Source organism: Meriones unguiculatus, chromosome 1, assembly GCF_030254825.1.
Source record: "Meriones unguiculatus strain TT.TT164.6M chromosome 1, Bangor_MerUng_6.1, whole genome shotgun sequence".
NCBI lineage: Eukaryota > Metazoa > Chordata > Mammalia > Rodentia > Muridae > Meriones > Meriones unguiculatus.
In genome coordinates this window covers 187,463,098-187,751,455 of record NC_083349.1, presented here as the reverse complement: position 1 = coordinate 187,751,455, position 288,358 = coordinate 187,463,098, and the positions used below count along the sequence as shown (strand labels likewise).

Sequence of the window (288,358 nt, the reverse complement as noted above, 5' to 3'; positions counted from 1 at the left end):
AAACTCATTTGCTGGTGCCCTGGTGCCCACAGTTCTGTCTCAGGCAGCAAATCAGGTGCACAGGCAGGCAGAGCTCTGTGGTGCCGGAGCCTGGGTCCCCAGCTCTGGCTCCGGGCTGGCTCCTGGGGTGCCCGTGGAATCCGAGTCTTTTTCAGGGGATGTCTGGGTGACCTAAGGCCGGTCCCAATCGTTTCCTGTACCCTAGGGTTATCTCTCGACTGAAAATTCCAGTCTCTGATAGTGTGGTGCACACGGTTCAGTCTGGGACAGTGACCAGAGACACTGGCTTGTGGCTCTGGGCTGGGGCTGGGGCTGGCAGCCGGCAGCCTAGCGTCTGGCGGAACCGGGATCTCTTCCACGGTTTAGCCGGGTGAGTTAAAAGCTGATTGAATCCCCCACCGTGAGGTATCCTCTGACCTGGGAAACACAATGACTGTGTTCTATGGCCGCGAGTTCTGATTACTGGTCACTGTGCTGATCCTGCTGCTGCTGCTCAGAATGAGAGTCCTCCCGGCGCAGCCATCTTGCCCCTCCCGGCCCATTCTTCCTTTTTGAGTCCATCCCATAATGTTTTTCTCAGGCAGAAGCTGTAATTCTTTTATAACTTGATGGTACGATTTGCTGGCTTACGTTGCTCCTCCCGTTTGATTACTGGGGGAGTTCCTATTCATTATTTAAAGAGCAGCTCAAATGTCACCTCCTGTCTTCATCTGGCCCTGACCACACTCTCAAACAGAATTAATTTCTCTCATCTGTATTCCTGTAGCAGTGTCAGCACCTCTATTATAACACAAGACACACCATACTACCTTCGCCCCGTGTTTCTGTCTCCCTGGAGGAAGCTGTGGTGAGATCAGTATCCTCCTCGCCTCTGTATACCCAGTAATCAATATGTCTTATAGAATAAATAAGTGAGATGACTAATCAGTAATTATTTTATTATTTAAATAAAGCCAATGATTTATTGCTCCTGGAAGCAACCATTTCCCCCCATTCCATCTGTTTCTCTTTCCATCCCCTCAAGGCATTTGACAGTCTGTGATTTCTAGAATATTTTCCTTCCTCTTTCCGATTACATGTAGTCTCCTTGGTCTATAAAGCAAAGTATTTCAAACAAGAATTCACCTTATTTTAGATTAGAGGCTAAATTCCTCCTAACCTCCTCCATCTCCATCTTTGGTTTAGATACACTGATTGTGGTGGAATTATTTTTTTCTTAGTAGGAAAGTCATTTTCCATGCTGAACTAGATCTCCAAACCAACTAATTCATTACTACTTCGGAAGAAACAAAACAAAACACTTCTAAAGTATAAGCCAAGAGCCAAAGCCACAGGCAAATGTCACATTGCAGGCAGAATCTATTGCAACTGAATCTATTTCAGGTGGCTACAGTTGCTCTCATATACAAACAGGGAAACCTCAGCTTCAAAGCTGGGAAAACAGGGGGATTTCCTGGAGACAGTAGGTCAGGTCAGGAAAATACAGGCTAAAAGTATTCCAGGAAAAGTAAGTAGGCATTTCCTCTGCTGAAATTTCAATTTAAAAAAAAAAAAAATCATCATTTCTAAGCAGCCTGTTGCTCCTTCTAAAATCCATCCTTAACTATCCTCTTCCTTTATGTCTGTTCCCAGCCAGTCACCAAAGCCTGCTAAGTCTAACTCCTAAATACCTCTCAGATTCGACTATGGCTCCTGATGGCCATCACAGCCGCTTGAACCCACCTCCTGTGCCTGAAACATGGATGAGCACCTAGCCACACACAGCTTCTTGCTGACTCCAACCGCCTCCCTACCCTGTAACCACGACTACCCTTGTAACAATGTAACAATGGGTTGTTCTCTTTCTTCCTTATACACCTCTATGCTTTTATAGATAAATGAACACATTTTTTTTTAATCAAACAACCTCTTGGAGGCAGTGAGAAATAGTAAAAAGTTCTAAAGCTTTAAAGTAAAAACCCTAAGCCTATACCATCATTTTCTCATTGAAAATGTGTGTGTGAGCTGTGGGCAAGTTGCTTAGCCTTTCTGATCCTTTCTTTTTCATCAGTAAAACAGACTAATAGTAACATAGTGTGATGAAGAATTTTAGAGATAGTAGATTTAAAACATCTGTAAATTATAACGCGTTATGCAAATAACACCTAGTAAAATCTTCACCACCTCGTAAGAAATACCAACCACCTGACAAACATATACAATCTCACATAAGCATTGAGATTCAAGCATGAGATAATACTTGGAAAGAGCCCAAGTTTGACTATAGAAATAAATATATTCAGTATGTGGGAGATTAAGACAGCTCAAGACAATAGAAAAATGAAGCCCAACGGGGAAGATTACGGGGTTAACAACACAAAAGTGTGATAGTTTACTCCTAAAGAAACAGAAATGACACTATGCGTTCCCCTGTCAATGCTCTGTTTTCCGGCTTACTTGGAACAGAGTCCGATGCCACTGGTATTTTAGAATTACCTGTAAACATTTTATCCGCAAAGTCTGCATTTTTGGTTGTTGTCATTTTCTTTTTCATAGTCTTTTTTGAAAATATTTGCTACCTTCCTCAGGGTCTGCAATAATATCTAAGGCCAGGCTTTCATTTCTGAAGGACTAACCCCCATGTAATAAAGAAATTTAGTGAGGGGAGGAAAAACGAGTCTACTTAAAGGAAATTAATTTTATGGCTTATAAAGAAAATGTGAGTGATTTTACTTCCTCACACAAGCACACTCAGGAAACTCGCTCTGTGAGCATCGTGGATGCCGATCAAGCTGAACTGATGGAGCTGGGCTGCTGTCCTCTTCGCACCCTCCCTGCCTTTTTAATTCAGGTACCAGGGAAGCTGGAACTCAGCCATCTCCCAGCACGGGCCGGTGCGCTTTCCCCAAGGCACAAAGGAGAAGCTCTGCCGCCATCTAGTGCTGTGTTTATGCAATATTCAGCCAGATGAATGGCTTATGTTTAGCACACTGTGTGGGACAAGAGTGGCAGGGCGCTGGTTGTGGCAGAAAGTTAGAACTTTTAGAAATACTTTGGTAGGGTTTTGATTGGTTGGTGGGTTGGTGGGTTGGTGGGTTGGTGGGTTGATTGATTGGTTGGCTTTGGATTTTTTGGTTTTTGTTGTTTTTTGGTTTGGGGTTTTTTTTTCTAACACATTATTTGGTTAGATGTGCAGAGATATTATTATTAGATGTGCAGAGTCACAGTTCCTATAATATGGGCTCCTGAAGTAGATGTCATGAGATAGGTTGCAAGAAATTAGGTATCAGGGACCCCACCCTTTTCTTAAACTTTATGGAGGAAGTTTTCCTTTGCAGTTATGAAGAACCCAGCTGAGCACAGAGGGAGAAGGGTGTGAGTTCAGATACACATATGCCTTGCTAGAACATCAATTCTTGAAAGACTACCCAGCATCCTGTCTACGACCTTCATCAAAACCATATCCTTTATCAATAGGAAAGACCTGATACCGTCTTGCTGCTTTTTCTCTGCTCTTCATCGTCCTATATTACAGCTACACAAAGAACACTCCTCCAGATAGCGCAAGGCACTCTAGGCCTTGCCCTTGATGGTATCTAGTGTCCCAAGCCTCCCTTCTGAAAATGACTGGCAAACTTAGCTACACCAGGGGCTTTGAAGGCATGCTTGAATACTTTCTAAAGACTAGTGGAATATCAGGTTCAAAAGAAAGACTAGGAAAGCAAAGTTGGCAGCCATTCATTTCTGAAATCATTTCAGATATGCATTTATTCAGGGACTGATATACAGTACCCAACCTTAGTGTATCCCTTAACAATCTCCTAAGTCCATATACTTTCTCTATTACCGTTTACATCACATATCGTTTAACATATACAGGGTAATATGAGTCATCTAGGCATTGGGACAAAATTTTTAATTAATTTCATAATGTTGCAATCTTAATGTTCTTCAGTAATTTTTCTTGGTGTTTAAAATACATTGTGAACATTTAAACATAACCTAAAATGATCTGTGTGATCTGGCCATTCTCATATTCAGTGCTTCTTTATTGCTATGCTGGCCACAAATCATTTTTATAATTAGTTACACAATATTTGTCTCTCAGCTCAAATTTTAAGTGCTATAAAGTCAGATACCAAGCTATCTTATTTTACTTGAGCCAAAACAGGCAATCAACAAAAACTTGTATTTGTGTTGAATATTTATTAAACTCTAAAAGGCTTTTCTGACCAAGCTAGCTCCCAAATAATTGAGACAGAGACTCATTGATTTATTTAAACAAGGTTTAAGCACAATAACTGGGCAGGTACAATTTAAACTGATTTCCTAAGCTAGTCTGGCTACCTCCCAACCACATTCTCCAAGTTACTTGCCAATATTCATCCTGTCTGGGCTGGATCTGCTCCATCAGAATATATCCTCTCTCCATTTTTCTTCTTCCTTCTCTGCTCCTCCTGACCTAAGAGATCATGTTGGTCCCTACCTGAGCCCCTAAGCCTGGAAAGCAAAGCCCAGCCTACTTTTCTTCTGCCCAGTTACAGGCTGTCCAGCATTTTTTATTAACCAATTAGAGATAATTGGGGAGCAAAGTTTACACATCAAAGACCTGTATATGGTGTATGTGAGAATGCAAGCAGATCTTGGGTCCCAGAACTTAGCATGTAAATACATAGCATCAGACCAAACCCCAATGCATGTACTGAATGAATTAATGAAGTTAATATTCCAATAATTTTGGCTGTTAACATTCTCCTTGTTTAAATTTAAGCTTTTTTTTAAAACAAATGATTTGTTTATTTTATTCCATGTCTGTGTGTGTGTGTGTGTGTGTGCACGCATGTAGGAGCCTGTGGACACTGAATTCCTAAACTAGAGTTACAGATGGTTGGGAGCTACAGTGTGGGTGCTGGGAATTAAGCCCAGGTCTTCTGCAAGAGTAAGTGAGAGCTGAGCCATCTCTTCAGCCCAAGACACTAAACATCATAGAGGCAAAGAGTCCTCAATTGTTATGGACACCTAATGCTCAGAGGGAAACGATGACTCAGATATGACATTATACCTACAACACAGTGGCTTACAAAAAAATTAATACACTTGAAAATATCAGTCAAAATAGGGGCTTGCATACTGGGACTCATAGAGGAAAGGGGCCAATACAAGTTGAAGGGATCTGGGTAGACCAAGAAGATAAAATTCAAGTTGAAGGTTTGGAAGACAGCCAGATCACAGGCAACAAATGTGTGGACAAAATCAAGTGTGAGGTCAGATATAAGAAATATTGCAATGATTTTAATCCAGCCAAAAAGGTAAGTGAGCTATTTCTTCCGTAGAAAACTGCATCACAGTTAATTAAATGTGAAGAGTAGACACTTAGTGAACACTTGTGATTTGACCTTTGGAGAATGGTGAAAAATGTGTGTGATATCTTGCTAAAGCCAGAATAAGAGACTACACAGAGTTTTCTTCATCCGGCTTTGCTTTTCAACAGCATTGGGTTCCTTACACTTGATGCTATTTGTGTGCCGGGCCATCATTATAAGCATGACTGGATTAAAAATCACCTTGGAGATAAGGGGAAATCTCCCAGTATATCTCTTTGGCCATTTCAGAGAGGATTGACAGATGGACAAAGACCCACCTGAATGTGCGTGGCAGCATCCTATGTTCTTGGATTGAACAAAAGAGGGGAGGGGGAAGTGAGCTAAGAGCCAGTGTTCCTCAGTCTGTGCTTCTCAGCCTGGGGAGATGTGAGAAGCTATATGTGAGGCTGAATAGACCTGCCTGGGGAGTGGGAGAGGGGAGGGAACTCCAAGCCCTGCTGAGTATTTCTTCACAAAGTTGGATCTAGATTTCTTTTCAGTAAACACCCTTCTCTAGATATTTCGTCAGGTTGAGATTGCTTTTCTTCCTACTTTGCAGACCTCCTGGTCTGGTAGAAGTGATGGTGCATTCCCTGGACTATATGCAATGGTCAGTGACTCTCCTTTGAAGGTTTGCATGTGCCTTATCTAGAATCCACTCCTGGGTAGGCCATCACTCCTCAACAAGAAAAACACACAACAGATTTCTCTGTTGTTTGTGAGAAGGATTTTTCAGATTAGTGAAACACTTCACCCTTTAGGCGAGAATAAAAAGGAAATGAGTTTATTTAGTACACTTGGCAGAGAGCAGCAGGCCTAGCGATCACTGAAGACCCACCTCTGTGTGGTAATGGGCTGTGGAAATCTGCACTTTGAAGGGTTTCGCTGCTTGGTTAGAGCCAGCCACTTTATGGACAATTTTCCCTGGCATGGAATTCCTGCCATGTTAATGAGGCAGTCCTCGTCTGGCTGGTGAGGCAGTTAGCAGGAGCCACTGTGTGTGAGATTTCCTGTCATAAGATTCCCTCTGTGGTGTCAGGTTGGGGCTAGTTTGGATTGGCCTGTATTCTGCTCTCCCACTATTTAGGGATGCTTTCTGGATCAGGCTTACATGCGAGGACTGTTCCTTTCGGTCTTTCAGTCGTGGCCTTCCATTCATATACTGACCATTTTTGTTTTGTTTTCCCTCAATCGAAACATAAATATAAATGAAACCCAGCTGACGGCCACTTAAGAGGTCTTGCCTCATCCTAAATCTTTGGCTTAGAATTAGGTTCCAAGAAGCCAGTACCTCCTAACTTTTAGAGAATTGACACAAAGGTCACCTCGACACTCACAGCACACTCCCTTTCCACGGGAATTTCTTCCACAATACTGAATGGATATCACAGGATAACTTAAGGATGAAACCAGCCTCCCAGAGAGCAGGGGTCTCAGAGAGCAACTTAGCACAGGAGGAAGGATCAGACTGTCACAGGCTCAGCCTGTCACATCTGGCTGTGGGACTTTGGGCAAATCCCTTAAGAGATAGATGCTGAAACCTAGAAGAAGGGGGTGGCTCCAGTGCTTCTCCCAGCATCAAACTACCAGCTAGGAAATACTTACACGGTCAGGGCTGAGCCGCCAGCTGGAACCACCGGGTTGGGCAGAGAAACATTTTAATGATTTAAGCTGTTATTCACTTGTAATAAAAAAGTAATTTTGTTTCTTCCAAATCTCCTGATTATTATGGAGATTTTTCTGCTGAGTTTTATTCTTAAAAGGCATTACGGGCATGAAGACTGACATAGCCATAAGGAACTGTGGAAAGTTTAATATCTGTTGATGGGGATGAGAAACAAAATTTTCCATTTTTAAAATTGTCAGATATCCTTTAAATGGATAACGTTAAATTACTGTCAGAGATGTTCAATGTTTTCTCATCGGCATACAATTGTTTCCTGGTGGATGGGAGCTGCCATCTGTTTTGTTAACTGTCATGGCCATGTTTCCACTCTGTCCTCAGCTTGCGACCCAGCTTCTGCCGAGATTAAGGAGATGGGATTAAATGATGTCTGGGGAGGGGGTGCTCAAAAAGTAAAATAAGCCAGATCAGACAATATCTCTGAGTAAGATATTTTAAAAATAAGATTACTGGGTTGAGAAGTTGTTTCAATCAATAAAGTGCCTGTCAGGCCAGCAAAAGGACCTGAATTTAGATTTCCAGCACCCACATTAAAAGCCTGGCATGGTGGCTTTTTGCCTGGACCCACCCAAGCACTAGGAAGAGGAGGGGAGGGAGGCAGATCTCTGGAGCTCATTGGCCAGCACTGTCAGGAAGGGACACTATCAGAAAGTAAAGATGGAGACTAATGGAGGAAAGACATCACTCTGGTCTTCAAAGCCACACATATGCACACATACTCCCACATGCACTGGTACACACACCCACACTAACAAACACACTTAAACCACACATGCAGCACACCACACACACACACACACACACACAATTTTTTTTTAAAAAGTAAGAATAATTAGATAATAAAAACAAGGTTCTTTTTAAAGAGGTTTTATTTTTTTTCTCTAAGTGACTCATAAAAAGATGTTGGAAATGAGACATGCAAAACAGCCTTTTTCAGATGTAAGGGTTACGCTTGTGTGTACACACATTTTCTTTTTCATCCAAGGGCATGGGAAAAGTGAGAAACACATTATAATGTTATCTTAGCTCTCTTGGGGACAAATGCAATCTTAGTTCTCTGCATTCAAAAGAAAGAAGACAATTAAGCATGATGTAACCTAAGGAAAACTTTGTGATTTCTGTCGAGAATGCGATGTTCTCTGCTAAGCATGAAGAGCTTGGAAGGCCCTGTCACTTCCCAGCTGTGGTCACTAGTCCCATGGTTCCTGTGGCCATCCTCATCTCTAATATACCAAGTACCATTCCCAAAACAAGTAAGACTTAAATATTTCCGGATTGAGGGCTTGCTAAAAAAAATAATAAAACCTAGTTATAATTAAGGGGAGTTAATTTATCTGAGCAGGTAAGTTTTCATTTTTAATTATTCGAGCTGGTAGAATGGTACTGTTGTAGGCGACACAGAAAGGAGAGCTGGAGGGATGTAGGTGATGTCCATCTAATTAGAGGAAACAAATAAGGCAGCTTTTCTCTTCCTGGGTTCAGAAGAGAGAAGAGAAATGAAAGAAAAAAGCATGCATTGAGGGTTGACCATGTTCAATATACTTGTCAAATTGTTCAATATTTTTAGCTGACTTGGAGCTGTTCTTAACCTCTTCCTGGTGAAAGGATGCCTCAGAAGAAGGCTTAAAAGAAGAAACCAGGAGAAAATGACTCTTCAGCGCCATCCCAGGTAAAAGTCTTACTACCAGCTGAGCCACAGTCCTCAAAGTTTTCATAATGTTCTGAAGAGTTTGGCACCAACTTTGAACAAGAGGCAAATATTCTGGTCTCTGACAGCACCAGGCACACATGTGATACATATGTGTATGTTCAGGCAAACACTCAAACACATGAAGTAAATGTTATAGATGTTATTTAATAAGCCAATGTTGTAATATGGTTTTGAAGTTAAAAAAATATTAAGTACATGGTAGCATACACTTTTAATCTCAGTACTCGGGAGACAGAAGCAGGTGGATCTGTGAGTTCAAGGCTGGCCTGGTCTTCATAGGGAGCTCCAGGACAACCAGGGCTATGTAGAGAGACCCTGTCCCTAAAGACCAATATGCATGTTGGCCTAAATATTTAGATAAAATATGTAGACTATAGTATATATTACTGTACTAGATTAGAGTAATATTATATATATATATATATATACATTGATATATATATATATACATTGTGGTTTATATATTTTCTAAGACATGTAATTTTTTTAGCATATAATTCTTTAAAAGTCAATCTGTGCTGGTAATTTTAAAACCAAATTATTTTAGTAAAGTCTGAAACTATAAAAAGCGAGGAAGAGCTAACAGCCTCCTTAATCGATCCACCTATAGTTACTGTGCTCTCCCTTGCCTGGGGGCAAATCAGACAAGTTATGAGGGAAGAAAGAAGAAAGGAGAAGCGGTTGTGCAGAAGAGTTTGTGTACATTAACATGACGATAATGCTTATTTCTGCACAGTTGGCATTTAATGGTTTTTATTTCATTTGCCCGTATTCTACAATAGTTATATACTGCTTGGGTAAATGAGAAAGAAAAATATAAGGAATAACAGAGAGCTGATGTTGAGAGAAAAATGGTATCCAACCTTCTTCACCCATGGCCTAGTCTCAAACAAACAAACAAAAAAACCTGCAATGTTCTCCTAAGACAGAACACACACATATGAGCATGAATGCGCGCATACACACACACACACACACACACACACGCAAACACACCAATGCAGAACCCGAAAGAAGAAAACAGAAGGATATGTGCAAATGTTTACCCTGCCATTGCAGGAAATGGCACCAGGAGACACCCCATGCTCCGGTGTGGAGCTAACAGAGCCACGGCATCCCACAACCCACACTGCCTCGTAAATCCCCAGCCACAGTCCCAGCCACAAAGGCGCTGTGCTGTCTCTAAACTCTCTTCATGGTTCTCTCTTTCCCCACTTCAGCAGCCTGGTTGAGGGCGCCATGCCAGTCTCAGTTTGCACAAACATATCCTTTTCTCTTTGCCATGTGGTTTTCACATATGTGGTCCCGTGTGAGACTGTCTCGTCTCCAGCGGTTCTCAGTGTTTCCCCCAGTCAATCTCCAAGTCCCAATCATCATGCCGCCTCCTGAGTCCAGCTCATCAGCCCGCTCCTTGTGTAGGTAGAGTAGCAGCCGCCACGATCCTGAGCGCCCTTCTTGTCCTTTGCCTCATTTCCCTGACTCAGAGCCGGCATGGCTGCCTTCGCAGTCCCTAGTGCAATTGGTCACGGCTTTATTGCTTTTATTTATTTTTCTTCCTTTCTCATCAGAACGTGAGCTCTATGAAGGAGAGAACATATCAGTCCTCACAGTTGTGTCTCCAGAGTGGAGGGACATGGTAGAAGATTGAAGAGAGAAGGCCTGGCTGGAGGTTTTAGGTAACCAGGAGTATGTTCTCAAAGGGGACTGGGGCGGGCCGGTCTCCGCTGCTCTCAGTCATAACAGAAATGATCCGGGTTCACCAAAGAACTGCGCCCATGTGCTCTGCCCACCTCGCAGTGCGACAAGGTTCACCTTATCAGAGATGACCTCCTAGACTAACAGCCCAAATCAGCTTCTCTAAGCCAGCTGTCCGGCGTTTCTTACAACTGAGCAGCATCATCCTTCACAGCAAGGACCGTGCAGGTGAGGTCTGGCCAGCCCCATTGCACTCTGCACTTCAGCTGAAGGCCAGCTCTGTGACTGGGGTTTGGGTTGGTTTTTTGGTTTTGTCCTATTTTTTCTTATTTTTATTTTGGTTTTTTTAATATTATTTTATTTATTACAGTTTATTTACTTTGTATCCCAGCTGTAGCCTCACCCTTGTCCCCTCCCAATCCTGCCCTCTCTCCCTCCCTCATCTCCTCCCATGCCCCTTCCCCAGTCCACTGATAGGGGAGCACCTCCTTCCCTTTCCTCTGACCCTAGACTAACAGGTCTCATCAGGCCTGTCTTTCATAGTCTTCCTCTGTGGCCTGGTAAGGCTGCTTCCCCCTCAGGGGGAGGTGATCAAAGAGCCAGGCACTGAGTTCATGTCAGAGACAGCCCTTGCTCCCCTTACTAGGGAACCTGTTTGGAAACTGAGGTGCCATGGGCTACCTCTGTGCGGGGGTTCTAGGTTACCTCCATGAATGGTCCTTGGTTGGAGATCAGTCTCAGAAAAGACCCCTGTGCCCAGATTTTTTGGTTCTGTTGCTCTCCCTGTGGAGCTCCTGTCCCCTCCATGTCTTTCTATCTCCCCCTTCTTTCATAAGATTCCCTGCACTCTGCCCAAAGTCTGGCTCTGAGTCTCAGCATCTGCTTTAATACCCTACTGGGTAGAGTCTTTCAGAGGCCCTCTGGTTTGGTTTTGTATATAGGCTCCTTTTCAAAACCATAGGTGTCCCATACATCCTATATGGTATAGAATTCTAAAACATTTTGAAATAGACTGTTTTTTTTAAGTCACTTTAAAGCAATTTGAATTTTAAATTGTGGCTTATCTAACTATGACTAAGTCCCAACCTACAAGCAAGAGAAGCTCCACTTTCCCTGACCTTCTCCTCTTTACAGTCTCTACTACCTACTCAGGAACATCTTTACCTGACATAGAGAATTCCAGAAATTCAAAGCCATCATTCCCTGAAAAGCATGGCAATCTGCATATGTTTTCCAGCATAGGAGAAACAGAAAAAAAAAAAAAAGAAAAAGAAAAAAGAAAAAAAAATAACAAAAACAAGGTAAAGACAAGTACAAATGTTTGGGGTGAGGAAGCCATTGTGAAACGGGGCTCTGAGGGCTGGGGGACAGAAGTTACAGGCTCTTCCTTAACCACAGAACAACCCAGAAGTGAGTAGCCTGATTCCTCTGAGCCAACTTCCCTAAACAATTTTCACTTCTCCTCAAAGCTTGAAATGGTAACGTCTTCAATGCCACATTTGGAGCCCCGGGGATTAGAACACAATTCTAGTGGGCAATACCTCATTCCCCAGAAAAGATGTGAGTCTGCTAGTAGCTCACGCATTCTGGTGGAAGCTAGAGACTGTTCTTAATGAGAGTATGATGAGGCGAGCTCAGAAGAATCAGGAAGCTATATTGTAACAGGGGCTCAGGGGGTTCGGAAGGGGAGACGAACAACCAAAGTAAAGGGAAGGATGCTGTACCACGGTCCCTTCCGGGAGCCGTGGACGCTGACCTGCTCCTTCCGTTCTGAAAACTCCTTATGAACACTTGTGGATGTTGCTGCCAATTTCACAGCTGCTGCTGAGGAAAAAAAGGCTGTTTTAACTTTTCTTCGTTCGGCAAGGCAAGCGCTGACCACGAGAGGGCGCTGCTCCCTAGATTTGTGATGAAGCGGCTCCAGGCTTCCACCCTTGGTGTTTAGGACTGCAGAGTGTGGTTTTGCATTTAAATCGATCGCCAACCCGATAATCTCGCCTCCGCAGCCTTGCATGTGGCCTTGGAGCTGCGAGGTTGGAAACAGTTCTGTGCAATGAAATGGGCTCCCAGAGACCTGCTGGGAAACTCCTCACAGGCAGTTCCTTCAGCAAGCAGGTCAAAAATAGGATCACCTTCTTCCCTCTCAAGGCGGCGGGGTGGAGGGGTGTGTTTCCAAAAGTTTCACCGGGCGCTACTTTACAGAAAACTGGAGCCCGGTAACCTAAACTTTGTGCCAGCTAAGATTCAGATCTGTTACATGTCAAGATGGAAAAAGCGTGTCTCACTGGCACCCACAGTACTTAAGGAAGAGGAAAAAGATGAAGAAAATATTTTGAAAAAAAAAAAAGAGAGAGAGATATCCAGCTGCTTCTGCAAGCACTTGGTGTCTCAAGAAAGCGTGCTTTCCTCGGTCATTTTAAAGCGCCCTGAACAGACAAAAGCAAACCAGGGTTGGGGAGGGGCGGCTAAGCCTCTATAGGTCATGAGAGAGGAATACTCTTCTCCGCTGCAGGTTTTAGGATTTAAAAAAAAAAATCCTTAATAAATATCAAATAAATATTTCCATGTTTAGAATTCTTATTCACGTGGGAAAATTAAACGTTTTTCTGCCCACCAGAAACTGGTGTAGTACAATGTCAGGCTGCGCAGAGGACCACCGCTGCCTGTTAAAACTTCCTCTACTTGAGCTTTTTATTTGTGTTTGTCACGGATCCAAATCCAGATATAAGAAATGTCGCCGAGACCCCTGGCACCCTGCCTACACAGTCTCTGATATTCATGTCCTGTAAAGCCTGGGTACAACACCAGGGTATTGGAACAGCACAACTGTGCCATTACCAGGACCTCTCAGATCTGCTGTTGGACTTTGTCTCTCTTCTGAAAATGTCGCAAAACCGCACCTCGTTCCTGAAGCCTCAGAGTTGGTTTTCCCTTGCAGATGAGGGTGGTGTCTACCTTTCCCTCTTGTCAAGCATCTCTTTCCCTTTCTTTGGTTTTCAGCACCTCATTGTGGCATGTCTCCACACAGCTTTCTTTGCACTTCCCTGTTCAGGGTCTTCTAGGCTTCTCGAACCTGTGCTGTTATGTCTTTTGCCCAAATAAAGTTTCTGGCTCTTGTTTCTTCTGGTACTTTCCACTTGTGCCTATTATCTGTTCTTCCGTAATTTCAAATAATATAACATTTAATAATTTAATATCGCACAGCTCCCGGATGCTCTGTGTATATTTTTTTCATTCTGTATCCACATTATTATGTAATATGGGTAATTTTTATCTTCCAGGTCACTACTTCCTTTGCATGTATGGTTTGCACTTACGCTTATTTATTGAGGATTTTTGATGCCAGATACTACAGTTGTAGTTCCAAAATGTCTATTTTTGTTCTATTTTATAGTTTACACTTCCTCAGTATGTCTAGCTTTGTACCTTTGCTTCAAGCGTGTTTGTAATTACTCATCGAATCATTGATTTTAACAGGTTTTTAAATCCCTACGAGATAATAATTCCAACATCTCTGCCATCTTAGGGTTGATGCCTGTTGAGGGCTTTTCTTCCATTCATTTTGTTTTCTTGTCTGTACTTAAGATGAGCTATTTTCTACTTAAATCGTGGGACATACTGAGTCCTGTGTTGGGATTACAATTCTTGCTCAAACCTTCCGGTTGCCTCTGACACTTTTCTAGCTGAAGAAAGGTTAGTGCCAATTCGAGTCATGAGTTCCGGGTAGGAGTAGGCATCCCTTCCCACTTGGCCTTATTCTACCTTGGACGACAGTCAGCGCTGTTGGTTGTTGCTGAATGGGCATCAGAGCCTCACTAGGATCTACCGTGTGTGTCACTGTGTCTGTTACTGCCTCAGAGACTTCACATTACTGAGAAGCTAAAGCTAGGGCCCTGCTGCGGGCTCCAGAGACCACGTAAGGGATAAGAGCACATGCCAGTGACCAAGCCTTAGCTACCATAGATCTGACTCAGTTTTTGCTGCCACTGGGCACAGTAGGGGCGTTTTAAAGCGCCTGCCCCTACCTGCCACTTTGCTTAAAGACGCCATGCTTTGCTGCTGAGCTGTTTAATTTTACCTTCTTTCTCCTGTGCTGGCACAGCTTCTCTCCAGCTTCAAGCTGGGGACATAAAAAGCAAAAGGAAAATGTTAACACAAGGAAACTGCCAATTTTGTTGTGTTGTTTGGTTTTCTGGTAGCTGTTGTTTTAGTTCTTGAGACCCTTAGCTACTCTTCTTGCTCCTCGACACCAGTCAGCAGATTCTTCTGTCTGTTTCATATATATATCCATGGATTTTTAGTTGGCTTTAGTGGGAGAAATTTAAAAAAAAAAAAAATGTGTCTTTCCATCTTCCCAGAAGCAGAAACAAGTGAGTATTTTAAAATGTTTTGGCTCAGTAATCAAAGTTGGCTTTCTTCTTGCTAATTTTGTTTCCCGTTGTCCCTCCCTTCATGGAAGCCTGAAGTGTTCTGGCACAGCAGCAGGGAGGCCAGGTATTTTCTTTCTGATTTTCAGAAGCCATATTTGCTTTAAAGGCACAAAGCACTTTTACAGACTTTTACGGGTTTTAAATATGGAATGCTTACTGGAAGGCACAGGAAGATCACGTGATATGGTATGCTATGGATGGGTTTTCCCAACAAACAAAAGAAAGCATTCTTCCTAGACACCAGGCAGGCAGAAAGGAGGCATCCCACCGGCAGCAAATGAGTTCCCTGTGTACCCTGAGCTATCACAGACTACATCCACAGAGGTGGGAATGATGACGAAGGATGTCTAGCTGGCGCCTCCTCCGTACGGCTTAGTTATTCGGGCTCCTCCTCACGTCCTATCAGAGGCTCCACTTGCTGCTTAGGGAATGGAAGTCTGAGAAGGAGTAGAGGAAGAAAGAAACTGTCTGCAGAATACGTGAACCTAAGGGTCAGAGGGCGCGGTTACAGGTGGCAGCAGACACAGGGCAGAAAGGTGTGGCGAACAGGCAGGCAATTCAAGCAGAAGAGGAGCCGGGACCGTCATCACACTGGAGAGAGAGGTGAAGGCCTACCTAGGTCAAAACCAGCGTCACTGCTTCCATGCCATGCTGCCCCACGCTCTCAGAAGCCACTGTGAGGAGTAAATGATGGAATCCAGGAAAGTGACGGCAAAGAAGTGAGGTGGACTCCCCGGAGGAAAGGCGCTTGAATTTTTAAGCTGGCAAGTAGCTTGAATTTTTAATCAGCTAGACTGTCTTGTTAGATAATCACACCAGGGGACTAAATTCAGAACCAGAATAATGTGGGCAGCAAGAATAAAATTGTTTAGTTTGATTTGTGAGTGTTTATTATTATTAATTATTATTCTCCCTCACCTCTCTCTCTGCTGCCATTGAAATTTATAAAGGGCTTGTTTTTTAAAGTTGAAATTTGCTATAGAGCTAATAATGTTCCTTTAAAAAGAAATATTTTTAAAAGAAAATTATTCCACACCAACACATATGAGGCTTAGAGATTCAAAATCTGGGTCCTGTCCACTGAGAAGGGCATCTGATCCAACTCACAGTTTTTCTGAGAGAAAACAGACTGTAACAGAGGGAAATGATTTTCTCAGAATCACAGAGCCAGTTACTCACACAGTCAGGCCCAGGCACCCAGACAGTGAGCGTTCCAAACCAAGAGTGACTCTCATCCTGTAGCAGAGCCTTCCTCTGCCCTGAGCCTCCAGGAGAAGCAGGGAGGGCAGAAGCTCAGGAAGCTAACCACAGTCTCTGAGATCCGCATGGCTGGAGAGGATACAGTGCCTGGGGTGAGGAGAGCACCTCCGCAGAATAACTGCCCACAGGTTGCACCAGGACCCCAGGAGTGTGGGTTTGTGGAGGTTGCTAGCTACACCAGGTGGGGATTTCTGAGAGTGAAGCTCCCAGTCACTCGTGCTCCTGTAAGAAAGCTCTGTCACTGGGAAAGGATCTTCACCAACCCTATATCTGACAGAGGGCTGATATCCAGAATATATAAAGAACTAAAGAAGTTAAAGAGCAACAAATCAAGCAATCCAATTAAAGTATGGGGTACGGAGCTAAACAGATAATTCTCTGAAGAGGAATATTGTTAGCTATCAGGGAGATGCAAATCAAAACGACCCTGAGGTTTCACCTTACACCCATCAGAAAGACTAAGATAAAAAAAAACTCAAGTGACAACACATGCTAGAGAGGTTGTGGAGAAAGGGGAACCCTCCTCCATTGCTAGTGGGAATGTAAACTTGTACAACCACTTTGGATATCAATCTGGCACTTCCTCAGACAATTAGGAATAGTGCTTCCTCAAGATCCAGCTATACTACTCCTAGGCATATATCCAAAAGATGCTCAAGTACACAACAAGGACATTTGCTCAACCATGTTTGTAGCAGCTTTATTTGTAATAGCCAGAAGCTGGAAACAACCCAGATGCCCCTCAACTGAGGAATGGATACAGTAATTGTGGTACCTTTACACAATGGAATACTATTCAGCAATTAAAATCAAGGAAATCATGAAACTTGTAGGCAAATGGTGGGAACTAGAAAAGATCACACTGAGTGAGGTATCCCAGAAGCAGAAAAACACACATGGTACATACTCACTTATAAGTGGATATTAGACATATAATATAGAACAAACATACTAAAATCTGTACATCTAAAGAAGCTAAACAAAAAAGAGGACCTGGGGTAAGATGATCAATCCTCACTTAGAAAGACAAATGGGATGGACATTGGAAGTAGGTAAAAACAAGAAACAGGACAGGAACCTACCATAGCAGGCCTCTGAAAGACTCTACCCACCAGTGTACCAAAGCAGATGCTGAGACTCATAACCAAACCTTGGGCAGTGTGCAGGAAATCATATGAAAGAAGGGGGAGTTAGTAAGACCTGGAGAGGACAGGACCACCACAAGGACCAAATATATTTGGGCACAGTGGTCTTTTCTGAGATTGATGCTCCAACCAAGGACCATAAAACCTAGAACCCCTACACAGATGTAGCCCATGGCAGCTCATTGCCCAAGTGGGTTCCCTAGTAAGGGGAACAGGGACTGTCTTTGACATGATCTCAGTGGCTGGCTCTTTGACACCTCCCCCCGTCTCGAGGGAGGAGCAGCCTTGCCAGGACACAGAGGAGGATATTGTAGCCAGTCCTGATGAGACCTGATAAACTAGGTCAGATGGAAGGGGAGGTGGACCTCCTCTATCAGTGGACTTGGAGAGGGGTATGGGAGGGAATGAAGAAGGGAGGGTGGGGTTGGGAGGGAACGAGGGAGGGAGCTACAGCTGGGATGCAAAGCAAATAAAATATAATTAATGTAAAAAATAAAAATTTAATTAAAAAATAAAAAATACAAGCAAAGTCTAAAAGTCATACAAAAGAAAAAGAAGAAGAAGAAAGTCCAGTCAACTCAACTTGAATGGAGCTGTCTCTTCAGTCTGTCATCAGCCCACACACAGGGAGTAAATGCTGCCTCACACCCCCCAGAAAAAGAAACACAGCACACTCATCATAGTTGAGGGAGGAAATCACTGGGTTCGGTAGGTGTTCGGAGTTACACATACACACACACACACCACACACTCACATACACACACACTCCTTTTATGCCCTTGGGACCACCAACCAGCCATCAGTGACAGACAGTATAACCATTCCCTTAGTGCTTTCTCTCTCTCTCTCTCTTTCGCTGCGGTAATTCCCTTTGCTGTGACATTTAATTTCTGCAGTGCCAGCCAGTCGTGACTGGCTGCAGCATCTCTAACAAAACACACTTGGATCCTGTTGTAAAGTCTCAGGGATCCTAAGAAGAGAACTGCCTTGTATCAGCTGATACTCTCAGACGATTGGCGACACACTCCTGTCCTTTCTGGAAATAAAGCAGAGGTGGGTTTTAAAGCTGTTATCTCAGTGTCAAAGTCACTGGCTCACTTGTTTCCCAAGTACACTTGATCTCAACTGCGTGGACTCAACCCACTCATTGCCCACTCAACCCACTCCCAAAACGTCACCTTTTTACTTGCCGTAACAGTATTCTCTTGTTCTTGGTTCTACACCTACTTTTAAATATTATTCCATTTAATTATAAGTGTTCTTGTATGTACAGGTGCATCTGTGAGAATAGGTATGTGTGTTGAGTGTGTCGGCCTGGCTGGATTCTGGGAATAAACTCGTGCCCTCATGCTCACAAGACAAACGCTTTACTGTTGGAACTAACTCCCCAGCCCAATTGTGTGTTTCTATAAATCAGATTGACAAGAGGTATGGGACATGAATCCATTTCTTGTCTTCATTGGCATTTCATCCGCCTTACTCACAGTAACATGATATGTTCAAATTGTATGTGAGAAGCAAATGAAAATGGGTAAGGGGAGAGGAGCTTGGATTGAGGATTGAAGGTGCCTCTCAGATAACAGGTAACTGCCTGACTGTGAACATGCAACAGATGTGCAATGACACATTTTCTTATGCTGCTCACGCAGTCATGACTCCAGCATAACTGAAGGAAATCTTCGTACCTAACGGAAGCGTGTAAAATGAGAGTGAGATTCAGCCACAGTAAAGTCAAGGAGTACATTTTCTTTTGATCTTATTTCCATTCAAACCATATTCTTTACTCCACATTCAGTCTCTGTCTGTGTAGATCTCTGTTTTCCCTCTGTGCTTAGATAGGAGAACCCAGATAATAAGACATAAAATGCAAATTCTTTTTAAAAACTTACAGCAACTCTATAGAATATGGTTGCTTGCATGAGTCCATACCAGCGGAAATGTCAACACAGATGAAGGGAAGATTCACAAGGCCCCACCCCTAGCCGAAGAGCTATTGGCAGTCAATGGCTACTGAGAGAGTCATTTTCTTCAGGGACCAGCACCTTGATAGGATGCCCAAGTCTAAATGTTCAGCACTCACTCACACATACATAAACTATGACAGTGATTGGATTCAGTAGGTTCATGTATGTGAGTGTGAGTGTGCATGTGTGTGAGTGTGTATGTACATATGTGTGTGAGTGAGTGTGTGAGTGTAAGTATGCGTGATTTGTGTGTGTGTGTGTGTGTGTGTGTGTGTGTGTGTGTGTGTAATCATAGAAAAAGACAAAAGTTGAGAGGGGAAATATAGTGAGGGTAGGAGGAATTAAATGGAGAAGTGGGAATGAAAATACCATGAATGTATTATACTCATGTATGAAATTCTGAAACAAATGATTCGTGCTAAAATCATAATCACAATCTACTACCAACCTAAAACCAGATATGGGATCAAGCTGGGATAGCTGTTTGCCTCTGGCAGACTCTAGCATGAATAGATCTCTTCCACAATTTAGGAGCTTGCTTGGACAGTGTTTGTACAAGATAAATGGCATTCTCCAGAACGTAAGAGAAACTGACAGTTTCTCTTTTGTGACTCCTTCATGCTAACGTGACAAGCTCCGATGCGTTTTTAGGTTTTGACTGCTCTGTGCTCTGTTTATATCTTTCTAAAAAGTTCTTCTTTGGCTTTTTCTAAACAAGGAACTAAATTGATATTGTAGCCAGAGGGAGCCTGAGGAAGACTGCAAGCACGAGACAGTACTTTGTTGAGTGGGTTTAGAATAGTTTACAATCCATTATCATAAAGCAGATTGACATCAATGGCATAATCACTGCATGGATAATCTCAGAGCAAGTGAGACCTTCCAAGGCCTTTTCATTATAAACAGTCATCATGCCCCCACCACATAAAACAACTGCCCCCTGGGAATTAGAAAAAGAAAAGAAAGAACAAGGCTCAGCTTTCTGTGTTTATGTTTATCGGTATCATCATGAGGTAGCTAAGGGATGGGAGATGCTGGCTAGTCTACATGGAGGGGTGATACCAGACATAACCAGGAGCTGCTGATGCAATAAGCCTATGGGAAAAGTGCTGCGTGTACCAAAACATCGGGGACATGGCAAGTCCCCATTACCATCACAATATCTAGGACCCAGAATTTATTTCAGTTTTTTTTAACATTAATGTAAAAAAAGTATCTTAATACTATTTAAAATCCCATGATGGTACTAGATGAAAGGAATAATGCTAACTCACTTTTACATGAGAGGGAGAGAGTCAGAGAGAGTAAGAAAATGACCTAGACAGATTTAAAAAAAAAAAAAAAGTATTCATAAGCCACAATATGTCAATGGTAAAATGCAAAATAGGCCCAGGCTCCGGCTGCAGCTGTGCTTGGCGCCTCACGACGGAGCAGAAGCCTGGTAATTAGGGCTTCTGTTTTGTGCAGATGTTTTTCTTCACTCTTCTGCCATGAACTCCCTTCACGCTAATTAATTCAGTATTAATTTGCAATTAATGATTGAAAAAGAGAAAGCTTTTTTAACTCCTTTAAGCCAGAAACCAATTCTTCCTTTGTCTATTTCTCGACATTTTTCTTGGTCATCTCCATGTGATGTGCAGGGGAAGCACATGAGGGTCCCGGATTGGATGGTACGAGAGGCCATTTTTATTCCAGGAGCTCTGAGTGTTTGGTGTTTGGAGATTTACGCTGTAAAACTCTAAGAGAGAAGTAGGACTTTCAGATTTATGTGGCTACAAAGCAAAATCTCCGTTTCAAGAGTGTGGTGGACAGGGTACTGTCTGACCACTGCCATTTTATAGGGCGCTGGGAGTTTAAGGGAGCAGAAGAAATTAAAATTGCCCCGTGGTGATCCTGGATTATTTGGGTGAGCCCACTGTGACTGTGAAGGCGCTGGAAATTGGAATCAGAGGGAGGGAAATTTAGTCTTGTAATGACACAGGGAGATAAACTCTGGAACATCGCTGGCCTGGGAGAAGGCAAGAGGCAAAGGAGTGTGGGCAGCCCCAGGGCAGGGGAAGTGGAACAAATTCTTCCCGACAGCCCTCAGAAGGTGGGCCTCCCCACGGGGACAACGGTGCAGACCAGAGCTCCTGAGCAGGATGCTGAGACTGTGGCAATTTACTCCGGCAGCCACAGACACTAATACAGTGAGAAACCCCTTCAGACTCGATGAGCATCTCCCAGAGTTATTGCTCTTTTTAGGACCTTTTAAGGAAATTTCCTGTTCTACCTCGTTGAAGAGCTGACATTAGACGGCCACCCAGTACCCATGATGGACCAGATAATGCCTTCCATTATATGAAATCAGGGCATGTTAGCCAGCTACTCCACTTGCTTCTCAATTTCACTATCTACCCATCTTAGCACCTTTTGCACTAATAGTTTCTATCAGCCATTCTGAATCACAAAGAACCATGATTATTTATATTTATATGGTGGCATGGTAGGACTGGTGTGAAAATGAAAACTAAGTCTTCTTGTTTCGTTCTTTTTATTACATGTGTGTGTAAGTGCATACGTGTGTATATGTGTGTGTGTGTGTATGAGTATGTGCATCGGTGAGTGGGTGTGCATTCCCTGTGAAAACCTAAAAGGAGGTTTTTCGTGAGATGTCATGCCAGTGCATCTCTATGAGCTACACGATGGTGCTTCAATGCATGTGCACAATGTATAATAATTGAACTAAATGAAATCAGAGTAACGAGCATTTTCGTTTCTTCAAGCATCAATCATTTTACGGACTCAGAATTTTGTACTCTTGCTTTTTAGCCATTTTGAAATCTACTTTTTCAGCCAGTTATCACCCCACCATTCTAAGGAAAATCCACATGTAACCCCTCCTCTCTCAGTGGGTATTAAGGCTCCCTACTGAACTTTCTTCCAGCCGTCTTCCTCCCTGTTGTAAGAACCACAAGTCCATTCCATCTTCGAGAAGATGGGCTTATTAGTCACCATAAGTGAGAGTGGCTTTCTGCCTCCAGACCACTCTATTTAACATCATGACTTCCAGTTCCATCCACATTACTGTAAATGACAGGATCCCTTTCCATTAATGGCTGAAAATGGTTTAATTGTACACTTATAACATCTTTTCCCTATCCATTCACCTTCTAAAATGCATCTAAGGGCATTCCTTATTTTACCATTTGTGAAGGAACATCAAAGTGCAAATCTTTTATCAGCGTAAACACTTCCTGTGATTATACACTAGCATAATTACTTGATGATATGGTAGCTATATTAGTCACCTGAGAAATCTCCATATTGTTTTTTTTCTGGTGACTATAGTAACATGCAGCTTAACAAATGATCCGTAAGACTTCCCTTCTCTCTGCAACCTCACAGCACTCCTTGCTGCTGTTCCTCTTTTGGTGACACTCTGTCTAGTCTGAGGAAAACGGTAGCTCGAGGTTCGATTTCTGTTTCTCTGATGATTGGCAAGACTGGAGGTCTTTGTTGGCCATCATTCCTCATTCTTCTTTGAACAATGTCAGTTGGGATCCTTTGCCTGCTTTGTGGTTAGATTGTTTATTTCCTGCTGTTCATCCTTCTCTGCTTTCTTATACATTCTGGATACTGATGCTTTGCCAGATGCTTTGCCAGATGAATCATCTGAAAATACATTTCCCCACCATGTAGCTGACTTTTGATTATTCCCTTTACTGTGCAGAGAATTATTAATTTTCTAAATCCATTTATCTGCTTTTATTTTTGCTACCCGTGTTTTGAGGCTATTATCCTTAAAAACAAAACAGTAAGCCTGAGGATGAGACAGATCAGCCGGTAAATCATTTACTTTGCAGACCTAATGACCTGAGTCTGACCCCCAAACCCGTAAAAGATGCTGGATCAGTGGCATGCATCCGTAATCTCGGCATTCCTACTGAGAGACGCTTCTCCTGCAGGGAAACAGGGAGGGGCGGTGGAGGCATAGCATACAGAAGGCAGCAGCAACAATACAGGGAATCAAGGTGAGGGACCTGGAGGGAGTGGGAGATAGATATAACCAGCATACATGCTATACATATATGAAATGTTAAAAAAAAAATCTCCAAGTCCCACATTTCTCATTCTGTTTGGATAGCGAGAGGGGCTGCTCTATGCCACTTTGAGAAGTAGTCAAGAGAGGTTTTGCATCAAAAAGAAGTTCCCAATGAGTGGTGTCAACAGCCACAAGAATATGGGGTAAGATTTGGGGAGCTACACTTAGGAAACAGTAATGAAGTTAAATCCAAGTGCATTCCCTTACCCAAGGTTGGGGAATGTTTACCCCCAGGACTTTCCAGTTGTTCTAACCCACGATTGCTATAAGCATCTTCTCTTCCCTATTATGGTGAGGATGTGGGTATCTTGTTTCTGTTCCACTACTGTGTCTTAAAAGTGCATGTGTGGGGGGAAAACATATACCTTTTTAGTTAAATATTTCCAGACTGGCGAATCAATGACTGGCCCAACTTGAGACCTCATGAGAGCGAGCCAACTCCTGTCGCTACTCTCTGCTATGATTGCAGACAGGAGCCTAACAATACTGTCTTCTGCGAAGCATCATCCAGCAGTAGATGGAAACAGAGTAAGAGACCCACAGCCAAACAATAGGTCAAACTTGGGGAGTTCTGTGGAGGAGAGGGAGGAAGGAGTGAGGAGGCCAGAGGGGTCAAGGACACCACAAGACAACCTAAACAATCAACTACCCTGGGCCCACGGGGGCTCACAGAGACTGAATCACCAACCAAACAGCATGCATGGACTGGGCCTAACCCCCCCACACACACACATATGTAGCAGATATGCTGCATGGTCAGCATGTGGGTCCCCTAACAAAGACAGTAGGGGCGGTCTCTGACTCTGTTGCCTGCCACTGGGTCCCTTTCCCCTAGCTGGGCTGCCTAGTCCGGCCCCAGCGGGAGAGGATGCACTTATTCCTGTGTGACTTGAGGTGCCTGGGTGGGTTGGTACCCCGTGGGGACCTCCCCTTCTCTGAATAAAAGGAAAGGGAGGAATGCAGGATGAAAGTGTGAGGGTGCGACTGGGAGGAGAGGAGGAAGGAGCCTGAGATCAGACTAAAAAGAGATTAAATTAATAAATACATCAAAAAATAAAAATAAATAAATATTTCTAGGACCCAGAACAAGAGGAATTGCATCTGGAGTTGTCATAGATTCCAAGACCTTCTTGTCTCCTCGGAAACCATCAGGGAATCGGATGTTTGGGGTAGACGTGGGTGTGTGAGAGAGGGATTGATAGGGTGTGAAGGATGGAGACTATATTGGTACATTGGCTTGCTGGTTCTGGTTCTTTATTCCTTTGCATTAGAATTATAATTAACATGTTCTTGTCACTTTTCTCACAGCAACAAGAGGACACTTCACCACGCCCAAGCTTTAAGCCGGCCCATGTCACTGGCTTTAGCCAGTGTGAGGGTAGATCCTGACAGATGTTTACAATGTTTTGTGGAGTTACCCTTGCCCCAGGAGAGGATCTTTTCCACGGTGGCAAATGTCTTTTCAACTTAGGCTGCAAAGTGAATACAGCCCTCAACTGAAGGTGGTTCAAATTTAGAATGATTTTCACTGTGGATGGTGAGAAAGCAGTAAGCATTCTATAGAAACTGTACGTTGGATTTTGACCTTTTTCTGGGTTGGCCATGTGCAGTGAGGTACTTTCTCAAGTGGTTAGGTGGTAGCCACAAGCTGTAACCGGCTCCCAGTCGCTGAGCCATGATGGAGAACAGCACTACTACCCACTGTACTGTCAAGACGCTATCATGGTGGATATGTCAAGTTCATTTAAGCCTACAGCGGGTCTATTTGGGCATGACCCATTTTCAATGACGAAGCATCTATATGGTACAAAATGTCTCAGCCCAGACCTGCAGCCTACCTGAAGCTAAAAGCATAACCACACACACAGTAACTTGCAAGCATTTGTGTCAGAAGTAAACATGGCTTGCGCTTTAATATATGCTACCCTGATTTCATGGGTTTTTTTTATTCTGTGATATGTTCAGATCTCTCTCCTCCGCGTCTCTGCTCCACTGTATTCTCCAGGTTCTACATCCTCCTAATTCATTTCTACACTGAATCCTCCCATCTGACAACGCATGTAAAAATTATGGATTCCTGCATGCAACAGCAAATTTTAAAAGAATTTTAAACTCTGTGTATTTCTGAAAGATTGTACCTACTGTTATCTATATGTTCAAATTCTATTTATGTATTTATATATAACATATATTTATATTCTGTTTGTTCTATTTTTGTTATCCAAACATGGTATTTTGCAATACTTAGTTATTTTTATATTGTGCTATTGAAAAAACACAAACATACAAGCCTCATAAGCAATTTCATACTTTTCTAAATTCCCCTGCCTCTGCCCACATACCTTCTAATACAACCGTGAATCCTCTCACCCACGCCAGTAAAGACAAGCAAAGGTTATGCCTGTAGTCACTCATGTCTAAAAGTTCTCTCACTCCAGTTAACCAAAATGTCAAGATATTTACTCATAATTCCTGAGGTTTTTGTAGTCTAGACTGAGGGTGAGGTAGGTGTGGGTTAATTTAGCCTGTAAAGTACAATTTTAAATGACAGTGGTAAAAGCAAAACAATAAGGTTGATGATAATAACTTTTGTTCAAGAAAAATGCAGTTTGAGGATGCTGGGGTAGAGGTGCTAATGTGTTGAAGGGGCTTAACATGGGACTTAGAAATTTGGCCTCAGTACTTAGATTCATGCTGCTGCCCCGGTCTGAATTCATGATTATAGAACTCATTTTCCTTAGAGAACTGTACATGCCACTTCTCTCATGTCAAGCCAGGGCTCTGCTTCTCCTCGAGTACCTCCTGCTACTCCTGCCGTGCTTAGCGAATCTGAGACAACTTGAGGTGTGAGTGTGTAAAGTAAGGAGGACTAGAGCGCTCTTCAGGAAGCGCACCCTGCAGCTAGCATCCTGAGTGCCTTTGCAATGCACCACACTGCCTTCCAACCTAACCGTTCAGCCCTTCCCTGTCCACACTGATAAAGAGCTCATCGCCAAAGGAGGCGTAGAACACAGAAGAAGGAAGAATTCCCTTCCTTCTAACACTCGGTTAGACACATACTCAACAGCCAGATCGGACAGGCTTTGAATCACTGTGTTTTCAAACATTCGTTATTCTGACAACAGAGTTCCCTGAAACCAGCTTTTATTCATTGCATAAAAGTCAAGTAGAAATTTCCCAAAATACGTTCTGATACCACAGAGTAAATAACCACTGCCTTGTTTTATACCTATTAGAAATTTCTGTGAAGATGCCTAAATATTTTGATTAATTTGAAAGTAGATGAACTGATGTGTAGGTATTTACCATATCAAAGTGTTCTTCTGATTGAATCCATTTCAAAACTGCAACATAAAAGGCAGGATATTCATCTTAAGTTGCAATCTGGAAATGGTGCTTTAGTATTGGGAGGCTTTAAGGCTTAGATTTAAATAGCAGAGGGATCAGTGCCGTGGGTGTGAGGGAAGGGACTCACTCTGGATTTAATAGCCAAGCGTAAAAGCACTGGCTATAGCTGTTGGGTACACGGTTACAACAGATAAGGCCAGTGCATATCTGACTGGCAGCCCATGTTCTTTGGCTCATGCAATCTCATTTTATCTCCAAAGCGTATGTCTGGGAGAGAGATATCATTAGTGTTAATTACTGGTGTCGCCGAGGATGTGATTTCCTTTGCAGTTGCTTGTGAGGCTCTGAGAATAACTCATCCTTTTTGAACTCAGCCATGTTCTTTTGGGTCAGAATTTCTGCAAATTGAACTAGAGCTATTTTTATGTGTGGTTCCAAAAGCAGCTGTAATTCAAGTGCCACTGGGTATATCAGCTGACAGCTCGAGTTCATGCCCTCCATCTCCAGACTCCTAGAACAGTGGCACAGAGGAATTTGTGACATTGCTGTGTTTTGAATCTCAAGTGTGATCCAAAGATCCATGAAATAAAGGCCTGGTTCCAAGTAACGTGTGTTGAGAGACAGTACATCCTTTAAGAAATTGGACTTAGTCGGAAACCTGTAGGTCATTGTGCTCCTGAGCAGGGTGGTAGAACTCTAGTCCCTTCGCTTCTTTCTCTTCACTCTTCAGCCACGAGGTAAGCAATCTCACGATCCCAGTGGCATGCTGCTGCCATGATGTGATGCATCCTCCTGGGCTAAAAGAACAAAGGGGCCAACCGATCATGGACTGAAGGCTCTGAAACCATGAGCCAAAATAACCTCCTCTCTTTAAAAGTTGATTGTGTCTGGTGGGATTTGCTTACAGCGGAAAACTGACTACTATGGCCGTGCTATGCTGGGCGTTTGGCACATACTAGATCTTCCTAGTGTGATTGCACACCCCTTGAGTTTTATCATACTTGAAATCTTAGTGCATATCTCTGAACAACCACTATCAACAGAGGTTTGTTAAGAATGAGCTTCTGGGAAATTTCAGAGGCCTCTGTGGTAGCATTGTAATCCTGACCTAAAGGCAGGAGAGTGGATCTCTAAGGATGCATAGCCCTGCTGAGCCACTAGCAGAAAAGAAGCTAGAGATGAGGAACAGTTAGGCCTAGTCTGACAGAGGTGAAATTTCACCTTCAGGGGCTACAGATTTCAAGAGTGTGTCAGATAACAGTTTTCAGTTTGGGTCACTATTGTTTTCTTTTTAGACTCTCTCCAAATACCCTGAGAGCCAGAAGATCAGAGCCCTTCCCCTTGGAGTCTGACCAGTTACTACTATTTTCCTGGAAAGAGCCTGCCTGGTTTCTCTTGTCTTTGCAACACAAACCTGCTCTTGCCCAGCCATGACAGAACTGTAGAAACTTTAACTGAAGAGAAGCTTTAGGTACAGTTCCAAGTCCAAACCTAATTTTAAAATGTTGTTGCCCAGGAAGAAAGGACTTAATGAGTTGTAGTCAGGTGGTTATTTGGACACATTTTTCTCCCAGTCTTTCCCCATTACAAGTTGAATAATCAATCAGTCCTTAGCACATTGCCTCACCAAGGGAATACAGCTGGTCAGAAAGCAGAAATTGTCAGCAACCACTTTTTGTGTCTGTGTTTTAAAATGGGGAACTTAGAGCTGGGGAATGGCATAAAGACCAAATGTGTGGGAGGTGCATGGGTTAAAAAGTACTCACTTTTTATAATCCTTGCCTAGAATAGCATTCTTTAGGTCAGAGTTTGAAGAGGTGGCAAGAAGAAATTACACAGCCATGGGCCCAAGAAACCCAGTGTCCTTTATACTGGGAAGGTCCCTGAAGAAAAGATGGCTTCCTCATGAATCTAGGTACATGAGTCAATAACCTTCTAAAGATTACTATGTGGGAAGGAGCCAGATAACATGTTGAGCTTGCACTTATAAAGGACCCCAAAGTGTTTGGGGTATCTAAAACAGAAGGAATGCTCGATGACCAGAAGGTCCCCACTCCCCCTGCCTCACTGACAGACAGTGTAAGTCCTTCCAGGGCCTATGTCTGAACCCAAGGGGAGAAAGATCGAGAGGTGACCCGAGATTGTTAACCTTAGCCCACTAGCCCCAGTTAAATGTCCAGTTGAGTTAAAGCCTATTTCCTAGCTCAACATAGTCTATGGACTTGAGATTCACAGATCTACTATGTACATGAAGCTTCTATAACCAACTCATGAAAGGTACTCAAAACACTACCTTTATTATTGCTCTTGGTGATAATATTAGTGAATTTACAGTCAACTGAAACCCTGAAAGTTACTTTTTCACCATGTAAATGTCGATTCACTTGCATGCAGTCGTCTTATATCTAGATGAAAAATACTGTCAGTTAAGCTCTTTCTTCCTTAAAAATTTTATTAAGAATTCTCACTAAAATACCATGGTCAGTTAAGGGGAAAGAGAAAAGAAGCAATGAGGGATACCTAGCAGTCCATTTCACACGAATCAGCCATCCACAGCTTCATTTAGGCCTTGGACAATTGCTTGGCAAAGTAGATAACCCTAGTAAACTTTCCACCCGCTTTTACCATCTCTACTAGATTTTACCATCTCTACTAACTCTCCTATGTTGCTTCTGAGTCTCAGTGAATCTTTTCCTTGCACACCCAACATCATATGACCTTCAACTCACGAGATTACTTTCTTAACAACGCCTGTTGCTTAGACCTCCACCTTCCTTATTCTTCTATCTTCCCATCTCTGCAAACTTCTCATTTGGGGAGGTGGGAGTAGAGACAGAGTTTCTCTGTGTAGCCTTGGCTGGCCTGTACTCACTTTGTACAGAGGCTGACCTTGAACTCACAGAGATCGGCCTGCCTCTGCCTCTCCTCTCCGAGGGCTGGGATTACAGGTGTACAACACCACACCCAGCTGAAACTTCTTAGTTTTAGACCATTCTGTCTTCTCTCTGTCTGTTGTTCTTCCACATCCTGGTAGCGTAGGACTGCTGGAGAAAAGAAAAAAAAAATCATAATCATTCAACATACCCTTCCTATGAACTCTCAGTCACCGTGGAACTTTCACAGCCATTTAAGTTAATGATTGCTGGATCTAGAGCCTTCAGAGCTACATACATCTTCACCCACATCATTAACACGGTTGAGTCAGAGTCTTTAGATTTGAGTTCTTTTACTCCATCTAACAACTCTTGGGTTTTCAATTTTAGAGAAAAATATACTGGTTTTTGATTCTTGCTTATCCAGACCTCTGCTTCATTCTCTCTAAGATGTCTGCTTCTAGACTGTATTCAATAATGAGTGAGCACATTGCTGTATCTCTGACAAAGAAAAGAAGAAGAACACAAGTGATATGCTTTCACCTGATCTCTATTGAGCAAAACACTCATAGGCATATTTGCTGAATGACTGAGTCATTTCCATAACCTCTGAGCTTACTAAGGTTCTTCAGAAAGGAAAAAAAAAAAAAAAACATGCTAGAAAGGCCACATTTAATAACCAACAGCTACCTCTTACGTTCATTCTTTTCCCTTCTTCCTGCTATGAACAGCCTATTTAACAGTCCACCTGGGGTAAATATAAAATTCATGAAAATGGGTGGATTCTCTTCTCGTTGTTGGAAACCAGAACAAACATGAAGCTCTGTGTTGTTGGGTCACTCGTTCTCACTGTGTGATTCCTCCTAGATTCTTACTTGTGGCTGTGAAGCCACCTCTTCCTTCTTCCCAACTGCAGCCTTATACAAACATGGCTGGTAGGCACTCCTTAGATAACCCCTTCTTCTAATATGGGCACATTTGACTGGTTGGCTGGTTCTTAGATCCCTCTAGATTTGTTTCTTATTCTCTTGTAACTGAAAATTCTTCTCTTTGACCAAGAAATAAAACATTATACTGGCCCAACAATTTAGGGTTCTTATCTCTTGTCTTTTTCTTCATAATCGTTGATTTCCTTCAGCCCTCGATAGTCTTGATTTTCTTACTCTGACAATGACTTTGAGCATACATTTTTGTTGTTCTTTGTATTTTTTTGCAAGCCTCTGCTGAGTTTTGCCCTTTCTCACCCAGCTTTTCCAGGTCCCTGCCTCTGTCTCTCTTTAGAATTTGCTCCTTGTCCAACGAGTAATTGCTTAATTTTAAAATGTACCATAAAATGTCAGTGATCACACTGAGAGACAGCAGTGGCTGAGCCTTCGCTGGATGGTCTACACTCTTCATTTGTTGTTGCCATTTCACAGTAACCCACCAGAGCAGATAGCATTGACATCCCTCTGTTAGACTCACACACACACACTCACACACACACACACACACTCACACACACAAAATGAGACTTTCTTTCCCTCGGTCACAGAGCTACTAAACTCCAGATCAAGAGCTAAAAGCAAGCCTTGATGCCTTAAACCCAAAGTGCCAATGCCCAGATTTAATCTTCTTTCCTAAGGAAAGCACGGCTGGAATGAGTAACAGACTCCACTGACACGTAGGCATGCACTCTTTGCTTGCACAAGGATATAGGCATTTATCCTGTGCTTTTTGTTTGTCTTAATGTTTGCTTTCGGAGGAGACTTGTAGGGAAATATCTCTCTAAATAATGATAATGTGAACTTGGTAATGAGTAGCAGTGGTGCCTACAGTGGGCAATGGAGGAGAAGTGCCAACATGAAGTGGACACAGAAAGTCCAGTGAGAGCCTCGGTGGTCCTTGGGTGAAGATGCCTAAACGGCGGCAGCAGTGCTTGGGAGAATGTTGGAAGGTGAGCTGGGGGCCAACCACAGACCACGTGACTGGAATGAGGATGGGGCCCAGGGATCTGCAGCCTGATGCACCAAGCCTGCAGGTGTCCTGGTACATACTCAAGACTCGGACCGTCTTGCCCTCTCCTGGAGCTAGTTCCTGCCACTCAGCTCTGGCCGAGCATCACCGAGTGGAGCAATGGACCTCAGCTTGTCAGAGTCTCTCACGCTTGAAGGGGAGTGAAACTGTCAAATGCTTTCATTCTTCCAGTTTTTAAATACAACCTCAAATAATTTTTTTACTGCATGAGCAAAACAAAAACATGCACAGTCCAGTTCTTGGCTGCACAGTGCTTGTTAATGACCTCTTTGTAGAATCTAAATTATATTAGATGTTTTCATTATCTGAATATCAACTACTAATTGAAGTAGCAATTAGGAGAGAGTCTTTATCTCATTGTAGCCACTTGTTTGCCTGTATTATAACACTTAACATTATAACATAACATTTGATGGAGTTTAAAGGTTTTGATCAAATGGTTTTTTATGCTGTTAACAATTACCAAGGTATGATTCTTGTTTGTTCTGTAAATTGAACTACCCTTAAATAAAACATTGGTTTTATAGATGAAATAGCAGCCTGAAAACTAATATTCATCATTAAATATATTTTTGTTTCAGTAAGGTTGAGTGGTTGTGTCAATGATTTTCAAGACAAAGAAATCCAGTTCTGTGTTTGAATTAGCCTTTTAGAAGCCATTCTCTGTGTGGAATGATTCTGAGCTTTAATCACAGGCACACCAGCCCTGGAGTAGCTCAAGAGTTTAAGGAATAGTCAGAAAGGAGAGAAAAGGGGAGATTTAATGCATGGAGGCCTTAACACAGAATCAAGAATGGAAGTAACCCAGACCTGATGCTGCAGGTGAATAGCTTAACATTTGGAAAGCTGAAACAGAAGGATCACATACATCAGCCTGGAACATACAATTAGAGTCTGTCTTAAAATAAAACAAGAGAGAGGAGGAGAAAGAGAGAGAGACAGAGACAGAGAGAGGGAGAGAGAGAGAGGCAGAGACAAAGAGAGAGGGAGAGAGGGAGAGAGAGAGATGGTTGTCTAGACCTGTGTGATGGTTTGTGCTTTTGCTCATCTCCAAACTCATTTACTTTTTGTGGCATTGTCTGATAGGCAAGGCTCAGATGCATGTGGTAGATTGGGATGGAGGTGCCATGAAGACAGATTTCAAGTAAGCCAGTCCAATTTATACTTATAAGATGTGTCCTGGAGCCTCCTTTATTCCCCAAAGAACTGGGGCCATAAAAAAGAGGAAGGCCAGACACTAAGCAACACAGGCAAAGAGAATGGAAGTAGACCTGCCCTTTCAGGTTAGATGTTTCTTTAATGGTACTGCAGAAGTAGAAGGGATGGGCCCTTGCCCAAGGCATTCAGGATAATGGCTATGTAGTAAGAACAAATATTCAGGCAACAGAGAATGCCTTGTAATTTTCCCAAAAGACTTTATAGCCATGCCTATAATTCCAGAATTTGAAAGGCTGAGGCAGGAGGATGGTGAGTTCAGGGCCATCATTGGGATACATTCACATTTCAGACTATCTTTGGAGTTCATAATGATACTGTGTTTTGAAGAAAGGTGAAAACTCATCTCTTCTTTGCTTGCAGGGCATCATTCCCTATTAACCTAGGTGAAGCTACCATGTCAAAGCATGGAAATGAAGTGGAAGACAATGACAGTCTTCAAGCATTCTCAGGCCAAAACCAAGTGACCATGAGTTTTATTACTTCTGTGGTTTCTTACTTCTGTAGTTTCCTTACTTCTGTAGTTTAACACATGGAGTTAATATTGAAAATTAACATTAGGACAGAGGGTTTTGTTGTTGTTTTGTTTTGTTTTGATGATAGGCACAGGTGTTGTCACACAATACTTGAAAGACAACTTAAAGGAGAAAGGATTTAATTCGGCTCATATATAAAATTCAGTTCTATCATGGTGGGAAAGTTGTGTCAATAGGAGCATGAAGTAGAGGGTCTTTAAATCAAGGGTGATAAGACTTCAGGCCAGAACCAGGGCCTTGAAGATATAAACTTCAAATGTCTGTTGTCTAATGACCTTCCTCCTGTAGCTGTGGCTCTCCTACAAGAGCCACTGCAGTCTTCAAAAAGCATTACAATCTGGGACCAAGTGCTCAAACTCTGAGCTTATGCAGAACATTTCTGATTAAACCACAACATTCTTCCTTTGTATGCTAAAGGTTCATGGTCACTTCACATTGCAAAGATGCATTCTATCCAACTGGCAGAGTCCAAACAGTATTAACAATTTTCACATCACTTAAAAGATGAAATTCTTTTCAGTGTTTCTGAAATCCAAGGTTATCACTTTGCTGTGAGCCATTGTAAAATGAAAACTAAAATTACATGCTTCGAATACTCAATGGTACAGGGTAAATACTCCCATTCCAAAAGTGGAAGAATGAGAAGATATCGAAGAAATATTAAACCAAAATAAGACCAAAGCCCAGCAAGTCAAACACTAAATCCTGCAGCCCTGCGTTCAGCATCTGCAGTGTGTGGTGCTGTGATACAAGTTCAAATGGACTCAGTTACTCTCCACCACCACCACCACCCGCCACCACCCACCCCTGCTGCCACAGCCCACCTGGTTTTTCCCTTGGGCTTGCTCCATTCAGTACCTGCCACTTTCCCCTGAAGATACTTCTTATTCCTGGCATCTTCAATATCCTGGAGTCTCCACTGCAATTCGGTCCCCCAGAGCAAACCTCAAGGAATCATAATCTATTACACTTTGCCCAGCCTCACCGGCCTTTCTCTGAAACCTTAGTGCAAGCCCTATGACTCCACAACTGTTACATTTGGATATCCTTCGAAAAGCGGCACTTAGTGAGAACAAGCTGCCTTTAAGCTCCTAAAGTAGCTGGCTTCCCTCTCACACAGGCTGCAGCAGTCTCTGGTTGCCTGTGAGGCTGAACCCAGGAAACACTTCCTTTTGGTGGTTTTAGGGATGGGCTCTGGATGCCTTCTCTTTCCAGCGCTCTTCCCTGAGACTTTCTTCTTTCAAATGAATTTATGATTTGATACCCTGACACTTTCTGTGGGTGGTTCCCACGAAGTGCCTTTAATTCCAGATGTATATGTATATGTTTATGGTTTCTCTTTAATGGTATATGGTAATGTATATGGCTTCTCTTTAACGGTGTTAATCATTTTAACAATTCCAGCTATGTTGCCTATAACTTTTTACACTGAAGTCACCTTATTCTTAATTAACCCACAAATAAAAATCAAATGACTAGCTTAAGGAAGTCACATGTACATCTCACCAGTGTCTGTGCAATAAAGCAGCTGTTCTGAAGCAACGGAGCTTCACCTGGGGTCTTACATTTGCTCTGTCAATTATAGTTTTACTCATCTATCCACTGTGAAAATAGGAAAAATTAGGAGGTACTTGAAACTGGGGGAACGGAGGGTTATATCTTCTTTCTTGAGTCCATTCTCCTTTTGCCTAAATTCATCTTTCCACATCACCTACTTTTATCTTTGGTCTCCTTTCTAAAATGTATACTATATCTATACTTTACATATATTTACATATGTTTACATATATAATTATAGTCTAGAATTGGCCTATGAGAGAGAACATACAGGGTTTTGTTTGTTTTGTTTTTTTGTCCTCCTGAGTTTGGGTCATTTTACTTAATAAACTTTCCAAGTCTATCTATTTTTCTAAATTTTTCATGATTTCATTTTTTTCTTTACAGCTGAATAATATTCTATTTTTTATATGCATCATATTTTCATTGTCCATTCATCTGTTGACGGATACCTACTTGGCTATAATTTTAAATGCAGTCATGATCCCTTTGATGAACTGCATACATCTTTCTGCTCTGGGTTTCTTTCACTCTCACTATAAGGACAGCTAAAAGCAGTGAACAATAACCACATCAAGGCCTAAGTGTGATGCTGTCTTAAAATGTCATCTCCCAAATAAACTAATCTATTACCTCTGAATTCAGGCTCACTGAAATCTTTAGCACACAGGCAAAGTATAGCGGATCCCTCATCTAAATGTAATATGGAAGGCTGCTAGCCCAATTCCTGATGAAAGCCCTGTTCTCACAAGGTGGAACATGAGCATGGCCATCCCTGTTTGCCTCTCTGTCAACATTGCAGTCTTCCACAAGCTCAACTCATGTATTCTTTGGCTTCTCTACCCTGTATCTCCAAAGCGCTCTACACACCCCAACCAGTTCCAATAGTAAAGAAACACTTGGTCCAGCTTGTCACATCCTGGCAACAACCATACTGCTCTGTCTTCGACTTGAGGCAGGAAGAATCTACTCTGTCTTCCATTCTTGGAGGTTTCAGCCCGTCACAGCAGGGAGCATGGTGGTGAGATATCTCTGACTGTAGTGGTGGGGGGATAAGGTAGATGGCCCGGGTCATGTACAAGGCTAGGATGTAAGGGAAGCAACCCGGAACCAAAAGTGTGTGAAATCCTGATGTTCACTCCAAGCGACCTATTAATGCAAGCCAGGCACCTTCTAAGGACCCCACAACCTTGAAAAGGGTGTCACAAGCTGGTGACCAACCATTCCACACATGAGCGTGTGCTTGGGGTTTCAGAGTCAACATATGGTGATATAGGAATTACATAATAATGAAGTACAGGGGCAAAAATTATCACGTCTGTGTATACAATTCCTTAAATAAAGCAGCTTTGGTTAATACATTATAATCAGTAACCATAGCAGCATATAGACTTTAATATACATTGCTAACTTCCACGTACCTGTCAAAATGTGAAGTTGGATTAATGTTACATTGTGTTATTTCTTTCTCAGCAGGAGCAAGTCGGTATGAAGCTTGGGGACTCTCTAAAAGAGAACTGAAAATGTTTCTTTTACAAAAGTACATTTAAAAAAAAGAAACTAAACAAAGAAATTGAATTTTAGATGTGAAACAGTTGGATCTAACATGCAGCAAACACTTCAGACAATGATGTTTTTCCCTAGACTAAACTATGTCATTCTCCCCAAACATCAGAGTCATAGGTACTATTGCTGCTACTTTGTAAATAAATTAAGGATTAGAAGTTTAAACAAATAACCAAAAGTTCTCTTGCTGCTAGTGGGCGGCACATGCGGAACACAAGCATGGGTACCTATATTTGTGCAGATACTTTAGAACCCAAATTCTGATGCCTTCTTAGACTTATTAATTATCATCTGGGCTGTTTTCAAGGTAAGAGAATGAGTAACCAGTTTTCTCTTATCTTTTTACATTTGAGAAAATATCAGCTTGGAATAATGAAGTGTCATCCAAGTCACAGAATTATTTAATCACAGATCCCAAACCAAGAAATTCTAAATTATCCTTCAAAAGTCTTCCCACCTCTCATGTGCCTGTGATGTTCCATCAAAGCCTTTTGCCATTTTCTGTAATTCGTATCAAACTTGTGTTGGCTGCTTAATGCAGGTGACATCTGTAGCCATTCTACTTCTTAAAAACCTGGTTAAGACAAATTCTCATTTCCAACCCACCTGGTACTGAAATCCAGTTTCCTCTCCAAAATGTTTATGTGTTTCCCCAGGGCTTGTGCTCTCTTGATCTGTCTCCCTTCAGCTGATTTCTGATTCTCCACTTGACATCTTGCAATTATTTTATATTGCCAATATGATCTTAACTCACTCAGTTTTAAACACTACCCACAAAGTCATTCCCACAAAAATAGAGTTTACCAGTCTCTCACGTTGCTCGTACATACTTCCCCCTTTCTTCTTCCCAACAATCAACCTTGTTTTAAATGCAGTATCTCTACCCTCATTTGTTCTATCCTAAGAGTCCTAAATCCTCTAATGAATTTTTTTCATTCCTAAGTGCCTTTTTAAAATCTTTTTTGCTTCAAGACCATGAATTCCCAAAGTAAACTCTATCAAAAAGGAGACTCAGTTTTTATCAAACAACAGGTTGTCCACATGTTGTAAGGGCAATACTCATAGAATAATTAAACTAATAAGGAAATAAATATATATTACTCTAATTTCTCTTGAGCTGTCTAGCCGGTGGAATAATGAAACCACATGGAATTCACCAGTGCTGTCCTTCAACTCATCCCTCTACCTTGGGACCCTCAGGCTCATATCCTTATAGCTTTGAGGAAGACCAGCCTAACAGATATGTGACGAATACAATTGTGAAAATTACCTAATCTGCAGCTGTAGAGGCAAAACTTTCTACAGGCTGATGAAAGCAGAATTACCAGATAACCACAGGCCAAAAATGACCACAAGGTTTCAGTCAGCTATTTAGGTTTCTGAACTTGAGTCACCAACATTTAATGGGGTAACAGGTTGTAAGTGTATGATTATCTAGGGTTTTCTGGGGTTTCCATTTCTGAGCAAATGGAAAGTATTAGCATTCAGAAAGCAACTGGCAGTGGAAACCTGTTTGACTTCTTGCTGCTGTGTGACTGAAGCTTTCGTAAAGCCGCTATGCAGAACAAATTTTAAAGGCTATTGCTATCATGTCTGCCACCCTTTGTCCACAACCCAAAAAGCAATGGCCTTTAAGATTTCAGAATTCTTGATTCGTGCAGTTCCTAGGACCATCATTTGGTTTCAAAATCTGAACAAAATAGGCATGACCCTAACTGGAGGCCTTATTTACCTTGCTTCTAGCAGCAGTTTCCCATAGAAACACAAAAACAGTTGATTACAGAGCACTCTTCCAAATGCAGAAAGCTGATAAGATCAGGAATGCCAACTCTACCCTTCTAAAATATAAGGTGCCTTGAAGATGTGGAACACACATGGATCTCAGTGATTCAGAGGAAAGATTATAGTTCTGAAGCAGGATGGGCTGGCAGCAAAGTAAGGGAGCTAGAGGAAACATAAGTGGCTCTCAGGGTCCTATTTTCAGAAGCAAGAACTGGAACACGTGGTCGGTCAAAGAACAAAACACTAGACATATGTTGTAGACACATAAAGCCATGCAGAAACGACAGCAAGACAAAATACTGAGGAAACGGCCAAATCTTCCAACTGAAGAATATTTGCCTGTGAGAGAAGCCTGCCGCCCAACCACCCATCCATCAACCCTGAAAAGCAGAATAATGAGGCCAGAACAATAAGATCACAAACACTTCAGTGAAAAGTTTTATAACTTCCTTTTGTTTAAAGATTTAAAAAAAGAAAAGAAAAGAAATCTAATGATGTAAGGCCGAGGGATATAGCTCAGTCAGTAAAGTATATGCCTTGTGGTCACAGGCACCCAAGTGTGATACTCAGAACCTGCATTTTTAAAGAAGCCAGTTATCTACAACACTTTGTAGTCCTAATGCCAGACAGATCTCCCGGCCTTACTGGCTGGTCAGCCCAGTCTACTTGATGTGTTCCAATCCAGTGAGAGATTTTGACTCAGAAACCAAAGTGAATGGTGCCTAAGTGGATGGTGCCAAAAGTGTGTGGATGGGACACAATCTGAGGTTACCCTCTGGCCTCTACCTCACGTGCGCTCCCTGCTTACACAAACATGATTTGAGTTCTTTGATGCTTTCTCACTGTTTGCTTGATTTTCAGGGAAAGGGGGGTTGTTTTTAAAAGACAGAGTGTAAATATGGCTGTATAAAATGTTTCCCAGGGCCTCGAAGGGTGGCTCAATGTTAAGAGCACTGGCGGCTTTCCAGAGGATGCGGGTTTGATTCCCAGCACCCAGATGGTGGCACACAGCCACGTGACTCCAGTTCTAGGGAATACGATGCCAGCGCTGCACGCATAGGGTGCACTCAGGCAAAACACCAATACGCATACAAAAAAATAGAAATATTTAAAAATGTCCCCAATCTTGACTGCACAGTTAAATCACTCCAACCTCTGAGCCCACTTCACCTCACTGGATAAAGAGTTCCCGATTTTTTTGTCCACACTTATGGAGATTTTAAAAATACCCACGTAACACTGATATGTAGACAGCGTTCATAACTCAGGGATTTTGTTTTAAGAGATGGGAAGGAAAGACCTTTTCTTTGGTCTATATAAGGAGTGAAAGCTCCTATAAGCCGGAAAAGCCCAGACTGGGATGTCCTTGTTTAAATCATATGTGCTGGCCACACAAGTGAGGTGTCATCTCAGTTTCCCTTTTTGAAACTCCTGTTTTCAATCACAGATTTAAAAAATAATAATAAAAAGCATTTGGGGACAACAATGTCATCTCCATGCTTTATGCCAGGGATCATGGATTAAGGGACTGTCTATTCTGCATCAGGAGGAAAAGCAGCTTCCAGAACCTTCTTTGATGTGTTCAGAACCTGTGTCTTGAAAAGGAAGTCAACTTCTTTGTTCTTTCTTCTGTGAAGTTTTATGTAACACAGTTTGTGTTCCTTGTGAGTATGACTATGCAGTTTTGTTCTTGCTCCTTTATTCCAAGCCACTTCAATAGGAAGAAAAGCTGATAAATCAGTCTCTTATCTCTGAACTGTGGTGTCACAGCTGCTTTCCATTTGATGTTTAGTCATCATGTTTAATCACAGTCCCTGACTGACGGCTTGTTGGTAGCTGATGATTCCATGTCAGTACCTGCTACTAGAGTGAGACCATCTGCCAGGCAGCATGCACAGTCTTCACCTGTTGTCCAATCAAGCATTACTTCTAAGCTTCATTCTTTGTCTTTCTCCACTTGGACTCTTTTTAAATCTCCATTTCCCCTTACTCCAATCTCCTTTTTCGAAAGATTGCTTTGATCTTCAGTTTTAATTGTGTTCTCTGTAAGTTTCTTGGAACAATATGTGTTTCTTTTGCACACTCAGCAAATGTTATATTACCTCTGGGTTTATTCATTTTAATGTTTATTTTCCTAATAGATGGCATGGTATTTAAGGTCAGGATCCAAGAGTGGCTTCTGTTGTCATTTAGTGTGACTGAGTTTTCAGATTTAATTTTTTTTTTTTTGCTTATTTTGTTGTTTTTGTTTTGTTTTGTTTTTGTAGGTTATCTTTTTTTTGGTTGTTGGTGGTAATGTTATTTTTATGCACCCAGTCAACACCTCATGCTGACACATAGAGAATGATCAAGGAATGTTATTCCACTGCATTAAATATCCCCCAAACTCCACTATGCTGAAGCCAGGGGATTTTGAATTGGGTTGTTTGGAATCTTAAGAAAAGTGTCAGTGAAAGCAGAAATGCCTGTAAAGTAGGCGGCGTCAAGTGAAGGTTGGGGCTGAGAACAAGGAAGTCTAGTGCATACACCTTTCACAGTGGGATCTGGAATAATCGTGGTGAAAAGCAAATCGACCCAGAAGGCAAGGTGCTGCTCAGTGCCTCTGTCTGTCCAGAACCGTACTTCAGAATGAGCACCTTGACGGCACTGCGTTCACTGTGGCAAATCCTTAATTACAGCTTGTGAGATTTATTTAAAGGACCGTAAAACTCTCTCCCACTGACATTAAACTTTATAATTCATCATTTACAAAGCCTTCTTTAATCAGCTTTTCATAAGTACTTTATTCATTTCCTCTGCGATGGTCTGAGGATTGGTTTCAGGTGATGTATTGACTGTGTTCACCTGGAGCACATTCTTCTTAAGATCTTGCAAACATTTGTCTACGTTAATCTGAGTTATCACACAGTGAATACCAAGCCACAGTAAACACAAAATAATGAGTAGCATCTGTCACCCTTAATGGCAAAATATGTCAAGCATTCTCAAGCCCCTGTGCCTTTTTATGACAAGTAAAATAAACTGATCCACACAGTCAGTGAGTCGGTCAATCAACACTTGTGTGAGTGTCAACCATGAGTTACATCTGGCAATAAAATGACATATATCACACTATGTTCACTTTTGTAGAGTTTATAGACCAAGCAGAGGGACAAGCATGGAAGCAAATAGAAGCCATAAAGAGTTATGATGACTAAGACAGAAGAAGCACACATAATTGACGGAGGAGAACTTTGGGGTTTGGGAGGAAGGGAATCAGAATGGTTTCCTAACTGTGTTTAAAAATGAGCAAATAAGGGTGCTGGAGGTCGAAGGAATACCAGGGAGATAATATGAGTAATACAAGTGTGAGGGTAAAACTGATTGAATTTAACTCATTATTCAGATTTCCATTGCTGTAACAAAATACTTGCTATAATGAACTTATAAAGAGCAAAGGTTAATCTTGGCTCAAACCTTGGTTTTGGTTTACACTGTGGGGCCTACTGTGAAGCTCTATGTCATGGTGGCTAGCATACAGTAGAACAAAACCTAACCATGTGATCAGCATGCGAGAGAGGAGAGAGGAAGACACCAGGGCCCCACTGTCTCCTTTAAGGTCATGCCCATGATGACCTAAAGCATCCTGCTGAGCCACCTCTCTTAAAGTTTCTATCACTGCTTTGTAGCTCCAAGCTGGGTTTTTTTTTTAATTTTTTTTTACACTTTATTCACTTTGTATCCCCCCATAAGCCCCTCTCCCCTTCCCTCCCAATCCCACCCTCCCTTCTTTTTTTTTTTTTAAGCCTTTAACATGTGGGTCTTTGGGGAGTGTTTCTGATTCAGGACATGGGGAGATAGCTCAGTTGGTAAAGTGGTTGTCATCCAAATAACAGGACCTGCATTAGATGCCCAGAACCCACAATAAAAAACAAGCAAACATGGTGGTAGAGAGATTTGGAGGTAGGCAGATTCCTAGGCTGACTGGCTAGCCAGCCTAGGTACCTGGTGAGTTCCAGGCCAATCAAAACCATTGCACTGTCTCAGGGGCAGGAAACATCAGGTGCCTCAGACAGGTTGATCATTAGACACACGTGGGTCATTAGACTTATGAGGGAGAACCAGGAGATGAGGCCTGAGATACAAGCAAGGGTCAAACGGTGGAGGGCCGTGTACTGTGCTGAGCAGTTTTGGTTATAGTCTTTCTGTTTAGGCTCTAGGAGTCTTCTTAAGTGTAGAGTGACTTGAAAAGATATGTGTTTTAGAGAGTTCACTTCAGCTACTGAATGATAAACTTTGGGATTCCCAAGCTTATAAATTATAGCTTCCAATTTAGTGTTTTTATGGGGTTTGTGAGTGTGGGAACGGGTAGCTCTCTGATTCTTGTGCCTTCTCTCGCGCTCTTTTCCTTCTGTAGGTTTGTCTTGTACAACTTCGATATGACAGTTTTTTTTTTTACTTTATTATGTTTTATTTCATTATATTTTTCTTAAAAAATGAATGGATGGATGAATGAATGAATTAGTGAATGAATGAATGAATGAATGAATGAATGAAATCATAGCCACTAGGGTAAAGGTTAACCACTGAACTGTCACTTCTACCTGCTAGAGGGGTAAAGTCAGTTCCTCTCCAGTGGAGTAACACTGGGTATACCAACCCCACCAGGAAGGCCTCATGTTCAGTAGTTGACCAACGTAAAATGGACTGTGTTTTTTTCAATGTGCTCTTATTTGATTACAGTTTGGTGGGCTGCTTTTGGTTTGTTTGTTTGTTTTGTTTTCTATTTGGTTGTTGTTCTGTTGGTTTTGCTGTTGTATTCGGTTTTGGTTTTTTGGTTTTTGAGAAAGAACTTAAAGGGGATATGGAAGGACTTGGAGGAGGGGAAGAATATGATCAAAATGTATTTAAGTTTTAAGTTATTTTAAATAATAAGAAATATAATAATAATTTTTTTTTAAAACTCTTGGGACCTGGAAGCACGTTACACACCCATCACAGTATTCAACAGTTCCCTGTGAGCACTAAATACTCTTCTAAGCTCTGTCAACAAAGCAGTGCACTTGAGACAGCATTCTACTCTCAGGCCGCATTCTATCAGGACCAAGTGGACATTAGTCAGACAGGTGAGGGGATAAACAAGAAAGAAAATCAGATGCTAATAGCAAGTATCATGGAAACCGTCAGATGTGCTGATAGAAGCATGTGCCCAGTGGACCATAAGCTGCACGCTTAGGAAGATGTCTCTCCAGGATCTGAATGACATGAAAAAACCTAAGGATTGAAGGAAAAGAACGCAGGCCAAGAGCCATGGTAAAAAATCCCTGAGAGTAAACACTCATAATTGACATTCCAAGGAGTGCTCAGAGGTAGAGATAAAGATTTGGAAATCGCCACTATAAAATTCTAAAGTCCTGGGACCGGGTGAGGCATTAGGAAGAAGGTAAAACTGAGAAAGAGAAGGGTAACCAAGAACACATTTCTGCAGGATAAAAAAAGATGCAAATGCATTTTAAAAAAAGATAACATGGCACCATAAAATTCAAAAAAAGGATGAATGACTCCAGAATGTGGTTAAATTATTCATGAAGATATCAGTGGTGCCAGGAGCATGATTATAGGATAGCAGTGAATGCTTCAGAGAAGAAAAGAACTGGGTAGCAGATGATGGCACAGTAGCCAGAGGTAGACAGAAAAATTGGTTTTAGCACAAAGAGATAAGAAAGGAACACAACAAATGTAGCGTGTTCCTTCTGGGGAGGAGAGATATTGGGAAGGCTCAAGAGCATAGGAAAGGCATGTTTGTGTAAAGAGCCAGTGAAACAAAGAGATTTAAAAAAAAAAACCACATGACTTCTGGTAGGACTGTGAAATTGTAGTCACTGTGAGAAACAGCATGGTGGCACCCCAAAAATCAATCATCTAATGACTGAGTGTTCTCACAATCCCATCTCTGAAAACAGATTCAAAGGAACCAAAAGCAGTGTTTCGAGAAATATCTGTATGCCAATATTAACCATCTTATTCATAGTAGCCAATATGTAGACGTACCAGAAGTCCACCAACAGGCGGCTGGAGGAACAGCATGTGGATGCGTGCCACAGCACGGACATGCATGAAGATGCACCAAGTGTGAACAGGTGGTCCATAGAGGGCTAAACACTTGGATGAGTATGCCGCCCTGAGAGAGCAAGTCTAACTCATCCATACAGAATGGTGCAGGGCAGAGGGGAGAGAGAACAGCGAGCCATTGTTTAGTAGATGCAATGCTCCTACCTGCAGGAGCTCTGAGATCGGTTCTACAATCACGTGAATGGTTACCCTGAACATTTTTGTTATAAATGTGTTAGAAGAATTAATTTTTTTCTTCATGTAGACAGGAAGCTAACCAGTAAAAGAGGCATGTTCTGAGTCTGGCGGGAGGGTGGAGCTGATGCTGAAGAGGGAGAGTTTTCAGGTGTATGAGCAGACAACCGATAGCAACGTGTCTGCGAACCTATTAAGAATATGGGGGTGGGGGCAGGTGAGAACTGCTCCTCCCCACATTCTCAGCAGCCACCAGAGATCGTTTCCACAGTGTAAGCAAAGCTCATGTTTGCTTTCCCACTTCCTGCTGGCTGTTTCCCCTACAGGTCCCATGTATTATTATAGTCCATCAACATGAATAATGCAGCTCACTTCTCAAAGAAATACAGAATTTTATGTTTGAGAGCATACAGACATGAAATTCAGCATGCAAATCCCCCTGCGCATTCCGGTTTTACAGTATCTATAAAGTCATGGGCATCTGTCTTAAAAGCAGCTTAATGGTTGACAGCTCGCACTGTAATCTCGGGCTGGTTTTAAGAAGCGTGAAGGAAGAACAGTGCAAATGTATTTTGAATTTTAATCTCTATAGATGAGCATTATGATGGATTCATGCAATCCCAGTACTTAGAAGACTAGGGCAAGGAGGACACAAGCCTGAGGCGAAGTCAGCCGGGGAAACTTAGAACCCTTTCCTAAGAAAACTAAAAGGAAAAAAAAATGAATCACAATAATTAAGGGTGATCCTCCTGGTTCAAAAAGTGCACACAAGATAACCACAGTGTAATCGGAAAGCACAGTGGCACTCTCTCCGTGTGTCACTCACCTGATTCCTCACGTCACTGAGAACAGAAATGGCCTTGGGGGTGTTTGCTTTATCCCAGTGCATGTGGATGGCAAAGTTGCATTTGCTTGTGCAATCTAATGCACATCCAGACACTCAAAGTATTTGCTTCCATACGAGCAGTTTGGGGCAGTGGCACTCTAATAGGGGAAGTGCTATAAGTATATTTGTTCAGCTTAGAAATATTTCAACATATGAGTAAAATTTGTTTTGAGAATCTAACCAAGACCTTTCTAAGTAGGCTTGGCTGGCCTCGAACTTGTGAACAGCCTGCCTCTGTCTTCTGAGTACTAGGGTTATGGGTGTATGCCACATCTGGCCTCACATTTTAACATTTGAAAATGTCAATAATTCCATAATACCATCAAATGGCTCTTTAATGTTTGAACTTCTTCCATTTATTTATTTGTATGTTAGTGAAAATCCAAATAGCCTCCAATTTACAATTGATTCTTGTGTTCTATGGATGTCTTTTAGTCTGTAGGCTGGCACTCTGTCACTGTCTCTCTCTCTCTCTCTCTCTCTCTCTCTCTCTCTGTCTTCCCCCATCTTCTTTCCCCCTTTCCTCCCTCCCTTTCTCTCCCTATCTCATGCCCACCCCTACTCCCACCCTGCCCCTTTTTCTCTTCCATTGAAATTTAGTAGTGGGTCATGAACTGTGCTGAATCTTTGTATTCATTTGCTTAAACTCCCATTAAAAGTCAGGCATGAGGGAAAACACCTATTATCCTAACACCTCAAGTAAAGGATCAGGAGTTCAAGAACAATCTCAGCCACACAAAAAGTAGTGCCTTCCCTGGGCTACAGGAAAGCCTGACTCAAAAACAAAACAAAATCAGAAATAAAAAATAACAAAACTCCATAAGCTGAGTGGTTTAAACAAGTAATGTATTTATTTTCTGGGTTACCAATAGAATTTACTTATACTTATTAAAGACTACATATATAAACTTCCAATCTGGGAGCTACTGTAGGGTGGAAACTAATGGCCAGATATGCTTAGATAATGTGGTCACCAGGCAACAAATACACAGTTTTTAGGTGTTTGTGCACAGCCAACACTGTGTTGGGCGCCTGCCGCAGGGGAAAGGGAGCAGGGAGGGAGAACAAGTATGAAAGGACATTTGTTAGAGGCAGAAAACAATGCAAACTAAGTTAGAAATTAGATCCATGCAAAGAATAAATAATCAGAATTACAAGGCATAAGAGCCCTTGGAAACGGTTTTCAGTATTCAATATCCTTTCCCTCATTAGACCTCAGGTAATTGTACTGTGGGCCAATTATGCCAAATTTGGACATTTTGACTTATGTCAGCTGGGAAGCTGTCTTGGAGCGACATTACAGCCAATACTGCAATGTGTCTGTTTTTTAAAAGGTAGAAAATTATACCTTGTGGCGATTAGAATTTAAATAGTTCCCCCTTTCTAATCTCTTTAAATTAAAGACGGTGCGGCAAGGTTCTGATCCTAAGTGAAATAGCTAGAACATTGATCAATCATTGACAATATAATATTTAATGTACATTCATCAATAAGCTGAAAGTAAAAAAAAAAAAAAAACAAGAAAGAAAGTGAGTAAACATCACGAGCCTGAAGAAGTGAATGACTATTGAGAGGAACAGGCCTGAGCCTCCAAAGGCTGCTTAAGGTTTCTCAAATGAAATGTAGAAAATCTGGTCCCTCCTCATGCCCAGGGCTCATGGGACAAGACAAATGCATACAGACCTGTGCAAGGCTGCTACTGTCTGTATATAATGGAAGCAAATTATTCTGTAGGTCCTAAGATTTGGCAGTTTCCCTCTCCTGGCCTAACTGTTCCTGTGAGAGAACATTCTTGAGGGACTTTTTGTGGAGTCACAGCATGAAGTGGTTCTGTGTTGGTATGAATATGAGACTAAAATTGGAAGTTCCTCTTCATGATGGTTTCTAAGTATTCTTGGTAGGTTGTGTAGCTCGATTGTGTAAGCATGAGGAGCTGAGTTCAGAACTCCAGCACCCAGGTAAAAAGCCAGTCATGGTCACACCTGTATAGAGGCAGGATGATTTCTGGGGCTTGTTAAGCTCCAGGTTCAGGAAGAGGCTCTGTGTCAAGGAGGTAAGGTAGAGAGTGACAGAGGAGTAGACCCAACCACACACCCAGTGCACACACATACATACAACACACACAGTCCAATACATACAAACACAGATGCATACATGCACATATGCTCGCATGCATGCTCACACACAGAGACAGAAACAGACAGACACACACACACATGCACAAAGAGAAAGAGAGACAGAGAGGTGTGGTGATACCCAAGTTGACCACAAAAGCAGCAAGAAAAGCAAGCTGAAGAGTGGTGAATTAGTCCATCTCTGTGGCTTAGAACTAAAGGCTGGATTCATACTGGCAGCTATTAAACAGGCTAGAAATTACTCCAGGAATGTTCACTCCTTTGTCCCATTTTCTTGGCATCTATTGATGGGGTCTTTCTAGCAATACTTAATATGTCAATGTATGTGTCTTTAGCACAGAACCTCTTAAAAGATTCCACTATTCACTGTCTCCAATTTCCTGTTATGTTACCACAATCTAATAAGATTTTTACCACCACTCTAATAAGATTTTTGGTCACCACTGGTGACTATTTTTAAGTCCATCAATAATCTCCATAGGACAGAATCCCATGTCACTGCTTAGTTCTCATTTACCCAATCAATGCATTGGCAGCTTTTGACGTATTTGGTCATGTTCAGCTTTTTGCAAACATTCATTTCAGTTGGCATTTATGACAGCACACTGACTGCCCACTTGATTGCTAGGTTCTCTTTCTTCAAGGCCAGGGCTTTTCCCTTGAAACATCTCAGTTTCTATGCACTCTTTTGAGATCTGAATATTTTTACATACATTATAAAAGAGTGAGCCTGCCAGGTTTACACATCTGGAGACCTTGGCTTATGTTGCCATCCGCTCATCAGTCCTGGGAATATTGTCCAAAGGGTGTCTCAAAGTTAAGATGCCCCACAGTGACACCTCTGACCACCCTCATCTTCAGACCTTGCACACATCCGCCCTTCAGCTGGCACAAGTCAAAAATCTCAGGCAGAGTGTTTAATTCCCTTTAAGTTGGAGGGATTTTTTTCCTTTTCTCCAGTACAAAGGGATCCTAGCCAAATGTCATAGACCTGCCTGAAGAAGGACCTCATGCCATGAGTACCATGAATATTCTTCCTCCTACTTTTTCCTAAACAGAATGTAGCCACTGACCAGAGTGTCTGCTCTACAGGAATGGAAATCCCCAAAGTTTTCCGGGATTACTGAAGACTAGGTTTAAACAGACAATCACTCCTGGGAACCTAAAATGTCACTGTGGCCTAAGAGGCCAAACGGGGATTTATGGAAGTCATGGGATAATGGAAGTTTTGCCTAAATCTCATTGTGGGTTCATAAACCAACCATGTGATGTACTTTCATATGGCTTTTAGACTTCTGTGGAATCTGCACTCTTAACAACTAACAAGAAAGTCAGCATAACAAAACAACGGTAGGATCATAAAGTCATAGAACAAACTTACCTATTACTCAATGTAACATCACTTGTTTGAAGACAATCTGCCTTTTCTGAGCTTTCTTCTAACCTGTACGACGAGATAATAACCTCTTTATGGGCGGTACAAGGCTTAAAGGTGTTTGTCAACTGCAAATAATAGCAGCCGTTCTTGTTAAATGCTACATGAATGTTCAAGTGCTTAAAGCTTTGCCTTATCTTTAAGTATCTCTCACTAAATTAGGAAGCCCCTTTTGGAAGGCTCTGCCTTCTAAACACCTTACTTTCCACCACTGTCTCTGCTGTCACCGTAGAGCAGCCAGCGTTACATCTTGTCTGGTTACTACAGCAATCCCTTAGCTGGGCAGGTCTTCAGGTCTTCTGACATGATCTTGGAATACTCTCTCCTACACTCACTCACTCCCAGCTGTAACGGTTTGAATGAGAAATGTCCCCCATAGTCTCAGGCAATTGAACGCCTGGTCGCCAGTTGGTAGAGCCATCTTGGTGGTCTTGCTGGAGGAAGTGTGCCTGGAAGTAAGCTTTCAGAGTTTAGAAACGCATGCCTTTCCTGTTGGTTCTGTTTTGTACTTAGAGTAAAACATATGAGCTCTCAGCATCTTGCTCCAGCTCCCAGGACTACTGGCCACCATGCCTCCCTGCCATGATGGTGGTGGCTCTTACCCATCTGGAACTGTAAGTTCAAATGAGCCCTTTCTTTGGTAAGGCTTCTTAGTCATGTTGTTCTATCACAGCAATAGAAAATTAATAAACTAGCCCCGCTGTTTAAGCCTCCTGCTTAGACACTCTAGGCCTCCCTTTACGAGAGAGTCTTCTCCTAGAGTTCTCCTGCCTTTGATATCTCCATCGTTCAAACCCCACTCAATGTTTTTTTTTTTTTTTTCATGAATATCTTCTTTTTAATGAAAATATTCTGGCCAACTCTATTTAAACCTCACCTGTGACCTCAAAAGTCACCCCAGTACCTCTCAGCCTTGTGCCATTTTAATAATACTATTCATCTTCAAAAATGTTTAATCTATCCCATTTACTAGATCCAACAGAGGATCATAAAAATATTCCAGTGAATTATTGATCCACCTGATGAAATCCACTTGGATACATGGAGCAGAGGTATTCCAGAGGAGCCCTTGGATTAGCAACTTGGGCAGTGTCTTTCCCAGGGGCAAGGACTGATCCCCGGACAGAGCTGAAAATGCAGACTTGCTTCTGCCTGGCTTTGTGGTCATTCGTGTGCATCCTCTTCTACTTGGCTTGTATCTCAAAGGCTGAAAACAGACAGGTCCCTGAATAGGGAGAAGAAAATAACAGCAGCACCCATGGACTGGCAACCAGGTAAAAGGAAGATTGTTAAACAGAATACCAACCCAGAAAGGCAGCTGTCCCGAACTGAGGCTGCCGCCAATAACGGCAGGCTCTGGGTTTCAAAAAGGCTTGGGGTTTTTTGTTTGTATGATTTTTTTTTAACTTCACAGATTCCAAAGATAAATCAAAGGGTCTTTCAGTGCCTGTTCGGTACTTGAAGGACCAGGTCAAAGACACCTACCACAGAAAGAAAAACATGAAGGGATGGAAATGATGAAGGAATGTTTCTCAGATGAAGGGACCAAGATTGTAAAGATGGAACTTCCCAGAAGGAAAGGAGAAGATACAGAGATGCATTAATCAGGGAAATATCAAAGAAATTTTCCCTGGCTTCAAGAAAGACCCACTTCTGCAACTTTAAAGTACTCATTTACTTTCAGGTAGTGTTTACAAAGGTGGGGAATTGATTTTTCTTTTAATGAACTTATTGCTTGGTCATACTCTGGCAGAGTTCCTAAATTCAAATATTTTCATATTTCAAATATTTTCATATTTCAAATATTTTCATATTCAAATGTTTTCAAGCTGTCCACCACAAAAAAAATTTGCTATATACAAAGAAAGAACCATCACAAATTAGACTGATACACAAGCCAGAAAAAGAAAACTCTTCCAAACTTTGAGGAGCCCAACCACAAACCTCCTACAAATAAAACCACAGAACACTTGTTGGCAAGAAAGACAGGTGAAATCCCAGCATGGAAGGAGTGAAGAATGACATCAGCTATGCATTTCATCCAAGAACATACTCCAGGAAGTGATCTGCCACAAGACATTAGTCAAAAGAAGCCTCAAAGGGCACAAGGTAGTGAGAAAACAACCATGAAGGGAGACTGTGCTTATATACTTATATTTATGTATAAATTTTCACTTAGACAATTAAATGTATGTGGATCTAGGCATATACACAAATTTAAATCTAAATGTGAAATAACAGTGGGGTTAGAAACTTATAAGTACTAACTAATTTTTCTACAAACAGGAGACTCTTTTACCAAGAAATTCTAAAAAATATCTAGAAATATTATTTCGTAATGCTTTAGGGAGATGGGAATAAATAGAGGCAGGGAGTAAAAGTTTCCTTAAGGTTTAAATAGGAAATGAACATGCTGTTGATGTGGAAGGAGCCAGTGAGGACATGACCCTGATAGAGGGATGGAGTTAGTATCTTGTTTTGATAGTAAACAGAAGGAACAGAAATAAGTGGTCTTATAGGAAGGAACAGGATGGGGAGCATTTAGAAGAACGGGGAAAGAGGTCCATTTACTAAAGGATACACAGATAATACTACCCCCATGAGTATAAAATAAATGAGGTAAGGTAAAAGAGTAAGAATCAAAGTCAGATGCTCAAATACAAAAGAGTTGTTGGATTCATCTTTCAAAAACAAAGATTTATTTTCTTCTATTAAAAGTTTTTGTTTTAGTTGGAAATGATCATACGTAAGTAATGTATTTTGATCAAATCCACCCTTTCCTCCCCTACAATTCCTTCTTATCCCCCACCACCACTTTTCCCTTCCAACTTCATGAGATCTTTTTCTTAAATCCACCTAGTCCTCTTAGAGCTGCCGGTGTGTACATGGATTTAGGATCAGGTACTGAAGCATGGACAGTCTCTCAGGGGCCACATCCCTAAAGAAGAACTGACAATCTGCCCTGCAGCAACCATCACTTGCCAATTGCTCCCCCTCCTCAGTCCCCTTCCTGAGCTCCCATCCTTGCTGGGATTTCAGCTGTTTTGATCCTCTGGAGTCACAGCCTCTGTAAGTTTATGCGTGCAACAGGCCTGGCACATCTCACAAATATCATTTTCCTGCAGATAATCACTTCATTGATCATTTCCACCATGATTCTGAGCCTTGGGTAGAGGGCTGTGATACAGACATCCCATTTTGAGTAGAGCACACCACAGTCTCTCATTCTCTGCTTGTTGATGTATTCTCTGAACATTGACAAATTGCGAGTCTCTGCATTTACCACCATTCACTGCAAAAAGAAGCTTCTCTGAGAGAAACTAAGAGCTGGTCTAATCTGAAGATATAGAGACAAGAACCTATAAAAGAGTAGTTTATTGCTATGTCCCTTTGCAGACTGATAGCATTAGGTTCTGCCTTAGGGCCTATGACTTAGCCAGACACTAGTTTTTAGCCCAGTTTACAATACCAAGCATGTTTCTCATCTTGTAGAGTGGGCTTTAAAGCTAAGAGAATGTGGTTTGTTACTCTGATAATGTTTATGCCACTATTGCGGCAGTGGGCATACCTTGCCAGGCCACTCACTGTTGAGGTCCCTGAGGGTCACAGCTGGGGAATACGGTTGAGCACTTTTATCCTTTTTTTGTTTGGTTTGTTTGGTTTGGTTTGGTTTTTGTTTTTTTGAGACAAGGTTTCTCTGTGTAAGAGATTACTTTTATTCCTGTCACATGGTAGCATGCATAGAACCTTCAAGCCCTATGAATGTTAGCCAATAGGAATGAAGTTCCAGTTCTTTACCGTCTCAATTTTTCCATGTTCTATGATTCAAATATGTGACATTCTCAGCAGAAGGGTCCTATTACATTCCTATATATAATGACGCTTCTACAGTAGCAGTTTTCATGAGCCATTTTCAAAGTCTTTAGTGTTAATTTTTTTCTTATACTCTCACTTTTAGCCTTCCTTTCCCTACCACCCCATTGATTTTCAAATTAGACTTCAAAATCAGATACATCTTGTTTTCAAAGCACCATTTAAAGTACTTCTCTCAATGTTGAAAAAAACGAAAAAGGCAAATAGGTAGCAGGAAAACACATTTTTAGAAAAGAAGAAAGGAGCCAGGGTGTTGTGGCGGCGCACACTTGTAAAATCCCAGCACTTGGGAGGGAGAGGCAGGTGGATCTCTGTGAGTTTGAGGCCAGCCTGGTCTACAATGAGAGTCCAGAACAGCCAAGGCTACGCAGAGAAACCTTGTCTTGACAAAACAAACAAACAACAACAAAAAAAGCAAAAACACAAAACAAAACAAAAAAAAAGAAGAAGAAAAACAAAGAAACAGTAAAGAAGGGTTATTACTTTCATGCCGACAAAGCACTGAAGACTGGGTCCATTAAGGAAGACAAACAGAAGGGCGGTAAAACATAAAAACATGGCCACAAAAGCAATGTAACAGTCATGAATTTGCAGCACCAAATGCTTAAAAGCTAAAGACAAAGCAAAACCCATCAGAAACCTTTTCAGAAGTTAACATAAAAGCTTTGGTTGTGTATTGAGTTATTTCAATAATCACTTCCATAGTACTATTTTATGGTTTGAATTTACGCCTGAATTCAGTATAGTTGGTCAGGTTTATATCGAGATGTAGACCCTCAGGTACATCTGTTCCCAGGAGAAGGATACCTTGAGACATTGAGTCTAGTTATACAGATTCCAAGCGGTTGTGTTTGTCTTCAGATATGGACATCTTACCTCACCATGCTTCTTCCATGAGCCAAGTAAACCCGGTAAGGCAGGGAGGACACAAAGAAGGCCTGGAACCTCTGTGAGGTGATGTTCAGCCACTGTAGACAGGATGTAACCTGAGCTGATCCTTCCCACCAGACCACCAGGGACAACATTTGACTCCTGAGAAGAGGGCTTTCAGACTCTCAGAAGGGAAGCCCCTTTGTCTAAAGTTATCCAGCAAGAAGGTAAAGAGGTTCGGGTTCCTGAAGGGAGACCTAGACAAACTCTATGTCCTCCTTGGGCACCCCTAGATTTAGTGAGGGAATCTGGAAATACTCATCTCAACAACAGATTTTGAGAAATATCTACGTACTCTGCTTTGGATGACTACTTTCTTAGAGCCCAGTTTCCCTAGATTTCCCTCAGGTCAGAGAGTAAATGGAGGTACTAGGTTGGCCTCCAGGGTGCCACACATCCAGACATTGTCCTGAGAGAAAAGCTAGAGAGTGGTACACACAGTAGAGTGAGTTTTTAATGTTCTTTCCAGTCCATCTTAACAGTTATTTTTATGTTGGTATAATCCCCTTCCACTCGTCAGCTTTAAAATGATAAATATTTCAGTGATAAGGGTAGATGAAATAAATTTTTATTTTTTCAATATTTATTATTGTCATTATTTATTGTTATTATTATATCTATATTTGTTTGTGTGGGTGTGTGAATGTGAACGCTGATGCCTGTGAAAGCCAGAAGATCCCCTAGAACTAGAGTTACAGGCATTTGTGAGCCAGCAGGTGTTAGGAACTAAACTCTGGTTTTTGTTAAGGGTAGTGTGCCCTATTAGCTACTGTGTCATCCCTCTGGCCCCCATTTTTTAAATAATCTTGCTGAAAAAATTAAACCCTGATAACCCTATGTCTCCCAAATAAGTCAACAAATACAAAAATATGTTGTATAATCCCTCTGTGAACGCCAACAGGTTTTTTTTTTTTCTCAAGTTCTAAAGTCTACCAAAATTAAAAGAATGGACTCTGGCCAGCAATACCAGTGGTCAAGTCCTCTAAGGGGAGGAAGGGTCACAGGCTTCACTGTGCATCCCACTGTGGGAGGCTAGACAGACACCATCTGGCCAAGTATCGCTAAATCTGATGCATCCTAACTCTCTTATCATACTGGTGAATTCTACCCCAGTGTGGCCAACTGTTAGCATAAGCCTCAGTTCTTGGCCCCCCATTTATTATAGTGAGAAACCTCATTTTAATCCAGTGTCATTTCAAAGGAAGGATTGTCAGATATACGGTTAACAGTTATCACAAATGCAACAGATTTGACTGGGATCTGTCTGCAAAATTAAAATTAAAAGCAGAAGACGAAAGAAAGAAAATTGGAGGTTATAATTTTATCAGTATCAGCTCATAGGAAGACAAGGGTGAATCTTCATCTACATCATGCTTTGAGCCTCCAAAATTTTTAAATAATTTCCAATGTTATCTTTATCTTTTGCCACTTAGAATGTGAGTGGATCTGTTGTAAACCAAAGTTGAGCTTGGACATTTAGTTATTTTAAACTATAATCTATTGCTTTCCACTTGGACATGGGATAGAAAGCCTGAGTCTGTCTGACAGGGATTATCTGAACAAATTGTTTCCAGCTGTGTTCTTCTCAGCAGCCTTTTCACATCTCTAAGCCTCAGATTCACCTCTTGAAAAATAGGCTTTGTCAGTCCTGAGGAGACTTGATAAGCTAGGGTCAGATGGAGGGGGAGGAGGTCCTCCCCTGTTAGTGGACTTGGAAAGGGGCAGGGAGAAGATGAGCGAGGGAGGTGGAATTAGGAGGGAATGAGGGAGGGGGCTAAGGCTGGGATACAAAGTAAATAACCTGTGATTAATATAAAAAATAAAAAAATTAAAAGAAAAATAGGCTTTGTAAGACCAAGATCTGGTAGTTAAACTGTGTCAGGTATGAAGTTCTAAAAAGTGCTAATCTTGTTTTTGTTTTTTTAAAAAAAAATCTAAGCTGAGGATGTAGCTCAGCAAAGTGTCTGTCTAGCATGCTATGCTGCATTGCGGCTCTTAGTCACTCAAGAGTAAACGAAGGAGACTCGGGAGTCCAAGGTCATCCTCAGCTACTTAATGAGCTGAAGCCAGGCAGGACTACGTGAGACCTTGACTCAAGACAAAAAAAAAAAAAAAAAAAGTCCCAAGGAGACACCAAATTTTAATTTTAAATGAACTTATTGTTGATGTCTTTTCTGCTTTTAATGCTGAGAAAAACAACTGGAGCAAGTCGGGGGGGGGGGGGCGGTGGGTCGCACACAGTCTGCTCCTCAGACTTTTGAAGAGGCTGCAGATGTCAAACAAGAACCCCAGGTGGTCTTGGCTTCAGTTCCACACTATTGTTGCTTTTGCCCTGCGGTTCCCTGAGCCTGTGCTTGAGAGCTGATTCACTGCTGACTCAGGTTTATAAATACCACTTCTTGAATCACTTGGAGTTTTCTTTAGTGGTTCCCTATCTCCATCTCAGCCTTTCAATTAAGCCTGACCCCGCAAAGGAACTGATATCCTATCCGACAAGTTCACTTCCCACATTAGTGACACTCTATGACGTGCACAATGCGCTTATAAGAAAGAACATTCTAAAAATAGGTTTAATGTATTCTCATTCTACTCACTAAATAACTGATGCAAAAGGCAGCAGGCTACACGCATCAGTTTTCTCGGATGGCTTACTAAATGTCAGAAAGAAACGGAAATATTCCATATAAAGATAGCAGCCTAAGGTAAATTGAAATGCTTATTTTTATTGTCGAGGTGGGGGAGGGGGCTGCTTTCTGGGGCTGGGGAGATGGCTCAGCAGTTAAGAGTGCTGACTATTGTTGCAGAGTGTCTGGATCCAGTTCCCACTTGGCAAACCTCACAACCATCTATTATAACTCCAGTTCCCAGGCTATCAGATGCCCTCTTCTGGCCTCCACAGGCACTTCATGTACATGGTACATACAAACTCACACAAGCACATACACATACATTTAAAAAACAAAACAGAACAGAACAACAACAACAAAAAAAAAACCTGATTTCGAAAGATGACATAAGTAGATTATGTTCAAAATCTGAACCTCACTTGGTGATTTAGAGCCAATACTCAGAAAGGCAGGTAAGGCATCATGCTAAAAGCAACTGAAATGCAACCCCGCATGTTCATGAGGTCATTTCAGAGCCCTACAGAGTAGTGCTTAAGGAACTGCAGATGTAGAGTATCAGTAGTCAGCAGTGTCGGGGCCATCAGCCAAACTAACAATGACAGCAGCAAGGGTCATCCAAAAGACCTTTGCCTTCGTTTCTACAGTGGATTTCACTTTCCAGTTATATTTGACATCTATTTGCTTCTAGTGGCTATTTATTACAAGATAGATGGAGAAAAATACCAAATAGTACCTTCAAGGACACAGAAAAGCCAGGAAGATGAAATTTTTCTAACATAATCTACAAAAGAAAGTGAGTCTCAGTAAGAGGCAAAGAAGCACGGCCTGAACCCCATGGTCAAGGACAGGGCACAGTCACATACTCTTCTCATGGCAGCAGCTCTCCTTTCCTTCTTAAGGTTCACCACCCCCCACCATAGTTAGGAGGACTTACGAAAGGAACACTTTTATCATGGGAGGAGGAGCCAAAAGAGGTCTGTACAAATCAGTGGGAAGCTGAACAAGCTGAAGGAAACTGGCAAAGAAAGCTTTCCAAGGGGCCACTGTGTTTCTGATTCTTAGGATGGAACTGGAATGCAAAACTTATAATTTATACCAAATTCTCTATAATTTTTTAAAATCTAAAGAAGTGATGAGTCTGTTTCAAATTCTTTCTCAGGTAGACAAAATCAAAAAAGTAAAATACTGTAACAAATTCTCAATACTGAATATAGGCCACTTTCAACACCCTACCTACTGGGAAGAGGATCTGACCCAGGAAGTAAAGGGGGTGCAAGTTCAAAGTATCTCACAGAGAGATGCCCCAGTTTTATTATCCCAAAAAATGGTGCAGTGCTACCAAACAATAGGCAGGTCTGGACAAAGTTCATCAGCCATTTGTTGCGGGTTTTTCCTCCTGGTCCCAAGTTCCTGGAATAGTGACTTATGAGACTCAAAATATATATTTACAAATACCTAGACTCTTCTCTGACTAGTTCATAACTTTAAAATAACCTATTTATTCTAATCTACATTCAGTCAAGTGGCTAGTTACCTCTGCTCAGGTACCATGTTACTGTCCTCCTCACACCTTGCTGGCATACTCTGTCATGTCTGGCTTTCAGAATTCTTTCTGTCTACCGGATGTCCCATTTTCTATTTCCTGCCTCAGCTATAGGCCATAAGCTCTTTGATTGACAGGCAATGCATCCATACAGACACAAGAGATTCTCTCAACAGCCATCCCTGTAATGAGGACTGAAGATAAAGTATGAAGATGTGCCCCAGGCAGGTCAGTAGATCCAGAGGCTTTGGTACAAGACAAGACAAGCAGTTCTCTAGTCTATCAGAAAATTTGTAGGAGTTAATCTGACTGTGTGCCCATGTTGGCTATAGCAGGATAGAGTCATGGGTGAGGGCTGAGGGGTGGAGGATGATAGTGGTGGTTAGTTTCCTATAATGGAAGAGGGAAGATGTTCATCCTCTTTTGAAAGGGAGGACCATGAGCAAGAAGGAGGCCATCCTTCACAGAAACACTTTGCTATTGAAAGTAATGGTGGTATACTATGGAAATGAGTCACTGTAAAACTCTGGACTCCTAGAGTTTCCTCTAAGTAGACAGTGACCTGATTATTACATTACAATAAACTCCCAGACCAGATGGATTACCTGAGACAATGGCAAGATACTTCTGTTTGAACAAGTAAAAGTCATAGGGAAGATTACAGAGAAGGCTGTATTTATCCTGTACCCTTAGAGTAGATGCTGGGCCTCTGCTACAATCATTTTAGCAAAACACAGTTTCTGTGACACATTTTTCAGGTTCCTCACTCTTTCTTCACAACTTCCTTGTATGTAACCCTAGCTCCCACCTACCTATTCAGACTACTGAATGGTCAAATTGCTGTTATCCAACAGCATCCAGACTAAGGTTTACACACACACACACACACACACACACACACACACACATACACACCACAGAGCTGGGCTGTATATCTTCTCTGTAGCATTAAATGTTAAAAGATAATAAGTCTCTTCACATTTAAGGGGAAAGTGCTATGTTTCTAGAGCTCTGTCATTCAGCAAAGGGTCCTTTTCATTAACACTAGAAAGGACTCAGCTTTGAAACCTCACTTCCCTCAGGGAATTATTTAGTCCAGCAAGGCCATGCCTCCTAGACCTCCCCAAACAGCACCACTACCTGGGAATCAACTGTTCAAGTGCATGAGCCTAGGAGGGACATTTACATTCAAATCACCACAGTTATGAAAAGAACTATAAAGGGAATAATCTCATCCCTTTAAAGAAAAAGAGTCTAAAAGACTCACTGCCTCTGAAACAAAGTCCAGCTATATTTTGTTAATAAGAGATATATTTTCAAAGTCAAATGACTGTGGATAGCTAGGTAGTAAAGCAAAAGTATGATTGGCCAGTATTCATTTCATAAAAAGAAAGAGAAATAAACTCATAGGCTACAATGCAAACAACAAAGTACAAATCAGGAGGGAAGCATTATGCGTGAAGGAAATGTACTGCTACTTTTGTTTTAAAAATATAATCTGCAGTAAACATTTTCTATTATACCATATAATGTACCAAATAATAACAAAAGTATATCTTAAATTCTATAAATGAATTACTATAGATATGAAAATATTAATATCATAATCTCATCTCTAGATAATGAAATACAAAAATAAAAAATAAAATCATCTTAATCAAAGCAAAATTTACATAAAGTACCATAAATTCAGTCTACTGCTCCATGCTATGTTTATGAAAACTACTTAAATATTAGGCAACAATATAAATCTCAATGATTTCAAAAGTTTAAAATGTTACAGATCATTTCTAACCACAACATAAGAAAAACTAGAAAATAAATCATAAGGAATAAATAAAACTACAAAGAACTTCTCCAATTTTATACTTGTAAATGAAAAGAAAGAAGGGAAGGAGAGACAGAAGGATGAAGAGAAGAGAATGTAGAGGAGAGAAGGAAGGGATGAGGGCGGGAATGGAAGCCAAGCTTAAGTCAAGGAGGAAACAAAGATGTGATTGGCCAGCAGCTGTAGTAGAACTTACACAAACATGAAGTATGCAATTCTTATTCTGCAGAGAGGGTCATCACTGCCTCTCTGCAGATGGCTTTCCTTCATCTACTGGTCATGAATGTCTTATCTCTATTCTGTTTTGAATATGGCAAGGAGAGAAAAACGCAGGGAAACTGTAGCCAAAGTAAGGCTCCAATTCCAGGACGGATACATGCAGAGGAAAAACCAGATCAGGTTAAGCAATTCAAAAGGATTCTTCATGAGCATGCAGGCTGCTGGGGAGATGAGAGGAAGACATGCAATTCAGACACCAAAACACTTTCTGTCTCTCTGTCTGTCTCTCTCTGTGTATGAGCGTGTGTGTGTGTGTGTGTGTGTGTGTGTATGTGTGTGTGTGTGTGTGTGAACTCTCCACTTCCTCACAAATGACTGTCTTCAACAGGTTGGAAAAACATGCTAACTCTTAGGGTACACTCCCTTCCTAAGCACTTTCAAGGATTAATTTCCTTGAACCTCACAACACATGAGAGAGCACTCCCAGCAGCTGTTTACATTTTTTTTCAAGTGTTGAATTAATTTACCGCCTCAAGTTTTTATCCTCTGCCTCTTACAATTTGGAGAAGCAAGTGGCTCTTTTCTGTTTTGGTTGTTTTATTTGTAACAATCTCGCTTACACCTTTCTTTTTCTTTTTTCCATTAGATTTGCTCTTTGACAACTTCACACATAAATACATTCTGATTACTCTCACTCCCCACTCTTTCTTATCTCCCTCCCACTCCTGTCATTTTCTGGACGGATAACCAAATAGTCACTCAGAGAAGCATACCAGGGAATCTAAAGGCCCCTTGTCCTTCCCTCTTTACAGCCTCTGCTTTTCCAGCACCTCACCGTGTGTCCTGGAGAGGCCCATCCCCACATTACTCTGAGCTCCTGCCATCTGACATAATTAGGAAGGCAGAACTTGTTGAAAATATCTCCTTTGGACTTGGTAAAAGCCAGCATCTCCTTTCCCGGCGATGACATTTTTCCTGACTGTGATGACAGAGAATGAACTATCATGCTGAACATATGTCCAAATATTAGTATGTCTTCTTTTAACTCTACATTTTCAGAAGCAAGCCAAACAGAGCCAATAAATGTGGAAAGCATCATCTGGCTTTCACACAAGGTCGCAGCTAGCCAAGGGGCAGCTGCAGTGATGTTCTGAAATGAATCATGTCTTAATATTCTGCAGGCAATTATTTAAATTAAAAAATAGATGAGTATAGCTGAGCAATCAAGAATCTTCCCATGAAGCTACTACAGATTCAGCCTGAGAGGTCACTGAAAAAAATCTCCCAGCTCTCCAAAGATAATTAGTTTCTTTGAATAATGCTTAAAGGAAAACAGTCTCATGGCTTTATGAGTCAGTTCATCTTCCGAGACCTTTTTTCTTCAAGCAGGAAATTTCTCTGGAACAAGGTACTACAGACCTACAAAGGGCATGGAGGAAGGAGGCAGAAGCAAATGAACAAATAAGGACTCGAGATTGATTGGTTCATTGAAATTCATTATCCTTTATGCCTAAAAGGGACTATCATGCTTGGACTTAGCAGGCAGGGGTTGGGGGTTGGGAGGATGTGTGTGCAGGTGCTAGCAAGCCTGACACACTTGGGGAGTCAGAAGGTGACTTCAGCTGTCAGTGCTCAGGTAACCTTTCATCTTTTCTTGGAGTTGGAGCCTCTTGCTGACCTGGAGCATCCCCAAGTAGGCAAAGCTAGAGGGCTGGCAAGCTTTCTGAGCTTGACCTGCCTCGGCCTCCCGTCTCACCAATGCTGGGATCATAGGCACACACTGCTGGCATTTCATGTAAGTCTGAAGGCTCCAAACGTGTGTCTTCATGCTCACAAGGCAAGTACTTTACAGACACAAACATCTCCCAAGCCTTGTTGTTTTAATTTCTTTTTTTTTTTAACCATCTAGAAATGGGGAAGTCTCCTAATAAAATTTGTAAATGTTCCATAAGCTTCTTATCAGAAATTGAAGTGGGTTAAATAAGAGGCACTGCCCTAAAGTAGCAAAGGGACACTCAGAGACAGAAAAGAAGCATGCCCACAGAAAAGAGTTTCATCATTCTTCGTACCCATGGTTTATTGGATTTGGGTAAAGCTTTGTTTTACATCCTCCTGGAACACTCCTTTTATTATTATTTCTATTCACTGTGCCTCATACTAATAAAGCATATGTTTTGTTTTATCTCTGGATGTTATGTGTTAAGACTCATATGAGGGAGTGAGGAATTTTCACCTTTCTCGGAAGGATCAGCAAAACTAGAAACTATCTCTGGAGCTTGCTGCCAAGATTGTCTTTTTCCTATACTAAGAAGCATGGGGACACGCTGCACTGTGCCAATGCTGGTGACAAGAACAAATAAACAGGGTCCAGTGCTGCTAAACTAAAAGCCGCAAGATCTTTGCCTTCAGAAGAGATAGTACAGATTCTACAGGCCATGAATGCACGCCCCTGAGACCTAAAGGCATTGCATTCACTTGAGAGTCTGCTTCACTTGGTCGCTGAACCCTGTGTGAGAAACAGAGCTGAGAGCACAGGTATGTAAGCTGACCACACGCTGATAGCTGTCATCAATTAGTTATATCTGCTTGGTCTTTTACATTAAAAACTGTTCCGTCTTCAGCAGGGTTTCTATTGCTGTGAGGAGACACGGTGACCATGGAAACTCTTACAAAGAAAAACATTTCATTGGGACTGGCTTACAGTTCAGAGGTTTAGTCCATTATCATCTTGGCGGAAACTATGGCGGCATGCAGACAGACATGGTGCTGAAGAAGGAAGCTGAGAATTCTACATCAGATTGGTAGGAACCAGGAAGAGATAAACACATTGAGCTTGCCTTATGCCCTTGACACCTCAAAGCCCACCCCCAGTGACAAATTTCCTCCAACAAGCCCACACCTCCCCCAACAAGGACATACTTGCTAATAGTGTGACTCGCTGATGGCTCAAATATATGAGCCTATGGGGCCATTCTTATTCAAACCACAACAATAGCTCCTATGGATGGGAGAAGATCAATTGCAGGAAAGACATTCATACGAGACAGAGATGGCTGATTATGGCACTACACTCCTGTCATCCTTGAGTCAACCAACCAAGTCAGGAAGATATTGAGTTTGAGTCTAATGTGGGCTACATAGCCAGATTCTGTCTCAAAACAAAACAAAACAAAAACCCAAAAACAAAACAAACAAAAAACCTAGAAAAGATTAAAAGAGGTAGGGGAGGGGAGAGAAGGAGTAGAAGAAAAGAAAAAAGGAGTTAGAAGACTATTATAGGTATTTTAACATGTAATATGTTTAGGGATCTAACGAACAATGGAGACATAAAAGGAGGTACATGGAATATAGTAAAAAGAACCCAGTGGAAGGGTTAAAAATATGAATGCCTAAAATGAACTTTCTAGATCAAATTAATATCAAATTAAACATTCAGAAGGAAATATTAGTGAGCTTGACTGCACAATAGAAATGTATCTAAAGTGAAACAAAGAAAAACAAAAGCTGAGAAAAAAACAGAAAACAAACAAACAAAACATATCAAGCAACCTATCATGTATATTTGAAGAGAAAGACAGAACTAGATTTCTTGAAAACCAAAAGTCTATGAATTTTATTTCCATATTTTAAATATGGAAAAGATAAATAATCTTTTAAACAAAAATAATGTTTGGGTTTATAATATACTTAGATATCAAATATAGAAAACTTAAAACATAAACAATAAAAATAAAAAATAGAAATACATTATCGCCCGGTTAAAAAGATGCTTGAGAATTTTGCACATGCATGTAGTGTGCATCGATGCAAAGGCTTGTCCACAATGCTCATAGTGATTTTACACATGTGATGGTTAACCTTGATGGTCAACTTGAGTGTGTCTGTGGCATTTCCAAGAGCAGTTAGATCTAATTAGAGCTGATCAGTGTCTGAATACCAAGCTGGGTTCATATCGTGATGGCATTATGGGGAAGTGATGAAAGACAGGAAGTCGGGGAGTAGCTGGAGGAAACAGGTCTCTGGAGCTTTGTCAGTGATGGCCCCTTATTGCCATGGCCTCTTCCTGTACTGCCTATTCCTGTTGCCTGCTGCTATGCTGCGCAAACACTTACTACCCAGGCATACCAACTGACACCTGGAAGATGGCGCCTGTGTTGCAGTGTGTCTGCTAAGCAGGCCCAGGCAAGTACCCATTCTTATGACTGGGTCTACTTTTATTCATGATATGTGCTAGTTTACATTTCTGTGTGACATATATTCTTATTATAGGAGTGCCTGTGTTAGTTACTCTTCCTATTATTGTGAAACACTATCCTGGCTCAGACAACGTAAGGAAGGAAGGCTTTATTTTGGCTCACAGCGCAAGGGCATACAGTCCATCATGGGGAGGCATGGAAGCAGGAACTTGAGGCATGTGGTCATGTTTGGGTTCACAGTCAGGAAACAGAAAGTAACAAGCCTATGAAATGCTAGCACCTGTACAAAGGTGGGTCTTCTTAGACTGAATTAATCTAATCTGGATAATCTCTCAGAGGTAAACCCATACAATTGTCTCCTCAGTAATTCTCAATTGCTGTCAAGTTAACACTATTAACTGTCACAGTCCCCAGTCTACTCAAAACGCCTTTTTCTTGCCGCAGAATAGTCCCAACCCTGGGTATACTGCCGGGTCACATAGAAGGTAGCCAAGAATATTGATTGACTAAAGAATTAATTAATAAAATGTTATTGTAGCACTAGCATACTGTCTCATTTGACATGTGCTAAACCTGGGAAGCTTAAATTTGAGAACAGCATTCTTTTCCTTTTCATAATTGTTTTATTTCTAAAATAAGAAAGAGCAATGTTAGCTTATGAATAGATCCATTTTACTGGTGACAGTGATAGAGAAGACACAGCAAAGTAGATAGCTTGTGAATAATGACACCATTTTCACTGCTAGAGTACAAAAGATGACCAGGTGAATCCAGTTAGATCAATATAATACTCAGCTGGCATCACCTGAGTATATGCTCTCCAAAACTGAAATGAGTATGACATTGGTAGTGACATGATTATAATCACTGGATTCATAAAATCCCTTCAGTAATTTTCCATCTACTTTATTTCTTGTTGTAAACTTTAGGGAAGTCTGTCTTGCATTGATTAGTCTGGAGAACACAAATGGCTTAATAATGAGAAGAGGGAAAAGGGAATAAATAAAATAAATATTGCTTTAGCCCACCCCCTCTGGGATGTCTGCTATTACTCTCTCTCAGCACTGGTGTTGGAATGATCATTGAGGAAAAATAACATCAACAACCACAAATGAAGGCCCAGGCAAATCAAATGTTGTCCTGTCCAATGCCACATAACACATTTATAGAAGAGCTTGGGTTAGAATCCCTGTGTTCAACTACCCGCTCAGGGCTATTAAATAAAGCAAAACTGATTTCAAATATTTCCTCCTCTCTTTGTAGGCTCTCTCTCTCTCTCTCTCTCTCTCTCTCTCTCTCTCTCTCTCTTCTTGTTGTGTGTTTGTTCAGATGTTTGGTGGCACATCAGCTTTACACACCCCAAGCACCTGATCTACCACAGCTCTGTTCCCTGACCCGTGTTCCTTTTAAAACATAAACATTCTCGAGACTTTGCTCTAAGTCAGGAGAGCCTGATATGAAAATCAGATGCTTGATTCTGCAGTTTGAAATTTGCCATGTATTCTACCCAGATATCAAAGACCAAACACAGAAACACAAATGTCTAAATGCACTTGACAAAAAAAAGAGAGAGAGAGAGAGAGAATTATAGCCAGGAAACTGAGAAATAATAAACTTGAGACAAGCTAGACGTGATCAGGTATATGGGAAGCTGATACAGGATGATCGGGAGTTTAAAGCCAGGCCAACTGCATACCAAGTTTGAGGCTAGCCTGGGCTCTATAAATTGATAAAATAGTAAATGTAATAAAATAATAAAAGTGGTATTTCTAAATATAAATCTTATATCATCTAGAGACTCACCAGCTTGCTAGCTAGAGGTTATTCCTGTTGCCTTCAGAGGTAGTTTGGAAACTTGTCGTAGGGGTTTTAGGAAGCAAGTGGCAAACTGGGTCCAAGGAAGCCCTAACAGTTCAGAGGACTCAAGCACAACTGAAAAGCCAGAGTAGGAGCTGGCAAGGTGGCTCTATGTGGAAACCAGTTTGAGGAAACCAGTTTGTGCCCCAGGCCTGGTAACCTGAGCTTGATTTCCAGAACTCAGAGAAGGGTGGAAGGAGAGAGATTGCTCTACAAAGTTTTTCTCAGACCTCCACAAACACACCATGAAATTCAGGGGGAGGAATCCAAAGCAAGAAACTCTGAACCACAGTTAAGGGCTCCCCTCCACGGCACATGAGAAGAATCTCCAGCTCCAGAACGATTCGAACCTACTTCTCCGACACTGATACGCCAAGAGGCCTTCACGGTAGGGTGGTGGGAAGGAAGGGATGCAATGAAAGAGGAGCGTTAACCCAGGAGACAGGGTGTGTGCTGAAGATCACAAACCCTGGAGATACGTCATCAGGTGCAGCTCTCCTTCTTATATTTATGGTTGTGAGCCTAGCCTTCAACGGCTGAGCCATCTCTCCAGCCCTCCAGCTCTGCTTCTTACCAACCTCTGACCTTGGCCAAGTTATCAGCTTCACGTTACCTCAGTCTCCATGGCTGTGAAATGAAGGTGTTCTTGGAAGACAGAGGTAAAAGATCACAAAGTCAGGGTCAGTCTAAACCACATAGAGATCTTGCTCTCCCTAATGACTGGTATTGATACAATCTACACTCAGCCCTTAAAAAATAGAGGGTTAAATTAACAGGTACTCATAAAGCATTTAGAATAAATGCTGGGACCCTATGTATCTGGTAAATAAATAACACAGTTTTTCTGGAGACCTTTGGAGGACTCTGCACGGTGCCTCAAAATGCTACGTGTGGGCCTGGCTGCTCACATGTGTGAAGTGACACGTGTTCCTTGTTCCAACTTGACACGTCATGTTGGCAAATGGAAGGCTGACATTTGGAACTGAGAGGCTCCACTTTGCAGCAGTCTCGGGAGCCCGTGCTGAGTTCACAAGGAACCGTAAAACACAGAAACAGCAAAGTTTTCCCAGAATGCAAACTCCATGCAGTAGCTCCAAGCACTGGCCCTGGGCTGGTGATTAGGGAATTGATTGGGGTCTCCAGTCTCTCAGATATGCCTTCCATAAAGGGCAAGTTGTAATTGCTTGACAGATACTCTAACAAAGGGGACTGGCGCAGAACTGACACTGGGTAGATCAATAATAACGCTGAATACATTTACAGCATGCTTACCCTGTGCAGAGCATTCTCCTGCCTGAAGTGCTCTGATTCCAAAAGGATGTGCCTGATTTTATCTCCAATTTATGAGGCGTTTGAGGCACAGCAAGGTTTAGGATGTTGCCCAAGGTCATCCGCTGAGCAAGTACCGGAACTAGGGTTCCTATACTGGCATGGTGATCCATACTGTTATCCCAGCACGGGGAAGCTGAGGCAGGTGCATTGGTAAGAAGTTAAAGCCAGCCTGGCTATAAAGTAAGATTCTGTATTTTTTAAAAAAAAGATCACCTGGACCATTTGGCGCCAGGTTGTGTACATTGAAGGCTCATGTCATTGAAGGAGTTTAGAACACAGTTTAAGACAAAACGGAAGCCATGGCTGCACGGAAGCCCCTCAGACAGGCCGATAACTAAAGCCTCCACTCTTCGTGCTGTAAGCCCACAGATTTGGGGCTGAGACTAACACTTTGCTGGCAGTCTCTCTCCAGTGGCTATATGCTGTGGGTGCTGCAGTCTGGCCACCTCTGTGCAGAGCTTCCTGTTGCAGAGAAGCTTTGCTCTGGAGCTCCTTGTTGGCTTGGCAGAGACCAGCAGACTGGTCCTGCTTCCTCTCTCTCTTTTTCTATTTACAGTTTTTAGCCTCCGTCAATAACTATTCCCAGACCCACTTCTCATGTGAGGCATCTCACAGTCCCAGCTATCTGGACAACATCTTTCCAGTAAGAAAAGCGTGTGAAGCTTTAATGACAAAACTCTTAACTGCCAGAAAGGAGACCAGACTCAACACATCAGAGAAAAGGTCTGTGTCACGGACAAGCAGGATACCAATGCCGTTAAAGCACCTGCTCCACCAAGTAGTTAACAAAGCATTCATCTTTACCCAGGCGCTCACTTCAGTCTTGCACTTAGGCACCTGCTTTCCATTTGTCATTTTCCAACACTGGTGAGAAGACAAAAATCTAACTTCATTGTGAAAGACTGACATTTTGGCATATGCAAATGCTTCTTCCTCCCCCAGTTTTGCCTGGAAGAGAACATGAAGCCTGGAGCAATTTTGCAGCTGAGCTGACTTCTTCGAATTTAAAATGTAGACATGGAGAAGATGGTAGGGCAGAAAAGGTCATATAAAAACATACTATTCTATAAGCTTGATATATATGAGGAGAGAGAGTGAGAGAGGAGAGAGAGAGAGAGAGAGAGAGAGAGAGAGAGGACATGGAGTTTCCAATGGGCAAGTATTATTCTGTCTAGAAGCTTTAGTTTTTCAGACAAAAAACCTAATGCAGGTGTAGGATACCTCCATTTAACCTTTCAAGTGGCTGGTCAGGGGTGTACCAGAGACCACCAAAACTATGTAGGCTATTGTCATTGTTCTGTTTTTGTCCAGTAGAACGTGTTGGTAAAACCCTATTGTTGATGTCACCATCTATTTCGGTCATAGAACATGAGAAAAACAAGCTGAATCAACCTGGATATTTACTCCTGGCTAACTAGCTTTCATAGAGACATACTCAGGCTTCTGGGAAAGAGCAAGTCATAAACATTCTTACCCACATGTGAACCTTTGATCAAAAATAATGATCAGCCTGACAGGGCATGCCCATAGGAGCAATCAGGGTATAACAGTTTTGGGAATAACCAGTTGCTCTATGATTGGGTTGAAGTCCCACTGCACAGGAGGAAACTCATTCCTGGTACTATAAAATCTGGCCAAAACACCATGGCTAGTGAACTCATAGGCTCGAGGGGAGACCCTGTTATTATTATGTTGATAAATTGGCATAATATAAAACTGCCTTCTAAACAGCTATCTCTATAACCATAAATTCGACCAGCTTTGGTCTCTGTTAGAGAAGCTTCTTTTTGCAGTAGATGCTGGTTAATAGGGAGACTCACAATTTGTCAAAGTGCAGAGAACAAATGTCTGTGGAGTACTCAACCTAAAAATCTACCAAACCTATATCATACCTCTTGCCCCCAAGACTCAGAGAACCTTGGGGAAGAGGGAAAGTAAGATCCTAAGAGCCAGAGATCAGGGAGGACTGGGGCAAGATGGTGTCATCTTGGCACAACAAAGGCTGTTTCACTCATGAACTCACAGCAGCTGTGATCACCTGGACAAGACTTGCAAAAGATTAAGCCAATCAACATTCAGAATGGATGTTGATGGGCTCACAAGGACCTCCTGACCCATCTAGGGAGCTATTGGCAGTTGATGGCTCCTGAGGAAGGAGAGCAAATTTCTTCAGGGTTGTGGCCTTAGGTAGACTGATCATGTTCAAATAGACAGCTTGACACCCATGCACATTTGACAGTGCTAAGTTTACACTAAGCAAATAATTTTTTAAAGAAATATGGGGTTACATGGCAAGGGATCCAGGGGGAGTAGAGGGGATCTGGGAGTACATGTGATTAAAATCATTGTGTACATATATATAAATTCTCAAATAATAAATAAGGTCACTCATTTGATGTTCAGTCAAAAATAATTCACTTTATTAAGCATTTCCATGAAGATCATACAACTGAGTTATGAGAAGATTGGTCCACATTTTTCATCCATGGAATAAACATTCTGGAATAAAGACACATCATGGGCAGATTAATTGCAACTTCTAAATCTTCATGAGCATTATAGAAACCAGTTCGGAAAGTTACTGTGAGAGTCAACACAGTACATGGCACAACAGTGTGGCTACTTTTTGTATGTGTTAGGATTACATAGTAAAGGTACTATATGCCAGCACCCACTAATGCAACCAAAAGGAATGCATTAGAAGAAAAGGAAAGAATATAGTAGAAGGGATGAATTTCTTATGAGCACTGGAGATAGGAAGCAGGACTATAGCACTGAATTATAACCAGATGGTCTGCTAAAGGAGCCTTGCTAGAAGGAAACCCAATTATCCACAACATCATTGCTGCAGGAATGAAACATCAGGTTTAGCATGCATGTGCACCATTATCAGCCCTGGGAGCAGCTAATAGCACTCCGATCATAATCCCAGCAGTGAGAAGAAGATAATTCCTAAAAAGGAATGGAAGGGGAGGGGAGGAGAGGGGAAGGGAGGAAAGGGAAAGGGAGGGAAGGGAAGGGACAAGTAAAGAGGGAAAGATAATAGAACTTTAGCTGTTTAATAGGTTGGGTTTGGTTGCCCTGTTTATACTAACACACAAGTTCAGGAAGCTAGAGATGACTTAATTTGCCTTTCTCTCTTTTGCCTCTCAAGCTAATCAGCTTTCAATGGGAGGTATGTAGGAATCCATAACAATTAGCTAAGAAACTTGTATACACAGTGACTACCTGGCTGCAATGGGTGAGTTCAAAACCAGCACATTGATAAGGGAGGAAACCTATTAATCAATTCTTTCAACATCTCAATCCCTAGCCCTCAGAATCATCCCAATGCTTATAACAAACATAAGTGACCAGACTAGAGCAAAAGGTCAAGTCAGGCAGACGCTTTAAAAAGTTACTGAAGAATAGAACTCAACAGATGGAGAGAACAAACTACTTCTAACCAATTTGCCACTGCATTAAATCTGCTCTGGATCTCACTTTTCCTATTTTAAGTAGAATAATATGCTCACTGTATTTTTATCAATGGGCTAAAAAAAATGTTACATATACTAATTCTAAGAATTTCAAACCATAACTAATATTAAAATTCATCTAGTCCACTCTCCTTCATTTTACAGCTAAAATAAGAGAAATAAGTAAGTTCCAATGACAGAAAATGACTTGCCCGGGTAACACAGCTTTAGGGCAGGGCTCAGTCCTTTTGTCCCAGTTGAATACTCCTTTTACTATGACAAGGTTGAGCTCTAATGGAAAGAGAAGGCCACAGCTGGCACACTCCAGTGTAAGCGTTCCCCGGCTCTGTGACCTCGGGAAGTTGCTCGTCTTTGCTGAGCATCAGCATTCTCATCTTATTATTAGCAATGATGATACACACCACCGTGGATTCCTCCTGGGAGTTAGAGAGGAAATGTTTGCACAGAGTTTGGACAATGCTTTGTATCTGCAGGCTTGGTGTGAAATGCATTCACTCTCAAGTTTGTAGCACTTTTTGTTGGGTTTTTTTTTTTCCCAAATTCTCCCCCGGATGCAGCAGTGACAGTCTTAGGATCTAGAAGAGACTTTGTGCTCTGTTCTTCAGTGGAGGGGAGGGGATACAGTGAAACACGTGGTTGAAGAAAATTGGCGAGGAGGACCTGAAAGTTATATTGTGCTTAATTCACGTGTTTTGTGTTTATTCATGAAACTACCTCAAATCATTTTTTATTTTTTTCATGGAAAGCCACCATTACTTGCGTAGCAACCTGATTGAGGTCTCTAAGTCACACGCATCATAAGCTGAGTATTAGTAAATGTCCCTTGCCTCCTGCTGGACTAGGGAAGTTAAGTTAGTGATTCCTCTTTCATCTGCTATGTGCATCACACAAAGAGGAACTAAACCCAGGCTCGGGTCACCTGCTGGAACTGAAGCCTGAGTGACAACCGTACAGTCCCTGCGTGTTCAACTGCTGACTGAGAGAGGGTCACATGATGAGTGAGGAAACACGCAGGGAAAGTAACTGAGAGGATTCTTATTGTTAGATGCTCCCCTCCTCTCACTCTCTCTTCCTCTCTCACTCTCATGTTCTCACTCTCACAGAAGGTCTTATTATGTATCCCAAATTAGCCTTGCAATAACTCTTGCCTCAGCTTCCCAAGTATTGCTATACAGCAGCCCATCCAGCTTATTTTAATTTTTTTACTTGTAATCATTTTCTTAACTCTGAAACCCAAACGGACCTGGAAAACAACGTGAAACGCAAGGAACCGCGGTGTGAGCACAGGATCACAGGGCCCTTACGCAGGTGGGTGCAGGGATGACTTGGAGCCACAGAGGGCATCATCTGAGAGCACCCCATCTGCATCATAACACAGTGGAGGGATTGATGGCTGTAAAGGACGTGTGTGCAAGTAAGGAAGCAAAAGGACAGGAAGAATCAAGCTTTGTGTAACAAAAAGTACTCTCTCGGGAACTAACCTGATCCTGTGAGAACTACACAGTGTGCTCATCCCCTAAAGACCCCACCACTAGATACCATCATACAGGCAATTAAGTTTCTAGTACATAAACCTCAGGGGTACGAATAAACAACATCCAGTCTAGAAAAACCACTGCACATCATTACCTTTAACTAAAGGAAAGTCATCCCTGTTAGAAACAGTAAATGGTATGGGGTTCGTTTCTATAACAAGTAGAGTGACAATAATGATATCGTGCTAAGGGATCTCTTCTGATCAGTATGGACATCAGAGCATCACTTTCTTTTTTAACCCTTAGCAGACAACTTGTTTATTCACTAACACTTAAAATAAATGTATATGGAGTCCCTTATGTCGATTATCATGGTGGGCACTGAAGATACTACAGTTAATAAGCTAGATGGGGTCCTGGCTTCATTACACATACAGCTTCATAGAGAAGGCAAGCATGAACAGTTAGCGTAAGTATGAAGAGTCTTCTGGCAGCTATGTGAATGTGCTCAGGAGAAACAGGAGTACATTCTAGCTAGAGGCAGAGAGTGACTTCCCAGAAGACACTCATGCATAATCTGATATCTGGAATTTGGGTGAATTAACCAGCTAAAAATATTTCTCAGGCAGAAGTAACAAAATGTATAATTATCTGGAGATTAGAAATTCTGAATAGCTGAGATACAGAGTACTGGGAGGCTGGGATGAGGAGGGAAAAGGGCTTGGAGGCGAGCTGAAAATGTGAGTTCCTTAGGAACATAAAGAGCACACACTCAGTGCCATAGAGATACAGCATGGGGAGAAGGCCTGCACAGCACAGTTCACAGAGCTGTCCTCTTGGATCCTGTCTGAGACCCATTCTTTCATGAAGCCTGGCTAAAATTGACTTTGTACTAATACGGTTCATAGGCTTAAATAATATTTATGGAGGACCGCCTCACTCAGACCTTGCTCTCAGGTACCTTCCACAAATATTTAGCTAGTTCTCAAAACAGCCCTATAGATTATCACTGTCTTTATCACGAGGAAGTTCAGGATGCTATTAGAAGCTGGTCTGAGATGAGTTCATAATTCACCCTTCTAATGATCATATGTCTGTCATCTAAGTGTCCATTCTGTATCACATGCCCTGCAAAGTACCTCAAAGAACTAGCTGTGAGGCAGGAATGAGGACATTATGGGCTAAACACAGAGAGATAATAAAAATGTTAGTGGTTTAATAAAGCATTAATTGTTAAGAGTTAGATACATTGAGTATCAAGCTTCAATAGAGGCCTCTTTAAAATAAAAAATACTTTTAGGTTCCAGAGCTATGAAAATATCCATACAGAATGGTGGCTGTCCTTGATCTAATGAGTGGTAACCATGGTATCCTTTTAAGTGATACCATGGCAACACTGCTTCCTTCCTGTTTGTTGCCTCTTTTTAGGTGACACTTCTAAGGTCTTAGCAATAACACACTCCAACACTACATTTTCCCTATCTGTCTCACGAGCCAGAGTGTCAAAATTGCACCCTTTCCTCGACCTTACCTAAAATAAATAGTGAGGGAATTAGGAAATCACGGCATTAGTCTAAAGGGAATTTACAGGACTCTTATTCCACAATTGTTTCCCCCTGTCTTTTAATCTATTGAGCATCTCTTGTGTTTGTGGTTTTAAGACAACCTGACTAGCAATGTGATCTTCGGGGGAAAAAAACAAACTAACAAACAGACAGATAGACAAACGCTTCTCACTTTGAGGCCTAAGTTTCTTCTGTTTAAAAGGGGATTAACAAAAAATGATCTCTAGAAAGCACTGTCCTGGATGAGCCCCTGTGCTAGATAGTCTTTGGTCAACCTGACACAATGTACAGTTACCTGAGAAGCAAGAACTTTCATTGAGAACATGTCTCCATAAGACAGGAGTGTAGGCAAGCCTGTAAGGTGTTTTCTTAGTGGCTGATGTGAGAGGGCTGCTGGTCCTGAGTTCTATAAGAAAGCAGGCTGAGCAAGCCATGGGGAGCAAACCAGTAAGAAGCATCCTTCCGTGGCCTCTGCATCAGCTCCTGCCTCCAGGCCCCTGCCCTGCTTGAGTTCCTGTCCTGACTTCCTCCAGTGATGGACTGTAATATGGAAGTGTGAGCAAAATCACCCTATCCTCCCCAAGTTGCTCCTGCTATTGTGTTTCATTACAGCAATAAAAACCCTAAGACAGTCACCAACTCTAAGAAACAAACTGTATCTATGACTTTCCTTGGTTTGTGTCTCAGTATATCCAGTTACAATGCCTAGTTGACAGCTTTGCTTTCCTTAGCTTTCTGTGTTTCCTACCTAGAAAATACTCAAACATTTGCCATCCTTGAGAGCTCTGCTAATCTCTGACACACATTTGCTTTCTTCTGACTGCTCATTACCCACCTCAAAGCTTAGGAGGCTCATCACTTTTAGAGACAATCTACTCACTTTGAATGATTGTTGTCTTATCTGTTGTCTTACCTTTATACTGAGAAAAAACACTCACTGTTTATAACTGTACTCAACAGAGACAACACTTCAGGTCATATAAGAAGTGGGTAGGGGAAAGACACCCTATGACAGCCAAGCTGTAGAGTGTCAGGGGCCCTTAAAGATCATGGGTGAGCTTCCTTTTTTAATGACACATATAAAGAGTAATCTATGTGAAAACAGAAGAGGAAAAATACTGACCTTGTGAACAAGAAGGGATGGCTGAAAGTGAGAGCCAGGCCTTCCTATGAACAGGCAGTGTTCATGCTTTTTGTAACAAAAGATGAGAGGTGACAAGGTCTAACCTAGAAACAAGCCAAGAACCCTCTTAATAATGAAAGAGAGAATGTGAACAACTCAAATGAATCAGTGTCTTGATTTTGGCTGCCGAGCAGACATGACAGTGAGAAATGTGTCCCAGGAGTAAGGGTCACGCTATTAAGACAAGCATGGCGTCCCTGTCCTCTGATGAAAAGCCTTGTGGGCTGTCTACTCTCTTCAGGGTCTGCCCCATTCACTGCCACATGCCCTGCGAGAAGGAGATGAGGTCGTTTCTGAAAAGACACGTTGTCAGGAAAGTGCACTATAGAGTGACCACCTGCCAAGGGTCAGGAGTTGGGGCTAGGGGCATTCTTTTATCGGCTCCTTTTTGTCTTATGGGGGCACAGAATAGTTTGAGTAGTGTAAAAGGGAAGATCAGAATGTTTCATCTCTGATTGGCTGTAACCTTAAGTGGGTCCCTTAACCTCTCTGTCTTTTTTTCTAGTCCCCAACCAAAGGGATACAACACAGCCCCACTATTGGGGGAGGGGTGTCACACTTACACACATTATTTCTTCTGTCACAGGCACCCTGCTCTTCAAATTCTGGAGCACGCTATGTAAGCTCCTTACCCAAATTATTTCTCTTGACAAATGGCCATAGTGGTGAGCTGTACAGTTAAGGAATGCCTAGGACCCTCAAACATGTAGAGGTCCCCTCTGGGGTCTTTCACAGATCTAGCCCAGAGCTACTAAGGGAATAAAATTATTCTAGAGACTAAGATTCATTTGATTGACCCATTACCAAGTATTCCCTTCCTGGAGACAAACAAGGCTTCCTTAGCAACTTTAAAGCTATGGGATTTTTTTTTTCTTATTTTCAGGATGATCTTGTCTACAGTACACATTGGATCTCACATGAAGACCTGAAAAGCATTTCCAACAGCCTTAAAGGTAGAGACTACATAATTGCATCATGCTGTCTAGAAGTGGCCATTAAATAATCCCCTTAGTTTTCCAGGTAGACAAACCATTTGCAGACAACCATCCAAAATCTCAAATGTGACTTAGAGCTTTCTTCATGCCGGTTCCAGCAAAACCCTGAAGCAACATGTGGATAAAACAAAACAATCTAATTAGTTTGCTGTAGAGGACTCTGTCTTCTTGCTCTTCTTTGTGTGGTGAACCAGAAAACAGTAAAAGGGGTGGCCATTCCCAGCAGCCCAGATGGCCCCAGCACAGCCCACAGCTCTCTGTATTGTTAACCTGAGGCAAACTAGATATTCAGGTGCTTGTCTGTCACCAGATGAGCAGGACTTTTAGAAACAGGAACAAGACATTTGACTTCTGTAGACTTACACTGACCATGGTCTAACCATTCCAGTTAGATCGGGCCTTAGGATTTGTACATGAAGTAAAAGGGGATTGATAAGCTATGCTCTTGGGACACCCCCCAAGTCCACGTGCTACAAGGTTGTGAGTGTGACTATGATGAAACATTGAAAATAAAAGGTCTCCTTGCTATGGAAAAAGCCTCAAACCAAAACATTCTTTTCCCTTCTGCACTTTGGCACTCACTTTAGTTTGAGTAAACCACACAGTCCAGAGGACTGTTTTCATTAACAACAGAATAACCAGTGAGATTTCACTGTTTTCCCTGAGGACAGCCCTGTAAGAACATTACCTTCAGTAAATTAAAACAAGCCCTTCCTTTGGAATTATGAATTATTCTCAGTACTGTGTATGCTGTACTTCATGAATTACAACTATATACTGTTTGCTGTACCTTTTTCTAGTTTTCCACGTATGTTCAGCCACTAAGATTAAAAACAGCAATGTATTAAATCTAATTTTATTAAAGATTTTATTATTTCTCATTCCTGGCCAAATACTTCCAAAGAGCTTCTGTATTCCAAAGAAAACCCTAACAGAGCTATTTTTCCAGCTTACTGTACACTTTTCCTGTGAGCCCACACTTCACCTATTATTTCTGCATTTCCATTAACTCCCTCTGCTCTGATTTGCACAGCATGTTGTGCCTTTGTGTTTCCCTTCGCGATATTCCCATCTTCTCTTTGTTTCTGATAGTCCTGGCTCCTTTCCACTCATCAGCATTCTTACATTCTCCCCAGCTAACACCTGCTGCTGTGAGTTTCTCTTTTTGTTCCCTGGATTCAATGCACAGCTCTCCTCCATCTTTCTCCACCTCTTGTGCTCTGTGCCCGTGGGTGGGTCCTCTTTGTCTTTCTGCCCTGCTGATCAGAGGCTACACAGGCTTTGAGAGGACCACCAGGAGCTGGCATTTGGGCCACAGCTATCCGTGATCTAACTGCTCTTTAAGCGGCAGGAGACTTACAGTATTCTAGACGAAAGGAGAAACACAAAGAGCACCCTCTGCTGCACCCTTTGTCAGTGTTCTAGAGACAGGGCTACCTCTAGCGTGTTCAGACCAGCTTGCCTTTTGATCAGCAAACAGGGCTTGTTACCAGTTGGGCTCCTGGAGTGGTTGATAAAGGCCCTTTCCTTTTAAAATTATCTTTGTTTCTGTCCCATTGCTGTTGCTGCTACTGCTGTTGCTGTTGCTTGTTGTCATTTGTGAGTGTCTGGCTATGTAGCCCAAACAGGCACAGATTGACAATCTTGCTCTATTCTCCAGATTATGGGATTATAGGAGTGTAACACCACACTTGGCAACCCTTTGTCTTTCTACTGTTTTGTGTATGTGTCTGTGTGTGTGTGTGTGTGTATATGTGTGCTGAGAAGAAGGAATCCCGATTGACGTATTGCCCAGATCACATTGGCCTATAGGGTCATGGCTGTGAGAGACTGTCTTGACTGATGAATGATGTAGGAAAACCCAGCCTACTACATCCTGGCTGTATAAGCAGCTAGCCTAGCCAGTAAATGGCATTCCTCCATAGTGTCTGCTTTAGTTCCTGCATGAGTTTCTGCCCTGACTTCCCCCAGTGAAGAACTGTTACCTGGAATAAATCCTCTCCTCCAAATTGTTTTTGTTTGGTCACTGCAACAGAAAATAAGCTAGAGCAGCCTGTGTGTACATATGTGTGGAAGGAGAGTTCAACCTTGGGTATTTTTTCCTCAGATTCTCAGCTTGTTTTTTGAGGCCCAGACTGCTGAGTAGTCTAAGATGGCTAGACAGAAAGCTCCTAGGGTCAGCTGGTCCCTGACTTCCCAGAGCTGGGATTACAAGCAGACACCACCACACCCAGATTTCCATACAGAATCTGAGGGTGTAACTCAGAACCTCATGAAGAACACTCTCCAGAACACAAGCTGCCTTACTCCTCTCATTGCCATCCTGATCTTCTATCGCGGTGTTTTGCTTTTCTTTGTCTGTTTGTGTTTATCTTGTAACCAAAGTCCTCTCACTTCTTTGCTCTTTGCCTTGCCAAGCTGCCTAGTGGGTAGATTTTTTTTTCTGGTGCTTATTTAATCTTCCAAGTGGAGACAATAGTTGCTCCCTATCTGCGTAGCACCTTGTGAAAGAAAATGCACTAGGCCCGTGGATCACAGGCACCTGCCAGCATGGCCAGATAGGGACATTTACAGGCAGTTTACCTGTCAATCAGCATGCATCATGAGCACATAATAATTGCCTATTGAATTTTTGAAGGATATACGAGATGTGTTCTCTGTCCTGGAGGAAGCAAGCTGGCTAAGGAGTCAAGACTACTGCGCACAGAAGAGATAAATGACCAAGCTTGCATAATGGCTCAGAGAGAGGTCCCTGCTGGAAGAGAGTTGGGCTAAAGACAAGGCCAAGTCAGAGCCTGGGGAAAGCCAAAACCTGGAGCACTCCAGCTTTGAACTGAGCTGAGAAAGTGAGTATTGTTAAGTAAGATGCCCAGGGATGAGGACAACCCAAGGCTGTGGTTGTGGCGTCTATCTCTCCACATACTAGAATGCTTCAGATGTCTGTCCTTGGGGTCTTTGCTTTTCTGTCTGCATTCTTTCCTGTGGCTTTAACACTAACTAATCTGGCAGGTTAATGATTCTATGGCTCTATGGCTTTAGTCCATGCTCAAGCCAGGCTTTCCCAGAGTTCCAGGCCTCAACCCCTATTGCTCTTTCCAATTCATTGATTAATAAACATTTCCAACATAATAATCAAAGCAGAATTATTTTTTTCCTTTATAAAATACCAGATTCCAAAGTATTTCTATTTCTCCTCTGAGTAAATGGCATTACTAGTCAGTGAATTTAGTATGAAAGTCATTCTTCATTTCTTCCTTTGTATCCAGCTCAGTTAAAAAGTTCTGTTGCTCAGCTCTGCAGTGGGGAATGGTATTTTTTCCTCCTAGCCCCAGGCTCCTGGAATAATGACTCATGAAACTCAAAATGTTATTTACAAATACCTAGGCTATACAGCTAGGCTCTTCTCTGACAGGCTCTTAACTTAAAATAATCCATTTCACTAATCTACATTTTGCCATGTTGCTGCTTACCTATGCTCAGGTACTATGGTTCTGTCCTCCTCACATCTTGCTGGTTGACCCCCCCACACACACACACACATACACATACCTCCCTGTACTTAGCACTCTCCCAGAATTCTTCTTGCCTTTGGATGCCCCACTTCCTATTTCCTACCTAAGCTATAGGCCACCAGGTATTTTATTGATAGGTGTTGCATCCATACAATATATAAGATATTCTCTCAACAAGCTCCAAAGCATTTCACACCCCTTGCTAAAACCTTCTACATCTCCTGCTGTTGTCTCCAATCACTTTCCATTTAAACAGAATAAAATGCAATTACTTGGCCTGGTGCTGCATGATCTAACACACACACACACACACACACACACACACACACACACACACACAGAGAGAGAGAGAGAGAGAGAGAGAGAGAGAGAGAGATTGCTTCTTTTTGTGACCTCATCTCTCAGTGCTCTGCCTCAGTCATGTTTCAACCCTTCAGACATCTCAAGTTCAATCAAACCCTCGTCCTTACACTGGTTGTTGCTTCCTTTTATAAAAATTCTCCTGTAACCTTTGTGTGACTCCCATCTCCTTATTTTCTTTGGGAGAAAAATCTCTTGTACAAAAGCAATGATAATAGAAGGTAAAATAAAATCTCTGATCATCTAGCTAAAGAAAACACATTATCTGCCTTTCCTCTCTTTATTTTATTCATGGTACTTATCTGGGATTATATATTTATTTGCTTTTAGGTTTATGATCTGTTGTTCCACCTGTTATAAGTGTTATGAAAACAAATTCTATTCCCACTGACGCTTCTTCAGAGCTAGAATAATGTTTACAAGTGTGTAGTGAGTGACTGTTCAGTGACACATGTTGATGGAAAATGAGGACAGAGATTCGGTGTAAATGGCAACTCACAAACAGGGACAGAATTCAGGGATGAAGTGGACTTTTCAGAACATAGCAAATACATGGATGTTGACATTATCTTCCTGTCCAGGCAATTCGGATTTTGTAATTTGGAGAAGCCCTCCTGAAAGAAGTGATTGACCACAAATGCACATGCCAGCATCCCTACACTGTCACCTTGTCATCTCTAATTATTCTTGGGGGATTTGGTCCAGGACCCCTAAAAATACTAAAATACATGAACACTAAAGTACCCGGTATAAAACAACATAGTATTTACAAATATGTCCCTCTGTTTACTTAAGTCATCTCTAGATTACTTACAGTGTAACAAATTACTTACAATACAAAATAAAATGTGTAAATAGTTACAGAGTATTTTTGGTGGGTGCTAACAGAGAAAAGTGTGGAGATGTTCAGTAGAGATCTAAGTTGCTTTTTAACTTGAAACTACAGATGCAGAACCCTCCCATATGCAGGCCTGACTCTGCATGATGGGGGTACAGACACATTACAGTACAGGCAGGAGAAAGCCGTTCTTTTCACCGATTTGATCGAACTACAGTTAGAACTTGAAGCATAAGAGCAACCCTATTCACTGAGCACATCCTTAGCACCACGACTTTCCCCTAAGCATGTTAAACTTACATTACTTTATCCTCCTTCCATCGCTGAGAAAAACTGAGGCCCAGCAAGGCCATAAGGTACCTACGGTGACAGAGCTGCTAAGCAGCACAGACAAAACTCAAAAAAGGGACATCTTTAAGCCAAACCCAGTGCTCCTCCAGCCTGCTGCATGTCCACGGAAGAGGCAGTAATGTTGGCTCAGCGGCTGGTCCAGGAGCTCAGAAGTGCTGTCCAGGGAGGGTGCTCCTCAGCAGGAGCACGGTCTCTCCTTCAAGTCTATGTTCCCACGACAGTGGTAGGGAAGGGAAAGCAAGCCAAGGAACTGCGTGAACTTTCTCATCAAGTCACCCATAATGCAGCATGGGGCAGCTCTTCGCCTTCAATGTGGCCCCACTAGAGCCTGCTCTGGAGCCACGTGTCTTTCCTTCAGTATGCTTGCCTCTGTTTTTTTTACATAGGATTCTGTAGCATTACGGACAGTATCTGTCTTTATTCCTGTTGCTCTTACCTTGATATCGGGTCAAAGGGAACACGTTGTCTGGTCACTCTGAGCTTAAGGATGCTGAAGTTGATTCCTGGAAGTGGCAGGAAGTAGCCCTCTTCGTTGTAAAGCACACATCTCCCTTTGTGATTATCCAAATAAAAACTAAAGAGAGAACAATGTGGAGTGCCATTTTGGCTGCATATGACTACCTGAGGAGAATATGTGATCATTTATAAAGCCTGGCAGTTTATGGGAAATCACGTCTCGATGCCTCCAGATCAATTCAGTCTGAATCTGTAGTACTAGTCAGGTGTCAAGAGCTTCCTAAGCCCTTTAAAGATACCAGTGACCAGCCAACCTCAGGAACTATAGCTCTGTCTGCCCTACAGTATTAGCAACCACTGATGAACGGGCCTCAATTTACTTATTGAGTTAAAAATGAGTGATTTTCTAACTCTGTAGCTCCTTCTTCCTGCACTAAAGAAAATCTTCTCTTGCTGGTTTCTGTGGTTACTCCAGGTTACATACTCACCCTGGAAATTTTGCAGCAAGAAACCCCAGACGGAGGAGAACATGAGACAGTCAATTCAATCATTTTCTAACTAAAAACATATTTTAAAAAAAGCAAAAAGAAGAATCTACTTTGTCAATGAAACTGTTTGGCTATTGCAAAATACAATTGAACCAAAAGGCAAAATAAATTTTTAATTCTTTCTTACATATCTTGTTACTTTGAAGAAAATCATATATCATATGCCTTAGGTGTCAGAGGCTGGCTAATGTAAGGAGAGCCAACAAGATTCTGAAGTTCTTAAAACTTTCATTCAGATGAGGTATATGTATGTTTTCAGAAACATGTACACGTATATGCACAGATAGATAGATAGATAGACAGATGAGTAAATAGTCTCAGGTGTAAACAATGCATTTGTATCCTGTTATGATCTGCCCTGTTTAACCATTAATCACCTACTAGAATAATGCTGGAAATGTCCATCTCACTGTAGGTCCTCAGACATTTTTCTTCTATTTCCCAGTCACTTTGTTTTTCTGTGTATTTCAAAGGGCTTTTTTTTATAAAAAAAATTGTGTTCTCTCTTATTTTTCTACTTCCAGGCTTCTTTCTCTCTTTTAATTTATGTGTGTTGTCTTCTATTTCTTAGTTCCCTGGGAGTTAAAGTTTTTCCACCATGCCTGTGAAATATTTGCACAGAGGTAATCTTAGAACATGTCTTCATATCTTCCATCTTCATATCTTGATGAAGATAGAGAACTGTGGACTTCAGTCCAGGCAGCAATGCGGTTCTCGGACATGACCCAGCTCATCACACAGCTGTCAGGAGTTATTGCCAGACTGACGTTCCCTTCCTGTACCATGGCTGGGCCCACTGGTTCCACACGCATTTCCCCTCCGTGGTTCTCAGATGCCATTTTTAACATCAGTGTTTCCCTCTGTGTTCCTGGCAGCAAATGATTCGCTTGTAAACGTTCATTTGGCTTTGAACTATGAAAGAAACAGAAAGCACAATGCAGAGGCAGCCAGTATGCCAAGAGCCTGTTACACACTTATGCTGCTGTCTTTTCCCAAGATACTTCATGTGGGTTTAAAAAAAAAAAAAAAAAAAAAAAAAAGCGGCTTTGTTTTCCAATTACGCAAACAGGCAGGTACCTGTCTTCATAGTTTACAAGAAATGGGACTTCATTGCAATAACGTCTCTTGTTTATACTAACAGGTCTAACCCTTTGTTTCAGTTCAAATTATATTTGGAGGCTAGGGTGTGGGCATGCTCTTTAATCACAGCACTCAGGAGACAGAGGCAGGCAGAGCTCTGTGAGTGTGAAGCCAGCCTGGTCTACAAATTAGGCTCCAGGCCAGCAAAGCCTACATAGTGATGCTTTTTGGGTGGATGACACCTAAATGAACATCTGTACAAAGTCCCAATTTATTTCTAATATCAGAGATCAAACCTCTACTCTTGCCTGATGCGTCTAAAACAAAAAGGGGGAACTGTAGAGAGCTGCGGAATGCTATGCCTTAAAGATGGAGCTGGTTTCCGCCTTCCACCTTCCCGATGGTGAGTGCTCTCTGTCACGAACAACTCCACATTTGGCTAAGGCCAACGATCTGGCTTGCTTCCATGTATGTGGACCTATCTGCATTGCCCCCGTGGCACGCCTGGGTTGGCTACCCAGAGGCTATTTAAGCTGTGGGCTGGCTTTCCCCGGGGTCCAAGGATTGTTCAATGTTCCTGAATAAACTGCATTGAAAAAAAAAAAAAAAAAAAAAAAAAAAACAGAACTATTTTAGGTAGACCTGGTGGGGCAGGCCTGAAATCCCGAGAGGCTAAGGCATTTCTCTCACCGCTGCCCATGCTCTCTCTCTCTCTCTCTCTCTCTCTCTCTCTCTCTCTCTCTCTCTCTCCCTCTCTCTCTCTCCCTCTCTCTCTCTCTCTCTCCCTCTCCCTCTCCCTCTCCCTCTCCCTCTCTCTCTCTCACACACACACACACACACTCACACTCATACTCACACTTACACACTTAAAAGCCTATTTTTGGCTTTTGGGTTTTTTTGTTGTTGTTGTTGTTTTGGTTTTTTGTTTGTTTGTTTGTTTGTTTGTTTTTTCTGAGAGAGGGTTTCTCTGTGTAGCTCTGGCTGTCCTGGAGCTCACTCTGTAGACCAGGATGGCCTTTAACTCAGAAAGCTCCTCCTTCTGCCTCCCAAGTGCTGGGACTAGAAGTGTACCCAGTGACTCATGTTTTCTTTATAGGTCTACCAGCCTTCCTAACAAGCCAGAATCCATCTCCTGTGATTCTCTGCTGCTAGACTTGAATTATTTGAAAACCTTGAGAAGTGAGGTGAAGAACTTCATCTTCTGGATACTCACATGGCTTTTCTAAAATGCTGCTAAGATATAGCAGCCATGTTTTCTACCTAGCACCCTGTCTCCCCTTACCAGTGGTACCAGCTGGCTATAGGGCACCTCATGTATTTACTAACCCTTAACCTCTGAACTGGGAGAACTGTTTCAAGGAAACAAGCCAGGCCAATCAGAGTCCTCACCAGGAATATGAGTTATATGGAATTTAATACAATAAGCCATTTGGCAATAAAGCAAAAAATGAAAATAAAGGTCCCTTAGAAGATAGGAAAATATGAGCTAAACGAAGGTTAAAATCAGTTACTCTTGTAGACTATTTCATAGCATCTGTTTCATCACATGCTATTTAGATGCATAGTTTTGAGCATGTGTGTTTCATGGTCTCTGAAGGAATTTGTGTTGTTCTGTGCCCAGGCTAGCACACTACATTATTCCTCTAGCTTCAGAAAGAAGTTCCATCTCAATCCAGGATGTCCTTTTGCTCAGAACATACCTAAAATTTTCAGATGGAATTCTCTGATTGGTGAACACATTCACTGAGTGTGTAATAAATGTTATTTGGGTAACACTAAGTAAAGGGACTTCAGAACTATCTCACCTCTATCTAGAAGGTCTAGGGCCTCTAGGCTTTCAGGATTATCCTTCTCTATAAAAACATGGACAGTAGCTTAGTCTTCCTTCCCAAAAGTGGTTTATTTATTCTCATTAGTACCTTTCACCTTTTCCACTAGATTCTCAATCTGAGAGTCAAGCTCTGTGTGCATACAACCGTGGCACACAGCACTGTACAGCTAACAATGTACTCATGAGTGGGACACCATTGTTCCTAACTGTTCCTGGATGTTTATCCTTGGATCTTGTCTGTATATTAATCTCAACATTCCCAATTACTTCCAAAGTCTTCACCTCCTCCCTCAGCAGCTCCCTCCTCCTTCCTCCCTAAGAAAAGAGCAGGCTTTCTGTTTTGTTGAACAGAGGTGCTCAGGTGTCCTTCGGTTCCACATCCTCCAAGGTCCAACGTCCTGTGAGTATCCGTAGGCGTCCATCTTAGACCAACCCATTTGTGCATTTTGCTGAAGAAACATCAGTTGCAGCAAGGGGGAGTTTGAATTATTAATTTGGGGTTGAGTAGGAGCCACTGAAAAGGTGAGGTTTCAGCAAGGATGTGAGGGAACATGAGTAGCTAGGTTGTTGACTTTCACATTGTGTTGTTGTCACACAGATAGCGAGCGCTGTTTGGGTAGGAAACGTACACTGAAGTGTTTGAGTGGAGGAAGGTGAGAGAGAAGAGAGCAGCAAGTTATGGTCAACTTGTTCAGAAAAGTAAATTCTCTGTACCGAGGGTGCAGCTCTGCTGTAACTTTGCGGTTGCTTCTAAGGAAAGCAAGATAAATGAAAGCTCACAGCTATCGTGTTGATACTAATGGTAGGGACAGAGGTGCTGTTAAAGAGGCTGTTTGGCCTCCTAAAATGAAGAATGGTCGTGGCTTAAAAGCCATGTTAGCTCTGCTGAGTGATCAGATAAGGAATTGACATATTTGGTGAGAGTCTTTTGACTTACTGTCAAGTCATATGAGGAGTGTCAGAGAAAGAAAAGCACTCAAGGATTCCAGGGTTTGGGTTCCAAGCTACTAGGAAGATTGGAGAAATGCAAATGCACAGAAAGGGTTGCATATATGGCAAACTGAAGTCCCCCAAGGGAGAAGAATAGGGGTTCAGTTTGAATATGCTGAGCTTAGTATTGTACATGCAACTGGGCTTTGGCATGTGAGTCTGGCATTCTGAGAAGAGGAGTTTAAAGTAATTTATACATTGAAAGAAGCCAACATATAAGTGTACGTAAGCAGTGGTACCACATGAGTTCAACATGGAGATGTTTACAGAGAGAAGAGAGAAGAAGACTACATCCAGGAATCAAAGCCTATTATAAAATCCACAGGTATCCATTACCTTAAAAATATTGCACCTTAAAAGAAACACTTTTAGTGATAAAAGGCAGAGCTTAAAAACAACCAAACTGTTCTTTGATAGACGAGTGGATAAATGAGTTTTATACACAGACAGTGGCTTACTTAACACTATAAAGAAATAAGCTCTTGTTCCATAACAAAAAAAAATAGTGGTTCTAGCTTTATAGTCAAGGATACAAGAAAGCTGTGAGGCCAGGCATGTGGCAGGGGTGTTCCTGCATAGAAGCCTAGAGAGGCCATGTGTGAAACTGTGAAGCTGAAGCCTGGATTGCCTTGGAAAGCCCAAAATATTGGAGATGCCAGAGCCATCGATACCAGCTGAGGAGAGCTGCTAACAAGGATTGGAACCAGCCCAAGAGAAAGAAGTGTGTTGCAGTCAACAAAGCTGAGAGAAGTTGGAGATCTGAAGAGCATTTGGACATCAGACATGGAGATACAGAGTTTAAAGTTTGTCCTGCTGGTTTTTGGTCTTGATTTGGTTTAGTATTTCCTCAGTATTCTCTCTTTCCCCCCTTTTGGAAAAAAAGAAAAAAGTCTCAAGTCATTTGTTCAAGTAGAGACTGGGTGATAGGAAGTAGAGTGCTGGCAAAGAAATTTTGATAATTCTTCCTGGCTTCAACCCACCTCAGCCAGCCTCAGTTCCTTACTTTCTTAGGACCTTTACTTCATTAATGGCTGTCTACCATCTGCCTGTCTTCTATTCCTTCTAGCAGGCATAGTTTGGGAACTATACATTCGTTTTCCATTCCACTTTTCTATACTAGTGAGAAAGCAAATGCAGCTGATACTGAGGCAAAATTGCTGGTTGGAAAGAAGGCGCCATACTTTTAATAGGCTAGTCTAAGCTATAAAAGTCTTAGAATCGAACACAGAGGAAAGGCTTCACGAAACAAGAGTTGGCAGTGATTCTTGGATCAGACGCCAAAAATACAAGCAATAAAAGTAAAATGCATTAAACTGGACTTTATCAACACCGAATACCTTTGTGCATTGAAGTATACATCATCAGCAGAGAACACAGCCCACCAAAAGGAAGAAAATGATTAGTGATTAACATATTAAATATATAAAATTCTACAGTGTAACAAAAATATACAACCTGATTAAAAATGAACAAAAGGTTTGAAGAGACGTCTTTTGAAAGATGAACAAATAATCATTACGCTCATGAAAAGATGTGTGACATCTCTACTGGTTGGGGACGTGCAGATCAAACCACAATATGATTTCACTCCATGCCTACTAGGGTGATTGATACTAAAAGCAAAACCAAACAAACCACACCAGGAAGCAGCAAGAAACCGGATATATGACATTGCTGGAAAAGGTGTAAGATGATCCAGCTACTGTTTAATATAGTACTGCAGATCCTCAAGAAATTAAATACGACCAGCCATTCTGCCTGCATATACCGCTAAAATAATTGAGAGCAAGAACTGGATACGTGCTCACCAGTTGTCATGGCAGCGTTATTCACAGTCACTGAATGTGGAAGCAGCTCCAGTGTCCATCCATAACTTAGGAAGTGTAATTAAACACAGTATGTGCATTTGGTGGAATATTATTCAGCCTCAAGTAGAATGAAACCTGAACCTCGAGGCTCTCATGTCTAAGTGAAATAGCCACTCACAGAAAAACTAATATTGTATGATTTCTCTTACCTAAAGAACCTGGAGTCTTCAACTCATAGAGACACAAAGTAGAATGGTGGGTCCCCTGGGCTGGGTTGGTGTAGCATGAGTTCTTGTTTGATGGGTACAAAAACATAATGAAATCTATACACCTAAAAAAGATAAACAAGAACTGGGGCTGGAGAGATGGCTCAGTGGTTAAGAGCACTGTCTGCTCTTCCAAAGGTCATGAGTTCAATTCCCAGCAACCACATGGTGGCTCACAACCATCTATAATGTGAACTGATTCCCTCTTCTGGCAGGTGTAAATGCAGATAGAACACTCATATACATAAAATAAATAAATCTTAAAAAAAAAAAGACAATCAATCCTCACTTAGAAAGACAAATGGGAGGTACATTGGATGTAGGAGAAAACAAGTAACAGGACAGGAGCCTACCGCAGAGGGCCTCTGAAAGACTCTACCTAGCAGTGTATCAAAGCAGATACTAAGACTCATAACCAAATCTTTGACAGAGTGCAGAGAAACATATGAAAGAAGGGGGAGTTTGTATGATGTGGAAAAGATAGGAGCTCCACAAGGACCAAATATATCTGGGCACAGGGGTCTTTTCTGAGACTGACACTCCACCAAGGACCATCTATGGATATAACCTAGAACCTCTGCTTGGATGTAGCCCGTGGTAGCTCAGTAACCAATTGGTTTCCCATAGTAAGGGGAACAGAGACTATTTCTGACAGGAACTCAATGGCAGGCTCTTTGACCTCCCCACCCCCCAAGGGAGGAGCAGTCCTGCTAGGCCACAGAGGAGGACTTTGCAGCCAGTCCTGATGATACCTGATAAAACAGATGAAAGGGGAGGAGTTCCTCAGCAATCAGTGGACTTGGAAAGGGGCAGGGAGGAGATGAGGGAGGAAGGGAGAGTTTGGGAGGGAATGAGGGAGCAGGATACAGCTGGGATACAGAGTTAATAAAATGTAATTAATAATAAATAAATAAGAAAAATTTGAAAGACAGATGATGATAATCATTTCACAGCAATATGAGTGTATTCATGCCATAAAACTCTACACTTAAAATGGTTTAAATGGACACATCTATGCTCTACACATATGCCATATTAAAGAGCTGCCATCTAACTTGACACAAAGCAAAACACCAGTTGTGGGTTTGTTTTTTATTAGTTTCATAGTCTAAATTAAAATGTGCAAAACCAAAGTACTAAGAATATAATAAAGGAAAGGCTTAGCCGCTCTGTGAAGTGAGGAAAAATTAGACAAGAAGCAGAAGTGTTGGAGAGAAAAAGTGAAACATTATTTATACAAGGCATGATTATGAATACAGAGACCTCTAATGAATCTACAGAAAAGAAAAAAGATAGAATAGGTAAAATTAGAACTATTAGAACATATGAAAAGTCTGATTGTCCTATCTCCACCAGCAAATGGTTAGAACTAAAACTTCTAAAAAAAGTGTTAAAATTATATTAAAAAAACAAATTGCTAAAATTATACTTGATAAAAATACACAAGATTCTAACTAAACCGTAAGCTATTAAAAGAAATTAATGAGAAGCCAAGTAAAAGTCGTGGACAAGTATTTGCAGGCTCGTTATTATAAAGATACCCACTATTTTAGATTGATTTGTGGATTCAGTACAGTCTATCTTGGTGGAAGTGACCAGATGATTTTAAAGCGCAAGAGAACTAAAAACAATGCTGAAACTTGACTCCTTGCTTTAAAGGTTTATTATAAAGCTCATTACTATAAAGCTGCTGTCCCTGGCCCCTGAGATTACAATTGGCAGATCCTGAGACTGGGGTTGGGGCAGGAGAGGAAGTAAAGCAGGAAGAGCTGGGGGATGGAGACCTCCGGTGCCGGGGAGAAACAGACTTCTCAGGGAACAGCTTCAGTGAGACATTTCATTCAAGGCTATTTAAACCTTTGGGGAATGAGCAGGGCCTATCAGAGTGCCTCCTCTGCACAAGGAGGAATTCTAGGTGCTTCTGGGCTCTACTTTATAAGGGGAAAGAAAGTTTAACCTGGCTGCCAGGCTATGTGACCTCCTAGGGGAGGGGACAGGTACACAGGGCCATGCAGGGAGGAAGCAGTCCTACTCCTGCTGATTTCAGGATGGGATTTCGGGGGTTTGGACATGTCTTGACCCCAGGCTCGCTCTGGACCAGTTTACCTGGGTCCCACCATCCCCTGGCCCCACATAAAGCGATATTAACTGAGACAGTTTGGAGAAGGCATAAGGACAAACAAGTCGATGGAGGAGAATGAAACAGTTCAGTGATTACTCGCTACATAGGTACTCAGATCATTTTCAACCAAGGCACTGAGTCAGTTCAATGGCTCACAAAAGACTTTTAAATAAATGTCTCGGCAACACTAGCATGTTTATGGGGGAAATGAATCCTTTTCCTATTTCCTCCGTATTCAAGTACTTTGACATAGACTGTAAACCTAACCATAAAAGCCAGAACTATGCATTTTCTAAATGAAAACACAGGAAAATATGTTTGCGACTTGGGGTCATGCAAGATTATGTAAGCATTAATAAAGTACTAAAAAAATTAGATTTCATCAAAATAAAGTTTCTAAACTTCAAAAGACATTAATGTTATATTTCTACATTAGAAAAAAATCAACATTTATAAAAGACTTAGAGACAAAAGCAGGGTAAGTGATCCCTAGAATCTGTCTAAAGCAGTATGGCCCTTGCCTGCAATCAAGAAAAAAAATTACCGTAATTTTCCATCAAGTAAATAAGAACAGAACACATTTATAATACATAATTCCATGAACAACACACAAAAGCAGGCACTGTGAGATCTCAGCTGGAAGAATCTTGGGGAAGGAAGTTTGCATTATTCAATAGTATTTTAACTATGTCTATGGCCCAGCTCTTCAGTTTCTTAGAAACTTTTATAGTTTGTCTGTGCACAAATATCTGTTACTGGGCTCTTAGTTTTGAGTAAAGCACATAAAATATGGGAATAAACATTTTGACATGGGAATTGTAAATAAGCAGCTTCATAAGCCATGAAGCAGTTAAATGGAGCTATATAACTATTACAAGGAGTGAGACCAGACCTTAGCGAGATACATACAAAGTTCCTCATCTACACACAATAGTTGTAAAACAATGCACACAGAATGACCCTACCTGTGCATTAGTAGTATATACATGTATACATGTGTCTTAGGTATAGGTGGTTATCACTACATAAACACTTAGAAGACTAGGATACACTTCAAAAATTCAACAATGGTTACTTCCAGGAATAGAAAGGAATGCAACTGAGTAGAAAATCAACCTTAATATTTTGCTAGAAGTGTGTTCTATCATTTCAATCTCTCATCGGGAGGTACCTCTTTCATCAAACTGGACGATGTGGCAGTTTGATGAAAGAGGTACTTATTCAACATTTTGAGCCACACGCAAATATGGCAATTTCCTAAGACGGATTTCAACAGGGTACTTTTGTGTACTGCTGCTCACACTTAAATAAATGATAACGGAAAGAGAAGACGCACATAGAATATGTGCACAGTCTTCAGATGAAGTTAAATGAGCAGCGTTAGGTGGGGTTTGAAGGAATTATACCAGGCTGTGCAAAGAGCAGACATCTAGTCATTTCGCATCTGTAATTGCTGCATATCCATTCAGCTCTCCTCTTTACGTGAGCATCACGATGTCTTCAGTCTTAGCGAAACAAAGCTTCTCACCTCCTCCTTGGCTCTGGAGCCCTGGCTATTGAATGTGACATGTGATGGGGTCCTGGAACTCTGTGCTTCTCTCTGAATATTTCTACATGCTAGAAATAAAATTCCACAATTTTGAAGGCACACTGAGAAACGTAATGGTACAGTTCTGTGCTCCCATTAGTAATTTTCTATAATCCTGATTTCTGGCACATATTACTGTAAAAAATAATGACCCAGGCGTTTTTTCCCCCATTACTGAAAGCCCCATTAGCAGTTTTATTTCAATAGAGAAAGCTTTTTTCCTGTAAGCATTACAAACTGTTTGAAATCAATCTACTTTTTTTCCGTAATTGGATATACAGCTGTTAAAAGTTTCAATTGGGTTTTTTGAAGTCATGCTTTTAAATCATCTTTGCATTGATTTAATAAGAATATGTAATCTTAGTGAAAGGTTTTAAAATTTTCTTCCAGTCTAAGACAACATTTTGCTTTTTAATCACCAAAGCAAAGCTTAACAAAGCCTGTAAGTTGGCTAGTCACATTCAGTTGATATTACTTTCCCGATTTTAATATTACTACTGTGGGTTTATAAGAGCCTGTTCTTGTTTGTTAGAGAATGTACACTGAGCCAGGTGTGGTGGCACATACCTGTAACCTCAGCGCTCAGGGAAGCAGAGGCAAGTGGGATCTCTGTGAACTAGAGGCCAGCCTGCTCTACAAAGTCAGTCCAGGACACCTAAGGCTACACAGAGAAACCCTGTCTCAAAAACAAACAAACAGAAAAGAAATAAATACCGAAGCATTATGTGTAAATTATCATTATATTGTGACTTTCAACATATTAGGATAAAGTAACTATAAATGAATCATAAAGCAAACACAGTGATGTCAATAACAACAGTAAATGTGGAGAGAAGGTAAACAGAAATGTGTACATTATTTTTGTAACTTCTCAGCCTCCCCAACACTTTCATTTTGACCTTTCTTCTTTGGGAGAACCAAATCCAAGGCCTTGTGCATGATGGGTGTCTTAGGATTTCTGTTGCTGTGTCAAGATACCATGACCACAGAAATTCTTATAACCAAAAGCATTTCACTGGGGCTGGCTCACAGTTCTGAGGTTTAGTCCATTATCATCATGGCGGGAAGTGTGGCAGCACACAGGTAGGCATGGTGCTGGAGAAGATGCTGAGAATTCTACATCCTGATCTGCAGGCAGCAGGCAGAGAGCAATACTGGACCTGGTTTGAACATTTGAAACCTCGAAGCCCACCTTCCATAGCATGCTTTCTTCAGTGTCACACCTACTCCTAATAATGCTGTCCCTGTGGGCCCATGGGGCCATTTTTATCCAAGCCACCACACTGGACAAGTGCTCCACCACTGTGCTATACTCACAACACTCTTGCAATTTAAGGTATTAAATTATTTTAGAATAAAATATTTTTTCCAAAAGTTATTAGTCAGTACATTGAACTGTCCCTGTGTGCCTCTCCATATAGCAGCTGGCCTTCTCAAAAAACATGGCTAACTCCATAAAGCCATACTGTTTCCCTGTGCTACTGAGCATGTTGGAGTCTCAGCCTGGGTCATGGCTTGAGGGGACAGTCTAAGCTTTCTTCCATCTCTTCAAGCCCTCTTCTTCCATTCTCTTTGCAATAGCCTTCTTTCCCTCAGTACATTCATTTCTTCTTTAGTCATGCTGTAATCATTCCTTTTGTCTTACAATTATTCCAAATATCTCCCATTCAACTGACTCTCCTCAGCTTGTATATGTGATAAACTTAGACCCATCCTCTTCCCAGAGCCCTCTTTTAGTTCTTTATTGCCTTCTTGACTTCACACTGTGGTTTTTAAGATGAGCCTGACTTAGCAACCTTTCTTCTCTCATGCCTCAGAAAAGAGATGCTATAATGGTATCAGGCTATATGACTGATTTAAGAAAACAATAAAAAAAATGGTGTTTAGTTTTATCTAGGTTTTCAATGAGCAGAGCTAAAAATTGAAGACAATGATGGGGCTGATGGAACAAAACAGACTTTCTCCCTTGCCTGTAAAAACACACAGGGAATAATCTTTCAGGCTTTTGAGCAGATGAGACATTAGCAACAAAGGATAAGGAATCAAAATGTCTCCCTGATGAATTCAAGATATAATCCTTAGGTTGATAAAGGTAAATCACACACCCCCCCCATCTCAGGAAGACATAAAACACGGGATGATCTGGTTCTGCTGGCAGCATTGTACTCAAATACTGTGTTACATCATGTAGAATGTCCAGGAAAACCCCAATGTCAAATTGAAGGAAGCCCCTCTACTTGCCACCTCTCTCCAGGGAGGGGTAAAATTAGTTTCTGTACCATTTCCTGAGGTCAAGTCTCCATTCCCTTCATCTGGACAGTCAGTATTCACTTACAGTCACACGAACTGAGGTGACGTTCAGCGCTGTGCATGGAAGGATCAATGAATGAACTCTAGCTTGAGTGTCCAGCACACTGATGAATGTCTATGACTATTGCTTGAATGGATAAGTAAACTTGTCACACAGTAGGATCCAGGGAAGAAGTATTGATCCTGTAGTTGTATTCCTATGCTTTCCCAGCTCCCTACCCAACTTGCAGTCTCCTCTCTCCATAGGCTAATGCATCCTTTAAAGACAGTTGAGGGCTCAGCTGAGACTGAAGATCAGAAATCAATCTAGGATTAATTCAGAGTCAAATGCAAGTAAAAGTCAAATAACTTGGATAGCCAAGCCAGATATGTTTGGGAGTCAGTGACTGCCTCAATGAACTGTATTTTTGGCTTCTAACTTAGTTCATTTATTAACTAAAATAGTTATTGAAGATTTATTATGAGACAGCATTGTTGACACTGGAGTTAGAGCCATGAGCAAGCTAACACGTTCTCTGTACTTAAGCTCATGTGTTCAGGTAGCAGGTATTAATTGAAAGACCATTATGTTATCAGACTCTTGACTGAGAACACTTTCCTCCATGACGTTAGTATTCTAATGGAGGGAAAATGGAAACAGGAAGTGTTGTGGTGTGTTGGCAGGTGAGAAATCTTGGAGGAGATGGGTGGGAGAGGACAAAGGCAAACAAAGCAGGCAGGAGGTGTGGATGGGGGTATAATTTTAAGCACCACTGTCAAGGTACAAATCATAGAAAACTTTGCTTGGTAGCAGAGTCCTGTAGGAGGTAAAGGAGCAGGAAAGAACATAGACAGATGGCAGCAAATGGAAAGGCCATGAGGTAGGAACAGCTTTGGCAGTGGGGTGGTTGGTAGCTAAATTGTCCTCACTGACTCTTGTGTTTGAACACTTTGTGTCTAACAGGTGGCACTGTTTTAGGCAGGTTCTAGCTGGCAGATGTAGGCCACTCTGAGAAGACCCTAACTCTGGATCCCGTTTCTCCACAGACTCAGACTGTGTCACTCAATGATCATGTTTTCTCCAGCAGTGATAGGATGTACCCTGCCCCCGGAATGTGAATGTAAATAAACCTCAGGCATCACAGTAATAAAAAAAAAAAACAATATATCATGCTTAATAACTAGGAAGTAAGCAAAGAAAGGAGACATAAGGAGAGGAAGAAACACATTGGAACACAACCAATATAAAAACTTTGCCTTGGACTATCAAAAGATTATAATAGAGATTTAAAAAAAAAAAACCCTCTAACAGAGCAAGGCATGCTTCTGAGTGAGAAGATACAGAAAGACAGAGGCAGTGCAGGAGCTTTGGAGTTGGTAACAGTACAAAGATACCAATAAAAAAATACAATACAAAACGCCTCTGCTGATTGAGGTATTGAAACAGAGGCTGAGACCCATGGCCAAATTTTTACCAGTGTTCAAGGAATCTTATGAAGGAAGTGAGATTTAGAAACTCCTGGAGTAGGAGCTGGACGATGGCTCAGAGGTTAAGAGCACTGTCTGCTCTTCCAGAGATCATGAGTTCAATTCCCAGCAACCACATGGTGGCTCATAGCCAAATGGCATCTGGTGCGCAGGTGTACATGCAGACAACATTGTATACATAATAAATAAATAAATATTAAAAAAAGAAAAACATGGAGTAGACAGGAGCTCCAAAAGGAGACCAACAGAGCCCCCAAAAATGAGCCCTAGGGGCCAGGAAGAGACTGATACCCCAACCAAGGACAATGCATAAAAAGGACCTAAAACCCCAGCTCAGATGTAGCCCATAGGCTCAGTCTCCAAGTGGGGTCCCTAGTAAGGGGAGCAGGAGCTTTCTCTGACATGAACCCAGTGGCAGGCTCTCTGATCACCTCCCCCTGGGGGATGCAGCCTTGCCAGGCCACACAGGAAGACAATGCAGCCAGTCCTGATGAGACCTGATAGGCTAGGGTCAAATAGAAGGGGAGGGGAACCTCCCCTATCAGTGGACTGGGGGAGGGGCATAGGAGGAAAAAAGGGAGGGAGGATGGGATTGGAAGGAGACAAGGGAGGGGGCCACAGCTGGAATACAAATTGAATAAATTATAATAAATGATAATAATAATAATAATAATAATAAAAATTCCAGTGGGGGCTTTTCCTCTACCTGCAGATGGCCATGCTCTCCCGGAAAGGAGAATTTGACTTTTGCATTATTAGAAATACATTCCTGTATAGACATGGTTCTCATACCCAACTGAGAGCTAGGCACACAGAGAACTCATATCAGTACTCTTGGGGATAGACCTTACAAACACAGCAGAGAGAGGTAGTCTCAGGACTTTGGAATTTGTCTTTTACATCTGCCTTAAAATTTCACTGGAGTAGGAAGCAAGATCATCAACCAGAGTAAAGATGGATTGGGAAGTGTAGGAAAGAAATTCACCCTCCCTGAAATAGGATGCCTCTTCAAATAATACCATAAAAAAACTCCTAAATTGAAATCTTGGGGATAGACCCAGTTTTAGAAAGAAAGAAAGAGAGAGAGAGAGGAAGGAAGGAAGGAAGGAAGGAAGGAAGGAAGGAAGGAAGGAAGGAAGGAAGGAAGGAAGGAAGGAAGGAAGGAAGGAAAGAAGGAAAGACCAGAAAACATTTTTCACACACAGCATATGCGAAGCCACCTGAATACCACAACATGTACAAACGAAATGACGTGGTTTTGGCAGGTGTCCATGACAAAAACTGCAAGTTGGTTCTCTGAGTGCTGTTGAGAGCTGACTCAGGCAGCTCTCTCCCTCAGTTCCTGGAAGTCATTTAAATTTAGGTCGCTGCATTAGGAGTAAAATGCCGTAGCGTAGAGCGTGTCCAGGACGATACGTGTCAACCATCTGAGGCCCTGATGCAGGCATGTGCCTCCCGCTGCCCACTGAATTCTAGTCCCCTCCTTCCTTCTAACTGCTCCCTGCGCTGGGACTTTGGGACCCTCAAGACTTTCCCAGCCTTCTCTCCTCTGGGAATAGCTCAGCCTACAGTTCCCACAACAGGAAAGCACGCTTAGGATGTCCTTGCTTTCCTGACTAGATTTCATCACCCTTTCAAGGGAACGCCATGGTGCGGTGTATAAACAACTAAGGCGAGCAAAAACCCCCCAAAGACATCACTGTGTTGAGTATTTTAAACTGAAATGCTCTGGAAGATTAAATGCAGTCTGCTGGCAGACCCGTTTGCTGCCCAACATTTAACAGTCTTGCCTGGCACTTTATAACTGCTCTTCGTTTGCCAGGCTGTACTGTACGCCACCAATGTCAGGAGTGGGTAAGGCGTGACTGTCCCACTCATGGAGTCTGCTAACCAAACAAGGTGTGTGGGGAAGCAGCCTGCCAGGTGCGGAGAGGCCACTGCCCTCTTGCGTGGCCCTCTTAGCATTTACCTGGGCCTCACCTTGGAAGCCACAGACAGTTGTCCCTTCCTGAAGAATTGGATTTTTTTTTTACGTGACCTCAATTTTCAACTTCTCCTTCTGACCCATTTTTTTTAATTTATTGAGATGATAAATTATTTCATGACATTATTTTAGCATGTCATTAATAATGTATATCTTAAATATCTTCTTGTATCTAATTTGTCTCAATATAATTTAGCCTATTTTCTCCTTACTTACTAATTCAATTTTACATTTTGATCATATTAAAAGACCTATAGTGTAAGTTTCTAGACTTAGGTATTTTATTACTTCCTGTAACAGACATTTATTTCTATTTAACATTTTTTAAAATTTTCTTTAGCTAGTGGTAGTAAGTTTCTACCTTTACGCTGGCAACTACTTACTTTTAAAACTCACTCTGTAGCCCAGGTTAGCCTCTAATTCATGTTAATTCTCTTTCCACAGGCACCTGTGGAAGTGCTGGATTACAGGTGTGTGCCACCAGGACCAACTTTCATACAGTTTTAACAGACAGTCTCTAACTTTCTCTAGCTCCCAAATTCTCAGCTAAAAGCATTGACCAAGGCGCTAGCAAATTGGCTCTGAATTTAGGGAATTTGCTGCTGTTGCCCTAGACCTTGGTTTAATCCCCAGCCCCTCCATGATAGCTCACAATTATCACCTATAACCACAGTTCCAAGAGGATGGTGTCTTCCAGAGCCTACTCAGGTACCAGGACACACATGCAATACACAGCACACACAATGCACATACATCTACGCAGGCAAGCATTCATACACACTAAAGTAAATGAACTTTTAAAAAATTAATTCAAAAACCCTTTAACCCAGAAAGTTCCAAAGCCACGGCTCTTTCATTGAACAATGACTTACCATGCTTCCAAGGGTGGGTAAACACAACTGCCCCACTCCCCAGAGCCTGCACAATCAAGGAAGCCAATCTGGAACAGCGGCTACAATCGTGTTTGCTTCTTCTGCTGTGATCCACCGTGTTCTTCTGCTGAAGTTTCTATAATCTGGAGTTCATGGTCCCTCTGTATAAAGCCAATGTGTGGGAGACCTGCCTGGGAGGATCTCTGTGGGAGGGAGGTTTCTTTCACACTGTCCCCAAGTATATTTCAGCAAAGGGATGTCTGAGACATTGCAGTAATTTTCACAAAAAGGAGCCACATTGAAGGTGAAACATACACCCTGACATGCAAACATTCTCCACTTATTTGTAACTAATGTGATTGATTTATTCTTCAAATTTGGCATAAAAGTTCCATTCTTGAGTGGTCTTCCACCTCCTTCACTTTGAATTAATGTTCAAAGAGAAATGAGCTCTGACAAGAATCATCCTTCATAAGGATGGAGGTAGAAAGACAAATGACAGGGAGGGGACAACTGAATACATAGAGAGATGAGAGATTAACAGATGGTAGGTAGGTAGGTAGGTAGGTAGGTAGGTAGGTAGGTAGGTAAGTAGATATATAAAAAGACAAGAAGATAGGCAGACAATAATAAACTTGTAATCATTCCAATAACCAGGGATTTTCCCTAGAATATTTGCAATCAGACAACATCTTAAAAACACATTACCTTTAGGTGTGCTTCAAGATGTTATTCTGCTTACAAACCAAATTTACAATGGCCTCATCACCAATCATTGAAACCTATTAAATTTTCTTAGAGACAAATATGAACAAGAAAGGTTCTCCTGTCTAGTTTAAAACCTTGTTAAATGGACTGCCACTCAACTCCCAACATCACGATATAACAACTTGTTTGTGTATACATGACTCTACTCTTTAATGAGATGAACATGATAAGCTTTGTGCTTATTCTCCTACTATGATGCATGCTGGTTGTTCAGGTGTCTTATCTCTACTAACTGTGATATGCATCTTTGAAAATTACAATGTCAAAATGAGCAGTAGTCTTGCCAAAGCATTTCCTCCAACAGGTTGGGCCAACGGGATCATTTCCATTTGGCATGGCTGCTTCTCTACAGAAAGCTGTTTGAACCTAAATGAAAAATCTCAGATCTATTTGGTAAATTTCAACAAACATAGCTGAGTAGAAGACTCTGAAATGAGTCTGGTATAAATTTATTTCTATATAAATTTATTTCTTTCATAATTTTAGTAGTTATCACTTTCTTATTATTATTCTTGAAATGAAGATATTAAATCACTTTGAAAATGACCATTTTGATTTTTCTGTAATGTGAAAAATCATTTCCAGATGAGTAGAAAATGGAAGATATGAAATATAACATTAAAACTAATGAAAATATATGGATACATACAGCTCAAAGAAAAGCAAGCAGAAATGGTCCATAACCATGTAAATGTTTAAATTCACTCAGAGTTGGATAAATGTAAGGTAAGAACAGTCAGAAGGTGCATGCTCTACGTGTAAACTGAAAAGTCTAAAAAGATTATGACACTTAGATTTGGGGACAGATAAATTATTGAAATATATGGAAGGTAAAATTGAGATGTTTTAGCTTTTATGGGTACACAAACTCATGCATTTATGCACCCATCAATGGCTCATCTCCCTTCCAGGAACCAACCTAATGGGGAAAAGTGCCAAGACTTCAGGACACATGTAAGATCCAAGAACAGAAAACAAAATAATGGGGGAGATGGCTGAGAACAACATGGTGGTCCATCCACAGGATTCCAGAAAGACATTAGGAAAGAGTGGTGGAAGACGCCTTACAAGAGCCCCATGAGCTAGCTTCTTCAGAGGGCAGGACAATGGCAGAGAAAAGGTATTTGAATACATTTGTTTGCCTGAGAAAATACAGCCATGACCTGGCAGCCAGCCTCCCTGGCACTTGTAAATAAAAAGCTTGGCATACCGTCCTCCTGAATATTACCAGAAGGCAGAACTCTGAATCCTGAAGTAACCTGGGTAGCAACACCTGGCCTGCAGACAAGTCTGCACCTTCCATGTCGCCTCTAATGTGCTTCTGCACAGAGATCCTGGTGGTATGAGCTCTCAGTATCCAATGCGAGGTAAAGTGCTACCGGTCAGTCAGTCAAGGGTGTGGGGAATAACCACAGCATCTATTCCAGTTTTCTAAGGAACTATTTCTTTAATCTTGGCACGATGAATAGGCAGATAAAATTGATAGTCAGGAAGACAGACAGATGATAGATAGATGGATAGGTAGGTAGATAGATGGATGGATGGATGGATGGATGGATGGATGGATGGATGGATAGGCAGGCAGGCAGATAGATAGATAGATAGATAGATAGATAGATAGATAGATAGATAGATAGACAGATAGACAGACAGATGCTGTATAAATAGGCCTACAGACAGTTGTGTAAATATGGCTTCAAACATGTAAAATGTCTTAACATGGCTTATCTGAGATGGTCTACTTCATAAATGGAGATAGAAGACACCCATGACAAAAACAAGATATATAATATCCTAGTCATATGAAATATACATATAAATTAATGTATAAGTTTAGTTAACATGTAATATATTTTACTTATGCTTTTAATAATATATTTGAAAAAATGATTAGCAAAATTTACTAATGTCTATTTCAATGGAATCTTAGGCAAACTACACATTCTCTTTTTTTCTTTATGTTGATTGAATTAGTTATGATAACAATGCTCTGCTACTTTTTTATGTCATTACTTACTGTTATTTATATTAATAAGTATATTCATGTGTATTGGGAAATGGATTCTATATCCTAAAATTTATATTTTATTGAATTCATATCGTTATATGACAAGTCTATTTAATAGTGAAAAGGTATGAAAAAAATAAATTAAATAAGACAATGAATGATATAAAGGGGAAAAGTCCTGTCTCTTCATAACCTTAACATTAGTGGTTCCCGGATACCTCAAACCCACGTAAAGCACAGTTGCATGTGTTTGTACTCTAAGCATTCCTAATGGTAAGGTGGACGCCGAGACAGGTGAATCACCACAAGCTCACAGTGCTGGTAGTCTCATATAAGCAGCAGTGAAGAGAGTCTGTCTCAAACAAGGCTGGGACAAATAAGATCTTCTATGCCACATAGTCCCACCATGATATTCTGTGCAGCCACAGACCCAAAGCCTTGGAACCAACCAACAATGGACTGAAGTGCCGGAAACCACATAACAAAATAATCCTTTCCTCCATTTAAGCTCATGATTTCAGACAATTAGTCATGGTAACAGAAAGCTGACAAATACACAAAGATAAAGGCAAACACAGCAGTGTGCTAAGCTGATCTGAAGACACTGGGCCAGCCCCCCAGTTATTCACCCAAGTCCTCCTTCCCATAAAGTATAAAACAAGCAAACAACTAAGCACAGTTTCTCTGGCTCCTTTTTTACAGTTTTTATTTTTAATTTGTATTGGAATGACCTCTACCCCACTAGTATTTCAGTGCCACACATGAAAACATTTTTTAAAGGCTTGTTGTTTTATTTTAATGACTGATTCATGTGAGGCCACAGCCAAGCCACTATTACAGACACAAGGGAAGTTTTATTTCTTGGTCTCTTCCTCTTTGGGCAGTCTTGATGATCTCTTCCTTCTTGGCCTGGAGGTGCTCCTTCTGGCGCTTCATGCTTCATTGGTCTTAGATCTGCGAGCCTCATTCCAGTCAGCCAGGAGCTTCTCGCAGGCCTTGTCCTGCCTTCGACTTGTGAATGGGCTCCATGAGAATCTGCTTGTTTCTGAATACATTCCCTTTGACCTTCAGGTACAGACTGTGATGCATATGGGAGTCAATCTTCTTAGATTCACGGTGTCTCCTGAGGAGCTGGCGCAGGGTCCTCATTCTTCATCCAGGTCATCTTCTTGGGTATCTGAGCAATGGCCATACCCTTCTGCTCACCTATGCCCATATGCCTGCCCTTTTGTTGAGCCGAGGTGTTTTTCTAACATCGAGCCCAGGAATGGACCATCACAGGCTTCCAGATGATCAGCCCATCATCTTTGATTAGCTTCCTGATTTGCTGACGGGAGTTGACATCAGCGATTTCGTTGGTCTCATTGGGGTCCAACCAGACCTTCTTTTTGCCACAGAGGAAGACACTAGAGGCAGCCCTCTTCTGTAGCCTGAGCACACTCATGGCTGCAGACGCAGCGATGAACAGCACATGAGAACATTTAGTCACATTCAGACAACTGTGTGGCCACTGAGAAGTTCTTATACCCGGATTTGAGTAGCAAGCACAGGGAGGACAGAAGAGCACCTCTATGACAACCAGGTTTATCTCTCAATGCCCTGCCATTGCCCTTCCCCTCTTGAGGCAGGAAGTGGCTCTAAGCTAAGCGGCGTGAGCTCAATATAGGCTCTGCATATTACGTTCACACGAAGCCAGCATCAGAGTGAGCGCTTCCCGGAGAAATTCAGCGCTCACCTACATATGTTCTAGACCCACTTATTTCCAGCTCACGCATTCATAATTTAAAATTACTCCAGGCAATCTGGAGGATGTCCCTTAACATAGACAGTAGGAGTGAGCATCCCCCCCAAAGAATATTAATATAGTTGTTACGAATAAGGAAAAGGAGTCCATAAACAATTTGTTCTCGCGCCTACTGCCAGAAAGTCTCCGTATTAACATGCAAAAGCTAAAAGCATTGTCTCTGTCGTTCCTCTAAATTAAACTGCAAAGTTTAGCATAGAATACTGCTGTGCACATTAATTTGATTTGTTTTCTGGTGGCACATTGTTCTATTAATTTATCCTGGAAAATAGCCCAGGCAAGCAACTAAAAGATCAAAGATTCATCTTTCCTCCCATCGGTTCTGCTATCACCTTGATCAGACAGCTGCACCTGTGTGTTAAGACGTCTAGCGTGTACTTTTCCCATTGTAGCTACTTCCAATAAAGGCATTATACCCACCTAAATTTATGGAATCACATGGGTATACAACAGAAACATACAGAGGTGTGTTGCAAGTGCGGGCTTCCCTTCCCAGAGCTGGCTCTGGCCACCTCCCGTCTTCATGCTTTCCAAGCTGTCACTCTGCCCTCATCTCTTCAGTCTTTTATTTTGAGCATTGCCTTTAAACTGTCTATCTTGCCACCCCACATCTCTCCTGGCTGTCCTCCTCTCTTCTCTCTTCATGAGAACAGTCATTAGCCTAAGGGTACTTCTACTCTCCCCCCAGACAGACTCCTGGCACCTAATGACCTGCCTAGGGAGCTTAGCAACTTCCAGCCACATGTATTTCCAATCTATCCTCTAAGATGAAGCATAAGATAGTTTATTCACTTTGTATTCTAGCTGTAGCCCCTTCCCATCCCCTCCCCATCCATCCTCCCTTCCTCTTCTTCTCTTATGTCCCTCCCCCAGTCTAATGATAGGTGAAGTCCTCCTCCCCTTCCATCTGACCCTAGTCTATCAGGTCTCATCAGGACTGGCTTCTTTGTCTTCCTCTGTGGACTGGTAAGGCTGCTCCCCACTCAGGTGGAGGTGATCAAGGAGCCAGACCATGAGTTTATGTCAGAGACTGTCCTTGTTCCTATTATTGGGGAACCCTCTTGGACACTGAGCTGCCATGGGCTACTTCTGTGCACGGGTTGCAAATTATCTCCATGCATGGTCCTTGTTTGGAGTATCAGTCTCAGAAAAGACCCCTGGGTCCAGATTTTTTGGTTCTGTTGATCTCTTTGTGGAGCCTCTGTTCCCTCCAGGCCTTTCTATCTCCCCCTTCTTTCCTAAGATTCCCTTCATTCTGCCCAAAGTTTGGCATCAGCATATGTTTTCATACCATGCTGGGTAGAGTCTTTCAGAGGCCCTGTGTGATAGGCTCCTGTCCTGTTCCCTGTTTTCTCCCTCCTCTGATGTCCCTCTCATTTGCCTTTCTGAATGAAGATTGGGCATCTTACCTAGGGTCCTCCTTCTTGATTAGCTTCCTTAGGTATACGGATTTTAGTATGTTTATCCTATATTATATGTCTAATATCCACTTATGAGTATATATGTGTGTCTTTCTGCTTCTGGGATACCTCACTCAGGAGGATCTTTTCCATTGGCACAGGAGACAACTTCCTGAGCAGAACACCAACAGCACAGGCTCTAAGAGCAACAATCAATAAATGGACCTCATGAAACTGAAAAACTTCTGAAGGCAGAAGACACTGTCATCAGAACAAAATGACAGTCTACAGATTGGGAAAGAATCTTCACCAACCCTATATCTGACAGAAAGCTAATATCCAGAATATATAAAGAACTTAAGAATTTAAACAGCAACAAATCAAGTAACCCAATTAAAAAATGAGGTACAGAGCTAAACAGAGAATTCTCAATAGAGGGACATAGAATGGCAAAGAAACACTTTAAAAAATGCTCAGTGTCCTTAGTCATCAGGGAGTTGCAAATCAAGATCCTGAAATTTCACCTTATACTCACCCATCAGAATAGCTAAGATCAAAAACTCAAGTGACAATACATGCTGGAGAGGATGTGGAGAAAGAGGAACCCTACTCCATTGCTGGTGGGAATGTAAACTTGTACAACCACTTTGGAAATCAGTCTCTGTAATTTCAATAAAACAACCAGCTAATGCTGAGCAATGGAGAGAATAGGGTGGGAGATCCTGATCCAGAGGGGAAGAGAAAGAAGCGGGAGGTGTGGGAGAGGAGAGATCGGCAGGAGAGGACTTGGGACCACGAGGAGAGATGAACTGGATCTAAGATATGACTAAAAGCAAGTATGATGTGGGAAATCTGAATGGGATGAAACTACGAGTTTGGAGGTTTAGGATGGAGTAACTATTGCTCCTACTCTCTGTGTGGTGATTGGGTATACAGTTGGTTTAGGAATAACCACTGTTTAAGTAAAACAATATTAAATATCAATAAACAACAACAGGAGAGGTCATGGAACCTTTAAGATATGTAGGTTTTCTAGAGGAAGTATGTCACTAGAGGTGGCCTTTGAATGTTATTAGCCCCACCCCCTTTCTGCTTGTACTCTGCATCCTGTTCATGGTTGAGATGTAACCAGCCAGCCTCAAGCTCCAGCTGCCTGCTGTCATGCCATCCCCCATGGCTATGGGCTCTAACCTCATGAACCTCAAGCATAAGTAAGCCCTTTCTCCCTTAAATTGGCTCTGATCAGAGTGCCTTTTCACAGCAACAGGAAATAACTAGCACAGACATGTAGATAAGTGATGCCGTGTGGGAAGTGATGTTGGTCAGTAGGCAGGATGTCAGCCAGGAAGAGAGGATGCCAGAAAGAGTCATAGAATTATATAGTAAGTGTTTATAACTGGTGTTCTTTCTGTTTTCTGTCATAAGAAGTTATAATTTTTTTGGGTGACACTCATAAAATCTGTTTACGACTTAACAAATACAGAAGCTGTTTGACGGTTCCATTGAGTTTTTTTAATTCTAATGACTTTCACAGAGGAGAAAACAGGTTCCTGGCACCATGCTTCAAATCCCTTAGATGTTATGCTTTCAACAATCCAATACATTTCCATGAACAGAAAGAAACAGTCATCCAAGAGTGAACTGAGAGTTCTAGTATATTAATAATACAATGACAGTCTGACCTCTGCTATTTTTATTTTCAAGGCATACATCGATCAAGCAGCCACAAAGACCACTGGCTCATCAGACCCTGGACAGAGAAGGCCACCTCAGCATTATCTGCCTCCTGCCAAGAGCCTTTTGCTGAGAGAGGGATTACTTACAAAGTATCCCTTCAGGTCTGTAAACCCTCTGTTCTAGATACTGTGTTATATAGCCTTGAGTCAAGTCAAATTGTCCAGTGAACAGTTTCTCAGCAAAACCTGCAAGAAACAGTCATGAGAAGTTTGCTATTTGATTTCCTATGTTGGAATACAAATACAGTTGGAGTCATTAAAGACTATGCTTTATATGATGGTTCATGCATGGGATTTCTGTTTTATTTCTAAAAATGAAAACAGGACTAAGAAAGTTTGGGGTACTCTAAAAGAAATTGTGTGTATTCTTTCCCTTCTAATCAGGTCAAACAAAATTGCATGCCAGAAGCCTGTGGACCTGTCTGTGCTCACTCCTGCTCACAGCGCCATGTCTGGCTGTTACCAGTTAAAATGTCCACTCTAGACCTTTCTTGCTTCTCCTGATTTTATAAGCCAACTGTCTTCAGTCCTTCTTAGATTTTTCCTCTAATTTTGTTAAGCTTGAGTCTTCCTGGTGGTTAAATTCTCTTTTATTCATTTATCAATTATTAAAATGTCCTGGGAGCCCTCTGTTTGCCAGGAATAAGAATCTGCATGAGTCCATGCTTTTGTTACTATAATGAAATACCTGAGGTAGGACAACTTCACAAAGAAAAGAGGCTTGCATTTCTGGAGATTCAAGGCAAGGCACTACCATTCACCAGTGCTGGAGAAGACCTCACAGCAGACGGTGTCACAATAGCGGCAACATGCAGGGGGAAGATCAGTTCTGGAAACTGGAAGTGTGAGTCGGGAGGAGGTCCTGCAAGTTCTTCGGAAGACATGGTCTTAGTTAACTCAAAAGTCCCTGACTACGTGCCATGTCTTAAAGGTTACACCTCCCAGTATCCCCTCATTTAGAGACAGGCTCCCAATATATAAACCTTTGAGGGACAAAAAGCATGCAACTGTAGCGTTGTCTAAGCTAGGAGTCAACTCATGCCTGGCTAGCTTAGGCTCTTGTGCAAATGCAGAATTTCTATCTCAAAATTTCTGAGTGATTCTCTGCCTGTCAAGCCCCAGAACTGAGTCATCCAGGACATCCTGTAAATGTTGCCACAGACACCCAGCAGGCACATGAACAGCAAGTAAAGAAAATTCTCCCTCTCACTTGCAACCCTTTGCAAAGGGACAAAGTCTTTCAGAAACTATAGAATGTTGAAGACATTCTAATTCCCATGATGCAATCATTGTCTTTTCACCCTCTCTGTTTCTTTCTTTAATGGCTACCAGACTCCCTCAGCTCCCTACCACGTGATATTTCTGAATCCCTCATGACTCTGCCAACACTGTTCTCTCTTACACTTCTTTGGCCAACTTTTCAATCTGACAGTCCCCCACTTGTCACCAAAATCACGGTTGAATTCCTCTACTTCCCTGACACCCATGGTCTCTGCTCCCAAAGAATCCCTCCCTCTTGTCTACCGGGTACTATAGTGCAGCAGTCCCTAGCTTTGTTTTGTTTGCTTGTTTGTTTTTGAATGCAATTTAACCTTAGTTTATCACTTGACTCTACCAACTTAGTCACTGTATGATATACAACACTTTCTTTAAATTTTCAGGGCCTCAGTTTCCTAATATGAAAAGAGGGTAGTAATAGTATGTATCTTACTGTACTGCTAGAATTAAATGACATAAAGAATGCCCCACTCTTTCTAACACCTAAGTGCTTTTTATCAGTTATCATGTGAACTTTGGTTATGGTTGTTTATCCAGGTTCCCTCTTTCCATTAGACTGGCTTCTTCTTGGGAACTGGAACCATACCATAATGCCCAGCACCTAGTAAACACAAGTACATGCATTTCAAGTTAAACCCCATAATAAAATTCAGAGTGAAAGGCTTAACTGCTATACTGCACACAAGGAATTGCTGACTACAACTCATGTGCACAACTGGAGACCATCCTCTTTTTGCAATGCTTTCTTTACCATGTCCCGTTCCTTGTGGCTTACCATCAGTCACTGATTATCCATCAGTTGCCTGCTATGCGCCAAGAAATGTGCTATGCAGTAGAGATACCAACATAAGCGTTGAAGAGGGATAAGAAAACAGTTATTTGGGCTAGTCCAGTTTAATGATGTAAATGGGTCATGATGAGACAGTATACAAAATACCATGGAAAAATTTAGGAGACAACTATTTTACATTTTGACATCGAGGAATGAAAAATGTCTACCTCGAACTAGAACCACATGGTTCGGAGATACACTCTCTGTCTACTGTGCTAATAACAGACCAATCATCTGCCCAGCAACCTCTGCCCGGAGGAATCCTTCCCTTACCAAAAGAAAGACATCAGGGTATTTTGGAAAGGACAGCTGCAGGACTTAGGCAAGCCCAGTTTCCTTGCAGCACCATTTCCTGAAGTATATTCATTTCTTAAAGCTGATAAAGCTAAATATAAATATGTTTTTTAAAGCCATGGGTTGCCTGTGTGTCTTAGTTGGGGCTTCTGTTGCTTTGACAAAACACCATCCCCATGCTCCCCATGGCTTGCTCAGCCTGTGTTCTTATAGAACCCAGGGCCACTAGCCCAGGGATAGAGCCACCCACAATGGGCTGGGCCTTCCCTCCCTGATCACTACTCGAGAAAATGCCTCAAAGCTGAATCTCATGGAGGTATTTTCTCAACTGAGGCTGCTTCCTCTCTGGTGACTCTAGCTTATGTCAGGTTGACACACAAAAACCAGCCAGTACAACTGACCCTTGTCGACTTGACACACAAACACACTGCTACTAAGCCACAACCCTTCCTTTCCTAGTCATCCCCAAGATCTCACATTAAAAAAGAAACATAAATAACCTTGAAAGCCCCACAGCCTTTACAAATTCAATCACATTAAAGTTTTAGTTCCTTTAAAATAGCTAATTTCTTTTAAAATTCAAAGTCAATTGTGGGTTCCAGTAAAATAAAAAAATAAATCAAATACTTTCTTACTTCAAGAGGGAAAAATCAGGGTCCAGGCACAATCAAATCACAGCGAAACCAAAGTCCAGCTGCCCAATATCCGGGCTCCACTCACAATTTTCTAGGCTCCTCCGAAGGACTCGGTCACTTCTCCAGCTCTGCCCTCTCCAGCACACACAGCTCATCTTCCACAATCCGGCCGCCTCCGCTCTACCGCTAACGCCATGGTACTGTGATGCTGTCCTGGGTGGTCATCCCATGGTACTGACATCCCCTCAACTGCTGGCGTCTCTTGCTGCAACTGGACTGCCCTTTCACCCATAGCTTCTCATAGGCTCCCTTCATGGTGCCAAGTCTCAGTTTCTCTGCAGACCCCTTCAGTCTGCTCCTGAGGCTGCGCCTTCGCCAGTGGCCTCGCCTGGTCTTTCACAGTGCCAAACCTCAGCTGCTCTCCATGACTCTTTCATGCCTTTAATACCAGTACCACCTGGATAACTCTTACACATTACCAAGTCTGGCTGCCAGCACGAGGCACAACCGTAGCTGCCTTTGTACTCTCAGCAAACACTTCACTTCCCAGAAGATTTCAGTGATGCTGATCTCCTCTTAATCACCATGAATTTCTCAGCTCCAGCTGACCAGCATCAATTATCCCAGTAATGTAAAGGTTTCACTTTAGTAGTTCTGTCTCTTGTTAATCACAGCTGATTCTTCAGCCCCAGCTAACTGGAACCACAGCATTTTAAATCAAAATAGCAAATGGCTCTAGTAGTCTTTAAACTTCCCTCTGAAACATCACAAGCCAGGGCTCCATCTTCTGCACTGCTCTCAACATTCTCATCTTCCAAGCTGCTAAAGAACATGCCACTGAGCTCTTAACACTCAATGGCTTTTCCATTCCTACCTTCCAAATATCTTCCACAATCCTCCCCAATACATGGTTAGGTCTGTCACAGCAATACCCCACTATGCTGGTACCAACTTGTCTTAGAGTTTTCATTGCTGTGACAAAACACCATGATTAAAAGGCAAATTGGGAAGGAAAGGGTTTATTTGGCTCACACTTCTGCGTCACAGTCCATCATTGAAGGAAGTCAGGACAGGAACTACAACAGGGCAGGGTCCTGGAGGCAGAAGCTGATGCAGAGGCTGTGGAGGACTGCTGAGTATGGGCTGGCTCCACGTGGCTGCTCAGCCTGCTTTCTTACAGAACCCAGGACCAACAGCCCAGGGATGGCACCACCCACAATGGGCTGGGCCCTCCCCCGTTGATCACTAATTGAGAAAAATGCCCTACAGCTGGATCTCATGGAGGTCTTTCCTCAACGCAGGCTCCCTCCTCTCTGCTGGCTCTAGCTTGTGTCAAGTTGACACAAAATCAGCTAGCACAATGGAGCATACTAACTATACTAACTAGAGCCTTTTTGGCCTCTTAGAATTCACTGCAATAAATCTTCCTCGTTCATGTAACAATACATCTAGTTGGAGGATTCAGGTTGTCTCTAAACACTTATTAAGTTGTGCACCCATAAATGATGATAGGAGGAGGAGGATGGCAATGATCTGAAAAGCCTCAGTTCCCACTCTCGTAGCCTTTACATACAAAGCATTTTTAGCCTCCCCACTCTCTCACGAGTAAAACATTTGTTGAACAGATAGTGAAGCAATTATTACTAGCTCAAAGGTTAGCAAACATTCAAGATTTAAATCTTTTATTTCTTTTCTCCACTATTGCACTTGGGGAAGTTACTTATTTAGTAAGGTAATTTGGGGGTGGTATAGTATTAATATACTGAAAAGTGCAACCGTCAATAGAACTTCCCATCAGTTTTCAGCAGCTTCTGGCTGCTATACTTCGAGTCACTCCAATCTTGGCCTTCCAAGGAGTATGCCAGAGGTTCCTCATTTCATCTCAGCCCTGTACTCTTGAATTGATACTTTTCCTCTCTGTGTGAAATGTAATGCTTCGTCCCTCCTGTCACCTGAATCGTATGATTCCAAATGTTAAATGTGGCTTTGCTGGCAAAGTTTAATAGCACTGGATGCTGACAGAATCGGTTCTGGACTCTGACTCCACCACTATTGAGCTGTGTGATCCTCAGCAAGTTCCTCGACATCTTGGGAGCTTGTTTCCTGGTTGTGGTAGAATTGCTGTAAAGATTTCGTGTTGAGGCAGGAATGCTTGCCTAGCACGTGGGAAGCCCTGGTTCCATCACCAGCATCTCACACGCTGGGTCTCCCCACACACCTGTAATTTCAGCATTGGGAGGTAGAAGCAGGAGTATAATAAACTGAAGATCATTTTTAGCTGTATAGTGAGTTCAAGGCCAGCCTGGGCTCCACAAGAACCTGTCTCATAAAACTAAAACTGAAAAAGACTGCACAATATAATATTTATTAAAAGCTTTCTTTGCTTTAATAACTAAGCATTGTTCCAAGTGTCTCAGAGGGGATATAGGGATAAATATCCCAGCACTGGGTTATAGGGAATACTAACATGCCTCACTTCTATCCACCAGTCACAAAGATAAAGGCCTTTTTTCTTTCCAAGCCCAGCCATGAGGTATTACCAGCACTGGGCTCCAGCCTTCAAAGGCCTCTGAGCATACCATTAACAAGCCCCACGTGACCGGTTCCCTGAAGCAGACAGCCGGCTGCTCTCTGCACAGGCTGTGAGTGTGTCTCTGCGGCTGCGTCCAGCAGAGCCGGTGGCTGACATGAAGGACACGGCTGAGATGAAGGACACAGAGCACAGTGTACCTTTCCAGCTTCCAAATGAATGAAAAGAGCACCCCGAAAGTGAGCCTTGCCACAGCCTCTGGCTGGAAAACAGTGATGACTCACAGGAAGGACAAAGACTGAGTAAGCACCAGTGAAAGGCCATCGGTCTTCCCATCACCATCATGGGAAATATGCTCATCTCCGAATGGAAACAAGTTGAAATATATGGATTTTTAAAAGTCCCCAGGCTTTTGAGGAAAGTCTAATTCTCATCAGATTTCCTAACATAAATTAGTCATAGTAGGGGCTGGAAGAGAATGCAGAGATGCCACAGAGATATTAGAAATTTTTGCACGTGGCATATTCTGCATCACAGCCAGCATTGCAGATCAACTGTAAGATGCATTTCATGTGAGTTTTACCAATAGCAAAAAACAAAATTGAAGCTTCTTCACTGCATATATATTTGTCAGAGCTCTAAACAGAAACCTAAAGTGAAAATTTAAAGTGAGGGAAAATCTTTAATGCTCCATTCCTTCCTTGTTTATTATTATTATTATTACTCATTACTCTGGGCTATCTGATGTTGGTGTGCCTTAAGTATGAAAGAGACCTACTGCCTTTGCTTCAAGTCTACTTATTTCTGTATACCTTTGTTATTTTATATTAATGAGTATATATTTGTGTAACAAAGTGACGCCTTGATTTTTTTTTTAAGAGTATGTGTTTATGTGTGTGTAGAGTGTGTATATGAACATAGAGGCCAAGTTTCCTGGGTGATCAACTCTTATAAGACTGCGACAGGATAGGAAGACTGGGTGAAATAAGAAGGCATGGGGAACAGAATGAAGCCACCCACCCTTGGAATTTGCACTACATTTCTCATTAGCTGACAATCAAGAACCCAATACCATTGGCAGAAAGCAGACAGAAAGCCACTCTGAATGCTGGCTACAGAAAACACTGCCTGTTTTTTCCTGAGACATTGTCAAAGAAAGTGGTAAACAGCAAGTGACTGATCTTGCTTAAGCAAAGCGAATCAGAACCTTTGAGTTTAATAGTATCAGCAATCCCCTGACCCTACATTTGAACAACATATCTCATAAGCCACTGACAATTTTATTTACAAAAGGAAATTCTTTGAGATACAACAAACACGTAAACTACCTCCTATTGCTTTACTTAACCTTGAACTTTATTTACTTGACCTTTGAACTTTACTTCGTTTTTAAACTTTGTTTACTCTTTAAACCTGGTTGTAAACCATCCTTCAGCTACAGTAGCTTCCAAAGTGACAGAACTGCAGATACCACTGCTGTTGAGATGCTTTATATATGTCTCTCTCAATGCCCACACTAAAATGCCCATCATCTCTCTCTTATCACTACCTTACTAAAGCCAACCTTTCTTCAGGCTGAGGTACTCTTCTGGTGTTAGTGGAGATCCAAGGGGTGAGGGTAGAGCTTCCACTGAAAGAGCTACAACCAGCAGCGTGGAGTTCTTAAGAACTTCCTAGAAGAATTGAGAGCTGAAAACAAACAGCTTAGGAGTTGTTTGCCAAAATATCTCGTATTTATGTACCAGAATTAAAGGATTCTTACAAACTGTGAGTATGCGTGTGTGTGTGTGTGTGTTTACTATTTTTATGGCCTCTAACCCTATATGGGAAGGGAAGCATCCTGAGGCAGGGACCTCCTGGTACTATAGAAACTGGCCATGCTAGTATTAATCACTCAGCTCTTACAGCAAAGGTTTTGGAATGTGGCTACACTCCACTGTCTGGGCGCTCACACCATAGGTTTTGAGGAAGACTCTAATGATACACAAAGAAAGGGAATAACATCCTCCAGCTGTGGCAGCTTCAGGTTGGGAGTGAGACCAGCTTTACTCTCTATACATGTCAGCAGATGATTGTGTTTGCCTGGGATCTTTGCGTTTCCAGGTGTTGGACATGGTGGATGGCTCCATGGTCTCTAGGCCTGACTCTCTAGCACTTCTAGTGATTATAAAATATAACAAATATTATTTCACTAATTGTATGAGAGTAAAATCCCGACTTGCCTAAAAATGTATTGACTACATTACTGTGTTGTGGCTTAAGAAATAAAGTGCTTTCCCCTTGCTTCAGCTTGGGCATTCTCACAATGAACCCTACTGCATACTTTCAAGGGGACATGAGACAAACATGGGCACTTAGCTGTGCTCTCTTACCCAGCCCCTGTCTTCACTCTGTCCTGTGGCTTCTAGCCTGCTCATTTTCCACACTTACTGGCCAGTTCAGAAAGTCCAGTATGCATAGTAACATCTCATCCACTGAGAACTTCTGATGTTCTAGGCTGACCATCTCATTCCATTGGATGTGTCCTTACTTTATTCACATTTTCCTACCTTCTTGTCCAGGCTCCTTACCATAATGTTCTATTTATTTAAAAAGGAGGCTTGACAAATACTCTGTGCTTGAGATTTGCAGAGGAGAAAAGTTAAATGTTACTGCATTCAAGAGGAGTATGTGAAGTGATCGATGGTTTCGTAACTCAAAGTATTGAGATACATGCCACACACACACACACACACACACACACACACACACACATAAATATATGCTATTTGTTAGTCATATTTTTGTGGTGCTGAAGATCAAATCCAAGGCCTGAGTCTTATGCTATGCCACTGAATTTCTGCCCTCATCATTACTTTCTCTGAGACAGGGTATCACCATGTAATGTGGGCTAGTCTGAGAATTATCTAGCCCAAGTTCTCTTTGAACTCATGATTCTCCTGTCTTTGCTTCCATAATTAATTTTTTCTTAAAAGAAGAGCCTTACCTAGCACACTCCATTTCATCCTACTTCTTTGGAGATAAAACCAGACAATGAACTGCACACATTTTATCAGAAAGTGGAGCAGTGCGGTGTCTTCCTTCTGCAGTTGATGCGTGTTCTGTGTCATGGGCTGGAAGGAATTTTCTTTTCTTTGTACTTCTGAAAGAAGACAAAAATCTTTGGTGAGAATAATATCAGTATCCTGTTCCCTGAGAGTACTGTCCTTTTATGCAGCATCTTAAAAAAGCTTCAGCAATTAATTTAAATAACTTAATCACAACTGTCTCACCCAACTAAACAAGGAAGTGTATTTTCAACCCACATGAACTGGGGTAAATGTAGTCAGCCACAAAACCTTACCCCCGTGGAATTATGAACACGCCAACTTAGCAGAGAAAAGTCATGCATGAGTGACATTCACTAGCTTGCTCAAGGATGCAGCTTATCACAAGTGAAACTAGATTGTTCAGACTCAAAGCTAGCCTCCAGCCTTCAGACCTTCTGTTTTTCCTCAGGTAACGGTATCTCTTAGCTATAATGTTAACTGCCATGTTTTCACCACAGAGCCTAGAGCCACCAGTGAGGGTTTGGATGAAGGAGACAGACTGCAGTGCATGATCCCCAGCTCAGCAGTATTCTGTGTTCAGGATGAAATGGTGACACCTCTATCATTCCCAGTGACTGAACAGGAGCTGGCAATGACAGGAAAGCCAGTCAGCAGCCTGACACAAATAGTTTTGACTCGACAGAGGTGATTTTTGTAAACCGGATTCTAGTTCAGTCTTGTTCTTTCTAACAAGAGCTGCCAGCTGACTCAGCCTTTCTGTACCTAACAGCTATATGCACCATTTTGATTACTGATTGGTGAGAATGACCTTGTTCAACTTTTTTGTCTTTCACTACTCTGTGTAAACATGTCCTAACAGGAAAAAAAAATTACAGGTTTGGGAGTTCTTCATCTACTTACCATCTGACAGCTACTTTTCTTCTAGAAACATTTGTTCCTTGGACTCCACTGCCTCAGTGCAATCTTGCTCCTCTTTCTTCTTTCTGTGTTTTCCTTAATCTAGATGCTAAAGGGCACTCTGGGTATTTTACATGAATTACCTTAAGGCACACAGAAAATTCAAAAAATAAACACTGTTTGTATGCCCAGGTGACTGAGGAAGCATGTGAGACACAGGGGCAAGGCAAGGGCTTTCATCAAGATGATGGCAGATGAGAAGAGGCCATATGTTACAATTTGAAATGTCTCCCCCAAGTTTGTGCATTGGAGGCTCCATCCCCAATCCAGCAATGTTCTTAGGTGGGCATTTAGTGTGTGATTGGATCACGAGGCCTCTGATTTTATCAATGCCAGTATTCTATTAGTGGATTCTTTAATATATTATTGGGAAGTAGTGTCTATTTTAGCAGATGGGCATTACTTTGAGGAAGTTAGTCATTTGGGGAATACCCTTGAAGGGTACCTGAGAACTCCGGCCTCTTTCTTGTCTTTGGCCTTACCTCCTGGCTGTTGTGAATTGAACATTTTTGCTCTGTCACATGGTCCCTGTATTGTTTTCTGCTTTGTCTAAAAGCAGAGGAACCAGCCAGCCATAGACTGAAACTATGAAGCCAAGGAAATCTTTCTTATAAGAATCTTGGGTATTTTGCCACAGCAACAGAAAGCTGTATTATAGAGATAACTTATAGGCTGAAACAATAATCAAGCAAGTTGCCTGTATAATGTGATGAATTGCACTGTCATTGCTGAGTTTACTGCTCATCTCCAGTCGAACATTCCAGATGCTCCTCAAGGTTTAAAACTGAACTTAGCACTTTTTCCAAAATGCCTGCTCTTCCTCTTGTTTTTGGTTGTTGTTGTTGTTGTTGTTTTTTAAGGATGTCACTGTCACTATTATTCAATGTCTGGGACTTAAGAGCCTTTTGAGAAACACAACAATAGTTGAGACTCTCCCAAGTATTCAATTTGCTCTCTAACTTATTCATTTACTAAATTTTTCATGCTCTCTTTTAACCATAGACCACTCAGTGACCAAGATTGTCTGTCATCAACTCTAACATTTATTATTTTTCCAAAAGTCAAGACACACCTAGCAGCACGCCTGTGAGTCATGGTGGTTACGAACACGGGTTTAAGTCCTAGCTTTGTTGTGTGATGTGGGTGAACACATTCAACTTTTCTGTGGTTTAATTATCACATGAGACTCTCAGAGCTTGGAAGAAGGACATCAAACACAGATAGATGAGTTTAACAAGGACAGAATGTAATGTTGACATAAATCTTTCCTCACAAAGTTATTAGGAGAAGGGTATTATAAACAAAGAGATCAGCCAGTCTATATAAACAAGGGTTCAAAACTTTCAATAACGCCAGAACAGTTTTAACAAGAACATAAAAGGCATGCAAGCTAAAATGTCTGCAAAGGCCAGACAGGTCAGATAAAAAAGGGAGGCGGGGCCAAGATAAGAGAAGGGGAAAGATATGAAATCCAAGGCAAACAGGAGAGAGCATGCCCCACTTAAAGCAGCCAGCCAGTGCTTGCACCAAAAGCACAGACCACGCCCCTCCACTGACCACTGACTGTACACTGACTGTACAGGGCTCTTTTCTGTGATCTCTCTCTCTTTCTAGCCGAGTTCCTTACCATAATACACTCCTTACAAAAGATCCTTAACAAGTCTACAGTCTCTGGAGTTTCTTTCACTTGCCCATTGCTTTACCTCAGTGCGCTTTGTGTGGCTAGATCTGTAACAAGTGTAGCTCAAGGAGGATTTGGAAGTGATCTCTCACAGCCAGCCAAAAAGCCAGCCGCCAAACCGGAGAGGACTCTGCTTTGTTCCTTCAGCATACTAGCTGTTTCATGGAATTCCTTTTTCTCATTTGCTTATTTGTGCATTCCATGTGTTTGTTTAGCAGCTGTGAACCTGAGTTGGATCCCAGAACACATGTAAACACGCTGAGAGCGGGGTGCGGGCTTGGAATTCTATTGCTGGGCAAGTTGAGGCAGCAGGTTCTGTGGGGCTTGTTAGATAGCCAGCCTGGCCTAATCAATGAATTCTATATTTTCCTTTGGCATGTATGTAGGTATACTAGCAGAAGAATGCAAGCGCACATTTGCGCACACACATATGGTAGTAGTTTACAAAATATTTCTTTAGAGGAGTAGACAGTAGATGAAAAATACAAAGAGTCTAACCTAGAGAAGTAAAGTAGGCGCTCATAAAAAAGATACATCACAGAAGCCAGATGACAGTTCACACACATAAAAAAGATACATCACAGCTGAAGACTTGATCAACAGCCCGCTTCTTGCTGGGGAGGGGGGAAGGGGGAGCAGCAGCTGACACCTGGCTAGCCCAAGGTTTATCTCATTCCTCTGCCCAACTCTTAAGGCTTGTCTCGTTGCTTTGCCTCATTCTTATGCCCATGCTGAAGAACAAGCCTGCAGACTTATATCTGTCTGGGTTTCCTGTGATGTGTCCTAATCACAACATCATGGCTGTTTTCTCTCTAACGTACCCAGATAAGCTTTCCTTCATTTTCATCTACAGATAAGCAAACTTACTTTCATATACAGCACTTGATTTCCTATAAAATAATTTTGTCTTTATCAATACAGAATTTACCACTTTTATATTCTGATCTTCCTATTCCAGACCTCTCGAAACATAGGCATCTCATGACCTTTCATATTGTGCTAAGAGGACTGAAAGTGACTTGAATGTATATACAGGGAGGAGATGTGTAACGTTCTAAATAGGGCGCTATAGGAGATGTCGTCTCTAATCAGGTGATATTTGAACAGAAACCGAAGGAATATTAGAGAGAAAATTTTGCAAACACTTGAGAAGTGGGGTTCCAGAGAGAAAACTAGCAGGAATGTGGAGGCAGCATGACTGGGAGAGAACGAGCAAAGAGTGATGGGAAATGCATTGTCAGAACAGACGGAAGCCACATCGTTCCACTTAGAAAGTCTCAAGGTGGCCTCAGGAGGTCGAGGTGTATGTAAACAGTGCTTGGCACAGAGTGGGTGAACCACAGGTGTTTATTGACTAAATGAATCCCCAGTGTCTGCAGACTGTTTTGGAAACTGAATTCTGAGGACCCCAGATAACTGAATGAGACCCTGTTTCTGGCAACTTTGTCACTTGATTTCATAATCAAGTGTGTCCTCTAGGTTTGTTATTCAGTTGTGTCTCAGATTTCAAAGCCATAGTTTAGGGTACCGAGTGTTTGTTTGTTTGTTTGTTTGTTTAATTTCTGATTCTGAGCCTAGTAATGCAACTCAAGACTGGTTTGCTTGAAGTAAAGAAGACAGTGAAATAAATGTGAGAATGAAAGTGTGGTAAGGAGTGATTGATTGGTTATCTGAGCCATGAGATTAGACATGATTTGTGTTTCTGAAACAGTATGACTTTAAAACTCTCTGCAAGGAGCATGTACCCATCACAATTTAAGTAACACCAGAATGATTAATGTCCCCAAATTTTAAAGCAAGTAAGAGCCTCCCCTGCTTTTACTCCAGTTCCACACAGCTAAGCTATCTGTACCAGTCCTTTTTTTTTTTTTCTAAACACAAAGAATCAACCACTGAGAAAACAGAAGTGACTGGAAAGACCTTCTCCCAAGTGTGTGTACCACTGAAGCATGTTTTAGGGAAACACACCACTTCAGCAGCTCACTGCCTTCTCACTATCTTCGCCAAAGCTTGTGAGTGTTTAAATCTGTAAATTGTAGCTGTGCAGACTGGAATCAATGGTTCCTGAATCCTTTATCAAGAAAGTATACATTGCCTAAGGCAAATAATGCACTCCTGGTGGGAGGGGGGTGCCGAGATTTTTGTAGGGAAAGGGAGATGGCTCAGCAGGTAAAATGTTCACCACCAAGCATGAGGTCCTGAGCCTGGAGCCCCATCACCCACCTCCTGAGCTGGGCACAGCAGCACATTTAATGCCAGCTCTGAGAAGGAAGGCAGAAGAGCATCCCCAAAAGAGAAGGGAGCAATCTAATCTTGACTTCTAGGCTCCACATACATGCGTACATCAACACACACAGGAACACATACAAGCCGTAACATAAGCATGTTGTAAGGATAATCCAGGAGACCTAGCCTTTCTTTGCAAAACTTGAGCGTCCTGTGTATAATACACAAAAGCTAGAGGAAGTTGCGTAATGCCTGAAGAGCTGGAGAAACATTTCAGGAGGCCGCCAATATTGGTTCAGATAAGGAGACCAGTGATGAATGAACCCAGAGACGCAGAAGTAGCTTAATGTCCCTTTAACTCTGAGTGCTCACTGGTTACAGAAGAGAAAGGGCAGAATAAAAAAAAAAAAAAAAAAAAAAAAAAAAAAAAAAAAAAAAAAAAAAAAAAAAAAAGGTCTTCTGGAATTACCTGCACCCGATTCCTGACCTCTGATTGACAAAAACCATTAAATCCCCAAGATGCCTCCAACATGTTTATCCCTTTGTCACGCTTTCATCACTTCCAGCCTAGGGCGGTGGCACTTGCTTACTAGACACATAAAGATATGATTAGCATCTCCTGCCTGGAGACACTGCCTCACTGAGTAGCCGGACTGGCCTTCAACCCTCCATCCTGCTGTCTCGGTTTCCACAGTGCTGGGATTACAGACCTAGATCACCATACCTGGCTTCTAGACACTCTTTTTCCCCGGTAGCTCTTGGAGTTTCAGTGTTCAGACAGAATTAACTGACTGTGTAAAATTTCCACTGGCTTCTACTCAAAGGTTGGAAGTGGGTGCTCAGAGCTGTCGAGATTGATTGTTTCCGCCGTAACTGTCTGACATTAGCCCCCGAGCTTACTCATCTTCCCACTCCCCTAGACTCTGAAGCCAGTCTAGCTCCTAAGTCAGGGTAACTAGACCCACCCCCACTTCTGAAGAAGTCTCTGGTCCCACAGTGACTCAGCAGCAAGTATGCTCTGCCGATAATCCTGGACTTCCTGTCATTGCAAGACTGACTTCTCATTTCTCGCTGCATACTTTGTTGCTTGTTCATAAGACAGTTTCATTGCTTTATTTGCTGGCTGGTTGGTGTCCTTTTCATTTTCTTTCTCTCTTCCTCCTCCTCCCTTTCTTTCTTCTTCATGCCCATACTGCCCTTGATACCTTAGTCATTAACTCCTCCCCTCCTTGTGTATTTTTCTGATTTCCCATTCCTTTTGAGATTAAAATTTTTACCTTGGCCACTCTTTCAAAGGCTACAACCCTGAGTCCTAGTTCCTATGGGCATGCCTGCACTGCCTTCTAACCCAGCAAATAGAAATAAATAGCCACAGATTGGAATATCTAGAGCCAACCTAGTTGTCACATCCCTGCTATGATGATAGAATTGAAGAGCTTTTAAAGAGCAAGACAGAGAGAGGCTCTTCCTCTGTGGGACTTCTACTATGATGCAAAAAGACAACAGAATAAGCAAATAGAATTCTAGGTGATGAAAACTCACACAGTCAGTCTGCCTCTATACCTATATCTGACTTGCTCTGGCTTATGTATAAGCACTTCCTTCCAGCCTCTGGCTATGAGGGCATCCCCCAAATGCTTCCCTTATTTAAAGTAGTTCCTTTAAAATAATCCTCATGGAGTCTAAGGTTAGAGTTTTAACAACTAAGTTGTAAGCACAGTGACTAATCCCATTGATTCTATCTGGGAATCCTTAAGCAATCATGGGCTCTCCCCTTCCACATGATCATGGAAATCTTTCCCTTGACTGGGAAGCCCCAGACTACGCACGTGCAACTCACAGGGCTCCCTTCACTTCCTCTTCCTTGTCCCTGAGAATAGTTTCTTTCTTTTTTATTAATGTATACTAATTGTACCAAATGAGGGGTTAGCTCATGGTATATTCATGCAGGCATATAGTATGCTTTGATCTTACTAATTTCTTCTCTTGTTAACCCCTTGCTGTTCCCATGAGTCCTTTTCTTCTCCTCAAATAGTTCCCCTTCTTGAATCTCTCTCTTCTTCTGTCTCTTTTGTATACTCTCTCTCACTCTCTCTCTCTCAAACTTGTTTAAGCATATGATAGAAATAATAATATTTGTCTCTCTAAGTCTGGCTTGTTTTGTTTAGCATAATGATCTCGTCCCATTCATGTTCTCATGAAGAACATGATTTTGTTCTTCACCGTGGGTGAATAATACTACTTTGTGTATACACCATACTTTTTTATTCATTTCATCTGTTGATTGGAACCTAGGCTAAATCTATATCTAGGCTACTGTGTGTGATGTTGCAGGTATATCGGTATTTCTATAATGTGCTGCTTCCATTCCTTTGGGTGGCGAAATAGCTTTGTCATCTAGTAGTTCTGATTTCAGTTCTTGAGGTATCTTCATGCTGATTTCCATAGTGGCTGCTCTAATTTGCATTCCCCCAAATATGTGTAAAGTTGGAATTATTTCTGTTACTTTAAAAGCACCTATTTATGGAATTCAAAAGAAATGTATCAAAAGAAGATTCATTATCAATAGAAATTGCCTTTTAAACAGTGTTTTCCAATGGTGAATTCATACGTACAATTTAAAATTCAAAAACTGTGAATACAACAAAATCTCCCTTCTTCCCTTTCCTTTCAGTTATTTAGTCCTTCTGCCCATAGATAACCAGTGTCTCTAGTTGGTTGTGTGTTCATCAGAGATGTCATATGCTTATGTAATCATGGATGTTCCTTTACATAAAAGCTAAGCACTCTCTACCTTCCCCTTTCAGTAAACAACATATCTGGAAGTTCATTCCATAGACATAAAGCAACTCTTTAACAGCTGCATATCAAGCCAATGAATAGGAAGAGTATGTTAATTTAAAGTCTCCCATTAATGTGCATTTAAGCTGACTCTGTTTTTGTTTTTGTTTGTTTGTTTTGTTTTTTATCTTTGGAAATAATGCTAGTAAATGATCTTTCAATATGACTGTGACTGTCACCTGTTATCAGCTAGCTAATTTTGCATATTTACAATTCTAAGCACTGGTTTCCTTTTCAGACAGCAGATGGTTGCAGGGGTGAGGAAGACATTTTAGTTCAGTTTAAATCCCATCTTGAAAGAAAACCTCTAAAACTTCTGGGCAGTGTGAACTGCAGCAATATTGCAATCGTAATTCTCCTTGAGGTAGCAGTGCTACTTCCATGGTTATCAGATCCCTTGGGTTTGCCAAACATGGTAAAAATGATGCTGCCATTCTAGGCTCAGGGAGAAAACCAACACATGGCTATGATACTGGCATACAGAAACCTTTGCTTCTGTGGCTCTCTGGTGGCTTTCCCTGACAGCCTCCTTCAAATGCTGGAGGAAATACTCACCCAGCTGCTATGGAATCTGTGGTTACCCATCAGAAAAATAGAAGCCCTGGGATTGGTCAGCAGCACATCTCATGTCTTCCAGCTTCCTTCCCTAAGAATGCAGCATTAATAAGCCACTGTAGCCGCCCCCGAGACTCACGGGGCAAGAGTGTAGCCTTGTGTTCTCACACAGGGCATGTGCTTAGTAAATAGTTTGTGTGGAGCAATGATGGTGACTGAAGCTAGGTTTCATTTCTAGGTTGTTGGATTACAGAACTTTCTAAAAGATATAGAAGCTGTGAATGAAGCCCTTCAGCTAGAAGAAAGCATTGTTGACTGTAGAGCTGAAGATAAAGGAACTGCTGATGTCGGTTCAGCTAAGGTAAGAATTTTGGCAGAAATAGCGGAGGCATGAGGCAAGAGACTCCAGAGTAGAAGGGAATTCTTGCAACCCCATCCTAGCTACAGGTCCACAAATAACCCATAAGAAAACTCCCAAGGACACGACTAGGAAACCTTTGGGTGTAAGTAGAAGTATTTGTGAGGGGCATATGACAGTTTTGAACCTAAAACTGTGTGAAGCCTTTGGAGCTCTTAAGTAAGGTGTGGGGGGGAGTGGAAATTCCTGAGGAAGGCAAGCCACATCAGGGTGGGCTTGTACTGTCTGTGATTCAAGCACAGGTGTGCAAGAGTCTGCCTGAGAGCATATTTTAGGAAGGAGTGCTGTGCTCACATCGTCCTCCCTTACTTGTTCTAGTGAGGTTGTTCCAAGATCTTGTCACGGTACAGAGGTGACCACTTGGGTTCTGTAACTATGTTCAATTCCAAGTTACAATTCAAGGTCCAGACTTGAGTTTATAACTAAAATGCAGATTTGTTTCCAAGAACTGATAGTAGCAAGGTGCTCCACTTTCCGGTTCCCAGTGAATGTTACTATGGGACAAGCAGGATTTGATCCACAATCTCACCAAAATTACAAGTGGGTTCAAATTAAACATTGTTTCCTTTCAGCATTGGCACTTCCCCCGAACCTGTGAAAAATCTCCTGTTTATTTCTCTTTCTTTACAAGGAAGACTAGCTTGGGGTAAAGGAGAGGATGTAAATAGGATTGCAGGAAGCCCATTTAACTCAGAGCCATAGAAACATTTCATTTTTTATTATAAATTTTCTTTCAACACTGCTCTACAAGAATGAACAGCCATACCTGATTACTTTGTAATGGAGACCATGTTAAATTTTCATCTTTTTCCTCTCATTGGCATACAACCCCCCTACTAAACTATCTCCCATCTTTAGATAACACTATGACATTCCTATATGCAGAACCCAGTTTTATCTCAAATTTCCACGTAAAATAGAATGACTCAGGATTTTAGAAGTAGTTCCTTTCCTCCTACATTTTGCTTTTACTTCAGGTTTCACATTACACTCACTTGACTGCTCACTCCCCTTTCTCAACTCCCTGCCTCCAGTGAGTGTATGTCTAGATACCCATGAGGCCTCTATGTTTTAAGTCACATTTAATAAGTCTCCTCCTTTCCTCTGCCACCTTGCTGCTTATTAGTTCATGTTAGTTCTACCATGTGAACCTCAAAATTTGCTCCCCATTTCCTTCCAACCATCCAATCAATAGAATAGCCTTTTCTTCATAAATAAGACATTTTCTAGAGGATCTTCTGAAATCTGTCACAGATTCTCCACTGGTTGTGGGTACATGGAACCAAATATCTATCTTTATCTCTCTCCTTTTCTCTTCCATCCCTTCTTCCTCCCTCTTTCTGTTTTCAGAACTCTCTATGATTCTGTCCTTCTTTTCCTCTCTAGCCTTTTCTTTGAATCTCTGTTCCCCAGATCCTCCCCCAACTTGCTGCTCATTAATTCAGTCCTTGAATAAGCTCTTGGATATCTCCATACTCATCAGGATACTATTCACCCATCACAACCCGCCTCAGATTTCCCTCTTCAAAGCTCGGGATTATCTTTGGGTGTTCTTATCTCCTCAGCTAAATAACAATGTGATTAACAGAAGTTATTGCATCTTATTCATATAACAGCCTTAATTCTAGGGTCAAACTACCTGAACTGTAGTCCTTGCCCTCTTGGTTATTTACTAACCCTAAGCCTGACTGTAATCCTAGTTTTGTTTTCTTCTTCTCATCTGCCAAAAAGCAGTTTATGTCAGGGAGTCCTCTATACGGGTTTTGTGGGCACATGCAAGAAAGCACATGCAAAGATTGGTATTCAGAATTTTGTAATCACCCAGGAAACACCAGCTTTAACAACTAATATTCACCTTATCTCCGAAGTACTTAGCAGAGGGCTCTGATCTTCAGATATGTTCAGTCGGTGTTCACTGGAACTTGGCTGAGTCAGTTGTAGGGCACAGGGCAAGAAGAAGGTTGTGTGGGCAGTGTGAATGGGAAACTTCTTGGCATCACTAAAGCTATGCCATAGGGGCCATGACTTACTGTGTCTGCCAGCCAAATTCTTTCTAAGTCTCTGCCATCCTCTTAGTCCTGCTCCAGAGATTCCTGTGGGTTTGGCCGAGTGTAGAGTTTACGAGGGCTGCTTTCCCAGAGTATTCTAACTTTACTGCCAAAAAAAAACCCTGACCTGCTGCAGAGAGCAGATTGCTAGTCTTCCTGGGGTCTCCAACGTGATACTAAAACTGTGGTGCACAGTCGCCAACCTCCCGCCTGCAATTTTATTGAACAGGCCCCACGACTGGTCTGCCGAAGTTGGAGAATGGGCTGATAACCTGCTCTCTTCCCTCAGGCTGAGACTGTCCAGGGCTTCGTGTGAACGGTGCTTTAAACTAGGACCTCCTCAATACTAGAAGTGCAGCCGATCCAATGATGGTAGCTATGCTCCTCAACTGAGCCACAGAGGCAGAGTTCATTTTTGTAAAAGAAAGGAAACACTAAACTATAAAGTTTGAGCTTCAATAAACATTGGGAATGCTAGAACATTAAGTAGCCAGAGATTCAGGCCTAAATGATCTATGTCCTATTGAAAAACAATTCAGAAAGGCGAAAAAACAATTCATATAAAGGTGAACCATGTAACCAAAAGCGTCGTAGGCTAGTCCTAGGACAAACGCATGCTTCGTATGTAGCAGATTCAAGTTGTATAGAATTTTAGAGCTTAGATTATCTGACGATAAGCTCAATCATGCTACTTAGCTCACCTGGCCGTGGTGGCAATTTCATGAGCTAAGTAAACTACTGATGATGGCACATGGTCCATTAGTGTCTTTCCCTCCCGTTCCAGAACTAGGCGCAGCCTTCAAGGGCGAGAAGTGAGTCTCTGACAACATTTCCATAATCAGGTAAGATGGTGGGAGCATCTAGGTGGTTGACCTAGATTGCACTAGGTGTTGTTCAGTTCTCTGAAACAGGAATGCTCGGCGCCCAGGGATGTTCACACGTGTCCGTCTCGGTGCTCAGGGCTGCCCTCTCCCAGCCTAAAACGATCTGCATTCACCTTGGGTTTAACTTCAATTCCGACGAGATTGCCATTTCCAGCAAAGCCGGTTTCCTAGCAGAAGGAAGCCCTTCCCAAATAGGTGAAACCCCTACAGCTTCATTTGTTTAAATTCCCTTAGTGGTCTTTATTACACAGGGTGTGGTGTTTTGTTTGCACCCCCGCCCCCCATTTCAGGGCATTAATAATAAGTCAACAAGCGAGTAACACGTCCTGAGCGTCCTGAGAAAGCAAAGCGTCGTTTTCACCGACCGCCCAGGGCATGCATGATTTGGGCTAGTGCGGGGTGGAGACGACGTGGCCAGCACGGGAGGCGCCGTCGGGGGCAAAGCTGGGGACCTGAGTCGGGGGCTGGGGGATCAGGGATCCCAAGGATGGGCGCGGAGGGGACTGCGCAGGAGGGGAGGAGGCTCGGGCTCCCGCAGCTCCCCTCACCCCTCTCCACGCCTCCCGGGTTTTCCCCCCTGGCTTAGGGTTTCCTGTTTCAGTTCTCGGCGTTCTCCAGCAGCAGGTGCTGGTTTGCCAAGCTCGGCTCCAGCGGCGGCGAAGGAAGCCAAGAGAGCGGAGGGGAGGAACGCGGCACGCGGCGGCGGCTGCAGCGGCTCGGGCAGGCGGGCGAGCGAGCGAGCGAGGAGCGCGGCGGCGAGCGGCCGAGCCCCCGGGGCGCCTGAGAGCCGCGGCCCTGGCGTGCAGTCCGCCGGGCGGCCGGGCGGGCGGGCGGCATGGGGGAGCGTCGCGCTCGGCCCGAGCCCTAGCGGCGGCCGCGGCGGCCCGGCGCTGAGGCGAGAGGCGGCCGCCCGGAGGAGGGGACCCGGGGCCGGCCCGGCCGCCAGAGCATGCCGTGATGGCTGCGGAGAAGACACTGCAGGTGGGTGGCGCGGCGGCGGCAGGGCCGGGGCGGCCGGCCGCGCTCGCCTTCCCCGCGGCGTGCTCCGGGCGAGGGCGCGGGGAGGCCCGCCGGGCCGGGAGGCCGCGCCCGAGCGCCGGGCGCCGAGCTCAGGACCCGCCCCGGAGCAGGCAACTGCAGGCCCAGGCGGCTCCGACCCCCCGAGGTCGAGTGGCCCCGGCGCCCGCCTCCCGGGAACGCCGAGCGGGAACGCCGAGCGCATCCTGCCCGCGGGCGGCGCCGGCCCCCGCCCCGCGGGGAACTCGGCGCGGGGAGGCCGGGCCCGGCGGCCTAGAACGCCCGTCCAGTAGCTCCCGCCCGCCCGAGGGCCGGGGCCGGCGAACATGGAGGCGGGCCCGGGCGCCGCCGAGGGAAACGGACCCACGGCTGTGATCCTGCCGCCCGGACCCGCTCGCGCCCGTGGGGTGAGGCGTCGCCCGGCATCTCCGTCCTGCCCCCGCCATTCGCCCTCCTCAGCCATCCTTCCACCGGTCCTCGGGCGGTCCTGGGAAACCTTTCCTTCGCCCTGGGTCCCCTTCCGCAGCCTCCTGCCCAAAGCCCGCGCCCATTTCAGCCGGGTGGTTCTTATTCCTTTTTGTTTTTTGTCTTTTCGTTTGATTGTTTGTTTGTTTTTCTTTAAAAAAAATAACAACTCCCTGCGACAAGGTGTTACTTAACTTGGAGACATGAATCCCGCTTTTCTTCCCTAAACTGTTTTATCTTTTATTGTCCCTTAAAGTCCTTACAGACAGCGGTTGCTTCCAAGCACTGATTACTCTAACTGGGTTTCCTGCTGCTTTGGGTATCCGTTAACACTGGGGGTTTGTGTTCTCGGTTTTGTGATAAAGAGATGAAGCCGTAATCCACATTGAGGGAAAGTTCTCCTATTGGTTGCCGGACTGACTTGGAGTATCTCCAGCTCCATCAGGCGCTTATTGATTCAGATTTTTTTTTTTTTTAAACCGCCTTAGAATAGATGAGGAGATAATTGGGCCTAAGCGTTATATATTTAGAAATCTGAGAAAGTTGTGCAGTTCTTCACTCATTTCCGTATTGAGATTTTCATCTTTACTTCCATTAAGAGCAGAAAACAGGAGGCAGACCTCAAACACGTTTTTGTGTTTTGTTTGTTTGTTTGTTTTCTGGTTTTTGTTTTGTTTTGGGTTTTTTTTTTTTTTTTGGACTTTACAAGATCCATTAAAAAAGACCACAGCTAGAAGCAGTGAGACACACACCTGGGATCCCAGCACTCAACTGAAGGATCCTAAGTTTGAGGCTAGCCGAGGCTGCCGAGGGTATGACTTAAGGTTATTTAGGCTCTTACATGTATAATTAATTAATTCTGCTTACAGTTTTTTCCCTTTTTATTTATTTTTTCGGTTTTTCTGTGTAATCCCCTGGCTACCCTGGACTCTCTTTGTAGACCAGGCAGGCCTCACAGAGACCCACCTGCCTCTGCCTCCCAGGCACTTACTGGCGTAAAGGCATGCTCCATCATGCCCGGCTGCTTACAGTTTCTTACTTTTGGTATTCTCTGATTTCTGAGAAGATTGGTCCAAGCCCCAGATCAGGTGTCCTTCGTACATTCCTTTCTGTTCTTGCAGTTCAGCATTGCAAATATCTACTTGAAGGCACCATAACAACACCAAAATGATCTGTTTTGTTGAAGCTGAATTCATGATTTAAAATATTTGCATTTTTTTTTAAGAATTGCTTTTACTTTTTAAAGTAAGTTACAGCTCTTCTAGTATCTGACCATTAAGTAAACTTGCCTTTAATCCCAGCATTTGGGAGGTAGAAGCAGGCAGATCTCCAAGTTCTAGGTCAGCCTGACCTACAATAGCAAGTTCTAAGCTAGCCAGGGCTATAAGTATGTATCTTTGTTTCCAAACAAGCAACAACACAAACATTATAAAGAACATAAATGAGCATTTTCTTTTTTTGTCCTTGATACTTGGGCTTGAATTCCTGACCTTCTGCATGCTAGCTTTTCTAGCACTGATTTGTATCCTATAACCCAAGCTGGATGACACAAAGAGATCAGTGGGTTTTTTTCTATTTAATAATGAAAGTCTAATGGAACTATTTTGCTGTGGTGGAAAATAGAAACCTGGAATGCTCATGTGCTGAGGGGAGCTTTTATTAGTCACTTCCTTCTGCTATTTTTTTAAAAAAATGATCACAATAAAAATATCTTGTTTTATATTTTGGGCTTCTCTGGAGATGTTTTAATGGGTTACAAGTGCAGAACTGGACCTCGAGTGGTTAATAGAAAATGTAATTTTGTATTTTTTCTAGTCCAAAATTGAATTATCTTGTTGTTCTAGCAGGGTTCCATGGTTCTTGCATTTAACTACTGTATATCTGAAAGTGTTACTGTCAGTATCCACTTGGTGATTTGCTTTTTATCTAAGCTTAGCAGAGTTCTTTCATTTGGATTTGAAGTTTCAAAGAAACAAGATGTTGAATTATTGAATTGAATTATTTAAAAATATTTTTAAATGTTAGACTATAAAATTATACACTGATCTGCCAGTTATTGCTCATATGAAGTCGGTATATACTTCTGTTTTATTGTCAAGTAGTTATTTAGGTGTAGAGTAAGGGTCCTAACCTCTGGAGGACTTCTTAATAACAGGACATAAGGCTCAATTGAAATCCTTACGTACTGTGAGTGAAGAAGTGAAAAAAAAAGTCACATTCTGTGTGGGGCTTCAAGGTTTACGTAGATCAAGTAGACTGAGTGAGAGTCAAGTCCTGGAGCTCTGGAGGGAGCAGAGTGAGTTGGCCGGTGTCTAGGGCAGTCGCACGGTGGCGGTAGACTACCAGTCTAGTGTAGTCTCGGGGTATTGTTTGTATGAGGAAGAAAAACAGTACATGAGTGAGAATCGGACTTTTATTGAAGGAAGATTCCAGGGTTAGCCTTCAACCGTTGAGAGCCTGGAGTGTGACCTTCAGTGTAGCAAATACTCCAAAGAAGGTCACGCTTTTTAAGTCCTAATAAGCCCCATAGGCACGCAACATTCCTTCCCAGTTGACAGTGATAGGATGAGGGTTCCACATTTAGCCATGCTCCATCCCTGTTGTGGCAGTGCTGAAGTCGCTGTAACTTTATCTTAGATCTGCCAATGTGAAGGCAGAACAGTACGACAGCACCATCCTCCTTGGAGTTTGTTTTTAAGAAGGAGGATGCTTTCTCATATACCTGGAGTTATATTGTTTAAAGAGTTGAGTCCCTCCTTCTGGTTCCTATAACAGTGTGCATCAAGGATTCACTTGTGGTATTAACAATATTTCAGATAGTTTCTTTCTAATAATGTTTTATGGAATCATCCTCCTGCTTTCAGACATTTGTGTTTCCTAATATCAATATAATAATGTTTTTATTGACTCTCTAAGTAAAAACTTGTTTCGTGTTTGTAGTTTAAGGATGTATTTCTAAGCCCGGTACTGTAGCACACACCCGTAATCCCAGCACTCAGGGAGGCAGAGGCAGGCGGATCTTTGAGTTCAAGCCCTGCCTGGTCTACAAAGCGAGTACAGGACAGCCAAGGCTACAGAGAGAAACCCTGTCTTGAAAAACAAAACAGAATAAAATGTATTTCTAAACAAAGTGATGGAAAAGAGAATTTTTTTTTTACCCTAAGTTGTATTGATATGTAAACCTATTAGCAAAGAGTAAGAAGGCTGATTTCATCATACTTTAGTTAAAGATTAACTTTAGAAGTCTTTGACAGTTGGCCTAGTGAGATGGCTCAGCTGGTAGAGCCTGATGGCCTGCCAACAAGGTGGAAGGAGAGAACCAGCTCTCCCAGGTTGTTCTAACTTCCCATGAGAACTGTGGTCTGCTCAGGTAAAGTGATAACTAGAGGTTCTAGGGATTTGGGTCCAGATGACAGAGATTTACTCTTAAGTAGCTCTGCAGAGTGCTGTTTGAGTTAGGTGTGGGAAGTCTGAGTTGATGGTGTTGACTCACATCAGTGACGTCTTCTCTGTCAGCAGCTCCTCCTAGTGATGCTGTCACTCACTTTCTCTAGTTTGCAGGTGATATCAGCTCTGCATTGTGAAACTGAATGATAGCAAGTTAACCTTGTACCTAAAAGGTCAGTGACCAAGGGCCTGGTGCTAACCACGTGACTCAGGATGGCTAAGGATGGAGCCCAACACAACACTGGAGAGCTGCTTCAAACATGAGGGGTTTTGTTTGTGTAATTTGGATTGTTTTTGGTAATTCTACTGTGTAGTTTTCAAGTGCTGCAAATAATGTTGTGTGTCAGTGTGTCAGGAGGCTGGGCACACCTGGTAGAGAGTGCTTAGAGCAGAGAGGCTGAAAAATGAAGGTTTGTATTGTATGGAGCCACAGAAGAGGCCTCTCACATCAGCTGGCCCTCACCCCAAGAGTCCTAGTTTTATTTCTGTTCCTACCCATCAGACACTATCTACTTTGAAGCCTGGCTTTTACTGGTCCAAAATGATGAAGTAAGGGCTAGTTCGTGTGCAAAGGGGCCTGGTGTTCTTAATCAAGAACCTACAGAGTGGAGGGAGAAAGCCAGCTCTTACAGGTTGTCCTCTGACCTCCCAAGTATTTAATGGCATAGGCACAGGCATGGCACATACATGCGCGCACACACTAAATAAACGTAATAAAATTTTTAAATGAATGAAAAATGCTAGGCACAAGGCGTTAAATTAGTAAGAAAAACATTTAACGGTATCATTGGTTTGATTGGATAGGAGGTTTTATTTAACTTTTTACTTAATCCCTGGCTTTTAGTTGTATTGAGAGTAACTAAAGTTGCCAGATGTAAAAGTTCTGTAAAATCAAGCTTTTACTGTTACAAACTTGTAAGCTTATATTTTTAGGTTTTTCAAAAGCCCTTTAAGTCTATTATTTTATGTCTGTTAGGATGATGCTAAAATTAGTTTTTATTCTTAGTCATCTGTACTCATTTCCTATTCAAAATTATGTGGGCTTAATTTTATCCCATTCTGTAATTTGGTCTGTTTCAGATCTTGGCTTTTACTTCATAATTTATTTTCATTGTCTCATACACTTACATTGAATGGTTTGTTCATATAATTGAATCCATCTCATTATAACTGACCCTCTTTAACTATTTGTGTCATTTTCTTTGGCCGGACTGAGTTGATCTTAGGTATGTGTTACTTTCTGGTATTTCAGTTATAATTTTTAAGATGTCTAGTACAGATATAAAAACCTGGAAATGTACAGTGCATGGTCTATTTAGATGAAATACATTATTCCTGTTTCTGGTAAGACAAAACAAATGCCTGAATAGCACGAAAGTCATGAGTGAAAAGTTAGTTAGCAATGCCACACACAGGGAAGATTGTCTCAAATAAAGAGGGATGTTTTCTGAATGCCATTTCAATACTTTTTACTACTTATCTTTTAAAATTAAATTTGCAGTTTAATATTTTGGCATTTTTTTACATTTATAAAACAGAAAAGGGATAAAATCATCTATAATTTTTACCTAAAAATAACGTAAAATGTTAGTTTTGTTTTCATTTTAAAATTCTTTTAATCATTTTAAGTACACCCTTTAAAAATGTATAAGCATTATGGTTTTGTTTCCTGCTCTTCATAAAAATTTTCCCATGTCATTAAATGTTCCTTTAAGAGATTTTTTTTTCTGCCTAGATGCCATTGAACATATTCAAACATTGCAATTTGATTTTTAAAAGAGACTCAAATACAATTAGAAATGAAAAAGAAACATTACAACTGATATCACAAAAAGAGAGAAAGAGAGAGAGAGAGAGAGAGAGAGATTACTGTGGCCTATTATGAAAAACTGTATGTGACCAACAGGAAAGCCAAAGAAATAGATACATTTCTGGACACATAGATTTTGACCAGGTTTTTTTTTTTTTTTTTTTTTTTTTTTTTTTTTCCCTAATAACACTTGAGATACAAATGTCTGTCTGTAGAGATTTGTGCCCAAAGTGTGTTACTTATGAATTTTTTATCTTTGTTATTTTTTAATCATGTGTGTTTATGTGAGTGTTTCCTCACAAGTGTACAGGTGTCTTCAGAGAGCAGAAGAAAATGTCAAATGCCTTCAAGTTAGCTTGAAGTTAGCTTGGGTGAGTCACCTCAAGTGAGTGCTGGAAACTGAACTCAAATCTAACTGCTGAGGCCTCTCTCCAGCCCGTATTAAACCCCTTTCCTGACATGTGGTCACCGAGCTGACCTGTGGAGAGGTTACACTAGTTAGTATTCCTATTAGCAGCATGCAAATGCCCGTTTCTGTATACACATCATTGTGTGAGCACACGGTCTTGTTGATTTGCTGGACACGAGTGGACACAGCACTAAGAAGCTTATGTTATAGTCCAGGAGACCAAATCTGAGCTCGTGCTGAGCTGCTGCATGCAATGCATGGGATTTGGGACAGTTTCTTTTTCATTTTTCTACATCTCAGTTTTCTTGCCTGTAAAACAGTGATAGTAACACCTGTCATCATGGTATGGTCATGATTGTTGGAAAGGACTGATGATATACACTGAGTCACTGAAGTTCTTTGATATTATGAATACCTTCTCATTATACATAATATGGTAATGTGAGCATTTCATAATTTAAAATCAGAAATGCTCCAAATTGCAGTGCTTTTGAGTGTTAACATGTTGACCCAAGTAAAAAAAAAAAAAATGCATGCTATGAAAATGTGCTTGATGAATCACTTGATGAAGTGATTGGAATGTAATATAAGTGACTGTATGTACAACATGTAATAGCCTCTTACTCAACTTATTACATTTGTTATCCCTTTAGAAGAAAATACTCAGGTTCCTTACAGACACACTCATTTACTAAATCATTGCTTCCCCCATAGCCTTAGCCTTTGTTTACCAAACCCAATGGGTTAAACGACTCCCAACAATGAGAAGTGGGGTTAGCAGACTCTAACCTTACACTCTTTAATAAACACCCTTTAATAGTGTACATAATGGGTTCAAATGTCTTCCTCAAGAGACTGAGATAAGCTAGTTCTGTTCACGCACACACACACACACACACACAGGGAGACAGAGAACTCAAAAGAGTTTTAGCAGCTGTGTTCACCTGTCCTGTCACTTAGCATATCGCTTTCTCATGACAGGCATGCAGATAAGCGAATGGATCGGATACCAGCTTAAACTCCTACTTTCTTTGCATTGCTCATTGCGGCCCATGTCATCTTCTCACTTTCCATCAAAGTAGCACTCATACAGACTCGCAATAAAGTTCAGTTAAACAGCTACCGTGTATAATATATATGTTCTGAATTTCAACTAAATGACTATCAATAAAACAAACTATTTAGTCATTGATTTCTTACAAATCAAAATGATTCCTTAGGGATGTTTTTAAATGCGTGATTTTATCCAATAGCAATCTCTCGGGAATTATAACTTAACTGTTTCAACAGTAAGTTGGTAGACCCCTGAAGAATGGAAGCTAACTGAAAAGTGTGTCAAGTAGCAGTGTATTCCTTTAGGCAACTTGTGGGCTTAGAAATGACAGGGCTCACGAGATTATACTGCAGGAAAGATGGCGGCTCTTAGTCTGTCTACAGCCATGTATTTTAAAGAAAAATCTCAATATCTCCCATCTGTATCGTTAATCAGAAACAAGTGGTGGTGTGTAAAAGGAAACACCAGTTTCCATTCAGGCACTTGTTTTATTGTCTTATAGTTGTAATTTTATTCCTTCTCTCTGCCAGTCTCCCCGTCTCTGACAGGATCTCACTATGGGCTTTGGCTGGCCTGGAATTTGCTATGTAGACCTGACTGGCCACAAGCTCACAGAGATCCACCTGCCTCCTTAATGCTGGGATTAAAGGAATATTTATTACCTCCCTTATTCCTGCCCACCAGTAAATCAATATATTTCTTCTAAATCACTGGTTGCCAACAATTTTTATACTTTCTTTTCACCAGTTACTAACACTTTCTAATCTCACCAGCTGAAGTCTTTTCTGGCAATGTAATCTTGGTTTTTCTTACAATACAATACTCTGTATCTTTGGCTTTCCTTAACTAAATGTTATATCTTTACCCTTGAGAGACATCATTCTGGATTATTTTTGCTTTATAAGTTCATGTAAAATGATATCTCAAAGGACTATAGTAGGGTATTTGAGCTCTGAGACATTTGATTTTGAGGTTCTGTAAACATGGTAAGAACAGCTAGTAAGGTGCAACAATAGGCTTTTTCTGAATTATTTTTTCTGTATTAATAAGGAAAAAACTTTAGAATTATATCTATGTGACTATAAGTAAATAGTGTATGCTGTTTAGTTTGGTGACTGGGACCCAATGAGATCTTTGCCTCCATGATATTTTTTCTTCTATATTAATAGAGAGAAGCTTTACAATTTTTTCTTTTACTGAGAATATAAAATAGATACTATAAACCAAACTTTCTACTTTTTGTAATTTAGTTTCACTTACAACCGTTTTAAAGGAAATGCTTCTGCCTTTCTTGTGTGGCAGGTACTGTTACAAGTTACTGTATGTATTAATTCCACTGTCCTTGTAACAACTGTGTTCTAGAAACCATGCTGAAGGACTGAGAGAGGATAAGTAACTTCTCTAGGTACTGGGTTAGTTTGAGGCAAAGTATGATATGATACTGTTTCTTACATCTATAAATTGTAAATTTATAATTTCTTCTCACCTTGCTCATCCTTGTCTCATTAGATTCCATCCTGCAGTTAACCATATCCTAAAGTTACAGTAAATATTCGGCGACAAAACCTGTGAATCATCTCTAGAAATACAGGCACCTAAATAGGAGCAAGTGGTTCCATCCACTTTTATGCCATTGGCCACTGAGAGATACTGTTGAATGAAATAACTGCATCTCTTTGAAGTCTGCAAACACTGGGGCCTGTGTGTAGCAAATGGATAAATTGTAGAATCGCAAGTCCTGCCCTCATGTTTATATATTAGGTAACCTAGTAACATTCATAATAGCTAAGAACATACAGGACCATTCTTGGTGCAGAGGTAGGAGCTCACTATGTAGTCTAGGGTACTGAAACTCATGACACTCTTACCTCTGCCTCTAGTATGTGATCTGCTTAATAGATCATTTTAATGTAATCAACATTCCTGGTTTTCTCTTAAACCTTTGGTAAAGGATAGAGAATATATTCCTGTATCTGATTTTTGCAACGCTGTGCCTAGTATGGTGCACGTATGATAGGAAAATATAATGTTGACTGGTTATTATGCATATAACACTATTCTGAGAGTTTGATCATTAATTTTCAGAATAACCATATTATATGCCTTTATTTTCCATAACTGGGGATACCCAGGCATGGAGAGACTAATTTGCCCAAGACCTTAGGTAGGATCAGTACATAAGTAGATAGAAAAACACACACATGTTCTCTCTGAGTGAATCATTAGTAAAGATAATCTTCCACCAAATGTGTGCCTATTCATGATCATATTTTCATATCATATATAGCATTAAAAAAAACCAGTCATTTCTCTTACAGTACATGAGGGTTAGCACACACTCATGAATGTGCACACGGTCTCATGGGTGTGCACACACACATTTTTCTTTAATGTTGCAGTATGACTAATTAAAAGTTACAGTGCAGATATAAAAGTTGGTTGGGAAGAGGCATTCTGATTCTTTTACGTTGTCACATGTATCTGGAACAGCCAAGAGACTGGGGAGATACTAAAGGCCAACAAGTGTTTTCTAAGACATCAACAACATCTAATTAGAAAACATAGGGAAAGAAATACTCCCTTATACCTCAGGATTAACAACAGTAAACCAAAGAGCAAGTTATTTTAAGACAAGTTTCTTGAGAAATACTTGGCTCTGTAAAGGACTCTCGGAAGGAGAAAGCAAGAGCGAAGCCAGTGTCTTCTGGACACTGCACAGCACCACAGCAGTCAGTGTCTCAGCAGGGCTCCTCACAGAGGGCCGATGTGGGACCCCAGGCGAACCCTGTACAGCATCTGGCCGAAAACAGCCAGCACGTGTCTGGAAGCATGCGTAAGCCCATGGCCAGGCGATGAGTGTGGAAACTAGGGAAAGCAGACCAGCAAAGAATTTGTGCTTAGAGTGCACCCAGCCCATTATAACCCACAGTTGTTCATTTATGATCCAGGTCAGAAATGGAGAAAGGTCAGTGGAACATGGAGTAAAGAAGTAAGCCCAAGTTATAAGATAACATATGGAGTTGGCCTATTCCCCCTCCATCAAAATCCTCCAATAGTTTCCTATCTCAGCAAAAAGGCCAAATTCTTTCTTTGACCTACAACCTGGGGACCCAGGGCCTCTATGAGTATGTTAAAATGTGGACTTCCTAAATCAGGATCCTTGTTTGTTTCAAATGCAGTGTTAAGTCTTGAGAAGCTCTGCCCTTTAACACTATGGTTTCTCTAGCCATAGTTCAGTTCCTTGTCGCCTCCCCTGCCCACCCTTTCGTACACACTCTGTTGTAAGAGAAGAGGATACACTTTGATGCTGCAGCACCCTAGTGCAAGACACCTAGGCATATTCAGTTTAGAGTAAAGCTGGTATTAAAAATTACAGGGCTAAAGGAATTTTTAAGAAGGAGAGAAATTACAGTGCCATCTTGTGATTCATTGTCACTTTGTCATATAAAGTTCCCACAGACAATTAGAGAATGCTGAACCATTTTCTCCCACATTTTCTTCCATTGTCTGTGGAAGACATTTTCTAAGACCCTGGTGGATTTTAGATTGTACGAGTGCTATAAACAGACATCAATAGATCTATAAGATTGATCTAATGATGGGACCTCCTTTAATTGTGATATAGTTATGATTGTTCTTTGTAGCCTATTTATTCATCTTTGTAGCCTACTTATTTCACCAAGCAGTTTTAATTAGTTTGCCAAGTGGGATTAATTAACACAAAAGAGTAACAGACATTCATGTAGCTTAGGAAGCTGGGCTTTGCCTTTACAAGACCTCCTTCTAGACTCACCAATCAGGTAAGATGCACTGCAGGAAAAAAACAGAAGCAGCATTGTTACCCCATTGGAGGCTGCATAACTGTATCCAGAGGAGTATGCAGGACTGGGAGTCGTGGGTTCCTTGAGTGTTAGCAGCTCCAGAAACTCTACTTTTTATTGTTAATTTTTATATTAATTACAGTTTATTAATTTTGTATCCCAGCTGTAGCCCCTTTCTCATCTCCTCCCAATCCCACCCTCCCTCCCTCATCTCCTCCCAATCCCACCCTCCCTCCCTCATCTCCTCCCATGCCCCTCTCCAAGTCCATTGATAGGGAAGGTCCTCCTCCTCTTCCATCTGACCCTAGCCTATCAGGTTTCATCAGGACTTGCTGCATTGTCCTCCTCAGTGGCCTAGAAATGCTGTTCTCCCCTCAGGGGACAGTGATCAAAAAGCCAGCCACTGAGTTCATGTCAGAGAAAGTCCCTGTTCCCATTACTAGAGAACCCACTTGGATTCTGAGCTGCCATGGGCTACATCTGTGCAGGGGTTCTAGGTTATCTCCATGCATGGTCCTTGTTGGAGTATCAATCTCAGAAAAGACCCCTGTGCCCAGATTTTTTGGTTCTGTCGCTCTCCTTGTGTAGCTCCTGTCCCCTCCATGTCTTACTATTTCCCTCTTTTTTCATATGATTCCCTGCACTCTGCCCAAAGTTTGGCTGTGAGTCTCAGCATGCAGAAACTCTACTTTGACATACTCACTCTGTCACATAGAAACAAACTCTTAACAGGGTAGCACTTTTGTATTCATATTAGCAAGGACCTTTTTTTTGTATGATTGCTTTTTTACTGAGGGATCTTTAGGTGTAAGCACACTGCTGCATGCTAAATCATTTGTACAAAGGAGTTAACTGAAGAGAAAGTAATTCTGCTCTCAAGAAGCTTATCTGGTTCATAACTAAGTACAGCATAGACTCTTCATGTTATAGACCTTCAGAGGAGTTGTGGATCCGTAAACATTAGTCTAAGACTTATGGAAAAGTGAGCCTTGGAGTTAACTTAGAATGACAGATGTGATCAGGATAAGTAAAGAGAACATTTTAGGCAGATCTTTTAACATCTTTACCTTTGTTTTTGCTGTCTCTTTCCTATTAGTGAAACAAGAAATAAGATTATAGGGCCAGAGGAAGCCCAAGTCATAGACAGTCTTGAAAACAAAGACAATTAGCAGCTTGTGAATTGAAGCTGTTTATCTGTTTAGCTTGAAAATAGTGTCATTGGAAATGACTTTGTCAGGAAGACACCTAGGGGTAACTAAGGAGATAAGAGATAAGTCTTCTAAGCCTGAGAGGAGGGTATGCTTTGCCTGCCTGTCTGGAGGATATTCATGTCCTGAGGAGGACAAAGTTGAGAAGAGAAAAATAACCAGGATTTGATTAACTAGAACTTAAATGAATGGAGCAGCTGAGAAATGAACAGAGAAGAAAGTGTCTAGAAAGCACTCTTAACGCACTGATGCGGCCTTTAATGGGGAGAGAGCCCCAGCACAGCTTAGATGGGAAAGCACTCTTTTCCCAGGCTGGGCTTTCGTTGCACGTGTATTTTTGTTTTACAAATACAAAAATTAACTGCGGTGTGGGTCATCATTTTGATTTAATGTTATTGTTAACACCTCATCAGATAACTCTCAGCCCACTCCATATAGTTCTGAGGGAACTGCCAGGCACAGCCCCACATACTTTTGGCCATACTAATTGGCTGAAAGGATGAGCACATGACCCCACGCTGCACTTGTAAGACTGTCTCAGGAATTTGAATAGCCAGCTCAGAATCATCAGATGAAAGCATTCTAGAAACCTGACAAGTCAAACACTTTGAGTTCTCTCCTTGTCTTTGGCCTTTCAAAAGGTTTAGATGTTAAGTTCTTTCTTTGAGCTTTGTCTTAGTCAGGGTTACTATCAGTGTGATGAAACAGTGTGACCAAAGCAACTTGGGGAGGAAAGAGTTTGGTTTATATAACTCAAACCACAGTTCATTGAAGGAAGTTAAGGTAGGAACTCAAACCAGGCAGGAACCTGGAAGTGGGATTTGAATCTGCACTGTGTTCCAGGGGACCTGTTTCCATACTGTTCACTTAATTTGCTGTGTGAGATGGGGTACTTGTAGGTAAACTGGCCTCCAGTTTGGGAGTCTCTGACTCGTACCTCCTGAGTGCTGGGACTGTGGGCCAGGGCCACTACATCTGACCTCTTAGTATATTACTGGCCAGCCAATATGAATATTTTTAGATTATGAGCTTTGTTTAATGCAAAATCATTTCTATTTGATGATTTACCTTAATGGAACGTTCTGATCACAGTTGATGTTAAATACAAAGATATATTTTATTATATTCTTGGATGGATTATATTCAGGGCCAGATCCAAACATAAACTAGTCTTGAAGTTTCATGGTATGCCTTTTCTTCTGACTTTTACTGGGCAAAAGAACTTAGGAGAATGTAAATTTCTACAGAACATTTTATAATCAGCATATAAAAAGTAATATTTATCAGATCTTGACACAGTTGATCTGGTAACTTTCTTTTAACTGATACTATATAGTAATTTGTATTTAGTTCATATAGTCAGTATTCTCAGTGTCATGGTTCAGGGTTTCAAATAACACTCAGAAAAATAGCTTTCTGTATAGAAGATCTCATTCCTAAAACTGAGATGTGACTGTTAGTACCTATTCCATGGTAGTACAGCATTATTATGTTAATTTTTGGCTGGAGTTCATTTATTTAAACCCTGAGAAATAACAAATTTTGGCTAAAACCTTTTCTCGTAACCTTTAGAGTCACAATTGGGTAATTTTGATATAATAATCTTCCACGATACTGCTTTGTAGGGGTCAAGAGTGCTCATGTACTAAAGAGAAAGGTTAAGGGAATTTGAGTCACCTCTGGCCAAGAGACTTGCTTCCAAACACAACGTCAAAGCACATTTGTTTCACTCTCCTGCCTCAGAACATGTGCAAAGCCTGATTTTCAAATGTTAGATCCACCGTTTGCGTTGACAAATGATAGGGATACAAAAGTTATGCTGGCTCCTTTTCCTTTGGTCATTCTGTTGTTTCTGTTATATAACATACTCAGTCATTTCTTGGAATTAACCAGACAGGTACCGTTGTATTTGTCCTGCAGTGGGAAGTGGGCGAGGCAGGCCTATGTGACTAAAAATGCCTGACTGGGCCCTTTTCACCTACTGATGTTTTAATGTGCTTAACATTATCCAGTACTAGCAACCGAGGGTCTAAATATCACAGCAGGATCTGATTAGCTTTTTCAGATCACTGTCTTTATTTGCTGGTTTGCAAAAAAGCTTAATCCAGTGCTGTAGATCAGGCTTCCTGCTGTGCTGTGGGGTAGTTTTCCTTCTTTGTGATTCCTCCTCCTCTAACATTAAAGCTTTAAAGTGGTAACTATGGTAGCAAGTGATCAGAAAAGGAGAAGACAAGGGGAAAGTGACTGTCCATTCATACTAGGTAGTTTCCTTTTACAAACAAAAGAAAATGGCCATAATATAAATACTTACTTACTGTTCTCACTATGTCTTCTAGTCAGTGCTTTCTTTGCTACCTGGGTTTTTGGTTGTAGCTGTAATTACTTTGCATGGATTTATGCTGTGTTCATCATTTTTATCTGATCGGAAGCCTTACTGCCTTCAGAGTGATACCATTTTCACCTTTTAAAAGAGCTCTGGAAATGGAAGGAAGCAAAGATAAATTCTAATTTTTCTCATTTCTGTGATACACATATACTCACTCCAAAGTGAGGCTTTGCATTCTATGTATTTTACATAGTAATTTGCAATAACCTTTGATGATAGAGACATTTTATCTTGATTTTCAGTGGGCTAATGAAATCAGACTAGAGGCTTAACTGCTTCTGCTATATTACTACAGTGCTTGGCAGAAAAATAATAGCTCTCACTTCAGAAATTAATAGGACATCCAGAATCTAGCAGTTGTGTTTTGTTCAGAAATATTGTCACTGACTTAGTAGGTAAAGGAGTTTGCCAAGCTTGACAGCCTGAGTTTGATTGCTGGGACCCATAGCAGAAGGAGAGAGCCAACTCGAGAACATTATCCTCTGACCTTCACACTAGCTCTTTCTCCCTCTCCCTCCCTCCCTCTTCCTCCTCTCCTCTCCCCTCTCTCTATCTGTCTGTCTCTCTCTGTGTGTCTCTGTCTCTCTCTCATACATACATACATACATACATACATACAAACACACATACACACATACACACATACAAAACTTCAGGAAAAGATTAAGTTCTGTTGAGGGAAAAATCCATAGACATGATGACCTACACTATCATGCTATTTCTTTTTCTTCTGGAAACAAATTTCAGGTGTTTAGTGAGCATGGTGAATGTTTTTCATGACATAGCTGAAAATATTAAGTGTATGAAATAGATTTTTCATTTTGTAAATAGAGAAAAATCTGATTTGTGTTTAAGTGAATGTGAAAAGGACAAGGGCAGAAGTCCCAAACCATAACTTCCTTTTCCTCAGTTCTCACAAATGGTCCTGCTGTGAATTACTGCTATTTATAGCAGCTCTTTATCTGAAAAGAGAAGCTGACTTACATTGTTTGGGATACTTTAGTTTTGTATCTTTTGAGTCTGATATCATTATTTTTTTAAAGTCTGCATAAATTAGTCGTTCTTGGCCTATCTGGAATTTTATTTGCACTGCAATGAAGATAGAGTGTATGTGACTTGCGTGTGTGCATGCACATGTGTGCAGCACATACCCGTGTGTGTGCTGCTTCTGTAGTACACAAATGGTGGTCTACACCACATAAGCTTGTAGAGCAGCCTCAGTAAGGTAATACAGTGTTTTATGGCGTTAACGTTTGGATGAAATATTTTATAATCCTAGCTCACTCAAGATACAGCTGATGCAGCACTTAGAAGCAAATAGTCCATAGGATTAGAAACACTGTCATGTGGAACATAGAAGTAAACCCAGGGTACTTATTTACTCTACTTTCAATGTCCTTCAAAATTATCCAGGATTTCTTTTTAGTACTAACATATTTGAGTATTACAACTTTCAAATTTTAAGAAATACATTTTTAGCAAGTGTTATGAAAGGGTTTTACTTAAGATATATGGCTAACCAGTATCTTTAATAAGAAAGTTTTACATCACTATTTGACATAGCTCAGCTGGTCTGATCTAGTGATTTTAGGTTGAAGTTAGTTTTCTTTCAATATATACTGTATGTTACATTTTCACAAGCATAGACTTAATTTATATTTTATTATACTACATTTCTAGAGAATTTACTTTTAAAAAGTAATTCTGTTTGTAAACTCATAAGTTTTATTATCTTGTAACACATTAACAAATATTTTTTCTTGTTGTTATTGTTTTGTTTTGAAGACAGGGTTTCTCTATATAGCCCTGGCTGTTCTGGAACTCACCCAGTAGACCAGGCTGGCCTTAAACTCAGAGATTCACCTGCCTCTGCCTCCCTGAGTGCTGGGATTAAAGGTGAGCACCACCACTACCCACCTAACAAATATTTTAAAGATTCTTCACTATAGCCAGAGAAACAGATTAACTCTAACCTTCTGCCTCATTTCACCAGTAACTCATTTAGTAAAGGAGATTGATGCAATAGTTAATTGCTACTTTGACACACCTCATTTTCTTTCTCTCAAAGAAAAACGAAACACTAATAGACGAGTATATAGCCTCAACTTTTTTGGAAACATGCAACTTTTACTACTTTGAAACATAATTGGTTTCTTTGTTTCCACGCATTAAAAACAAGGAGGAAAGGCTGAAGCCTGCCCACGCCAGGTGTTTCTTGTTGGCAGCCTGTTCCCTAATGACTGCGTTCATAGAGCAGCTGCCTTACTGGTCAGCTTTCTAAGGCCTATTGTTGCTGCACACCCCTCGTTTAACACACATGCTGCCCGGAGCAGACCCAGAATGACATCAACTTGCTTATCTCAGAAACCTACGAACCTGACGCAGGGGGCTGAGGTTGTCTTGCATCTGCCTGACTAACTAATTGTGAGCTTTCTGGCCTGTGATTGGCTGTTGTTCCAGTCGGTAATAGGTTAAGCAAAGACATTGCCATTCCATCTGTTCAACCACTCATTGTTCTTCTTGCCTGCCTGGAAGTCTGCAGCTAAAATTGTGTTGTTACTGCTGAAGCTGCCACAGAAACCAATGTCTTTGTATTTTCCTGCTAACGTAAGTATCTGTGCTACTTAGTGCTTTTGGAAGTTGAACTGTTCTGTAAGGCTATATAATTTCAGCTTTGAAGAATGGGAAAAACCACACGGAAAGAAAAATGTTAGTGCCAGTATACTAAGAGAACCTGCTTCTTTCTGTGAGAATATATCTGTGCATCAGAGTTTTATGTTTCTATGTTTGGGTATTTTATAATTACTTGTAGCTTAGTGAATGCTTGTAAGCCATGGGCATTCCTCACAATCATTTGGAGCTTAAGACAGTTATTAAAAAGTTCTAATATGATGCTAAACAACAAATTTAGATTTTATCTTGTCAAATGCTTATGTTTCTGAAGACATCACTGCCATATCTAGTTCCTGTGAAATGATGGTCAGATTCAGTAGATTTTTCTATGATGTGAAGAGTCTAGTCTGCAGAGATGGATTGATACTGATAGATGTTTCCAACAGCTGGTTTTAAAGATGATGATTAAGCATTCAGTTGCCTTGTCAACGATTTCAGTATTCATGTAGAATTGATTTCCTCTCCCCTTCTTTTCCCCTTGCGTTATTTTCAGATATTAGGTTGAAGATGCCATTTCAGTTACTTTCAAGAGTTCTGTAATGGGGAAGTGAGAAGTAGACAAAGACTTTCATCTGTCAGTTGGGAGGGAAAGAAAGAACATAAAGGGTTAAAGAGAGGTTTTCATTTCTACCACATACCCTATTGTGTGAACATATGCATAAGTCTATTGAAAGTTTGCAGAAGACAGGCAGGCCACCAGTTGCTGGTCTCCTGCAGTTCCAGTGGACATCTGTTGCCCCGGAACATTAACCAATCTGTTCAAAGGGACATCCCTCCTTTGTTAGCCAGAGGGGTGCAGACAACAGTGCTTGCTCAAATACAATGGCAATTAAATACGCAAAGACCATAGCAGTAGGTATTTATTACATATTCATTATTTTATTTTCATTGTTCTCATAGTAGAACCATTTGGCTAGCAACCAGAACCTACTTTCATGGCATTGTAACTTTACAAACAAATAATTTGATGTAACAAGTTTATGGTGTAATATTATGCGTTTTAGAATGCTAAAAATAAGCTTTACCTGGTTCGAGGAGAGTTGCTATTCAAGTTGTCTATTGAGAACTTTCAAAAAAATCTTTTCACTAAATAGAGAAATTCCAATATATGCAGTAATTTTCAGGTCAGTACCCTACATGTCCTAAGCCTGTGTTTAGCTACTACAGAGTTATTTTTTGATAATTGAATGAATAAGTTACTCTTAATTATCATCTATAAAATTAGCATAATTCCATCTTTTTCAACAAATACTATTATTTAATTTTTAGATAGTCTTTGTCAAGAAAAAGAGTGAGATTCTGATATACTATCTAGAGGTAATCTATGGGTTTTTAAAACTGGAGATGTCTTTCTGATTATTCTGTTTTTGCCCAGTACCTTTTGTGTGCAAGAATATCGTGTGTTTACCATAGACTTGTGCAGTGTACAAGCCATCGTGTAAACGACTTTGTGACACAAACTTTGCAGTTTCTTCTCAGAGTTTTCCAGTGACTCTGGGAGTACAAGCTGGTCTACTTTGTATATGATGCTTTGATTCTGCTTTTGCATGAAGGGAGGAAAAGTACCCTACCAGTTGATATTTATTTGAGTTCTATGAGTACTTACATAAGCTTGGGTTTCACTGAAAATGCAAAACTTAAAAAGCCTATACCATTCATGGTTTAGAAACTGAGCAAAAGAGATTGTTGCATTGCATATAAGTAACACATTCTGTGAAGTCTTTTTCTTTTGAAAACTTAGTAGTCATTGTTAAAATGCTAAACAGATGTAAACAGCATGGTGCTCTTGATTCTGCAAAGCTTTGTATGTAACTCCTTGTAAGCTTTGTCTTTTCTGATGCTACTGTTTGTATCTCCTTTTAAATCTTTAGGCTAACATTTAAATTTTTACTGAATAACTTTAGGATAGTGTCAGATTCAGGATTGTTTTTAAATGCCATATTAAGTCATGGCAGCTTTTTACCAGCTTGGACTTGATGAGAAACATTCTACAGATTGAAGTTTTAAAATCCAAATCTTTACCATCTCAGTCAATACAAATCAAGTGACTTTAAATGTTAGTTTAAAATCTAGACAATGCTTGCACTTGTTGTTAACATTGAAAAACATTATTGGATATTATTGAAAAATATTGTAAAGTATTATTTAAATATTATATACAAATGACATGATTGCTTCAAGTTGAAAGTATTAGTGTTTGCTAATTACATTACTATAAAGAACTATTAAGTGGTTTAATATTATAAAAACAACAAAACATCCATTTTGCCCCATTTTTTCATTATAGCCATGTGGTAAAGTACATAGAAAACCAAATTTGTTAACATTGAAAAACATTATTGGATATTATTGAAAAATATTGTAAAGTATTATTTAAATATTATATACAAATGACATGATTGCTTCAAGTTGAAAGTATTAGTGTTTGCTAATTACATTACTATAAAGAACTATTAAGTGGTTTAATATTATAAAAACAACAAAACATCCATTTTGCCCCATTTTTTCATTATAGCCATGTGGTAAAGTACATAGAAAACCAAATTTGGGTACTACCACTGGTACTTTTCAAATACTAGACTGAAGGAGAAATAGAAGGATTGATTGAAATTCAGTTTTAGAGTGATCAGACTTCTTGTTTCAACACTTTAAAGTATCTGTGTTTTTCACTTTGAAAAGTGAAAATTAACAAAATCTACATATCCTGCAATCAGAAATTTTCATTCTAATAGTTTTTTCTGTAGGTATTCATCATGTCTGATACAGCTCAAAAATATAAAACTGCTCAATATTAAAATAATATTCTGTAGTTCAACTCAGCAATTTGGTCAGCAAGTCATTATTGTGAATTATCTCACAATAGCACTAATGCAAAACCCAAACTTTTCAGGGGAGATCAAAAATATTTCCCATTAAATGCACTTCCTGCAGTCAGAACAGATTGTGGGGTTTACAGAACAATGATGTCGGAGCTTCCAGATTGGTTTGGCAGCTGCATTGTTCTCTGAGGGTAAACCAGACGCACTTAAGTCCCAGTCTCTTTTATGGGCTTTTGTTCATACCAAATTATTCTTTCACTGTGCTAGCATTCATGATGGCATGTTAAAGGAGTGCAGCTTAGCAACCATCTTCTGGTTGCCAGGCAGCCCAGCTTCCAATAGATTTTTCTTGTTTAAGATACTTTTGGTGGGAGCTCTACTAAGGCCACTGTGTAGATTTTTTTTAACTGTATCCCATTATTAGGATGCTGTTGTGATTTGTTACTTGCATTATGATGTTAGTACATTACTGTAGTTAATAAATCACAGGGTGTACAGATTTACTTTCAAAGTCCCTTAATTCTAAGTAATTGGGCCGTGCATATCCATATTAATAGAAGAAGTTGAAATGGACACAGCTTCATAATGAAGCAGATGCTCTTTATCAGTGGGGTATCCAGGAGCTAGGAAACTCGGTGTTTCTTTAGTGAGTGCTGTATTAGTAGAACAGTGGTATTCAAGTCACTCTCAGAGAACAAACCCTGAAGAAACTCCTATAGAGATGGGTAGAACTTCAACCCCAAGAAAATGTTGAAATTTTGTATTTTTAAAGATTGCATGTTGTATTTATCATTGTTAATAAAATTCATTATACTGTAGAAGTATTTGATTCTGTAGTGGGTTTATTGGGTAAACCTGCAAATTTCTCAGAAAATCAGAATTTCCTTTTAATATTTATATAATAGCTTTCTTCTGATATATATTGTTGAAGAGCTTCAGTTTAAAAAAGACTATTTTTCCAATTTTCTTTATTAGATATTTAAATAGGTGTTCTCTGACAGCTTTAGGGTTAGCTCTCCCTGACTTGCTGATTAATGGTAGAACACCAGAATTATTGCCATAGTCAATAAACGTCTGCTGTTGGTTTAGTCCTCACCATGAAGTAGAAAGAGAAAGTAAGCAGACTTCTCTTAGCTATCCCTAGGAGAGAAATCAATTTCCCTAGGTCTTCAGGAAAAATAGTTTAACTACAAAAGACATTTTAAACAGCAAAAATATTCCTGCAGGGAAAATGAAGAAAAGATGAGTTTTTAATAAAATGCAGGTATGTTGTTAATCTGAGATCAGACAACATCAGGCATGTTCAGGGTGGTATGGCAATAGACATTGAATAGCCTCATGCAATATAAAAATTCTATCATAAAAACCAAGAAACTGATACAACAATGTACCTGTTTGCCTCTGATTGTATGTAAAATATTTAATTTAGCTGCTCTTGATAAATATATATAAGCAAAACCTTTTTTCTTTAATGAAATGGACTACAGTGTCTGCCGCTTAAAGTATTACAATATTTAAAAGTATGTTTTGTTACAATGTTCAGTATTTACAAAGTTATAATTATTAATGAAAAATTCTATTTCTCTCAAGATAGAAGGTGATCAGCTTTTTTTCCTCTTGAGACAGGGTGGACTGGAACTCACTGTGTAGCCCAAGCTAGTCTCAAACACACCACCTTCATGTCCTAGTGTCCTCGTTGCCTACAGCTTGGCAAACAGCAAACAGCATGGTTGGGCAAAGGACGGAATTAGCTTTGTCATTAATCAATTTCTTATTGACCGTTTTAGAATATGTACCCCTTCATTTCAATATCTAAATTAACTTATTTTTTGAGATTTTTACGTATGAGTACTGTATTTCTGTCATTTCTTCTCTTCTCCTCCTCCTCCGTCCAACTCTTTGTGTCCTTCTCCGTTTCAAATTCATGAACTCTTATTATTTGTTGCACATCTACACAGACACAGAAAGAGAGAGAAAGAGAACAAACCTTTGTAAAAACCCAAGTTTGATTTTGTGTTTACTTTGTTGCCTTGGAGAGATTCATGTGAAGGAGTCTTGGCAAGTTTGCTATGAATGAGGAGAGGCTGCAGACAAAATACAAAGTAGGCATTCAGTGGTTTGGCAGTTCTGACATGTTCACTAAGGTAAGATTCAAACAGTAAATATGATATGTTAAATATTTAACATTTTTTTTCTAGGAATACGGGGTGCTTTGCATTCAAGAATACAGAAAAAGCAGCAAAGTGGAGTCAAGTGCACGGAATAGCTTCATGGGCTTGAAGGACCACCTGGAGCATGACCTTGGCCACCTATACATGGAGGGCTCTGACCTACAGATAAGTGCAGCTGTGCCTTGGCCTATGGGAGAGAAACCAACAATGGCTGCAGTCAGTGTGGGGAAGGAAGCGAAAGAGGTGTCTGAAGAGAACGTGAGCTCTGGTGACTCGGAAGAAAGCACAAATTCTGAGCATGAGTCAGAACAACTGTGTCGCCTCTCAGTAGAGCCGTGCGTATTCCCCAAGACCCACAGGCAGCTATGTCGGTCTCCCTGCTTAGACCCTCACCCACTCAAACACAGTGACATTTTGCAAGACTTTAAACCAGAAGAGTCCCAGACTACATCCAAGGAAGTAAAGAAACCTCCTGATGTGGTTCGAGAATACCAAACAAAGCTGGAGTTTGCCCTTAAGTTAGGTTATTCTGAAGAACAAGTCCAGCTTGTGCTAAACAAACTTGGTACTGATGCTTTAATCAATGATATATTGGGAGAACTTGTCAAACTTGGAAATAAAAGTGAGGCTGATCAAACAGTTAGTACTGTTAGCAGTGTAATGCGGGAAACATCATCCCTGGAAACTCAGAGGTCTGAGTCTCCAATGCAAGAGATTGTAACAGATGATGGTGAAAATCTGAGACCAGTAGTGATTGATGGCAGCAATGTGGCAATGAGGTAAGTTTTTTTTTTTAATCTTTATTGAAAATATTGCTAAATCTTTAAAAATTATATCTAGTTTTATGGCTGTTTTTCTATTCGTAATGATTAAAATTAATATTACTAAACATTTCAACATTAGCTTTTAGAAAACATTTGTTTTCTATCCTTGAATAGACAGTTTTTTCATATCTGTCTCGTTTTTTAAATTCCTCTGACTAAATCATAATGGCTTATGTATGTTATAATCCTTGTGATCATGAGTTTTAAAAGAACTCAGGTGTGATAGCATCCATCAATTCTGGAATCTTAACCAAATAGTCTATTTTTATGTGAAAATAACTTAGGAAAACCCAATTCTCCTAGAAGATAGAAGTCATTTATTGGTTTTGAGAACAAATCACAGGCATGCTTTTCAGCTCTGTGCTCTACTCAAGGGCTGTTATCCAAGCATAATACTTTAGGGTCTGAGGAAAAGAGAGTGAAATAACCCCCCTCTGTGTGTGTGTGTGTGTGTGTGTCTGTATGTGTAGCCTGGGCTGTCCTTGACTTGCTTTGTAGACCGGTCTGGCCTCAAATTCACAGTGACCCGCCTCTGCCTCTGCCTCCCGAGTGCTGGGATCACTGTCGTGCACCACTGCGCCCTGCTTGGGAATGAAAGCTTTGTATTCAAGTGAATTTGATGCCCCGGAGTTGAAAGTTCATCCGAATTCAGTCACTCAAGTTAACTGCCCACAGTGTTCAGTATTTGTGAGGATAAAAAGACATAAGATCTTCAAGAGCTTAAAGCATCATCTGTTGTGTACCAAAAGGATTTCTTGAAGATGCTTAGCCAAGAACAATTGTTGAAAATGTTTATTTTCTAGCAGTGTTTTCAGTGGCATTACAATGCAAACTACATGTTATTTTACCTGTCTTAGTATTTACACTAACATGCAAAACAACATTCCCACCTATAATTAGTTTTTTAAAGTTACTAAGACATTTCTTATTATTCTTGTGATAATGAGCTTTTCAAATGTGACACAGTGCATCTCAATTTGGAATTGCTGTATGTAAGTGCGTAGTAGCGCATGTGGTCATTGACTACCGTAGTTGGTGGTAATTTTAGGATGTCACAGATCCATAGCCAACTGAAGTTCAAGGCATAGCTTAGACATTCATTTATAAGAACTTTATTTAACAATGATCTATATTGAAATCTTTGAAAAAAAAAAAAACAAAACAACCTATTTTCCTTAGACCACATAATGTATGAAGAGGACCAGCTTGTACCCTTCTGGTTAGCCCTTCCAGATAGAGGGATCTTTTTTCATTTATCAGCAAATTGAACTTACAGGATCTAAAGTGCTTACAGTGGCTAAACATTATTCAAAACCAACTATGTCAGTGTGTTCACCCTTCATTGGATGGTAGAAGAGGAAATGTGGCAAAGGTTCTAGCCCTCTCTTACAAGGCTTAAACAGGGTTGAGAATGTAGTTCAGTGGGAGTCTACTTGCCAAGGATGTGTAATTCCATGAGTTAATCCCCAGCACTGCAACAAGGCCTTAAATGCTTTGCAATGCAAAGATAATTAAAGGGTTTTAAATAGAATATTTTACACCATCTTGTCAGTGATGTGTAGCAAGTAGGAGATCATTTTAATGCAAAACAACATATGCTAGTGGGTGAAGAGAACCTTGACAAGTACCATAGAGGTGTGAAGCAGCATGGGACTTTGAGAAGTCTTTCAGTAAGAACCCCTCTGCTGTTTAATCTTTTCCAAATTTGATTGCAGAATGATAGTTTTTCTTATAATAACCCACAAGTACTAAATTATTACCATGGTGATAATATATAGTTCCAAAACCTATGAAATTGCCCTGAAGAAAGTAGTAAGGACAATTGTAGATCCTTAGGGAAACACCTGTTGTCATAGCTATATTGCTAGAATTACCAGGGTTCTTTAAAAATGTGTTTTCTAGTATTCGCCACATAAAGAGCCTGATGGCCAGTCAAGTGAAGGAAAAGCCCAATACCCTATAATTATTGTCACCATTATTTTGCTGGATAGTCACTGTTGAGAATCATCATTAAAAGTATTGATATCTAGAGATCATTGTAAAGAAGGAAGAGGTAACCCAGGGCTGGTAGTGTAAAAGATGCTAGTGTTAGAAATAAATGATCATAGTGCTGGAGAAACGAGACCAAAAAAAGTCACCAAACAAAAAGAAGAGGAAGGCTTTCAGAGAAGAGTATCTGTCCTTTGTAGTGCTTTAAAAAAAAAAAAAAAGAGTCACAGGACATTACAGCCAGGAAATTGTCTTCAAGAATGCCATACATATTGACACCAGAAGCCCAACTGCCAAACGTTAAGAGGTTGATCTGGACTATTATGCTAGAACACTGGTGCACAACCTGTGGGTTGCAACCCCGTCAGGATTCAAATGACCTTTTCACAGTGGTCACATAGCAGAAATTTACTGTACTATTTATAACAGTAGTAAAATTATAGTTATGAAGTAATAATGAAATAATGTTATGGCTGGGGTCGCCACAGCATAAGGAGCTGTATTAAAGGGCCGCAGCACTGGGAAGGTTGAGAACCGCTGCACTAGAAGGTTGACAGGAAAGGAAAGGAAAGGAAAGGAAAGGAAAGGAAAGGAAAGGAAAGGAAAGGAAAGGAAAGGAAAGGAAAGGAAAGGAAAGGAAAGGAAAGGAAAGGAAAGGAAAGGAAAGGAAAGGAAAGGAAAGGAAAGGAAAGGAAAGGAAAGGAAAGGAAAGGAAAGGAGGAAAAAGTTGGGGAAAGATTTTGTTGAATTTTAACCTGACATGGTGAGCATTACCTGTAGAAAAGCTTTAATGCAAGACACATGGCATAATCAAAACATTTCAAACAATTGTTTTTATATAATTATTCTCACAAACCTCTGCCTCCACCTTGCTATAAAAATGGGGTCATGCAGATCCATGTCTTCTCTTCATCACATATTTTAATCTGACATCTAACCTGAAGTGCTTCAGGCATTTCAGGAGAGAACAAGTTGATGGGAAAATTTTATTGTAGCAATATTATTCTGTCAGTCACAATAAAACATTTCACCATATATGTCTATAATTTTGAAAGTGCCAGGACTCATGAAAATTTATAGGAAACTTACACATTCTGCCATTTATAAAATCTACCCATAGTTTCAAAATCATTTATAAATACGTATTTACTTTAGGTCCAGAATTTTTCTGGAACAAGAATATGGAAAGATTGCCTCCATTTTTATGCTGTACATCATACTTTCACTTTTAAAACTATTTATCTACTCAAGCTAAGCTTAGCAAACCTATTTTGTAGCTAATATATTTGCACATGTAATAGATCATATGTGATAAGCAAATAGGGAACTAGTTTAGAATAAAATCTTATTTTGTTATCTTTCTTATCTCAACAGATACTATAAATAAGAAAACATTTCATTCTCAGTTAAATGCTAACCACAGACTTGCTATACAGCCAATTTATATGCAAATTTAAAGGAGAAGAGCAATACCATTTTCATTAAAAATACAAAATGGCCTGAGGACTGAACACAGCACCCTAATGCGTGCTAGGCAAACCACCACTCAGCTCCGCCAGCTTCCCCGTTAGCTTCTACAGGACTTAATTCTCTATGTAACACTCTTCTTATGTTTCCCAAGTGCTCAAAGTCTTCAGGTTCTGTTTTCAGATTCTTGAAGGGGGACTTCTTCTTTTGCAAGACTGTTTATTAGCATAATTGTTACCAACACTTAGTCTGTAATAGTCAGTAAATTACCTTAAAGAAATGATCTCGTAATCAAGAATATAGTGACATAGAAAATAAAAATTGGGCTTGGGGTTGTAGCTCAATGGTAGAGTACTTGACTCCTATGGATGAGTCCCAAAGTTCAGTTTGAGAGAGAGACTTAAATTTAGTTATTATCCCAGTTTTATTTATTTTTATTCATGAACTATTTTTTGAGAATTTTGTATTTAAGTACACTACATTTACATAATTTTCTCCCTTCCAACTTCTCTAATTTTCCCCAGTCACTTCACCCCAAATTCATATTCTCTTATTCTATAATTATTGTTTTATATATACTTACATGTATATACAAAAATGCATGTACAAGCTTTGAGTCTAAATGTTGCCACCCTATGTACATGGGTTTAGGAATGACCATTTAGGTAACCTGTCAGGGAGCTTATTCCTAAAGAAAACTGTTTGTTCTTCCCTCAGAAGCCATTGACGGCCAGTAGCTCTTCTAGGGCAGTGGCCTGGTGAACCTTTTCCCATCTGTGTTGACATGCCATCTGGTGTGGTCTTGTGCAGGTCATAACCATAGTAACTTAATAGTCCATTTGTTCTCATGAGCTATGAATGATAGACTTTAATAATTGTATTGATTTTGATCACCATGCCATCAATGACAGTTCCCACAGTGTCATAAGGAGTCCCAAAATTGTTGACTTTTTCTGTTGTTTTCAGGAGCATGCTTCCTCTTTGAGCTTACTAATAGTTTCTTTTGGTGGTAACGGAAGTTGCTGCTATTGTTGTTTTTAATATGCTACAATGAGAGGAATGAAATAGTCTATTGAATATAGTTTGCCAGAATATGACAGATGAGTATTCAACTTACTATACCACAATTTGTGACAGCACTTCACTACCAACCAGGTACAGGATTTTTAAGGACTTCGTATGCAAAACTAGAAAAGGGTGAACCGTTTTTAGAGAAATCCTTCAACTTTCCTGTAAAGTGATAGAAACCAAAGTAGTGTTTGCTTTTGAGTATAGAACAGAATAGAATTTGTGTTCAGTGAAGCTACTCTTAGAAGGTCTGATTAATGGCTGTAGCTAATATCAGTTATTTTTAAAAATCAGTAAGTTATTTCATTTATTATTCACTCAGCAAATGGACCTCTTTCCTTAATAGCAATATTTCATAGTCATAAAGTTTATACTCCATTTAAAGACATGAAATCAAAATATAACTTTTACCATAAGTGCTAGAATTCTTGTTATGATTCCTGTTTCTTCAAAATTTGTGATTCCATTAAATTTAAGATAGCTCAGCAGTGGATTATAAAATTAGTTCTCTCCATATATACCCATTAGTTTGAAGTAATGTGTTTCCATAAAAAAAAAAATCCAATATTTAAACTCTTTTCAGGTTTAGATGACATGTCATATTGTTAAGAAGTAGAAACTTGTGAGATGTTAGGAATAAGAGAAAGCTGCTGTTAGAACCCCTGACTACCAAAACATGTTTGTATTTCTTTAGTAGACTTGTGTAGCCTCATCGTGTGACAATCAAATAACTAAATCTCTACATTCTACGTAAGCTTCTTCCAGATACTTTTTCTCTTCTTTTTTTGGGAGGGGGTGGTTTTTTGAGACAGGGTTTCTCTGTGTAGCCTTGGCTGTCTTGGGCTCACTTTGTAGACCAGGCTGACCTTGAACTCACAGAGATCTGCCTGCCCCTGCCTTCCCAAGTGCTGGGATTACAGGCATGTGCCACTGCAACCAGCCAAATTTTATATAAAATAGGAATTACAAATAAGAAAAAGCCAAGAGCCTTGTCACTACTGCTACAAAACACTATAGCATATTATTTTCCTGTTTTGTACTGGAAAGAAAGCTTGCTTCCATGTATGTGGACCTATCTGCATTGCCCACGTGGCATGCTGGGGTTGGCTCCCCAGAGGCTATTTAAGCTGTGGGCTGGCTTTCCCCAGGGTCAGATGATTGTTCAAGGTTCCTGAATAAACTGCATTGAAAAAAAAATATGATAAAATGCACTCTATGAGACTCTCAAATAATAAAATATATTTAAACAAACAAACAAACAAAAAAGCCAGGATGCCTGTCCAAGCTGTTGAGCCCCACCCCATCACTGCAAGTCTGTCTTGGTCCGTGAACTCAGGTTTCTGGGTTGATAGTATATGACTGATAGTATATGTTTATGCCAAGCATCAGAATCAATATTTTGTTGGCTAATCCTTCCACACAAACTTCTTTCGGCCAATAGGATCTGTCTTGTATCACCTCTGTGACTGCCGAAGGACCACTAGATGACGTTACCCAGGGAAGGGTGGTGTGCTAGATCTGCCTTTGAGAAAGAGGATTCTAGAGAGACATTGTAGAGAATGTATTTGAGAACTAAGGCTGGAGATAAAGTATGGACAGAACTGTGGACAACTGGAGGGGAAGAGGCACTGATAATATCAATATTTTATATGCCTGTGAAATGGCACAAAACAGAAAAATAATCTACCTATTTGCTTAGCAGTTTATATTCTACTTCCCCCAAAGACCCTTGTTGGAAAGCAACTGCTATTAGTACAAAAGTCGCCTGTAGATAAGTACTCCAGGTGAATCGTCATATTAGTTTTCCTAAAGTCGGAACAGAATTCAGGGACAGATTCTTAGTATGAACACAGAACAATGGTATACAGAAATCATGATGACTCCCTTTATATGAAAAGTCATCCAAGCCACGCGCTCATAAAATATGTGCAGGGCTTAGCAGTTTGTGCGCTCAGGATTGAAGCTTCTGGGCCTCTATTATTATTATTATTTTACATTAGTTTATTTACTTTACATCCTGAGGGTACCCCCTTCCTCTCCTCCTTCTAGTATCCCCCACTTCCCCTCCTTCCCTGTTCCTCCCTCCTTTTCCCCCTAGAATAAGAAGCTCCCTTTCCCCATATCCCCCATATTAACCTTCCCCAGCACATCTGGTCATAATCAAGACTATATCTTCATCCCCTGAGGCCAGGCAAGGCAGCCCTTCCAGGGGGCCGTGATCCAAAAGCAGGCAATAGAGTCCATGTTAGAAACAGCACCCCCTCCACTCGCCAGGCACCCCACATAAAGACCAAGCTGCCCATTGACTGCATGTGTGCAGGGATGGGTCATTTTTTTTTTTAATACAAAATTTCTCATGTGTATAATCTGCTCTACAACAGCACACAAACTTGAGAACTCTTAAATTTTAGTAGTGAACACCATCTTGCCCAACCTAAATTTTACCCTCAGTGATTACTTTTCTTTCCTGTTGCCTGTTTACTATTTAAGTATTGCTCTGTCTTACAGTTATTAAAATCATGATGCTTTGATTAGATTGTAGGAGAAACTATAACTGGCTAGAATTCATTCAGATACCTTTTGGCTCCTTCAACAAAACTTTATCAAAATCACGTGTGGTGGGCCTTCCTGATGCACTATAGGAGCACTAGCAGCTTGTGGCTGTTGAACTCAAAATATGTCTAGTTGGAATTGAGGATCCAGAGTGTGAAACACATACAGATTTTCAAAGTTCATTATAAATAATAATGATTTATATTGATTACATGTTGATATTATATGTTAACTGAAATGCATAATAAAATATATTTCAAGTGATTTTACATGTTGTAATACAGTAATGCTAGGTTGCTTAAAATTACATATGTGATTCTCATATTTCTGTTGAACAGGCTTTCAGTAAAATGCTTGTAAGTCCAGCTTAATACATGAGTTCAAGGGCAGCATAATTTCTCTCAGGTATACCCTGGTAATGCTTGCAAATTAGTTGACAGTGGCCATTTCCCTTTCTACTTTTATAAATCGTGGAAAGAAGCTGCAGTGGTATGTATTTTTGTTGTTTAACTGTAGCAGCGTAGAGATTGTGATAAGAGATGAAGCCTAATTGCGCCCTACAGTACCTCTGTCCCTTTCAAGTGCATAATTGTACTTGCCATTGCTGTCACGCCTTATGAGGCAGTGGCGTGACCTCTCCTACTGCCTTAGGTGTGTTTATTTAAAGCATAACCTAAAGCATGGCAGATTAGTAACAGTTAATCACGGATCTTCACTTAACTAGCGTTACTGCCAAAACATGTTTAGAGTACATATTTTCTACTTTTCCTATTTCACGTGTTTATTTTTCCTTAGCAGTATGTTAAGTATCTTTGCCTTCTGAAGACCCCTGACCCACTCAGATCTAGATTAGTGTGAGGTGCTTCCATGTTAGTCTCACCTCAGATCATGGACCTTGTAAGATAAAGAACATCTTCCTCTTCTACTTCCCACCTCTCAGCACTACTTTACTTGCTGTATTCATGGACAATTTTGTTTAAATATTTTTATTTTCAGTGATCTTTCAAACTTTTCTTTTCGCTGAAAGCAGTACAGTCTTGCAAAACTTGCTTGGAAGCAAAATGGAATTCTGTTTGACTTGGGGCATGTATGTGAGGCTTTGTTGCCCACTACAAAAATGTCTTTTTTCCTCTCCCCAAAAGAGCTGCTGTGCCCTACTGTGGAGTTTCTGTCTGGAGCACAGTGTGTGAACATTGATTAGAGTGACCTGTAACAGCATGGGTGCATGGTCCTGCTGTGATGGTTAGTGGTGTATGGTCCTGCTGTGATGGTTAGTGGTGTATGGTCCTGGTGTAGTGGTTAGTGGTGCATGGTCCTGGTGTAGTGGTTAGTGGTGTATCTGCTGTGATGGTTAGTGGTGCATGGTCCTGGTGTGATGGTTAGTGGTGTATGGTCCTGCTGTGATGGTTAGTGGTGTATGGTCCTGCTGTGATGGTTAGTGGTGCATGGTCCTGCTGTGATGGTTAGTGGTGTGTGGTCCTGGTGTAGTGGTTAGTGGTGTATCTGCTGTGATGGTTAGTGGTGTATGGTCCTGGTGTGATGGTTAGTGGTGTATGGTCCTGGTGTGATGGTTAGTGGTGTATGGTCCTGGTGTGATGGTTAGTGGTGCATGGTCCTGGTGTGATGGTTAGTGGTGCATGGTCCTGGTGTGATGGTTAGTGGTGCATGGTCCTGGTGTGATGGTTAGTGGTGTATGGTCCTGGTGTGATGGTTAGTGGTGCATGGTCCTGCTGTGATGGTTAGTGGTGCATGGTCCTGCTGTGATGGTTAGTGGTGCATGGTCCTGCTGTGATGGTTAGTGGTGCATGGTCCTGGTGTAGTGGTTAGTGGTGCACGGTCCTGGTGTAGTGGTTAGTGGTGTATCTGCTGTGATGGTTAGTGGTGCATGGTCCTGGTGTGATGGTTAGTGGTGTATGGTCCTGGTGTGATGGTTAGTGGTGCATGGTCCTGGTGTAGTGGTTAGTGGTGCATGGTCCTGGTGTAGTGGTTAGTGGTGTATCTGCTGTGATGGTTAGTGGTGCATGGTCCTGGTGTGATGGTTAGTGGTGTATGGTCCTGGTGTGATGGTTAGTGGTGCATGGTCCTGGTGTAGTGGTTAGTGGTGCATGGTCCTGGTGTGATGGTTAGTGGTGTATCTGCTGTGATGGTTAGTGGTGCATGGTCCTGCTGTGATGGTTAGTGGTGCATGGTCCTGCTGTGATGGTTAGTGGTGCATGGTCCTGCTGTGATGGTTAGTGGTGTATGGTCCTGGTGTAGTGGTTAGTGGTGCATGGTCCTGGTGTGATGGTTAGTGGTGTATGGTCCTATTGTGATGGTTAGTGGTGTATCTGCTGTGATGGTTAGTGGTGCATGGTCCTGCTGTGATGGTTAGTAGAGCATGGTCCTGGTGTAGTGGTTAGTGGTGTATCTGCTGTGATGGTTAGTGGTGTATGGTCCTGGTGTAGTGGTTAGTGGTGCATGGTCCTGCTGTGATGGTTAGTGGTAGCAGCCCAAAAACCGGCCTGAACTTCACAGTGATTGGCTGTTGTTCGGAAAGAGACCAGAGCCAGTAAAGTCGAGTAGCTGTAAGAGGGGTAGCAGAGCAGCTTGGCTGGGTGAGAAAGCACCTGCTTATGCCCCGAAGTCAGGCTGTCCACACCAGGAGGCCAATTGTAGGTTCTCAAGGCAGTGTCAAATTTAACTGGACTACAAAACAGAAACTAAAATGTTCTTGAACTCTGTGTTGAAGGTGCAGTAAATCCTACTACCTAAGATACAATATACATGAAATGCATTCTCTTCAAAATTATTAAACGTTGAAAGATGCCTCAATGAAGGTTTTTAAGACAATTTTAGGTTGCTTTAAAATTAAAATCTATTTTTATGTGTGTAAGATGCTTCATATATAAGCTCTAAAACTGAAGAAAAAATAAATTCAAATATTTGGAAAACACCTAGGCTTTATATAATTTAGCGTTCATTGAATATTTAATATTATATTGCTATTCTGTGAAGTCTTAATTCTTTGTAACATAGCTCTAAAACATGAAAAACTGTAGCACTAGAGATTTGGACATGCTTCTCAGGCATTAAAAAGTACTTTTCCTCTTTTCTGTCTTTCATCCTAGACACTTTCCTGATTAACTCTGCTATGTAGTTGTCATGATAGGTAGTTGATATGAAGATCCATTAAGTCTGAGGCATAGTATATATTCATACTTAATCTTCCCCAGGGAAAGTGTCATATAAAGGCACATTTTAGAATATAGTAAATGTATAGATCAAATTTTTTACTTAAGTAAAAGAAATAGAGGATTATAGAAAAGCAATTGTTTTCTTTTTTGAGCCTCTAATTACCTTGATCCTTTTTCATTTCTTTTGAAAATTAGAACTGTTTACTAATGTCCTCAAATATCTAAGAATCATTTATACTGTATGGTGAAATTGAAGACATTAAAGTTTTGTTTTTTGTTGTCACTTTAAGCAAGTGTCTTTTCTAATCATGAGGACTCAGGACTCATGAGCACTGAGAGAATTAGTGTGTGTTAAGGCCGTCTGTTTGCTGAACACTCAGACAAGCTTCTCATGTACATTACTTTTTTATTCTCACAATCAGGTAATGTTTTAAATATGGGAAATTGAAGTTCTGAATAAAATTTTGCCCAAGATCATACAGAAAAGTAGTTTAAAAATAGACATGTTTAATTCCAGAGACTGTTGTTATTTTCACTGTATTAGCTTACTCTTGAAAATCCATCCCCTATTTCAAATATTAAAACATGCCATTCTGGGTACAGGTTTTTTTAATGAGGCTATAGATATTATGCAAGTGATTTTTAAGAATAGTTTTCCTTTGATCATCTAGCTAGTGTATTTATGCGATAAATATAATTATATTTTATATAATTTATATAATAAAAAGGTACGTATCATTGGAAAGTGACACTTGGTTCTTTCCTGTCTATACTGCCATATAAATCATTAAGAAGCAGCAATCTCTTTAGTAGATGATTTTATCCTATTTTAGGTTCTTCTTCATTACTGCTTGTGTCTCCCACTGGAAGATAAGAATTTTGATTCTAAAATAAGCTTTTTTCCCCTTGGACTAGCCTAGTTAATGTTATGACTAAAGATAATATAATATAATACAATATAGGAAATTGCATTTACTAGATAAGGCAGATAGTGTTTGGTCCATCATCTCCCTTTTCTAAATTACACAAATTCTAATTAAATAAGTGGTTCCCTGAATCTTCTTGTATATTTTGAAAAATTACTTTTATAATCTGCTAATCCTCATAAGTAGTTTAATGGCATAATAAGCAAGTATACCTTAATTCTCCAATGGTAATTATATAAAATATTGTAAATAACCTATTTTGACTTCTCATGAAACTGCCTCCATATTGAGGACAGAAAAATAAAATTTGTATGTTTTTCAGATATACTGCAGTAGCAAATGTGAACAAATTACAGATAATCCTTTTACATCTATGAGAAAAAGTGATCTTGCAGAGTAATTAAAAAGCAGTGAAAGTCTTACAAAGAATACATTTATTAGTCAAGATAATTTGTATCCTTCGTGTCTCCTGCTGATTTTCAATTTACTAGGCCTAGGGAGTTGCATATGTCTGAAACTGATTTGGTGGCCCTGGTAAAAGTAATAAGACTCAAATTAAGCAACCCAGCAGTCCGTGATCCCTGTCATAGCTTCATTTGCAAATTAATTTCACCTTTCTTTCTTGCACAAGGTCTATAGTAGGTTCTAGTATATTTGATTAATTTCACCTTTCTTTCCCGCACAAGGTCTATAGTAGATTCTCGTTTATTTGCTTAGGAAGTCTCATTGACCCTAGTAAATGAGTGGTTCACTTCCCATGTGATAGTGTTTCTGCCATTAATGTAGGAAGCCTTGGTCCTATGTTGGTCCCAGTTGATCTCATGGCATGGAAGGCTGTCAGTGAAATGAACACATGCTCAGTGGCTCAGTGGCTTGTCTCCCAGAAGCTTCAGAATGCTTGATACAACAGCTCTATTTCCCACAGGATAGTGGTCTTGAGAGACAAGAGAGAAGCATGAGGAGTTCTCCAGGATTTAGTTACTCAGGGACCTTAGAGGAAAGAACAGACAGAAGGTTGTCAGGAGAAAGTGGGCTGGAGGGGTGGCTCCAAGGTTAAGAGCACTGGTGGCCCTTTGAGAGGTCCTGAGCTTAATTCCCAGCAACCACATAGTGGCTCACAACCATCTATCGTGAGATCTGGTGCTCTCTCTGGTGCGCAGGCACACATGCAGACAGCACACTGTATATATAACAAATAAATAAATATGAAAGAGAGGGAGAAGGTGACTAGTTGTTTTTCTTATTGCAGAAATCACCTTCAGTATTCATGAGAAAGACAGGGAAAGATGAAGGCAAAATGCACAAGCAAGCATGTGGTGGTTTCCTTTCCAACCTTAAGGGTCCACCATTATACCTATTTTGTTGCTCTGCTCACTTGCCAGTTGCTTTCTGCCTACTTCCTAGGGTATGCGTCATCGGAAGGCAGGCAAGCTTTAGGGTTGAGCTGCGCCCTGTCCTCAGTCTCTCTCAGCATCCCTTTTATCAGTGCGCTGGCTTCTTGACATCTTGGTCTATTGACCTTTTATTAAAAGTCTGTTACTCGACAGTGACCCAAGAAAACAGTTTGTTCCCTGATTGTGACTGTGTATCGCTGTGTGTTTCTTCGGGGTGCTGAGGATCAAACTAGGTCTTCATAGATGCTAGGCAAGTATTCTATCAACTGAGATGCAGCTGTTTCCTCAGCATCCCCCATGCAGACTTTCAACTGACCAGGCCTGGTTGCAATTTAGGTTCCTTTGCCTTCTTTATCTCTCTTCATCTTTTCCCTCTCCTCTTGTACTCTTGTTTGAATTTCCAGTAACATAGTTGCCTGAAAGTAGAAAAAAGTAAGAATCTATTTCAGTCTGCTCCTAAGCCCATCCTCATTAGTAGGACAGTGTTCCCCCAGAACCCCTGATAGAGCTCAGTGAGAGACTGAGTAGCATTGCTGCAGCCTTTCCCGGATCATCTCCTCATTCAGCAGGGTCTCGTGGGCTTCTGCCAGCACAGGGGTGGCCAGACCTGTTTGGGGGAAAGAGCTTCCTGTGACTGTGGCACAGCTTTATGAAGAGGGCTTTTCTTTTCCTCTGCCCTTCCTGACGCTCCGTCAGGCGAAGTCACTGCAGGCAGCATCTTCATGCACAGGCCTTATAAGCTGAAAATGTGCCACAAAGCACCTTAGTAATTTCTTACAAGTTTTTTCAGAGCACTGGAAACTAACTTTCAAGATGCATAGTGTCAACTGAGAAGTAAGGCCTGTGAGCTCTTAACGTTACTGGTGTTTCTGAAAGTCCTGGATCATTATAAATGTACTTGAGAGCCTGACATGATAGCATGCCTTTAATCCCAGCATTCAGGAGGCAAAAGCAGGCTGATCTCTGTTGTTTCGAGGCCAGCCTGGTCTACATAGTGAGTTCCAGGACAGCCAGGGCTACATAATAGACTCTTTCTCAAAAAGAAAAAAGACAAGTGAGTCATCAGAGCTCCAGGCTGGTACTCTTGTTCTGACTTCTTCTGAGTCCTCCTTTCAGGTTACCAGGGAAACCACATGCCAACTGGAACAGACTCTGATCCACAGTGTCAAACAGTCCTTCCTCTTCATTGCTGCTCTCCTAGCTGTGTTTCCAGTGTTCAGTTTAGGGAAGTTTGAGAAAATGAATCCATATTAGAATCGTCTATGGTTACAGATCTCCCCCTTTTGAAGGGCTCATTATCCACACACCCTGTAGCCAATGCAACTGTGAATCCATCCACCCTGCATTTCTAAGTCCCCTAATGAGGGGAACAAAGACAGCAGGGGAGAGAATCAAGAGAACCAACAGCAGAGAAGGCCAGGAACTTGAGTGTCCTCCCTGCTCTCTTCACTCCGTCTCTGTGGCTGTCTAGTTCATCCTTTTTATGCTCTGAGAAATACAATAATTTTCAGAGTTACAAATAATTATTTTTTATTTTGAATGGAGTTTATCTAAGAATCTCTGTAAATACATTCATTTGTTTACTTCAGATGAGTTCTAACCACTCCATAGTAGGATTCTCTTAAGTCTACAACTCCAAACACAACAGAATAAAATGCGCCTCTATTTATAAGAATGAGACCTGAGCTTCACATACCAATCATCAACAAGTGATGAGTCCAGTAGAACCTTCACGCTCTTACCCATTCTGCTCCACAGAAAGTCAGTATCTGCAGTGGGGATTTGGAATTTTCCCTGGAAATCCAATCCCACTAAACCAAAAGAGTTGGGGGAAGGGTACTCTTAGTAACTAGTCATACCCTTACTTAACCCAAGATGACTATTCATCTTCCAAAATATTTACCTAATAAAAGGTTTTCATAAAAGATCTCAACTGTGCTTATTACTGAGATATTGAAATAACAATAAATCGATATCTAAAGGAATATATTAAGTTATAAATTCAGAATTAGCTTTTTTAATTGAGTGGGAAGTCATTCTGAATGCATAATGGAGTTCATAAGTGCTGACAGAGCTATAGTATTTTTTGTTGTTGTTCTTTGTATGTAGAATTAGAAATGTAGTGCCTTTTTAGTAGTCAACAGTTGGTTTGTATCTGTGGCTATCGTAAACTTTTAGATCGTGATTTTTGTAATGTTTTGGCAGAATTACTCTATTTAGTTCTCCATCAGCAACCACTCAGCTGTTCTTTGATCTATTACCTGTGAGTTGTCATATCTTGCTACATGTCTCAGTGAAGAGACACTTAGTTTAGTCTCCCCACACTCACTGTCTTGAGTTCTATCTGCAATTTGGAGCCACCTTGTGGCTTTCTGCTCAGACTCTTGCGTTACTGAGACTTAGATGGAGACTTCTTTCTAAGGTCATTTTTGTGGACTTCTTAGGAACCATTCATTTTTAATACTGTATTTTTCTTAATGCTTTGACAATTTTCTACAGTATATTTTTGCAACATCTAGTGCTGCTGCAGGGATGGATTTTACCAGGGACCACAAGAGAATGAAAAGACAAACATAGGAAAGCTAGACTCAGGTGGACTGAGCTCTCTGATAGAGAAACCATATTACCGAGAAGCTCAGCATGTTTGTTATGGACTTGAGCAGAGAGGCAGGGTTATTGCCTGTAGCTGAATAAGGAGGTGGGTTTATTGCATACAGATAAAGAAGAAGGCAGGATTTATGATATACAGTTAGATCAAGAAGACGGGGTTCGCTAACCTCAGTAGTAGCATTTTTGTAGCGGAGCAGTCTTCAGGCTGTGAATATCTGGCAAGGGAGTTATTGTACATTTTCTGCATAGACTATCAATATCAACACCCAGATACACCACCACCACCACCACCACCATCACCACCGTCACCACCACAAGGAAGGCTTCCCCATTTCTGTGGGTCTGAGGCTGTGGCACCCTTCACATGCTGTGCCCATGTCCGCATCTCACATGCACTCGGAATTTCATTCACCCAGGGCTTCCTTCATTCCCTACATATCTTTAATACACTTACCCCCCCCCCAGCCCTGTCCCAGGCCCACCACGGTCTGTTTACCCCCGTCCTTGTCCTCTTTTTTTTTTTTTAATAACCCACTAAGTCCACTTTGTGCTTCTCATATTCTCATGAGTGGAACCATCCACTGGGCCACCAAGGGCCACACCCTTAAAGAAAACTGACTCTTCCTCCCCACAAGAAGCCATCAGCTATCAGTAGCTGCTCAGGGGGTGGGAACTCATGATCCCCTTCCTCCTCCTTGCTGGGATGTTGACTGGCTTGCTCTTGTGCAGACAACACACAGCTGCTGTGAGTCCACGAGTCCTACCATGTTCAGAAGACACTGTTCTGTTCTGGTCTTCCCTAACCTAGCTATCTCAGTCTTTTCTCTCCACTTGTACAATAGTCTCTAATTCTTAGGATGTAGGGAGGTAGAGGTGTCCTATTTGTATCTCAGCACTCCACTGACAACATTCATTTTTTGACCTGATGAAATGGAAGTTGGATCAGGAAAATCTTGGACACTCAGGGACTTAACCTGCATAACCCCACTTGCCTTTTCATCTGTACATCTCCTTGCAAAGGTAGGAAGGTTAGCTTTTATCTACTTGATGTATAAGACTGGTCAGAGGATAGAGGCCAATGGCAAACCACATGAAATTCAGCTTTAGGTTACTGTAGGGCTTTAGTGTACCTGGATGTAGAATTACTACGTTTTAAAGACAGTACGCCTTCAACTTTATAATATTGCCAAATTGTTCTCCCAAATAGTCACATCAATTTACACCCCCACCTGTAATGTATGAGTTCCTATTTTCACACATTCTTGGCAACATCTGGTGTTTGCAGATTTTATTTTTATCCATCTGATGGGTGTGAAGCGATGTCTCATTTTGGCTTTAATTTGCATTTTTACTATTGAGCATTTTGTGTTTATTGGTCATTTGGGTTTCCTCTTCTGTAAAGTGACTATTCCATGTAGCTCCTGGGTATTCTTGAAAAGATATTCTCCTGTTTAATCTGTGTAGGACTGTATGTGTCCACTAGATAAGCATTCAAATGATTGTTCCTTTCTTTTGTGTCAAGTGTCAATTAGTATGAGTTTGGATTTGCTCATTTCTTCTAGTAATCCTGTGTTCTTCTCCTTTACTAATCCAGAGATAGAATCCAGAATTACTGTAGTTATCTATGTATGTTCTACTTTGTAATAGCTTTTTAACTTTCTAATACTTTTTTTTTTGCCTACAGTACATTTTCTCCTAAAATTAATAGAGTGATGACAGTTTTCTTTGGTTTATAGTATGTCCAGTAGGAGTTAAGGATATATTCAAGTGCAAATAGCAGAAAACTTCACTGTATTTGTTTAAGCAAGTGGAGAATTATTTTTTTCTCTGAGAAGAAGATTAAGCAGGGGTGTGGGTCCACTGCTCAGAAATGCAGACTCTGTAACTGTCTGCCGGTCCTGTGGCCAGCCTTCATCCTCCTGCCTGTTTTCTCTCTAAGATGTTTCTGCATGGGGAGCAGAGGATGATGAGACAGATAGCCTTGATTGGCTCAAGTGTGTTTGTGGGCTACAATTTCCTCTTCTGGCACCACTAGAGCTTGTGTCTGTAATCTATGACTGTAAATAATCTGTTGTTTGTATGCATTTTATGAGATATTTTATTGATAATCTTACTTTCTATAGGGAGTGTGAAAATTATTCTTGCCAAATGAAGCACAAGGAAGAAAAAGCGTATGCAGATCTGTCTTGAGAGCTTGTTCGAAGCAATTTCATTGTTAAATCTCAGTTTGCTAAATAATACAGTTTTCTAGTAAAGCATAATACAAATAGATCTCAAACCATTAAATCAAAGTAACAATGTACTTAAGGTTTAGAAAGTAGAGTGTATTTAGGAATACTAGCTCTCTATATATAGTCTCTCCAGAGAGATAAGATTTTTCTAGGGTTTTTTTATTTTTTGTTTTTTGTTTGTTTTTTTTTTTTTCAAAAGAATGATGAAATTTCAGTCAGTATTTTCAGTGAAACCTAACATCACATTGTATCTTTTGTTGTTGTTGTATTAGAGGCTGTCAGGCAGCCCATCTTACTTAGGAAAGCTCATCTTACTACCTTACTTCATCCTCTGAACAGTTCATTATATCTGATTTCACCTGTAGCCTTGTCCTGGACCGTTAACATAGGCCATGGACCATAAGCAGTCTACATTTGCACTTCAGCATAGCCTTCAACATCTTCAAAGCAAGTAGATTTTATTTCTATTTTTATCCTAAATTAATTTCCATATGTTAGAAAGTTCTGGTGCTTCCAACTAGGACAATATATTAGCATGCCTAATATCTGATCCATGTTGAAAGTTAGGAAAACATTTTCCTATTTTATTATGCTTTCCTTTGTTCCAAGAAAAAAAAATCCATGAGAAATGATGCCTAGAATGTTCATACTGGAAAAGAAGGCAACAGAGTGCATCCAAAGCAGGAAACTTTTTTCTTAAACATTAGAATGTGTCATGTTTAACTACTAGGACAATGGGTATAAAAGCAGAGCTGGTGCCAGGTAAATGCTAGCAGTGGCCATGCTGACACTGCTAGTCCAGTTTGAATGCCCTGTAGTCATCATTAATCTTGTCCAACACAATGCTGTGGAGCAGAATTCAGGATAAGATTTAAAGTGTGTGTGTGTGTGTGTGTGTGTGTGTGTGTGTGTGTGTGAATGTTTTTCCTTTTCAGTAAGCATGTGATACTGCTTTATGCCCCTCACCTAATAAGCTTTGTGCGTGACTTAGCCTTTAGATAAGATATATAGTTAAAATTCCTTGAAAAGAGAAATATTTTAGAAAATGAATGTTTTCCACTGGTTTTTACTTATTTGTGTGTGTGTATATGTGTGTGTTGTGTGTATCTATGTGTCTGCTTAAATGAATGTCTATGTGTGAGATTTCTCTATTTTTTATTGACATTCTTCCTGTTGAACACTTTCTATTTACCCTATCATGAACAACAAAAAAGTCGGATCTTTTTGATTAGTTAACCTTTATAGCTTAACATTTAAAAACTCACCTTTTTTTCTGGCTATAATATTTCAGTTTTCTCTTTTTTTTAACAGATTTGTTTTTAACCAATTGAAGTAAAGTGCTTTAATTTTTCTCAGTGGTGTAGCTTTACATTAAACTTCAAGTTTCTTACTATTAATATAATTATTTGAATGTTTATGTTTATAAACTTGAATTTAGGTTTTGTTGTGGTTTAAGTATTCTAAAATAATTTTTCAGCCATGGAAACAAAGAAGTATTCTCCTGCCGAGGAATAAAATTGGCAGTGGATTGGTTTTTGGAAAGAGGCCACAAAGACATTACAGTTTTTGTTCCTGCTTGGAGAAAAGAGCAATCCCGACCTGATGCCCTTATCACAGGTAAGCTGCTCACATGTGGCTGTTTGTGCCATGAGGTACCCACATAGGTGCCTGGCATGCTGGGAACTCTTGATCTGTGTCTATTTACTCAATCTATGTAATTGCCTTGTCTTGAGTGAAACATTTTTTTTAATTTGCCAGATGGAAAATGATCTAATTAAATATTAACTGAATACTGTATGTATTAGTTCCTTTTCTGTTGCTGTGGTAAAACATGATGATGGAGTGATTGCAGAAGGACCAGCAGAGAGCTTATATCTCAAAGCAGAAGCAGAATGGAAAAAGCACCATGGGATTGGCTAGAGTCTTTTGAAACCCCAAAGCCCAGTGACACACTTCCTCCAGCAAAGCCACACCTCCTAATCCTTCCCACACGGTTTGATGAACTGGGGAAAGTAATCCAAACATATGAGCTTATGGGACCATTCTCATTTAAACCACCAAAGCTATATAAGTTTGATATTTTTTTTATTATGTGGAAACTTTTATTTGACATCAAATTTTATATTTTATTTGAGACATCCTTAGTAGATCTGTTCTAGCTTTGACGTTTGCACTGTAGTATTTGGAAAAACACACTGAATCTCTTCAGAAACCACTTCTGTCATATCTCTGTGAAATGAGCCTAGGCGGCTGTCAGGTTCTAATGACTGCAGGACATAAAAGGTTTGTTAATACCCTGAAAGATGTGAATCAGCCAAAAAGGAAGAAATTACCAGCTTCCACTAAAGTATTTATTTTTCTCATTATTTTGTCATTTTTAAATGAATGAGTTTGGGACAAACATGTCCTCTTTAACTATTAATTGTTATTGAATATTTGATTCAATTATAGTGACTCAAAGGCAGCATCCAACCCTCCCCCTCCCTTCAGTATCACCAGAACTGTGAGGGATCTATGTAAGCGGAACTACAGAACTTTTCAGAGAAGGAAAGAGGTGTGGAAGGAGTGAAATCGACAGACAGACGTGCAAATTATGTTTCCAATAAGAAAAAGTTTTTTTTCCTCTAATATCATTTAGGCATTGTTAAAATAGGATAAGGTGAGTAGGCAAGTATTGGTAGAGGCTAAAGCTATGATCTCTGTCAGGGGACAGATGGCTATCTGTGGTATCTATTGGCATACCAAAATTATATGCTGGCCTCCAGGTTCACTCAGTAGCTGTGGCTCTTTTCAGTTCTTCTCGCCCGGCCCCCTACCCTAAACTTCTCCAGCTCATGGGCTTCCCTTTGCCCAGCTTCTCGTTCTTAGATAGCCATAGGCTTTCCACTATGAGTTCTTTTGGTCCCATCTCTTTGCCTCTCTCTTTGCTCTCTTTGTTTTATCCTCCTCTCTCATCCTCCCTGCGCCCCAACGTGGCCATGTTTGACCTACTATGCTCCCTGCTTTGGACTCTTCCAGATGCCTCTTGCTGTACTGCTCCCCATATCTACAATAAAAACTTTCCCCTCAACCATATGTTGGAGCAGTCATGTCTTTATAGAGGTCCCAAGTAGCTTTGTGAAGAATATCTGTGTGATCCAGCACAAAGAACCAAAATGTTGAAATAACTCTAGAAAAGAAAAAGAAAAAGAAAACCAAACAAAAAACACTTGCTTAGAATCTTACTTTATGCCCTGTAACAATAATTTTTACATAGTCGAAGAATTAGTTGTCAAAATCAAACCATCAAAGGTTATAGTCTTTGAGTTGGAGGGAGGGAACAGACTTTCTAAATTTAGAAATTTTAGAAGTGATGTGAAGGAAAAAATGATGTAATTAAAGCAAAATTTCAGTTTCAACCTTTTGATAGGCTTTCTTAAAACTATGTACCCATTGATTACATTCATGCCCTTAACATAAAAAATTCACACAAATGACAAACACAAAGCTAATATATAAAGTGGTTGGACCAGACTCATGAGTAGTTAGAAACATGCAGATGGAAACAGCTACTATTTTTTATCCTTTGAATTTACATTAAAAGCGAACAGTATTCAGGGCTCTGAGGAAGCTACTCTCACATTAAGGAGGCATATCAAACCTAAAACCAACCTCATATGCATTGTTCTTAGACTGTTAATACAGTAGTTCCTGCTCCATTCAAAGTTTCCAAAGCTTCAGTCAGCCGAGGTTGACTGTGATGCGAAATTATTAAATGGAAGCTATACATTTAAAATTGCACAGTGTTTGAATCATGTGGTGAAATGCTATGTTGTCTTACTCTCTTCCGGCAAGTAAAGGAATCTTCCCTTTGCCCCGCATCTCTTAACCTGTCGGTGCTACTCCCTGTCACCAACCATTCGTGGTGCCATCTTGAATAGATTGTCTATTGCAGTTCTTATGCATAAGTAACTCTTTATTTAATAATAGCCTACAGCTGAAGCTTTATACTAGCAGTTTGGATGTCACGAAAGCAAAGCTGGAAAGTAGACCCTTTAAGTAAAAAGGTAGAACTTCTCAAGTTTATAAAGAAGGAAATGTATGTGCTGAGGTCGCTAGGCCATGTAGTACAGGAAGATATTTGGAGAAAGGTCATGTTCAACAACATTTTTGCCATCTTTGACAGTATATTGTTATAGTATATTTTTGTGCTGCCTTTTTTTATGTTGGCTTGTTACCAGCTGGCATTATTTGGGAAGAGGAAACATCAATTAAGAAAATACCTCAACATAGACTCATCAGCAAGCCTGAAGAGTACTTTCTTGATTGGTTGGTGTGGAAGGGCCTGGCTCAATGCCATACGAACCCTGGGATGGTGGTCAGGGTGCTGTAAGCAAGCATGCTGAGCAAGCCGTGAGGAACAGGGAGCAAACCAGTAAGCAACATTCCTCCAGGACTTCCTATTGAGAGACTGTCAGCTCTAACAGGAAGAAATCCCTTTCTGCCCAAGTTGCTTTTATTCATGGTGTTCATCACCGGTAGAAAACCTAGGACATATTTTATTATAAATTAATTTTGCTGTGCCTAATTTACAAATTGGGTTTTATCAAGGATACGTATGTAAAGGAAAATAAATATAAATGATTCTGTACTGTCTCTGTTTTCCCTTATAAGTGAGGGGTGGGGTATCTTGGAGTCATTCCCAGTAAGTAAGGGGGAGGAATTATGCTGTTAGATTTTCAAGTTCCCATTAAGGAATGAATCCCAAGAAAATAAGCAGGCGTATAGGTGAAGGTCTAGAACCAAAAATGCAACATAGTATTATTTTTACTAGAAAAAAAAGAAAAAACCAATTGTATTCTCACTAGAAGGATAATTCAATAAATTATAACATTCCCCAATGATACAGTATTTAAGCAGAATTGTGAATGTGATTTTGAGTGTCTGTGTGTAAGTGTTCTCACCTATGCCTACATCTCCAGTGGCTAGATATCAACTGTTGGTGTCCTCCTCTGTTGTTTTCTGCCTGTAGTTTTGTCTAGAAGCTCGGCTGGCTGAGCAGTGAGCTGCTGGGTTCTGTCTGTTTCCCCAGCACTGGGGTTATAGATACATTTCACCGTGCCCAACCCTTATTCGGTTTCCAGGGTTCTGAACTGCTGGGGATTTGAACTCACGTTTTTGTGTTTGTGCACCAAGCACTTTACCCACTTGACCATCTTCCCAGCCCATAGGCAGATTTTTTTTTAGAAAATAAAGTATTATATAGAACTCATGATTTTTATTGTATATGTACATGTGGAGTTGTGTGTGTGTGTGTGTGTGTGTGTGTGTATACACAAACAGAAAAATTTACATAAAATGATTTAGAGGAAATACACCAAAATGTTAAATAACCTCTAAGTTGTGTTTTTATGGGATGTTCATTTCTTGCTATTTCTTTATACTTTTACTTTCCTAATTTCTTTCATAAGGACTTAGAAAAATAGTAGGTAGGGTATGATAATTAAAATGAAAAGGCAACAACTGGGCATGGGGACACATCTGCAGTCCCAGAATTTGGGGGCTGAGACAAGATGTCATGTTAGCAAGACCCTGTCTGGAAAATAGGGGAAAAGGAAAGCGATGCTGCATTGTGCAGATGTGATCTTTGTACTTTCCGAGGAAAGAAAATTATGAGATCAAGAAGGGAAATAAATACACACCAGCCAGGAAATGGCTGTGTCCAGGTGAGAAGGCCCTTGAATGACATCAGGATACAGCTTACTTTGTAAATTGCTGGAATGATAGTCAGGCTTTCATAGGTTTCTTTCCAAAGTAATAAGCCCCCAACCACAGAATCCCTGGTGAATAGAGTAGTTCACTATTCTTTCACTAGATGTAAATGAATAAATCAATTTTCAGTCATGGGTTCAGACTTTTGCTAATCTAATAGTCATTTAACAAGTATTTAATATGCACTGGCTGTAGTAACTTACGAGCTATATACTAAACCCGTATTTTTTTTAAGCTGGAATTATCTATTGTCTATGTGTCATTCCAAAAAATGTTTTGTTTAGTTTTCCAACCACACAAGCTGTTTCACGAACGCAAATTAAACAGTGATGGTGACTGTTAGGCTGCTTGTATTTACTCTGCTGGTTTCTTCAGTGAGGCACACTACACATCAGTTAACATTTCTCCAGTAATAAAGGGCCGTGAGTTACTCGGTAGCATGATACAGGGAATAAACTGGAAACATCAGCATATGCATCATTTAGCATTTCCTTTATTCACCCATTCCACAGACATTCATTGAGTGTCTATTATATACTGTGTTTCATGGGCTGGTGCTAATGGATGCAGACATGATCATGGAACAGAGGACTGTGCTGCCCTCCAGATGTTGTTCAAGATAACATGTAGAGTAATTATAACATATTGGGTTCTATTATTGAACCCAATAATATTAGGTTTTGTAATAATAATATAACCCAATTATATTAGGGTTTGTATTGGTTTTCTGTGTGTTTTAAAGAGATCAGCAATTACATATGATGACATACATTCAAGTTAGTTAAAGAGCACAGTCCCTGGAGAGGGTGGGGCTTCCAGCACTTCCCCACATGTAGACCCCTCACAACCTGCCCACTGTACCTCAGAAACAGACGGGACAGTGAGACAGTGATTTCCCCATGTGGACAGTAGCACAACTTGAGTTTTATGCATGAATTCCTATGATACCCACATTCTTTCCACTAGTCCATTCCTAACTCTAGCAGCCACTGAACCGATCACAAATCCCACAAGGTAATAGGTAGTAATTATCTGTTGAAGAAGCGGGTATTATTATTATTATTATTATCATCATCATCATCATCATCATTATTAACCGACGCTTGTTACCACACTTCAGAGGGCAGGATGCAGAATGTGTGACTGTATCAGCACTTCTGACCTGCTGTCTTCATTCTTGGGAACCTGTGCTTTGAGAAAGCTCAAATTCTTCTGCTGTCCACATGGGGGAATCACAGTCTCACTGTACCTCTTTGTTGTTTCTAAGATGAAGTGAGCAGGTAGTGAGGCATAAATGAGTTACTCAGAGTTTCCCCTGTTACTGCAATTTCAGAGTCTCTCCCCGTCACATCTTCTATTTAGAGAAAAAGAAAAAAAAAAACAAAAACCCTACAGCACACACCCACAGATGAGAAGAAAGTGCCTGCTGCTCAAAACTGGACCAGGGAACAGCTTAGTGTGTGTGTCGTCACACTGGTGCTTGTGGCTTTAGCACTAAAGGCTTTAAGACTGAAATTTCTAAAAGTATTGCTGAGAGTGACAGATTATGCTACATCTGTCAACTGTGACTCATAGTGTCTACATTCTAGTTCCTATTAAAAACTCTCCCCAGGACGCAGGGGAGATGGCTCAGTGCTTACGAGCACTTATTCTTGCAAAGAATTTGGGTTTGATTCCCAACGCACCCAGACGGTGATCACAACCGTCTCTTGACTATAGTTCCATGGGATCTAGCAACCTCTTGTGACCCGTGTGGGCACCAGACACATGTGGTGCACAGACCTCCATCAAGCAGAACACTCGTGTAATAAAATAAATATTTTTAATAAAAGAAACCTCATCATATGAAAGTCATCATGTATTTCATTATGTATTTACTCCTGAAAATTCACCCTGTTCTTATTGCAGATCAGGAAATTTTACGGAAACTAGAAAAGGAAAAAATCCTGGTATTCACACCATCTCGGCGCGTCCAGGGCAGGCGAGTAGTGTGCTATGACGACAGGTTCATTGTGAAGCTGGCTTTTGAGTCTGATGGTATAATTGTATCCAATGATAACTACAGAGATTTGGCAAATGAAAAACCGGAATGGAAGAAGTTCATAGATGAACGCTTATTGATGTATTCCTTTGTCAATGACAAGTAAGTAAGACAGCCCTTCCTCGCAGCTGCAGTAATATCCCTCCCTTTTTGCCACTGACCAGACCTGGTCAACACGGTTTTCTTTTGACCACCACTTCCCCATTAATCCTGTTGTACAATGTAGCAAAAGTTAGCAAAAACTTCAAAACTACATTTGCACTCTCAGCCTTACATTATTTCTTAGGATATAATAATGAGGAAAAAGAAAAACCAAATAAACTAACTTCTGTATTTAGAATTACAAGAATTACAAGGCGACTAAGCATACAGTAGAAAAATCCATCACGTTGCAATGCGTAACTGCTGCAGTGTAGCTCAGCTGTTCATTTGTAGGAAGATTCCTGAGAAATGTGGGAAGTGGCCGTTGGCTCACACCTGTGAAGTGGTCTCAGCCCTGTACAGCTGACATAAGGAATCACGAGTTCAAGGCCACCCGGACTACATAGTGAGACTGGGAGAAGGAAAGAGAAGGAGGGAGTAAACATGGAAAATATTTTTATTTAGCAACACTGGGGATGAAGCCTATGGTCTTACTCAGGCTCTACCACTGACCTGTATCCCTAACATGTAGGTTTTTGGGTTTTTTGTTTTGTATTTTTTTTTCTTTTCACTGAATTTTGCTTTTGTCATAATAATACAATAACAAAAACATAATAATATTTGTTAAGTTTTTTAAGACATTTTGATTGTTCCTCTTTGAATTTTTATATTGCTCACATTCTTATTACAGATAAACACTGTGCTTATTTCAAGTTAGAACAAATATTAGGATTTATTTCTGTACATGATATAAATTTTTCTTTCCACCATTTGATAGTCAATCCAATGATAAGCTTATGTCCTTAGATTTAGTTTCTTCTTTTTGTAGTAGATCAAAGCCAAGACCTCACCTATGCATGCTAGGTGAGCATACTGCCACATTGAGTTATAGAATCAACAGTTTGGCTTCTTAGTCTTTTTGAGACAGAGTCTCAACTCATTTATGCTGGCCTTGAACTCATTTTGTAGCCTACGAAGGCTGGCCTTGAAGTCCTCTCACCTCCTCCCTTCTGCCAAGTCTCAAAGGCCCGTCCTCCTCCCTGAGCCTCGGGCGTCTGAGATGGTGGACGTGCTTTGCCCTCTTGACTCATCTTTTCCTCTCAGCTAAGAAGCCACTCAACAATGGGGAGAAAACAGACTTCAGAGTCGTGTATAATTGAGTCTTGACCTTGTCATCGGATGTTAGACACAAAGGGACTTAAGTTCTCTGAGCCTAAATGAGGATTATTTCTTGATCCCTAAACTGGAGCTTGTGCTTGGAGATGCAGCGGTGTATGAGGTGCATCTAACACTAGTCTCGGTCTCAGTCTCACTGCCGTCCCTCTCCTCCTCTCCCTTCTCAACTGTTCCACCTCATTCCCCTGGACTGCACTCCCTTGCAAAACTAGTGTTGATGGAGCTCTCCTAAAATGCCCTGGTAATTATTATTCAGATCCTTACAAGCATCCCAAGACTGAGGAAAAAAAAATGTGTTAGAACATGCTGTCTCAAAGCTTATTTACATTAAAACAGATACAAGTTAAGGTGAAAGCTAGGCTTTACAGGAGACCGTGGATTAAAATTTTTGTTCTTTTAATCTTAGAAATGTTAGTCAAGGCACTTGGATTAAAATTTCAAAAGAAAATAGAGTGAATGACTATTTCTGTCTTTAGGGTTTATTGACCTTCTTTCTGTGTGTCTTGTCTTTTGTTATCTCTGTGACAGGTTCATGCCCCCTGATGACCCTCTGGGCAGACATGGCCCAAGTCTGGATAACTTTCTGAGGAAGAAACCCATTGTCCCTGAGCACAAAAAGCAACCTTGTCCATATGGTAACTGTCCTTATGAATATTTAACAGGTGCCTTTAGAGCACAATATATGGTTAAACTTTGGCTAATATAAATAAACATTGAAAATCTCATGTGGTATACTATGTACTTCTTTTGATTGTGATTAAATTTAAAGAAGTATGGTAGCCTTAAGAAATTGTTTTTACCTACTTGGATTCAATATAGGAACTTCTCTGAGTGAAAATAGCGTTAATTCTCTTTGAAGTTAGTTTTTATGGGAATGAAAATTAGGAATTCTTCTATCTAGGTACGAATCAGATAAGCATAGTTTTATGGTGTTGCAGCAGTCCAGTCGCTCTTCATGGGAGAATTTCCCACCCAGTTGTAAAGACCTTGAAGAGAAGAGGCAGATATGATCTGAGGTATCAACTAAGCCTCCTCAGTGCCCTTCATAGTAAGCAAGAAGACTGAAGAGAGTGAGGACAGACTAAGACATAGCCCAGCTCCCATTTCTGCCTTTGTTACACCAGTTGAGATAGGCGTGCCTCGCTGACTGTGCAGGATCTCATGGTGTGCTCCTTTGCCTAACTGACTTTATCTTCATAGGAAAGAAGTGTACCTACGGACATAAGTGCAAATATTACCACCCAGAAAGGGGCAGCCAGCCTCAGCGCTCAGTGGCTGATGAACTTCGTGCCATGTCTAGAAACACAGCAGCCAAAACTACAAATGAAGGAGGACTGGTGAAAAGCAACAGTGTCCCTTGTAGCACCAAGGCTGATAGCACTTCGGACGTTAAACGAGGTGCTCCAAAGAGGCAGTCAGACCCAAGCATAAGGACTCATGCCTACCAAGACATAGAGGAAAAGCTTCCCACCAAAAACAAATTGGAAACCAGGTCTGTACCTTCCTTAGTTAGTATCCCGGCCACTCCTACTGCAAAACCCCAAAGCACTCCATCTTTAAGCAATGGCCTTCCATCTGGAGTTCATTTCCCACCTCAGGATCAAAGACCACAGGGACAGTACCCTCCAGTGATGATGGCAACCAAAAATCATGGAACGCCAATGCCTTATGAACAGTATCCAAAATGTGAGTCCCCTGTTGACGTTGGGTATTACTCCATGTTGAATGCATATTCAAATCTGAGTATCTCAGGCCCCCGAAGTCCTGAAAGGCGTTTCTCCTTAGACACTGATTACAGAGTCAGTTCTGTAGCTTCAGACTGCAGCAGTGAAGGGAGCATGAGCTGTGGGAGCAGCGACTCCTACGTGGGGTACAGTGACCGGTCCTATGTCAGCTCTCCTGACCCGCAGCTGGAAGAGAATCTCAAGTGTCAACACATGCACCCGCACAGCCGCCTTAATTCCCAGCCCTTCCTGCACAATTTACACGAGCCCCTAAGCAGAGTTCAGAGCTACAGTCACGAAGAACCAAAGTACCATCACAAGCGCCCTCTTCCACACTTGGCTGTGCATCTGCAGCACCCCGCGGTGGGTGCCCGGTCCAGCTGTCCTGGCAACTACCCCTCGCCACCAAGTTCAGCACACTGTAAGGCGCCACACCTAGGAAGGGCCTTAGTGGCCACGAGAATAGACAGCATTTCTGATTCTCGGCTCTATGATAGCTCTCCTTCAAGACAAAGAAAGCCTTACTCTCGCCAGGAAGGCCTAGGAAGCTGGGATAGGCCAAGCTACGGGATGGATACATATGGCTATCGGCAGACTTACTCCTTACCCGATAACTCCACACCCCCGTGCTATGAGTCGATCACCTTCCAGAGCCTGCCTGAGCAGCAGGAGCCCACCTGGCGAATCCCGTACTGTGCAGTGCCACAAGATCCTCCAAGGTACCAGGACAACCGAGAAAAGATTTATATCAATCTGTGCAACATCTTCCCCCCTGACCTGGTGAGGCTCGTCATGAAAAGGAATCCTCACATGACAGACGCCCAGCAGCTCGCAGCAGCCATCTTAGTGGAGAAGTCACAGCTGGGCTATTGAAAAGATGATGCATCTTTGTGGTGTTGAGTAGTTTTTTTGTTCAGCTCAGATGCTGAGGGAGGTTTGCTACAATAGCACATGTGATCTCCTTCTCAGCGGGGAGGTTATATAGTATCCATTTATGTGAAATACTGTATCATGGAATCTGTATGGAACCCCACTTGGTGGACGTATCACGGGATTGCTTTACATTCAAACTTTTTTTTTTTTTTAACATTTCCCTTTTAAAGCTATATACTTGGCTGGAGATTTCTCCAGTTTGATTTAATAGATGTATCTGTGATCTTTGATATTCCTCTTTGGTGCATCAGGGGTTTATATGCAGCACTTTTTATCCTTGTTTCTTGTCTTATTAACTTGGTGTTTGTCTGTCAACTGCAAGCAATTGCAGTACCTTCAGAATGTGGAGGTACTGGACTAAACCTAGCAAACTATTTCCTCAAGCCAAGCTTAACTAGAATCCTTTACAGCTTTTTAAGTTATTTTTATTTGGGGAAAGTGGGCTTCTTTGTGCTATAATCATTATTTATAGAAACAAAGATATACTACAGCACTGACTTTATATTTTAAACAAAAAGTAAGTTAACAGTTACATTAAATTGGGTATTAGTATATATTAGAATGATTTCCAGTGTGGCACTTTTGATTATTTTATTTTTGTTTGAATATTTCCTGTTAAGAAAATTAGTTATTTTAAATGGTCAGTTTAAAAGAAAGCAGATACAATCAATGGAAAAAAAAATGTTTCCATTTTCTTTTTTATGAATAAGGCAAAAGCCGTAACTATTACAAGTTAAAGCTTTGTTTCCCAGCTAAAATGTGCTTTTTGACAGTAGAAATGGGATTGAAGTCCTAGATTTCCATTAACATGTATTTTTAACGTCTGTCTTTTTGTGGGAGGCACAATACTGGATGAATAACCCTTTCACAGTACTTGCCTATTTTTAATGAATCTAGGTATTCTCAGTGCAACTTTTATATTTAACCCACTCTAGCTCCCTGCTGTGTATTGAGGCTGGCCTGAGGTGGTCTCATGTGCTGAGGGTATGCAACATTTATTGACACTGCACTATAGAAATGGCAGCAGGACTTGTAAATGGTAACTTAATTTTTTTGTAAGATATTGTATATTTTCCATTTTCCTGAAGGTAGTTTTTTTGGGGGCCTGTTATATTATTAAGGCCAGACTCTTGCCACAAATAGTGTAGTTTTAGATACAGACTAAAGTCTGTTCTAGTATTAGTAAGGGATATTTCTGGTTGTGAAGTCATGGGTTTTGCTTGCTGTAGTGACCTTTCTGAGGATTGGGAGATGGATTTATGATCAGTGCAGACAGGGCTGTGATGGACAGAAGTTGTCTCTGGTTTTACTTGTTGTAAAGGACAAGTCTAGCTCTGATCCTGTGGTGAGCCTGGATGCCCTGGTCTAGGCGGTCCTGCAGCCTGAGAGAGGCAAAGCCCTGAAAACCAGAAAGTACCTTTTACTGTTGATACAAATTGTATCTTTTTAACAATAAAAACTATTTTGATTTGTAGATCTAGTTAAAAACATGAATATGTAACTATAATTAGACTTTTGGGCAACATTTTATCCCTTATTTAAATACAAAATTTTAAAGGAAAAATTGAAGTCTAGAATAGGATAGAAAATAAAAATAACAATTAAGGTAAATAAAGGTGTCTGTCTTAGTTTTATATATTAAAATATATTAAATAAATTTATTGGCATTTTCTTTCTCCTAAAACTTACCTAGTGTGAACTTAACTTAAAATAAAGGTAAAATGCTGCCTGAAAATAACGTCCAAGCATCTTCGACTAGGATAACATTTTCACTACTTGTGTGACACTGTGTGTTGCATGGAGTAGGATTTGGGTACACAGTAAATGCTTCTAAACGGCATTGTGCATATTAGCATATCCAATAATCTGAACCATGTTCAGCAAACTTAATTCAGGAAAGTGATGTTCTACAGTTACTGCTGTGTTTGAGTGAGTGTGGCACACACCTCTACCCAGGGTGACCCAGGTGGTGCCAGACCAGCCATTCCTAGCAGTGTCTGTCCGAGGGTGACACTGCCGACTTGAGAAACGGTCCTTGATTTCGTCAGTCATTATCTGAAGGTTGGAACGTGGAGGAGAAATGAATGCCAAAAACGAGGTTGCACGTGTGGGGCTCCTCCTCCCCCGTCTACCTGACGGTACTGGGAGGCTAGCAGAGGAAGTCACCTCAAATGGACATGTCGCTTTTGCTTCATGCTAGCACTGTGATTGTTTGGAAATGGGCAAACTTGACCTAAATTATTTAAGTGAGCTCTGAGGTAAAAAGGACATGATTTAAAATTCGGCCTTTTTATGTTTTAGCTGACTAGTTGCCCTCTTTTTCATCTTTAATATAATCCTTCCCAGTGTGTGTCATGGAGTGGGTAGTTCTAACCACTCCCACCTGCATTTCTCAGTGCCATTAGCTGTGTGCTAAGGAAGAGTTTTCTTGTGACAAGAGGACAGGCTGCCTGTCCCCTTTGATGAAGCACCAACATTGCTTGCCAAGTTTAAGAACATAATTGGTAGGCTTTAGCTACATCAAATTCTCAAATGTCTCAAGTAATAAAGAAGTCCATTATTAAATTTGTAGCTGATCATAAATCTTAAATTTAGCTAAAAACCTTTCTTCCCAATTGCTGATTCCTGTTCACCAGACTTGCTAAAATAAATAAGTAACCTGAAAATGGTGTGCTAATAAGTAGTAAAATCAGAATTGGTCAGATGATTAAAAAGGACTCAGACTGGAATATTCTGCCCCTGAATAATAGACAGTTGACTGTACTTTATGCAGTAATTAGCAGTCTGTTGTCCCTGTGTCTTAGTCCAGAGGGAATAGTATTTAACTGGCCAAAATGGCCCTTCGAATTTCATCTTTTCTTGCATGTAACACAGACATTTTCAGTCTTGTTATCCTAATGGGAGTTTGTCACTGACCTAAACAGTGAAAGTAATGGTCACCAGTGTCAAATATTTGACACTGGTGGAAACTTGAATTTTTTTTTGTTTTTATGAAAATGCATTTATGAGAATATGTAATATACCTAAAGAGGCTGTTTTATATATACACATGTTTGTTATGAAGTAATAAAAAATGGGGGGGTTGTCTTTTAATGGATGACATTTTCCTGATTGAACTGTTTCTTTGAGTTGTGAATGACCAAGTGTAGGGTCTGTTTGGCCAATGATAAGATTCAGAACCACTTACATGGAAAGAAATACTTGGTTTTATTCTTGGTATTTTTAAAGATTATTTTGATAATTTTAATAGAATGTGTAATTTTTAAATACACAAAAGTAGTATTGATTATACAAATAATTATTTAACATGTCTTTTATGGATGTATCTATATGTATATAGACAGTAATATATTTATAAAATGAATATACTTTATGTTGTATTTTTTAGATTCTCATAGATGTATGACTGTATGTTTGTGTGTATACACATGTACACATGTGTATCTATATGTGTCTATCTGCTGTCTGCCTTTCTGTGTTTGAAAGCTGAAACCCTTTCCTTTGACTTACTGGTATTTAAATTGTATTTGGGTTTGGTTTTTTTTCTCCTCCTTTTACTACTCTTTCTCCTTATTCAAGATAAATTAAGAGGTACAGTTTTCTAGTCTCTTGCTAGATGGCTCTACCATTTTATTAATCTCTAATTCTTAGAGAATGCCTGACATCAAACAGATTATGGCTAGAGATAATGATTATGTTCCAAATGTATTAAAAGTGAAAGCCCAGCTGTAACGTTAAAGTTTCAGGATTTTTGTTCACCAATGAACAAAATAAGCATAGAAGATGGAGTCACACACATACCAGAATGCAAGGAAGCCAGGTACCTATGAAAGTAAAAAGCATGTGTTGTTCTCGATGCTCTAGGAATAAGCCCCTGGGTGACATGCCAACAACTCTTTCTGTGTAGGATCTGGGAGCAAATAATTGGGGCTTCTCAGAGAATCATATAGACTCTTAACTGCTCACCTTTGCCTTTACAAGCATAAAAGCCACAGGCAACATACAGATAAAAATGTGACTTTTTTAAGTAAAATTTTATTTACAGAAACCAACAACAGGCCAGTTTTTACTGATGGGGCATTCCTCACTCCTGTCTTTGAGGGAGAAAGCCAGACACACTAAGCAGAAAATTCTGGTGTATATTAATATAACAAACAATAACTGTATCTCAGCAACCATCTAGCGGTAGACTGATAGTCACAGAAGATGACGGTGTGACGGTCATATCAAAGCACCTTAATGCATTTAAGTCCATCACACCCATCACTTGAGATGTTACTTGTCTAATCACCAAAATATCTGTAAATAAGATGTGTGTTGGAAGTTTTTCTTGGGTTTCCGTTTATGAATAAGAATCTTCATCTTTTCTTAGTAGCCATGGACCAAAATCCAGTCTGCTTTTAAAACTTGGTCTGTAATTAGCCTCAAATTTTTTGAAGATTACATTTATCAGTTACATTTTTTCTGTTAATTTTTGTCCTCTGACACTTAACAAGCCTACCCTCCTTTCCAAGTGGTTTTAAAGATTAGCATACTGTAATTTCACAGTTTCGGGTTTTTCTGTAATACTAAAAACTGACTAGTCTAATGGCTGTAATGAGTATTTTGTTACATTGTCACTTTTAATAAGAAACATGTATGTCTTCTTTCTCTGTCCAGATGTCAGGACAATTTTTAGATACCTTGGGGACAGCTGTGGGAGTGATGTTCTTATGACCACCTGCAAGCCTGAGTTAGTTGAGCATGCATATTCACAGTACTTCATTCATGGTATCACAGCAATAACACTCTTTCCATAGGATCATTAAATAGCTACGAAAATCACCACCTACTTAAGTAGTTAGACTTTCTTTTAAAATTGGAATGCAACTCTGGTTTTCAGTGTTCATTGTTTTTTTGTTTTTGTTTTTTTTTTTTCTGTAACACTCTCACCTCCTTACTTGTTACCCACATAATGACAGCACTGTCATATTTATATATGGCTTTTCCCCTAGGATCCTCAGTCCTTCAGACTTAAACAATTTCAGGTTTTGACCATTTGACAGTAGAAAAACGTCTATGCATGTTTTCAGTCTTTATAAGCCTGTGAGGTTTCATTTCTTAATCCACGTACTGAACTCTCTGTCCAGGAATTCCAGGTGAACAACAAGGTGTCTCCCAGCCCAGCTTTTACTGCTTCTCTCTAAAGCAGCTCACAGGAAGAAGTGCAGTGGCTGTTTTGTAAGGTGTACACATACATTTGTATATGTATGTGTGTGTATATATTTCCTCTGGCTTTTTTTAATTACACATTTTCAACCTGTTAAATACCTATAAACGGTCAAATACACAGACATGGTATATTCCCTTCCTCCCAATATAGTTGTATGCTGATAGAGAATTTCCCTAGTGATCCTTCAAGCTTTTCTTATAGGAAAAGTAAGGTAATGAATATGTTTAGTGCAACCATTTTATAAACATATTATTCTGTTATGTTAACAGATAAACAGTATCCGTCTTCTCTGTGTGTTTCTGTAATGGGATTTTTACAATTCCAAAAGCAGTGGAAATAGCTATATACGATTCTGCCATGGAGGGGAAAATACTAGCATATTTGTTTTTCCTATGATAGGTTGTTGTTTCCTGAAAAAAAAAAAAAGATCTCATATGACACCACACCTGCTAAATAAACAGCGTTTCCCTCTCTGTTCCCTGGCTTTCCTGAGTTGTGTGGTTAACGGCATCAGCTGCGCTGCAGGCTGTGCACATGTTCAGCGCTGATGTAAATGTTAGAGCCACAATTAATTCCTATTAAACTGCAATTAAATGTCAAACCAACTAGTCCTGACTCAAACATGGTCAGAGTGTTTTCTTTCTCTTTGTCTCTGGTGATTCTGAAGGGTCTGGTTGTCTGGCTAAGACCATGCAGTTATAGATAGGGACCCTCTGCTGAGCTTATAGAAAGGCTGAATAGTGTAGGTGTCCTTGTTCTGAAGAAGGCCAGCAGGGGACTAGAGGGTGCTGGGAAGGCTACTTTCGGTGGGGTGGTATGGACTGGGGTACCAACGTGGGGAACTGGTGCGTACAGGCCCTAACCAGGCTCCACAAGCATCCTTCAAGGTCTCTGGAGTCGAAAAAAAACACAGTCTACATGAGTATGTATTTAAAAAGCAAAAAGAAAAAGGCAGAGCAAACAAATAATAGATAAGTTTTATTTTGTTGATAGTTGAGGCTTAAAAACCTAGATCACTGTAGACAGGTGTTTCATTTCTTCCAGAGAATGGAAGAGACAGCAGGCAGAGGTCACTCTGGAACCGTGTGCTTGAATCCATCTTACATATGCTAGTATAACAGACACCACACACGCAGCCTGCCGAATCAGGGGAATCAGCTTTCGCAGCCTTCCCCAGACTCCCTTAAGATGGCATTAACACCAGTTTCACAGGTTTCTGATTCCAGCACATGAGGCGGAGGAGAGTTCCAGGGCAGGGACCAATGAGTACAGTGCTGCCTGGCCCTGCCCTGAAGCCTGGAGACAGGGAACTTACCTTGATCCCTGTTGTGCTTCAGAGCTGTGTCTTCCTGACCCAATTTTATAACAATTTTTGTTCAGTGGAAATATTCTATTTCTGTTGTGGTCATTATAAGATGCGCTGATGGTGTTACGATTAAATTCTAATGGGATTTTCCTCTGTCACTTCGCAGACCTTTGCTTTCCCTCCAACATTGTCCCTAAAATTAGTACTTTCCATTGGCCAGTGTCAGCTGTCCCCTTCTCCACATAACCAAGTGTGAGCTGAAAGCTTGCAGCGTTACCGAGCTTTGGCTCAGGCCGCACATGCGCATTGAAGTAGTGATGTTCTCGTGGTTATCAAGAGACTTCAACATACCCAAAAACAACGCATCAAAGGCAGGAAGACTTCCACCCTTCCCAGGACTTCCTGAACCCAAAAGAACAGGAGACAGACTAGAGTGCTAACGAGACCTAGTACTTCATTTTTCCTAGGTCCCGCAGGTCAACACACGCTGATGAGTTCAAATACTCATCATTGCATCAAAGAGGAGTGTCGCAAAAAGCAAGTGTAATGCTGAATTCGTTCAAAACAAAATACCTGGACCTGGGCCTTTGTGACCCTCCTGTCATCTTCCAGTTCTGAGACAGCTGCAAAGGGGAGAGCATCCTGAACTCTGCCTCTGGGAGAGACCCAACCAAGGCTGCCAGAGATATTGGGATAGGCTAGTTGCCAGGAACTATAGGGAGACAGGCTTTGTGAGATTCTCTCAGGGGAACTCAGCACAGAGACTGTGGCAAAGACATGGTGGCATGAGCTTCGGATCAGCGCTGCCACGTGGACAAGACTTTGATCATGAAGCTGGCCTATGCCCTCCACCGTAGACAGAATCATTTCCTGCCTCACAGATGGCCAGTTCATTGATGATAATATGTGGGGCTCGGGGTGCAAGAAGCTGGGTATGCATGTTGGTGACTGCTGGTTCCTTTCAGGGATGTCCTTTGGCCCAAAGATTATCCTGTGGAGTGAGAGAGGGCTCCTGGGGTGAGGAGTCACACTGATGCTGTCTTCTGTAGTTTTTAACATCACGGAGCCCTTCTCCCTAACCTGGTCACTTTGGTCCTGGACTTTGGTCCTGACCCCACTGAAGGAGCCTAGCATGTAGACCACAGCCTACTGCCCAGGCTGGCCTCAGTCCACTCTGAGTGCTTTCCCTGCCATCAACCTCTAAAGCACTGGCTCATCCATGCAAGCAGGCCACAGACTAGGGGAGGGAAGGGATAACTGACAGCCATGATGAATGGATATTTAAGGCTACAGAAGTCCCTTACAAGTGGGGGATGCTTCGTGGCACTCCTGGCTTTCCTCCTAGATGTCAGTTCTACCCAGACCTAACAAGGATGTCTCCAGACATGTTTCCTGGTGCCTATGGCTATATAGAACACACACTAGAGGCATGACAGGCACGTCTACCTCAGGTAGGTAGATACGGACTACCATGTGGCCCTTGAGTTCAAGTCCAGATATTAGAAAGGTCAGATCCTCATGCTGCGATTTGGTTATGGTGGGTTTCTGGTGATGGAACTTTAGTCCCCATCTTGGCAACATAATGTGACCTTATGTGAGGTGGGACTTCATGGAAATTAAGTCACAGAATACCATCCTTAGAAGGGTTCAGTTCTCATAGGATCCGGAAGCTTAGGAAAAGAGCCTGCCCCCAGCCCTTCCTCACTTAACCAAGTCCCCTTTTGTTTTGTCACTGGTGGTATAATGGGCACACCAGGCCTCCCTAGGACCACAGAGCCAGGATGTTTGGAAGATCAGACTCGTAAGTCAAACAAACTTCTTTTGTCCTATAGTCTAGTAGAAGAGAAAGACTAATGCCTTCTGTCTTAGCTAGGGCTTCAATTTCTGGGATGAAACACCAGCACCAAAAGCAAATTTGAAAGGGTTTATTCTGTTTATTTCACATCATAGTTCGTCACTGAAGGAAGTGAGGGCAGGAACTCAAACTGGGCAGGAACTTGAGGCAGGAGTTGATGCAGAGGCCATGGAGGGGTGCTGCTTACTGGCTTGCTCCTCATAGTTTGCTCAGCCTGATTTCTTAATAGAACCCAGAACTGCCAGGCCAAGCAAGCATAATACCGCCCACAATGGGCTGTCCCTCCCACATCAATCACTAATTAAGAAAATGCCTAAACTCCTATCTTATGGAGGCATGTTCTCAACTGAGGCTCCTCCCTCTCTACTTTGTGTCAAGCTGAGAAAACTAGCCAGCACACCCTCACAAGACAGTCCTTGAGCTTCTGTTTCCCTGTGTGTGCCCCAGAAGGGGTTCTGTGGCTACAGCTAAGTATTGCACTAGGTAGGAGAGGAAAGTGCTTCTCTAAAGGAAACTGGTGAGGGGCAAAATGCCCAGGAAAAGGAGTATCTGAGGTTGTGGTCAGACCACTGCAGGCACCCTGTGGAGCCTTTCCACAACACAAATGGGACGGTTAACAAGGAAGGCATTTCCACTGGGGTGGACCGGTTGTAGGAAGACTAGAAAGTGGGGAATTCTGGGCATGGAAACCTACAGACAGGCTTGGCTGAGAAGCCATGCTAGGCTGTGATATCAGAAGACCTCACTGGCTTGGCATCTAGCAAGGAGCCTTGATGGCAAACGATGGAGAGACACTTGATAAGGCTGTCACTGAAACCAAAGGGGCGGAAGGCATGTGAAGGAATTCTTGAGTGTTTGTGAGTAAAATGGGACTCTGCAGAGTGTGTGCAAGATCAGCTGCAGTCATCTGACCTCCAATAGCTGAAACCTTCCGGGCTGATGCCCGTTTCAGGAAGGCTCAGGGGCTGGTAAGTGAACCTGCCGGTGTCACCTCTCCTGCTGATTCCTCAGATGCACTCCCACTGTGAGGCCTTGTCACACTGTCTCCTGACCTGTGAAGGTTTGTCTCTTAGAACTCAGTGAAAAACAGAATTATACAACCCACTTCTCTCATCCTTGTTTGAAGTCTGGTGTTGTGTTTGTGTATCTGTGCACAGGGGTCTATGGCTATATTGAGAGGAAATGGGACTCTGCCCTTACATTGCCATTTCAGGGTAGAAGTCCAGCTGGCTTACATTTATCTGTGTCCTCCCCAGTCTGAAGCAAGCATAACGCATGGTCACTTGTTTGTCCCCAAGGCCATGGCTAAAAGAGTCACTCATGCTCACCAAAGAATGTTCACCGGCCCCTGCTTAGCAAATGCCACCCAGCTGACTCAGCCTTGAGAACATTTGGTTCTTTCAGTGTCTGAGGAGAACAATAAACACAGCTCCTCCTGTCAGACAAGTGCTTCTGGGCCTTATGTGTGTTTCCTGGTGAAGGAGCCTTGGCCTCACCTAACAATGTGCTGGAAATGGAGATGTGTGAGGCAGGCCTGTGGTCTGCACTGTCAGAAAGCCTGAGAAAGGACCCCAACATGGTTTTTAGAAAACCATCCAGGTGATTCAGATGTACATTAAATGAGAAACACAGGACCAAGCAACAAAGCAGAAGATTAAGTAGGTGGGGCTGGAGGATCACAGTGAGTCTGACAGAGGCACTTTGCTGGAGTGTCCAGACCTAGCCTGGAACAGTCAGACCTATCTACCACTGAATCTCAAGAGAGCAGGACTACCTTCCCTGTGGTTAGCTCTGGGAGGCCATGGGGTGTGGATAACTGTGGACTTTTGTGCAGACAGCCAGCTGCCCCGAAAGACAGCATGAGAAACAGGGTCATTCACAAACTCTCCAGTCAACGTCTGCCTCTTCCTGGAAAGGCCTGCAGATTGGACACTAGGACAGGAGCTGAGTGCTCATATGTGTGGCTCCTATGTGGAGAAGGGAAGCCTTCCTACCCGTGTGCTCTTTCCGGGTGCATTAGAGGCCTGCTCCCTCTCTGCTGGTGACACTATAGACTTTGGGGGTCTGAGCCATCCACTTCCAGCCTATTTGTCCAATGATGTGCAGAAGGGTCCGAAAAACAGCCACTAGAGCATGAACAGTGAGGGCCTGATGTGTTCCTCTCTGCATGGGGAGCTGGACTTGGTGACATCTGAACATAAACACTCTTAATTCTCCTGCCTCAACTGCCCATCTGTGCCAGCCAGCCAGCCACCTTCTGTTCCTAGTAAAACCACATGACTTCTTTCTCTTTTCTAAGAACACACATTACAAACAGAAATTAAATGTAGAAATGGAGATGTCGGACTCATTCTTTCAATCCAAACACCCCGTTTTACAGGAGAGGAGCAAGGCCGGAGCAATTGGTCCAAGGTCCAACCACTAATCCCCACTAATTTATAGCAGAGCACACACTGCAGGCCCCAGTCTTCTCGCCTGCTGAGGAAACCCGTAAGCCTCCTCAGCCTCTGCCTCGGGCAATCTCCCAATAGGATTAGCCCATATCCCAACACAGACATCTCTTTTCTAATGCCTTCTGCCTGTGTCAGGCACTCGCCCTAGACAGAAAGGATCTATCCGTAAAAATGGCGATGACTGTGGATAGCAGGCTCTCTCTTGAGCCAAAGACTGGAGTCTCTGCCAAGAGCTGGAATTAAGGACAACTGTGATATAGTCCGGCAGTATGGCCAAGGTCCAGAACTCACAGCCTGATGATTCCCAGTTGATTCTGGCCCTTATTGGTTTTTTGTTTGTTTGTTTGTTTATTCGTTTATTCATCCATTCATTCATAATACAAAAAGTAGCCTTTAATGTGCTCCAAACCTCCTCTGCCACAGTATGTTCTAATCTGGGGCTCTGAGGCATCCCTGTCTTTTGACTGGATGCCAATTTCTGCTTATAGCCAAGGAGAGGCCTACTCAGGAATTTGATAAGATACCACCACAGCAAAGTACATGGTTATCTCTTATGTTATAAAAAATGCTGATAAAAAAGCTTGAAGTGCATGAGAAGGAAGTGTGAATGAACATCTCTTGATAGTAGATAAAGTGTTATGATTGATAGATAAAGGCCTGCTTATGAGCCCTCTGCATTGCCATGGTACCCTGAAAACCACTGGCCAGTGAAAAACTCTATCGTGACATACTTTGTTCGCTTGTTATGAAAATCCTTAAAGTCTACCTTTGTGCCTGGCAAGAACTTGACACATTCAACAGATCTTTGCAGCACAACGCATTTCTAAGGCAACAGTTTGCAATGTGACTCAGCTATCTGAACAGTCACCCTCATGTCACACAGCTGAGTCACACTGCAAACTGTCACCCAGTGCTTCAGTCCTTGCACATTCACGGCTCGCTCAGGCAGGCCGGGTACCATGGCATGAATTACTAATGCCTCGTCACATCACATGCCAGCTCTGCTCCTGAGCCCTCCTCACCCCTCCCCAGACACTGGCTCTCGTCTTAGTAGCTCTCACTTGGTGAAACTGGAGACGAGAAACTGAGATGGCGGGGTAGATCCCAGCGGTCAGTAGGGCCTGTTGGTGAAAGCGCGGCACACAGCCGCGGCCTGCCACCGAGGTGCAAAGTGAAGTGGGAATCCAGGCTCCAGGTGCTGTCAGAATATATTTATTGCTACATTTATATACAATTATACAAACAGCCCAGACGGGGTGGGGGGCGGTATGTCACATTGATCTTTGCAGATTCCACGGGAGCACACACAGGAGGACGCCACCAAGTTTGTTCTCAGATAAAAGCCGAAGATTAAGTCGCACACGTTAGAAAAAAAAAAAGTTTTAGAGTCTTGAAACTTCTCCCATATATTCCATCTTATGAGCGAGTCATGCAGAAACAAAAAGGGTGAGGGGAGCTGGGGGATGCCTTCCAGCATCTGAGAAAGTGGCAGCTGAGAGCACAGGGCTGCAGGGCTGCGACATTCTGAGCCCTGGTCCATGGCCTGAGCTCTGGTCCTAGGAAAGGCAGTGAAGAAGTGACGACAGCAAGAGGAAAACCCATAGCAACAGGGAAGGAGCATCAGGAAGTGCCCTGGTTGACTGAGGTTCCGGAGGTTGGGGGTGCGTGTGGTCAAGATACAGGGCTATCTCAGTACATCCTTAGTCTAAAGCTCAGCGTGGAACAGCCACCAGGGACCTGTATGGAAAGATAATGTGACAGTCAGGAGAAAAAGAAGACATTTCAGCATAAATATTAGCAGAATGGGTTGCAAAGGGCGTGGCCCTGAAAACTCGTATTCAGCACCCTGGGAATGTTTAGGGGCTGTGCAGGGGATGGAATGCTACTGAGGCTATGCCAGGGCTAACTCCAGGGTGGCCAGAGTTGTTTGGGGCCTCAAAAGAAAGCAGAGCAGGCTTGGGAACATTCTGACCCCAGAATCATGGTATGGATATAAAATTACGGTCTAAACACTGCCTATCACATCAGTCACAGACATTTCTGATATGAAGGGCGTAGGGAGGAGAACGGTCTGAGGAGTGGGCACACCTTACTGACACATGTGGCACACACCTCAGGTCACTTCATATTTCAAGGACCCCGCACAGAGAAACGTGAGGTCAGAACTGACCTGGCCTTTGAAACACACCTCAGCCCAGAGGCTTGCAGAGAACCTAAGGAGGCGTAAAGGACAAGAAGCCCACAATTCACGAAGGTGCTCCGAACCAGCCTCTGGGCTACAATCTGGTCCTGAGACTGAGCAAACCAGTCAGCTAGTGCCTGTCTGTGGCTTTGAATGTCACCTCTAAATTCTTGCCAACAGAATCAATCCCACAGGTGGGCAGGATGACAGTTCTGAGAAGCCCTGAAGACGGAAGAAGTAAAGTCTAAAGAACAACTAAACCCTCTTCCGGTGACAATCGACTGTGGAGGCCGCAGCCCTTCCAAGGCTGACAACTCTATGACATTTCAGGCTGAAAGATGCGGCGACTGCCAGCTCCCTTGTTCCCTTCATGAATTCATCTCTGGATAATTCAAAAGCTGTCATTTGAGCTCGGCTGCTCTCCTGAGTCACACAGACACTTCTTTTTCTGCTTCTGACAATAGCTCGGTGACAGCCTCTCTCCAAGGAGCCCCTCTGAAGGGCACAGTATCAGCAGGTGAAAATTCATGAGAAAGGAGGCGATCCTCCAGCCTGCTTGAATCTGGGGTTTTTACTAATCCAACAAAATAGGATAGGTAAATTTCTGTACCAGAAGACAGGGTTTTGAGGTGAAAAATTATGGAGAATATTGTTTGTGGAAACCTTTGAATGTTGAGGGTGTGTTCTCAGCAGAGATGTTTGTTCAAATACAAGGAGAAAGAACAGCTGGATCTGTGAATTTACAGCTGCCCCCCTCTTTAAAAATGAGAGAGCACAGACGCAGAGAGGTGCTCTGCGGCCTTCAAGTGCACTGTCAGACTGTGACACTTCCAGTAGTATCGAAAGGCATCCGAGAATCTGGCGTGACCTGCGCCTCACTTCAGAGAGTCTAAAGTTCAAGCCTAAAGGAGTCATTTGTACACTTCCTGCCCGTATTCGAGCCCAGAGGCCTGTTTCACCACATGAAGTCTAGATGAAACCCTGCCACGATGGATCATACGGCACATCTTCTCGCATCCATGTATAAGCAGGTGGGGAGAAATATGGAAGAGTCTCCCAGAAAGTTTGGGGGACCCCACCTGGATCCTTCACAGTCTTTTAAGATAAACGAAAGGGCTGTGGTTTCGGTCACAACAGTTTCTGCCAAGGAAATGAAGTAATTTTCCAACAACCTGTCACCGAGGTAAGCACATTGAAATGATTTTTAAATGCAGCCAGACTGGGGAAGGTGCGTAATACTTTATTAATCAGGCTGACGAACCAGTTCTTTGATTTCTCTGACTCGACATGCGCGTACAACACAGCTGTGTGACTTTAACAGGGCCGGCAAAGTGCACGTGTCACGCGTGGGGGGCACACTCTGACGCCCCCTTCCCATTCGTCCAGAGTCTTTCCCAAATGCAAGAGGACGTCCCGCCTAAAGTAGCCTTCTACCAATCACCCGGCCACGGTCACAGCGGGAAGCTCATTTTCATAACGGAGCTGAGAGCCAAGTGATTGACTGGAGGATGGCGCCCTCGACTGGTGAGGAACCTGCAAGACTGGGCTGTGGGGAAGGTGGAGACGGGGCAGGGTGGGCTGCTGCGGCGCCCGCGGGCTCAGCTCCTCCAGCTGAGGACAGTGGCTAAGGACGCTGGCCAGCAGGGGAACAGAACAGGTCCTAGGGGACCCCAGGATCTCTGTGTGTCCCCCGGGGGCACGGGCACATCCCCGCAGCCGCCGCCAGCTACACTTACCTCAAGAGGAGGGAGGCTTCGCCGGCTACATCTGCTTCATGCTGCTTTGGCAGGAGCGCATCTGGAACAGGGCGTACAGTTTGGGTCCCCACCTTGTGGAAGAGACATCAAGAGGTTAGGAAATGCGAAAGCAGACAGGCACAGGAGCACGGGGCCTGGGGGACGGGGGCAGGTAGCCTGCTCGGCCGTTTCCAGGCCAGGAAAATCTGGTTTCCTTAGCGCGGACATCACAGCGCCAACTGGGGAACTCAACTGCGATTCCGATTCCTCTCTAACTCTCCTTGGAGACTCCCCTTGGAAACGCTGCTAGTCTGACATGAAACAAGAATACCGGAGGGGCCTTTTGAGGCAGGCGCTGGGGGGTTCTGTAAGAACTGCAGCAACCGTCCTCACGCTGGCTTCGCAACAATCCAAAGCCATTCACTGCAGAACCTCAACAGAGGCTGCCCTTAGCTTAGTGAGTGGCTAAGGGTCACTTTGAACCTCTGTTCTTCCTGACCCGCCCCGGGGCTAAAAGCGTGCGCCGCCATCTGGTTTCCTGTGGCGCTGGGGCTGGAACCCCGGGCTTTCTGCAAGTTTGTCAAACACTCCTAACATATGAGCCACACCCCCAGCCAGATTTTCTCTATCATTTCACAGTCTCTCCCGTGATCCAAGAACTGTTCGCATCCTTCAGGGGACAGACAGCCTAACGGGCCTCATGTCGTGGCGCCCGCTTAGAAATCAAGCGTGGCTGTCTCTAAGGGAGCGAGGGTTCTCAGTGTACTCTCACTGTTCCCTGCTCGGCTGGTGCAGGATGGCTTCCCGGCCATTCAGGCACGAGCTACAGAGACCTGGGCTGGCCGCAGTGTCGTCTTTATTGGGCTCAGCGGACACGCTCGGACACATGCCAAAAGCAAGGTTAACCCAACCAAGAAAGGACTGCACAGGCCACGCCTACTCATCAGTACGCTCCCACGCTGGTGCTCACAGTATATTCTGCACCAGCAACCTAAGCAATCAGAAACACAAGGGTCTGCCTCCTAAAAGGCACCCGTGTGTGTGTTGGCGGGGGGCGGGGGCGGGGGTCTGTCTCCCTAAAAGCTACTGTGGACGGTGGGTCTGCCGCTAAGCTAGGGCTTTGAACCAAAATGAAAAACTGAGCCTTGCAATAAAACAGAAGAAACTGCAAATTTGTCAAATCTGGTAATAAAAGGACAGAAATAGTGAGTTACTGACAGTTTAGTACTTTTTCTTTAATGCTTGAGCTTGTTAAACTGAGCAGAGTTAACTAGAAATGATTAACAATTAAAACTTGGACATTTTAAGGGGGTTTCAAGCACGCGGAGGATGTTAGCGGTTAGCTGAGCGGGGCTGGGGCTCTGCGTCATACTCTTCCAACCGGATGGAGGGTTGTACCTTTTCCTTTGGTTGACAGTTCTGTGGTCTCCATCATTGACCACTGTTGAAGGAGGCTTAGACTGATGAAGAGACAAAAGCGGAAGGAAAGCAAGGGAAGGAAAAGAATTGTTTAATGTGTATGTTAACATCTAGACAAAGGAGAGTGGGGAGTAAAGAGAAAGAAGAGCAACTTGGAGAAGACAAAGGAAGCAAGTAAAGAAGGCAGAAACTCCCAAGATGGCCAGCAGATGGCGCTGCTACATTACACTACTTTGAAGAGCGGCTCCTCTGAAGGGGAGGACGAGGTACATACTGACCAGACTGGCTGGATGGTCACAGGGCAGGTGGCTCGGGACACGTGGAGCACTGGCCAGAGCTAGGACATATGTTATATTGAGTTATTTCAAACACATAAATTTTAACATTAAATATATGTTCATCTAGTTTGAAAGATAACCAAAACTTCTTGAAGTACCTCAATATGCACAAGAATTTCATGAGTTTGAAACCCTCTTTTGTGAACAAACCTCTTAGCAAACTCTGATTAAGCCTATAAAAGGAATGTTCGTTAATGTGGCAAAGGTCATGTCCCCAACGCTAGGACACAGAGCAATGTGATGTTAGCAATATTGGTCTCAAGAGAAATGAGATACCAGCAGTTAGCACTAAACTGGAAAATCCATCTGACAAGCAAGAGAATAGAAGCTATAAATGCTGGGAAGAATGACTGAAAATGTCATCAGTGCAGAAAATTTAGAATGCCTCAAAGCATCTGCAAATGATTAAAAATAATCGGCATTCAGGAACGCTCTTAAGGCCAGCAGACAAAAAACTAGTTTCATTTCTCCACCCTAGCCCCGAACATTTTCAGTCACAACCCTCAAAAGATTGTGGGATAAGAGTATTAATAATAAACCTAAAAAAAGGAGATCTGTGATCTCACTGTTAACAACTTAAACAACTTTCCCTAACCACATGATGAAAGATGCCAATAAATTAGGATGACATCATTGTTATTAGGAGTCTTTTGAAGCTGTACCGATGTAATTTCTTCCCAGTATAATCTATTCAAACATCTCTCATCAAACACCTTTCACCATAAAACTTAAACTAATTCCAAGATTTACACAAAAGAGCAGAGTCCGACAGAGGGACTTCTCACCGGAATGAAGAGGAGAAACCTCAGAAGTAAACTACATCAGGGCTGAAGACAGGCTAAGTTAAGACAGGGTGGAGCAACCCAGTGAGATGTGAAAGGAGCAGCAATGGTGACTAGAAGGGAGAGCATGAAGAGAGCCTCCTGTGGCAAGAAGGGGGCCTGGAACCCCTGCCTAGGCCCATCCATGCTGCCTGGGAACCATGTCCTCCTTGTCCAAGCCCACCCGCAGCTCCCAGGAATTTTGCTCCTGGAGCCCAGCATGCACAGGTTCCTGCAGCAACTAGGGGACCCTACTTCCTCCCTCCTTAGAGGCTGCCCAAGTCTTGCCAGGATGCACTGCATGAGCCCCACAGGGGCGGGGGTTGGGGCGGCTTTCAACCCTATCATGATTCAGTCCTCTCCTAGGCACTGCAAACCACCTCCCCTGAAAGAAATGAGAGAAAAACAGCCAATAAACTCCTGCAGATGTGCAGTATAGAAGCAAACATAGGAAAATCCAAGCCAGCCTGTCTCCTAAACAAGTCCCTAATTCCATAATAAAGATACCTAACAAAAATGACCTCGGAAGAATGACCATACAAAGAATTCAAAAACACAACTAGAATTATGTTCAAGTTACTCAAGACATGAATATACACCAAAAGGAGAGACAGAGAAAGATGAGATAAGGAAGCCAATCCAAGATATGAAAATAGGAGATAAGAAGAGAATTACTGAAGAAAACTCAACTTTAAAACTTACATGCTGCTGGAAATAAAAAATTCAATAAGTCAAATAAAAAGCTCAGTGGAGATCCAATAGAGTGGATCATGCTGTAGAGAGAATCAGGGCAGAAGGTGTGGTGGACGAGCTAGATCCCTCAGTACAGGGCACAGTCCTTCAGGTGACTCTGGAGGCATCGGGTCAAGCTGAGGTTAAAGGTTTTCCCAGAGCAGGACATGCCCTTGACTACCACAGAGTAAAGCCCCACTGTGACCACACCAAGGTTCCTGGCAGCTGAGAAATCCACACCACTGGCTGTTTGTGGTTTCGCTGTGTAGCCTTGGCTAGCCAGGAACTTATTATGTAAAACAGACTAGCCTCAAACTTAAGGAGCTCTTCCAATCTCCACATCCCCACCCCCACCCCTCACCCCAAGTGTGGGATGAGAGGCCTGAGCCTGCCTGGCCCTAGATTCTCAAATCCAGCAAACCAGCCTGTTTTGTCCTAACAGAGACTTAATCCCCTCCCTCCCCCCCCCCCCGTTTTTTGTAAATCTAAAGCCTCCCTAAAAATAGAAAATAAATGAAATCTAGATGTAAATATAAATGAAGCCAGCTGAAACCCAGGCTTGCTCCTTCATACACCAAACCACACGTGCGGACTAGAGAGCCAGAGCCACACATGTGACAGTAATTAATCGGCTCACAAAGGCAAAAGCTTACAGAACCTGGTAATTGGCCATGCCAGGTGTGGTGGCTCACACTCATAATCCCAGCACCCAGGAAAGCAAGGTAAGAGCTATGAGTTCAAGACCAGCCTAGGCTACATAGAGTGAGCCCTTATCTCAAACAAAAGACCATTTGCCAATCAAAGTTCTAATCTGATAACTAGCATCTACAAAGCTAAATGCATCTCTAGTGATTTTCCCTTAACAGTGTAGTTTTCATTTCAATTCCACAAGTAAAAGTGCTATAGCTTAATGATACATAAAGCTAAATTAGGTCGTGTTTATCTGTAGACACAGAACATCTGTAAAACATTACTATGCTGTTATTCCTTTTCAAATAGTCTAATAAGGCACAAACTGACTTTTAATAAAATAGTCAGCCTCCATTCTGAGAGCTAATTTAACATTCTGCTGTTAGACGCAGACCTCCACTCCAGAGCTTCAGGAAATGCAGTCCTGGTCACACAGCAGCTGACCTCACGTCTCAGCCTGCCCCTGGGCTTCCTTCCTTCCTTCATCTCTTCTCTCCAATCTTGAATTTTCTCCGGTCTGAATTCAGTCCCCTTTACCCCGCTTCTGCTGAGTCCTGAAACATTTTACTAAACATCCAGTAGGAATCGACACGAGCCTGTTCCTCTCTCTATCTTCACTCCTCCAATTTTATTTTTCTATAGGTTTCTTTTTTTTTTTTTTTTTTAAAGATTTATTATTTATACAGTCTTCTGCCTGCATGTGTGTCTGCATGCCAGAAGAGGGCATCAGGTCATATTATAGAGGGTGACCATGTGGGTGCTGGGAATTGAACTCAGGACCTTTGGAAGAACAGCCAGTGCCTTTAACCTCTGAGCCATCTCTCCACCCCTTTCTATAGGTTTCTTAACTTTAAAAAAGAATCTCCCAAGTATCTACATCATTCCCATCCTCCCTCTCTGGCAGGCTTCTCCTGTGTCCTGCCCACTCCCTCTCAAATTCATGACCTTGTCTTTAATTACTGTTATACATGTGCATGCACATATGTGCTTTTCAGTGTTGCACGTATGTGTACGTGCACATTTGGGAAGATAACCTATCGGAGGGCTTATCTCCTTGGAAGAGACTGAGTCAGTCCCCTGCTCTCAACAGCATTAACTGCCTATTAGCTGTTCACCTCGATTAAGGCCACTCCTTGGGGGTATGTGCTTCCTTTGACTTGGGAGCTTTAACAGACAGTGAAAAGATGCATTCTCTCCCCTGCAAGGGTCAACCAGCTATCTCAGTGTGAATTGAAGTCACATTTCCTCATCTTGAAGATGAAGCAGCTGCATGAGCTGTCCACTGATGGTTCTAATACCAATCGCCACCACTCTCTGTTACACCCACACTGAGGGTGCAACGCGTTCCGCTTGGCCTCTACATTAACGGATATACTCACTCAGGGATATGCAGACAAGCCAGGCCTACAAAAGCACTCCAGCATGTCTTGTCACTTTAATAAAGAGCAGCCGTGACATATACAGCCCTGGAACATATACAGATCTGGACAGACATAGTTCCCAGTTCAATGTGAACGAAAATCTAAATACAGACTCTGCTCGATCGTTGTCTTTGGACAAACTACGCGCTACTAAATAGAGCTCACCCCACCAACCAAGGCCAGGTAGAGCCTTGCTGACGTATTTCTGTGGACAAGCAGAGGTGCCCTTCCTCCAGGAAGCTGCACCCCCGTGCGCGTGCGGGGCTCATTAACTACTGGACCAACAGCACTTGTACCTCCCACCCAGCGTATCTTTACCTTCTGTCCCTCAAACCTCTCCTGGAACGCCCTTTGGGCCTGACTCTGGGAATAATGTGGTCTCCAAGGCAAAACTGCTCAGTGGACATGTGGCCTGAATACCATGAACTAGGAAAGACGTGGTCTGAGCCCTTTCCAACTGCATATTACACTGACCTCTGGCTCTGCTCAGCCACCGGTCATAACCCTTCCCTTCTTTTCCTGAAGCCAGCCCAACCCTTTCTTGCCTACAGGTCTTCCGTGTGCTACTCTCTCTTCCTGGAACACTGCAGCAAAGACTGTGAATGAACTGCTGTCCAATGGGATGCAGGCGTATCTTGCCGGGCTTGATGAGCTTTTTCAAAAAAAGAAAGAAAGAAAGAACGGGCATATTTCACACAAAATTAATTTTACCTTCCATCTACTAATTATTTTATTGAGATAATCACCCCAGTTCAGAAGTCAGCCTTCTTCCCCAGACCTGCCAGTTAGATTGAGGAAATGAGCCTATCTTGAGCTGTGTGTGGCCTCACTTCTCAAAATTCCTGTGTCCCTTTGCCTTCTCGCTGACCCTAGCTGCTCAAATGCTGTTTCTGGTCACCTTTCTGACTCATCTCGGAAGATTAGAAGGTACAACCGTGCTGGGGCTCCTATGTCAGAGAAACCATGGTGCCCCACAGACAGCACATGAAACTCCTGGATAGAGTCGGCTAGGCCCTGTGCACCAACCATCCTGATTTAAGTGAAGGAAAGGGAACAAATCTTCTCTTCCTTCAAGTGACAACTTATATCCCCTTCATGGGGATGCTCATGACCTTCTGATGAACCCTGATTATCAGCCCCAATGTTTTCCCTAATTCAGCCTGTGCTTTCATAGGTTAAGTGGAAACAAGATTGCTTTTATAGGTCAAGGATTGTTGAAGATTGGCCATTTCACACAACCAAGCCTAGTACTGAAAAGTGCAGCATTTAAATTTTGCTTACAGAAGCCTTGTGCTTTTCCTCCAGAAAGTGAGCTCATTAGGGCAAGGGCTTACGTCACTATGATGTCCTGAAGGGCTAGTATAAAGTGTCTGGAAGGTTCTAAGCACTAAAATATTTGGATGAATGCACCAAAGTTCTCTTCCCACCAAAGACCTTTAGCAGTTCCAAAAGAGTCTATCTTAATCTAAGACCTCTGCAGACAGGCCAGTTTGAACTTTACAGCCATGACCCAAGGCAGCCCCCCACCACTCAGCACTGCCCTTTACCCACTTCTAGAGCTGGCCTCTGTCCCCAAATTCAATGCCTGCTCACACAGCTAATGCCTTGGTTCAAGCACGGAGATTACTCACAAGTGTCACACTGTGACACCTCCGTGCAAACTGCCAGGGACACCAGCTCTCCTTAACTGGCAGCGCTGCTGGGCCTAAGGGCAGAGAGGACCAGGGGTGATCACATTGACATCCACAGTCTAGCTGACGGCAGCCAGAGACTGACTGCATCAGCTTGTGGCTTATCGCTGCTCTCCCACTTCCTCCTCTGGCTGTGTGTGCTGCTGTAACTCATCTACGAATCCTCTGGGCCTTGACAAGATTATGTCAAGGGATCATGTAAACGCCACATGGAATGTATTTATCCACAGGGAAATTCTCACTTTGCTAGAGATAAGCCTGTGGATTTGGGCAAGTGTGCCAGGCAGAGTTCATGCTCTGCTACCAAGAGCACTCCCTTGGTCTCTGAGGCTTGAGGATCACATAGGGGTGTGTGAGAAACGCCTTCCAGAGCTCTGTACACTCCTGCTAAAAGGTAACTTCAAGTGCCCTTTCCACCACCTGTCTCCCACGCTGGTGTGATCAAAACTACTAACAGCGCCCCTGTCTTGTGGCACTGGGACTCCAGGGGAGCCAACCCTCTGGAGGATTCCAGCTCTTCCCTCCCCGTGTTCTCCTGCTCGGCAGCTGTGTTGGTGCTCCACATGGATTCCATCAGCAGCCCAGCCTGCACATCTGACCCACTTCCCCTTGTGACTTTCCTGGGTCACATGCCACCTCCTGAATCACAACCTCGAATGCGTGTGTGTGAACAAGCAGTGGCAGCACTCCAGGCCTGTTTCTTTGAATTCTTGTACTTATAGAAATTTCCAGAACAGATTGCCCAAAGACACTGCACCCAGTAGATACCTGTACCTATGTACTCTAAGATAATCAACCCTGGCTCATGTCTTGATTACGACCCTTCACAATGACCTGCAGAAGGGACCTTTCAGTCCCTAGAAATGTGTTTGATGAATACTTTCCAGGCATGAGACCATTAAGGTCACCTGGGAGCACAGAATTACTGTAATATGCATTATATTGAAGTAACAGCTTTTCAAATACAAGCAAGAATTGAAAAGCACATGGATATTAACCAAAGTTAGCCAGTACAGTTTTTTTTTTTTTAATACATCTGAAGTCAAAGTTATCCATATCCGCTTCTAGAAAAATGCTCTGGCACAGAGATCTGATTCAAAACTATGAACTCAGTAATCAGAAAGACAGCACAGGGTTAGACCTGGAATTAGAACCCAGAACCTCTAACTTTTATCCAGTTCACTAGGAATCCTCCCACAAGAGATCACAGAGACAAAGGTCCTATGAGACCACCAACAGGTCATTTAGAAGATAACCAGAAAAAAAGGGTACCACTACCTTCAGCAAAGCGACTGACTCATGCAGGTATTTCTCTTAAGTTCCTGGGAAGTGACACAGCCTTCCTGCAGGCTAGCTGCAAGTCTAGGCTTTCTTTAACCTCTGCACCTTTTAGATATGCAGTATATCTCAACATGAGTTACCAAAGCCACCAGCTGTCCTAGCATCAAACCAGTGTGCCCTGGCACGCTTCCCAGGTCAGTGGATGGTGACTCACATTTTCCACTTAGGTTTTCCTATCTAGAAACTTAAGAAAAAAAAAAAAAAAAAAAAAAAAAAAGCAAGATGTAAGTAAAAGTAATGTCTTCAGCAGAGTTCACTTTTCCTAAGTCAGGCATAGTGGCCTGTAAGCCCAACACTTGAGAGGAAGCTGGAGCAGGAGTACTGCATGAGTTCAAGGGAGTAAGAGCCTGTCTTCATAAACAAAACTCCCCAAACTGTGCCCCTTCTAATGAAACATAGTATGATAGTTTAAAAAAGAAAAAATCAACCATAGGATTACCATCTGATCAGCAATTCCACTTACGAAGACTAACTTATTTTCAAACCAAAGTACACAGAACCATTAGTAAAAATGTGGAAATAATAAAATGGTACAATGGTAAAATAAAAATAAAATGTGGAAACAACCCAAGTGCCAACTGACTGATAAATGGGTAAGATGTTGTAGAAACCGTAGAGCATATATTAAACCTCAACAAGAAAACACATTAAAATGCGGCTACCCTATTAATTGAAATGCACTAAGCGAAGTATGCCAGACACAAATGGAAAAATATGGATGGTACACTTTGGTGAGGTGCCTAGAAAGCCCACAATCCAGAGACAGAAAGTGCCAACAGTGGCTCCCCTGGACTAGAAAGAGCTGTCGTTTAGTGTGCAGCTTCAGTGCACATGATAACGTTCTGCAGATGGATGCTGGTGATGGGTGCACAACAATGAGAACGCGGCACTACCACACTGTACCCTCGAAGTGATTAAAATAACAAGCGTCATCTCCATAAAGTGCAAAACAAAACAGCCTCATAAATATTCAACCAGAAGCTCTTAACTCCACTCGGCTCCCACGTACTCCATATACCAATCAGAATATTCGTCTGGGTTCTCAGATGGGTAAAAGATGAATCTCAAAGTTCCAGACTTAAAGATGCCCTAAAAGCTGAAGCTCCTGGTTTTATTATCCAACGTTTAAAGCTTGACCCATGAAATGGACACTGTAATGAAATCAGAGAATAAGCATCTCCAGGAACCGTGGCCAATACTCATTCTCTTGGCCGCTTATGTCTAGTTTTCATCAACTATCACCATTTAGAACTTAAATGGTTATAAAAAAGGAGCAAAAGCATAAAAGATTCAAATGCTACACTTGAGTTTCATAGGTTTTTAGGATGAATAAAATGAATGGGCAGAAGGAGAAACTGCCTTAGGATTCTAAGAAATGCATGTGTTTTTAGGTCTAAGATAATACACAAACTGAGAAAATGAAAAGGTTAAATATATTGTGACAGTGTGAAAAGAATGTCACAATCCACATCTAATCAGAAAAGTTTCCAAGTCATCTGAACATCCCCAAATCCTTATAGCCTGTTTGCTGCTAGGCATTTAGCTGCAAGATGAAAGGCTAAATAAAGCCAGTGTCATCATTTTCTAGGAAACAGAACCAATGTCATGCATAAATATATATATATATAAAAAAAAACCAATTTAATCAGTTATTTGAAATTACTAGATAAAAATAAACAATTAAAATCTGGAAATAAAAGTAGACTTCAAAGATGGCAGTGGCAGGTTAGCTGTAACCATGGAGGAATCTACACATACAAAATAGCACAAAGAAACAATAGGACCCTGACATTTTAAAAGCAAACCGGTACTGTAACTGAGAAACGTAAATCAATGTAAGAGCTAAGAAAAATTAATATTTGAAGTCTCCTATTTGAAAGACCATGGTCACTCTTCTTTAAGTCCTCAATACAGCAAGCAATTAATAACATTTTTTTATTAAATGAAGGTTATTAAATAAGAATGTGGCACCAGAGTGAGCTCAGGAGCTCCACAGAAGGGCACAATGGTGACCTAAAAGGGGTTTTCCTAGTCATGGGCTTTAACTTAAAGTTCTGTGTGAGATAAATACTTCAGTGCTTAAGGCGGGCTGTATAAGCATGGAGGAAGCTCAGCAAGGCGCTGTGAGGAGGAAACTGTCACGCTTAAGGCGGTGTTTATAAGCTTGAGTCAGAACACTTGGCTCACAGAGCTGAAAGGGCCAGAGGAGACAGCACAGAGGTCAGTCACAGCCTTTTCCACCAGGAAATGGCAGCTCTCAAATTCCTGAAAGATGAGCTCTTTGTGAAGAGATAAGTCTACTGAGGAAAACTAGGAGTTAAGAGTATTTAAATGGAAAGCCAAGGCTGAAAGAATGGTAAGCTTGCACGTTTTGGCTTTTCTACTACATAGAAAACCAGGAGTGTGAATACCTGGCCTATTTGCTTATTTGGCAGGGGGAACAGATAGGGTTGCATATAGCCTACACTGGCCTTGAACTCAGTGTGTGCCCAAAGATGATCTTGAACTCTTGATTCTCTTGCCTCCATCTCCTCAAGTCTGGGATCACAGGGCCACGCTACCTGGCTTTTTGGCATTTTTATGACATAACCCAGAGTCCACTCAACTTTCCAACTGTTTGAGGAGAGCATCCGCAGGTCACGCCTGCCTCACTGGTCTGTTCACAAATTAATGCCAAGTGAGTAATCCTTATATTTTAGTTCAGGTTTTAACTTTTAAAAGAATTCATTGTGAACATATACTTGTGGGTTTAATACTTCTCCTTTTGTTTCTTAAAGCATCGAGGTGATAAAAATTGGAAAAAAAAAGGAAATTATTCCAAACCACAAGAGTAATATCAAGTCACTTTCAATATGCATAACAAAGAAAACAAAGAAAAACCCCAACAATGTGTTGCTTAAAAGTAGTAATTCTGATTCTTAAAAAAAAAAAAAAGGCTCTCTAGATAAAAAGTAAAACATTCTATAAAATGTCTTTGCTTTGCTTTTGAGGATCAGTGAAATCACTACTTACTCTTAGAGTCAAATGTTGGCTTTTAAAGTATTCTAGAATAGAGCTGTTACTGTTTAAGAACGTCTGCTAGGATTTGATGAGAGACCATCTAAAAGGCAATCTACATTTATGGTGACTGGTACCTAACAGTGAAAAGAACACCAGAGACTTAATAGTGAGAGGAATCAATATGAGTGAAACCCTGCCTTCCTTGGGAAAGAGAAAATGGATAGTGCAAAATAAAGCAATGCCTGGAAATTCCAAGAGTTCAAGAGTCCCTATGACCTGTGCAGTGAAAGGCTGGCAAAGAGTAAGTCCATGAGGATGCAAGGTATCACATAGTTCATGGCTCAAATTACAATTTCAGGACATATGGAAGGAAAGCATATTAAATAACAACAGTGGACCTCAAAGACATGAGCTTTTGTCACTTTATTGTTAACCAATGAATATTATCCAAAATTAGAGATGTAATTGTAATTTACTTGTACAACATGAAATTATGCTAATGGGAAATTACCAAATACTCATTAGTGTGTTTTTACATTGCTATATGAACATGTGCTCTCAACTGCTAATGATAAACGTTATAATTGACGCAATCACTATGAAAACCCATTTCGCAAATGGCTGTTCCTGTTTAGAAAAATTCAGACAGCTTTAAAAATGGATTAAACTCACTTTAATCCTAATCTACACATAGACTATTAACAGGAAATATAACTGGTAGCCTCTCAACACTGTAACAACTGGTGTAGCAATGATAATGTACACAATGCAAATAGAAAAAAAAATCACTGAAAATCCAAGGGGACTCAATTCTTTTAGCAATAAAGACTATTGCTCTTTGGAAAAGTGAACGCTCAAAGTATGAACGGTAAGGCCTACCATCTCTCCCTCTCACATTTGAGAAGCAGGAACATTCCCTTGCAAATGATTTTGCAGTATATGCACAACCACTGTACAACAGTCACTTCAAGGTTAACCAGTTATTTTGTCCTACAGAGTTGAAAAAATATATTAAGCCTTTCCTTTTCATAATGTCTGCCCAAATTAAACCTTTTTAAGTCAGCAAAAATCAAAAGCTGCACAAAAGATACTTTCAGACACAAGTTGAATCCACTGTGCATGAAAATTACTTAATAAAATGGCAACTGTAATAGATAAATGTAAGTTTGAGTGCATAATACCAAATGGAAAGTAGCTGAACCACACAGAGAAAACAAGGCTTTCTGTATCTTCAAACTCAGGTGCTTCATGATCAAAGAATATAAAAGCATCTTTCTAGCTAGAAAGACTTCTTCAATAAGACATAATTGAAATGAAATTTGATTTTAGAGATTGCAAATAAAATAAGCAGTGATTTAGAAATCAAATATGCTAAAACGATGTACCTATCCCATAAAGACAAAAAGATGAGACTGCTTCCCATGATGCAAAGGCAATGTCTTTCTCAGAAAGGGCCACTCTACTTCCTCAGACACAGAACGCCCCTTAGGGAATAGCACATAATCTGAACACAAACCAGAGCCCCACAATTCAACAAAAAGGCAGTTACAACATCAGCACTGGACTCTCAAAAGTATCTTCAATGCAGGCCACGACTGAGACTGCATGGGTACAGATATGCAGTGTACACACTGTGTGTGAACAGTCACCACAGGTGTAGGGTGAGGTAGTAGCACTTGCTTGGAATTGATGTCTTCATCTGCTGCCCTTGCAGAAAGAAAGGTCCAGGTTTGTTTTTCAAACAATTAAAATTAGCTATCATCAATTGAACATCTGTGTTTCTAAATCAACCTAAGAACGAAACTTGAATTTTTTTTCAGAGACCACTTACTTGCGGGCAGTGCTTCAGCAATAAATTTCCTAGGAGCAACTGCCTGCTGGCTACCTCTCTGAAGTGGAAGGAAAACCACCAAAGGGTTTCAGGATGTGAAATACCCATCACTCCAGCTGTCAAAGACTGGACTCAAGCAAATGAAAAGCAAACACCCAATAAGGGAAAGAGGGGATTTCTGTGATAATTAACCACCTGCTGCACACTGTGCTAGCCAATGTTCTAACTGTCTTATGATGTAGTCTCCTATACAACCCCGTGTCTACCCCAATACCTCATTTTAAACACCAGAATTACAGCTGTCATGACCGGGCATGAGAAGGCCACACTGACAAAATATGAGAGTGAACATGGAGATGTACGTAGGGTAAACATGGAAAGGGCAAAGAAAACTGAGTTCATTAACTAAACATGAATTGAGATGTCTACCATTATCCTAAGATATACACAGTGCTCAAAGCACACATACACATTTGTCAGACATGGTCATTAGTGTTAATATTCAACTGAAAATGATGAAACAAAACATGAAAAATGTACACAGAGGTGACAAAATACCAATATCCATTCCCTAGACAAAAGAAAAATGACCAAACATGACATCACACTGCCTTAAAGCTGAAGCGCGCCCTTCAGTGTTCTGCTACTGAGCACAGTCAACTGGTATGAGTGCTTTGGCAAGGTGGGATGCATTCCATCACATCTGCACAGGCCTGCTTTTCTCTGGTGGTGGTTCAGCTTACGAAGGACATGTATCACAAGAACAGCTCTCACATTGCTTCAAACTCATCGATGCGCTGCTTGGTGTTGCCCTGTCGAATCTGCCGCAGAGTCTTGTACTTATCACGGCCTGCCTTGACGTTCTCAGCATGAAGAACATCATTCTGTGTCTTCTTGGTTTCATCTCTGGCTTGGGCTAATTCTGAACTTAATGCCTGCATTAAAAACATATTACTATTACTATTGCTATTGCTATTATAAAATTATGCCAATAAAGATGCAAAAATACATGTATACCAAATCTGACTTTTTAATACATTGATCTTTCCACTGTGGAATAGTTTCCTGGGTGGTATGCAAGCTTCTAGTTATTTTTTAATTTATTTTATTTCATGTGCATTGGTGCTTTTGCCTGCATGAATGTGTGTGTGTGTGAGAGCCCCTGAGACAGGAGTTACAGTTATGAGCTACCACTTGGGTCTGGGAATTGAACTTCTGGAAGAGCAGCCAGTGTTCTTAACCGCTGAACCATCTCTCCAGCACCACGAGTTTCTTTTTTTAGTAATTGTGATACTAGGAATGGCCAAGGCCTTTCTTTTCTTTAGTCAACAGCCATGGTATTTTATATATTCTGAACTACTTCAACTTTCTTATCCAACACATGAAACAAATGATCAAGTTCAAGGCAGTCATTTTTTTTTCTTTTTATCTCCCCCTTCTTTCATAAAATTCCATGCACTCTGTCCAAAGTTTGGCCATGAGAAAGACACACATGGTATATACTCACTCATAAGTGGTTATTAGACATCTAATATAGGATAAACATACTAAAATCTATATCCTAAAGAAGCTAAACAACATGAAAGACCCTAGAGAAGATGTTTAAACCTTATTCAGACGGTCAAATGTGATAGACATCAGAAGTAGGAGAAGACAAGGAACAGGACAGGAGCAAGGCAGTCATTTTAAAGGAAAGTTACTATAAGATTTTTAAAGATGGACTTTCCTAGAAATCTTAGTGCAGTTAATGTAACTATCCTTTCTTTTTCTTTATTAAGATTTTACCAACTTAAATATTAGATAATTTCTAAACCATTAACTATCACTAAAATTTCCTGTTCTGACCTAATACTGTACATTTAATAAACTGGTATTTTATAATTACAAAAGATAAATAATTCCAATGATATAGCATTTTAGATAAAGGATGAAGTATCAAGTACTGCATCACTGTTTTAAAGACTAACTTCATTTTACACAGCACTGGAATACTTTCTTTTTGAGCCAGTCTACAATGAAAATGTGACAGTCAGCAAAGCCCCCTGCTAACAGGGTTGTATACAGAAGCAATAAGGGAACGTTACACTGCAGAACAAACACAATCCAGTCACAAGCCGGGACCATGTAAAGAATTTGAGTGCAGGTGGGATGGGGAGGGAAGGAAAGAGGGGACTATAGTTGGGACGCAAAATGAATAAACTGTAATTAATATATAAAAAAAAATAAAATTTAATTAAAAAAAGAATTGGAGCACTTGTGAAGTCGACTTAGATGGAGACTGCACACAGCTTCAGGGGTCAGTACCTGGAGCTGCTTCTTCACACGTTCATTTTTCTGTGTTTCCGTCACCCGCTCCTCCTCGCTTCTGTGGTTCATGACCCCCTCACTGGACAACTCAGCACTGGCCTCAGCATTGTTTTCATCGTGCTCATCATGCTCATTTTCTGTGGGAGGAATGACTGGTGGAGGTGGAGGTGGAGGTGGCGCAGACATCACAGTTTTTAACTCTTCTTTGGTCTTTTCCAAGTCTTCCTGAGCTGCAAAAGCCTGAACATTGAAGAGAAGTTTGTAAAACTGCTAATAAAATATCATTTATTCTGTCTTTGTAACAAAAACTACATTTCAAAGTTATAATAACTGCTTTTAATAAAACCTCCGTTTTTACAGAATTTCAGCATGTAGGAGGCATAAATTTAAAATATATATATATATCTTGATTAAAAATATGAACACAGATTCTCCTTTGTGGCTGTAACTGTTGTGCAAACACTGGAAAAGAACTTAATCTGTGTAACGCTGAAGAGTCTCATACTTAACAGATTACATCTGAATGACAAGCAGAAAATTAAAATAGTCAATGGAGGTCCGTCTGCCATTACTCTAATACAAGGATCAACTAAAATCACTAACCTAATGACGGGTTAACTCAATAGGGTCATCTCACGTGATGCAACATGAAACATCCAAATCACTCATGATTTGGGGGACAGTATTTCCTGGATTGCCTGGAAGAGTCCCACTTTCCAGTCTTGTCCTATGTCCTCTTCAGAACACAGTACCTTACTCTCAAAGGGCTCCTAAACTACAGAGGTCTCCTATGAGAATTCCTTAAGCTTCAAGAGCCAGATTTCAGTTTACAGGAAATACTCAGGATACAAAGATAAAATGAATGACACCATAACAAAGCAAGCAGACATACACATACGCACACACGCATGCACTAACGCACACAGAAGAGCATCAGACCCATCAATTAATCAGTATCAGAAGGTCTACCCTGTGTTAAGATTTAAAACAAACAGAGAATCCATACTCCTGCTTTACACATGGCAAAGCAACCTACCTACAAATTACCAAATTTATTGGTTAAATTGTTAAATCTAATTATAATCTAACATTAAGAAAATTCAATAAAGCTGAATTATATAATAGAAAGATTTGACTTCAAACATATGTAACTATATGCATAAGCAGGAATAGGAAAAGATATACACTAATGTTTTAAAATAATATCCTAGTTTGTAGGACTGTACTTTTATATTATTTTTTGTTGACTTTGTGAAGTTTGTGTCTCTAAAGTTCATAAATCTTCTTTTAAACTGAAATTCCCACAACAAAAGCAGTGTAATAGGGAGACTAGCTGCTTTACCCTTTTTATATTTATATGCAAATTACTTTGAATATACACATGTAATATATCAAAAATGTCCCAACAAAAATCAAACTTCTGTAAAAAAAAAAATTTAAGAGTAGAACAAAACCATTTTATACTATAAAACTACTTTATTGTAGAAAATAAAATCACTTTCCTTGGGGATAAAAACCGTAAATGTACTTACAAGTTGGTATTTTTGAATTAAACTCACTATCTTTTCTGTCCCATCCCCCTACTTACAAGCTGGATTTTGCACTTGTGAATTCTCATTAGAAATATTAGCAGTATCTGCTGCTCCCATAAGACCTGTAGGCAGTTAAAAGTTTCTGGGGAAAGGAGCTCATGAGGCCCACCTCTCCCCAAGGAGCAGGGAGTTAATGGTTGCTGAGAGACATTTTCCTCAGTGGTGTAGCCACTGGCAAGCTGTCCATGTTTCCATAAATAATATTTCATGCTAACAGACTCACTGGACCATTAAAAAGAAAACAATCCAGAAAAAGTAGGAGATATTAAGTGGGAAGAACAAGGGGGTCGGTGAGAATAGCACTGGGACTAGACAGGAGTAACTGGGAAAATATGGTCGGACTATATGATATGCATGTCAAACTACATGGTATACATAATGTCCACGCATATTAAAGCATGCTAACAACAAAAACAAAAGTAAAAAAATCTTACTAGTAGCGAAACTACAACCTCCAACTCAACCTCACCTCCTGTGATTGGCTGTTGTGAGTGTTTCAGTCACCACAAAACTTTAACTCTTCCTTTCCACTCTTATTCTCATTGCTACATCCTTTGGGCATTTAAGCACCCAAAATTCCAATCCCTACTTCACGGAAGTTTTTGTTGTTTTTATAAAAATCACATTTGAATATGCTAATTGTGTTCTGAAATCTTCAGAACCTGCTGTCTACACACACATTCCACCAATTTGCATGCATACAACTTCCTGTTATCTAACTTCTGTGAACTCATCACGCTTGATTTTTAGCTATTTACTGTCCTCAAATCTGTCACATACATTTCTACTTCTTATACTCATTTGATTCTTTTCCATCTCCAACAACCAACACTTCAGCCCTTAATCTGATTCCCCCAAAACTAATTCATTTTTCAAGAGCCAACTTGAATGCTTATGAACTCCCCAGACAACCTCTTCCGCACTGGCCAGGGGCTGAACACACACTGCTCGCACATCAGCCCTAGAAGGCCAGCGCACACACGCCTAAGAGCCAGCACACACAAAACAGCGAGTACTTTGTGCTGCCACTCGGTGGCTTCCTCTTCCTTTTTCTTCTTGGCTTCTTCCAAAAGTGCAATCTTGGCAGTGAATTCGGCAAGTTCTGCTGCCTAAAATTAAAATGTTTATATATTATATGTTGTCAATACTAGAGACATTTATGTGTGTGGTTTTTTTTTTAATACTCTTTTATGTTCAGTCAGTCAAAAACTTTTCAGGTACATGCTTGGGCTGTTTGAAGTCTCTTAGTCTTCCACTTTAAAAAGACAGTGTTTGCTGAAGATCTACTGCTTGTCTGCAGTAGGTACTTAAGATGAGAAAATATAAGGCAAAGTTAAAACATTCTTATTCTATAGATGAACAATTACTTATGCTTCAGGAGTAAGAACTTAAAATATCTAAGAGCTATGTTTTAAACTTTTATCATTAGATATGAATTGTGTAATGTTCTGTAATTTTAAGGGTTCTTAATCAAAAATCTCATCTGATTCTTCTGATCAGTCCTATTTTCAAAAAGAACTGAAAAGCTCAAAAAGCAAAGGACAGGTATGATATCTATCACATACCTGGAATCCAAGCTCTCTTGGAACTTACGAGGTAGGGCAGGAAGATCAAGAGTTCAAAGCTAGCCTAGTTAACAGCAAAACTTTGTTTAAAGCAGGATTCAAAGACATGCAGTAGTATGTATATTCAGAATCTTCTGTGTCATACATACTTTCATTATTTGGAAGTACATTAAATAAACAAAACTCCAACCAATTATGGCTTATGGCTGTCATTCGGGAACTAAACATGCTGTATCGATTTCTCTAAGGCACAAGATGCCCATGTCCTACTGCAAAGCCTGTTCAAAGTCTAGGCCAGTGGTTCTCAAGTTGTGGGCTGTGACCCCTCTAGGGGTGGAATGACCCTTTCACAGGGTTGCCTAAAACCCTGGAAAACAGACATACAATTCACAACAGCAGCAAAATTACAGTTATGAAGTAGCAACAAAAATAATCTTATGGTTGGGGTCACCACAACATGAGGAACCATGTTAAAGGGTCACAGAATTTGGAAGATTGGGAACCAGTGGTCTAAATGAAAATCTTTTGTAGGCCACTGGCTCCATTTAAAAGGAAACCATAACTAGAATATATTACATGAAAGAAAGTCTATTTTCAATTTTTTTTTAAAAAAGTAACTATAAGACACAAAACACAGACTCTTTTATCCTGTTGTTTTTTGTTGTTGTTGTTGTTTTTTTTTTTCAGGCAGAAATGAAATGTCCAGTTTCTTTCTGTCACTTTATTACTGTCCCTATGGCATGCTTTTAGAAGACACTACACTTGAGTTTGTGGTCATGCCACATATTTACACAAGTTTTGCTTTTTCTGAGAATGCACAGCCTTACCAGCTGCTCCTGGTTCTTCATTTGGTCAGCAGCTTGCTTGGCTATTGCGGACTTGGCCTCCTCTGCAGCCCGGCGTTCCTTGTCCAGTCGCTCTGCCTCCTCTTTTGCTCGCTGGCGCTCCTGCTCCAGTTCCAGAGCTTTCCGAGTCTGTTCTTCTAGTTCTGTTGAACGTTTCACCCAGCCCACAAACATGGGTTAATTTCAATCATCCTCATTATGGTAAGATGCCAAAATCTGCATTTTCTAAAGATCAGCATGGGTCTACATACACAAATACTACAACTTTAACCTAGTAAAGAATAATATTTTACAAATTATGTAATTCAAAACTGCAAGGACATGTAAGCCCCTTACAGTTCAAGCTGTGTCAAAAGGCTAGAAGCACATAATTTTCTAAAAATCTCTAATTTTAAGTTTTGACCTGGTGAAATGAGAAAGGCTGGGGGCTTGAATGGAATAATTTAGTAGAGTGCCTGCCTAGATGTACAAGGCCCAGGTTGCAATCCCTAGCATTCTCCAAAAGTAAAGACTGATCTACCTTAGCGAAAGTCTATAAATTACTGCATTTTAAGACCTATGGATAGCTCAGTGGTATAAGCCTGGTCTAGTACACAAGATGCCGTTGGTTCAACCCTTACACCAGGACAAATACACTGTCTTACCTAAACTAAGTACAGGGAAGCAACCCTCATCTGAAATACATGGGGGATTCAAAGTGTTTTGGATTTCAGGTTTGTGAAGATTTTCAATATTTAACCTACATAGTAAAAGAGTTTAGAGCTAAGACTCATTCTAACATGTTTCTTATTTCATTCGTGTTTCATAAGCACCTTATGTGCAGACACTGACCGAAATCTGATGCAGTATTTTTCGTGTGCCTATGCTATGTTTGCGATCCACTGCATGGAATCAAGTGTGCAATTTTTATTAGTGACAATATGTAAGTTCAAAACATTTCAGATTTGGGGGTTTCAAGATATTTATTTTTCTGATAACTCATCAGCAATCTTTGGCTAATTGTAGACATTAAGTTTGAAAAAACAATCTGACACAAAAGCTCTCAGGGACTTACATATATATCCCTTATATCTGGCTGGCTGTCTATACGAATAGATATAATGAAGTGACTGACAAGCACTGTAATCTGTGCATGTATCAGGCATATTTTTTATCCAAGTAAACTGAGTAAGAAAGGAAAATATTATTAACACAAAACATACAAAAAGCCATAGATGACTTCAAAATATTAACTGTAAGCATTATTTTGGCAAATTTTTACTAAGAATTTTGTGAGAGAACAGAATGTAATGTCCTAGGAGACTAAGTGTCCTCTAGAGATGTGAAAGTAAACTGTTTTGACAAAATTTTACTTAACATTCTTCTTAATTTTACTGGTCTTAAAGCTAGCATAAGTAGTTTGAGTTAGAGATTTGGGAGATTTTGAGGATTAGAGTAGAAAAATGACTCTGGTTAATCTTTAAATTCTTGATAAAATGGCATACAAAATCTACGCAGCTACCTGGTTACAAATATAAAAGTTCACTATACAGGGTGCTACCATAGCCTCGTTAGATGACGATTTGTTTTGAATTTTCAGTTAACATTTGGTCAAGTTACCCTAGAATGAGCTTCCCTTATCCTACTTGGCTGACAGAAGCTCCACAGCTCAGGGCTCTACCATTCACCTACAAAATGAGTAAAGAACTGAAAGCAGGTTCCAAAGAAGCATGCTCACCAACACACACTCACCCCAGGGCAGGAGACACATGCTCACCAACACACACTCACCCCAGGGCAGGAGACACATGCTCACCAACACACACTCACCCCAGGGCAGGAGACTCGATATATGTGCCAGGATGGAGGAGTCCTGCAGGCAGTGCTAAGCGCAAAAAGCCAGTGACCACAGCACACTGCACGATTCCTCTCCCTAGCCAAAACAGCCTACATCCCACACAGACAGGTATGTGCAGAGGGAAATGGAGAGAGGGGGCTAGGGAGTTACCACTCAACAGCAGAGCTTCAGCTTTGCAAGTTGGAAAGGGTTATATAGCAGTGACTTTACATCCTTAAGCCACTCTCCAAAATGGGTAGTACACTAAATTTTCATGCTTGCCACAGTTAAAAAAAAAGTTTTATCTCATAACAAAACTCTTAGAAGTTTCGATTACAAGTTAAATTCTGACATAAATATCCCCTAGTGTTATTTTCTATCAGCCTTTTGTATTATCAATTTTTTAAAAGGTAGAGTTGATAGATTTTATATAATTCTTAAATTTATCACAAAAAGCTATCTTTCAAAATATTAAAACAAACACTATACTAGTCTCATCTACAAAGAAAGATTGGGGTTAACTTGTTTGTAGTAGTCCACGAGAGCAAGGGTGAACAAACTTTGGGCCCTGGACCAAACCCAATGCTAATTTATTAACGTTTTATTGAGACATCACCACCAAGCTCACTCACAAGTGAGGCTTTAGTGAGACTCAGACTGTGCAATGTCTAAAATATTTATTGACTTAGACCATAAGTGAGTCAAGACTGGTGAAGGATTTGATTTAAAAAAGAAAAATACCAACTTTTCCCCTCTCTGGTTCATAAAGAGTCTAGAACTTTCCAGCTTAGAGGTGTGGCATAAAGGCAAAGGATATGACATGGCTTACTTAAAATAAACTCAAGATAACGACTGAAAGTCACAAAAATTGTTTACATCCCTACTCATGTCAGATTGGTGTGACTGGTTACAGTATGTAACTGGAAGGCTACAAGGAAAGTTAATGTAAATTCAAACTCCTAAAATTTGAGGAAGCTTCTTGTTCTCACTCATATTTGAACCCCAACATTACATGATTTATAAGCCAAATATCTTATGCCAGAACCAAGTTTAGAAGTTTTAATATTGTAGTAATAGCATAAAAACAAACAAACCTACATGCCTTAATAGACAATATAGCGCAAAACATTACAATTTTTTTTCTCTTTCCTAAAGCAATAGCTTATCAACAACTACATTATTGATTTCCTGGGGAAAGCACATGATCTTAGAAGAAAAATAACAGTTCAATAATCACATTTGTTTAAAAATCATACAAGTAGCTGGGTGTGGTGGTGCACGCCTTTAATCCTAGCACATCAGTCTCATCTACTGAGATGAGACTGATGTGAGATGTGAGATGAGGCAGAGGCAGGTGGATCTCTGTGAGTTCAAGGCCAGTCTGGTCTACAAATTGAGTCTAGGACAGCCAAGGCTCTTGTCACACAGAGAAACTGTCTTGTAAAACAAACAAACAAACAAACAAACAAGACAAAGCAAAAAAAGAACAGTGTAGTGCATTACTGAATGAAAAAATGATAAATTTTCTATAGTAACCTAAGCAAGAATAAAGTTATTAGTTACCATAAAAATATTTCTATGCATAACACATGGAGATATTTTAAAGATACATGAAATGAAATGTAAATGAAAATGTAGGGTGCATGCACATGTATGCACACACACACAAACTGCCAGGCACAATGGTGTGTTCCTGTAGCCCTGGGTACTTTGGGAGGTGAAAGCAGAAGGATCAGTTGACTCCAGGAGTTCAAGGACAGCCTGGGAAATATCAAATATCTCCTCTTAAAACAACACACCCCAGTATATATGTCAGATGCCTCTCTGTGTGACAAGAACGCATTTTCACATGTGCTATGTATTTATTCTGTAAACAAAAAGGTATCTCTTTTCCCCAATAGTGGAATAAAGGCAAAGCAACACATCAGCCTGGGATTAGCATTTTACTGGTCCAGGGGGAAAAAAAAAATTTATATATATATATATATATATATATATATAAAGCCTGGGATTGAAGAAGTACTCATGACTAGGAGGAAAGTTCCTGAAAAGGGGCAAAAACAAGAAGAAAAGCCTCATCAAACCTGTATGCTTTTTTCCTTCAATATATCTGCCAATCCCCCAAATGCACTCATAAGAAACATACAGGAAACATACAAAAAGCTTGTAGGGGCTTAAGAACTAGGGAGAGATCACAATGCCTTGTCAAATGACAGCACTTGAGGCTAACACAAACAAGCCCTGGTCATCATCCTTGGAAGAAAATATTTGCAAATAGTATTGGGTAAAGAATTTGTATACCAGACATGTAAGGACCCTTACAACAACAACAAAAAGAAATCCCACTGACCAGTGGGCAAAAAATTTGAATACCCTCACCCCAAAAACATATAAATAGTTAATACGCACATGAAAAGATATTCTACATCAATAGGCATTGAGGTTTCTAAATCAAAACCCTAACATAGCACTGTAAATCGTCAAGGAAGATGATAACCCAAAAGACAAGCATTAACAAATTTTGGTGAAGATGGAGAGAATCCACACATTGCTATGGGAACAGATAGCCACTTTCAAACTAACTGGGAAGTTCCTCAAAAAATATAAGTCAAAGTGGCCAGTAATATGAAAACATAGAAATAAATCTATACACATATGTCCATAACTTATACACAGTGCAGTGAAATAGCAAATACTAGGCAAATACCCAAGAATTGATGAATAAAAAAATAAAATATTAAGCAATTTAAGAAGAATGAAATGCTAGTATGTTACAACACAGATGCAATTTGAAAATACCAGGCTAAATAAGAGAATTCGGTCAGGTGTCCAGCAAAGGCAAATCTGTGGCCACAGTGAACGCATGAGCAGTTGCCCGTGGCTGCGAGGGGATGACTGAGAGGAATTAGGTACCGCTTAATGGGCATGGAGTTTCTTCTTAGAGATGACAGATTTCAAAAACGGATTGGGGTGATAGCCACACATCACTGTAAACATTAAACACTTAAACTGTGTAGTTTAAGTGGTAATTTTACAGCATATTCATTGTATCTCAACAACACTATCAGGAAAAAAATAAGACTAAGTCCAAGATCTAAAAATCAGAATGACTAAAATTATATAGGGATGACTATAAAGTAATAAACAAAAGAAGAATGCCAGTATAGTTCTTTATCTGCTTCTGGAAAGCCAGAAGAATAAAAGCTTGTACAGTTTACATGACTTTAAGAATAAACTTTCCCATAACCAACTCCTGAGGCTTCCTCCTTACCGCTGTATACTCTTATCGGTACTTCACGGAGACAGTGTTTAAATTTTCATAAAACAAAACTACTTAAAAACAATCTCCGAGTGCTAAATTAAGGATTATTTCCATCTCAGAATTTAGGAACATAAAAACATAAGATGTTGAAATGGATTCATTTATTGTCATATTCTGACTTAATGACAGAACTAAGCTTTGCTCCTAACTGTAAACAGTGTTATCTAATACTCATTATAGAATCATGCTGACAACCCTCCTCATAAGTCAAACTACATAAAATGATTTTGTTTAGGTTACTGTTCCTCCTTCCACCAATGAAGTGTATGCTGCATCAAAGCAGGGGCCACATCTATTTAATAACATGTACCCAGGACATATTATGTGCTCAAAATTGAGTCACCAGACCACAACTCCCGTCTACAGTTTGTCTTACGAAAGTCAAACTCATTTCAGTATTTGTTAGACTAGTAATGGCTGCTCTGGTGACAGCATCTTTCAGGTATCCAATTCATCTTTCAAGATATTCTAGAACAACTTATACCTTTTTTTATTCTCTTTAATGAGTCATTTGAAACAATAGCATCAATAAAAATGACAATGAAACATAATTTTTTCCTCAAAAGAATTACAGTTTAAATGTCATGACATGTGGCTGGAGAGATGGCTCAGAGGATAAGAACACTGGTTGCTCTTCCAGGGGTCCTGAGTTCAATTCCCATTACCTACATGGTGGCTCACAACCAACCACCTATAATGCATTCTGGTGCTCTCTTCTGGCATGCAGGTGTACATGCAGATAGAACATTGTATACATAATAAATAAATCTTTAAAAAAAATCATGATCAGTTACTGCACTTGAATAAAAATTTAGGACAAATTACAAGACAATCATGTAGGTTTTAGGGCAGCCTGGAAAAACTTTATTAGAAAGACAACAAATACACTGAACGTCCTTTGTCTTAAGATGACTGATTTGCAATTGTCTTGATAAAGGTGGTTTATATTCTTTATGCTCTCTCTAGCTCCCTTATACTCTTCAGTGCTTCTTTGAGTTTTGTATGTAAACCATTAATACTTTTATTATACATCCTAAATAAATGAGATTGAAAGATTCAGTAAGTAGCTATTCCCTCAAGGAGTTTTATAAATTTAAAAGTGCTATGAATCATCATCAAATTTTTATTCTTTCAACATCCTTCAGTATAATGCAGGTCATGTGTGTGGTACTAAGAACCAAGCTGGGGATCTCGCAGATGTAAGCAAGCTTCCCAACCAATGAGCAATGCCCTAAGTTCCTCAATCCAAGTGTCTTCCTAGCATTCTTGAAGGATGCAAGTTATCCTAGTCATGTGGTCCTAGCACACTATGTCATGCTATCGATGTCTTATATGTGTACTTATATCATCTGCACAGGTTCTACTGCCATGTAGGTTATCTGTCTATACTCCTACAAGATAAAAAGGTAAAGTGGAACAAACAGCATCAAGTTTGGAATTCAAGAATCACACTCTGTTGCCACTTTGTGCTATATAAACAAATAACCTTTTAGTTTTGAAGTAAATTCATTTTTAGATGTGAGAGGTGAGGTTTAGCTATTGAATAAACCTCATTTTAAAATCTGTACTTGTTTTATTGTATGTGGTTTACACACATGCATGGAGGCCAGAGGCCTACCAAAAATTGTCACCTCACTTTTTGAGACAAAGTCTCTCACGCTCTGGGTCTCTGATTTGCTGGGGCTGCCTGTCCAGCCAACTTCAGGAATCTGCCTAGCTCAGCTTCCCCAGTGCTGTGATTGCAAGCTAGTGTCAACCATGCCCAACCTTTACCTACGCTCGGGTGATCCAACTCAGGTGTTCATGTTCGCACAGCAAGTACTTTCCCAATGAGTCCTATCTCCAGCCCAATGCATATACCTTGTAAGGGGCACATAGCAGCTATCCTAGCATTGGTGAGGTATAAACCAAGAGTATCAAAAAGTTTGAGGGCAGCTCAAGCTACAGTGAAAGCGTGTTTCTATCCCACACCCCCCAACACACACACATACTCAAAAGCCACAACAGTCTCTACTAAAATATATTTCCAATACTCGTAGAATTAGAATAACTGTGGAGAAGTAGTCATTTAGGTAACCATATCTTCTGGATACCCACTAGAAAATAGTTCTGGCTGCTTCTGAAAAATATCTCTTTCACATAGGAGAATGATAAAAGAATCAAATTAAACCTTAAGTAACTACCATTCTCAGTAAATGAATGGCTACTTCTACTAATTGGTAGGAAAAGTATTATGAAAAGAGTAAGCTCATACTACCTGATAAGAATCTGTTGCTTGCGAAGGAACAATTTAATTTGCTCAAATAACTTTTTTTCTTCTTTGCACTAATGTTTTGTCAAAGTAGTGTGTCCTAGGGTTGCTCAATGTAAACAGTGCCCTTTCTATACATTTCAGCACTCTGGCTACATGAAGAATAGGAAGCTCATCTACGCATGTCAAAAGCAAACAAGCAGCAAGACATGTCTTTATGTGAATGTTTTCAGAGCTGAAAACCTTATACATCACAATAATAATCTTGAGTTCATTGTTCAGAAAAACCTTTTACCTTTTTGGGCTTTCATTGTCTGCTCTTCAATTTGCCTTAGACGCTCCATTAGCTCTTCTTTTTCACGTTCTATTCTTTCCTTTTCCTTTTCTGCTATTTCTCTTTTCTTCTTTTCATTCTCCAATTGTGCCCTTAAAGAAATTCCAAGTCATATGTGACAAATAAATGGATAGAAACAACTTAATTTATTTGTACTAACTCCAAACCAAATAAAGAAGCACGGCATAACCGTTTACATTGTTTTCAATACAGTTGCCACATCTACTTCAGTATCTAGCACTGTGCCATCTACCACACTCTCCCCAGCCGGACACTGCAGCACAGGTTACAACCCCAGGGCTGGGGACGGCAGAAGCAGGTGGGTCCCTGGAACTTGCTGACAGACCTTGTCTCTCAAGATCTTCCTCAGTTTCTCTCGACTTCTGACCTTCACAAGTTCATGCATTGTGGTTCTCGTCTTTTATATATATACCATATACACAATTTTAAAACTTAAAAAAAGTATCAAAAGCATGTTCTCAAAGATAACTCAGGAGAAAAAAACTCAGGAGATTTAGCATCTGCATACAGAACAGATTATATATAACATCTTGATAACTTGCTTCTCCCATTGCCACAACTCAAGGGAGTTAGCAGGGGCCCTCCATGGGGAAATAACAAAGGATTAAACAGAACACACAAGCACCTTCAACAGCAAATAGTATGTGAGGGCAATGATTTTCACCCAGTTAAAAATAAAGTAACATAGGACTGGAGAGACGGCTCAGTGGTTAAGAACGCTGGCTGTTCTTCCAGAGCACCCAAGTTCAGTTCCCAGCACCCACATGGCAGCTCACAACTGTCTCTAACTCTAGTTCTAGAAAATCTGACACCCTCACAACCATGCATGAAAAATAAAATTAAATATTTAAAATAAGTAAATAAAATAAATACAAATTTAATTTGTGGGCACTACCCATTTATACCTCACTATAAGACGACAAGTAAGCCATAACCTTTCACAATTCCGTTAGGATGGCAGCCAAGTGTTTACAGTGTAAAAGGGGAAACAATGCCATGAAGATTTAGCTGTGTCTGTCACAGTCCTGACAAAATCACTGTGGGGAGAGGAGTTCAGGAGCTAATATAGCCAAAGTCTATCATCAGATGACTAGCAATAGCCTAGCTTTGGTCAAACGCTATGCTGGTGATCAAAACCAAAAGAATGAATCAAAGTCACCGAACTGTTACTTTATATGCTTAAGATTCAAATTACTACTTCAATGATAGTATTTTTTCACTGAACTGATTCCATCTCTAACACTTCCTAATATTCACAAAATGGTACCATTGCCACCTAGTGTCAACTCTCAATTGCAAGCGTATCACAAAACTGTACTATCAAAATACTTTTGCTTACTGTGAAGCCTGAATTTGCAAACTCCTCAGATACTAGGCGCCCATCTGTTTCAAAAAAAGAAAGCGTGGCTGTCTGGAGAGCTGTCACAAGTCAGCATGAGTTGCTGGCAGTGACTTTCTGACCTAGAAGTTGAGGGGTCATTATGCCTCCCACTAATTAATAAACTTCACCGCATTTAAAAACCAAAGACCTGGGGCTAGAGAGTTGGCCCCATGGTTAAGAGCATTTGTGCTTACAGAAGACCCAAGTTTAATGGCCATCATCTGCGTGGTAGGCCACAAACATCTGGAATTCCTGTTCCGGGGCACATGACACCCCCTTACAATCTGTGGGTACAAGGCATGCATGTGGTGCACATGCATATGTAGATACAAAAAAGTCAATGCACATTAACAAAATTCAAAATCTTTTAAGAATTATTTTAAAAGAAATACAAGGGAAAAAGCATGGACTAATGGGTTGTTCCACTCTGGTTCTAGGTTCTCTTTGATGTATATCCTTAACACCCAGAAGAAAGAGCCAACACTTATCTGCCTTGGGTCTCTGAAACATTTCCCCCTCATCTCAATCTATAACGTGTTTTCAGGTAGACATTTGAGAAGCTGGGAGTCTCTACCTCAAGAAAACCTAAATGAAGAGGCTCAGGGCAAGAAGGCATATCCCAGGCTCCTTGGGCAAAAGAAGGGCCCAGTAACCTTCCCTTAAAAAGCCTGTTGTCCCCTCAGACTGTTCACGAAAGCGAAGTACCAGTTTTCAAATAACTGCTTTCCTACAGCATGCTGTCTACAGCCCCGGGGGTGTCTGTTAGGCTACTCCCCTGCTGAGCCTCTGCAGAGCCATGTCTAGCAATGCCACAGCTCCACAAGGCAGCTCCCTTTCTGTCAGGCACTGAGATCCTTCCTTATTAAGAACTCAGGACAAACCAAGCCTCAAGACCCATAGGTTATAACCTATCCCAAGTGCTCAGAACCTTTTGGGTGGCACTCTGACACAAATGCCCCTTTTAGGAAAGGATGTTGGCTTCATTTAGCTTTTCCCTATTGGAGTCTCATTTGCTCTTCTATAGAGATGGAGGAAAAGAAGGTATGTAGACAGAAAAAAGAAAGAAAGAAAGAAAGAAAGAAAGAAAGAAAGAAAGAAAGAAAGAAAGAAAGAAAGGACCCAGCCATTTGCAAGTAGGGAATAAACATCATCTTGTTACTGAAAAAGAGGCGAGTGTAGAGGAAACAGTTAACCTGATTATGTGAAAACACTTTGCAGTTGATCCTGCAGTATTCTTAAGATGCGCATCTCATACTTTCTCTCCGCAGACCACACCAGACTCCAACAGCACTCAGCTCCTCAAATCACATGTTGACACCTAGGGCTGCCAGGCCTTTTTTATCCCTCACAGAAAACTAGAAGACACTCTTCTCTGCACACTGCTCAAAATGACTACCCTGGTCCACTTCTTGGTCCCTAGGCAAGCCCTGCCTATTCTCATCTATACACATTTGTTCAAGTCAGCTTCCCCTGCTAAGTGTGTCTTTCCCACACCCTAACAGAAATCACACTTTATCCAGGAAGCTTTGTGTAATTACTCGTTATATATATAGGTATTTTCATTTAGAGTTTGTGTTTCTAAATACTCATTTCAACCTAGTTCTATGCTGAGGACGTAAATATACTGAAATATGAAATCTCAGTATTAATATCCACTTAGATTATTTTAGAAATCCCTTTCAGGTCCATTACCAGAACTGTACTCAAAGTCTAACATTAAAGTACACTAATGAAACTGAGCAGTTTCTCCAGCAATGAAAAACGAACAATATATACACGTACCTTTCCAGCTGCTTCTGATGTTTTTCCTCCCGGGCCTGAGCCTTCATCTGTTGTACTTCAATAGTATCAGGCTTTCTTCTTCGCATGTACAGTTCATGGTTTCCCATACATAAAGCCAAAATCCGCTTATTGATTCTCAGACGAGGTGCATAGAAAACAAAATCCTGAATATAAAACATCCTTAATTTTAAAACCTTTCTGAATGATAGTGACTTTCAGAACTACTCAATTTCAATAGGAAGTAGAACTCTGGTGTCACTGCACATAAAGTTTAGGGTCTATGAAATCACACATAACTCCAACCTAACTGGTTCCGCATCCCTTCATCCCTCACCCATTTTCTAAAGATGTCATTCTTTTTCTATTTTCCAAAGAAACTATCAACAACTATCTTAAACCCCAGAGAAAGGTGTATTTTGACATTACTGGTCTTTTACAACTGATCTTTCTCCATGGCTGTGTTTTAACCTAGAAATGGTCTTCAAATACTTACCTTTTAGATAAGAAAGGTAATTACTAAAAAGTTTATGTGACACTAGTTTTAAAAAATCTATCTCAACAAGAAGCCCCAAATATGAAAAACAAAGTTCAGAGTGCAAGACTACAGAGTTAATTTAGAAAGAGTTACCTCTACTATGGTTTGCAACCAGTAAGTGTTGTTTAAATTATTTCTTAGGAATGATTGCTAATGTTCTTCTAATATCATTTACCAACTTATAATTAAATCAGTCAAAATTCTTACATCTTATTTAAAAAATGGAAACTTGTATTTTCTTTTTTTTTTTTTGTTTTTTTCTTTTTTTTTTCTTTTATTTTTTTTTATCAGTTACATTTTATTAACTCTGTATCCCAGCCGTGTCCCGATCCCTCATTCCCTCCCAGTCCCTCCCTCCCTCCCTCCCTCATCTCCACCGTGCCCCTTTCCAAGTCCACTGATGGAGGGGACCTCCTCCCCATTGTATTTTCAATGTGAGGAAAATCCAAGCAGGCCACAGAGGCGGAGGATCCAGGCAGTCCTATGGGACTTGATAAGCTGTGGGCAGATGGCAGGGGAGGACCCCCCCCCCTTAAGAGTGGCCTGGGGAAGGACGGAGGGAGGGTGGGACTGGAGGGAGCTGAGGGAGAGGCCTTCAATTGCGATATATAATGAATAAGTTGTTTAAAAAAAAAAAAGTATCTCTCAGAAACAATGTAAGTGACCAGTACCCTTCTTTAAGACTCCAGACAAAGTAAACAAAATATACTTACAGGTGCCTTTTTATCAATTGGTTTTATAACAAATTTTTTGTCATTAAATGAAATATTTCGGATCTCACTCCAGGGAAAACCAATTTTAGGTGTTAACCTTAAAAAAAAAAAAAGAAAGAATATTGCTCTAAATTAAAAGCAGGAAATAGTGGGAAAATACACAGCCTTCTGGGACAGGTTAAATGAAAGTCTTAAGAGCTCCAGATACTCAGCATATAACCCTACTCACATGATACTGCTGGTGTGATCTTTGAAAGGAAATTTAGTTAAATCACATAAAGTAACAACCATTCAAGGTTTTCATAGATGTGTCACTTCCCTAAAATTACCTAGGAAAAATCAATGTGGTAAGGAGAGTATTGGACTTTACTGAATTTCACTCACAAGGACAGAAGTGGCACACTGCAAATGTAGATGTACCTTCTCACCTTCTCATTTAATAAACAGACTCACAAGTAAACACTGAAGCTACAAGGTACTCGGAAAAATAGAAATCATACCCAAAACTCAATGTGGGAGTAACTAATCTTTTACTGCACAAAAGAAAGCAATAAGGTCAATCCACACAACAACTTTTAAAAGCACAGCATAATTTGAAAGCCATTTGGACCATAGAAAACGACTAGCTCACTAAATGCCTATTTACTTACTTGTCGTCATGCTCATAAATATTCAGACCCAGAGCATCAACACCCAGCCACAGTTCAGTGCCCTTCTTATTCTTGATTTCAAAATAGTTGACGCCATACATTTCTAGATCTTGCGCAATCTTCAAGTACTCCATCATCGAATCTTCCCTATTAAAATAGAGCTGAATGTAACACATTACAGGAGACACATCGAAACACTAAATGAAACTAAAAGAATACCGAGGGCTGAGTCAGGACTTGATATTTATTCATCTACATCAAAGGATGGAAGTATAGCCTAGTATCACCACAAAACTTAAACATTCATCCATTCATGTAGAGAAAATGTGTGTGTGCGTGTGTAGGGAGTGTGAATGATACCATGTGTGAACCAGAGCATCTGTGTAGGCAGTGTCAGTATCCTGGCTGAATAACTGAGTCATAAAAGATGTTACTAGGGAAGACTAAACAGTCTTGGCTAGCTTAATTACTTCAAGTATTCATGCTTTAAAATGGGTATTATAATTTATAAGCACTCAAATGTTTTAAAGGAATCATACCCTACACTGAAAAAATGGCTTCATTACTAACACGAAAAATACATTCTTGGGTCCTGATTATCCCTTTATTTTCCATAGCTGTTATTTTTCTGACTAAATTTAATAACATTGTCATTTTATGTAGATAATACTTTTGATGAGGAAGAAAGAAAAACAGCCTCACAAGTTGGGTTTCTCTCTTCATGTGGGCTCTAGGGATTCATTTCAGGTCATCAGATGAAATGTCTTTAGCGGCTTGCTGAGCCTTCTTCACCAGCCCAAGATTTTTAAGTGAGATAAAAATGCTTTAACTTAGAGAGAAATGTATAGAGATAGTCACCCAGATACCTTAGCATTCCTCTGTGTTCTTCATGCCAGTTTTGTATTCTCTCCTCCCACTGTTCTTTTGTCAGTTTGTGTTGTTCCAAAACACTAAAAATAACAACAATCAAAATAAATAATAATGTGGCCAATGCCTTTGTATTTCAAAAGGTGGTGTCCTTTCAAAGTCTCAAGAGCCCTTTCACAACGTGACTATGAGAGCTGTGATACACATCAGTACACATGCTAAAACTGCACAGAAAAACACAACTGAGTATATGCACCATGGAATAGCAGGGTGGTGGGCTGTGTCAGAATCAGTGTCCTGACTAACTGCTGAAGTCACGCAACATGTTCTACGGAGAGCTAAAACAGTCTTAGCTAGCTTAAATTACTTCAAATAATTCATGCTTTCAAATGGGTATTACGTAATTTACAAGCACTCAAAGGTTTCAAACAAACCATTGAAAAGATGGCTTTCTTATTACTAACAGACAACTAAAGAAAAGACAGAAAAATACACTTCTTGTGTTCTGATTATCATTTATTCTCTATATCTGCTATGTTTGTGACTAAATTTAACATTGTCATTTTATGTAGATAATTCTGGTTTAAAAAGAAAGACAACATAAATTAAGCTGAGCACGGTAACAAACACCTATAACCCAATTACTTAAACTGACGCAGGCCAGTTCTGAACTTGAAGACAATGTGGGCAACATGTGTTCAAGGACTGTTTATGCTCTACATGAATCCTATGCCATCAAAGAAAGAAGGCATACCCTGCATCACCTGCCCACCCCATGCACCTCTGGTCTGGTAACCTTGGTGTTTCAGCTGCAAACAAGGTAAGAGTATTCTTATTTTTCTACTCTTAACAACACGGCAAAAAAAGCTGTACACTGAATAATGTGCTATGAAGAATGTACTCATCAGATTGCTTAGGTCACAGAATAATTATCCACTTTTGTTTATGATGGATCCTTAGAGATTACAAATCTAAGGTCATGTCACTAGCAAAGAACAGATTAGGTTCAGTTCCCAAACCTCATTCTTCAGTCATTTGTTTCCTATGCAGTGTGTAGAGTGTCAAAAAGTAACACCGCAGACTGAACCTTCTACACCTAGTTTAAAGTCTTTGCAAAATGCAGAAAACTTCATTCTGTGGGAGAGATAGCTCTTGCCACTTACTATTATCACAGTGTTTATTACACATCTATCTGTATGTATTCCAATGTATATAGAGCAGCAATAATTCATATCCTGTCAAGAGCAAATCATAACCTTCTGCTGAACATCTTATAAACATGAACACAGTAAAACAGTTACACAACAAATAAATCTGTGTTGTGACTAAGTCATGATGTTTAAAAAAGAGTGACAACCTAAAAAAAATCTTTTTAATAAATTTAGCATATACTTCTGGAACACAACTTTTAGAGAATATTAAATAAAGGCATGCTTTACTTACCGCTGTGGCAGGAGTCTGTCATTAGCCAGGTAGCCTAGTTTGTGAATCTCTTTATTATAATCTCCATACTTGGCTTGGACAGCGTAGGAAGCCAAAAGAACTGCAGTTTCTGGTGGGCAATATATCTCATCATTTAAGATGGCTTCTTTAACTTGCAAGAAGAAAAGTCTCTGTGTTATTTCTTGAATCAATTCCTCAGAAACATCTTCAGGAAAGAATTTAGCTCTAAACTTGAACTGTAAAGGATTTTCTTTTTTAACATCTTGCTGTGTCACCTAGAATAGTAATTTCAAGTATAATCAACAAAACTTTAATGAATATATTTACATCATTTACACTGTAAATGAATATATTTATATCAAATTCTGTCTGGAAGAAAGCATGTAGCAATGCTATATAAAATGGTAAGTCTGTATACAGGTGCTAAAGAAGCTCGTGTGCCCAGTCCTGAGGCCACCAGCATCTCTGGCAGCCCAGTCATCAGCCAGTCTGACTTCTTTACATGCCGGAGCTCATCCTGCAGCCCTTTACAGATGCATGCTCGGTTTTAACACATGGAATACCTGCTTCAAAGTTCTATTTCTCACATGTTCAGCTCACACTGTGTGGTGGAAGATGATGGTGCTTCAGTGAATTAAACGGCATGAATAACGATTAAGAGAGACAACTGCAACAGGAGGCCTGGAGTTCGTCAGACCCTGCACTTTTTCAGCACAGATTTAAGAAACACATCAGGTTAACTTAATGTTACTATATACATCTTACCTTCTTATTCAGCTTAAGCCATGTAGAATATCCTTTGCTGTCTACATACTGCAGCCCAAAAAACCAGACCTCACGTAAACCAACTGTTTTTACAACCTATAAAACAGATAAATTCAATTTAATTTCATTCCATGATCTTTGGTGACTGAGTCTGGTACCTTCAATGTTCTACTTTCACTGAGCAGAAACAATTCTTGGACTATGCTCCAAGTTTCACCAGCCTACCTCATTGATCAATGAGGCTTTTCCTTTTGCTTAGAATTCTGCACCTATATCACTCATTGAATAATTTATTCTTTAAGGCCCACATCAACTAACACTCTTTCTGTGAATAAATCACTTCTATCATAGAAATAAAATTAATCATTCATTCTCTGAAGGCACAAATTTTTTAAATAAATTTCAGAATATGTACTCTCCTCTATATGGTGTGTCTCTTTATGCATCTTATCCCATTAAGTGTCTTAGCACTTAAGGACAGAGTGACACCACTATCTCATTCACCTTGAAACCCATGTCTTCTGATAGAATGATGACTGAATGTAAAGTTCCCAGGAGAGAGCCACACTACGTTAAAATTCTACAAGACTTAGAGAGTGAGAAGAGACTTGAAATGCTGCAGATGCAGGCAGACCGTCCTGTTACCAATAGTCCTTGTAACTGCCAGTCATCACGCATGTCAGCATCTGACCCAACAGCCTCTCAACTACCTGCTTAAAAACAAGCACACAGAACACCTTCAGACGGTATTAGTTTAGCAGAGTATAAACTGCCACTAACCCTAAGCTAAGAATGTTATCAGATAACATCTGAACTATGTGACGAAGTTTTTCCCTCTTTGCAGTAACCTATCTGGCTGCTGTTCCCACCAGTACACGTGGTGAATGCTCTATGCTTCTTTCTGGTTACGTGACTACAGCAGTCCATGGAACCACCTGCACAGTGGGATGTAGTCATAATCTCAGTATGCATCCCTGGACCATAGTCATTCCTAGAGGGATCAAAAGTAAACCTATAACCTTCTGAGGCGAGAGCTGTGCTGCATATGGACACTGGTCTATGATCTACATTCTAAGGACTGGAGTGGCAGAACTCGAATGCACACTGGGACACTCCCACATTATTCTTCAAAAAAAAAAAAAGCCACCTCTATTTAAAATAAAATTAGAAAAATGAGGAGACATGAGATTTTAAACCTTTACAAAAGATTTAAGCTCCCTTAAATAATAAACATTCTTGGCTAATTTAAACCAAAAGGTTTTCGGGTTACTTTTATTTTAGTGTAAATGTTTTGCCTGCATGTGTCTGAATATCACATGCTGGCTTTGTGAGGTCAGAAGAGAACATCTGGTCCCCTGGACTGACAGAGAGTTGTGAGCTGCCAAGTGAATGCTGGGAATTGAACTTGAGTCCTCTGCTAGAGCAACAAGAGATCATCTCTCCAGTCTGGCTAATTTTTTAAAGGATAAGAGGCTTCTATTTTCAGGACAGAAAACCAAACTCTTCAGTTTACCTTCCCTTAACTGAAAATTTTAACTTAAATGATATAAATAAATAAGAAAAAGTAGCTTATACTAAAGATTATCATTCTTTTAAAAAAGCAGAAATGTCTAGGGGGACACTTAATACAGAGCCTCATACTAATGATGAAAAAAAAATCAGTATCAAACAACGAAAAATGTTAACTTTGGCAAAGACAACATGATGGTAATATGGTAAACTTAACAGGGTCTAGAAATCACCTCCGAAGCAAACCCTTGGCCGTGACTATGAGAAATTATCTAGATTAGGTTAACTGAAGCAGAAAGACTCACCGTGAATGTGAGCACGAGGATAGTACCGTTCCACAGGTCAGAGACCTGGACTCAGCAACAGAAAGAGCTGAACCTAGGCATTCATCTCTCCTTGTCTCCTAACTGTGAATGCAATGCGACCTACTCCCTCCAGCTCCTGCCATGATAGCCTCTCTGATAGACTGAATTCTCCAACTGTGAGCAACGAGAAACCTCTCCTTCCTTAAATTGCTTTTGTAAGGAATTTTCTCACAGCAACAAGACAAGTAACTGACTCAACAGAAGCACAGAAAGCATTCAAACTCAGAAAGTTAGAATAAGAAACGCAGCAGAGAGATGTGAAACCAAGTAACTGGCCTTGGCTTTTGCCTTCCTGCTCTGATATTTACAATGCTGGCTAAATATAAAGGGCATGAACATACATTCAGAAGGCAGTACGATAGAGGACACAGGGAGGTTAACTGTCACAACAGACACAATCATCCAGAGAGCTCACTAGGAAATTCTAGACTAGGCCACGCTCCCAGTGGTTCCTCTTTTATCTAGACATTTTATCAGAATGTCTCATCTACTTTTGTAAGTAAAAACATGTCAGAAGCTTTAACTGCAGTGGAAGTCTATTCACAAAGGATTCACAAACATGCTAGGAAACCAAACCGCATTGATTTGTAAAGACTTTGCAAGAAATAAAACAAAAAATAGAAACACTTCAATTTTTTTTGTACCCTAATAGTTCTTCTTGCATATTAAGCACATGAACACTCTATGTGTTCCCGCATGGAGAAGCCAGCGAGATGGTTAGTCAACGGGGTTACGCAAAAGGACATCATGCCTAACATAGCAGTTAGCCTCAATCTAACATCACAATCAAAAGTAAGACACTCCCACCTTTAAATACCAACTTCAGGGTGAAAATCGTAGGGAAGGGAGATAGCAAAGGAACTATTAATGACATGCTTTTTCACAGTGGGGATACGTGTTAATATAAGCATGGTAGGGAACCCCATGACAGGATCATGCAGGTAATACATACTTCTGTGTAAAGACTCAACAATGTTCTACAAATTTGACACTTAACTCTCAACGGCCTATATTGACAATTTTTTTAAAAGAATCTTGTTTGAACCAATAAATTCTGGTTTTAAAAACAGTGAGGCTTTTTTCTCTCTTTAACTCTCTCTTTTTTTTTTTTTTTTTTTTTTTTTACTGTGATAGTGTGAAAGGGCCGTTCCTGGCCTTACCTGAACCTAACCACTGGTCACCGTATATATTCACTCACTACAGCCAAAGTACAGCCTGCTTCTAGATTCTGGTATTCAGGTTCAAGAATAACTGTTAAAGAAATACAATTTAAGAATTGCTGAAAAGAATGACAGGAAGCAATTTCAATAAGCTGGCCCAGCATTCCAAATATGAACACACAGACAGAATGATCAATAAACATAACCTCAGTCATAAGTGGCTCTTAAAAGAGCTGATCCCGGAGTAGAATGATGGCTGCTTGAAGCTGGGGAGAGCTGAGGCAACAGTGTCTCACTACAGCTGTACACTGGATAAAGTTCCCACTATATTCCTGACATCCATTTGTTAATCTGCCATGTCTTTACGGTAAAAGTTTCTCTTGAGCACAAATAACATGCACGTTGAGGTCAAAGGACAATGTTCACGCAATGTAGGCTCTAAGAACCAAACTCAGGTTATCCGGCTTGGCAGGAGGTAGCTTTGCCTATTAAGCCCTTTTTATACTTTTATGTGTTTTTGAAAATTCACTAAAGACTTATCTCAAAAAAAGTAGAAATGATAATATAACTAACTATTCCTAAAGTTATTCAAGCCTGAATATGTACTCCCAAAGTCCCAAGTGCTACATTGCCGGATTATCAAGGAAGGCATAGGAAACATAAGATGCGTACAATGGCATTCATGTGATAGAACCAAAGCTGCATCATTTGGAATCAGAGAGATGGCACACTGGTTAACAGTGCTTGCTGCTAAAGTGTAAGGATCTGAGCACAGGTTGTAAGCCCCATGTTAACAAGCTGGTCCTGGCCATTCACACCTGTAACGCTAGTACTGGGAGGGGCACAAACAGGACTACTGTGGTTTGCTGGCCCACCAGCCTTACTCCAGGTTCAATGACAGATACTAGCTCAACAAAATAAGGCAAAGAATGGTTTGATATCACCTTAGTATGTGCACCCCATGAAGACCACACATATACATATACATATACCATATACATAGAGTCACACAGTCTCAGTCTCTCATATATGTTGCATGCTTTGTGAGATTAAATGATACCTGATCAAAAAGTTGTTTGCCAGTTGTATTGGGCTGAATGGCAAATTCTAGCTCAGCATCCATTGTAGTTACTCTTACATTAATCTATAATAAAACCAAAAAAGATAGTGATTAGGAAAGAACACTAATAGTAAACATGAGAAATAGTAAACATGAGAAAATCAATTCTTTGATTACAGTATTTCTGTAGAACAGGATGCTAGGGATCACTTCCAGGGCTTTGTACATGCTATACAAATTTCTACAACTAAGCTACATCCCCTTGCCCTTGTTTTTGTTTGTTTGTTTGTTTTTGTTTTTTTGAGTCTTGCTATACAGCTCAGGTTTGGCCTACTTGCAATGCTCCTGCCCATCGGTCTCTCCACTGCTTAGATTACAGGCATATACATGTACAGTTAAAAATAGGAGGTATGGAGACAGTACTGGGAAATGAAACCAAGCACTCTACAACAGAGCCACACACCATCCCTAACATTTTATTAAAAGTGATGCAGTTTGATTCTTATTATAGGATATCTTAAAAAGAGGGAAAGAAATTCTAAATACCAATCTCAAAAGAACTGCTGGAGAGTCATCAAGATGGCTTATTGAGCAAAGGCAGACACTTACTGCCAAGCCTGATGACCTGAGTTCAATCCTGGAACCCATAGAAGAGAACCAACTCCCATAAGACTCATGGGTATTAAATAGCAGAGCAGATATTGAAGCTGAATTCAACTCCTGATTCTTTGAATGTCATCCACTACCCCACAGTTCATTATAAAATGTGTCTGTGAAGACATCATAAGGAACCTTTTTACTTGGCGTAATAATTAAATGATAAATTGAACAACTTGCTTTTAGATTCCAGTAAAGATAGCTATCTTTAAGAAAATAAATGATGCCAGACACAGTAGCACACACCTGTAATCCCAGTACTCAGGTAAGGCAGAGGCAGGCAATCTATGTGAGTTGGGGGTTAGCCTGGTCTACAAAGTGAGTTCAGGACAGCCAAGGCTTCACAAAGAAACCTTGTCTTAAAAAACAAAAACAAACAAATAAAAAGAAATGACAACAAATGCTGGTTAGGCTGGGAAAGAGGAACCCTTTCATTGCTGGTGAAGTCACAGTGGAAGTCAGTACGGATGTTCTTCAAAAAACTAAAACTAGAACATACGGTCCAGTTATGTCACGCTTAGGCCCACAACTAAAGGATTCCAAACTGAGACAGCAGAGACACTCGCATACCCATGTCTGCTGCAGTCCAATAGGCAGGAAATGGAATGGGTACCTATACACAATGGCATTTTATGCAGCCATAAAGGAAAGTGAAATCAAGACATCTGTAGGAAAATGGGTGCAACTGGAAATCATCAAGTTAAGCCAAGTAAGTCAAGACTCAGAAATACAAATACTATGTCATGTTTTCTCTAATTTACAAAACAGAAAACCTGGATTTTAGTTTGTATGAGGGAGACAGAGAGAAGAGGGGAGGAAAGATCAAACTAGAAAGCAGATCATGAGAGAGATCTCATGGTGAAGATGAAGAAACCTTCAAGGTGGGGGATAAGACAGGGGAACACTATTAGGAAGGATAAGCAGGACTCACTGTATGGGGAAGGAGACACAAGACAGGGCAGACGGGGAGAGAAAGGAGACTCAAGTACAACAGAAAGAAAGAAAGGTAAGATGACAAAACTTCGCTTTTTAAAAAATTTTTAAGCAAAGAATTTCTCTGACTGGTTACAGTTAAGACCCACAGCAGCTCTTTTTTTTTTTTTTTTTTAATTTTATTTTTCTTTTTAGTTACATTTTGTTAACTCTGTGTCCCAGCTGTATCCCGATCCCTCATTCCCTCCTCAACCCCACACTCCCTCCCTGGTCTCCTCCCTGCCCCTTTCCAAGTCCACTGATAGGGGAGGACCTCCTCCCCTTTCATTTGACCCTGTTTTATCAGGTATCTTCAGGGCTGGCTGCAAAGTCCTCCTCTGTGGCCTAACAGGACTGTTCCTCCCCCCCGGGGGGGGGGGGGGGAGGTCAAAGAGCCTGCCCTTGAGATCCTGTTAGAAATAGTCCTTGTTCCCCTTACTTTGGAAAACTACTTGGTTACTGAGCTACCACGGGCCACATCCAAACAGAAGTTCTAGGTTATATCCATAGATGGTCCTTGGTTGAGTGTCAGTCTCAGAAAAGACCCTGTGCCCGGATATATTTGGTCCTTGTGGGGCTCCTATCCTTTCCATATCATACTAACTCCCCTTCTTTCATATGATTCCCTGCACTCTGCCAAGGGTTTGGTTATGAGTCTTAGTGTCTGCTTTGAAACACTGCTAGGTAGAGTCTTTCAGATGCCTTTTGCGGTAGACTCCTGTCATACGTTCAATGCACATCCCATTTGTCTTTCTAAATGAGGATTGATCATCTTCACCCGTGTCCACTTTCTTGATTATCTTCTTTAGGTATGTAGATTTCATTATGTTTATCTTATCTTGTAGGTCTACATAAGCGAGTATATACCATGTTTGTCTTTCTCCTTCTGGGATACTTCACTCAGAATGATCTTTTCTAGATCCCACCATTTGCCTGCAAATTTCATGATTTCCTCCTTTTTTATTGCTGAGTAGTATTCCATTGTGTAAAAATACCACAATTTCTGTATCCATTCCTCTGTTGATGGACATCTGGGTTGTTTCCAAGTTCTGGCTATTACAAATAAAGCTGCTACAAACATGGTTGAACAAATGTCCTTGTTGTGTACTTGAGCAAATTTTGGGTATATACCTAGGAGTGGTATAGCTGGGTCTTGAGGTAGCACTAATCCTAATTGTCTGAGAAAGCGCCAGATTGACTTCCAAAGTGGTTGTACCAGTTTACATTCCCACCAGCAATGGAGGAGGGTTCCCCTTTCACCACAACCTCTCCAGCATGTGTTGTCACTTGAGTTTTTGATTTTGGCCATTCTGATGGGTGTAAGGTAAAATCTCAGGGTTGTTTTGATTTGCATTTCCCTAATGGCTAATGAGGTTGAGCATTTCTTTAAGTGTTTCTCTGCCATTCTATGTTCCTCTTTCGAGAAATCTCTGTTTTACTCCGTTCCCCATTTTTTAATTGGATTACTTGGTTTGTTGCTTTTCGGCTTCTTGAGTTCTTTATATATACTGGATATTAGCCCTCTGTCAGATAAAGGGTTGGTGAAGATTCTTTCCCAATCTGTAGGCAGTCGTTTTGTTTTGATGACAGTGTCTTTTGCTTTACAGAAGCTTTTCAGTTTCATGAGGTCCCATTTATTGATTGTTGCTCTTAGAGCCTGTGCTGTTGGTGTTCTGTTGTCTCCTGTGCCAATGAGTTCTAGGCTGTTCCCCACTTTTTTTTCCAACTGATTTAGAGTATCTGGTTTTATGTTGAGGTCCTTGATCCACTTTGACTTTAGTTTTGTGCAGGGTGATAAATATGGATCTATTTTCATTTTTCTCCACAGCAGCTCTTGAGATCAAGCAAGTGCTTGAGATCACGTCAGTCATCATCCTAGCATGGAGTGGGGTGGCCCTCAAGAGCCTCCCACCTCTGAGGAGCTGCTGACAGTTGATAGCTTTGGGGAGAAGGGTCTGTTTTCTTTAAGGGTGTGACCCAGGGTGGGTTGGCCATGATATAATGAATGCTCCCATCACAAACTGGACTTGAATTAGTAAAAAAATTAGAAACAAGAGGACATAAAGCTAAAAAGGAAAAAGACGGTATGGTGGTTCTGGGAAGAAATAGGGACGTGAATTGGGATGGGATGAATATGATCAAAATACAAAGTATCAAAGAATAAAAGGTATTTAAAAGATAAAGATGCAAATGTGTGTTTCTGTGTGCTGATATATGCCCTTTTGTGGGTACAAGTGTCAAGTGAGTCCCAGAAGCTTCAGATCCCCTGGAGCTGGAGTTATAGGAGGTTGTGAGATGGCCAATAGGGATGTCAGGAACTAAACTCAGGTCCTCAGCAAGAGCAGTATGTATGTTCTTAACCAATGAGCCATCTTTCTAGTCCCAAGAATATTTTTTTTTCTTTTCAGTTTGTTAAAATATTTCACTATTTTCCCTTTTATTATTTTAATTTTATTTGTTTTACACCCTGACCAGTGTCCCTTCCTCCCTCCCCTCCCAGCCTCTCCCCATCAGCTTCCCCTCTTCACTGTCCACATCCCCCTCCACTTCTCTTCAGAGAAGGGCCGCCTCAATGGACATCAACCAGCCATGGCACGGCCTAGGCACCTCCTCTTCTGTTAAGGCTAGAAAAGGCCACCCAGGAGGAAAGGGCCCCAAAGGCAGGCAACAGACTTCAAAGAGAAAGAAGATGATCACAGGCATACAAATCTAGGCTATCATCAATACCACTATCACGGTACTAACGCTAAAAATATGAGAACGTTTACAGGCGTATGGGCCCTGCATACCTCTCACTATTTTCTTCCCAACAATAAGTTACATTTATTGAGCACTAAATGTATACTAGATTTTTCTATAATTCTTGTCTTCATCCTTGAGTCAATAAAATTATATCCCTGTTTTATATAAAGGAAATCAAGAGCAAAAAGGATTAAAAACAGAAGTCACACAGATTAAGTATAAAAGACTAGATAGAAACAGACAACTTGGTCTCAAATTTCATTAATTTTAAGCTTAATTGTACTGTCACCCATAATTATTCTTCACAACCCACACATTGCTAAGCAGTATCAAAAAAAAAAAATACACTTACTGGTTTCGGCATTTTCTTTTTCTTGTTTGTTACCTTCTTTAGAAACTGTTCAGTTCTATAAACAATTATAGCCTGTTAAAGAAAAGAAAACATACTATATTATCTTTCACATTAGGTTTTAGCTCTACCTTGCACAAATAAAATAAAAAGTGGAGTACTTTAAAAGCAGGTTAGAAGTATGGCATCCTCTTCCATTCACATTCAGCTAGCATTTCATATCCCCTAAAAAGCCTGGTTTACAGCACTGAAAGCACTGTACATTTCAAACAGCATATCATAAAGTATGTTATTCTATTAAAACAGCAAGAAAACATGATTGAAAAAAATAAAAAATAAAAAATAAATAAAAATAAAAGAAAACATGATTGTTATGAACCTAAAGACTGCCTCTCCCATAGAAATTCATCCATGCACCCAGCCTTGTGTGGAAGGGGACAGTACAAATGAAGGGCTAAGTAAACTCAAGAATACTTTCCAACTTTTCTCTCTGATGTAAGATAGTTTTTTAAAACTTCTGTTCAAAATTATTTTTCTTAAAAATTATTTTTCATTTTGAAATTCTAAAATCCGAGAGAAATACATAACAGATTATTCATCTAAGGTGTGGAAGGCAGTCTCAGCTCTGCATAGCAACATGGTACTAGTCCCCAGCTAGCCAGAGGTCTCCACAGAAACCTACAATGGTCCTAAGCTATTGCTGGCATGTAACTTCTTTCTCTAAGGCAACATATCTTAGTACGGAAGGACCATCCTGTAGTCCTGGGGTAAACATTCTTCCTAAGAAACATCAACAAAAATGAGTTTGCCTTTCTGGGATAATAAAGGGTTGCCTTTATCATCTGAGCTGTCTAGGAAAAGAAATTGCAGCATCAAATCTGTGACCAATGTTGTATCAGAGACATTAAAGTTAAATTTATGTAGATACTATCACTGCCAAGATATTTGTAGACCCAACTAAATTAACACACATTCAAAAAAGGTTATTTCCCTGTATTTTATATTCAAGCACATGACAAAAAAAATGTCTCTATACAGAAACTTCCTTTGGAGCTCTGTAGGTTGTGTTTGGTGTTTTAATCTGAGTCATTGGACAATGACATTCAGGTAGAAGCATAAAATCCCCAGAGTTCTTAACTTTTTCTAGCCTATTCGCTATCACCCCCTACATTTACAGTCCGATGGACCAAATTTTCTCTTTACTCTTTCCATCTGAAGTATCCTCTCCTTAGTTCAGGTATCATAAACAGGCCTTGATTTTTGCATAGTTATCCCAGCATTGGGATTCAAAGCAGGAGTACAGAGTGTTCTAGGCCAAAGTGGACTACACAGTGCGTTTCAGGTCAGCCTGGGCTATATAACGTACAAAAAAAAAGAAAGAAAGAAAAAGAAAGAAAAGAAAATTTCCAAACTAGCTGACTCTCGCTAATTCACTGCTCAGACATCCTAAAATCTTTATCTCCAGACTTCATTTTTGGCTATCTTAACCACAATCAACAGCCATAGGGCTGTCCCAAATATAAAATGGCCCAAGCACTTAAATCCCTACACCAAAGCCAAATCTGCTTTTTAATCAAGGTTGGGTCAATTACACATTTCCAGAAATAGTCATAGTGCTTGCTCATGATTTTTATGTTTTTGTTATATGTGAAATTATGACCCTTTTAAAGTCTTAAAACTATTAGGTTTTGCCTGCTTTTTCTTGATTAATCTTGGCCCTAGTACACTTAGGTTATTGAGTTAAAAAAACAAAACAGTTCTCACTGTTGTCCATCTTTCACTTTTGTTAGTTTCTATTTTTTCAATGTTTTCTACTTTTTCTTACCTCCCTTTTATTGAAGTAATTTTCAACCTTTGTGCGTCACTAATTAATGCTTTAAGATCACAAGCCAAATATTTCCAAGTTTAAGGGTAAGTCTAAAGTAATCTCACTAACATAGCAATGAGAACATAAAAAATTATTTTATCATTTGGATATTAAACTTTATAACATTTAGTAATATACTTAAATGTTTAAACCATGATCTATAAAATATTGATTCAGAAAGTTTTTTTTCCGTTCACAGAACAATTCACTGCTCTTACACATATATAAGAATGTCTATCAAACTTTTGGAACATAATAGTTTTTAAGATTTTATTAACACCATTTCTTGCATGTGTATTATGGTGTACATGTATCTGTATACATGCTCACATGCGCGTAAATGCGTGTAGTGACCAGACTAGTCAAATGCTCTCCATTTTACACAGTGAAGCAGGGTCCCTTACTTGAACACAGAGCTCACTCACTCAGATAGTCTAGCTAGCCCAGCTTACCCCGAGGATCTTTTCTCACCTCCCATGCTGTGGGATTACAGGGCTATCAACTCAGATGCCCAGAATTTCCATAGATTCTAGAGAATCAAATCTGGTTCTCACACTTGTGCAGCAAGCAACTTTACCCACAGCTATCCAGCTCAACATTAGCAATTTTAAGTAAATGTATCCAGACTATCACTCAAATTTTGATCCCAAGCCACAATTACGCATTAGCATATATACACCCCATTTGTACTCCAGTAATAATAAATCTACATTGCAGTTACTGAAGGTTTAATTTTGTTTTTCTGAGACAGGGTTTCTTTGTGTAGCCCTGACTGTCCTAGAACTCACTCTGTAGACCAGGCTAGACTCAAACTCACAGAGATCCATCTGCCTCTGCCTCCCAGTGCTATGATCAAAGGCATGCACCATCACAGCCTGGCTACTGAAAGTTTTAATATTAAGTTTATTTGGGTTCCTTTAATCAAATATGTTCTAAAATTTGTTTGTTTGTTTAGAGAAGATGTCTCTGTGCACCCCTGGCTGTCCTGAAGCACAATTTGTAGACCAGGCTGGCCTTGAACTCAGAGAAATCCACCTGCCTTTGCCTCCCAAGTGCTGGGATTAACGGTGTTTATCAAGCCTGGCTTTTCTGTTCTGGATTTCTTTGCCTATTTTTTTCAGGTTAAATCACTTCTCAGAGAAGCCCTATGAGCATTCCAAACACACCTGAAATAAAAGAGATTCAAGTCAAACTTTCATGTTCAAAATGAAGGTACCATCTTGCCACGAAAGGTCTAAGGACAGTTTCCCTTTCCCTGGGGACTGCATCTTGAGAGGAAATGTTTGGCAAACACTTAAAGCTATACCATTTTCATACGCTGCAAGGTTAAGGATAAGGGTTTTAGTTTGCTGCTGTTGGTTTTGAGTGACAGTTTCAGACTCTGCTTAGAATGTCCTAGAACTCACTATATTGCTCAGGCTGTTCCCAAATTGTCGGTATCCCTCCTGCCCAGTCCCCACATGCCTGGTACAGCTTTGCTTTTTATATGTACTTCTCTCATTCATTATTAAGCTCTAAATAGTCAGTTTACAATTACGATTTGTAAATACCATTTAAAACGTTTTATGTTATTGTTTACCCACTTTAAGATTTCAAATTCAAGAGTTTTAGGTCTAAAGGTAAAATGCTTATTTGATGTTTCTGTATTTACTCCAATATTCAAACCCTTCAGTGCAGGGTCACAAGTCAGTGACTTGTTCCAATGTAAACAAAAATACTGTATGGTATGTGTTCCGCAGTGGGTTAGATCAGGCTAAGTTTTTAATTTTTTTAATCTCTCATTCAACTCATTTTAGTCTACTTAACCAATTTGACAGAAATACACTAAGCTTTCTGACAAAATGTCAATTTTTATTTTATTTTTAAGCTAATATGGGTAAGCAGTTCCTGAGCTGTTAAATCTTTGTGGTGGAGAGATCCCTCCTCAAACAGGAATTCCCTCGTACCCCAGTCCACGTGGACCACCGCCGGCTCGGCATTTGGAAGTTACTACTTCTCTTTATTCTGGCAACTGTTGGCACAACTGAGAGGTCAGCTGTCAATCTAATTCATCCCCCTCTGCATTAATCGAACTTTTCTTTCTACTTTAACAACTTTTACTTTTCTTTAATGTCAGACTCCCTACAAATTGCCAGAGAGCTGGTAAACTTTCTCATATTAAAAGATTCAGCTTTTCTTGGATTCTAAGAATCTATTGGTGACTGCCTCTTTTTCTATCCACTTTCTTTTTACTCAATAGTTTCTCTGGGACACATTCTGAAATTTTCCTATCTAATCTTTGACTATGTTTTCAAATTTCCCATCCCTTTAACTGAATGATATTTCTCTAGCCAGCAAGTTTCCATACCTGGGTATCTGTACGTTTGTGTGTTTTGAGGCAAGGTCTCACACAGTAGCTCTGGCTAGCCTAGGACTCAAACAAGGCAATCCTTCCACCTCAGCCTTCAGAGTGCTAGAATTGCAGGCAGGTGCCAGCAGGCCAGATTTCTCCAGTTCTGTTTTAATATTTTTATTTATGTATATGTGTGTTTGGGGAAATGTATGCCACCTGTGTGCAGGTGCCTACAAAGGCCCGAAGAGAGTATCAGATCCCTTGGCAGTGGATTTACGGGCAGCTGTGAGCTCTCTGATGCATGTTCTGGGACTCAAACTCCAGTCCTCTGAAAGAGCAAAAATGGTCTTAACCATTGTATCATCTCTCCAGCCCCATTCCAGTAATTTTTAAATCTATTTTATCTGTCCATGGTTTAAATTTTTGGTGTTCATTTTAATTACTAGAAACATTTTTAAATTTTTATTTTTATTGTGTATGTGTATGACTTTAAACATCCATTCATGTTTAAAGTCTTGGAGAGAGCAGGGATACAAGGCACATTCCTGAACATAGTAAAGGCAATATACAGCAAGCCTATAGCCAACATCAAACTCAATGGAGAGAAACTTAAGTCAATCCCACTGAAATCAGGGACAAGGCAAAGATGCCCACTCTCTCCATATCTCTTCAACATTTTTCTTGAAGTCTTTGCTAGAGCAATAAGACAACTAAAGGAGATCAAGGGGATACAATTTAGAAAGGAAGAAGTCAAAGTATCACTATTTGCAGATGATATGATAGTATACATGAGTGACCCCAAAAATTCTACCAGGGAACTCCTACAGCTGATAAACACCTTCAGCAAATTGGCCGGATATAAAATTAACTCAAAAAAATCAGTAGCCCTCCTGTATAAAAAAGACAAAAGGGCTGAGAAAGAAATTAGGGAAACAACACCCTTCACAATAGCCACAAAGGACATAAAGTACCTCGGTGTGAACCTAACCAAGCAAGTCAAAGACTTGTATGAAAAAAATTTCCAGTCTCTGAAGAAAGAATTAGAAGAAGATATCAGAAGATGGAAAGATCTCCCATGCTCATGGCTTGGCAGGATTAATGTAGTAAAAATTGCCATCTTACCAAAAGCAATCTACAGATTCAATTCAACTCCCATCAAATTACCGACACAATTCTTCACAGACCTTGAAAGAAAAATTCTCAACTTCATATGGAACAAGAAGAAACCCAGAATTGCTAAAACAATCCTCTACAGTAAAAGATCTTCTAGAGGTATCTCCATCCCTGATCTCAAGCTGTACTATAGAGCAACAATACTAAAAACTGCATGGTACTGGCATAGAAATAGGCTGGTGGATCAATGGAATCGAATAGAAGACCCTGAAATAAATCCACACACTTATGGACACCTGATCTTTGACAAAGATGCCAAAACCATACAATGGAAAAAAGATAGCATCTTCAACAAATGGTGCTGGTCCAACTGGATGTCTACATGTAGAAAAATGCAAATAGATCCATACTTTTCACCCTGCACAAAACTAAAGTCCAAGTGGATCAAAGACCTCAATATAAAACCAGACACACTAAACCGCTTAGAAGAAAAAGTGGGGAAAAGCCTAGAACTCATTGGCACAAGAGACAACTTCCTGAATAGAACACCAATAGCACAGGCTCTAAGAGCAACAATCAATAAATGGGACCTCATGAAAACTGAAAACCTCCTGTAAAGCAAAGGACACTGTCTTAAGAACAAAACGACTGCCTACAGATTGGGAAAGGATCTTCACCAACCCTATATCTGACAGAGTACTAATATCCAGTATATATAAAGAACTCAAGAAGTTAAACAGCAACAAATCAAGTAATCCAATTAAAAAATGGGGTATGGAGCTAAACAGAATTCTCAATAGAGGAATATTGAATGGCAGAGAAACACTTAAAGAAATGCTCACTGTCCTTAGTCATCAGGGTGATGCAAATCAAAACAACCCTGAGATTTCACCTTACACCCATCAGAATGGCCAAGATCAAAAACTCAAGTGACAACACATGCTGGAGAGGTTGTGGAGAAAGGGGAACTCTCCTCCTAGAAAGTCTTTTTGCCTGAAAAGTTTTTAATACTTTCATGGCATAATATTTTAAAACCTTTTATTTTTATATTTATCTCTCTTCAAAATTTGATTTTCAGCTCACAGAGAGGCTTGTATTTCATAGCTGATCATTTTAGAGAGCTTATGTTCCTAATGAACTCTCCAGCGTGGGGACTTGCCAGCCCTGCCCTGTAGCGGCTGTGGAGGTACTTCAGGGTTACTCCTACCAGAGCACTCAGGGTATTTCTTTGTGGCCACCCATTCTCAGTCCTTTCTTGAATTAGTGTCCTTCTATTATATCGGTGCCCATCATAATAATCTCTGGAGGTTTTACTTTTAAGTTTCTAATTTTAAAAGTCACAATCTAAGTTGTAGTCAATTTAGTGACCAATGAACAATGTTCATACCAGGATACTATTTAACTAACATGGATGGTATCTATCTAGCTCCTTCTAAGATCATATATTTTAAATAACCAGCACCTACTAGAAGAACAGAAAATAAAAGATCACATGAAAAGTCAAGAAACATACACCCACCCTAGGATTCCACTTCTAACTCGAAACTTTGTTTTCAGCATCTTTTTCTTCTCTAAATATCTAAATGGCTGCCAAACATACGTATCTGTGTATCAAAGACTGGTGAATTCTCTACCGTTACTATTCAGAAAACAATGAGTCTTTTCTCCCCTTTCTTAAGTTATAGTTTCTCTTGCAGGTTTGTTAATGTCATCAATTCTCCCCACTCGTTTCTCCCACCCCTGCATTAATTAAAGAGCTTTCACTCCACCTCTTTTCCATACCAACTTCCTCAGAAGCATAACAGTAGCAGCAACCATCCAGTCAACACAACAGAAAGAGCCTTCAGTTTAAGAGATGCTGGCAGCAGCTGTCCCCCACCTCCCACAGTCTACCCTCAGGAACAGACACAGTGGCACTCAGACAAAACATTCATATATTGCATCCTGTCCTTCACTCGGAAGCTGACCCTCCTCACACAACAGAGGCTGCCCAGTGGATGATCTCTGCTGCAGCAGTGGCACAACAGACCAACAGGTCAGGTGCTGCAACAGGTGCTCCGGAGTGCAGTCTATTAGTGGCTTAAACTGAAGCTTCAATAATTAACACCAAACTAATTTAACTTTCAAGTTATTCTTTTCCCAAGGCCTAACTGTAATTGCTTTCACGCTTTTGGGATTTGAACTATGAAAGAGCACACATTCTGTTATCAATGTGGCAGTATCAGAGAGACTGTTTCCATAAGGCTTAACAGGGATCTCCATGATACTGCGAAAACTTGAATGCATTATATATTGCTAACAGAATATATGAATAAGGATACAACTTTATCCATCCACATTCACATACCCTCAGGTTTAAAACCTTAAAAATATCAAGAAGTGTTTAACAGTGTTATACATACATATATATACATATATATATATGTGTGTATATATATATATATATTAGCTTGATAGTGCAATGCCCCCTTTTTTAACCTATGTGATTCCCAACTGAAGCAGAGAACAAGATTATCTTAGCACCTGCAGAATGCTTACTTTAGCAACAAAGACATGGTCTAATCCTCACAACTGCCTGCTTTTTTCCCCACCCTACTTGAGTATTCCAACTCCTATAGCTCTAAAAAGAAAACAAGATTTGGGTAAGTGACCTCTCCAAAGGTAACTAGTCAGTGAGGTCAGAGTCCTTCTAAAGCTTGGCTTGGGGCACCAACTGTCTGTCCCATTCTGCTTTCCTCATGCAGTTCTAGGCAAGCTAGTCCCAGACAGCAAAAGGGAAGTGGGAGAAGAAGCTGAGAAAGTTTTCTCCTCTATCATCAAGTTGAAAAACAACCTCTGAAAACATTAAAGCTGCAAATTGATGGGCAATTCTAAAGATATCTGACACTTGCTCATGAAGAAGTAATTTAGGTTTAAAGATATTTTCAAAAACTATTTACAAGTTTTGAGAAAAATTCTAAAAGTTAAATGCAAAACAGAACTACAAAAATAACATTTTATCTTGAATTTCAATTCTGACCCAAAAATTTTGGAAATAATTTATAGTTACTACAGTGAGTAGAAAGGCAAATGACACATCATTTGTGACTATGTGCTAAAATATAAGAGAGCCATCTCCAGTCCAACTTCATTTCACACTTCAGAAAATATTTTTAGGCCATATAGTGAACAGTTAGAAACCGTAAAAGGAAGGCAAGGTTCATGTTGGTCACAGTGTAGCAATAAAGAAGCAGACTCACACTGACTTAAGAAATGCTCACAAATACTTTACATCTTATCTATTTTGAGACATCAGACATTAAACAGAAGTAGCTGGGGTTTTGTTGATGTTGTTGCTGCTTTTTGATGATGAGCTAGGATTACAGGCAATACTTTAATTTACCTGTTGGTTATGGTCAAGGACATTTTCTTCTCACTTTAATGTTATAAAAAGGACAAGATAGTAAGAATCAGTAAGGGACAATAAACACAAATATTATTCATGTCCCGTATCTCTTTCCAAAACCACTTCAGTGGTTTCATTAAATTCAAAAATCAAAATAAATGTCACATTTACTAACGACTATAATCACGCTGTGTGTTTACAAGGTATACATAGTAATCTTTCCAGTATACGCACCACTACTTAAAATCAAACTACATTTATATAGTTTCTCTAAATACAGAACATTAAAAAATTAAGATCAACCAGGAACAGGGTGCACACCTGTTAAATCCCAGCACTTGGGGAGGCAGAGGCAGGCTACCCAGAGAAAGCCTGTCTCGAGGAAAAAATAAAAAATAAATAAGAGCAGAGCCCTCATGACATCTAAGGAAGTTTTGAAACCTCAACATGGCACTGTGTTGGGATGCACATGGCTATCCTCAGAGGCTTGTCAGCCCACTGACCACAGGTACAACACACTTGAAAAGACTAACCACAGCTAAGATGGAACCGCGGCTGGCCTCGAACTCAAAGAGATCCACCTGCCTCTGCCTCCCTGAGTGCCGGAATTACAGGTGCATGCCACCAAGGGAGGATTCTTTTTAAAGAGCAATTATGTCTACTCCAGCTATCTTATTGAAAGACTATTAATTTACAGGAACGGGAAGGTTTGAATTTAAAAAAAAAAGGCAAGAAATCTCCATAATTGGTATCACGGAGGATTCTTAGAGCTTTATTAATTCCAGCTGACATACACCACAATCCCATTTAACACACTTTTAAGACATTCAATATGCCACATATTTGTTCTTTACATTGTCCATCCGTCACGCCTAAATGTAACAAGTATTTACCAAATTGTAATAATTGCCTGGATATATGACTGACACCATAAAACAAAGTTCAGCAAACTTTTTCTGTAAAGAGCCAGATAAAACACTTCAGGTTTCATAAACCATAGTCTATGCTGCAACCATTCTTTGTAATTAAGCAAATGAACTACAATGTGTTCAAATAAAACTTTATTTGCAAAAACTAGCAGAAGGCTGGATTTAGTCCTCTATAATAATTTAATAAAGCATTTTAATAGCAATGTTTTTATTTTATAATTTAAGTTCTGAACCCAGAATATGTTAAGCTGCATATATTAATGTATGACAGATCACTTTGGATCTGTTTTCACTTGGGGACAAGAAGGAACTCAATACATTTGGTATAGGATTAAGGAAATAATGGAATAGAATTAAAAGAAAGCAATTTGATTAATAGTGCCAATGTCAAGAGATATGGAACATGCCCTAATCCTGGCAATGGAGTAGGAGAGGACTTCCTGGGAGAGGCTTCTGGAAAGAATCCTCCCTTATTCCTGTGGATACTTTGTATCTAGACAAGACTCCTAAATTATCCCTGCAGCTTACCAAAGTGAAAAAAAAAAAATAATAATCTTAGTCTAAGCCAATGGGGAAGGCCCCTGGCCAGAATTCAGAATTCTCTATCACTTTGATTCAGTGTATCTTAAACGATGTAAGCACTCAAAACTTTACGAATTCACTTGCAGGAAGTCTTATTTAAGCTTTTTAAAAATTAAAAAGAAAAAAAAAAAGACACAAACATTTAAGGTCCTGAAAGCCAGTAAGAATTAACTAAAACTCAGAGGAAAAAAACTGTGTATCAATTACTGATAGTATAAAGTTAGCTACCTATCTCAGAGAAAATAATAATGCAGCACTCCTTTGATAATGTCTGTATATCCAATCTCCACCTCACGATGGGGCTGAATCCATTAGGTACTCTACCAATGAGCTACATCTGCTGTATTTTATTTTATTTCTTTATTTTGAGATGTAAGAAAGTTTGCCTTGTTGTCCATGACAGCCTTGAACTTGCAACCCCCTGTCTCACCCTAGGGCAGCTAGTATTACAGATCTGTATGACTAAGCCCAGTTTAAAACATTCTTTCAGTACAGTATAGTTAATTTTTTGTTTTATATAGGATGTAAGCAAAATCTGCAAAAAGGTAAAGAGTAGCTGTTTCAGGTTTTGTACGCCAGATGGTTTACCATCACCATTCAAAAGTAGTCACAGACTATATGTAAACAATCAGCATGTAATATATACAAGACAGAGTCTCTCAATGTAACCCTGGCTGTCCTGGAACTTGTAGATCAGGTTGGCTTCAAACTTTAGAGATCTACCTGTCTCTACCTCCTAAGTACTGGGATTAAAGGAGTGTGTCACCAACATGGCCAATAAAACTTTATTCACAAAAATGTGAGCAGGCTGGGTTTGGCCAACTGATTTTAACTAGCTAATAAACAAACCAGTTACCAGACAATCTTTCCAAGTAAAGTAACTTTACTACTTTATTATTTCCAATGTATATAAAGCATAAAGAAAAATAAGCAGAATGTTTTGGTTATCACACCACTTGATATATAGTTTAGTAATCTTGTGTTTATATATATATAAATTAATACATGTAAATTTAGAATTGTACTGAAAAGGTCAACTGAAAGAGGAACACAGCTTACCCATACACAAATAGCCAAGTACCTGTTCAATAAAACTAGGTTATTTTGTTGCAGTATGATGGCACATAAGTGTAATCTCAACATTCTAGAGGCAGAGGCAGAAGATCTGAGTTCCTGGTCTATATATCAAGCTACAGGACAGCCAAGGCTAGAAAGATTCTGTCTCTGTACAAACAAAACAAAAACAAACATTCTAGTTATTTTAAATTGGTGATTTTGCAACCATGCTATGCATAATTGTTATTTGGTGTGATGAAACCCTATATAACTTCCACCTTTTCCACTAGAGTCTATAATATTAAAGATAGAAAAGAAATTAATCACATAGACAACTTTTCCTTTCTAAATAGTTTCCAGGTAAAAAGATATATATTGTATAGATATTTTGCTATTCCAAATCATACACCTATCAAAAGAGATTCTGTGCTTATGTGTATGGACATGTTTTCACGTGTACACCAACTTTTGCTGTGAATTTATACTACACTTTAGGAAAAAAAAATGGTAAACCTCAACACTAATCATAAACCAAGAAAAATTTGCACATGTACTTACACAAAAACATCTTGAGAATTAGTAAAACAAATTCCATTAATTGAATTCAAATGATGAAATTCTTAGAAGTACAACTTAATATAAGTAATAAACACAATTATCAGGGTTTGTTTCAGCACAACCTTATTCTAACAGACTTGAGATTCACAGAGAAGGAGCAAGGTGTGCTCCTCCTTGCAGGAGCACTACCACTTTCTATATACAATTATCTAAAATTTAAAAAAAAAAAAAAAAAATTGGGGCCTGGGATAGGACTGCAGAGTCCTGAGGCATGCAGACAAGTTTTTTTACTTTATGGCTTTGAGTCTTTCTAGGTGTTATAACTTTACCATGTAATGTATTACTTTTAAAGTTGTTTAATGATTTAAAATATTAATCAAAAAATAGTAAGAAGCATATAGAAACTTAATGAATGGGACAGTTGGAATAGCTGTAAAACACAGGGCAGAGAGAAGCGATCAAAGGTCAGAAGGAATACATGTCTCCAACACCAAGAGCCTCCACTGGCTACTGAGGTCAGGGCCTTCCCAGAACCCTCTAGTGACACCTATGGTCAAGAAACTTAGAATAACCTTGTAAAGTAGCAACTTAACCCAGTTCCATATCCAGATGTCAACAGGGTAAAGTAGTGCCCACCAGCCTTGATCTGCAGGGGTCCCAAGTCAGCCGGGAGTGATTTCCTTACTTCCAAGATTGCAGCAAGAGAGGCCCATGCCATCCAAGAAAGAGTGACTCAATCTCCCAAACTGCACCAGTAACAGGAAACTATTGCTTTAAGCCAGACAGACATGCTCCATCAGCACAGCTCAGTGTTCTCTACCTCAATGGGGCAACAGTTTAAGGTCCTGGTCTTTGCGGGGGGGGGGGGGGGGGGTCCAAATAAAAGCCCGTTTTTAAATGGCTAAAGTTAAAATGCATAAATAAAATTTTAAATGAATGAATCATCATCATCACTCAACATTTCAGAATCTACTATACTAGATTGTGCATTTTTTATTAAAACATTGAGAGATGAAAATACATCTGTAAGTCTTCCAACCACTCACCAGAGATTAAAAACTGGTCAAAAGTTCATTCTGCTCTTGGGTGAAGTAATGAACAAAAATCAACTCTTGCTCCTACCTCCCATCCCCATGACTACTGACAACTACTAAGGGAGAAAGCAAAACTGTTGTTTCTAACCATTACACATAAAGCAGCAACGTAATTTCCACCTGGGTAATCAGAATTCCCACAACATGGTTTTCCCCCACAGTAAAATCTATTAAATCTATTCTGCAAACATCTCTTGAGCTCCTCCTACATTCTCTCCTGTGTGAAGCTGCAGGGATGAACAGAACAGTATGTAGGACCCACAGAGGCAAGGGCTTAACATTTTAAGTGTCACAATCAAACTTTCTCATATAAACATGCTAAAGACTTCCTAGTGACTGCTTGTTCCAAACTAGTATTAACTGCTTATTAAATTCCAAAATGCAGTTCTCAAAGGAATTTAAGCAAAGTCAGTGTGGTCCTTTTCACAGCATACTGACAAATCTTTAAAAGGGTCAGCATTCTGTCATACTTGAAGGAATTATTAAGAACGATAAAACACACACCGGTGCAAGCAACAATATTCTAAAGATTTAAAAAATGCAATCAGAAAGCATTAGCCTCTCTTCAAATCTGGTGGTGCTGTTTTAGCAAGCAGATTAAGCCATTATTTATGCAGCAAACTGAACAAGGCAATTGTTTATTCTGTGCTCCATCATAGTCTTGTAAGTATTCTAACCCCCCACCAAAAAGATACTCAGTCAACGACACAACAATAGACTGCAGTGTCCAAGCAGTGTTTTATCACATAAACCCTTATTATCTTGGGGTTTTTACATTTACATCATGCAAATGTGGTGCCTCCACACAGCCAACAGGGCACCGCACTCAGACCTTTTACAGAATCTCAACTGTACTTTAAAATACGTATTTTTTTTTTAATGAAGCTGACCTCTTAAAAACACATTTTCTTGGAATAAACTCTCTTTTAGGGAGCGGGGGGAATCCACCCAGAATTCTGGTAGCGTTCAAAGAAACATCTGTGTGGGAACAGACGCGCGGTTTCAACGGAAATAACGCGCTTGCCCCCTTTTCAAACTTAGCTCGGAGACGGGAGTTTGGGAGCTCGGAAAGGGTAGGAAAGGCGAACTTTCCCGGTGGGCTCCGCACCAGGCGACCCCGCGGTCCCGGGCCTGCGGAGGGGCCGGGAGGGCGCGGGCGGCGGCCGGGAGCCCGGGCCTGGCCTCGCGGCGGGAGCGAAGCCGGCGCAGCGACGTCCGCACGCTCTCCAGTAACCCGACACCCCGACTTTCAAACGGGGGCCCGGGGGCCGGGGGAGAAGTCCCGGCCGAGCCTCCCGCCGCGGCGGCGAGGGACGCGGGCCCCGAGGGCGCGCGGGGCCCAGTCCACGGCGGCGGGAAGCCGCACCGCCCGACGCGCGGGGCGGGCGGGCCAGGCGGACGGCGCGGCGGGGAGACTCCGGGGAAGCGGGCGGCCCGGCCCCGCCGCGAGCGAGCGCGGCGCCCCCCGGGCGGCCCGGCAGGCCGCGGCGCCACGGCCCCGGCAACTTCTGGCCGCCACCTCGGCGCCCGGCAGCGCGGCCGGGGTCACCGGGGAGCGCGCCGAGCAGGGCTTACCCCGAAAATGAGCGGCTCCTTGCGTGGCCGCCGCCGGCTGGCTGAGGCGCGGCGCGGCGGGGGCGGCGCGGCTGGCGGCGAGCGAGCGGAGAGGCGGAGGTCCGAGCCCGGGGACGCCCGAGAGGAGACGCGCCGCCGCCGCAGACAGCTCGGCAATATGGCCGCCCGGCGCCTCCTCGGGGGGGAAGGCGGGGCCGCCCCGCGCCCCCTCCTCCCGCGGCCCGCCAGTGGCGGCCGAGGCCGGGGCCCGAGCGCCGACGCCGCGGCCGCAGCGAGGGCGTCGCTCCCGGCCGCCCCGGGGGGAGGGAGGCGCTCGGCGCCGCGGGCGGAGGCGGCTGGGCCTCGGCCGGGGGACGCGCGGCGGGGGCCTGCGGGAAGCCTTCCCGGGGGACGGAGGACGCCGCCGGCCGGCCCGAGTCCCGAGCCCGCAGTGGACGGAGCGGAGCCGCGCGCCCGCCCGCCGCCTGCCCCCGCCCCGCCGGTGGAAACTTGAAACTCCCGCTGGCGGCGGGGAACTCTCGGAGGGCGTTTCCAGCGCCCCCGAGGTGGAGCTGTTCCCAGCTCGAGCGGGGTGAGGCGGGGTGGGCCGGGCCCCCCAAGGGAGCCGCGGCTCCCGAGTGCAGTTGGGTGCTAAGCATCACAGGATCCCGGGCTAGGAGAGGAAACCAGGCCCAGTCTGCAACAGGAGGACATTACTTGGTGCAGGTTTTCGACCTCCAGAAAGGCTGGCTGCTTTCAATTTTCGCCGTGTTTTTAAGGTCCCTCAAACGCCAGTGGGTACGACCCTGCAACCTGATGGGTTCTGTTGTTGTTGTTAGCAGGGACACACCTTGGCAGTTTGAAGGAGTAGGTTAGGAAGAAAAAGTTGGAAGTAGGGCCCGAAGAGTAGCCAAACCTAAATTACTCCTCGCTCGGGAAAAGTTAGCCGCCAAACCATAGTCTCATTGTATCCACTCACTAGAGAGAGAGGCTGGCTTCTGGTGGGGTTATCTCCGTGCTGCCAGTCCCCCGGACTTTCTCCTGGATTTAGGGAAACACTCCATGTAACTGTGCAAACAGCAACCTTACTAGCCTGCCACAGTACTTTTACAATGCTTAATATCTCTTGTAAACGAACTTTCGGTCCAAATACAAGGCGAGTGTACTTAACTCTTACAGAACAAATAATTCGGGTTTGTTTTTATTTTTTTTTAATTTGGCCTTAGCCTTGCCTTTGCAGAGACAGAAGCTTTTCCAGGAACTCTCTGCAGATCACTTTTCCTCTTCTGTGAGTTACCACCATTGCCCCTTAGAGACCTCAGGAAACAACTTTAAAGTCCCCCAGAGACTTCAGGTTAATCTCAGAAGTCTTTAGATTGCAGATTCCTCAAGGATGGGAGCCAGGTGTGTCTTTTGTAACCAAACAGGCCTATGCGGTTCTTAGAACCCACCAAATGAATACTTGCTGACCCTCTCTCCAGGGTTACAACAAAGAGAAGAACAGTAAAAAGGTTATGCGAATCCCTAAATAGTACACTAATCAAACTAAAGTTGGTGATACTCTGCGGCTGAAAGTGGAGCATTCGTTCTTGGCCTCGTGTTCCAAAGAGCATGAAGTGCTTTCACATGACCGCCTTGTTTAATGATTACAACCCTGGGCTCAGCGTGAAAGCTATCATTGGCATTAAAATAGGCTCATGAATACAGGAGAGCCTCAATAAAGTTATTTGTCACTAGAACCTGACTAGGAAATGTCAGAGCCATAACCAAACCCAAATGTGTATTTGGCTCAAAGCCGTGTCCTTGTCCTGTGCCCTGCAATAGCAGATGCACCCCAAGAACTTCATTTCAATTGGCCATCATATCAGTCAATATTTATGTAAAAGGTAATATTCAAGCTGCTAAGATAAAAATGGTACTCTCAAACACTGAGTTGGGGTGTAAACGAAAACAAACCCTTTAGAAAGCAATTTGGTGGGGTGATTCAATATTTAAGGAGGTCCATAACTCAGAACATATTTGGGGTTCTTTGTGAAGGAAATAATCTGAAGTTGACCAAGAATTCCACCACAGTATTACCTATTAGATACAAAAATTAATGAGGGAACACATACCATTGTTTTATTTTGTTCTTGACATCAAATATTGGCACTTTTAAAAGAAGTATTGAATATTCAATCAAAATATCCCAAAGCTTCAAAGTGATGTTGGTATGTGTGTCCCCTGGTGCTGAGAAATGAACTTGTTTGCTGAGCAAATGCTCTTCCACTAAGCTAGAGCCAAACCCCCAAAAGTTCAGCTGTAGCCAGGAAAGAACCAAACGTATTTCCTAAAACAGTCTTGCTCTGGAAAGATACCTGGAAGTAATCAATCATTACCAAGATATATTTTATATACATATATGTGCATATACATACATATACATACATATATGTGTACATATATATGCATATACACATATATGGATATATATACACATATACATATATGTATGTATATGGTGTTTTAAAATCATAGGCAAGTAGAGTGGCACACATTTTTAATCCCAGCACTTGGGATAGAGAGGCAGAGTTCAAGACCAGCCTGGTCTGCAGAGTGAGTTCCAGGACAGCCAGAGCTACAATGATGCCCTATGTCAAAAGAAAAACCTAAAACAATCTATTACCAAAATGTCTACACTACACTCTTATTGGACTTTGTTGAAGTGTGTTGGCTTATTATAATTTCTGGAATCCCAATACTAGTTTTAAAGCATTGGTCTCACTAGCACATATAAGAGTACTTTCTAATATAAAGAAAATTTATTTTTACAAAAATAATTTATAGATGGGTTTTTTGGTTTTTGGTTTGTTTTGTTTTAGAAACAAAGCTACCGGCCCCTTGCTGGTTTAAATAAGGCTGGGAATCCTGCCCTCTCGTTAGGTAATGAGGAAAGCAAACAGTGCTGTGTGATATGGCTGTAATAAAGGTCCGTACACAGTGTCCAGGGAGACGCAGAAGAGAGCTATTAACTCTGCCCAGAGAAGAGAACACCACAGGCGGGGTGAGAGGAAAGTGCTGTGTGAAAGTTTTCTCAGAGAAGCCAGGAAATGCAGCAACATGTGAGTGATGGGGAGGCAGGGGAGGTCAGAAAGCAGAAAGGCAAATTGGGCAGTGCACAGTTTTTCCTTCTTAAGCCTTAGGCATTGAAATGAGGAATGCCAGGTGCAAGTAAACAGCCAATGTCTGATTGGATTTAAGGTCCCCTCATCCCTAACACTGCTTGGGTGGCCAAGAACCTGACAACAGGAAGGCTAGGGCCCTAGGGGAATACCAAATCCTACTGTCCTGCCAAAGGAATATGGCTACGAAATGACTCCTAACTATATTCTGCTGTACCCATAGATCAGTGACTTGCTCAGCCATCCTCAGACAGGTTTCCTCTTGCAGCAGATGGGAACAAACATAAGAGACCCAGGGCCAGACCATCTGCTGAGAGTGAGAGATTTTGAAAAACTCAGTCTAAATGGGATGTCTCCATCAAATCCCACCCCTCCCCTCGGGGCTCAGGGAACCCTGCGGAGGAGAATTTTAAGATCCAGAGGGGATGAAGGACACCAAGGCACAAGGCCTTCTAGACACAGGACTCACAGAGCCTGTGCAGTATGCACTGGGCCTGCACAGGCTGGCACAGACATGCACCAGATGGGGTTCCAGAGCTGAGGGGAGAAGTGCATACAAACCCCATCTCTTTTTTTAAACCTCACGCGTCCTTTTTGTTTATGTTAGGCCTTTCAATTTTGTGCTTTTATGGGATTCCTGTATGTAAGAGCGTGTGTGTTGCTGTGTTTACATGTGTTTGTCTTTTTTTCCATTTGTTTTTTTCTATTCCAGTTTGTTTTGTTATAGTTCTTTAGATACATGTTTGCTTTCTAATGAGAGACAGAATGGGTGTGAATCTCTATGGGAGGAGTTGGGGAAACTAATCAGAATATATTATATGAAAAAATCTTTTTTAAACAAAATATCGAGGGAAAGGAAGAACAACATGATCCACTGTATGTTTTAGTAAGACCCCTGGCCATGATGTGGATTGTATAGTTCTGTGACAGTAGACAATAGATTTACAAGGGCCAGCTTAGACAGTTTGGCCACAAATGCCCACACGGGAGGGCAGGAGGGCCTGAGCTTGGGAGGTGTTGAGGACGCAGATGGGAGTCAGGATTTGTTGAGAGAGTTGGGGACAGGCTGTGAATAGGAAGAAGAGATACGGTGTGGTTTCAGCATTTCTGGAGTTTCCAGAGGGTAACTGCGAACAAAGAAGCAATGCTTTACCCCAGTTTAGGGAGGAGGTCCATCCTGGTTGTCTTTGTCAGCTTGACACAAGCTAGGGAGAGGGCGCCTCAGCTGAGAAAATGCCTCCGTCGTTTTGCCCCACGGGCAAGTCTTTGGGACATCGTCCCAACTAAGGATTGATTGATGTGAAAGGCCCTGGTTCTGGGAAGAATGGAACAGGACCCATACAGCACTGTTCTTTATTTCTATCATAATCTAAAGAAAAACTCTCATAATATCCAGGGCCCTTGATGTCCTTTCAGCAGCAGAGAAGGATGTCTTCAAATTCATTGCGAATGGGACCCACTTAAGTGCTGTTTTACTTAATACCCATTACCAGCTTGATGGCATTAAACACACAGGACATCAGTGAGGCATGCCTCTGGGTGTATCACAGCAGCCTTTCTGGGTAGGATTAACTGAGAGGGTAAGACCTTCCCTGAATGGGGGTGGTGGGGGGACAATATCCCATGTGCTGGAATCCTGAACTGAATAAAAAAGGAAAGGGAGAAAGTAGTCTGAGCACCATCATTCGCCCTCTCTCACCTTCTTCATCTACCCCAGTGGTTCCCAACCTTCCTAAAGCTCTGATCCTTTAACACAGTTCCTCCTGTTGTGGTGACCCCCAACCATAAAAGTATTTTTCTTGTTACTTCGTAACTGTAATTTTGCTACTGTTATGAATCATAACTATCTGATATGCAGGATATCTGATGTGCAACCCATGTGAAAGTGTCATTTGACTCTCCAAGGGATCATGAGCAACAAGTTGAGAACCGCCAATCTGCCCAGATGTGAGGGTGTGCTCTCATACTCTTGTCATTGTACCTTCTCTGTCATAACGAACTACAACCTTAAATCATGAGCCAAAACAAACCCTTTCTCTGTTAAGGTGCTTCTTGGAGGTATGAGAAGAACAGTAGAGACAGCACTGACCTTTACCTCCAGGTGGAATAGTATGTCTGCAGCAGGACAGGTGATGCTGTCTACACTGTAAATCTGGAGAGGACCTGAGCAAAGGTTTGTTTCCACTGAAGGCCCTGCTGAGGTCAGTGTCATGTCCTATAGAAATCCTTGATGTGCTAAAGTTTAACTCCAACACTCCTATTGTTTGCTGCTCTCCTACCAAGACCCACTAACCAGATCTAGGAAGGCTGGAGGAACTATGTTTTCTAATAGTGACTGATGCCAGGAACGACCACCAGCCTCTGCCAGTGCCCACCTGCCCACCATTGCTGTCTGTAGCACAGATTCTTTTCCGTGCAGGACAAGGGAACTCAGCTCACTGTAGATGTCGTGTGGTTGCTGGTGCATGAAGCTCTATGCATGTACAGCACCGTCTCCAAGATCGTGGGTGGCCGTGCTGTTCTCTTCTTCCATAGAGATCCTGAGGAGACTGAACAGGAGCAGCAGGAACCTAGGCAAGGATGGACTGCACTGACCTGTGATTGACTCACTGGTGCTTAACTGTGCTGACCAGTCTAGGGCACACGGATGGTTTCTGTGCCCATCCCTGCTGTGGATCTCTGCAGGTCTACAGCCACCGAGGGGGCTTTAGCAGAACTAAAAGAAGGGTATCAGGAAGTAAACAGTTTCAGATGGGTAAATACTGAGCGATCAAGACAATTAGGCAGGTTGGGAATATCTATGGAGGATCTAGGGATACATGTATATTCAATAACTGGAGGTGGATGAGCTACAACTAACTGTAGCAAATGAGAACAAAGCAGTGAGACAGCCAGGTTGGCATCCCAGACCTGTAATCTCAGCACTCACAAAGCTAGGGCAGGGGATTCAGGAGGTCAAGGCAGTTGGGTCTATATGAGATCCTATTTTAAAAGACAAAATAACAACAAGAAAAACAAATGCTTGCTAAATAAATTCCCATAGATAATATGCTAAAACAGGTCTTTTTTTTTTCTACTTATTTGGAAAATACAGCTTTGTCCAATCCAAGAATTTTAACAAAAATATTAAATATCAAATTAGAGCATATTCATATACCAAAATGGTTTCCCACTAAAAAAATTATTCATTATTCCTTAAAAACTGTAACAATGCAGAAATGTTACTAGTTTTAAGGCTTGTATATATAAAACAGCTGAGATTTTACATTATGACTAATAGCTACTCACATTATCATGTTTAAGCACACATATTCAATGTGTTCACCAACTTAATAGCCCTCAGTAAACTCAGACAAAGTAAATTATCTTATCGCTGATGCTGTGTGCTGAGTAAGCCACACAAAGTTAATTGCTGATATGAGGTATAAAATTTCAGTGCAGTCAATAGAAGTATGAAGGTTATGTGCCTAAATAAGAGTCAGAAAACCATCGGTCTATTCCTACCTTCATTTTCTTCCTATCTTAGGATCAGATTACATAAGTACATAATTTGTGTGTTCACAGATATGAACATATTAGACCAACAAAGACAAGGTAAAAGTTATAACTTAATCCCATTTATATAGCGAAGGCAATAGTTTGTGATAAAAGGCAATAAAATTTCAGAAGTAAGTAATAAATGGAGTGGAAAGAGTCTAAAAGAGGGAATGTACAAGCTTGGCTTTATGCCCAGTTCCTACCAACAAGTTACAAAGTGCCCTTGAAAGATTTTACAGACAAATTTGTAACCTACTTACAAGGAGTATTAAAGAAAGAAAGCACAGGGCCTTTCCCACATATTGTTTAAATATACTGTAGAGTTTTCAGGACTAAAACAGGTCTCAAGGAGAACTGAATCTCATCTCCAATAGTATTAGTAAATAATTATTTCATGAACAGGGTTCTCTGCCTCAAAGTGTGTGAGAAATCTGCAGGGGAATGTGTGCGTGGCCATGTGTGTCCTAAGCTTTCTCATTTTCCAGACTAGAATATCAGAAAGCTTCCTTAAGCTTTAAAATACTTTAACTCTCACTCTTACTCATTAAAATAGTTGATTCTCATATAAATGATGTTATGTAGAGAATGCATTCCATATTTTATAAAATATAAACATATTTTATATTTTATATGTACAGAGTCACCTTCCATAAAAATCTCCTAAGGGTAGACCAAAATAGTGACTGGTTTGTAATTCCATAAGCTCTTTGTGCATTGTTATGTTTTCCTTCTCTGAAGGAAGGGAGGGAGAAGAGTAAAAGACTGTGTGAATAAATATTCCCCCTGGCTGTTGCCACTGAGTATTCTTCACAGCTATATTCTTGGGTGACATTTTGGTCTCCTTTTATTTATTTGGTTCCATAAAGAAGTGTTATTTACTATTGAGGAAGGGTTCTCAGCACTCTGTGTAGTGCCAAGAACAGAAGATCGGAGCTTTAGTGTATTGCTTTAAAATATGGGGCTGGAGAGATGGCTCAGAGGTAAGAGCACTTGCTGTTCATCCAAAGGACCTGGATTTGGTTTCCAGTACCCACTTTAGGCTAACAACCATATATATATGGTCTGTACACACACATATATCTAACAACCGCCTATAACTCCGGCTCCATGGGATTCAACACTCTCTCTTGATCTCTTTGTGCACTGGTAGATATATGCATATATACACATGGACACACATGAACATAAAAATACATTTTTACAAAATATAAATAAAATCTCTTTGCATATTATTTGTTACTTCTTTTTTTTTTCTTTAACAGATGTAGTTCCTAAGTGGGCTGTATCTGGTGACTTACAGTAACAAGTATACTAAAGTAGGATTGGCAGTGTGTGCTGTGATCTGACAACACTCTGAACCTTCATCCGTGTATTAAAATCTGATTGCCAGCATGCAGTAGGAGATGCCTGCAGATCAAGATGTAGGACTCTCAGCTTCTCCAGCACCATGTCTGCCTGCGCATTGCCGTGCTTCTCTCTATGATGATAATGGACTAAACTGTAAGCCAGCCCCAATTAAATGCTTTGCTTTATAAAATCGCTGTGCTCATGATGTCACTTCACAGCCATAAAACCCTAACTACAACACAAGTTGGTACCAGGAGTAGGGTATTACTGTGAAAGGCCTGACCAAGTTTCTGTTTAGAGAAATGTGGACCTTGGGACTTTGGGTTAGGAATGCTTTAAGTGTGACTTAATAAGCCAGTAGTGGGGCTGGAGAGATGGCTCAGAGGTTAAGAGCACTGTCTGCTCTTCCAGAGGTCCTGAGTTCAATTCCCAGCAACCACACGGTGGCTCACAACCATCTATAATAAGGTCTGGTGCCCTCTGCTGGCACGCAGGAGTACATGCAAATAGAGCACTCGTAAAATAAAGAAATGAATCTTTAAAAAAAGGAAAGAAAATTAAAAAAAAAAAATAAGCCAGTAGTAGGAGCATGATAGAGAGTGCTGAGGGTGATTGGAGGACTGGCTCAAGAGGATAATATTTGTATGTGGCCCTAAAGACATATCTTGTGATATTTTGGCCAAGAATGTGGTTACTTCTTGCCCTTATCCACAACATCTGTCTGAGGCAGCTCAGTGGGGTTGCAAAAATTCAGGAAAGGCTAACTTGAAGAATTTTGGATTAATTGCATTGGCAAAAAAAAAAAAATCTTAAAAGTCTAGTATCAACTCTGTTGAATGGTTATTAATCAGATTTATAGTCACAATGAGCAACTTAGGCAAGGAAAAATACAAAATGTACAATTTGAGGAGAAAAAGAGCACCAGGAAGTGGAATGAAGCTATGTCCTGTGCCCAAGGAGAAAAACAACTAAAGAAAACTATGATATTAAATAGAATAAAGGGAGTGGTGACTTCTGAACAGGACACCACTCAGCTAAGCTTCCAACTTGTGAAAAGGAATTAAAGAACTGTTTAGGCTCAGGTGTTGTGGTACTCACCTTTAGTCCCAGCACTGAGGAGACAAAGACAAGCAGATCTTTGGGTTCAAGGACAGCTTGGTCTACAGATCAGAGTTCCAGGACAGCCAAGCTTAGGCAGTGAAGGAAACCATTGAAAACAGAAAGCTACTGAAGTTGCAATTGAACAAGTCGGGCATGATCCAGGGAGGCCAGGCACGTGTAAGGGGTATCTCTGTGTGGAGGCCCAGAGAAACCGTTGTGTGAAGCTGTGAAGGTGAAGCCTGCCTGGATTGCTTTGGAGACCCCAAAATGTTGGAGATGCCAGAGCCATGGATACCTGCTGAGAAGAGCTGCTAACAAAGAATGGAACCAGCCCAAGAGGAGAATATGTGTTGCAGTCAACAAAGCTGGAAGGAGTTGGAGAACTGAAGAGCATTTGAGATCAGACATGGAGATGCAGAGTTTGGAGTTTACCCAGATAGTTTTGGTCTTGCTTTGGCACAATATTTCTTTACTATGCTCCTTTTAGAATGGCAATGTATGTTCTGTGCCATTGTATATTGGAAGTATGTGATCTGCTTTTTCATTTTGATTTTACTGGGATTACAGTTAAGATCATATGAATCTCAGAAGAGACTTTGAACTTTTAAACAAGTTTGAGACTCTGAGGACCTTTGAAGTTGGCCAGAAAGCATTTTACATTAAGTTATAGCTATAAGTCTCTAGAGGGCAGGGAATAGAGTGTGGTGGTTTGAATAAAAATGGCCTTCATTGACTCATGTCTTTGAAAGGTGTGGCTTTGTTGGAGGAAGTGTGTCACTATGGAAGAGCACCTTGAGGTCTTATATATGTGTTGTGGGTTGGTTTGGTGCTATCTATTCTGATGCTAGTTACTGGCCCCAAGATCTGGTTGCTGCCCAGATGAGTACATTCTCACATATACCTATCCTTGTTGTGTAAACCTTGCCTAAGAAATTGTTCCTGATTGGTTAATAATAAAATGCTGACACACCTAGGCAGGGCCGAAGACAGCTAGGTGTGGCAAAGGTTTGAGGGTTTTGGGGACAGAAGGATGACGAGGAAGAGTCAGGTACCAGAGAAAGAAGGAAGCAGGGAGCCTCAATGGGTTAGTGTTGAAAAAAGCACATGGCCAGATCTTCATGGTTGGAAGAAGCTGGCCCAGATGACAAACATTAGCAATATTTTGTAATTACGGATGAGAGATGGCCCAAATAGAAATTATTAGAACAAATGGTATGGGAAAGGGTCTAGGGAGATAAAGATAACTTGGGAAATAATATCCACCATGTCCCAGGTGAAATAAGGCTGTTCTAAAATCCATCAGGTGCCTGTGTCTTTTATTGATCGTGATAGTGGGTTAGATAATACCACCATAATAATTATCAGGCTAATAATAAACATTATTAGGCCATACCATTAAATTAAACGCAACATATATGCTCAAGCTAGATCTAGTGTAGCAGTCTCCTTCTGCTGCCCTCAGATTAAGATGTAGAACTCTTGGCTCCTCTAGCACCATGTCTGTCTGCACGCCGCCATGATTCTCACCTTGATGATAATGGACTAAACCTCTGAACTGTAAGCCAGCCCCAATTAAATGTTTTCCTTTATAAGAGCTGCCATGACCATGGTGTCTCTACACAGCAATAAAATCCTAACTAAGGCAGTTTCTTTTTCAGTCATTATAGTTTAGGATAGATATCTAGATAGGTAGGTAGGTAGATAGATAGATAGATAGATAGATAGATAGATAGATAGATAGATAGATAGACAACCTGTAAGGAATTCTCACAATAGGCCACTCAGTTTTGAAAAATGACTGAATTACATAAAGCAATCCAGAAGCAGACAAGACTTCAGTGAAAAGTCATTCCCATTTTGCAGAAATAGAAACTGAGACTTCTGGAGCGGGATTTACTCAAACCTTTCCTTCCTCTTTTCCTCTCTAATTCAGTGCAAGATATAAGGTCCATCTTTTACACACTCCTCTCCTCACAGACTCATCACAACCTATTACTAGGTCCTAATGATTTGAGCATTTGCATCTATTTTCTATCTACATGACTCCCATCTGGGCCCTTTCAGACTCCATTAATAACATCCTGTTTTTTCATGTCCACTTGTGCCCCATTAAATTAATGCTCATTTCTGCATTCATAGTTAATTTGTTGAAATACAATTATAATGATCTCACATCTCCTTCTGATCACTGCTCCCTCCAGACCCATTTGTAGACTTCCCATCACTCATCATTGATTTGCATTTGCTCTCCAAGCTCAAGTCACCCTGGCCTTCTATAATTATTAGATTACATCTGCTTCCACACCCAAACTACCTAGATCATCCACTTCTCTTCACCCCTTTCACCTTGCTGGCAGCTATTTGTCCTCCAAATTTGAATCATAACTCAAGACTGTGCTAAGTGGCCTTGTATAAAACTCCATGTACCTTTCCCTTATAATATCAAACACTATTTGTGCTGTTAATGTTTAGCTGTTTTAAAAGCTAACTTGCTAATAGACTGTGAGTGTGTAAGTGAAGGACTCCCAGTAAAGGCTAAAGCAACTAGCAGCATGCGTTCATTTGGGTTGCAAACATTTGGGTTAGGCCAGACTGCCTACTAGGAATGGTTGTGTTTGTTTTCACTGTGCTAGTCTTTAGGAATTAGCATAACATAAAGACAAAAAAAAAGCTTAACCCTTGGGCCCAAATTCCAACTCCATAGTTACCATACAAAATCCTACTTGATGCAATTTTTTTTCATGCATGACTCTCACTTTATTCATCTTTTTTGAATAGAGAGTGACTTTTTTTTTTTCCAGGTGTGGTAGTTTGAATAAGAATGGCACCCATAAGCTCATATATGTGAGCCAGACAATGGTAGTTCATGCCTCCTCAGCACTTGGGATAGCAGAGGCTGGTAGATATACCTGCCTGTCAGTTCAAGGCCAGCCTGGTCTACCAAGTGAGATCCAGGACAGCCAAGGTTAAAACAGAGAAACCCTGTCTCAAAAAACAAAACAAAACAAAACAAAACAAAACAAAACAAAAAGCCCACATATTTGAATGTTCAGTTATCAGGAAATAGCACTATTTGAGAAAGATTAGGAGGTGTAGCCTTGTTAGAGGAAGTGTGTCCTTAGGGTGGACTTTGTGGTTTCAAAAGCCCATACCAGGCCTGGTCTCCTCTCTGCTTGCTCAGCAGGATGTAGCTCTCACCTAGTTCTCCAGTGCTTGCTTACATACTCCCATGCTCCCTCCTGGCCTTAAAGCAAGCCCACAGGGAAACGCTTTCTTTCACAAGAGGTGCTTAGTCATGAGGTCTCTTCACAGCAGTAGAACAGCAATGGACACCAGGTAAGCAGTCTAGAGCTGGAGCTGCAAGCATCAGCTTCACCACATCTGTGCTCTTCCACCCTCAACAAGTGCCTTCCACCTCATGGCCAGTGAGAGCTGCTCTAGCTCACACCATCATTAAAGCCATGAAATGAGAGAGAGAGACTCATTCTTTTCATGAAATTTCCCAGACTGTTTTCCTCTATCTAGGCATACGTATGTGTGTATATATACACATATGTATCATATTATAGCTAAATATATGATTTATTGGTTTTATCTTCATTCTAGGACAAAATGTAACTGCAAATCAGGTTAGCTTTGTAGCTTTGTATACGTTTTTCTGTTTGCTTGTGATTTATTTTGGTTGATTTGTGTTTGTTTTTGTGTTTGGGGTAGGATCTTGATCTCTAGGCTGGCCTGAGATTTACAATCTTTCTGCTTCAGTCTCTGAATTCCTGGGTTATAGACATTTCCTACCGTGTTTTGCCACGGAATGACATAGTATTCACTCTGGATGGCCATGTGCTTAGCTAAATATTAAAAGTCCTAGGTGTGTGTCTGGGGAGGGGGACAGGATTGCACATCTTTGCCTGTGCATGTGGAGGGCAGAGGAAACTTTGAGCATCATTCCACAGGAGCCATCCACCTTTATTTCTTTCGTTCGTTCTTTTGTTCGTTCATTTGTTCCTTCCTTCCTTCTTTTCTTCCTTTTTTTCTTTCTTTCTTTCTTGCTTGGTTGGTTTGTTTGACAGACAGTCTGTCACTGTCCTGAAACTTGCCAGTTTGATTAGACTGGCTGGCCAGCAAGTCCCTAAGATTCTCCTGTCTGGAATTACAAGCATGCACCATCACCCCTGGCTTTTTACACACTGGCTCTAGGAATAGAACTCAGATTCTCAGGCTTACATGGCAAACATGAGGCTTTTACCAACTGAGGCAGTCTCCCAGCTAAAAAATACTATCTTTTAATAGATGGTAGGGAAATATCAATAATAAATACATTAACCTGATCCTAAGGCAAAAGTTTACATACTGGCATTTATTTGTTTATTATTTGTTAAAAGCAAGGGAAACAGGAATGAGTGAGGTAGGGATATTGAAGGAAAGAGAGCCAATACTCAGTTCTTTACTGAGCTGGATATCACTTGAGCCAAGCACAATTGGCTGCTTGTTCTCAGATAGGTGTGTGAATGGTCACAGCTCAGCACAGCCTGCCCATGTGAAGAATAGGGAGAAAGTCTACCTCTTCTCCCGTGTGCTATCAGTTCCGGGTTACTCTCCCAGACAGTCCTTGACAGTTGAGCAGACATGGACAATGGCAACCTGCCATGGCATCTTCCCAGGATCCACCGGGAAGTCTCAGAGAAGGGGTCAGTCAGGGTTTGGCATGCATAAGAGCAGGATCAGCATCTTACGGCATCTCCGTGAAGTCTGAGTACAGACAGAGCTACTCCCCTACAGTGGCAGCAGTGAGGGCAAAACAAGAGGCTGATGCCCTGAAGTAGTGATGCTGGAAGATCATCTACAAAGTGGCACCTCTGAGGCACTGGCCTCAGGGGGATATCCTGCCATCTCTACCACACAACTCTAAATCTAGGTTCATTTCTCACTGACAAAAAACAGTGAGCCCCTGAATCCCACACCCTGCCCCAACTCTTGAAATATGTGCACAGTGAGTGCAAAACAAGAACCACAACAATTTAGTACCCGCCTGTCCTGAGCTAGGTGGTAAGCTATTGATATTATAGTGTGAAATGCCCCCACGTACTCATGTATTTCCAGTTGACGGGGTCTTGGTTGCCAATTGATGGACTTTGGGGAATGCAGTTGAATCCTGAGAGTTTTAATCAATACATTTATCCTCTGGTGGAGTTATAATGCAGTGGCATTGTTTGGAGAAAAGGTAGGTAATGGGGAGTAGTTGGAGAAAGGTCACTGAAGGAGTGCCCCAGAGAGAAGATGTAGCTTGTCTGCAACACCCTCTCCCCCTTTGCTTCCTAGACACCATGAGACAACAGCCTTCTCCTCTGCTCAGTCCTGCCACCATGATGTTCTACCTCTCCTACGGCCCAGAGTCACAGAGCTGAAACTATGAACAACAATAAGTTTCTCTTCCTCTTCAGTCATTCCCCTAGGTGTTTGTGTGGAGGGGAGGGAGCCCTGAGTGAGTGTGCGCTGTTGACATAGGCAGAGCCATGTTGGTCACTCCCTAGCCTCAGGCTCAGAGGAATGGCAAAGCCTTCCACGATGGCCTACGTGTGGGTAGAAATTTCTGTATGCAGAAAATGTCCACCATAGCGCTCGCTTCCCATATATTTACTGTCTGCAGACTGCTGCCCCCAGAGACTGCTGAACCTCTCATTTTGATCCAGCTGTATACCTAAACTCTGCCCTTGATCATTTGAAAGTAATAAGCCCTCTGCCTGTTCAGCTGTATGTAATAGCCTCCGCTTCTCTGCAAATCTATATAATAAACACACTGAGGTTTCTGAGTGCTAAACTGACCCATAGGTGTTATTTCATTTAATCTTCATGATAAACCCTGGTGGAAAATACTGTTCTCTTTCTCTCCCTTTCTTCCTCTCTTTTTCTTTCACTGACTTCATCATTTGTCTATAAAGAAACAAATAGAGATACTAACATGATTGGTATTCTGGGAAGCCAGGATCTACAGTCAGGCAAACACCTATTTCAGAGCTTGCATGCCTGCTGAGATGGAGATTACTAATGAAAAGCTGCAAAAACTGTGTGTGAGGATACTCAGGGGGAAAAGAAATGTTCTTAAAGAACACATCAAAATCTGATAGGTAATCTCTACAGAGTACACCATCTATTCCCATCTAGAAATTAGGAATGCCTTAGGAAGAACCATCTCTGTTAATGAACTCCTGAAGACATCTCTTATTTCTAAGCCAGCCTCCTTAGTCATCTTTTCCTCTTAAAAGGTACTTGTCTGACCCTGCTTTTCTTTTAGTACTATCCTTGGCTTCACCCCCACACACACACTTGGGGAAAACCAATGCTATTATTTTCTCCCTCCTTCCCTTGCTCCTGTGACAGAAAATGACCATGTTTAGGTATTTCTGGAGAATTTTAGAGCTTACAAAACAAAAAGGCATATAGAGGACTAAAATAGCAGAAATTTCAAACTTTTAAGTAGCTAAAAGCTTTGTAGACTGCTCATGCATTCTCATTTTCTTGGAATGTTGACTTGACTAGGTCAGTCTTTCCTAAGTTTCCACCTTTCTCTGGCCCATTGTTTTGGTAAAAATTAGATCCAGACAATCCAATTCCTTGATCTCATAGTTTGTCTCCAACTGAAGCCTCTGATGTTTGCTTCCTCTGAGAAGAAAGGTATCATTCTTCCATCCTACCAATATCTAAAGAGAACAGACGTACAAAGGAGAGGAAATAGGGTAACTGTGATTCGGGTGTAATTTATTTAAATTTCAAGGGAAACTTAGATTGTTCATCTTCACATTCATTTCTTCATTCTTCACATAGAAGAAACAGCATCAAAGGCTATCCTGAGAACAGCACCCAAAGCCCAGGCCTTCTCCTTTGTTGGGGTTCTTTTATTCTCTACGTTTTTGTTTTAATTATGAAATAACCATTTATTCATCAAACTGTTAATAAACCCCCTACAGCATCAAATACCATCAAAAAATAAAAAAGAGCAAAGTAAGGTACTTGCACTTATCATTCAATACCATTGTTATTTCAATGTGTTTTTAGACCTACTGCAATACCCAGCCTGTATGTACATTATTTTGTTCTAAATCACATCTGAAATCATTTCTCCCTGAGCAATTCCTGTTGACCTCATCCATTTTATATTTACTTACTCTTTGGCCTCAAGCACTGTGACTTTTTATCTGCTTCTTCTCTGTTTTCTTTCTGAATGCCCTACTGTGCTCACGGGCCTTGACCCTCCCTGAATTGTCTTGAGAGCCCAGGGCCCTCCAGTCTCTCAGACTCCCTGAGACTGAATCATTCTTTGGGGTTAGACCAATGGGGACACATAAATCACTTGGCATGAGGTCAGAATTTTCAAATAAAGACTGGGAGGACTTAGAATTCTTTACAAGCATGAAGATATACGTGGCCTGTGTCTCAGTTTTGTCCCCGAGAGGACACAATTTAAAATGAAAAACCTATCTAGATTAGAGACAGAATGGCTTTTCACAGTTTCAGCTGTTCCTAGCACATGAGGTCATACTTGAAGAAATGATCACTTCTTACCAGGTAATGATTTCTGGTAGGGCTAAAAAATAAGATATTAAACCAAAAAGAAAAAAAAAGTGCACTGATCATTCTTATTTTTTTTTTCTTTACAAAGAGTTAACTTGTGTGTAAACATCAGAGAGCATTTATGGTAAAGAAAAAAATATATTCAAAAGAAAAAAAAACACCATTAATGTGCTTGCAAGAATAACAAAGAAATGATGTCATGGTAACAAATCTGGCACTATAGGTCAAGTAATGGTGATATTTTGGGGGCTGGACAGATAGCTCAAAGGTTAGCAGCATTTGCTGCTCTTGCGGAGGACTTAAGCTCAGTTTCCAGCACCTATGTTGGGTGGCTCAACCCTCTGCAACATTCATGGCCTGAATTGGTACCAGGTACACCTATGGGTACATGCAAACATGCAGAACACGCATACAAGGAAAACAAATACATCATTTATAAAGTGTGCTTGGGTTATTTTCCTTTAAAACTAACATATCTCTTAAATAAAATATCAAAACAATAATCTGTTTCCAAGAATTTCCTTGTTATGTTAAGCAGAGTGGAAACTGGTGTTAAAATTTAAAAGCTCCTTAGCAGGGGAGTAGGTGCACACTTTTAAATCCCAGTGCTCAACAAGCTGAGGCAGGAGGATTTCAAGTTCAAGACTAGCTTGTGCTGTAACCACTCCTTATGTCAAATTAATTAATTAATGCTTACAATACTTCAGTAGTTTGGAGAATGTAATAAGATACCCTTTCTCATAACTAAAATATCCCTTTAAAAGCCAATTTGCTATTACACGTTAGGAATTCTAAATATATTCATACTCTGATCATGTATCCATTTCTAACATTATGTAGCAAAAATAAGTCAAACAAAAATAAAATACAGTCATTTCATATTTAAAAAAAAGAAAAAAGTCAAACATACTTTGACATATAATAAAATATTCTACACTAATATAATAATGGCTCATTTAATCTTCAGAACAGCTTAAACATCCTCAATTCACAAGTGCTTAGTAAGAACAAAGAGATAGCTCAATGTGAAAAGGCTCTAGCCTCTAAGACTGACAACCTGACTTCAGTCTCCAGAGCCCACATTGTGGAAGAAGAGAACCAATTCCTAAACCTTGCTCTCCGATCTCCAACCATGCACCATGGCACACGTGCTTTAACATGCATGCATACACACAAATAACTGTAGTAAGAAAAATTTCAAACTTACAAAAAAAAAGGTATTAGGAAATGAGAATGTCCAGTGTCCAGTTGTCCCCTGGTTTCTGTGCTTTCACAGCTGTAGATTCAGCCAAAGACAGAAGGGAACTATCTGAGGGGGACTCTGCCCCCGAGTGAACATGTTCATATGACAGTTAACATACAATGGAACAACTGGCTGCACAGTTAACTATTCTAAGAAATCCAGAGATTATAATTAAAGTAGTCAGGACTATGTATGTGGATTATATGCAAATACTATTAAAGCATCTCATAGAAGGGACTTCAGCATTAGCAGATTTGACCATCAAATGGCATGTCCTGAAACTGAAACAACCTTTTGTAGATATGAATGATAACTCTAATAATATGTAATAATAATGACATATGTAATGAGCATTGTGATTTTTTCTGAAAAAGAAATATTGTACTTTTAAGCACTAAATAATTTCATATAAAACGCTCACTTTATAATGTTAAATCATGATACAAAGCAATATTGCAATATACTCCGATTTTACAAAATTGTCATGTTTATGTATACATGGAAAGATCTGAAAACAAAAAAGCAACTCATATTTTTGAGTGATAAGAAATGTGTGTAATGTTTTCCTCTATTTTTCACCTTTCCTAAAATAACCGTTAATGTGAAATGTTATTAAATCACATTAGATACTTAAAACATTTTAACTTGAGTACTTTCTATATTTTTGAGATGTTGGCTGAAGTAAGTGCTTACTCTAGTTTTTAACAGTTCATACTTCATTAACAAAGGGGTTGTCTTTGCTTGCCTAATTAAGCTGTGTACTTGCTCTATCATTTCATCATCAGGCATATTCTATGTGTAAAATCTGGTGAATTTTGACATTTATATGAAGCTTATGAAAGTATTACCACAGAAAAAATACATCCACTAAGAAAGATCTCTGTGCACTTCCTAATGCATTGTCTTTCTTTGCAGCCCAGATTCAGGCAAAAGTGGCCTGGTTTTATGGGGTCTCTGACAGGCCTTTGTTGTTGTCCCGGGGGAGCTCCAGGACCAAGTGATTCTCCTGCCTCTGTGTTCCAAGTGCTGGGACCCCAGATGCAGTCTATCGCAGCCAGCTCCAGTGTCCATTTTGCTTGTGTTAGAGTTTGGTGTCTATACGTGTGTGGGAGGTGTGTGTGTGTATCATGTGCGGCGGTGGTGGGGTGGGGTGGGAGGCACAGGATGTAAATGTAAGATGTGAGGGCATGAGGAGGCAGGCGATGGTGTATGTTTGTGGGTGTAGAGTGCATAAGGGGTGGGTGGTTGGGAAGTAGGAGTGTAGGTGTGAGGGAGGGGTCTCACATGCTTGTGCCCAGGATCATTGGCATGCCAGGCATGTGCTCAGCAGTTCTAGACTGACTTGACCTTTTGCTTTTTTTATTTTTATTTTTCTCAGGCAGGTCCAACTACGCAGTAGTCTATATAGCTTTACAATTTCCCCTCCACACATTTGTTGAAAAGATTTTTTTTTCTTTCAATGAATTGCACTGATACTTTGGTGGAAAGCTGCTCAAATCTGTTTCTTGATTCATTCTTTGATTCCATTGATCTAAATATGTATTTTTGTCTCTTCCACACAACTTTAATACTCTCGACTTAAAGTAATTTTTAAATCAAGTAATTATGCCTATTAGTTTTCTGTATTTTTAAAAGTGTTTTGACTATTCTAGGTACTTAGCATCTCCATATGACTCTTAGAACAACTTATTGATTACCGCAGGAGTGCGGGGGAAGAGCTCGAAGGTCTTGATTAGGATTTAATTAAATATGGACGTCAAGTGATACTTTAACAATATTGACTTTTAACTCGTGAACAAACTGCATATTTCCGTTAATTCAATTAACCCTCTAATTTTGTTCAACCATGTTTCGTCGTCTTCAGCATACAAAAGATAACATGCTTGGAAAGTTGTATCCTGAAGTATTTTATACCTTAAATTATAAACAATATTTCTTATAAATATAAAAATTTTAATTTTTATTTATCTTATTTTTGAGACAGGGTCTCTCCATGTAGCTCTGTTCACCCTGGAACTCTCTATGTATTTCAAGCCAGCCAGGAACTCACAGAGATCTATCTGCCTGCCTTGGCCTCCTGAGTGCTGGGATTAAAGGCATACACCACTATGTCTAACAATAATTTTTATTTATTTTAAATTTTATTATTTAAAAATATTAATAAAAGAATATCATACCACCAAATTAACCAGACCCAAAGGCTATACAACATACTGATCTTCCACAGTTAGAATACATATTTTAGGAGGGGGATTTCTGGAGAGATAGCTCGGCAATGGTTGTTCTTCTGAGGTCTTGAGTTCAGTTCCCAGTGACCACATGGCAGCTCAAACCCATCTATAATTGGATATAATTGGACTTCTTGTGTCATGAATGCAGACATGCAGACAGAGTGCTCATACATTAAAAATACATGAATAAATTATTTTTTAATAAATTATTTTAATTTAATTTTTTTATAATTTATTCACTTTACATCCTGATTGTAGCCCCCTCCCTCTTCTCCTGGTCTCACCTTCCTCTTTCTTCCCCCCATTCTCCTTCCCTATTTCTCAGAATGAGAAGCCCTCCTCCCCTACATCTGACCCCATAATTAAATTACTACGTAATTAAATTTTTAAAAATTAAAAAATGTTAAAAAAGAATAGACATTCAGAATGGAAGCTATGAGCTTTATAAAACACCCTTAATTCTTTTTACTATATTCAATGATAAATGGACCTTAAATGACTTTAATGTGAGAACTCTTCACATCCAACAGTTGTATCTAGATTGGGAGATAGTCTAATGATTGAGCAGTTAAACTGGAAATATGTAGCCAAGCATGGGGACGCCTACTTGTAATGCCAGCATGACAGAAGCTGAGGAAGCATCTTGAATGCAAGGACAGTTTGAGTTAAACAGTATGACTCTATCAGAAGAGGAGGAGGAGGGAGAAAAGGAAATGCGTAAGTTAAGCAGCAACTGCGGTTGCAATATGCTAATAACTTCAGATGCTCCCCCACAAGACATACATATGTAACACTGAGCTGTATGTTTACGCGTGTTTTGGGGGCAGTATTTGTTGGCTCTGATCCCTCCCTTTGGAGAGCCTGGAGACAGGGCTTCCGCAAGAGCAGTCTGGCTCCTGTGTTGTATAATTCTGCTCCCACCTTTGTGTAGAATTAACAAAGTCAAGTGAAAATATGAGTCTCCAAATCAAAGAGCCCGCACAGCAGACCCTTTGTGTTTGTTTAGCATAGGTGCATAACGCACCGTTCATTGAAAATATACAAAGATATTATCAAAAGACAGATTTCGGGAAATCCTCTCAGTTAAAAAAGAAAAAGAGCCACACCCAATTTACTATTATTTGGAAAAACCCATTGGTTTGTGTGATAAAAACAAAAATAGGCTGATTATACATCTGGCAAGGTGCCAAGTCATTCTGTGAACACTAAGATAATGGACCGTCATTGTACTGTTTGTTATTGTTGCCAATTCCTGTCAGACTGGTCCTCAGCAGTCATGTGGGATGCCGCCATTTATCAAAGGTCTGCCGCTTAAAAATTTCCTTCTGCTTGTCTAAAGCAAGGACTCATTTGTTTATTAAATACACAGTTGGTGAAATTTCCAGGATTCATGGTAAACTTCCACTATTTGTAAACCAAAGAATGTGTGAAACCATCTTGACTTAGGAAAACTAGACTGTAAGCTGCACTGACCTTTGATGTAGTCATTTTCTAAGCCTTTGATTAACAGTTTTTTAAATTTTTATTATTACTATTATGGGGGGGGCGTTTTTGAGGCAGGGTTTCTCTGTGTAGCCCTGGCTGTTCTGGACTCCCTTTGTAGACCAGGCTGTCCTGGAACTCACAGAAATCCACTTGTCTCTTCGTCCTGAGTGCTGGGATTAAAGCCATGTACCACCACGCCCAGCTTAACAGTCTTTTTAGATAGAATTTCCTATTTTCTATGCTAATAATCTTCAACTCGCAGAAATAGTCTTAGCATTACAAAATTATAAAACCTTAAAGCAAAAAAAGTTAATGATCTGATTTTAAGACTAAATTCTTAGAATTCCTTAGTATCATCCTCTAGAGACAAAGATCTCATGAAGTCCTTTGAACTTTTCACTGAGTAATTTCTATATAAAATACAAGAATATTCTTTTTATAGAAATTTGGTTTTCCCATTTTAGCTACAAAATTCTCTTGTCTGTTATTTGCAAACTGGAAAACATTTTATCAACAAAGCTATAAGCCTGTTGAAGCAGTTTTTACAAACCTCCAAATATGAGTTCATGAAACAAACATGACATCAGCTCAGACATTAGTTTGTTGGAATCCAAGAGTTTGTTTTCTTTTTGCATAGACATGTTATAGAAGATATTCACGAGGAACCAGCAGAAATAGGGGATAAAGGTATAAATTGGTGCTCAGTCCCCAAATCCTCAGACACAAGCAGTATTGACCACACTTTGTAAATGCCACACTTAGGTTACAGGGATTCTATAGAAGACATTAGGGGAAAACAATGTTGAAATCTTAAAGGAATAAAGTGAACTTAAAACTATTAGGAATGGACTTCTCAAAAATTCCTAAGATTCTATAAATTTCAGAACATGAAAGCAGCTATGTCTTGTATGGACTCACAGGCATTTTGTACCACATGAGAATGAACTTTAAGGCAGGCTCTGGTTGCAGTGACCTTTCCTAGCTCTCACGTACAAGAGGTCATAGAAAACTCAGCCTATGGTACATTTCTCAGCTCTGGCAGTCAGTCTGACACCCCCCCTCCCTGGAAAGGGTGGAGAAGAAAGAACAGGGCAGGACATGGGGTACAAATCAGCTAAAAGAGCTTGGTTTCAAGGTCATTTTAATTGCGTGAACGTTGTGACAGTTGGTTTTGAGCTACCTCCTGCCCCTGGGTGTGTCCCCAGGGACATGCCCGATAGTGTCCCTGTGCTCTGTTGAAAGCAGCGGGGACTACTTATTTCAGGGTCAGTTCTAAGATAAGATGACAGGGTTTCCTGTGAGACAAGACAAATGCTTTTCTTTACGATAATAAACATTCCACAATCCCATGGAGGCAATCCTTTATTTGTTCCCCCTGCTCTGACAATGGGAAGTCACAGAGCCTCTTTCACCTCTGGCCTGGGGCCACTGTGCAAGCAGGACTTTAAGGAAAAGCATAAAGATAAGGCCCAAATCCCTAGGAAGGAAGATGCTAGCCTGGCCTGCAGTTCAGAGCCCTGTCTCATCCTACCCTCTTTGCTCTTGGCCTCAGATCATCTGGCTCCTCCCCACCTTATCTGCCTCTGGAGAATTTCCACTGTTTAGCCAGATTTAGGTGTGCAAAATCAGTTTTCCTTTTGGTTCAGCTGGGACTTGGTTGGAATTAAAAAAGAAAACTGGAGGAAAAGAAAGAAAATGGGAGTGCATTCAGATGGATAAGTTTACAAACCCCAGATTTTTTTTTTTTATGTCTAATCTCACCAATGTCTATCTTCAGCCTGGTTATATTGGCACAGCCTGAGGGTACCCAGCTCCAGTTCGTTCTCTTGGCCTCCACACTGTCTGGGCTGATGAGGTGGAGGCTAGACTCAGCGCCTCAGATTCCTGGCACCATGTTACTGTGGAGCAAATCATCTCTGGTGGAATCTTAGGAAGAATATTTTGTTACTTTCTAGAATTTGCTCTGTGTTTCTTCTCTGGAATTGGGCCCCAAGTTGTCAGTTCCTGCTGGGCTCAACTGACTTTCCTTCCCACAGATCCCTGATTCTTTTGGCTCAAGCTTATTTTTCTTTCTTGCTAACAAAGAAGCCTTTCGCTTTACATTCATAATCAGTGCAGACACTATAGTGGGTCTCTGGCTCTGGTGGCTTTCGGGACCGGGGAAGGTGGCTTAGTTGGTAAAGTTCTTGCAATGAAAGCATGATTACCCAAGACTGAGACCCCAGAACCCTTGTTCATTTTGTTGTTGTTGTTTTTAAAAAGACAGGCATGGTAATGCACATTTGTAATCTCATCAGGGGTGTGGAACTGAGGATTCCTAGACATCATTAGCCACCCAGCCCAACGTCGTTGGTTAGCACAAGGCAGTGAGAAACCTATCTTAAAACCAAGGTAGACAGCACCGGAAGAATGACACTTGAGGCTAACTTCCAGCCTTCATATACACACACATGCATACACTCACTTGTAAACAGACAGACAGACATGACACACACACACACACACACACACACACATACGCACGCACGCACACACTGTCTTGTTTTCCTACTGGCTTTAACTGAAGAGTACTTAGAGTGGTTCCTTAGGGTTGGATTTACTGTTTGTGTATAACAAGTTTCTTCAGTTTACTCTTAGGATGGCATCTGGACTTGTCTTGTGAAACTTGGGGAGCAGCCAGCCCCTAGAGCCTTGCCTCTCTTGAATGACGAGCATCAGACAGCTCCTCTATTTTTGTCTAAAAGTGTACATCCTGCATTGGGAAATCTACTTTTCTATTTCAGGGTAAGTAGCGCACAAGGAAAAGTTCACAGTTCAGTTACCATTTCCACCATGGTGTATCAAGTTCTCTAAGTAACTCATCACTCAGGTTCCCATCCCCACTGCAGAGAGGGGTCTTGCTAGATGTGACCATTTTAGTATGGCAGTTTTAAAAACAAAAAAATTAAGCACACATACTATAGGAGTATAGTGTGTGTGCTTACTATAGTTTCTAGCATTCCTGACTCTTAGAAAACTATTCCTTTACTTGGCAATAACCAAACCCAAAGCCATTGACACCCTAAGCAAAGGCTCTTCCTAAGCTACACACTTCTGTAAAGGTTTAGCCCCCTGAGCAAAGAAGCTCAAGCCTCGGGTTACCATTCTCACTAAGTGACTGTCCAGAGACTAGATGAGAGATCAAACGTGTAGGCTGCGGAAGCAGCTGTTAGACGGAAACTCCACTCACCAGCCAACCATTTGTCATTACTGTGACATTCTGGGCCTTGGTCTCTCCATATGACATACAAAAGGAAAATACAGTGAGTGCTTCTGTGGCGAGGATGATAGTCCATCACTTACGAATAGTCATTGTAAGCCCTAGTTGTTACTATTCTACAGATCTTTTTCATAAAGACATTTTAAAAAGTAATGGATGCCATGTGGCTTCGCAATAGTATGGTAACTGAAATTTAGAGATTAAAGGCACTCAGTTGCTCAGTCAGTGATAGTTGCATAAGGCCAGTGAAGAAAACAAACTGTGAGAGGAGGTATTGTACAGGATTGTCCTGAATTAACAGCTACCATTCTCGTGAGTTCAGCTGCATCTGTATGCAAACAATCATCACCGCTGTGCTTGTTGACTGCTAACAGTCCCTCGCAGAAGAGGTGGCATAGTGAGGGTCATGGGACCATCGCTTGAGTATCCAGCCACTCCTCCCAACCAGCTGTATGCAGTTCTTCTAATTGCATGTGGCCTTGGGGTGTTGGGGAGGGACTACCCCACACAGATTGAAGACTAGGGCAAAAGGGCTCCATCTCCACAGCAGTGGGAATCACATGGTCCTTACTGGGTACAGACCTTCTAGGACAGCTGCTTCAGACTCACCCAGAACTCCTACCCATAGTCTCTCACCAGCGTTCTGTAAATAACCCCAATAAACTCATGGGTTCCACTGCTTGAGCTCCAGTGAAATCAAATTTTAGTTTATCATTTAGACCTTAGAAGAAAGCAGGTAGCTGTTTGATAGTGCCCCAGGGTGAAAATTCTCACAACAGAGGGTAATTATGTGAAATGTTAGATGTGTTTCTATTGACAGATACAAGAACTGTCCAATTCTTTTGCCACATTTTGTATTTGTTCTGGAATTTAGTCCTGTAAGAAAGAACACATCAACCGGGCTCAGTGCTACACACTGAGTGCTGAAATCCCAGCACTCAGGAAAGCAGAGGCTGGCAGATCTCTGTGAGTTCAAGGCCAACCTGGTCTACAAAGTTAGACCAAGGCTATACAGAGAAACTCTGCCTCAAGAAACCAAATCTGTAGGAAGTTGCTCAACCATGTTCGTAGTAGCTTTATTCATAATAGCCAGAATTTGGAAACAATCCAGATGTCCCTCAACAGAGGAATAGATACAAAAATTGTGGTACATTTATACAATGGAACACTACTCAACAATTAAAAACAAGGAAATCATGAAATTTGCAGGCAAATGGTAGAAAAGATCATCCTGAGTGAGGTATCCCAGAAGCAGAAAGACACACATGGTATATTCTCACTTATAAGTGGATATTAGACGTATAATATAGGATAATTACGCTAAAATCTGTACACCCAAAGAAGCTGAACAAGAAGGAGAACCCTGGGTAAGATGCTCAATCCTCACTGAAAAGGGCAAATGGGATAGACATCAGAAGAAGGTGAAAACAGGAAACAGGACAGGAGTCTACCACAGAGGGCCTCTGAAAGCCTCCACCCCGCAGTGTATCAAAGCAGATTCTGAGACTCATAGCCAAATTTTGGGCAGAGTGCAGGGAATCTTATGAAAGAAGGGGAAGAGAGGAAGACCTGGAGGGGACAGGAGCTCCACAAAGACAGCAACAGAACCAAGAAATCTGAGCACAGGGGTCTTTTCTGAGACTGATACTCCAACCAAGGACCATGTATGGAGATAAGCTAGAACCCCTGCACAGATGTAGCCCATGGCAGCTCAGTATCCAAGTGGGTGCCCTAGTAAAGGGAACAGGGGCTGTCTCTAACATGAACTTAGTGGCTGGCTTTTTGATTACCTCCCTGTGAGGGGGGAGCAGCCTTACTAGGCCACCGAGGAAGACAATGCAGCCAGTCCTGATGAGACCCTGATAGACTAGGGTCAGATGAAAGGGGAGGAGGACCTCCCCTATCAATCAGTGGACTGGGGAGGGGCATGGGGTGAGAGGGTGAGATTGGGAGGGAAGTACATAGAACAGCAAAAACAGCAAGAGACCCTGCCTCAGCAAAGTAAGAGAAAAGTGACTCAAGAAAGTTGTGCTCTGATCTCCACCTGTGCATATGACACATATGTGCCCATACTCTCACACCCATACATCACACATAATAAGTAGATAAATAAATAAATAATCTTCAAAAGAACACTACTATAAAGAACCTTGTAGTGATAATTTTTTGTTCCTTTAAAAACCCAGTTATGTTATGGAAGCATGTTTTGTTTTAATCCCAGGTGCGGGATATGGGGCTGCCTCAGACTGTCCGCAGCAGCTGACTATGATTTGCCTCATGCTCTGGCAGGGGCGTGATTCTGCCAGCAGCAGGTAGTTTCTCCAAGTGTATGACATTTGGGCTGCTGGAGAATCTTGAAAGCGTATATAGCGCTGGAGCCTGGAGAAGCGCTACCACTACTCCTCCTCCTGCTGCTGGTTGCTGATGGCTGTTGCAGTTTGTTGCGATTTGTCAAGTGGTTGTGGGCAAAAAGAAAAGAAGAAAATGAATATCCTGACAGCTGTGTTGTTTCCTGTGTCTATTTCTCAAAATAATTGCATCATTTTAGAACTTTGTCTATAAATATGAAATGTAATTTCATTTTTTTTTAATGTTAAAGCTATTTTACATTCCTGGAATACATTTACTTGAGATATCTTTTCTACATGTTTCCAGATTCTGTTTGCTACTGTTCTGCTAAGCTTTTTATGTCTAAGTTCATAAGGAATATTAGTCTGTAGTTTTTTCTTAAAAGAAGGTTTTGTATGAAGAGAATATGGATAAATCAATACTATTTACAAAACTGGCGAAACAAGTATTCTCTCCTCTATTTTCTGAAAGGATTTCTGTAGGAATAGCGTTAATTCTATTAAAATATTTGATAGAACTCATTATTGAATCTGATTGGATCTGAGAGTTTATTTTGTAAAGGCCTTTGATTAAAAATTTCTTGTGTCCCATGTACTTCAGACAGAGCCTAAAGGTCCCTATGCTGTGACTGATTTGAAAGTCTCCTCCAATGGACTAGCTTTCATGGTACCAGAAGACACTGTGAAAACGTCCAAAAGAGGGACGCAACCAACAGTCTTACCCAGATAGGATGCCCATGAACCACAACAATCAGCATAGCATTATAACACTAAGGATGCAGTAGTGGCACACATACATTGGCAGGAACCAACAGCTTTTCTAATTGGACTTAAACGAATGCAGTCCTGCTAAACTAGAGGGAAATCACACGTGGTACTGGAAACCTAGCCAACTCCCCAAAACTATAGGGTCATGGATCTTGGAGGAGAACCTACAGCCATCACTTTATTAAATAAGTGCAATCCCTAACTACATTCTAAATATTTGTCCTTATGCCCACAGATAAATGTAGTCCTCACTCCTCATCAAGGAACTCCCTCTTTGCAACAAATAAACAGTATTATAGAAAGTCACAACCAATCAACATGCAGAGTTGTGGAGCCCAGTCCCAAGGGATACATCTGCAATACAACTCCTGCACCTAAAGGATCATTGCAGAAAAGGGGGCAGAAAATAATAACCATCAGAGGATCAGAGAAATTGTGAAATTGTGTCTTCTGGTAATGTCAAAAGCTCAACCCATAAAGTCTGACTAACATGACTGCCTAAACATGAACTGAACAGGGAAAATAAATAAACATACCAAAGTGTATGAGGGAAAGCCCCAAAGGCCTCAACCCTACACAAAGGGCTATTGGTAATTAAGGAAAGATGAGAGCAGGAGAAATAGTTTCCCCAGAGAAGAACACAGCAACTGGTTACTCTGTACCCAATGGTCGGCCTTGAAAACATACACGCAAGTAACATTGTATAAACTAAACAGGTTGTATTCCTGTATTTTCCAAGTGTGTGTGTGTGTGTGTGTGTGTAACAGTTAGTTAATGAAAACAGAAGCCATGAATTTGAAAGAGAGTAAGATGCAGTATAGAGAGGACTTGGAGGGAGGAAAGGGAAGGAAGAAATGATGTACTTATATTTTCTTTTTCTTTTTTCATTTATTTTTATTACAATTTATTCACTTTCTATCCCAGGTGTAGCCCCCTCTCTCATCCCCTCCCAATCTCATCCTCCCTTTCTCTTCTCTTCCCATGCCTCTCCCCCAGTCCACTGATAGAGGAGGTCTTCCTCTCCTTCCATCTGACCCTAGCCTATAAGAAATAATTGTAAAAGTTCCTGCTGGTGGTGCACAACTTTAATCCCAGCACTGGGGAGACAGAGGCAGATGGATCTCTGAGTTTGAGGCCAGCCTGGTCTAGTTTCAGGACAGCATGACTACACAGAGAAACGCTGTCTCAAAAAACAAACAAAATTGCATGTATCCACCTTAGGGAAGTCACTCTCTTTAGAAGTGTGGGCACTGGTAGGTTCCCATGCCCAATGGATGACCTCACTAATTAGAAACAAAATGACTGTTTTGGGCTTTTGAGAGTTTTTTGCTTTCACTTTTTTTGTTGTTTGTTGTTTGCTTGTTTGTTTTGATACAGGGTTGCTCTGTTTAACTCTGGCTGTCCTGGAACTCACTATGTAGACCAGACTGGCTTTGAACTCGGAGATCCACCTGTCTCTGCCTCCCAAGTGCTGGAATTAAAGGTGTATACCACCACACATGGCAAAAACAGTAAAAGGGAAAATTTCCACCTTAAAGGAAAAAAACAAAAACAAAAAGCACAGGTCCAAAATAAGTACAAGGAAAGTGTGTTTTCTAATCCACATGTGATGGTTTTGAAATAGTTCCTTAAATCAGGCCTGGTGAAGAATGGTGTAATCTCAGCATTCAGGAGTCCGACACATCAGACGGTTCTTGAGTTTGAGACCAGGTAGAATACAGAATGAAATCACACCATAAAAATAAACAACAAAAAGGCTTGCATGATCTGAATTTACTTTTAAAATTTACTCTTTTACCCTCTTCCCTCTAGTGTAGAGCAGCCTTCATCTTTCCTAAAATTAGAGCTTTACAGAGGTGACAATAGGTCTCTTCCCTCCCATCGTCACACTTCCATGTCGTGTCCTCTGGCCCCTCATGCTGAGGGCAGCCAGGCATCTTGGTCACTCAGGAAGCCTGTGGAAAGGTCCTGTAGGAAGGAAGTGTGGCTTCCAGCCAACAACCAGCATCCACTGGCCAGCCAGATAAGAGAGCCACCGGAGGAGCAGAAGTTCTGGCTCCAGTCAAGCTTTGGGGTGACTGTGACGAAATCATGACAACTGTGCAAAAAGGCCATAGCACTACAGCCCTGGTCTCAGGCCCCAGTACTGAATAAACCAGGTGGGTGCATGTGCATTCATATAATGCCGGAATTTGAGGTGGAAACAGCAGCATCAGATATTCCAGGTTTTGTTTGGCAATACAGAGAGTCTCAGGCTAGCCTGGGCTACATGAGATCCTGATTTTAAACCTCTTTGCCTTCTTAATAATTGAATACCTTTTTATTAACCATTTTTTTTTCTTTTAACTTGCCCCAGTTTCTATTATGGTACTGGTATCTGAAATTCTCCCAGAAGAGAGACCCTCAGAGATGGGTTTGACAACTAAGTAAAAGGCTGAGCTTCTTGCAAACGTGAGTTAGATGCTAGTAAGCTCTGCCTTGCAGCCACATCACTATTATCACCTGTGCATAGCTGCAATTAAATGCCAATTAAGTAAGTGTTGTTTAGCCTATACAGCTGCTGCACTTGAGCACAAAAGACTTCCCAGCATGCTGGAGCTCTTACAGGAGGAAAGAGCAGGCTGGGGCACTTGAACCTCCAGGTAAAATCATGGTCTTAGCATCACAGTTTCGAGGGCACTTTTGAAACAGACTCATTCTGTGCAGCCACTGATACCATGAAAAAACAAGGCTGCATTAAAAAGAGAACAAGAATATGATATCTCCCAAAAGTCACTTTAAATAGAAAGCCATAAACAGGTTCTAAAAATTAAATATGCTCTACTTGCCTGTTTTTATTTTTCAGGGAAGTAGGAGCTTTTGCACAACCCCTTCTCCATTGACCAGGGGTCTCAACTGTGTTGCAGGGCCAGAACTGGGTTCTGAAGCAATCTTAGAAGCCTTTGAGGTTGTATAATGGGAGGCATAGTGGATAAAGGATTTGTCAATGGTTTTCTATTGTGTGAACATTCAGTTACCTTCCCTAATCCTTTATTCTCCCTTGATGAATAGAAAACAAGGAAGAGTGAGTTCCACAGGCACAATTTGTATCACAGCAACTTGTTATGTGAAGGTAGTACCACAGATAAGAGCCACAAGACTGCCATACGTCCCAGGAGAGGAAGAGAGGGGCATGCTGTACGGGAGAATCGGGTAAAATGGAAGCAGAGGATCAGAAGAATTGTTAGAGTTGGAAGCAGGATGGGGAGGAGTCATTGAGCTGTGGGCACACTGAAAAGAAGATGAATCAAGAAGTTGAAGGCCAGGGCCCTGTAGATCTCAGCACATAGCAAAAGGGAGCTTTCTTTCAGGGCTGTGTGGTGGCCAGGAATACCACCTTCCTGAGAACAGCAAAAACCATCATCTACAGGACCAGATCAAACTCTCATTGCTCCCTTTCAGTTATTTCAGTCTTTCCATGTACCTCAACTGGCGCAGGAAAACATAAGTCACACGGTTAATTGAATATATCGATACTGTTAATGTTGTCCTTGACCCGTACTGGTTCCTCATTATGAAGAAAAACATATTTTACACAAATAGAGCTGAGAATAAAGCAGGGGTCAGGATAGAGTGGGATGAAGAAGGGGGTAAATATGAGCAATAAGATATGTATGAAAAGGTCATAATGAAACCCATTATTTTGTATGCTAACTGGAATGTTATTTCAAAAATTAAAGAAACGTTTAGGGAAATGGCTCAGAGGTTAAAGTGCTTTCCTGAGGTCACTGACTCACCTGTATTCCTAGTACTAGGGAGGTAAAAACAGGGGATCCCTGGAACAAGCTGGATAGCAAGACTAGCCAAGTCAGTGAGCTCTGACCCTGACCCAGTCTATAAAGCAGAGGAAGATATCCAGCCAGCACACACACAAAACACACACATATGAATGTGCACGCACATATTATACCACGTGCTCAACATAATAAAAGTAAAGGGGAAATGCAGAGGCCACAAAAGGAAATAAATTCTCCACTAAATCCCCTTCTCCATTCTGTAAATCTGTTATTTTCATGCCAATAAATTAATTTTCTTTTTATAAACATAGGCTTGCATCACTAGTTGTACCTGCACGTTTGTGGACATATAAATACACACTTTTTTTACACCTTTCCTTCTCCTTATATCTTTATCCCTTAAGGGACTTATGGTCAGAATTAGAGGTGGGGAGAATTATTGTTAAGGAGATAAGTAAAAAGCATATTTACTCTGATATGTAGACAGTTCATTCTCATTCATATCCCTGCTCCTTCCCTCCCCATCTCCTCTCCCTCCCTCCTCCCCCTCTCTTTTCTCCCATCTCAGGCCCTAGAAGCAAGATCATAAGCTAGGTATCAGTTACACAGCAGCTGGGTTGTCACAGGACCTCTCTGTTTCGCTGCTTTTTACATTAACACAGAGCGGATACTCCTTCCTTTCATCTCTCCTGTCCAACTCCTAAACAGGTCTGTTACATAGATAAATCAGATACTGCTGGTCACATTTCTCTGGGAAAGAGCAACACCAAACTACACTTGATTCTTTTTTTTTTTTTTCAATAGAGCTTTTCCACTGTTTGCAATGGGTCAAGTCACGAGGAGGAGTGTGCCACTGTCCAGGCAGTGTTACAGAGCTCTGCCCTCTGCCTTTGCATGGCTGCCCTCTTAACCTGTGGACATTTCCTAAGGGATACCTGTCTACTTCACTACCTATAATGAGACCAATCTAGCATATAATGCCTTATTATAATCTCCCTTCTGTTACAATATTCACTAAGCCTATATTGTTTTATGTATTACACACACACACACACGTGCACACACACACACACTTGAGCACATGTGCTCAGAAATAGAGGGAGGAGTATGAGTGTAGCAGCAGTAAGGACAAAAACTAAACCCAAGAAGGAAGGAGGTGGAGAGGAACGCTATTTTGAAGTTGTCTCTCTGAATAGCTGACATTTGTTCAGACACGTGAGAACTGAAAAACAGAGCCAGTGATATCTGGGTGAACAGTATTCTGGGTAAAGAAGTACAGATGCTAGAGTTTCAAAATGAGTAAAGAAAACTCAAATAATGATCAGCAGAGAAGGTGAGCCAGGAAGCAGGCAGAGACTGTAACTATGAATATAGGATTCACAAGCAAAAAAAACCTTGGGAAGGTTTCAGCGTGAGGGAAGTCACTGAAAAGGCACGTGAGGAAATGACAGTACCCAGCGCAGAAGACTTTCTCTACTCCAGAGAGAAAAGAGCAAAGACTGAGGTCAGAGAGGTCAGCTGAAAAGGTGCCCGGAAGATCCAGGTGGTAGAAAACCCTGTCTTAAGTGGAGACACTGGCGGTGAGTGGTGGAAGATGCGGACCTTGTGATGTCCATTTAAAATAACCCCAGAAGGTTCTCCTGCGAATGGAATGTAAGAAGATAAAGAGTATTCCAAGGTCTTGGAGGGTCTGTTTAGGGAACCTGTTTAGAGCACTGGCAGGGAACTGGACTTGTGGAGAATGAAGATTCATAAGTCACGTGGGGCACGTTCAGTTTTTGTACCCGTGAACTACCTGGGAGGGGCTGCCGAGGAGGGGCACAGTACAGAAGCTGAAAATACAAGTCTAGGAATCACAAGCACAGGATCGGAAGTCAAGTGAAGGCTGAAGGGTGCAGTTAACTAGCCAACGTTTGGAGAACAGTTAATTGGGTTTGGTCTTATGAGGCTCAGTGGGACCTTGGCAAGAATGGACTCAGTACAGTCCTGAGCTCCAGCTCTTCATATGCTGAGGACCTGCTGTAGCCATCTCTTCAGCTGTGCTGTAAATCTGATGAAAGTAAATGTCTTTTTTAAAATAATTCACTTATTTTTATTTTATCTGTATTGGAGGATTCCCTGCATGTATGTCTGTGTGAGAGTGTCAGATCTTGGAGTTACAGACAGTTGTGAGCTTCCATGTGATTGCTGGGAATTGAACCCATGACCTTGGGAAGAACAGCCAGAACTCTAAATTGATGAGCCATCTCTCCAGCCCAAGGTGATGTCATTTTAGTCACTTTTTTTCTCATTATACAGCACAGAGTAAGTGTTCAAATAAGTATTTGTAGAATACTTAAATTACAATATATTACAATAAATATATACAATAATTATATTCCAATATAGTTAGTTACTGAAGATAGATTAACCTTGAGGTTGCAGAGTACTTAGTACTTAGTAGGGATTTTTAAGGTGATAACAAAGTAATCTATAAATTCATCAGAGTCTGCCATTTTATTGTGATTTCTTTGGAGGTAGGGTCTCTATTTAGTCCTGGATGTCCTGAAACTTGATATGTATTCCAGGCTAGCCTTCAACTCAGAGATACTTCTGTCTCAGCCTCACAAGTGCTGTGATTAAAGGTGTGCACCACCATACCTGGCCCCTATTATGATAAATGTTTAACACTGACTTGCATGTTGTCTCATGTTGTATGTGTTTGAAGACTGAGGTAAACACGAAACCCCAAGGTTTAGAAGCATGCATGTTGTAACTATTCTTTACATAAGAAGAATGAACTCTGAGAGAAATCGTAGGAAGAAACAGAATGTTCATGTATGCTCTGTGTGTATTACTTTATTTGTATTTTGAGATGGTCTGCTGTGTAACCCATTCTGGCCTTGAACTGGCCATCTGCCAGCCTCTGCTTTCTGAGTGCCAGGATTACAGTCATGCGCTATTATGCCTGGCCATATGGGTTGTGTCCCTGGCAGGAAAATGAAACAGGTTAGTGTCTAGAAAACTGGGCTTGTACTTACTATTTGTTAAGCACATTTCCTGTGTCCACTCACTCAATTAGGCAATAGTATTGATTTTAGGAAAGGTAAGGTCTGTGATTACCTATTTACACATATTCACTCAGACCTTTCTTTTCGTCCTAGAATCAAATTAAATACTATGAAAAGGTAGGCTGCTCCACTCCCACCTTTACCCCTGCCTCAGATCTCAAAGGAATATTTAGGAAATTGCTTCTTTGGTGTGTAGAGCAGCTCCTGCCACCCCATAATTAATGTAGCCTCCCAAGGGTACCTATGTGGTTTTGGGTATATGTATTGAAAGTCTGGCCCACTCAGAAACTAGATAGAGAAACACTGGAGGTACACATCCCC

General features: G+C 41.1%; 2 protein-coding genes, 1 long non-coding RNA gene and 1 pseudogene across 4 annotated transcripts; 2 read left to right on the top strand and 2 right to left on the bottom strand.

Moving 5' to 3' along the window:
• Positions 1–102,065: 102,065 nt before the first annotated feature.
• On the bottom strand, positions 102,066–102,655 carry LOC110550936 (large ribosomal subunit protein eL19-like; annotated as a pseudogene).
• A 24,549-nt stretch (positions 102,656–127,204) lies between these two features.
• On the top strand, positions 127,205–185,481 carry Zc3h12c (zinc finger CCCH-type containing 12C). Of its 2 annotated transcripts, none has more exons than XM_021641229.2 (6): positions 127,205–127,361; positions 149,688–150,439; positions 169,373–169,512; positions 175,555–175,789; positions 177,533–177,639; positions 178,205–185,481. In XM_021641229.2, exons 1-6 carry the CDS (start codon positions 127,338–127,340, stop codon positions 179,599–179,601), a joined length of 2,655 nt encoding a protein of 884 aa, XP_021496904.1. In that variant the 5' UTR covers positions 127,205–127,337; the 3' UTR covers positions 179,602–185,481. The 2 variants fall into 2 exon arrangements, with proteins under 2 accessions (XP_021496904.1, XP_060229826.1); XM_060373843.1 differs by lacking the exon at positions 127,205–127,361 and adding an exon at positions 127,724–127,804.
• A 6,202-nt stretch (positions 185,482–191,683) lies between these two features.
• Rdx (radixin) lies at positions 191,684–253,580 on the bottom strand. The gene is made up of 16 exons (XM_021641240.2): positions 253,184–253,580; positions 238,696–238,767; positions 233,973–234,056; positions 229,879–229,974; positions 229,114–229,388; positions 227,670–227,753; positions 226,804–226,950; positions 226,154–226,250; positions 224,906–225,069; positions 221,683–221,813; positions 213,981–214,141; positions 212,605–212,697; positions 209,994–210,236; positions 208,464–208,624; positions 194,406–194,497; positions 191,684–192,224 (listed from the first exon to the last, which is right to left on the bottom strand). The coding sequence occupies exons 2-15, from the start codon at positions 238,705–238,707 to the stop codon at positions 194,431–194,433; spliced, it is 1,815 nt and encodes a 604-aa protein (XP_021496915.1). The 5' UTR covers positions 238,708–238,767; positions 253,184–253,580; the 3' UTR covers positions 191,684–192,224; positions 194,406–194,430.
• Positions 253,581–256,129: 2,549 nt separating this feature from the next.
• LOC132652393 (uncharacterized) lies at positions 256,130–262,952 on the top strand. Its single transcript, XR_009589927.1, has 3 exons — positions 256,130–256,263; positions 258,369–258,524; positions 261,123–262,952. It is a non-coding gene; the product is annotated as an uncharacterized LOC132652393 (long non-coding RNA).
• The last annotated feature ends 25,406 nt before the right edge of the window (positions 262,953–288,358 follow it).

Excerpts from the sequence above, each read along its gene's own strand:
- Zc3h12c (XM_060373843.1), top strand. The coding sequence starts at position 127,724 with ATGGAGGCGGGCCCGGGCGCCGCCGAGGGAAACGGACCCACGGCTGTG. Across the intron at positions 127,805-149,687 it reads GACCCGCTCGCGCCCGTGGG|GAATACGGGGTGCTTTGCAT; the intron begins GTGAGGCGTCGC and ends TTTTTTTTCTAG. Across the intron at positions 175,790-177,532 it reads TATTCCTTTGTCAATGACAA|GTTCATGCCCCCTGATGACC; the intron begins GTAAGTAAGACA and ends TCTCTGTGACAG.
- Rdx (XM_021641240.2), bottom strand. Across the intron at positions 227,754-229,113 it reads GACAGACTCCTGCCACAGCG|TGTTTTGGAACAACACAAAC; the intron begins GTAAGTAAAGCA and ends TGTTATTTTTAG. Across the intron at positions 212,698-213,980 it reads TGAAGAACCAGGAGCAGCTG|GCAGCAGAACTTGCCGAATT; the intron begins GTAAGGCTGTGC and ends TTTTAATTTTAG.